Source organism: Ambystoma mexicanum, chromosome 13 (genome assembly GCF_040938575.1).
Source record: "Ambystoma mexicanum isolate Mex_15411 chromosome 13, UKY_AmexF1_1, whole genome shotgun sequence".
NCBI classification, from domain to species: Eukaryota; Metazoa; Chordata; class Amphibia; order Caudata; family Ambystomatidae; genus Ambystoma; species Ambystoma mexicanum.
Window position 1 is genome coordinate 395,775,067 of NC_090938.1, and position 288,358 is coordinate 396,063,424.

Consider the following 288,358-nt stretch of genomic DNA (forward strand, 5'->3'; position numbering starts at 1 on the left):
CTTTTTGCAGTGGTCCCTAAGGGAACTGCACAGGTTTCTGCCTAACACTGGTGTACAGCGGTGGGATTTGTATTGAGTATACATTTTAGTGTGCTTATAGATACCTTAGTGCAACTAACCACAAAGCTTAGCACTAAAACGTTTATTTTCTAACCTGTCAACTATGGAAAGTTATAGTCAAGAGTCCCTTGCTACAAAAACTGCTGATTGTTTAAGAGTTCTCTGTAAGCATAATAATCTCCTGACTAAAAGCAAGAAAATGGAGCTAATAGAAAGATTGTTAGCAAACCAAAGTCTGGGTGATGGTTCAGAGGAACCCACTCTCCCAGAGAATGTAGATAACAGTGATGATATTGATATTGATCAAAGTATTGAAAATCTTGAGGCAGAGTCAGAAGAGGAGGGTGAGGCTGCTGTGACTGAACCCCCTGGGCCTCTGTCTGCTGTACCTACTGGACCTTTACCAGGTCCCAACTTTAGTCCTCAATGTCTTGAACTAGAAAACATGAAGCTTGAATTAGAATTCAAGAAACTAACTGCCCAATCTGAACTAAGACACAGAGAACTGCAGCTCAAACATGAGCAATCTGAACTAAGGTGCAGATAGATAGAGCTTAACCATGAACTAGAAATGAAAAAAACTGTCTGTGGCAAGTGCTTCTCTCTCCGAATCCTCTAGGAGTTCCAGTCCCAAAAGACCCCGGGTGCCTAAAGAGATTGTGGGTATGTTTGAGCCTAAGTTGGATGTGTTGGATTGGTTGGCTATGTTTGAGTATAATCATGTGCTCCAGGACATCTCAGGGAATGGGTTACTTCCATGGTTGTTCTCTAGGCTCCCCCCTGTTGCATCTGATGTGGTAATGGAGTTGGGGAGGTGGATAAGAAGGATTATGAATGTGTGAAGCTAGCTTTGATAGCTAGATTTGGGAAGACCCATTCCCAGTACCTTAAGAGGTTTAGGACCCTCAAAAAGCATGATGGTGCCCCTTGGGCTACCTGGGCGAGTGAAAGTTTGAAGAACTTAGAGGGATGGATTAAGGGTTACAAGGTGAACACTTATAAGGGAATGAGGAATCTTGTGATGTTGGAGTCAATTTATGATGCATGCTCTCCTGAGCTCAGACAGCACTTGCCTGATTCAAAGGAATTAGATTCCAGAAAACTAGCTAAGGCTGCTGACTTGTGGGTTGTCAACAGGGCTACTCACAAGGACTCTGGGGCAACTCAGAAAAAGGATGAGGGGAAACAGCCTAAAAAGGACTCCAAAGAGAATTCTAATAATTCCAATCCCAAAGAGGGTGTCACAGTTTAGACAAACTTTATAAAAGGATACAGCCGTGTAAAGGATACAGTCAGCATCCACTCTCGGGAAGCCCTTCCGCTCTGGGGTAGCTTGAACGTGCAGCGAACCAGATTCTTCCGGGACATCTTGCGCGTGATGTTAAACAAGACTTCCCCCCCAAGAGCATAGCCTGTAGGAATTTAATTATAACTAACAGGCCAGGGGCTTGAGCGAAAAGGCAGGAGCAGCGACAACAGAGCTAAGGGAGCAAACAAAACAATGATTCAAAAGAGTAACTAAGGTTACCCAAAATGCAGCGACCAGCCACCCACAATTACCCTCTCTTACCTGCTTAGCCAGAAAGAAATCCCACAACCTTATGTAAGTCCAAACACACCACGGCAACCAGGTGATGCAGGAAGAAGGTCCCAGTTGGTAGAAGTTAGTGCAGAGATTCACCTAACCCGAACGGCACGAGGGCGCCGCTAGTGTCCAAAAAGCAATACCTTATTCAATTCAGCAAAGCGTCCCTGAAGTGAAGGTAAGCAATCCAGGTAGTGACCAGTAGAATCAGGAGAGCGTTCATATAGTCACGTTGATGCGTAGAGTGATGTGTTTTGTGACAAAATGAAAAGTACCATTAAACAATCCAGAATGCGTAGAATAATGAAGGGGAATTAGGAAGTCCTTGAAGATAGCAGCCAGAGATAAACAAAGCTTAATTGGAAGTTCAGTGATGGGGAAGCAAATCCGAAAGCGTCACAACAAACAGGAGCAGGAGAGAGAAATCCGTATACAAAGCCAGGAGTTCGATTACCAAAGGGAAAACAGTCGAGGGTTTTGGCGCCAGAAATGGTAAGGGAGGAGACGTATGGAATAGTCCTTAAAGCAAGAGCCGGGTCCAGGAGATTCAGAAAACAGGATAACGAGAATCGGGCACTTCAACTAACTGCTTAGTTTTAGGAGCACCCGTTGCATGGACAGGCTGAGTTAAGTACGAGTATCTTTCCCAGGACGTGAGACGCGTTGTCGGCGTGTCACGTGATCGCAAAAAGGGGAAATGATGGGAAATGTAGTGCGGCGTGTCCTGCGACTTGGAAATAGTCGCCAAGGCAACTTCCACATGGAAACGGATGACCCTAGTCGTCCGTGTGCAGGAACGCGGGCATGACAGAGGGCCCCAAACAAAACAATAAGGGTAAGCCACAAGGGAAACCGAATCAGGCTAGTGTACCTTCTGGTGCCAAACCAGAAGGAGGTCAGAGCAAGCCACCATTCCAGAAAGCATTTGTTAAATGCTGTTTGTAGCTCGCCTGACCATGTGAAAGGGGGTCCCAGATGTAAGGGTAAACCTTCAGGGGTCCACACTGTCTCCTTAGCCTACGCTCGAGAGGAGGAAGTAAAGATGGCCAATGGAAACTTTCTACTACTGGCTGATGATCCCATTGGAGTCTCAGAAAGTGTTTCTTTAGTGTCTCTGGGGTTGTGGGAACAACAGAATTTAGATGTATATAATTCTATCCCAGATAATACTAAAGAGTATTATAAGGACAGTGTCCAGGTGAATGATCAGGAGACTCCTGCCATTAGGGACACTGGAGCCAGCATAACTGTGGTGGATAAATCATTTTTTGAGGCAGAGGATGTTCCTAAGGCACCTAAATGCCTCACCAAGTTAGCTGGAGGGCCTGTGCAGATGCTTCCCCAATTACCAGTTCTCATCCAGTGTAATGACATGACTGTGAAGATACCTGTCAGCATACAAAGTGAGGTACCAGGAAGGGTTCTGTTGGGAAATGACCTGAAGACTCTTGGCGTAGTGTCACATACCCCCAGACCTCCTAGTAAAAGGTTACAGGAGCTCACCAGACCTGCAAGGGAGAGAACCATCAGACGTACTCCTAAGGAGATGATGAAGAAGGATATCACTCCTAAACCACTGGAGTTACAACTTGCTATCTCTGAACAACAAGAAGCAAAGGGGAAACCCAAGCCTTCTAGGAAACAGCCAGCAGCAAGCACTCCAGTGCTTCCAACAAGGACTTCCCCTAGGTTGTCCAAAGTTACACCTGTAACTCCACCTCCAGCTGAGGCTGAGAGGGAGGTACAACCCTGTGTGGTTGAGCTAGATTCTGAAGAGGAGCTAGTGGAAGGCCAAGAACTCATTGGAGATCTGGATCCTGTTGACCATCCTGAGCTGCAGTCTTTACTGGCAGAAGGTGGACCCAACAGGGCAGACTTCAGTAAGGGACAGAGAGAATGTCCAACTCTGGAAGGTCTTCGCCAACAGGCAGCTTCTCAGGCTGATGGCCAAGAGCCTGGGAAGTATAGGTTGCACTGGGAAGATGGCCTCTTCTACAGTGAACCGACTGAGTCTGCACCTGGAGACTACAAGCGGCTTGTAGTACCCCAAGAAAACAGACAACAGTTCTTGCAACTAGCCCATGAGATTCCATTGGCTGGTCACTTGAGTTTCAAGAAGACCAAAGAAAGGCTCTCACTCTACTTTTATTGGCCAAAGATGGGGGCTGAGGTAGATAAGTTTTGCAAGAGCTGCCACACCTGCCAAACTTCTGGTAAGGTTGGTTCCAAGAATGTGGCACCTTTAGTGCCTCTCCCAGTAGTGGGAGTCCCATTTGAGAGGGTAGGGATCAACATTTTTGGTCCCCTTGATCCTCCAACCTACTCAGGCAACAGGTTTATCCTTGTTGTAGTAGACCATGCTACTAAATACCCTGAGGCAATTCCTATGAGGACTGTTACAGCTCAGGCTGTGGCTAAGGCCCTCCTTGGTATTTTTACCAGGGTTGGGTTTCCTAAGGAAGTAATCTCTGACAGGGGGTTAAATTTTATGTCCCACTACATGAAAGCCATGTGGAAAACCTGTGGAGTTACTTACAAGTTCTCAACCGCATACCACCCTCAGACAAACGGTTTGGTAGAAAGGTTCAACAGAACCATGAAGAGCATGATAGGTGCTTTGGAAGATCCCCTTAAAAGAAAGTGGGACCTTCTACTGCCATGCCTTCTCTTTGCTTATAGAGAAGTCCCTCAGGAGGGAGTAGGTTATTCTCCCTTTGAACTTCTGTATGGCCATCCAGTTAGAGGTCCATTGGCCCTGATTAAGGAGGGGTTGGAGAGTGCTCCTTCCCCCAAACCAGTCAGAGTGACTGACTATGTGGTAGGTCTCCGGAGGAGAATGTCACACATGATGGCAGAAGCTAGTGATAACCTGAAAGCTGGACAAGCTTTGGTCAAGCATTGGCATGTTCAAAAGGCTAACATGGTTGAGTTCACTCAAGACCAGCTAGTTCTAGTTATGATTCCAACAAGGTAGAGGGCCTTGCAAGATAAATGGATGGGACCCTTCAAGGTTGTGGGTAAACTTGGAGAGGTGAACTATCTGGTGGACTTGGGCAAGCCCAAGGAGGCTCCCAGAGTCTTCCACGCCAACAGACTAAAGGCGTATGTCTCCAGGCCTGAAGTAGGAGCCTTGCTTCTAGCTTCAACAGAAGAGGAAGAAGAGAGTGAAGCTCTACCTGATCTCCTCAGAGGCTTACCCTTGGATGAAAAGATTGAAGGAGTAAATCTCTCTTCAAATCTGACACCTGAGCAACAAGAGGAGTGCAAATCTATGTTAAATCAGTTTGCCTCCCTGTTCTCACTTTCACCAGGCTTGACCCCTTGGGGCCAGCATGATATATTCACTGGTGACTGTCTGCCAGTCAAAAGCAGAGGATACAGAATGTCAGAAAATGTGAGATCCCACATCAAAGGGGAGGTCAGCAAGATGCCTGACCTTGGGGTAATAGAGCCCTCTACTAGTCCATGGTCTAGCCCAGTGGTGTTAGTACCAAAGGCAAGATCCAAAGAATTGAGATTCTGTGTGGATTATAGAGCTCATAATGCAGTCACCAAGACTGATGCCCACACTTTACCTAGAACAGATGAGTTGGTGGATAGACTTGGTGCAGCCAAGTTCCTCAGCACATTTGATCTAACGTCAGGCTATTGGCAAATAGCCCTGGCAGACCATGCCAAGGAGAAAACTGCATTTTCTACCCCAGTTGGCTTATACCAATTTAAGGTTATGCCTTTTGGACTGAAAAATGCACCTGTTACATTCCAAAGGATGGTAAATCAGGTTCTGGCTGGGATGGAGGACTTCTGCATGACATACTTGGATGACATTGCAGTGTTCAGCCACTCCTGGGAAGAGCATGTTAACCACCTAGGACATGATTTGCAGGCTCTTGGGAAGGACAACCTGACCATAAAGGCAAGCAAATGCCAGATTGGACAGAGTAAGGTGGTCTACCTTGGGCATGAGGTAGGAGGTGGAGAAATAAGGCCTTTGCTCAGTAAGATTGAAGCTGTGCAAAATTGGAGAACACCTACTACTCAAACCCAAGTGAGAGCCTTCCTAGGCCTCACTGGGTTTTACAGGAATTTCATTGAGAACTATGGGACCATAGCTTCTCCACTGAATGTAATCTCCTCTCCAAAATTCCCTAAGAAGGTCCGATGGAATGAGGAGTGCAATGAGGCCTTTGAAAACCTGAAGAAAGCTCTTTGCCAAGCACCAGTACTGAGAGCTCCTGACTACCACCAAACTGTCATTGTGCAGACATATGCTTCTAATGTAGGTATAGGGGCAGTCCTTAGCCAACTGGATGAGAAAGGTAGGAAACACCCCATTTGCTTCATCACCAGAAAGCTGAAGGATCCCGAGACAAGGTGGGCAACAATTGAAAGAGAATGTTTTGCCATTGTGTGGGCACTGAAGAAGTTTAGGCAATACTTGTATGGTTCTACTTTAGTCATTCAGACTGACCACCAACCCTTGAGATGGTTGATGCAAATGAAGGGGGAAAACCCAAACCTATTGAGATGGTCAATCTGCCTTCAAGGGTTTGATTTCACCATTGAGCACATGTCAGGGTGTCACCACCAAAATGCTGATGGTCTCTCTAGGATGTATGTCATCGACTAGAGGTATGAGATTCATCCAGGAGTGGACTAAATCCTCCCGTCCCTTAGTCTGGGTGAGGGGCGAGTGTTAGGGAGAATTCTCTGTATAGGCTAATTTCCCAAACCTAGTGAGTCCCCCAGCAGCTTTGCTGGATTTTTGGGGTTTATTTTCTTCTCCTGCTAAGAGTGAGACACTTTTTCTCCCACTCTTAGGGATGATTTGAGAATGTCCTTTGACTTTGTAATGTGTTTTATGGGCTATGGGGTCTTTTACTCCATAGGGCTTCATGTGTTTTTTGGTAAGTGTGTTACACAGCACCCTCAGTGCAGTAACACGGGTGTCACAGTGACCCCCAAACATAGACTCCATAACCTGGGACTGACTACTGTCTCCCAGGGCATGTAAAGTCACCATTGACTTTACTAGTCTTAAATTGTGAACAGAACCAGTACAAACCATCATATTGTGGAAGTACTGGTAGGGGTAATTAGATTGCCCCTGGGACTGTTTTTCGAGGGGGCAGTGTGCACTCCCCCCTCGTCGAGTTTCTGGCTGGTGGCAGTGGTTACCACGCGAAATATTCCACCTGAATATTTCCTATGGGATTTTCCCATTCATTTTAAACGCACCACTTTTTTGGTGCAATGTTAAAGATACCGCTGGGTTATTTATTTAATATTTATTCCCCGGTTGGGTCTTTTTGCCAGGACTCAGTTTTAAAATGGCGTTTGTGTTCGCCTCTGTAACTCCAACCCAAGTCGAGCCCTTTGTTCTACTTTTGGCGGGCTTCTGCACAGAAGCCTCCAAAAGTGGTGCCACTCTGTCTGGGTCTACAGGATGTGTGGGAGGGGGGAATAGGCACCCTGGACTGAGTTGCGTCGGCAACTCAAGTCGCACTCTTGTTTGATTGGCCCAGTGGTGAGCCGCCCAGCTCACCACTTAGCATGTTTGAGTGACAGCTAGGACTGATGAATGGGGGTTTTCTGCATAAAAGCAGGGTTTTGGGGACTGGAACTTCAGAAGTCGCCACAGGACCTCAAGAATCCGAAGAGGGAGAAGCTGAGCCGACCTGCAACGGCGACAACACCGGTGGAGCCCTGCTGAACCGACTCACCACTTCCCGACGACAGAGAAGATCTTCATCCTGGAGAGTCTTCTTCCTTTGAACTGGTGGGGTTAACCAGTTCGCCCTCTTTTCGCCTTCCTGGATCGTCTCATGGTTGAATCGCCCGTGCCAAGCACCCCGGCGGCCGGATAGCCACGCTTCACCACTGCCGCGAATAAAAGGGTAGTACCTTTTAACCGGGAAACTCCGCGGCCAGTTTCTTCCCTGGCAGTGCAACGACCTCCAGCTTTCCTCCACGTCGAGATCTTCTCTTCTCCTGGACGAAGCACCGACTTGCACCTGCTGCCAGGAACAACTGCCCCCGCTGGAGCTTTCTCACCATTTCAGGTACTGTGTCCCGCCTGGTCTCCCTTGCAACAGACTGTTCAAGGTGTCCCGTAAATCCTTGACTCTCTATCCGTGGGTGACCTGGGACCTGTTAACTAACTTTTCTGAACTGATCCAACTCCTTTTGAACTATCTGCAAAGACTTTTAAAGTGTACTTCAACTGTGTGATCTTGGGCACATTCCGCCTTGCTCTCTCCAAGAGTGGGCCTGGCCCATGAACTTTTTGCTGTACAGTAGACTCTGCCTTTATTGACTTGCTGTGGTTCTTTTAAAAGTGTTGGTATTGTGTGCTTTCCTAATTCTGCCTTTTCCCTCCCTTTTTAAATAATTATTGGAGTGCCATCTTGGTTAAACGCTCACCCCTGTATAGATAATAAGTGGTGTTCTTTGCCTAAGACTTGTTGAATAATTAATCAGGGAGGTGTATATATTTCTAGTGACTGTGTTTGAACTTGCTTGACATATTAGTGCCAGTGTATTTTTACAAGGTGTTTTAAAATAAATAATTATTTACTTTTATACCCAAGCTCTGGTCAGTGTTTGCTTGTGCTACTGTATTTTTGTACCTAATGTGTATACTCTATATACTGCCTAACTCTTTTTGAGAGAAGTCTGACTGCTCAGCCACAGCTACCAGGTAAATCTGGGTGGTACAGACTGCTACCAATTGGGTTTACTGGCAACACCTGTAGTCTTAAACGTTTTGCAGTGGTCCCTAAGGGAACTGCGCAGGTTTCTGCCTAACTCAGAGGGAATGGAGTCTGTCTGTAAGGGTGAGGTTGTCAATGGTGTTGTAGGCTGCCGAGAGGATGAGAAGAATTAGTGCAGCACAATCTTCAGAGTCTGCGGTTCTTTTAAGACCATGTCAGATGGAGACAAAGCACGATTCAGTTCCTCGTAAGGGTCTGAAGCTGGATTGAGCAGGGTCGAGGAGGTTGTTTTCTGTGAAAAGACAAAGCTGGGTGTAGGCTATTCGGTCAATTAGTTTAGCAATTAATCAGTTGTTTGAGATTTTTTTTGAGCAGGGTTTGATGAATGAGGTCTTGAATTCTGCTGGGAAGGCGCCTAGGGGAAACATGTCTTAATAATGGATCTTGCGATGTTGCTGGCACATTTTGTGGAAAGGATTTATTTTAGAAGAGTAGGAGGACAGGGGTCTCCATGGGACCCTGAAGGGCAGCTGTTAGCAAGTGGCTTTAGAAATTCAGGGTAGGAGAGAAGGAAGAAAGGAGCAAGCGTTTGGGGACGGGTATGAGATCCCAGTCGTGGGTGCTGGGGAGTGGGGCATAAGCGATAACATAACATAACAGGTGTATTTGTAAAGCGCACGGTCACCCCCGAAGGGGCATCTTGGTGCTAATAACAGATGTTTATTGTTACCCAACTTAATGGTACTCATTTTATCAACCTCAGAAGGATGAAAGGCTGAGTGGACCCCCTCAGATTCGAACCTGTGACCATGAGGTCAAACAAAGGCCTCTGTAGTGGATGAATTAGTCCACTGAGCCACAGACCCGGCAATAGCGATGCTGTTTTGGTGACAATGGTGAGATTTCTTTCCAGGGCTATGTTGTGGAAGTGGTCTGATAGAGAGTCAGAGAGTGATTGGGTGTGGGAGGGGTTGGTGGCGGTTCATGAAGGGGCCTTCAATTCGGAGATAATGTTGTGGAGTTCCCTAGAGGTGTTTGGGGCATTGGTGATTTTATGGCAGTGATATGATTTTTTTGGCCTTGCATATTTCTGCCCTGTAGGCTTTGAGCTGCTGGACGTAGGCTATTCTATTCTGCAGCGACAGGTCTGCACCCCATCTCCATTATAGGATGTGGTTCTGGGATCTGAGAGCTGAGGTGCACCATCTGGGGAAGAGGCCCTGTCTCTTCGTGAAGGGTCTGGTAGGGGTGATCGGACTAAGAGCTTCCAAGAGCCAACTGTCAAAGTGGCGGATGGAGAGCTGACCCGACTGAAGTGATATTGATGACAGGGAGGGACGGATAGGGAATCTGCCGGGACTGGAGTTACTTTCACTTCCTTCCAAAGGGGGGAGTGGGTGGGAAGCCCTGGAGCTGTCGGGAAGGCTGGAGAGTCTACGGTCTAAAGAGTGAAGAAGATGGCTGCATGGTCCGTTCAGACTAGTTGGTGAGGCGGAAGCGAGGTGATGAGTTCAGGAGAGCTGAAAATTGCATCTAGGGTATGGCCTGCAGAGTGTGTAGGTCCAGATACTAGTTGTGTCAGGTGTAGGGATTCCAGGTTATCTAAAAGGGATCGTGTTGTGGGGTTATGAGGGATGTCAAACCAGACATTGAAGTCCCCTAGCATTGTGAGTGAGGGGTGAGAGGTTTGTTATTTAGCAGGTTGAACACAGACTTCACTGGGTTAGGTGGCTTGGATGAGGGCGTGACGGTGTATGTGTGGGGGTTATCAAGGACCTGGAAGGGAGGTAGGGTGAGGTGTGTAGTGAAGAATGCATGCGGGTAGCACAGTGTCTGTTTTTTAGGTGATGCTGTGGGCCCTGGGGCGTGTGTGTGAGAGCTAGAGCAGCAGCTGAGCTGGGGGTTGAGGCTAGGATTGAACGGATAGAGTTTAGGGATGCAAAGCGAGGGTCATGGTGGCATGGATGAGAGGAAGGATTGCTTGAGGGGGTGGTGGTGGGGAGGTCTAGAGAGGGTGGAATCTGGTTGAGGGGAGAGAGGGAGTTGGAAAGGTGGTCTGAGTAAGTCAGGTGGGAGGCCTGAGTGAGTGAAGTAGTAGGGGGTCTGGGATGGCCAGGGGGTGTATTGTGTTCTTTTGAGGGGGCAAGGATGAGGGGGGGAGAGGTGACATGTATGGGTGGGGTCTACATGGGGGCAGAGGCGTTCTGGTACGCTACATGGAGCTTATAACATTGGGGCTGCTAGGCATGATGGAGGACCTGCACCCTATGTGAGGGAAGTGTAAGATGGCAGGAGCAGAGCAGGAACCACAGTAAAGTGCAAGATCCTCACTTGCTGGTTTGTGAGCGGAAGCAGACCTTTTATAGTAAATAGAGTGTTCACAAAATGCAGTGAAGAGGACTTAGCCGGTCAACTGGCACAGCGAGTAGAGCGCTCGCTTTGACATCCGTGCAGAGCTTGCTAACGCAGGTCGAATCCTGGCAGGGACAAACTCAGCCTTTCATCCTTCCGAGGTCGACAAATGAGCACCACACATCATGGGTAATAATAAGCAGCGCTCAGATACTTGAAGGTTCTTAGCGCTATATAAATGCAAAATTATTATTATTAGAGCAGGGATCTGGGTGCAAGATCTCCACCTATATCACTGCAGAAACAAATCAGAGTGATAGATTGGAGATACAGCAAGGGTCAGAGTGCAGACCCCCACCAATGTCCCATATGAAGAAATGCAGAGTGGTGGCACAGAACAGTAGCGTAATTCAAAGACATGCACACCAACAAAAATATACCCATGGAAAACTGCACAGTTGTGACACAAAACATCAGCGAAATTCACAGAAATGCAAACCCATATCCATATCCCTGTGGAACAATGCAGAGTGGTGGCTGTGAGGAACCAGGACTCTGACACAGAGAGTTATGGTGTTGGCCATGAACATGTATTGACAAAAGAATTGCCTCTCTGTCCCTACAGTAAGAGTGGTTTCCCTATCTCAAACAAAACTAAGAGTCTATCGAATGTCCAAATGTCCAAAGTAAAACGTCCTGTGCCCAAAGTACTATGTTGGCCTGAAATTCTAAGAAAATTAGGTGAAAAGGGTAATGTCTTTGGGCTTCAGTGGTTTATAAATGTACAAAAAGAAAACAACCTGAATCTTTGGCTTTATCTTGTTAGGATATCTGGTGTACTCTCCTGCCAGGTTTTCACTTCTCGTATCTTTCTCCACAACACAACTGGTAGACAAAACTATTTGGCTATGAATTTGTTTCCTCATAGAATGACCTGATGCACTTCCTTGTCAGGTTTTCATCCCTCATTTCTTTGGTTTTACACAGCCTTTTTGCTATTCCTGATATATCCTTCTCAAGACCCCTTTTGGTGATGTGTTTCTCACACACTTTTCAGTTTGTCCTTGCCTAGTGTGCTTCCCTACCAGGACTTTTCTTATATAGACACATTTGCAATTGCCCGATATACTCTCCTGCCAGGGTTTTCTTAAAGGAGAGTTCCGGGACTTTTTTTTTATTGTCCCTACGGTTCGGCCATGTGTTTTTAAGCATAACTCGGTAGATCGTGGAAAACTTTCCTATGGACCTTACCCGACTTTTCGTCCATTAACGCACTCGAAATCAGCCGCCATTTTATGATAATCCTATCACTTGCCGCATTGCCCTGGCTCACCTGCTTTTGCGGCACTAAATCAAATCCCCCGCCCCTGAAACAGACTTGATCAAAACATTCATATTCCCCGCCTCTATCCGTGACGTGACTGAGCTGCGTAGGCAAACGCGCCCAGGCGTCTTATACGCGACTCCACACAGAACCAGGAAATCAACACAGATGAGCTCAAACAACACAGCGCGCCACAATTGGGAATATGAAACTGTACTTTTAAATTAAACCGCAAGATTGTAAATTTGGTAAAGTAAATTTATTTGACATCAAATGTTTTGAGAATATTCAGCGATTTGCATTTTTATTTGTTCACGTTCCGAAAAGTTCGTTTCGAGGCACACAATGTTCCTTTGCTGTACACAGGGTCTTAGATCATCTCACAATACAGCGCCACAATTCGGAATATGAAACAGTGGTTTAAAAGCAAACGGCAAGATTGTACATTTGGCAAAGTACATTTATTGGACATCAAATGTTTTGAGAATATTCAGCGATTTGCATTTTTATTTGTTCACGTTCCGAAAAGTTCGTTTCGAGGCACACGATGTTCCTTTGCTGTACACAGGGTCTTAGATAAATGAATTTTTATTTGCTCTCGATCCAAAATATTTCGTCTTGAGGCAAGCGATGTTCGTGTGCAGTAGACATGGTGTTGGTTTACGATAAAATAAGCTCTTCGGTCGCACTGATAATCGCATGGCTATTCCAACAACGAGGCACTAGGGCACCACAACAGTCTGTATGTTGCATCTAGCCATTAGTACCGCGTAAGGGCATACTTGTACTTGGCGATCGTCCCACAAAATGGTCAGGGTGCTAACGTTGTTCACGCGGAGAAGCAACTGGCGATTATAGAAGCCATCCGCCGGTGTCTGGTACTCGTGACACAGACAATAATGGACGATGTATCTATTTGAAAAACATAAAAAAAGGAAATTAGTCTCACCATCAGATCTTTATTAAAATTATTCATTTTATATATTAGGTCTGGAAATTATTTCATAGCTAGGACAGTGCAACTGGGTTTTAAACGTCAAGGGGGGCTGTAGGATACTGAGACAGTCCCCCAGTGCAGGGGTTGACAGGGAGTGCAGGTGGAGAGTGGAAGGGCCCAGGACCGAGATCGCAGACAGTGGACCAGTTGTAGCAGGGGAGAGGGAGAGAGAAAGCAGAAGCAAAGGTTTTGAGGTGCTTCCGTAAAAGTATGATATGATATGATATGGTATTTGTAACGCGCCTATACACAAGTGTTTCAAGGCGCGACGAGGCAGGGAGGGAGGGGAACAAGGGGAAGACAGACAAACGATCCTACTAGGCCAGGTGTCATTCAGATCGCGCAAGTGCAGAGGTAAGGGGAAAAGGAGAAAGTGCAAGGAGAGGAGGTGGGGGGGAAGTGCAGTACAAGGTAAGTAGCGTAATAAAATAATAAATAATAAATAATAAATAAAAAGGGCCCGCTTGAGGCCAAGGACAAGTCTCGCAGTTCTGTTCTGGATAAGTTGCAGAGGGCGGAGAGTGGAGGCAGGCAGATTAAGATAGAGGCTGTTACAGTAGTCCAGCCTAGAGAGAACCAGGGCTCGGGAGACAGTGAGCTTCTGGGGGAAGGAGAGGAAGGGAAGAATACCTCTGAGGAGGTGCAGCTGGTAGTGTGACTTCTTAGAGACGTCAGATATATGAGGAGAGAAGGAGAGTGTGGAGTCGAAGATGACCCCGAGGTTTTTAGCCTTGCAGGTAGGGGCGGGAAGGGGGCCAAGTAGACGATTCTCCCCAAGATAGTGCGCGGTACAAAACAACATGCCACATAGAACGAACAAGTACAACTTAACCCGTCTTTAAAGCAACTGTATAGTAATTAAATTGCGGTATAAACTCATCTAAAGAGTTACTTACATTATATTTGCATTTTCCATTGCGTCTGTGCGTAGGGCAGCCCCGAAATACCACTCCTTCTATGCCGACGTTATTTCTTCTAATGAACGAACATGAAATGGCTTTCGTTTCTGAAATTATATTCATTATCGTTTCTTACGTGGTCCAGGCCTGTCAAGGTCAAAATACAATAGAACCTTATTCTGAGTCGTGGGCCATTCTGGCACCCGAGAAAAAATCAAAGCAGCTGACCTTCACTTCGAACGAGCACACATTCCAAGTTAGCTACATTCAGTGTAAGGCATTCTCACAGGACTTGAAATTTACACTCCATCTTTGCATTTTGTCTGCGTGCTTTGCAGCCACACAGAACCATAAATACGGAGAGATTCTATATTTATTGAAAAATGATTTATATTACTGTTTGGTTTAATTTAATGCGCAAATGAACAAGGGTGGAGAGACACATTGCATGTACACTGAGCAATCACTTTTATTTACACAATACATAGATACACATATTCAATGGGCCTGCGACATGAGGAGACTCCAGAGCAAAGTCACAGGTGACACCCGGGTGGTTCGCACTACTGCACGGTGAAGGGAGGGGCAAGGGTGGAGAGACACATTGCATGTACACTGAGCAATCACTTTTATTTACACAATACATAGATACACATATTCAATGGTCCTCCGACATGAGGAGACTCGAGAGCAAAGTCACAGGTGACACCCGGGTGGTTCGCACTACTGCACGGTGAAGGGAGGGGCAAGGGTGGAGAGACACATTGCATGTACACTGAGCAATCACTTTTATTTACACATTACATAGATACACATATTCAATGGGCCTGCGACATGAGGAGACTCCAGAGCAAAGTCACAGGTGACACCCGGGTGGTTCGCACTACTGCACGGTGAAGGGAGGGGCAAGGGTGGAGAGACACATTGCATGTACACTGAGCAATCACTTTTATTTACACAATACATAGATACACATATTCAATGGGCCTGCGACATGAGGAGACTTGAGAGAACAGACAATCAAATTACAATCATTTAAACCGTGATGTGTATTTCTCAATGAGTTCTTCTTTAGGTGGACATGGAACAGATGCAATGTTGGGTGGCAATGCAGTTGTCCCCTGCACAGGTTCGTTCACAGCTCCATTTATGTGCCTATCTAGGACGTCAACAATAAGTTTCTCAATAAACTCATATTGCATATCCTCAAACACTGGTTTGATCACCCATTGTTTACTTCTTTTAGTGAAGGCCTTATTGTAGCGAAGCGTCCCTAAAGTTCCGGTCGTCCTACTTTGTTGACGGCCAACATTATGGTTATGTGCCAAGACCGCTAAAAGAGTCCGATTTATCATGCCCTCCATGCCAAAATGCAATCGTTTTGGCCTGTACTTTAGGCACATATTGTGGAACACCTCCAAATCTCCTGTGTGGCAGAATTCCGTGAGTCCACTCAAAGCTTTTGTTATAGTTTTATCAAATACAATCTTTTCAATGGCTTTGTGAGTGGGTGATGAAGGAATCAACCACTTCTTCTTCCGTGCCTCCTCTGTGGACAAATGGCCATGTTCACAATTGTGGAAATGTTGGTTCGTGTTCCATCGGTGAACATTTGTACAGTGTGGCATTACTGACCGCCATTTTTCCAGTAGAATTTCCAACGACCCTCCACATGTTTTTGAGCTCCACCAAAGATGGTTGCTGATTGACTTGGACCACTGTGAAATACCTTGCAATTCTTTTTTTTTACCTGCAGCCGACAATTTTTTATTGATTGATTTTGCAAGATGCCAAACGTCAAATTGGTGATTTATATTTTTGTACTGTTCTCTCATTGTCTTGGCAATTGAAACGTGTCTGTCCGTGGCTATCAGGTCGATCACCATTCCCCGCGATTGTAGTTCTTGCAATGATGCTACAAAGCCAACTTTCTCCATGGCCACTGAGGATGTACTTTGTGACACCTGCACGACCACCGAACTCACAATTTTCTTACTTTCCATGTCCTGAAAGTGGTAGGTGCAGTACTTGGCTGAAAATCCTGGGCTGTCGCACTGTCCATCACCGGCTAGCCTGAACCGTTTGCCCGCGAATGTACTATCAATAGACATTTTTTCCATTCTCCAAGCTTCGCTAATGGCTGGAAATAGATAATCGGTTTGGTATTTGTAGAACTGAGTTTTCGCAATGAAATGGATTCCCACAAACTGAAAGAACGACTCTAATTTTTTAAAACTTGAACCACTAAAAAGTGCAGCCGCTGCACAAAGTAGATTGCCTGCTGGCAGTTGTCCCAGCATAGGTTGTGCAGACCATGTGAAAGGATGATATTTTGTACAGGTGGCATGTATTTTAAGGTTAGTGCCTCGAATTGCACGAGTCACATTAATCAATGGCTCCCCACATACTTCCCCACCAACCAAATGCCCACATTTCATCCGAATAATAATATCAATCAAACAACTATCGAATACAATGAATTTGGCCTCTTTCCTTATACTGTCACTCTGCATCCCAGCTGGTTCGGCCTGTAACGTTGAGGACATGTCACTCACATGAAAGGTAGAATCTCTGATATCGTCTTCCGCTATGTTCAGTGATATTGATGGTGTTTCATTGTCGCCTACTTCATTCTCTTCCATTGCAACATCTGTTCCTTCTCCGGCGATGGGTGAATAAAACAATTTCTTCAACTTTCTCGCGGTCTTAGTTTTTGCGGGTGTGGATTCTGTGAATTGATCTCCGACTGCATCCGAACTACCAGGAGGACATTCACTATCAATGGCTGGTGGTGGTATAGCTCCGTTGTCAATCACTTCATATTCTTCCCATTGGCACGATGCTTCTCCAGTCTCAAGTCCCTGCCAAAAGGTTTGACAAGCAACATCTCTCGTTCGCTTCACTGTCTGTGTAGATCTAGTTCGTACACCCACTCGCAACTAGAGGACAGATTGGAAAAGGGGTGTTCAGTTTAAACACAACTTACAGTATTGAACTATTAACAGTGAAAAACAACATAATATAGTGACCAGGACACTAACCTTCTTTTGCTTTCTTTTCTTTGAAACTTTCTTGCCTCGAACTTCAACATCAGGACGCTGTTGCTCCGACTCGTGTGTATATGTCTCCACTTCCTCTTGCGCTGCAACGACTATGTTTTCCTGATAAGCACATCCATCACGCACTGACGCTCCATCGACTCCCTGAAACATAGAACTTTCATTAGTATGTATAATAATATCGAAAACACAAAATGTACATGGGGACCAATACCCACGTACATCTCAATAGCAAAACACGAATGAACGCTTTGTGTAGAACATTCAAACGACAATTATTCACGCATTGTTGATCTAGTTAGATGGAACTGTCAAGATCCATACCTCGGGCTCCTCATAGACTTCCATTGATGATATTATTGAAGATGATGCTTCAGTGACTCCCTGAAACACAGTAATTGCATTAGTATGGTTTTCTATTTTGATAAAAAGAACATAAAGTTTGTGCAGGCGTCAACGGCTCATCTAAATAGACCTGCACAAATGATCAGTTGTCTAAAATAAATAATGGATATCTAAATATGATTCGATTTGCTCGATCGTTGGAAGTGTCACCACCCAGAAATCTGCATCAACTACTAGGGGTGATGTTCTTGTAGAAGAAGCTCCGTCATCTCCCTGAAACATAGTACTTGCGTTAATAAAGAAGGAAGTATAGCGGATGTAATCAAGTCATATGATCTCGCTTGATCGAGCTGTCAGTATCCATACCTCGAAATGCATAAGAACATCAAGGGACGATGTGACTGCGGTGCACACTTCTGCAAGCTGTTGCGCCGACCCGTAACTGCACGCTCCCCCTTCTTCTTGGACTAATGCTCCATCGACTCCCTGAAACATAGGACTTTCATTAGTAATGAACACAATATTGAAAAAAGAAGACACATAGGAGGGCGACGACAGAAGGACATATCAATGGCTAAAAACAAAAGAAACATTGTGTGTAACAATCACGCTACAAGAATGCAAGATCTGATGATCTCCATCGATGGAACTGTCCTGAAACGTACCTCGAGCATCTGAGTGACATCAACGGTAGTCGTCAATACGTTGGACTCCTCAGCATCTCCCTGAAAGACAGTACTTGAATTATTTTGGATAACAATAATTATAACTGAAAGCAAAGACTAGAGGACGAGTACAAGGGTGTACCATTAGGTAAAATAATTACACGATAAATTAAAACTATTGATTTACATGCCTAAAACAAGTCAGTGGCAGAATAGCCAAGTAAGATTACCCGATAGGCGCTTGAAGTGGCTGATGACTGCAATAACGACACGGATGGAGAATCTTCCGCCTTCATATTGAGTGGATACATAAATGGGGAAATCATTGTTAGCTAATGCTACACACTACCGCAAGGCCGAGAGATAAATACGTAAACTTGACTCACCAGTGGAGGGATGTGGACGAATAGAGTGGGAATAGCGGTTGAGAGCAATTTTCGCCTCGCTCGCGGTGTGTTCTTCTTTATTAGCAATGATGTGGAGTACATGTCAGAGGTAAAGTGCCTGCTGCAGATGCGGTATCGATCACCCCTCTTGTCCGCAAAGACTTCTAGGACTCTACTTTCAAGCTCAGAGGGTGGATATCCGTAATATCGGACCCATTCTCTTATCTGATCTATTGTCTTAGGGAAAACATGCATTATAGTACCTTCAGATTTATTATGGGTCTTCGAAGGACAACCGCCAATGGAACAGGCAGGCATTGTGGAAAGTTCTGAAAAGTAAAGATCAACAATTCTCTATGAATACCATTGTGTTAAAAAATTAAATACATAAAAGGTTCAATGCAAGGTATGTTTTGGTTCTTGGAACTATACACGTTATTCACATGCGGATAAGTATTTGAATAACTTTAAAAAAATACAAAAATAATTTCACTAAACTCAGAACATGTGACTAGTTCCTTGCATGTACTGTCTTGAACGAAAAGAAATTGGACGCAAAATGAGTATGGTACATGGCCTTACCTTGACGAGCAAACAGTTAGATGCAGGGATCAGAGTAGTTTCTTGTCGTAGAACAGGGAGCAGTTCACAGGTTGCAAACTGATGAGTTTGCTCAAAGTGGTCACGGAAGTTCACAGAGACGAAGAGCAGACAACCAGCACCTTCACGGGTTGACTAGCAAAGCGCAAAGAAGTTCTCATTAGAAATATGAAGTGGGTTATAAAGAATTCGAAACAGGGGTGTGTTTGTGAATGAATGACGTGTATATGTCGTGGCATTATGCGGTTTGCAGGGGGGCGTCCCGCGTGAGGGGAGATGCTTGGCAGGAGACACGGGGTCTGGCGGTAGACATGGGAACAACAACCCATGCTCTATAGACCACTTTGAAGTGTACATGGTCTTTGGCACCTCTTGGCCTTTATCGCTCCCTGACAGCTCCACTTGCCAGCACAAGTACCCCGGTGCGAACTGCCTTTGATAGGGCGGGGGGTGGATTGGGGCGGTGGTCGTGCAGACAAGACACAGGAAGACTCGTGAATGGAGACACACTTATGTGGATTGCAGGGGGCCGTCCAGCGTGAGGGGAGATGCTTGGCAGGAGACACGGGGTCTGGCGGTAGACATGGGAACAACAACCCATGCTCTATAGACCACTTTGAAGTGTACATGGTCTTTGGCACCTCTTGGCCTTTATCGCTCCCTGACAGCTCCACTTGCCAGCACAAGTACCCCGGTGCAAACTGCCTTTGATAGGGCGGGGGGTGGATTGGGGCGGTGGTCGTGCAGACAAGACACAGGAAGACTCGTGAATGGAGACACACTTATGTGGATTGCAGGGGGCCGTCCAGCGTGAGGGGAGATGCTTGGCAGGAGACACGGGGTCTGGCGGTAGACATGGGAACAACAACCCATGCTCTATAGACCACTTTGAAGTGTACATGGTCTTTGGCACCTCTTGGCCTTTATCGCTCCCTGACAGCTCCACTTGCCAGCACAAGTACCCCGGTGCGAACTGCCTTTGATAGGGCGGGGGGTGGATTGGGGCGGTGGTCGTGCAGACAAGACACAGGAAGACTCGTGAATGGAGACACACTTATGTGGATTGCAGGGGGCCGTCCAGGGTGAGGGGAGATGCTTGGCAGGAGACACGGGGTCTGGCGGTAGACATGGGAACAACAACCCATGCTCTATAGACCACTTTGAAGTGTACATGGTCTTTGGCACCTCTTGGCCTTTATCGCTCCCTGACAGCTCCACTTGCCAGCGCAAGTACCCCGGTGCGGGCGGTGGTCGTGCAGACAAGACTCGTTTGCCGTAGGGCCTCACCAAGGAGAGGCCATCTAACTGCATGTAAGAGGCAGGCTGCAGGATCTAGTACATGGAAGGCAGGGGGGTGAGTTTATAAATACCTCAGCCTCCCAGGAGAATATATGGGTGCAGTTCACCCTGGAGACCCTGAACAAAGTGGTGTGGTAAGTATTTTTGGGGGAGGAGGCAAGGCCGGGAGGCTTGATGCCAACCCGCAAAATAACATATGTATGTCTGCTGCATATGGGTTCAACGGTTATGTGGATTGAAGGTGGGCGGCCAGCGTGAGGGAGGATGCTGGCCGGAGACATGTGGTGTGACAAGACAAGGCACAGGAAGACTATTCAATGGAGACACACTAGATTCATTTAAAAAATCAAAACAACCATTGTTAAAATATATGTTGGGTTTTATTTTAGATCTTAATTTCAATTGAACATAAATAATAAACATTACACATTGTAAAGTTGCGGTTGCAGCACATCCCGGGAAAAGCCGCGGTATTGTCCACTGTCGCTGGGGAAATGTTGTCTAATGGCAAGTACCGCACAGGCAGGTATTACTCTCCGAACGCGGTGTCCGAGCCTCCCGTGAAGCCACCAAGTGAAGCAACGATAGGCCACCAGCCTGTACCACCTGTGAAAATGAAAGATGCAAACTGTATTAAAATGACAACTTTCTTATCACTGTCGATTCAGGTACAAAAATGTCATTCTGCTTTGAAAAAAATTCTATCTAGAAAATGCACAACATGGAACCAATTTACATGCATTCGAATGATATGTAGATGTAGTTTTATATGTGGGAGACGACCATGAAATAGTAGTGGCATCACTGACATCACAACCAGAGTATACTTACTCGTTACTCGGATTACGCGGACGAACAGTGCCGCAAAGTTCGTGCATAAGCACCATCATCATCCTCAACACTGTCCGTGAGAGGCAGGTTTCCCTGAACTCTGGCAGCTCGGTGATGCATTGCGGACTTGGCTCGCCTTCCGAAATGTAGGCCAAGCACCCGGAATTTTCACCGAGTTATGCTTAAAAACACATGGCCGAACCGTAGGGACAATAAAAAAAAAGTCCCGGAACTCTCCTTTAAATGCACACACTTGCAACTGCCTGGTGTACTCTCCTGCCAGGGCTTTCTTAAATGCACACACTTGCAACTGCCTGGTGTATTCTCCTGCCAGGGCTTTCTTAGATTCACACACTTGTAACTGCCTGGTACTTTCCTGCCAGGTCTTTCTTAAATGCACATATTTGCAGCTTCATTGTGCCTGGCGTACTCTCCTTCCAGGGATTTTCTCATGTGGACTCTGCACACACTTCCAAACTTCATATTGCCTTATGTCTGCATTATCCTATACTGTATCTGCCTGGTATATTATCCTGCCAGGGCGCTTCTCAAATGTGTATTACATACACTCAAAAACCTTGAAAGTTAGTTGCTTTCATTCTGTTTATCCTTTTAAAGAAGTTCTCACGTCTTCTTTCTCTTTGTTCCTCCGCTTCTCTGCCTCTCAGGGTTCGTGCTGGACTCTTCTGCTCTGTGCTGAGCTTCGGTAAGCCAAACGCTGCCTTTCTACACCTGCAAACGTCCAGGAGCCCTGTGTTGGCTTCTGGGGTTTCCGCAGTAGGTTGTCTCCTACGATCAGCTCACCCTTTCTTCCTCTGTGTGCAGGTTGGCTCCATAGCACTTTCTGCAGCCCCACAGTCTCTTGGTCTGTACAGAAAGAAGCATCTTTCTCCCTCCAGCAGCAAATCCCAGTCAGCTGTTGCTGCTGTTTATATTTCCTGGCCACAGCTATGCGTGCCAAACCACGAGAGCTCAGCCTGTGTTCTTGGTCTTCTTTGCTGTGCATTACCCGGCTCAACTTCCTCGTCCCAGTATTCTTGTAGTTATGGGAATAGAAGTCCATTCTTGATGTTTTACATGTAAAATGTGGGTGTTTTAGTTTTAAATGGGATATAAGGGTAAGTTAGCTCTGAATGACTTGTAGGTAGAGTCTAAAAAAAAGTGTTTTCATGAGACTTCCATACAGGTTTTGAGAACAGGTCTCCAGTATTCTTCCTAGGTTTATGAGGGGAGGTGTAACAATATGATATGCCATTAGGACATTGGGTATGGATGGGGTATCCTCAAGAGAGGAATGGGGATACCATGCCTTGTCTGATGGTGCCCTGCTACTCTCCTGGAGTTTTTCTCCCCCCCATATGATCCTCCCTCAAATAGCCGCCTGCAGTGTCAGGATCAAGTAGCGGCTGCCGTCCCCTGTCCTCATGGGGATAGGTCACCTCTGGGAAAGAAGTGATGACACGATCGGATTCATCACATGGCACAAAACAGTAGGGAAATTCAAGGAAATGCAATTGTAGGCCAATTAAGTAGTCTCCTACCTGATTATAGCTGCAGACAAGCTTGACAGGTTGGGGCGTCAGGGCGAACAGGTGAACAGTTATGGAAGGTCCCCAAGGAAGGTGCCCTTTGCCTGAGCCCTTAGCCGGCTGCCCGGGCAAAGCTGTCCTAGGCGGTGGGTACAAGTAAGGTGTACCGGGTCTTGTGACCTGGACCACCGATCGGAGGTGGCGTGGGCGGGCCCTGGGAGATGGAAGGAGTGGCTGGATCTCCGGCCCACGGGAAGCGCCTGTGAGCACTACAGCACTCAGAGCGCCAATAAAATAAACAATGGTACGCACAAGGAAGTCATATACCTGATAAGTGCTGCTAGACCCTGCAATGCTTGTGATAGCTGTGCAAAGGGGAAGAGCAAGCCTTTTACTTGCCTTGGCCGAGTCTTTTTAGTGTTCCGGGTGTGACAAGTTTATCTCTTTCTCAACTGTTTTTCCTTGCTTGTGACCTTCTTGGGTGCAACTTCCTTTTTTCTTACTGTCCGAGACTTGTACAGGTCGGAGCGCGAGTTTTCGGGTTCCAGTGTGAAGTAGCCGGCTGTCCTTAGCCGGATGGCGTTCAGTATCCAGGAAATGTAGTCGTGAATCCAGGAAGGAGTTAAGAGCCCCACTCTCGGAGAGTGTCCGCGACCCCGCAGGACCGAGCACAAGACGAACCCGGAAGGAGGATAAGGGGTAGCGGGTAAGGAGAGGATCGGACGGGATTCCAGGAAATAAGGGAAATAAAAAAGGGAAAGGTAAGGAACTGGAGAAAGTACAGGAAGCGGACTCGAAACACACGTCTAGCAACTCCAAGCAGTTGCGTTGAGATGTGCAGAGCCGCAGGGGCGTGTCTGTTTTCTAGGAAGTCGAGCATTGTGCGCGAAGGCTATAGCGCAGCGTTTCAGGCCCATCAGCCATGTTGGAAGGATCACTGAATTCATGCCGCGGTGCATCATGGACCATGAAGTCCAAAAGGGGCGAATTTGGTGGTTCATGACAGTATGCCTCCTCCTAAAGCCAGCACCACCGGGTTTGCCTGAGTGGACTCGATTAAATCTTTGTATTAGACGGGGGCATTCATGTTTGAGACAGGTTCACACGTGCGTTCGCTGGGGGGGTATGCTTTCCATTCTACCAAATATTGAAGCTGACCCCGTCTGTATCTGGAATCACATATCCTGGAGACTTCGAATTCAAGCTGGTCATTGATGATTACAGGGTTCGGTCTAGGAGTGGTTCTGGTGGACTGTACGTATGGTTTCAATAAGGAACTGTGGAAGACCAGATTAATCCTTTTCCAGGATTCTGGAAGCTGCAGCCGGAAGGCCACTGGATTAACCCCTTAAGTGCCACCGACGAGCCGGCTCGTCAGTGGAAAGCGCTCCAGGTTGCCATCGACGAGCCGGCTCGTCGGTTTTGGCACTCTGCTTTGCTCGATCCCTGCAATGCAGGGATCGAGCAAAGCTGTAATCCAACCCCCGGGCTATGTGAGGCGGAGGTCCCCCCTCACTGCCAGGGGTCTGGATTACCTTCAGTTTCATGTCTGCGTGCGTAAAGCACGTCAGCGTGAAACTGAAAGTAAATTCCCTGCAGCAGCCATTTTCGGCTGCTACAGGGAAGAGAGAAGGTAAGAGCCCTTCTTGCTCCGCCTCGATCTCCAGCTGTATTTCAAGCCAGAGATCGAGGCGGGTATCGTTGGAAAGGGAAGATTCTCCCCTTTACAACGATACCCATTGTGTGGTATTGCTGCCCGCAGATCGGGCACAGGGCGCTCGATCCACGGGCAGCAATATCACCGGATCAATACAGATCCGTTTGTGACGCGGGAGGAGGGGGGGCTGCTTACTAGGTAAGCGGCCCCCTTCCCCCATGGCCCCAAAGCATGGGGCCACAGTGCCAGAGACCCCTGGGGGCAGATGATCACTGCCCCAAGGGGTGAAAAGGAAAAAAAGAAAAAAAAAGAAAATCGAGGTAAGGGGGGAGGTGGGAGGAGGTTTGGGGCCCTGGGGCCCACTAGACCACCAGGGATATGGCAAAAAGTGGTGTCCTTGGAAAGGGGAGGTTCTCCCCTTTCCAAGGACACCACATATATGAGGCATTGCTGATCCATGACCAGCAACCCACTAGACCACCATGGATCCGTTTGTGAGTTGGGGAGGGGGCCGCTTCAAGTAAGCAGACCTCTCCCCCCTCCCGGCCCCCAAAGCATGGGGGCACATGCATGTGAACCCTGGGGCAGATGGCTGACCATCTGCCCCAAGGGAATGTAAAAAAAAAATGAAATGATGGGAAAAGGGGGCGGGGGTGGGGGTGGGGGGCCACTAGCCACCATGGATTTTTTACTGAATGAAAGGGGGGGGTGCCCCCCAACCGAAGTAGAAAGGGGGCACCCCTTGTAACCCTCCCTGGGTTGCATGAGGTGGGGCCCTCCATTTGGGGTAGGGGGGTTGAGTGCCACCCCCGTTGCAGTACAACATTCGCTGCCAATTTAGTGTGGCCCTCAGCCCTCCCTAAAGTGCAGCCTACAATGTTGTATTCTTTTTTTTGTTTACCCAAGTTTGCTTGTCGCAGATGGCCACATTAGTGTGCCAATCTGCCCCTAGGGTGCCCAAACCCTCCTGCCCCATCTATTGGGGGTCCTGCCAACAAGACCATGGGAATTCATCGCTACAGACTTCATTGTGTAATTGCCACCTTCCAGGGGATACACGACTATCATGGTTACCATTGACTTGTTCACTCACATGGCTCACTTTACACCCCTGCATAAACTACCGTCCTCATCAGAGCTAGCTGGAATCTTCCTGGAACACATTTTCCACCTACATGGACTTCCTTCCAAGATCATATCAGACCGAGGACCTCAATACGTCTCACAATTCTGGAAACATCTCTGTCGCATTCTGGGAATCCAACACGCTCTCTCATCAGGTTATCATCCACAAACCAATGAGTTTGCGTACAACAATTCTGATCATTCGGCAATCAACACCAGCCCCTTTTATTGCAGTCAAGGATTCCATCCATCAGTGTTACCCTCTGTTCTTCCACATCCCACACCTGTTCCTACCGTTAACTCCTGGATGGAAACACTCATCAATGTACACAAGGAAGCCAAGGAACACTTAGAGAAGGCCAGAATACGAACTAAACAAAATGGTGATTCTAAAAGAAGACCAAGGCCTTCATATGCAGTTGGTGATCAAGTCTGGTTGTCCTCGAAGCTACTACCCCAACACTTACGGCCAAATAAACTGGCCCCACGGTACTATGGTCCATTTCCCGTCAAGGAAATCATAAATCCTGTCTCATACCGACTCAAGCTACCTGACTCCTGGAAGAAGATTCGCCCAGTTTTTCATACTTCTTTATTAAAACCCTACATTCGATCTTCCCGTAAATCTTGCAGACCCACTCCGGTGGTGGTGGACGACCAAGTGGAATATGAAGTGTCCCGAATATGCGATTCCAGCTATAAACAGGGTCAGCTTCAATACCTGGTTGAATGGAAAGGATATCCTCCAAGTGAAAGAACCTGGCAACTAGCTTCTAACCTGAATACCCCTCGATTGCTCAGAAGATATCATCTCATACACCCGGGCAAACCCGGTGGAACGAGTCTTCGGAGGGAGCATGCTGTCATGACCCACAGAACATGCCCCTTTTGGACCTCATGGTCCTTGTCACAACGGGGCTTGTACTCCTTGATACCCCCAACATGGCCGTCTAACGTGCAACATCTTCCTTGTCCTTACGTCAGATGCTGCGTGTTTACAAATAGGCCGTACCCCAGCAGGCCCGCGCGTCTCAATGCTACTGCAAGCAGCGACTAGACGTGTGCTCCGTAGTTCGCTATTCTGTTGTCCTTGTTCCTGGACCTCCTAATTCCATTACCATTACCCTCTTCCTTCCTCCTTGTTTCCCGGACTCGTTTGCTGTGTGCTTACCTTCTTCGCTCCTGGATCCCGGAGTGTCAGAATCCTGGAGCTTTGAACACACACTGGAGCCAGAAGAGGCTCGCGCGGGCTTATACAAGACCAGGTCCGTGCGTAAGAAGACACCGCCCAAGAAATCCTGCAAGGATCGCTCCCAGGTGAGAAAGGGGGAATTCCGTGACACATACGCCTTTTTCTGAACTTTAGTCAGCAAGTCCAAGTTCAAAGAAAGACCTTCCAAAATGTGAAAAATATTCTGAGATAGAAAGAGGAACGGTATTCAATGATATTCCCTGCCAAGCTCAGGGTTGTGCACTATGGCAGGGTCTCTTTTTTCACATTACCGAAAGCAGCTGAGCACTTGGATATGGATATTTCGGACCCAGGGGCCTCCCCCTGCAGGTCCCCATGATATTTGCTCAGTAACCACAATGCCTTACTCATTCGAACAACATGCAGTGCACTGCTACCTGATATGTCCTCATGCTGTTTAATCCCGGGCATGACCATCGCCAGATATTGATTATTATGTAACACATATGGTAGTAAGCCTCCCGACATAAGGAGTCGCAATAACCGGTGGAACCCCCCCCACGCCCAGTGGCATAGTAGGCTTGTTTGGTGTAGTTGTCTAGAATGGACAGGGTAGGGGGTGGGATCGAAAGGCTGGTAGGTTGGTGTTTCTGGCGTGGGAGGGAGGAGAGGCGGGTGTATATTGTCCAGGACCTGTTGAGTTATGGGGCCGGGAGGGTGGGGGGAAGGAGTTAAATTTTACGAAGGCACATGGAATACCAATAAATCGAGATTTGCTAGGCATAGCTCTCACATTTGGGCACCAAGGGCACCGGGGACTGTGTCTCCTTTCTTCTAAATTCAGTCAAGACGCATTATGATGGGCACCCAAGGGGCAGGGTGTGAGGGAGTATGAAGGCAGTGACGTCTCTTTGTTAACATGGAACATACAGGGGTTCACACATGGGGAAAAAGGCACGCCTGATCACAAATTATGCTAGAACCCACAAGATTAACGTTCTAGGTCTTCAGGAAACTCACTTGGGAAAAGGGTGTAAGCTCCCCAACCTTGTGGGATGGGGTATTCATAAATACAGATCATCATACACCAAGCACACCCGGGGGTGGCTACGTATATACATCGCTGCCTGGAGTTCAAACTCCATGATCAAATCGTGGACACGAATGGTCGGTTTCTCTTGGTAGCTGGGGAAATAGCGGGATGCTGCGTTCTCTTCATCAACATATATGGCCCCAATTTTGACAGCCCGGATTTCTTCCAAAGCTGTGCAGACCATCTGCGCACCTTCCCGAATTATGAAGTGGTGTGGGGTGGGGATTTCAATAGGGCTCCCTCACTAGATTTTGACAGATCCTCATCCACCCAGACCACCCTCACAAGGGCTGCCCAAAAGTGGACGTCCATCGCGGCACACCACGGTCTTGTTGACTACTGGCGTCTTCTTCATCCCACTAGCCGGGAATATACATTCTATTCTTGGGTCCACGGCAGCTTCGCCAGAATCGATTATGTCCAACTGTTCCCCGAGCTGGCCCGTGGAGCTCAACAAGCTCAGATCCTGCCTTGGACCCTATCCGACCATTCTCCAGTGTTGGTACAGTTTTCGGGCACTGGCTGCCTGCCTATACAGCTCCGTTGGCGATTTAGAGCCTGTGCCCTGGAAGACGCAGTCTTTTGTGAAAAGATCCACCTAGATAGTTCAACATTCTTTTAAATAAACGTGGGCTCTGTCCCGGACCCCAGGGTAGTGTGGGCGACCTTTAAGTTATACATTCGAGGCTGCTGTATGTCCAAAGAAGGGGGGGGGGGTCTGAAATGCATTCATAGGTCCATATCCACGTTCAAAATTAAAATTAAAGTGAAATTAAAAGCCTAGTAACCCAACAAGGCCTCCGGGACTCCTCAGATGTGCAGGCCCGACTGGGGGAAAAATGGGAGGAAATGCCAACTCTGATGGCTTGAGAGGAGTGCTTCCTGGGAGACCCAATAGTAGCAGCAACGTTCGGGGAGGGTGACCGCCCTAGTCGAACGCTAGCTTGGGCCATTAAACAGGAGCAACAATTTAATGCTATAGTTAAGGAAGAGGAGGGCAACAGGGAGAGCACCAGGGATAATGGGAGGATTAATGAGACCAATCGGAAATGTTATGCGTGGTTATACACCACCCAGACCACTGCAGGCCATGACGCAATCAAACAGTACCTAGATAGAATAGCTTTGCCGTGGCTGGACCCTGAGCAGGGAACACTGCTGAACGACCCTCCCTCTGATGATGAGTTTCTCAAAGTGATCCGCTCTCTCCCCAATGGTAAAGCCCTAGTTACTGATGAATCAATGCTGAACTGTATAAGGCATACCGGGATCTGCTCATTGCCCATCTGTGGGTTATGTACGAAGCAGCCAGATATTCAGGCTCACTCGATGACTCCAAGGACAAAAAGGAAGTAGAACTGCTACCATCAAGGCTCCTACCCAATTTTTGTCAATAAATGAAACAAAATAGAAATCGGGGAGCCTGATTTGATTGTACTAATGGAATGAATTCCTAGGTTAGTAACCCAAAGGATTGCCCAGAAAGAAAAAAGATCGAATAAGGAAATTCACACATGTCTAGAGTTGTGGACATAAAAGGTTTGTATTGAAACAAAGAAACATCAAGAAAATACATTTGGAAACAATATGTATGAGACAAATTTCTAAAGGTTGTAAACATAAAAGGTTTGTATTAAAGCAAAAGAACATCAAGGAAATACATTTGAAAAACAATATGAATAAGACAGATTTCAATAATCTAGACAGTGAATAACTTAGTTGAATACTTGAGAATATCAAAAAACATTTGAAGGCAATATGTGTAAAAACATATATCAATAGTCTAGACAACCAAATAGTTCTGGATTTAGAACATGCTCCATGTATAGTGCATGTAAGAGTCAAGAAGGTTTATGGGACCTGTAGGCATCTAGGTCCTGAAATTGCTTCTATCCATGGAAGCATATCATCTTGCTGGTGCCAACGTGACAGGGGGAGCTAGGTCAGTTTATAGAATATAATTACTGGCCTATGGATATTTGTTCAATAGGTATTAGTCAAACATATAGATCGATACGGCCCCCTTGCAGATGGTACACGTTTCGGCGGAAGAATTGTCCCATTAGGAAATGCTTCTGAGTGACACATTTTGTTCAACATGAACCGCCTTCATCAGGGCAAATGGGTGGCCCCACAGAAACCTTGAAGTAAATCTCGCTGTAGGGCAGGCACTCCTTATAGATCAAACCAGTCAAACCACACTGGAGGTTGCTTGATTGAGTGGAAAGTGGCTGAGTTCAGTCCACAATGATGGATACTGCAGGAAACATCATTCTGTTAAATGATGCCAGAGGCGCTTCCAATTAAATTCTGTCTGGACGGAAATCTTCAGATATCCCAGACGGTACTGGAGTGCGCGTGCGAGCGTGCGATGCTTATGGTCTGGCGGGCTGCTGCAGACTGATGATGAGTTTCTCAAAGTGATCCGCTCTCTCCCCAATGGTAAAGCCCTAGTTACTGATGAATCAATGCTGAACTGTATAAGGCATACCGGGATCTGCTCATTGCCCATCTGTGGGTTATGTACGAAGCAGCCAGATATTCAGGCTCACTCGATGACTCCATCAGGACGGCCCTGGTAACGCTATTGCTAAATCTCAAACAAGACCCTACTAAGTGCTCCTCCTTTAGGCCCCTTTCCTTGATAAACACTGACAATATTCTGGCAATGATCTTGGTGGATATGCTCCTCCCTTACATGCCCAGCCTGGTCCTCCCTAACCAGGCAGGATTCATTACAGGCCTCACCACACAAAATAATCTATGTAGACTGTTTATGTTGATGTGCAATGTGAACCCAGAAATTCCAATTGTGGTTGCCGCCTTGGACGCCGAAAAGGCCTTCGACTCGGTCGAGTGGCCATTCCTGTTCGAAGTCTGCCATGTGGGCCTGGGTACCACCTTTTTACAGTGGATATGCCTCCTATACACAGCTCCAAAAGCCATGATGTACACCAACCAGATACAATCTGAGGCGATCTAGCCTTTGCGTGGAACTCAACAGGGCTGCCCCTTTTCCTCTATATTGTTCGCTCGGACAATAGAACCCTTAGCATGTGCACTACATGAGTACCATGCTCACAGAGGGGTGAGAATACACTAGCATAACTCCATAGTTTCCCTGTACGCGGGTGACATGTTGATATATTTTAAACATCCAAAAACAAATTTACATCCCATGGTGGAGGAGATCACCGTTCTCGAGGCTTGCGGATCAATTGGCCTAAATCAGAGGTTCTCCCACTCACCACTTGTGTAGCCCAACAAGATGTTGGGGACACCTTTGCCTGGTGCCCACAGCGAATTCGCTGCCTGGACATGCGGGTATCCACATCCCCACGGGTATTGTATAAGGACAATTATATGGCTGTACTAGAGAGCCTGGAGCCCAAACTAGACGCGTGGTATGCCTGCCCATCACCCAGGCGGCCATGATCTCGCTATCGAAGATGGTGATTCAACATAAATTATTGTATATTTTTAACAATGTCCCATTATGGGCACCTTCGGGAATCTGGGCTGGACTTAGGGTTATGATGAACAGGCTGATATGGGCCGGCAGACAGGCTCGGGTATCAATCGACATCATGTGCTGACCTTGTTCACAAGGGGGGAAAGACATACCAGACGTCCCTTTTTATTTCCTGGTAGCACAAGGCCAATACGCTGCATGGTGGTGGACTCCAATGGGCGACCTACCACATACCCTCTTGGAAAAAGCGACAACAACCCAATGACGTGAAGGGGCTGCTGTGGGGCACCCAGGAGGGGCATGTTAAATCTGAGGTTCAACCCTTAGAGGATACGCTCAAGGCGTGGGACCGGTTGGCACACTGGGTTGGCTCAGAGCAGTGGTACTCCCACCTTATGGCTATCTATCGCATCAGGGGCCTCCCACTCACTCACAAGGAAATCTTCCATCAACACTTTGCTAAATTACATATCAATACCCTGGGAGACATGGCACCAGGTGGCAAGTTTATCTCCTGGGCAGAACTGAGGGAAAGGGGAGAGTGGACCCCTATAACTATGCTCCTGTATTATCGACTGCGCAAGGTAATACAATACAAGTGGCCGGATTTCCCAGATGCTCCCATGACCTCCTCTGTAATGGTGTATGTCACCGCTCCCTCAACCGCTGGCAAGGGGGTCTCCTCGTTATACAAAATAGCCCGGTCACACAGAACCACCGGGACGAGCCCCTACAGGAATAAATGGGAGGGCAATTTGGGGAAGAAAATGACCGAGGAACAGTGGGATATTATATGTACGCAAACTAGAACCATATCCATAAATAACAGGTTTCGCCTGACACACTTCCAATTCTTACACCAGATGTATTACTCCCCGTCCCGCCTGAATACATTTTACCTAGATAGGTCCCTGAATTGCAAAAGATGTGGCCAAAGCCCGGCAAATTTCTATCATGTGGCATGATCCTGCCCCCCGGTGCAGACCCTCTGGAATAAAGTTGAAGAGGCAGTATCCAAGATGCTAGGCACTCAGGTGCTGCACTCCCCAGAAATATGGATGCTAGCACTAGTAGAGGGGGGTATCCGGAATGAGAAACGCCTCGTGGGAATGGCATCCATAGTGGCAAGATCACTTATTGCTAAAACATTGGGAGCGAACAGGACTACCAACTTCCAGGAATGGCTTAACACCATGTCAATGTGCGTGGTGAGGGAAACAGAATATAACCAGATGCTCCCACTCATTGGCAGGCCCGAAGATATCTAGGTCCCATTTAGATCATACATTTCTGAGATGGCGGAAACCTCTTTGGCCCCTCCAACCCCACAAGGTTTAACCCAGAAGTGATATTATTTTTCCCTCCTGTTTACAACTCGTCGTACTGTGCCCTTGAGGTGTTCTATGAGATGATTAACAAACGCTGTAAGTTCCAGCCAGACGCCCATTAGTTACAATGCTAGGCCATATCAATAAGGTTCTTCTATAGCTTCTTGGACTATTGATTGTGCCATGTATATTTGGTTTCTGTTTCACCTTCATATCCTCCAATTACTCTAAGTTGTTTTGGTGGGGGGCGGCCATACCGCCCTTGTTCAGGATTGTCATCTGTTTGTGATGTTCAAATGCCAATAAAACCAGTTTTGAAAAAAGTTTTAGTTTCCTGGGAAGGGAACCTCACTTTAGAATAGGGACAGAAAGGCCTTTATCCAACCCCCTTTTTGTTAACAAAGATGTCAGATGTTGAAAACTTTGTGACCACCTCTCATTTCTGACCCCTCACAATATGTTTTCCCTTGTCTGCTGCAGTGTTGGATTGGTGAGCATTTTGATTTAATTTTCCCTGATCGCTGATTTGTTTTCTCTTCCTCCCTTTTTTGGACTCTTTCTGTCTGGTGAACTCCTTGTTTTTTTTTCACCTTGATCCTGTCCCTGACGTATTTGGGAGACAATTGGAACTTGGACCTTTCTTGCCATCTTTGTGTTGGGAGAAGAAAGAAATTTTGGACTCCAGGATCTATCCTGTTAGATTGCCGCCCTCGTACCATTCGAGTTAGGTACAGTTAGACTTTTTTCCATGTTTTTTTTGTTTTTGTTTTACTCCTCCCTGTTTTTTAGGTAAATGGGTTTCTGATCTATGGACTTGGATTTCTTAGTTATGCTTCATATGCCCTTGTCCGTTTCTATATTTTATTGCTTCCTTTCTAGGAGAGGAGACAGCCTTCATGCTGCCCTCCGCCTTTTGCCCTATCCCTCTATGCAAGCATGTCTTGTTATGGCTTGCGTTGTGAGGTCGGCGGGAAGGTCTGCCATTCTACAGAGGCATCACAGGCCTCCATTCTTAACATGGAGTAAGCAGAGAAGGATCCAACTGGACAACGTCTCAGAGAATGGGAGTTCTATTTGTTGTAGGTATTACAAAGGGCTTTGGTTTGGTAGCGTTTTTAATGGTCCTGTGCTAGTGTGTCATTTGAATAGCCAGGTATTCCGTTTTTTTTAAGGCTAGGTGGCTTTTTATGCATAGCCGTTGGATGCACGACCCTAAAAAAAATACAACCCGCTAGGAAAAAAGGCCAAAGAAACTCTTGCAAGGATAACAAGTTTTATTTCTACAAAATAGGTGTGCCAGCAAAGAACTCTGCTGCCAATGAACGTTCTGAGCAAAAAGGGCAAAAGCAGAAGCTTAAAAGGGGACACAGTACCATTCATATACAGTAAAAATTTGCACAGCGGGTTGGTGCGACCCTATATATGGTCGGCCTACTCCATAGGGGATGCCAGGCCATTAGTCCCATCCCCGTCCATCCATCTTCCATCACGTGGGGCCGGCTGGGCTCATAGTCTCCAGGGAACCAAGGTCGAAGAACCAATTAGAAACTATTGCTAAGAATGCTACTCTATCATTATACAGGGCACTTGGCATGAGCATAGGTTGGTACATGGGGAGTCTCAAGGTCACTGTGACCCACACACATTTCACTCATCCCAATCGTGTCTTCTGGCTTCCAAACTCACTTTTGAACTATAATGTATCCCTCTCTGTATCTCGCATTACAAATCATGTCATTATGAAATAAAGGTAGGGTGACAATTCTCTTAGAACTTTTATGGCTTGTTGGTTAATGGCCAGTTGTCTGGGGTCAGCTGATATCTTCAGAATTCAAGAGTCTTGGGACTAGGACAGTTATAGGGGCTATAACTCGTAGTTGGCTGGGAGGAGTTTGGAGGCCTGCTCTGGTCTGTTTGTGATAGCACATGCACCACAGTGCCTAACATGGTCTTGTGGCCTTGCAGGGCACATTCGTTCTTGGGATAAACATATTGGCAACCATTTTAGAACAAATTGTGGGTTCAGGGGAAGTTAGCAGCGTGGGCCTCACTCATCAGCGCTTGGGCTTGTTCAGATCTCCCCTTCAGACTTGCGGTTCTAACACACCAAATAATACTGCATGCCCGTGCAGGCCTGTAGTGTGAAGGGTAGGTGCATTTTCGCAGGTGCATTAGCCTGCTGGGCTAACCATGTTACATATTAGGTCCTTAGATGGCTGCATTAACAGCTAGGACTAATAGCTTATTCGAAGTGTGTGCTAAATGCTGAAATAGAACCTCATTGATGGCTTAGTAATGCGTTAGTAGCGCCTGCATACCAAGCATAGTGAGCTACATTGAACGTGCAGGCATCAAAGGGGTGGAAGGTTACATTATGCACAAGTGCATAGCTTGCAAAGGCAGGGCAGAGGCCCAAGTTTAGCTAGCTAGTAGAGGCATGTTTTGTAAGTGCTTAAAGCATTATAGTGCCTGTCTTGTAGTATTATGACACTAGCTAGCAGAGTGCAGGCCCAGTAAAGCTTGCTCACTAGTGGCTAATTGCAATGAATATTATTTCAGCTTCTCCTGGAATACTGTGGCACTGCCAACCTCCCTAAACGGGCCCTCTTTCGCATGAGACGGAACTGCACGACCTTGCACGCGCTGATGAGAGACATGCCTGCGATTTTGCAGATGCGCTCTGAGTTTAGGGAGGGGAGAGTAGCCCTTTTCAGCAGCCCTTTGGAAAATTACTGAGCTGGGGTTTTACCATCAGTAAACATGTTTTGCACTGAGAAAGTTCTAGAATATTGCGTCACACTGATTGACAGCACGAGAGTACAAACATGCATGCACACATGACTCAGTGAGGATTCTTCTGTGGACTGGCATCAGGCAAGTACCCGGAGCTTGATGTGCCCATGCGGCTCCTTGTAACGCTGTCATCTAAGAACTGGCCGAAGGATACGAGGGAAGGCACTGTCATGATCACTGCTTCCAAGGAGCCAGGACCAGCCCAACGTCCTTGGAAGCAGGCCCCTAACCCTAATCCTAGGCACCAGCCGGTCCCCACGGGAACCTTTTGGACCTTGTCCTGGCGCCGGTGGCACCAGGCTCATCAGAATCATCGGTCCCGGCACTGGAAGCGCCGGGCTCATAATATGTGTGCAGATGCTTGGGTGGACTTACCTGCAGCAGACCATGCTGCTTACTTTCCAGCCTATTAGAAGTCCTCTGTGAACAGGAACTACTTTCTTACCTGGGTGGGGCAAGCTCCACTCCCTGGATTCAGCACTGGAAAGCTTCTGGAACTGGAACTCTTTTCTTACCTAGGCGGGGCCGTGGAGGAAGACGCCTCATCACTCCAAGGCTATTTAAACCACACCCGATAGACGAAACGTGCTTCGCGTTATTCTGCATCTGCAGCAGAACGCTCACCGAGTCTGTTCCAGCCTTTCTTCTTACGATCCTGAATCTGCAAGAATCATACTCACCATTCCTGCATCCTGAATCTGCAAGAAGCATACTCACCATTCCCGCATCCAGTCGAGAGCAGCACCTGCAGAGACAAGAAACAGCAGGTTAGCAAGGCAGCCTTAACTCGCAGTGCTACTCACCTGATCCATCGGCTGCGGTCATTTTCGGCACGCTGCACCTCCGCCTGCGAAGATAAAAACATTGTCACTACTCACCGGCACTCCGTGAATTCTGGATTTCTTCACACTGCATCGCCGCCTGCGGAGATAAAAGCATTGTATCTACTTACGGACATTCCGCGGACTCCGGCGCTGCAAACCAACTTCTGAAAGACAAAAGAAGAGACATTAGACAGGTATTTACTTACGCCCATCGCGCTCTTCGCAATAGAACGCCTGCAATACTCTGGCGTCTCTTCGGCACGAACTACGCTGCAAGGGAAAAGACAGTTAGAGCGCTTGCATTTACTCACGCATTTCCAGGCGCTTCACTCCATCTTCCTCAAGAGTCCTGCAAGACAAAAGGGAGAAAAGCATTATACGAAGTCCTGTTCAATGTTAACGTGCCTTGCACCTAAAGACTATAAAGACTAAAAAGGTGTCTGGAAACTCACCGCTCGTGCATTTAACGACGGTAACGGTCTTCTGAGTCCAAGAGGCCTATGTTTCACCAGTGAAGGAACTGGCAACAGCGCCCTGCGCCCGACGCAGATGGAGAGCCCAGCATTCACCTATCTAAGGTGAGCACGTTGACCTGGGGGTTCTACGGAGAGGGAGAGAGAGGAATAGGGACATTGAACAACCCAGACCATTAACCCCCCATATTCTTTCACCTGCAGAAACCTCACCCTACGAGTTCGACACACAGTGCGAAGAGGTTCGACCCCAGAAGCCCATCGGGTTCTGCACATCACCTTTCGAGTCACAGACACCTTCCTGCCAAGATCAGCGCCTCCGTGGGAATCAGGTGAGCATTACAGAACGCGAAGCCCACCGCAAAACTCCTACCCAGGTGCAATGGAAACCTCAGACACTGATCACTTAGCCCAGTTGCTCGGGGAATTAAGAGCAGAAGTACATGCAGCTCGTCAGGAAACAAGCTCTCTAAGAAGAGAACTGATAGTTTCCAAGGAGCGAACAGAGGACCTCGCTAGGCAATTGCTACAAACGCAGGCAGGACAGACACCCCTGCCCACTCCAGGAGGAAGCTATCCTTCTGCATCATCTGTAAATCCAGTGCAAATCAATCTACCTGGACATGTGCCCTTGGCTCCGCCCGAACGTTTTTCTGGTGACCCAAAGAAATTTGCAGTGTTCCTCAACCAGTGCCGCTTACATTTCTTATGTCGACCAGCTGCATTCCCAACAGACCAGACCAAAGTGGCTTTCGTGCTTTCTTATCTCAGTGGCAGCGCCGCAGATTGGTCGATCCCTTTAGTCACCCAGGATGATCCGGTTTTACATGATTTCCAGGCCTTCCAGTCCAGCATGGAGAAACTGTTTGCAAGACATGCACAAGGGCAGGCCTTGGACAATGAACTTCTTTCATTACGACAGGGTAATCAAGACCTCTTGACCTATATAGCCTCATTCAACAGACTCATAGTGGAAACTCAATGGCCCGAGGATAAGAGAATTACGCTTTTCTACAGAGGCCTGCGTGGAGAGCTCAAGGATGTGTTAGCTCAAGTTGTGAACCCTCCACAAGAATGTTCAGACTATATTGACTTAGTCGTCCAATTGGACCACAGATTACAGAACAGGAAGGCTGATCGTTCTAAATTGGATACCCGAGTGTTTTCTAAACCACAGACTTCTACTAAGGGAGCTGACACTGTGGAACCCATGCAAATAGGGGGGATGAAAGGTCCTTTAACCCAAAAGGAGCGGGAAAGAAGAAGACAGCTGCAATTATGCCTCTATTGCGGGAACTCGGGGCACTTTCTTCGAGACTGTCCAGTGAAACCAGCTAAGAAGGCTGTAGGAGCCGCAGATTCCAGTACCTCAAGTTCTGAGCAGGGAAACGACCTAGCCCGGCAAGTGTAGAGGTCCTCTTGCCGAGTGTTAAGATCTGTCCCGTGACCTCGCACTTCGTGGTGCCCATGGTCCTCATTAGTCCTGCACGTCCGGATCGTTTGCATGCAATTGAAGCTTACATCGACAGCGGAGCAATCGGCAATTATGTGGACCGTGAAATGGCATCAAGGATGAATCTACCCCTTGTCCCTAAGGCAGTAAAAGACGTCATTACTACAGTGGATGGCACGGAGATAGCCTCCGGACCAGTAACGCACGCCACCCAAGAAGTGACGCTAGTGAGCCAAGATGGACACCGGGAGAAAACCGTGTTCGATGTGATCAAGGCCCCTCAGTTCCAGATCATTCTGGGAATCCCTTGGTTAGAGAAGCACAATCCTCAGATCAACTGGCGAGCAAAGACGGTTCAGTTTCCAGGATGTTTTACCACTTGTTATCCTCGGCCTGAAGTTTCAGTGGCGGCAATCTCTTCTGAGGTTCCCACATTACCTCCCGACTACCAAGAATTCCAAGATGTCTTTCGGAAGGATCAAGCTAACACCCTGCCTCCTCATAGGTCTTACGACTGTCAAATAGACCTGATAGCCGGAACTCCTCCTCCTTGCAGTAGGATTTATGCCCTCACCGAGCCAGAGAATCTTCACCTCAGGCAATATCTGGACCAATACCTAGCTAACGGGTTTATCCGTCCTTCTAAATCTCCAGCTTCCTCGGCTTTGTTCTTCGTTCCGAAAAAGGAAGGAGACCTTAGAACTTGTATAGATTACCGCGCCCTGAATCAAATCACCGTTAAAAACAGATACCCGTTACCTTTGATCCCTGAACTCCTGGACCAAGTCAAAGAAGCATGTATATATACAAAGTTGGATCTCAGAGGAGCCTACCACTTGGTACGAATAAAAGAAGGCGATGAGTGGAAGACGGCCTTTCGCACCAAGTATGGGCTATTCGAATATCAAGTGATGCCCTTTGGACTTTGTAACGCTCCTGCCGCTTTCCAGTATTTTATGAACGATGTCCTTAGAGAACTCATAGATGTGTGTGTTGTTGTCTACATTGATGACATCCTTGTCTATTCATCATCTGAAGAGGAACATCAGAGACACGTTAAAAAGGTTCTCGAAAGACTGCGTCAACATAACCTTTTTGCCAAGCTTGAAAAATGCGTTTTCAACGTAACTGAAGTTGAGTTCCTGGGATTCATATTGTCACCTAATGGGGTTCATATGGATTCAAAGAAGGTCGACGCAATCATCAAGTGGCCATCACCAACCTCGGTAAAAGGAGTTCAAAGCATGTTAGGCTTCGCTAACTTTTATCGCAGATTCATTCCTGAATTCTCTCGGATAGTCCAGCCCATCACCGCTCTGTTAAAGAAGAACAAACGTTTTGAATGGTCTACTGAAGCAGAACAAGCTTTTCAGGACTTAAAAGCTAAATTCATTTCTGCACCTGTTCTAAAACATCCTCACCCAGAACTCCCCTACATCGTGGAAACGGATGCTTCTAGTCTTGCTATGGGGGCAGTGTTATCACAAAGAGATCCGGTCACACACCAATTACATCCAGTAGCCTTTTGGTCCCGCAAATTCTCGGCTTCCGAGATCAACTATTCAATTACAGACAAGGAACTTTTAGCTATCAGATCGGCCTTTAAAGCCTGGCGGCATTATCTTTTGGGAGCCAGACACACAGTCACCGTAATGACTGACCACCGCAATCTACAATATCTGAAGACAGCCAAAGCTCAGTCTTCCAGACAGCTTCGCTGGGCTCTGTTTCTGGCTGAGTTTGACTTTCTAATTACTTATCGACCCGGCAGTAAAAACGGAAAAGCAGATGCCCTCTCTCGGATGGGAGTAGATGAACATTTGACCAATCCGGAACCAATACCCATAATCCCAGAACAAAGGATTTTGGGGTTGGTCAGCGCTCAATCCTTTGAAGACATCAAGACTACAGTCAAGTCACTCCTAACTCCGGCCGATTTGCAGGACTGGCAATTAAAGGGAAAAGAATTCTCAGTGGATCAAGACCTACCATATTTCCAAAGGCGATTGTACTTGCCCTGTGAGAAAATACAAAAACAAGTAATCTCCGGTTATCACTACTCTCTAATGGAGGGTCACCCTGGCATTACCAAAACCATGGAAAAGATCAAGAGACATTTCTGGTGGCCATCATGGAAGAAGGATATTAGAGACTTTGTAATCTCCTGCGGTGTGTGTGCCCAGAATAAAAGTCAGAGGGAGAAACCAGCCGGCCTTTTACACCCTCTGGATATTCCTCCCTGTCCATGGCATACCCTGTCCATGGATTTCATCACGGACTTTCCTCCATGCTCAGGGTATAATACCATTTTAGTAGTCGTGGATCTATTCTCCAAGATGGCTCACTTCATTCCCCTGAAGGGCCTACCTTCGGCTTCGGTATTGGCCCGAGAATTCTTAGAAAACATCGTTCGGTTGCACGGTTTTCCCTCGGTTTTAATCTCCGATAGGGGAAGTCAATTCATCTCCCACTTTTGGCGAAGTTGCTGTCGTCTAGCCCAAATTGATGTAAGACTTTCAACCAGTCACCATCCCCAAACTGACGGACAAACCGAGAGGACAAATCAGACTCTAGAGCAATATCTGCGTTGCATGCTCCAACAAACTGAAAACCCTTGGAAGGATATTCTTTGGATAGTTGAATACGCTTACAACAATTCGACTCATTCTGGAACCGGGAAGACTCCCTTCTTCCTATTATACGGACATCATCCTAGAACCTCTAATCTGGATCCTCCCCAAGAATACGAAACACCTGCTGTGGATCATTTGCACTCTGAGATTACCCGTGCTTTTAAAGAAGCCACTGCCCATCTGCAAAGAGCTAAAGCTCAAGTCAAAAAGGGAGCAGATCGACACCGTAAAGAGGCCCCTCACTACGCAGTAGGAGATCAGGTCTGGTTATCCACTAAGCACCTGCCTCTAAAAGGACCCCGCACCTTCAACCCGAGATACCTTGGACCTTACCCCATCTCTACCATAGTTAATCCGGTGGCGGTCAAATTGGAATTACCTGCGCATATGAAAATACATCCAGTATTCCATGTCTCCTTATTAAAACCAGTACAACCAGAAACCCGATTGACTGAACTCCCAGAATCTGTTTTGGTAGACGGAGAACTCGAATTTGAAGTAAAGAACATTCTAGACTCCAAGATCTCCAAATCTAAGTTATATTATCTGGTTGATTGGAAAGGATACGGCCCCCAAGAAAGGTCTTGGGAACCCTCAGAATATGTCCACGCATCTCGTCTGGTCAAGAGATTCCATCTGAACCATCCCGACAAGCCAAAACCCCCAGAGAAGACACGCTTAGGAGGGGCCTTGAGGGGGGGTACTGTCATGATCACTGCTTCCAAGGAGCCAGGACCAGCCCAACGTCCTTGGAAGCAGGCCCCTAACCCTAATCCTAGGCACCAGCCGGTCCCCACGGGAACCTTTTGGACCTTGTCCTGGCGCCGGTGGCACCAGGCTCATCAGAATCATCGGTCCCGGCACTGGAAGCGCCGGGCTCATAATATGTGTGCAGATGCTTGGGTGGATTTACCTGCAGCAGACCATGCTGCTTACTTTCCAGCCTATTAGAAGTCCTCTGTGAACAGGAACTACTTTCTTACCTGGGTGGGGCAAGCTCCACTCCCTGGATTCAGCACTGGAAAGCTTCTGGAACTGGAACTCTTTTCTTACCTAGGCGGGGCCGTGGAGGAAGACGCCTCATCACTCCAAGGCTATTTAAACCACACCCGATAGACGAAACGTGCTTCGCGTTATTCTGCATCTGCAGCAGAACGCTCACCGAGTCTGTTCCAGCCTTTCTTCTTACGATCCTGAATCTGCAAGAATCATACTCACCATTCCTGCATCCTGAATCTGCAAGAAGCATACTCACCATTCCCGCATCCAGTCGAGAGCAGCACCTGCAGAGACAAGAAACAGCAGGTTAGCAAGGCAGCCTTAACTCGCAGTGCTACTCACCTGATCCATCGGCTGCGGTCATTTTCGGCACGCTGCACCTCCGCCTGCGAAGATAAAAACATTGTCACTACTCACCGGCACTCCGTGAATTCTGGATTTCTTCACACTGCATCGCCGCCTGCGGAGATAAAAGCATTGTATCTACTTACGGACATTCCGCGGACTCCGGCGCTGCAAACCAACTTCTGAAAGACAAAAGAAGAGACATTAGACAGGTATTTACTTACGCCCATCGCGCTCTTCGCAATAGAACGCCTGCAATACTCCGGCGTCTCTTCGGCACGAACTACGCTGCAAGGGAAAAGACAGTTAGAGCGCTTGCATTTACTCACGCATTTCCAGGCGCTTTACTCCATCTTCCTCAAGAGTCCTGCAAGACAAAAGGGAGAAAAGCATTATACGAAGTCCTGTTCAATGTTAACGTGCCTTGCACCTAAAGACTATAAAGACTAAAAAGGTGTCTGGAAACTCACCGCTCGTGCATTTAACGACGGTAACGGTCTTCTGAGTCCAAGAGGCCTATGTTTCACCAGTGAAGGAACTGGCAACAGCGCCCTGCGCCCGACGCAGATGGAGAGTTGCAGCATTCACCTATCTAAGGTGAGCACGTTGACCTGGGGGTTCTACGGAGAGGGAGAGAGAGGAATAGGGACATTGAACAACCCAGACCATTAACCCCCCATATTCTTTCACCTGCAGAAACCTCACCCTACGAGTTCGACACACAGTGCGAAGAGGTTCGACCCCAGAAGCCCATCGGGTTCTGCACATCACCTTTCGAGTCACAGACACCTTCCTGCCAAGATCAGCGCCTCCGTGGGAATCAGGTGAGCGTTACAGGCACTTGGTGATGGGCAGCAGTTCGTTTAAGAAGATCAGTGTCCTCCAGCATTAGATACAAGGAACATGAGACTGTGTTCTAATTATTTGTGATTTTCTTAACTTGCATTTTATTCCCAATCGCTGCTAAAATGACTGTCTTTTTATATTTTGCTTTCTTTCAAATAAATGCTAAGTTGTATACTGAAGGTGTCATCTCTCCAGTTCTGAGTTCATGGCCGTCAAACCTGTTAGGGGGAGTGGTAGAGTGTTTTGGTACCATCCGGGCTGGTCCTGGAGTGAGCAAATGCCCTTTTCACTACAAGGCCCCATGCTTCGATTCTGACTACAAAATGGCATCTGCACTAAGTCTAAACATCTACATTTTGCATAATATTATGATCGTGTGGGGGCCCTTAGAACACTCCCCCTTACCCCCTGATGTATCACAGTTCTTCCAATGAGCTTTGCCTCACCCTAAAGTGGCTAGGGGGTGGGATAGGGTCGTTCCCTTCCCAACATTCCCCCTTTTGTTACTTCTACAGTAACAAACTCCCTCCCATGCATGCGCTCATTCCTCCTTCTTACTACCTCCTCATACGGTGGGGTGCCCTTTATTGCTATCCAAGCCCTGCACATTGACCTCAAGCTTTCTCCTGATTGCGCATATTCTTCAGGTACATGTCATATAGATGCCAGGTCCACCCATACCTCCTCATAGTTCTCAGGGTCAGGGGGTGGGACAATGGTGGTGTGATATAAGCGGTCCACTTCATCTCCTTAGGGGATGGGAATCATGTGAGAGATGGCGTGGTCAGTTTGTATCTCACTATCTTTTGTATTGTGAGGTACTTCTGAAACCCCAATTGACACCATCATCATTGCGCTACTAGGTATTGCTTTGGCACAACACCGGAGGCCCATTTGGAAGGTGCAGAAGATGATCAAGATGAACAGGTTGACAGGTACCAGCATCTTCACGATTGCGCCTAGCCAGGATGGGGCCCAATCGAATGCGACATCAAACCAGTCATTTCCTTTCTCTCTTCATACAGACTTCTAAATCATTTACGGCTGGAATTATGTGAGATAATGACCCATTATCCACATCTTCAGGAGGCATGAATGAGCAACAGGTACCCCCAGAATTTTCAGCACACGCCTCCTTCCACTGCCGTTAACATAGCAAAGACGTACCTGTTCTGCATCATCATCATCATCAGCCTTAGGGCACGCAGCTCGACCTTTATGACGTTGAACCCGTGCTCAGCGTCATTTACCAACTGGACCAACTCCCAGCGTACAATTTGCAGCCATTTTGCATTGGCCGCTGCTTGCACGCCGGTTAACAGTAGGGAAGCCAAGTATTCTTCTAATATTAGGTGTTTTTCTTTTAAGGTGGCTGGGCAATGATTTGGGTTGCCCTGCCGACGTCCGAAAGTTGTATCGAATAGCAAAGCCCCTTCTTATTTACAGCGAGGGGGGTGGAAAACACCACTTCGTACGGACCATGGAATCTGGGGGTGTTCCACTTGCAAACAAAACTCCTTACGTAAATAAATTCTCCAGGCAGCAGTGGTTGGAGAGGCGGGGAGCTTGTTGCAGTTGTGTATGGTGTCTGATGTGTCCTCTGTTTGGTGCGGTGCAATTTGTCAGGAGATGTACTTAATGGCACATGTTGGGGTTGTCAAATACTCTTTAAATTCCTCACCTAACACTGCTGCTGCTTTATGGGCACCTGATGCTCTCCTGACAGGGGACATGGGCGTGTTTATGCCCTGACCAGTTACCACCTCCTGGGGCGATAGATGGTGGTCATTGCGGGTTGTGTGCATAGACTGAAGAGGGCCAAAGGAAAGCAGTACACCCAGTTCTTTTTCAGTGTGGTGCAGAGCTTAGATAGTTTGCTCTTGAACAGGCTGTTGATCCTCTCCACAATGCCATTGGCCTGGGGGTGATAACTTGAACACATTCGGTGCTTGATGCCAAGTAGTGCTGTGATCTCTTTAAAGATCTCATTGAAAACATTTTCTCGTTGTTGGACCTTAACACATTGCAAATGCCCCATCGGGGGAAAACTTAACAGACAAGAAATTTGGCAGCACATTTGGCATCCGGGTGTGCACAAGGACCGGCCTTGACCCGCCGTGAGAATGGGCAAACCACGACAATTAGATACCGGGACCCATTACATCTTTCTCCCATGTCTGCATAGTCTATGTGTAGCTTGCGGAATGGCCCAATGGGGTGGGGCAAAGTGCCCCGTAAAGTCCGAAGCATCATGCCTGTTCTGAAACCTTGACACGTAGTCAACCAATCTTCGTGTATTTCTGCTGCAGTGCGTTGCTTTGAGGTTTGGGCAGGGGGTGATGTTGGTTGAAGGATAATGCTAACAGTCTCTGGGGCATAACTGCTTTACCAGTGCACTCTTGTCTCCACAAGAGATTAGTCAGGGATTGGGTGCAAACCCTTCTTGTCCACAGTTGTTTTCCTCATTTGGCGCTTTCCCTTGTAGTTCAAGGAGCTGCACAACAGGCACAGCTGTATATGGGGTATTCTGCTGATTATTTGGAGGCGTGGTCACTGTGATGCTGGCAATGCATTGGAGGGACAGGGCCTCCTTGTCCTGTACTCCTTTATGTGTGTTCTGTGCTGTTTTCTGCACAGGAGTCCATGTGGGACTCCTGGCAGTGCAGCTCTTCCTCTTTTTGGTTGTGGTGAACAGAGACCTTTGCGATACGCTTAGGGCACCCATGGGTGGGGGAACAACCCTGTACCCCTAATGTATGTTTTTGGGCACCTGTGTGTGGTCCACAGAGCAGGGTATGAGCTGGTGGCAGCTCTATGCTGAATTTGACAGGTGCTCTGGATACCATCTATTTTGGGAAACCCAGGCCCTGCCATAGGAATCAGTGGATTCCAGATAGAAGGCAAGATGGCCCCTGTGGCCTCTTGGTTTCTATTACCTGTTACCTTGCGCTCCCCAAAGTCCTGGGAAGCTCTGACTCTGTTCCTTCCCCTGACTGGCTGTTGGGTGGAAGAACCATATATGGTATTGTGGGTAAGTCCAGACCAGACTGGCTGAAGCCTTCCCAGTTACTGTATGTTGTGGGTACACCCTTGAGGTGGGACCTGGGTGAATGGAGTGTGTGACCAATATGCATTCCATGTTATGGGTGTCTGGTTTCTGTGTGTGTGAAACAATGAACGAGACAGCTGTGCCCTAAACTGAGATGAATGCAGTGTGGTGTGCTGAAAGGCTGGGTGCTTGTCCCAATCCACATTCCTTTGTTATGGATGTCTGGAGGTGAAGGGCCTGAATGAACTGTGATCCTGATTGGCTGCCTGCCTGCCTGCATGAATGCCCTTCTGTCTGATTGGCTGACTGAGCTTGGCTCAGCAGTGTGAATCAGGGACAGATGTGTATACCTGGGGATCTCTCACTTCCCAATTTGTTCAGAAGCTGAAGTTGAAACTTGAAGCTGATTATCCTTGTAGCCCAGCTGGAAGAAGAAGGTTTGCTGCTGCTTTCCGTCTACAAAACCTAAAAGCTGTTGAGTCTGTCAAGGACTGATCCAAAAGAGAACCTGGCTATAAGACCTCTCCCCGAGCTACGTGCAGAAGCTGATCTTCATCGAGGGACCCTGGAAGGCAGTCCTGAAATGCTGTCGACCGGAGAGGGGTCCACCGAGAAATCTTGAAGTAAAGCACCAGGACATCGACATCGAGGTCAGCAGGGACTGACAATGTGCTGCTCGACGATCGGAGCCGCACCGCTCCACCTTTGCCTAAGAACATTGAAAGAAGGGCTCCCTTGCCATCATCGTCAACCACTTTGTCCCGCCGGAGAAAGTCAAGGTCATCGATGACCGAGGAGAGTGATCGTATCAGAAGCAGCTGTTTTCTCTGGTATTGTGAAGAATCAGTGTGGCTTGATATGACTACCATGCTACGTATCACGCAGCTGCTTGGTTCCTTCCTCTAATCCAATTGACTGCGCAGATCTGTTTGGTTCAGCTCGGCTCTGTGAAGAACGGTGCTCGAGGTGCTTAATGCACACGGAGGCTTCGGCGGCTTAGGAAAAGTGAACCTTCCACGAAAATCCCAAGCCGTGTTCGTGACAGCAGAGTTGAAAGGAACCGACGCTGAGCATATCGTGTCTGGGCCCGCTTTGTACTGCCACACAGTTGCAGCCACGCCGGAAACCGGTAAGAACTAGAACGTTGCCGCTTTGTGAGGCGCAAGGCTCGAGGCGAGTGTGGAGCAATTTTTGTAAAATTGCGTAGTGTGTTTATAGGAAGCTGGTTACTAAACACACAAATACTCGCTGTGAATGCATCCTTATTTGTAATTTTTTTGTAATTAGAATTTGCAGACCCTTCGGGAGTGTGAATTGATTCATAGCCCGTTGACTTTCTACTGCTAAGCACAGTACGGGAGTGTGACGACTTTCTTGCCGCCACAGCCTGTACTGATAACTGTGTGTCATGCCCGCGCCACTGGCGCACGCATTGGCAACCATCATGGACTACTTGGTACTCATTTATCCTCCTAATACTCCTTGAACAACTCCTTTTCACGCCTTGGTCTTTTATTTCCATTTGCTCAACTTTGGTTCTTTCTTATTTTATTCAATTAACTACATTTACCAAAAAGCACCTGGCTGCAGTCCTCAATTCCTGGCTATTCTCATTCATCGTTATTGGTACCACAATCCCCAGAAGCCCTAGCGGCCAGTGCTGCTTCCACCTGCTCAGGACCAGAGAGGGAGGAGGCAGATTGTCTTCAGGTGTGCTGCTACAGGTGCTGTCAATTAGCCTGCCTCAGAACAGGGCAGGGCTGTATATAAGCAGCTGCCTGCAGGAGCAGAGTGTCTTGCATCTTGAGTTCTCCCCGCTCCTGTTTGCCTTGACCCTTTAATTTGTATGCTGATCCTGTTGCTGCATTATCCTGTTTTGTTCCAGTGCCCTTTCCGGGCTCCCTGCCTTGCAGCCGATCACGCTCCGCTGCCTTCTACCTACAGCCCTTGTCCTCTGGGCTTCCTGCCTTGCAGCCTATTACAGTCCTCTGCAGCCCTCTACAGTCAGCGGCCCTGCTCCTCTGGGCTCACTCCTTGCTGCCCTGCTCCTCTGGGCTCCTTGCCCTGCAGTCTGCCTCACTCCGGCTGCCTACAGTCCTTGTCCTCTGGGCTCCCTGCCCTGCAGCCTACCTCACTCCGGCTGCCTACAGTCCTAGTCCTCTGCATGCGCCTTGCAGCCTACCTCACTCCGGCTGCCTACAGTCCTAGTCCTCTGCAGCCCGCCTTGCAGCCTGCCTCACTCCGGCTGCCTACAATCCTTGTCCTCTGGGCTCCCTGCCCTGCAGCCTGCCTCACTCCGGCTGCCTACAGCCCTTGTCCTCTGGGCTCCCTACCGTGCAGCTTGCAACATTCTGCTGTCTCCAAGCCCTTGTTCCCTGGGCTCCCTTCCTTGCAGCCTGCACCTCTTCGCTGCCTACAGCCCTGCTCCTCTGGGCTCCCTACCTAGCGGCCCTATTCTTTTGGGCTCTCTGTTGCCTACTACTAATCTCTCTCTGTCCTGTTCTTCTGGTCTCCCTGCCTTTCAGCCTACTACAGTCCTCCGCAGTCCAATACAGTTTGCCTGCACCTAGTGCCACTCTTGTCTGCAGACCTGCTTCCTACTTTGCAGCCTTCTTTTTTCCTGACTGCTGCTCCTTGTTCTCTTCCTTGAGTCCTCTGTACTCCACCTTAGGTTATCTATTTCAGTCTATCTGCCTTTCCTTCATTTCCTTCTGCTAGATTGCTCATTGACTTCCTTTTCGCTAGATATTTCTGTTCTTTTTATTTTTTATTTTTTTTTTTTATTGTAATTTAATCTCTTCAGATTTTTTACAAAACGAAGGAAAAGGCCAGTGGGCCGTTCGAGTAGTTGAACATTTTTTTTTTTTTTTTTTTTTATTGTAGGCAAGAGAAAAAGCGGTCGACCCTCCTATATCAAAAGAAGGAACAGGCGGCTGTATGTGGGGTCGCACAGCGTAGTGGCGCGGGGTTCAAGGCCCGCAGAAGAAGCAGGAGTGAGGCCTGGGTTAGATCAGACCTTTGGCGACGAAGGCGACAGAAGAAAAGCGGTCGTCTATGCATCTAAGGGACGCGTCGAGTTTATGATGTTTACCGTGGCTAGGGCCCAGCCTGGTTTGTCGCCTGCAATCAGCTTGTTCCAGCAGTTTTCCTCGTCCAGTGATGCAAAGTCTGAGATGTTGTTCTTCAGGTAGATGCGACGGATTTCTCGTGTCTTGGGGCAGTTCAGCAGAAGATGGCGAATCGTTTCTTTTTCAGTGGTGGATTTGCAGTGACGGCATCGATTAGTATTCGATAATCCTCTGATTGCCAGAATTTCGTTTGTCTCTAGAAGATTTAATCGAATTTTCAAAAAGAAGAGACGGGCTGCTCTGCTTGGGAAAAGTTTAAGGTAGGTTTGCAGTGTATCCTGTTTCTTGAAGAAAGGAGGAAGGTGGCTGGTGAGTTTGTATTTATTTGCTATTTCTGCGGTTTGGATCCAATCCCACTCTTTAATTTTTTTAGACGCTTTTACTGGGTTGGATTTCAGCTCTTCCTTGCTGCTTTCTGCTGAATGTAGAAGGGCAAGCATGTTTGATTCCCATTTTGAAAGGAAGTTACAAGATTTCGATTCGAGTTCTTGGTTTATTAAACGGTAGGCATATGGCGCTCCTGGCATAATGCATTTCCTGTAGAGTAGGATACTGTTCAACGCGACCAGGGTTCCCAGAGATAGGAGGCCAAGTTCTCTCCTGAGTGGCGCCATCGGTGTCGATTTCGGGAGGCACAAGATTTTCCTCCAGAATAAGGCTTCCAGTTTTGGCCAAAGCTCTGCGGGAAGATTGGGCATGGCGTCTGATCCGTAAGTGATCGAGGGGATCACCTTCTTTTTGTAGAAATCTCTAACTGGAATTATGGAGTAACGACCAAGTTTGAGGTCGATTGCCTTACCCTGGTTGGATAAGTTTTTGACTTTGTCGAAGAGGGATTCTTGCATTGCTTTATCTTTCGCAGAGCTGTCTAGAATGACTCCCAGGTACTTGAAGCTGTTAACCGTTTCGATTTGAGTTTTGCCGAGACGAAGATTGATCTTTTGCCCTCTCTTTGATGGTTTTTGGAGACTCATCATTTTTGTTTTGGACTCGTTAATTTCTAAATTGTTTTCCGCCATGTACCTTTGGAGGTTATTTAGTTGTCGTTGAAGTCCTATGGGAGTGTGGTCTAGCAGGATCAAGTCATCGGCATACAGGAGGCAGCTGATCTGGGTTCCACTCAGCTTTGGAGGGAAAGAGCGAATTTGTTTTTCGGAGACTTGAAAGTCCCCTAGATAAGACCAGAACAGCGCCGGAGCAAGCGGGCAGCCTTGCTTGACACCTCTAAGTGTTTTTATCTCGCCCGAGAGGGACCCTTGCTGGTTTAACCTCACTCTCATTGACGTGCCTGAGTATAGGGCTTTAATCGGGTTCAAGATCTCAGCTGGACATTTCCAGTTTGTTAGTTTCTGCCATAGTCTGGAGCGATCCACTTTGTCGAAGGCCTGTGTTAGGTCGACGAACACAATGTATAGATTGGGTTTACCTTCGAGGATCTTGTTTTTCAGTATGTTCAATATCAGGATATTTGCGTTGGTTCCCAGGTTCTTCTTAAATCCGGTTTGGAGATGGTCTTGACAGGGGGCGTTGGTTGCCCACCTAAGGAAGTGTTGCAAAAGGAGGGATCCGAACAGTTTGCCTATTGAGTCCAGAAGGGCTATCGGGCGAAAGTTAGTAGGGTCGGCTCTATTACCCTTTTTGTAGATAGGAACTATGTTCGCCCGGGTCCATGACGGAGGTATTGATCTGGAAACTGCGCAGCGAGCAAAGATAGTGCTCAGGAGTTGGGACCACGCCTCCGGGTAAGTTTTCAGATCGACGTTTGTTATCCCGTCCGGTCCTGGTGCACGGGACGGTTTTAGTTTTCTTATCTGAGTTTGAATTTCATCCTGATCGCTGATGTTGATCCACTCTGAGGTGGATTCGGATGGTTTAACCTCGGTGGACTTCGGTTCTTTGAATAAGGCTTCGAAGTGCGTCTCCCATGTAGCAGCCGCGATTCCATTTAGTTGGTCGGGCGGGGCTCCTGGGGTGGCAGAATGGATAAGCGTCCAGAAGTCTCTGGCGTGATTGCCATTTATTGCCCTGAGGATGTTTTCCGCGTCTTGTTGGAGAAGATTGTGTCGGTGGCTTCTCAGCCAGTTTTTGTAGGTTTTAACAGCTGTTCGGGTGGCAGCTGCTGCGAAGGGTTGTTCGAGTGTCAGAGCGAGTCTTTTAGATCTTCTTAGCTCTCTCTTTTTCTCTTGGACTAGTTTGTCAAATGTATGCGTCCGCTGTGGGCGGTTTTCCCTGTTCTTTCCACGTGGAATTCTAAAAGCTGTCAGCAGAGGAGTGTAATCAGTCGGCGGCAGCTGGTTTTGCGAAGTTAGGTCTTTGTATGCTGTTGTTAACGAGTTAACAGCTTTTTCAGTCATTTTCAGTCTTGTGCCTTGCGATGCTAGAGCGATGTTGTTGAGCATCGCGATCTTGGTTGGCACTACTGAGTTCCAGGTGGTTTCTAGGAGGTTATGGTCACTCTCTTCTGTTCTTATCACATTGAATGTAGTTACCAGGTTTAGTAGTGGCCGAGAGACGAATATGTGGTCTATTGTGGATTTGGAGTTAGCTCTTTCCCATGTTGGGAGCCTCGTAGGATCGAGGAAGGTGTGGTCGAGGTTGTAGAATGCTCTCGATTCCATCAACTTTAGCCATTTGGAGGCCCTTTGGTCGGTGGAGAAATCTTTCAGTTTGGCTGAAGGAGGATTATCATGGTTGCGACATCTGATGTTGAGGTCCCCACATATAAGTATGTGGTCGACTTGGTGGTTTAGATGGATCCAGTCGATGTCACGTTCCATTTCCTTAATAAATTTTGAGGTGCTTGTCGTGGCCGGGTTCCAGTATGTAGTAATGATGATCATCGGCTTTGTGTGTGCTAAGGTGTTCTCTGTAGCTAATGACCAATTTAGCTTTATCATCAGCGTGTCCTGGGTCTCTTTCAGCTTTTCTATATTCGTTAGGCCGCGGCCGCTTCGAATCGCGACAAGAAGGCCAGCAGTTGGCCTACCTGTTAGACCTTTTTTGGCTGGGACTATATTAGTCTCAAACCCGTCGATGATCGGCGGTTGAAGGAGCCAGGTCTCTTGTAAGCAGATGATGTCATATTCGTTCCAGTCAATAGAGCTCTGGGTGGTTAGGTGGTGGAAGCCTCTAGTGTTCCATGAGCATAATTTTATTCTGTTGGAAGACGGACTATGTAGGTTGTTGGTCATGTCACAGTTGTTGTCGCACGTTGGTGGCTATTTTTGGCGCTGGGACTTCAAGGCTTTAGGTAGCCATGACCACATTGTCTCCAGGGTGGAAGCTGGCCTGGTTTTGACCACATTTGAATAGGTCTCGTTTTGGATCTTCCTTTGGATTTTCCTTGGGTCTGTCGTTTGTCGATGTTCCTGGTTAGCTCTTTCGAGTGCTGAAAAGGACGACGCTTCCTGGAAGTGGTCGCCTGATGGGCGCGAGTAGCCAGTTGGTTTGGTGAGTAGTGTCGGAGGCTCTTTCCGGACAGTTCGGTGTATATAGTCGTTCGGTCTTCCTATGTCTCTAGCGCTTTTCGTGAGGCGATGTTGGTATTGGTGGGCGTGTTTTGAAACGATTTTGCTCTTTGAGCTGTTCGTGGTAGGTTTTATTGCCACGTTTTTAAGTGCTTTGATTTCCCTTGTCGATTCGGTTAGATCGTAGCCCATGGTTTGCAGATCTTCAACTGCTGCTCTTAAGATTTTATTCGTGGTTGAGGATGAAATGTAAAGATGGGTAATCGCCTTGTGGTGACTATGACTTGGGTCAACTATCCGGATGTCCGCGGATTGTAGCGCACACAAATTAGGGATGTAGCTGAAGAGGTCCAGGACTGTTCTTCTGTTTAAAGTGACTCTGTCATGGTTTTCTTGAACTTGCTCCAGCTTCAGAATCCATCTAATCTGAGGATCTTTTTGCAGTGAGGCTCTGGTTGTTTTATTGTTTGTAGGGGGTATGTTAGAAGCTCCTTTTGGACGAGATCGTAGTCTTCTGACGTCTCGAGAAAGGTTTTTAGTTTCTTCGTGGTAATCGTTCCGGTTCCGCCGGTGATAGGAGCGAGGTCGTTCTTCTCGCTTTTGGGGCGCAGATCTTTTCTTTGTGCTGTAATTAATATGGCGGAGATGATGTTTACTCTCTTCATCTTGTTTCCTGGTGAAGGAACTTCTTCGGTTCTTCGGAGTTAAAGATGAAGACTCTAATCCAGAGACTTCTGGGTTGGTTCTGGTTTGTTGCTGAACCTGGGGCGTGGCTATATCAGACGTGGGAGTTTCTTTCATTGAGAGAGGTGTAGATTCCTCTGTTAGGTGCTGTGTGATGTTCATCAGCTCATCTTGGTTTAGGAACTCCTGGACCCCTCTGGGTGAGGGGGTTACCAGGAGCATTTACGACGAGAGGCGGTCTTTGGTTAGCCTTCGGTGTTAACAATGAGGTCGGTTGGGCTGCTAGGGCCTTTATCAGCGGTGGAAGTTTCGCCCTGCTAAGTGCTTGGTTTTGAAATATTGGTTCTAGGACCAGAGGGATCGTCGGTTTCATAGTACTCTCAGGAGGATCTTTTATGGTTTTCTCTGTCGTTGTTTGTGAGTTTAAGGTCGTTGTTAAATCAATAAATACAGCGGTTTGGGTCGCTTTCGCTTCTCGTGGTATGTGGGGTAACCGCATGGTCACTTCTGTTTCGGTAGCGTTTCCTGCGTCGTTAGGTGTTATAGGATGTTGTGGTTTTGGAGGCTCCTCCTGTTTTTTTTTCAGTTCTAGGGCCATTATGTACCCTTCAAGGAAAGTCAATTTAGTTGACATGGTTGACTGTATTGAAATTTGGTCTTTCAGGGTGTCTCCGATGGTCTCATAAAGTTTGGTAAAAGGGGCAAGGGCGATTGTCAAGGCCGACATCAGAGTACACATATCAAGTTTTTTTTGGTGGGGGATCTTTTGAGGATATTGAGTCTTGAGAGAAGGGGATGTTACCCAGAGGGGTTGATGGGTGTGTGGACGTGATTCCTGTATTTGATGTTCTGGAGGGGTGATCTAATGAGTGTCTTCTTTGGTTATTGTAGGTATTGAGATTAGAATAGAAAGTGTCCAAGGATCTCTCATTTAGAAGGTTTGGTTTGAACATTTGAGGAAACTTTGTTCTCTGGGAAAAACCAAGGGGGGAATTGGTTGTTCTAGTGAAATCCTCCCTCCCCGAGGGCGAGGGCTTTTTCGTTAGGACTTTCCCCGATGTTTGCTCCTCGACGTGGGGGATCAAGTCGTACTTTCCTGGGCCTTCCTCTGGTAGGGTTCGATGGACCGGTAGGCTTTTACCGAGAATGGTTGGGCTTAGGCTGGTCATGGGGTGGTTTGGAAGAGTCTCGTGGGGCTCACCTTCTGGCTGCATGGAGTCTTGTAATGTTGAATTACTCTCTGTAGGGAATGAGGGACCAGAGTCGCCCTCGATTGACACTGGTAATTCTGAGGTAATGTCGGTGCTATTTAGCAGCCGGGGTGTAAGCTGTGTTATAGTCGTGGCTCCTTCCGTTGTGGTGGGTCCTAAGTATTGAAGGTCGGGTTTTAAAGTAACAAGTGTTACTGGTGATGATGCCACGTGTAGCCCATTTTCTTTGGTTGGGGGTGGCCTAGGATGTTCTACCGCTGTTGGTTGGGACGAGGTAGGAACGTTAGGTGAAAGGTTCAGTCTACGTTGTTTATTTGGGGGGGAGGTTTCTATGGTCGCTTCCAGTATTTCCTCATCGGTCAAGTCTTGGCGTAGGCCTTGAAAGGCCTTTGAATGCTTACGGAAAAAATCCGTTAAAAGTTTCAGTGGTTGTTGGAGTTGTTTTGTTCCCTTTTTCAAGTTTTTGCTTGGGTTCGAGTTGGAGGTCTTGTTTACTTTTCCAAGGTTGTCGTTAGCTCCTTGCTTTACTGGTGGGTTAGGTGTCTTCTTTTTCTGTTTCTTTCCCTGTGTTTTTATGTTTTTTTAGAAGGAACGTCCGTGGGTCGTGGTCTTTTTTTCTGGTTTGTTGAGGTAAGGATTTCGTCAGCAGCGGTGGATGGTGATGGTGTAGGTTCGACGACGGGTAGAAGTAGTGGGTCTTCGTTTGCAACGTAGTTTGTAGGTTGATGAATCTGGGCTAATACCGTTAATACGGTAGCAGGCGGAAGTTGTTGTGAGTAGACCTCCCGGGTGGCCGAGATGCTCGCAGGTTTGAGTGTCGTTGGAGTCGTTGGGTTGGCTTGTTGGCCCCCTTCTAGGGAGGTAACCGCCTCCTCCTGGGCCCCTCTCCTCGATTGGTTGTCGGCGGACTTGATCGTGACTGCGCCTCCACTCCGGAGTCCGGCGTCCACCGCGTCGTCAGTCAGCCCGTCCAGAGATCTCGACGCCGTCTCCCCTCCGGGGGGCGGCGGAGCTTCGGACGTAACTGACACGGGACGCAGGAGAGTGGAAGGCCCTAGAGTTTCCGAGGGACGCCGCGTGTGGCGTGGCCCCTTTAAGGGCAAGCACGCGACGGAGTGACGTTCACTCCGTCGCGTGCCATATAAATAAAGGGGCGTCGCCCGGCGGCAGCAGAGCCACCGGGGAGCCCACACGAACAACATCGGTCTCCGTGTGTCTCTGTGTGCACGGGGGTGTGGGGGCTCACGGGGGCGGCGGGATCGCCCGCTAACAATGGCGACGAAGTCGGATCGATCCCTGGGACAGGTGGCAACGTTTCCGAGATGCGCAGATGATCGCGTGTGAGCACATCCGTGAAGGTTGGCCGCGGAGAGGGGAGAGACACGCATGGCCGGCGGCCATTTTGACGACAAGGCCTCGGAAACTCACGGCTTCATAACGAAGCATCTGTGAGAGATCCGGACCCAATTTTTGGAGAATCCAGTGGCGGACAGTCACTGCTTGCAACACGTGCTGGTGGAAATGCAAGTCATTTGCATTTTCACTGTTTTTCATCGAGTTTAAGGGTGGAGCTACCTGGAGGCCTACTGGATGCACACTGGGGCCTACCCTGCTCAATTTTTGGACTCTTCAATCCTACACCGGCTGAAGTCTGGAACCTGGTGGTCCTACATTTGCCTGGAAAATCCTCGAACCTGGACATCATCTGAATCATCTGAGGGGCTGGGATCCTCATCAAGGTACTGGTTGTGTTTGGTGTCCAAGTTGCGGCCCCATCACGGGGTGCCTGTGCGCTTTACACCATGGATCAAGGTGCAGCGGCCGCCGTGGCCCAACAGCAGGCTGCTGCTCCAGCCCAACCCCCGCCTGCCCTTCCACCAAGACCATTGCAGAGACCTCCCGGTACCCTACAGCCAATGCCAGAGTTTGATGTCTCGGGCACGCCATCAAGCCTGGGACAGAGGTGGAAGATGTGGATGGACAGGCTGGAAATGTACTTCAGGGCCACGATGGAGACGAGTGACGACAGTAAGTTGGCCACTCTCCTGTATTCTGCAGGCCCTGCTGTGCACGAGATATTCTTGTCCTTGCAACCAGCGGATGGGTCCTTTGATGCCGCCAAAACTGCGCTCCACAATCACTTCCTGCCCATGGCCAATGTGGATTACGAACGGTTCCTAATGGGCAACACCAGACAGAAAGATGACGAGACTTTGGATGTGTTTTATGGGCGGCTGCGCAGGCTGGCGGCACCTTGTGCTTGGAATGACCCTGATGAGATGATTCGCAACCACCTCATTCAGGGCTGTTCCTCTGGTAAGCTGAGACGTCAAATCCTGCGCGAGCCTGGTATAACACTACCCCGCATCCTAGAACTGGGGAGGTGCCACGAGGTGTCGGAGCTGCGGGCATCAAGGATGGAAGCGGGCGTGCGCCCTGGTAGGGTGGAAGAGGTATGCGCAGTCGGAAGAGGTCGCGGATCAAGACGCCCCATGAATACTCAAAGTCCACGGCCACAAGGGGCGCAGTCCTCGTGCCTAAAATGTGGATATGACCTCCAGCACCCAGCAGACTGTCCAGCAGCGGGAGTGAAGTGTGGACGATGTGGGGGCACAGACCATTTTGCAAGAGTGTGCAGATCGACGGTCCCGAAAATGGTCCCCAGGGGACCTGTCCGGGCTGGCTCTTTCCGCCCCCAGAGAACATCCAATGTTGCCCAGGTGGACCAGGCCGACGATGGCCCCCCTCAAGAAGGTGAGGAGGAAGAAGATGATGAAGAGAATGTTTTCTTCGTGTCATGCGTAAGAATGCTGAAATCGCACTCCAAGAGACAGCCGAGATGCGATGTACTGGTCAATGGGGATTCAGTACCCATGTTGGTGGACACGGGGGCGTCCGTGAACGTGATGGCCAGGCAACACTATGATGCAATGCAGGCACCGCCACCGCTGGCGGCACCGAGAGCGCGCATTTTCACATTTGGAGGCAACCATCCAATCCCACTGGATGGTGTGTTTGTGGCTGACACTCAACATGGCAACTCAGGCATTCGGGCAAGGTTTTACGTCACGCCGGTGAGCACCAACACGCTCCTCTGCTGCGCAGCTGCTGAAGCTTTGGGGATTGTGACATTCGCATACAACGTATATCTTGACGACATCCAGGAGCTCCTGGAGAAGCACACATCCCTCTTTGAAGGCATTGGACAGTTGGTGGGGGAACCAGTCCGCTTGCACATTGATGAGTCCATACAACCGGTGGCTCTGAAGCACCGGCGCATACCGTTTCACCTCAGGGATCTGGTAGACCAGGAATTAGACAACCTTGTTCAGCTGGACATAATTGAGAAGGTGGAGGGCCCCACTCCTTGGGTCTCACCCATTGTCGTCGCACGGAAGCCCAAACAACCAGATGCAGTAAGGATTTGTGTCGACATGCGCCTGCCCAACAAGGCGATCAAAAGAGAGAGACACCTAACCCCCACCATGGACGACATCATTGCAGAATTACAGGGGGCGAGATTCTTCTCCAAGCTGGACTTGAGGGCAGGATATCATCAGGTGGTTCTGCACCCTGAGTCCCGATACATCACCACCTTCACCACCCATCGGGGCCTGTATCGGTATAAGAGGCTGAGTTTTGGAGTGTCCTCTGCAGCGGAAGTTTTTCAAAATATCATAAGAGGGGCGTTAGCAGATCTGGATGGGGTCATCAACATCAGTGACGACATCTTAGTACACTCCAAGTCAGAGGCAGAACACATGGCCCGCCTTGCGAAGACATTTGAGCGCCTCCGTCTCTTGGGACTCACCTTACACAAAGAGAAATGGGAATTCCTCAGGACAACAATCGAGTTCTTTGGGTTCGTGTTTAAAGCGGATGGGGTGTCACCCGACCCCCGTAAGGTGAAGGACAGGTCTGATGTACGTTTTCCATAGGTTAGAGGAGGTTGAGGATTTGCCGATGCGGAGATAGTGTCGCTTGCTCTCATCGATAGGCTTTTCAGCCTGGAGTCTGAAGTGAAGTAAGCCTGAGGCTGGACAATGTCAAAAGGGAAGTTTGAAGTGGGTTGCACTGTGTTTTTCCTGGCACTGGCACTTGAGTTAGTGCTTCTTAAGCGACGGCCCACGTCTTCTTGAAGCTCCGTTTGTATCTGCGGGAGAGTGGGTGTCTTTGCAGGCTTGCCAGGCTTGCCTGGCATGACTGCACGACTGCCACTCGCCGCCACTCCGCGTCCGCTCCGCGGAGGAGGTGAGTTTTTGTAGTAGGAGCTGGGAAGCACGCCTCACGATATAGTAGCCACTGAAGAAAGACTGAAGTGCAATAGGGGTAACAGACTGCACGACTGCCACTCGCCGCCACTCCGCGTCCGCTCCGCGGAGGAGGTGAGTTTTTGTAGTAGGAGCTGGGAAGCACGCCTCACGATATAGTAGCCACTGAAGAAAGACTGAAGTGCAATAGGGGTAACAGACTGCACGACTGCCACTCGCCGCCACTCCGCGTCCGCTCCGCGGAGGAGGTGAGTTTTTGTAGTAGGAGCTGGGAAGCACGCCTCACGATATAGTAGCCACTGAAGAAAGACTGAAGTGCAATAGGGGTAACAGACTGCACGACTGCCACTCGCCGCCACTCCGCGTCCGCTCCGCGGAGGAGGTGAGTTTTTGTAGTAGGAGCTGGGAAGCACGCCTCACGATATAGTAGCCACTGAAGAAAGACTGAAGTGCAATAGGGGTAACAGACTGCACGACTGCCACTCGCCGCCACTCCGCGTCCGCTCCGCGGAGGAGGTGAGTTTTTGTAGTAGGAGCTGGGAAGCACGCCTCACGATATAGTAGCCACTGAAGAAAGACTGAAGAAAGACTGAAGTGCAATAGGGGTAACAGACTGCACGACTGCCACTCGCCGCCACTCCGCGTCTTTCTGTTCTTGTCTTCTCATGTGTCTTATGTAATCCCTTTGTACAGAGCTTGCCTGTTGGTTTCCGGCAGGCAACCTCTGCCCCTTTCTTTGTCGCATTTTCAGTGTTACAGACACCCACTGCTGTTGTTCCCAGCCATGAGCATACAGCATGGGCCTCTGTTATAGCAATCTGTGCAGAAGGCTGGAGTTTCCTAAGGTTCGTGGAACACTCTTTCCCATTTCAGCATACACCCCAAGAGGGAATCCAGTTTGTTTGTACCTTTGTATCTTTTGCCCCTTTTGGCTCACAGCTACTGTTTCCTACTCTTCTTTCTTGTTGAACTTCCTGCTGTGTGTGCTTATCTGCTACCTTACCTCAGCACAGCCACCCAAACTCTACTTGGGTACCATGTGCCACTCTTGACAGAGTGCCATTCCTGACACTGTGATTAATGTACATTTAAATCTAGTATATTGTTTCAACGTTTTTTTTTTTTTTTTTTTTTAATAAGTGTTTTTAAACAATTTAGCTATAAAAGGAACTGTGGCCGTATTGTATATATTTGGCTGCCGAAGACCAAAGTTCCTTGCTGTTTGTCTCTAGACATGAGCCCTGCGAGCTGCTATTCCTTAGGGTTTTCACAGTACATTATCATTCCTGACAGGAGTGACTAAGATCTCATTAAACACCTTAATACAATACAGATGTATTTCTTACTAAATTGGAAGGAAGAGCAAAAGACGAGCAGTCATAAATTAAAATGAAAAAAAACTCACTGCACGAAAGACCACGCTTTGGAGTGCAAAGGTGGCACTTCCACCTATACAGAAACTTCAACTTAAAGGAAAAAGAAACAAACTATCGCAAAAAATGGTATCAGAAGCAGTGAAGGATTTTCTGCCCAAAGTTGATATTGCCAAATTCTTTTAGAAAATCAAAGTACCGCCAAAGCTGACAAACCACTCTAGTTCCCAAATTGAAAACTCAGGGCTTTCAATATCACCAACTATTGACAACAACAATTCTTTGTTAAATATGGTTGTGGGCCTCCAGCGTGCATCTTTGGGTGGTGAAATTGTACTTCCTTCTTTTGAGGATGATGATAATAAAAACGAAACTAATCTTTCACGGTCTCCTGATCTTATAGCTTTGCTGTCTTCATCGGCTCATTCACATTCTACAAGCACTTATATCGACAGCTTTGAAGATAACAGCTTACACAATAACCTAACTACTGACATATTTAATAAGGCTTTTGACATTCTCCTCTCCAAAATCGAAGGGATAGCCTTGATGATGTCTAGCCTTTCAAGGGAACAAGGATATATGAAAACAACACTGGAAGAAGTAGAAACTGTGATTCTAAAGGAGCAAAAAGCACATGTGCCAGTTGGAAAACTTTCAAATACAGAAATGCATGCAAAGCTATCTGAAATACAACTAATTCCATCTCTTTCAAAAAGTGACTGATTTCTTCTGGCACCTTGTCCTTTCATACAAAATCAAAAACAAAAAGATTATAATATAAATTGGGACTACGAGGAAGTGTTTTTTCCACCAAAGCCACTCAAAGATATGCTGCCCACCAAAGATGATCACTTGAAAGCACTAAAGGCTGTAAAGTTCGGGACAGAGACAAATGCATGAGAATAAAGAAAACGCGAAAGTAACAACACCACAATCCAATTGGAAATTGGTGGAATCTAAAAAAGGGGAACGAGAGAAGAGGAAAATTAAAAACACTTTTTCGGATGGGTCAACACGTGAGGTGCTGCTCGGTGGCCCCAAAACTCAGCAAACAAAAATAAGAACGGATACATTAATAAAACCTGCTCCATGAATGATTAGTGCAAAAACAAATAATTTCTCCTCTTGCTGCTGCTTAAATCCAACCAATTGCTTTTGGGAACAGGAAAATAGGCAAACCGAAAAAGAATCACCACAGAGGGAACTAAAGAAGCCGCAAAAAATACGGAGTGTAGTATGGAGCAAAATGCGATTTCAGGTGAAAATCGGACTGCCGAAAAAAACGAGATAAGACCTTTGGGTAAGTGGGTTATTTTGGAAGAATTAAAACCTACCAACTATAGCCCATTTCTGAACCGTACATGCCTGCTGGACATACTGAGTAAACTGCCCCAATTGGATTTGATTAGTTCTAAGGATATTAGTTGCATTGAATTACCACAGATGGATAGTAAAACAAACTGGGCGCTGATTGAGTTCTCATCTGTCCTGAAGGCTTGTGTAAGGGAATTGGCGAGTATGGGGTTATCTTTAATGATATGTCAGAAAAATAAGAACTCAACACTTAGTGAATATTCGGTACGACCCTATAAAAAGGAAAGCAAAATAACTAATATAGAACAGACAGGGAAAGATGCCTTGCGAGCATTTCAGGCTCAGAAAAACGAAGAGACAAACAAGTAAAATGAGAAATGGGAACTAGAAGATCTGACTAGAAACGCAAACTGACTCCACATAAAGGAACAGCGATTAAAATGGCTTACCTGGAACACCTTGTTCTATAGATCCTTTTTGACTCACCCAGTTAGAATAGAAATAACAATGGGAGTAGATATATTTTTATTACCGGAGACCTCGTGTACAAGACCATTAATTATAGAAGGTTACCATTTGATCCTAAACCCTGCAATCCCATCAAATAGGGCCCGTGGTAGCGGTAGCCTCGCTATTGATGCTAAATTACTCCATAACTTGCGCCCCTTTCCAGTAAGATTTGAGACCCACTACGTGTTGGCTGCTATTATCTCTCCCAAAGGTAAACAGCAAGAAGACATACTGATTATAAACATATATGACCTGCCAGTTGGCCTCCATACGAGCGCTATTCATAGAACTATTACTTCGATAATTTTGAAATGGCACAACCTCTCCTCCAAGGGCCTAATAATCAATGCTGGAGATTTTAATACTGAGAGTTTAAATACTCAACAAAGAAAATAAAATCTGCCTGGACGCACTTTTTGACTGCATCAAATCTCGCGTTGCTTGATTTTGAAAAAGCAGACCGTGGGGAAAAAACTTAAACATGGTCTAATGGCACAGTTAAATCTCATTTAGACTATTAGCCTATTTAGACCAGCAATGATCATCACGAGTTTGGTGGTATTCCGGCGGATTTCCTGTCGAGCGCTATTTGCGTTAACGCCACGCTGCCTGGCGGAAAGTACGTCAGCTCACAAGTCCATGTGCATGCGCACAGGGACATGGCATTAATGCAAATAGCGCTTGGCATAAAAATTGGCCAGGATCCCATAAATCCATTGCACATTGCACTACTGCCAAGCCACGGCACTAATAGCACGCAGGAACAGGTCACCGCCGGAACAGGAAATAAAGCGGCGGCCATTTAGCTAAATCACAATCCGCCAAAAATCACAGCCCCTGCAAGCCATCCACTCCTGTAAACATTGTAAAATGCCTCAGGAATGCACCAGGGGCAAGTCAGCCCTGGACAGGGTGAGAAAACCAAAGTTTACTGACCAGAAGCTAGCCATACTGGTGGAGGAGGCAGTGGCCCATCAGGAAGAGCTGTATGGCCCACTACAGCGCAAGACAACTGGCCAGCGTAGAACGCGGATATGGTGGCAAATCAGCCAGAGGGTGTCTCCGGTGAGCCGTGTGCCCAGGGATGGGGAGGACTGCCGCAAGCACCTGAATGACTTGCGGGTCTGAGTACGTGGCCTACTCACCTAGCAGAGGAGTGCAAGCATGGCGACTGGAGGAGGGCCAACACCACCGCCCGAGCTCACCCCATGTAGCAGCAGATGACAACACTCATCGATATGGGCACCACCAAGGGAGTCGGAGGAGCGGAGATTGGCACCAGTACCCAGGAGGGTGCAGGTGAGAACCCCCCCTAAAAATGCATGAACCTGTAAGGGCCACACCTCCAGACCCTGAGTGAATGTATGTGCATGCAATGTGCGTGAGGCACCGCATCCACCCATAACTGACCCCTCGTACCACCGTACTTTAGTGCCACCTTGTCCCTGGAGTACAGACAATGCATCGACACAAGGCCCAGGGGAAAGACATCCATGGCCATAACACAGCAACGTGATGTGTTAGTGTGCATGAAAGCACCCCCCCCAGCAATATGGGAGCTGTGCATCCCAAGCAGACATCTGTAGATGTCACGCCAACATGTCGAAGCACTGTCCCTCCCCAGTACCACGTTCCACCAATCACAACATGGGGAGTCACCAAAATGCAATGGCCAAGCATGATTGAAACTGTTTCCAAACCCACTGTAAGGTATGATATGCATGATACAAATCTAAGCTGCCCTAAACTCATACCACACCCTATGTACCCCACAGGCACGCAGCACTCACCACAGGCCGATGATGAAGGTGAGGAGGCAACAACATCCAGCCGCATGACCCGGCGCGCTTCCACCAGTACCACCACCCAGCAAAGGGGCCGGGCAGAAAAAACACGATGCCGGACACATCCAACGTCACACCACCGTAGCCCAACCAGACGGGTACAGCATCCACAGGGCCACAGGACGACAGCGCCTCATACATCAGAGGCCTCCACGGGCACCCATGATGTGGAGGGAGCCACCAATCGGTCTGACTCTGATGAGGGCCACACACCCACAGCAGCACGACGCACTGCACTGCTGTCGTCACCCAGCCTCACTGTCACACAAGAGTTGGGCACACCCCAGAGTAGTCCAGAGAATGCGTCAATGGATGCACACACGCCACATGTACGGGTGCGAAGGGCCCGCACACCTGAGCCAGATGTGGCCACACCATCCTATGGCTCCCATGAGGATAGTCACTGCAACCGCAGCAGCCCCATCAGAGGTGGCACCATGCCCCCCAACAGGCCCCCTCTGAACCCAGGCAGAGCCGTCAGTCCAATCCCCAGCACACCTCAGAGACCCATCGTCACGGGAGCAGCAGTGATGGGACAGCTGGATCTGATGGAGGCCCGACAGCGGCGCATTAAGGAAATGTCAACAGAACATAGATGCCACATCAAGGCTATCAGTCGTGCAATACAGAATGCTGCCAATTCGATGGCATGTGACAATGCACGTACCCGTAGAGTCGTGGAGGGCTGCACAGCGGCCCTGACAGGTTTTGGTGAAAGGGTACGGGAGCTTTGAGAGGTCCAATCTGCACATGCCGAGCCGATGCGGGAGGCGAACAATCTGCTCCACCAGCAGCTGCAGGTCTCTGGAGCAATATCATCTGCCTCAACCACGCCCACTGAGGGATCCCTGGAGGCATCAGCCAGGCGGCATTCTCTGCGAAATCTCACCCACCGTTCACCAGAGGGACCCAGCCGTGGAAAGCATGTCACAGTTGTGCAGAGCCAACCTCACTATCAAAGAAGTAGATCATATGTCCATGCCCTCAGCAGAACTACTCTCCCTCAAATTAGGTATCTCAGCCTCACGCACTAATACTGTGCACCTTATCTATAGTCCTCCAGGCCTACTAGGTTCTTTTGAAGAAGACATAACCACCCTTATTAAAACCAATGCTAAACCGGGGACACAAATCATCCTACTTGGTCACTTCAACCTAGGATATAATGACCCTAAAGACTCTAATGTCTCAATCCTAGCCAACACAATATTGGAAGCAGGCCTCACCATCCGAAACAATGGCCCCACACATGTCAAAGACCGGTCTCTGGACTGGGTGACAGATATTAACTGCACCTCCATCATAACGGCTATTGAACCATGCGTATGGACTGATCATCATCTGATCTTGTTGACCATCTCAGACTTACCTCAATCTAAAACAACCAAACTACCGGCACCTCAAGCCCTTACACGCTGTAAAAAAGATATAACAGTCTCAAATCTCCTCCCTCTGATTCAGCCCATCACTAATCACTCTAATCTTATCACCAACCCTAATGATCTGGTTGACTTGTTTAACAACACTATCAACTCAGCTATAGACGTCATTGCGCCACTTAAACTAAACCACTAAATCTAAACCTCTTGCCCATCTTAACACTTGGTTCATCCCAAGCCTAAAATCCTTGCGCAAAGAGAAAAGACAAGCAGAAGCCCGCTGGAAAAAAAACTCCTCCCTTTATAACAAAAATCTCCTCACTACCCTCACCAATAGTTACAAGAAACAAATCATTCAGGCGAAAAAAGAGACCTTTAATGACAGAATTAAAAAAGCAAATTCTAACACTAGGGAACTCTTCACCATCCTCAGAGAATTAGAATCCCCTATCACACCCATAGACTCCTGCACCAAAGATAAAATGTGTGCTCCAGCATTCAAAATCGCTTATACAATAAAATCAATATGTTACAAGACAAAATCTCTGCCAAAATATCCTCCCTCCACAACATTACGCTCTCCACTCAAGAAGCCATCCTAAAGGAACTCGCCGTCAACCAAACTAAACCTCACAACCAATTTAACTATAGAGCTATCTCCATTGTAGAAGCCAAGAATATCATTACATCTCTTAAACCCTCTTGCTGTCTCGGCGACACATGTCCAGCCCCTATTATCAAAGATGCTGCACAAGAACTAGCCCCTTTCATCACCTCCTTTATCAACTCCTCCTTTATATCATGCTCTGTGCCCACCAACCTCAAAGATGCCTGGATATTACCCCTCCTTAGAAAACCTAACCTAGACCCTAATGTCCCAACTAATTACAGACCCATAATGACAGTTCCGTTCCTCCTTAAAATCCTAGATAAAGCTGCCTATCTACAGATCCAATCCTACCTGGAGATTAATAACCTACTGGGCACTAGACAATCTGGATTCAGACCGAGACATGGAACCAGGATGGCCCTCATTGATCTCAAAAACCAACTAGATGATTGCAAAGACAAAGGAGACACATCCATTATTCTACTTCTAGATCTATCAACCGCATTTGACTTGGTAGATCATAAAGTACTTTGTAACCATCTTAAATCGGCTGCCAACTTCTCCACCAAGACCACGACATGGATAAATTAATTCCTGGATAATAGAACTGTAAGAGTCTTCTCGCCTATCTCAGCCACTGACCCTTTTCCCATCACCTGTGGTGTTCCTCAGGGGTCATGTGTCTCCCCTACTTTGTATAATATTTTTACAAAGCCCCTCTTTGATATCTTGGACAAACTGGGTGTCTCATATACTAATTATGATGATGACACCCAGATCTTCATCCCAATCCAAGGAGATTACGACAAAGACACCATTGTCATAAACAAAATCTACCAAATCATTCAAACTTGGATGGCCACACACGGATTATGTCTTAACGATGATAAAACCGAGCTTTTAATCATTGGATCCACCAGCAAATTAAACAAACTCTCCCACCTATACAAATCCATCACTGTTGATGGTATCAAAATCAATGTAGCCAAGGAAGTCAAAATGCTAGGATTCTACTTAGACTCAGCTCTCAACCTTAACAAGCAAGTGAATGCCACAGCCTCAGCAACCAGTTTCACTTACAAGCTAATTCATGCATGTAAACCATTTCTGTCTACGGACAGTTGCATCACCATCGTACGAGCCCTTATTTTATCCAAACTAGACTATTGTAACACACTGTATCTAGGTACCAGCAAACACAATACCCACAAACTCCAAACCTTGCAAAACAACCCCCTCAGAACAGTACTAGGCATTCCCAAAGGACAACATATATCTGACCAAAGAAGAACTGCTAACTGGCTGTCCATCAACGACCGTATCAAACTTAAAACCCTGAACATTACACACAATTGCCTTAATAACAAAGCACCCGCATACCTCACTGACAAATTTACTAGGTACACATCTGAACGCCCCATTAGAAAGGCCCAAACTAATAGTATCAGAATCCCAAATTTCAATCTGAAAAGAACAGGAGGTTCAAGCTTCCCAGTATTGGCTGCAAATCTATGGAACTCTATCCGGATCCACTTAGAGCCATTCCCTCCTTTCACATGTTTAAAACCAATGTTAAACTCTGGCTACAAACCAATGAGCGTGACACCTCTCCTCTGAACGACCGGTTTCCTAGACACCTCTCCCCTTCCCCTTGCCCTCCCTCTAATCCCCTTTATGCCACCGATAACTGTAAATATTTCCTAATATCCGGCATGTAACTTGTAATATATGTCTGCAACTGTAACATAGAATTGTAAGTTTCATGCAACAATAACCTGTAACTGTAACATAAGAAATGTAAGATATTTATATAACTGTAACCTAAGATTTTCACAAGAGCCCAGTTGCCTAACGGCCCGGTGTGCTCTATAAATAAATAAACAATACAATACAATGGGCACATGGACACACTAGCACTATGTAGGGGTGTGCTGAGGGGGGTGGGGAGAATGTGTGATGGGGAGTTTACAGGGGGCGTGGGGGAACGTGTGATGGGGAGTTTACAGGGGGTGGGGGGAACGTGTGACGGGGAGTTTACAGGGGTTGTGGGGGAACGTGTGATGGGGAGTTTACAGGGGGTGAGGGGTTTGTTAAAAATGTGAATAAATCATGTTCCAAAATCATACATAGCATGGACATTCATGATTGAGTTGAAGTGCTCTTTATTCTACAAGTGGTATGTGTCAAGTGTTTCAATGCAGTGGATCAAAAATAATTGTCAATCAAGGCCTGTCTGGCCAACCTCCCCTCCCTCACTGCATCTCTGTGTGCATTTGGCATGGCTTTGCCCACATTTTCATCATCACCCCCATCCCCAGGTGGCTGACCATCAGCATCAGGGGGCAGCGGCACATGCCGGCGACAGCAAATGTGCAGCATGGCACAGGTAAGTATGATTTTGCCCCAACTTTATCAGGTGCATACATCAATGCCGCTCCTGTACGGTCTAGGCACGGGAATCGTGGCTTCAAGCAGTCCAAATGCCCTTTCCACACAGATGCGTGTACACCCATGGACAATGTTGTATGCCAGCTCAGCAGGAGTGGGTGGATGACACACAGGAGTCAAAAGCTGTGTGTACTGCGGGTATCCACAATCAGCTGCACAGGAGAGAATGTGCACATTAGGGCAAGGTTAGTTTAGTGGGTGTATAAGGCTCGGTCATCAGTGACATTGGCAGCACAATGAAGTATGTGTTGTGAAGGTTCCTTCTATCTCAGTGAAATGTTGGCATACATCCTTCACCTTCTGAGACATGCATGGCCTGAGGTTTACATGCAGCAGTGTATCAATTGATATGTGATACCTTTTTGTGTCACTCATGGTGTACACGAATACTAGTTCCTATTTGGTTACTTTCATTGTGGTGTGTGTTGTGCAAGGTGCAACAATCAATCAATGGACCATTTACTGCATGCACAACCACAGTGTCGAAATGCCACAGTATTCTGTGCATTATCACTGGATGGGGGTACCCTTATGTCTGCATGTTCATGCGACACGTTGTTAGGCCATGTGTCGCGCATTCGCTATGGCTGGTGTTGCGTTTGCTACTTGTCACACGGTCATGTACATTTGGCCAGGCATGTGATTGCCCAATCAGGGGGTCAGTACCTCAGGGATGGTCATGACTCCAACTACTCGTGTATGGTGGCTTTGTGAGTATGCTTACATTAGGACTCTATTGGCATGACTGTCTGGTGGCCGGTGTGGGATGTCTTTTCTGTGCCAGGGTAGGGTGCAGCACTGCGACACACACACAAGATGCTTAGTGGTAGTTTTGCATCCATATGTGACTGTGCTTTCACAGGTTTGTGACATTCAGACTGTGTTCTGCTGTGTTGAACGTGTGCAAGGTTTCACGTGCAAGGCACAGCCATGGGAATGTTGCAGTGCTTTTGCTGTCTGTGTCGCATGCTGGCATGCAGGGATTCCTCTGTGTATGTCCCCCCCCCAAGCAGATGCAATTTGGCATGCATTTGAGGCTAGTTTTGTACTCACCCAACATTCATGTGTTTTGGCCTTGTTTCTCCATGTAGGCTGGCAGGGTACTGTTGCGCAGGACCATGGAGTCGTGGGCTGATCCTGGGTAGCGGGCGCAGCAGTGGGTGAAGGTTAGCTCAGGGCTACACATCATCTGCACGTTCATTGAATGGTAATTCTTACGGCTCCAGTAGGCTGCCTAATGTTGCCAGGGGGCTACTAGTGCTACGTGTGTGCAGTCCAGGGCTGCTATGATGTTCGGGACTTGGGCAATGGCATAGACTGGCCCTTGAGCCGTTTGACCTGTGCCTGTGTGGCTGGCAATGCAATGTGCTCATTGACATGGAGCAGCAGTGCATCCAGCATCTGTCCCAGCACGGCACTGAAGGTGGACTGGGCCATGCAGTGCATCATGCCAACAGTGTGTTGGTAGCTGCCAGTCCCCAGTTACTGTAGTATCGACACAAGCTTGACAAGTGGGGGCACAGCAGTGCTGATGGCTATACGGCTGCTTATGTCAGCCTGGATTGTGTCCAGCAACTGCGTGATGGTTGCCCGGTCCAGCCTGTACTCAGTCACCAGCTGCCCTTCAGTCAGGGCCCAGGGTGTTGGCCTGACCCTCGGGATGGCTGGCAGCCTTGCTGGTGCTGGTCTCCTCCTCCTTCTCCTCATCCCCAATACCCCTTGTGCTCCCAGGGCCCTGGGCTGGTTGGTAGGCCTCTGCCGCTCCAGGCGCAGCAAGTAGATGTCATCATCAAGGCCCCCAGCTCCATATGGCAACATGCTGTTGGGAAGGGTGTGTTGTGCATGGGTGGGTCCTTTGTAGGCTTCTGATGTGCATTGGTTTCACCTGGGCACTTTTTGCTGTCTAAGCGCTGATCCACTAGGAGTGTAAAATCCTCCAAGGCATCTCCCCTGACTGATTCTCCTCGAGACCCCCATTAAACACATCAAGCCCCAGTGAACAGAGTCTCCAAACGGTTGATACAGTTATAACCTCTATCCAAAAGTAAGAACCCCTTCATCTCCCCCTCCCTCCACTTCCCTGAGCGCCTGGATTACCTGCAACATTGAACCTGCCGCACGACCAGGCCACCAAGAACCGCCTCCACCAGGGCGGGTAACAACAAAGAAAAACCAGAACATTCTGAGCCCCCCCCAACATTCAAAACATGGTAAACTGCTTCCTCCATCCCCACCCCCCTCCCTTCCCTGAAGCATCCCTGAAAGTATAAGCAACACCCCCATAATAAAAACCTTTAGACAGGGGCTGCCGCCCGAGCAACCCAGGGGAAACACCCTGGTCGGAGCCCCACTTCAAATCCCTCCCGAACCATATGGACACAGAACCAGTTAAAGTAGCAGACTGTTTGGGGGAGGACAGTGCCACTCTTCTGTATTTTCTGTGGCTACAGACACAGCACCTTTCTGCAAATCTGTTAGTATTACGGGGTTCCACTGCATATTTTCCTCGGCTCTCTTCCCCATCCCCTGGGGGGGTCCCCCAGGAGCGCCTGAGTCACTCTCTGTATGTCGTCCTCCATAACCAGAGAGTATTTGTAACCCTCGACCTCAAATGAGAGCGGAAATGGATGACCCCACCTATATCTCGCACCTCTGGACTGAAGCCACTTCGTTAGAGGACTGCAAAGCCTCTGGCGCACCAATGCAAGGGCGGAGACGTCTTGGTAAATCGTGACTTTGGAGCATTCCCAGTCAATGGGGCCCTTCTTCCGCGTGAGCTCCAGAATCTTGGCCTTTTTGGAGTAATAATGAAATTTTACAAAAGATTGATCGAGGCCCTCTAGAGGAAGCACCTGCTCTGTGGGATTTATCGATTTGTTACCCTCAAACAATTTACTTACAACCGCATTCACTATTCTTGTGATATCCGCTTGAGCCTCCCCCTCTTGTTAAGGAACGCCAAGGAATCTCAAGTTGCAGCGCTGCTCTCTATTTTCCAAGTCATCAAGTTTGAGGGTAACTTTCTCCTCTCTCCTCTCCAGTTCTGATAGGCGCATATCTAATTGGGTCTCGAGGAGGTCAACCGAGTTCTGTTTGGCTTCCAGGGCTTGGACTTGGTCATCCACAGAGTCCACTTTTTTGTCTATGGAGTCCAGCCTTTTACTGATGTCTGCCCTAAACCCCTGTATCTCCTCCAACAGGGCCGCCATACCTCTGCTCATTGATTGGGCATCCATAGCTTCTGGTTGATCGGTAGCAGGCATGATACACCCCTCCCTCGATACCGTAGGGGAGTGCTGGAACCTCTGCAGGGATTCATCCCAGTCCATCGGGGGCGGGGCCTTCAAGGCTGTCCCCACCGAGAGGCATGGGCAATCACCAAGGAGGGCAATCATTGAAGGGTTCTCGGGACTGCTCAGACGGACATCCGCACTGGTAGCCGCGTTATGATTCACATACTCTCCTTTCCTCTTGATTCCAGCATACGTTAGAGGAACCTGGGTCGGAATCCAGCAAAGGGCCCCTGGTCAGACAGCTCAGAAGGAGGATAAGAATGCTAGATTCAACAAGAGTTAATTGTGACAGGGGGGGAGCTCTCCGTCGTACTCTGGGAGAGCAATACGCAGTTCACTCAGGCTCACCCACCGATCGGGTTCACAGGAAGAAGCTCTCCTCCGAGTGCTGAGTTCCGGCGTATTTGCTGCATGCTGCCAGGGGGGTCCCAAACTACCCCCGTTCAGGACTACAGTCTCAAGCTCTCCAAAGCAAGGGGGGACCGAGCCATTGGTGGGGGGGGTCCAGGTACCCCTCCTGAAGCCCCCTCCTATGCCTGGTTAACACTAGATTTGCAGAGCTGTGCCCAAAAAAGTCTCACTCAAACCAGGGTGGAGGGGGGCTGAGCTGTATGGACCACTATGAAGTTCTCAATTTATTGAACCCTGCAGCCTTCTCGAGCAACAAGGCCTGCGCCTGGCACTACGGGCAGCAAAACTCAAACTATGGTACTGGAGACTGCCTACAGGCTTGAGGAGAAGCCAAGACTTGCGGCATTCATAAACCACCTGGGGCCAGGCGCACACTCCACTCAACGCGGGACCAAGAGCGGGCTGGCAGCTCACCTTGAAGGGTGCAGGTAGGAAGAACACACACCCCCTCCGTTGTCGCAGATAGAATTCTTAGGAGCACTCAGGAGATGGAGAGGGGATCTCTCCTGGTCTAGATCACCCCGGGATGTTGCACACCACAACGGTAAAGGGGCTGCACACTCCTCCGGCCGCACACACTCTCTTCCCGCCCAGAGCTCGCCCCACCACCCGCAATGACAGGCAGGCAGGAGGACCAAAGCGGGAGTGGTGACAACCAGGATAGCACCGACAGTGGGTGACGAGATCACATCGGCTCGACCTCACCTCTCCCAAGGGGCCGGCGGAAGCAGGTGATTCCCCGGCGAGGCACCGGCAGTCCAAGTCCACTGCTAGCCCCGATGTCTCTCGGTGCCCCGCCCAGCCCACCTTTACAGCCAGGGGCACCACTCCTCAGGCCACCCTTCGTGGTCCGGGGCACCAAAGAGGCACCGGGGGCGGTGAATCCCAGCCAACTATCCACCAAGACGGGCCCCCACTCCAGCGGGCACCTCTGCCCCAGGTCCTCCAGACAGCACGGCTGCCCACAGGGAGCTATGCAGATGGGGCGATCTCTCCCTCCTCCTCCGACACAGGGTGCAACGATTCCGCAGGGGGAGGCAGTCCTTCAGTCTCTCTCTTGTTTGGGGGGGGCCTCCACTGTCCGATCTCCATTCCGTCCACCATAACGGGTCCCATCCCCTCGATGACAGAGGGCCTCAGGAGCATGCGGCCCGGGGCGGAAAACAACAACTCTCACGCTCAGCTCATGGGGCACCAATTTCAGGCTTGCAAGCACCCCGGAACACCAGATTTTCTCCCAACTGGATCTCGGCTTCTTTCAGTTGCTCGTAGTGGGGACAGAATCACATTCAAGGGTGTATTAGGGGGGCTCAGACCCTTAAATTCACCCTTGTGGAGGAGAGTGGCTCAGAGACGACTATACATCCGGGCGCCCCCTGGTGGCTCCCTAGAAGCATAATAGTTTAAGGTTTTTGATTGTAATGTATATTAATATATAGGTAGTTGTATCTTTTCTGGATTATTAGATAAATGATGTGAAGATGTGTTGCTGTGTTCTGTTAAAAACTGTGTTAAAAGTTTAAAATGAACTATGGTACAATAAATAAAAACAATTTTCCCGCCACATGAAGTCCACAGAGACGCTGACCAGTGAAAATCCGAAATCCACCCGTGGTCGAGTCCCGATCATTGACGCCGACACCGACGCCCCGCTGCCGGCCAAGGCTCTTCACCAAGTCTTCTTTGCGGCACCAAACTATTTACATCAATGTGCACTATACGCCTGGTCTTCGCAGGACATCCACGATCGATCGTCGACGAGCACCGTGAAGGTCAAAGCTGCTATCTCGATGACGGTGTTCACATTTCTTCTCAACGCTCTGTGGCTCCTGCTTTAAAGGGAGTCCACTCTCGAGGGATCTTCTTAAGAAACCCCCAACCGACCCCTCCTGCCCTGCTAACTACCACCCAATCTCCATCACTCCTTTCCTGGGCAAAGTCCTGGAAAAGCCGGCCATCTCCCAGCTTAATCTCCACACTGAATCGTTTGGTTGGCTCCATGACCATCAGTCTGGCTTCAGAACTGCCAGAAGCATGAAACTGCTCTCCTGAACATCCGTGACGACCTGCTCTCTAACCTTTACTCCAATACGCCCTGTGTCCTCATCTTACTTGATCTCTCTTCTGCCTTTGACACGGTCAATCATGCCATTCTGCTCAAACGCCTCGGTGATAACCTGGGTATCACCAATCAGGCACTAGGTTGGCGCACCTCTTTCCTCTCCGATCGACCCTCCCAGATCCAACTTGGGTCCCTCCTCTCCTCTACCTCTATCTCTACCTGTGGTGTTCCCCAGGGGCCTAACCTCTCTCCCTGGCTGTTCAACCAATACCTGGCACTTCTTGTCCACCGCATTGCCGCTCTCTGCCCCAACTTTCAGTGCTATGCGGATGACACTCCGCTCATTTTCAGGCTCCCTTCCGCCACCTCTTCTCCTTCTCTCATCTCTGACTATCTGTCTGCTATCCAGGAATGGCGTGCCGCCAATGATCTCTGCCTTAATGCCAGTAAGACTGAGATTCTCCTCATCGGCACACCTGCTCCTTCCTTTCCTATCGCTCTCTGGCTGGCCTCCATTGGCCCTCTTCCTTCTCTGACTTGTGAGGCTAAAAACCTCAGGGTCATCGATTCCACACTCTCCTTCTCTCCTCACATCTCTGACGCCTCTAAGAAGTCACACTACTAGCTGCACCTCCTCAGAGGTATTCTTCCTTTCCTCTCCTTCCCCGGAAGCTCACTCTCTCCAGAGTTCTGGTTCTCTCTAGGCTCGACTACTGCAACAGCCTCTTTCTAAATCTGCCTGCTTCTACTCTCCTCCCTCAGCAACTCATCCAGAAAAGGACTCCAAGACTTGTCCTTGGCCTCAAACCCAGGGATCATATCTCTCCAGGACTGAAATCTTTGCACTGGCTCCCAGTGACTGCAAGGATTAAGTTCAAACCCCTCTGCATTGTCCACAAGGACTTCTGGGATCTCAATACCTTCAACTCTCTCTTCCTTAATATCTTCCCTCTTGAGCTCTTGGCGCATCCGCCTCCAACTCCCTCAGGGTCAGTCGCCTCTCTTAGCAACAAGTTGGTGGTAGATCTCTACCTTCGGCAGGGGCCTCCCTCTGGAACAGCCTCCCTGCCTCCCAGAAACTTGAGGAGAGCCATCTCCGGTTCCGGAAGCACCTCAAAACCTTCCTCTTTGCTTCTGCTTTCTCTCCTCCTCTTTCCTGCTGAACTCCTGACGGAAACTGCCCATGTCCCCTCCCCCGCCAGCTGCACACCTCCCGGGAAACCCCTGCACTTGGGGGCTATTTCTGTATCCCTATAGCCCCCACCAGCTCTTGACACTTGATGTCTGCACTTACCCCTGCAGTTGCCACAAGCTAACCACACTTTTTACCTATTGTTTTATTTATTCTATTTATTACTGATGATCCTATGTAGTGTACTTCCCCCTTCCACTTCCCCCTCCGCACTTTCCCTTCCCCCGTCCCCCTCCGCACTTTCCCTTTCCCCCCTCGTTGTCTCGGTCTTCCCTCTGTTCCCCCTCCCTTGCCTCGCCGCGCCTTGAAACACTTGTGTATAGGCACGTTATAAATGCCATATCATATCATATCTGTCGACGAACCGCAGAAGAAACTCTTCTAACTCAGGTACATTGGGGTAGTTAAACATTTTGATCAGGAAACACGACTATTTAAACATATATGGACTGGGCTTGTCAGTACTCTTTATTACAGGTTGCCCAGGTGGGTGGATCCTCACTCAGAACTACCTCTAGGTAGAGGGGGTCAGCATTCTGCCATTTTTTAACCCAGGGCTGCACAACTGATTTTTCCAGAGGGCCGAATGTACCTATCATGCTGCCTAGAGTGGGCCGAAAAGTAAATATGGGAGGAGCGGTAGGCAGCGCAGTGCGAGGGGCAGTAAGCAGGGTGGGGATGTGGCAGGAAAGTTTTTCAACCCTCCATTTTTATTGAACGCATGGGAAAAGACCAGATACTATGCCCCATGGCCGCCACCCCACAACCAAATACTGCGCCTGTGGCCACCATGCCCCAACCAAACACTATGCCCAATGGCCATCATGCCCCAATCAAACACTATGCCCCATGGCCATCACCCCTAACCAGACACTGTGCCCCATAGCCACCACCTCAAACCAAACACTATGCTCAGTTGCCACCATGCCCCAACCAAACACTATGCCCCATGAGCCTCATCCCCCAAACCAAACCCTATGCCCCGTGGCCACCATGCCCCGGCCAAACACTATTCCCCGACCAAACACTATGCCCCATGGCCACCACCCCCATCCAGACACTGTGCCCCACAGCCCACACCCCCACACTATGCCCCATGGCCCCCACACCCCAACCAAACATTATGCCCTGTGGCCATCATGCCCCAACCAAACACTAGGCCCCATGGCCACCACCCCTAGCCCAACACTATGCCGCATGGCCCGACCCCCCAACCAAACACTATGCCCTGTTGCCACCATGTCCCGAACAAACACTATGCCCCATGCCCACCACCCCACAACCAAATATTGTGCAACATAGCCCGCACCCCCACACTATGCCCCATGGCCATCTCCCCCAACCAAACATTCTGCCCTGCATACCCCTAAACAGAGTGACTAGTGGACTGCATCAGCGCAAGAGCCTTTTCCCAAAAACAGTAAGCTAAATGGCATTGGCAACAACTAATGAAATTGTCTGCATCCCGGTTTCTGTACTAACTAAAGCGTGCAATCCCGAGGAAATCATTTAATCGCACTGTGCCTTCTCTGCAACTCTGCAAGTGATTCACTTCATAACTTATGTTAACTTATCATGCTTTCATCAAAAACAAAATCTAATGACCATAGAGTTGCTGCATATGTTATAATAGTGCAATTTAGGTATTTTTCACAAGAAGGTTATTTGCCACTTGGCTTAATTATGGTGACCTATTCCAAAGTTACTTCCATTGTACCTCCAAGTACCAAAACTGATGCTGCTTCTTGCAACATCCTTTTCTGTGAAGTCTCTTCTGTTGGTGCAATCCATTGGCATGTGTAAAATGCCATATGTCACTAATGTTAACAAAGGATGTTGACAGTGGGGTGGAGTGGGGTCGGGCTTAAAGAGGCGGTATGAATGGAATCGCGCACAATGCATTTGGGGGGCGGGGGAGTAGCAGGACTTTTTTTGCACCTCAACACAACCCGCTCTTGCAATTCTGGATGCTCCCCTACACACCTCTCAAATCTTAGGCACACACACACACTGAAAAAGAACGAGAGGGTGCCCCTACTTACCGACGCTGGGGATGCCATCACAGGTACTGGAAGACGTGCTGGTGCCTGCTCAACGTGCTGCAGCTGGCGTGACAAGGCTGAAATGCCTTCCGGCAACAAGCCACACCATATCAGCCGAAGTGCTGTCGTCTATTGGTGGAGCACGTGCACTATGTGCTTTGTAAGAGCCACATAGTAAATGTAGTTCACCAATAGAGGGTCAGTATTTTCCTGGGCCGGCAACTCGAAAAAAGACTTTCCTAATGGAAGGTGACTGTTGCTGCTAGCAAGCCGCTATCCATTTGGAAATTCTCTTATCCTGGCGGGCCCGGAGCAGCAACATGCCGGGCCACAATTGGCCTGCGGCTATATGTTGTGCACACATGGTTTAACCCAACTTGTCTTCCTATGATCTATGCTGATACACATTGTTATATAATTTGTATGCCATCATAACTGTCAGCAGTGGATGCATTTTAAAGGAGTGAATAGCTAAGTGTGGTACCAGCTAAACATTGTTTATATCTGCCATATTAGAATTGCCAGAGTACAAAGTGTGCTATTAATTGTGTATATATCTTGGACCTTATTTTTATATAAAGAACTGTGTTAGCACATAACATAGTGGGCCTCATTACGACCTCGGCGGTAGCCACGCCGCTATTGGCGGCATGGCTGCCTCCGAAATCGCGTCCGGTCCGGGTCCTCAGAATGAGGAATTACCGGGCCATTCCGAGTTCGGAAGGCCCGGTAATTCCTCCCTCCAAGGACCCAGACCCGGTCCTTCCACATTCCCATTTCAGCCCCCATAGGGCTGAATGGGAATGGGAGAGGGAGCAAATAACGGGCCATTACGAGTTGGCCCGTTGTTTGCTCCCTCTTCCCCTCGCGGGACCCAGTAAGCACGCCTGGTTTTACCAGGCGTTGCTTCCTGGGTCTCGCAAGGGGACCTCGTAATGAGGCGGTACGGGGTAAACGGCGCCAGCACCTTTTACGGCGCCATTTACCCCGTATCGCCAGGGTCGTAATGAGGTCAAGTGTGTGGACATTCCGTTGTGGGTGGACTTGGGGACTACACTGTACTCAAGAACTAGCCTGCATCACCTCCTGAGAGCTTACGCCTTGGTTGTTTGTCCATTGCTACCACAATAGAGAACCTTGGCTGGGGTGCTCTGTGCTTCTACTCTGTCATATAGAGGGCAGGAGTACAGATAACCCCCCTCCAATCTATACAGTCACAAGGTACTCGTGAAGTGTTGGTGCCGGCAGGTAAGTTGCCATTTTGGCCGCCGCATTTGCAGAGGCGTTCCCCAGTGAGATTTCATCTGTGCTATCAGTATACGTGGCAAATTTAATGACCGCCATTGCAGAGGGTTTGGACAATGCAGAGATCAATATATCTAGCAAAGCGGAATGTTGTACTGGGGAACTGTCTGCTCTCCGGAAACCCCTCCTATTCCACTGTGACAGACCGGCATGCACTGTTGTAGTGACGTATGCCGTGTTGGCACCCTTCTGATGCCTGCAGCACTTCGATGGGCACTATAAGCTCTGCTGCTTGGCCGAATAATGCATGGGCAGTGTAAGGAAGGCATGGTATCAACAGTAAAACAGACAAAAGTGACCGCAGTTCAAGGGTGTTTATTGAACTTCAATAAGGGTTTGAAAAATGCCTATCTAATCCCAAATCTAAAGACTGGAGCAAGCTAAGACCATCAAAAAATAATAACGCAGTCCTAGTGGTGTCTTGTCAAAATAAAAGGGCCTATACTAATAAACCTATTGCCAAACCTAACCTCTAAATACAAATAGTGTGGGAAAAATTGTTATGTAAATGAAAACGTTTTCAAGAAATCATATGTCAGGATATTCAAGCCGTAGTCTTCCCTTCCCCATCTTTTTAGTATGGGACAAGGCGGCACACTCAAGCTTCGCACAGTCTCTGGCTTCTCTAGCATAAGGGTTCAGTTCAGAAATTCAACATCATGGCCTTCTGTACAAAAGTCTCTCTGCCATTCACAGTCTCGTCTTTCAGAGGGTCTGATGCAACAAACAAACAAGTTCCTTTCTTTTTGTGTTTCACATATAAACAACCTTCTTAGGTGTTTTACTATCCATCTCAGATGCCCTCTGCCGGGCTCAGATCCACTTTGACATCAAATCTTCAATCAGTCTCCCTCAGACAGGCTCAGACGAATAACACACACTTGCTTTAGTCCAAAGCTTTCAATTAGCTACTTTGCCATAAACGTTCATTATCAACATCGAACGCTTTCGACTGTGCGTAGGATTTAGCTTGACCCGTTGCAGGGCCACTTCAATTCACAATCCTTTGCCACTTTTTCACTTTTGTTAAATCTCAGCTGGATACCTTACAGAGACCTTCGATTGAGCATCCACGCGGAGCCGGACCACTCTGTCAAAGGTATTGTATCTTGGTTTCAAAGTTCAATCACTCATCTGCCATTCAACTTCACTCGCGTTGGTTATCACACGCGTCTTAAAACAATGTTCGTTTGAGCGCTCGCCATACAATGTTGCGGCTTGCAACCTTGCCTTTAATACAGACCGGTCCTGTATCGGTCTCCCCCTCACTGGATCTGTTGATTTCACTGATGCTGCTTTATTGTTGGAGCCAAGGACAGTACCACAGCAGCTGGCGATTCTCCCTGCCTTGATTAGCGATGCAAGAGAGCCCCGGGTACCTCCACACACAATACAGAGGATTCTTCAGCTGGGTTTTCGTGGTCTTAAGTTTACTATTCTGTGGATTTCATGAAAGTAACGGTTCCTTGTTCCAATTCCCTTCTGTTTTGCCGTCTTTCTCCTCTTGTTAAACTGCCATCTTGGAGCTGCTGTTTCCGCTTGTACTTTAACTTGCTCAGAGTGTGCTCTTGCGCTCCACCTTTTATTCATGTGGGGAAGTGTAATGGAAGTCAGGTGTGTGTGATGGTCAGTAATTGCCTGACCTCGCCTGACCATTGTATTGGGACACGTCAGGTATGCTGTTCAGGTGTTAGTCTGTTTTCTCTCATAGCGGGGTGTCCATGAGAAAGTGTTTGTGTTTTAAAAGGGGTGGAGGTTGAGTTCCTAATTGTCATACCTCGTAGGATGGGGTAAAGATGTTAGAAGGAAGGGGATACAGCGCCTCGCCATCAGGTGTCCCACTCCCACTCCCCGAAGACCCCTCACCCAGGGGATCCTCCCGCACTGGTCGATCCCCAGGAACTGGCTCCAAAAGCGATGGCCGTGTCCTGGCCATCTGGATGACAGATCCCCGGGGACTAGTGGTTGAGACACCTTCTGGTTTCTCACAGCAGTCTTTTCATAACTTATGTCTCATATTCACCTCCCTCGAGGTGCACTACTGCAGCACCCGTATGTCCTTGTCCTGTCTCCTGATCGATTGTCACTGATCCGTCAACAAAGAGAACCTCCCTCTCCTCCCCTTCATATGTGGCACATTCACATATTTCTAAGTCTTTGTCTGTACACATTTCTGTCAAAAGGTGGAAGGGTTCACTGTTTTACATCGCACAACATGAATGCTTGGGCTTCAGAGAATAATCTCATAGGCTGAGGCTCTCTGTGTTGTCAGGGCAGATTTTGATCCCTCCAAAATGGCGAACCCTGAATCCAGATACAAAGTGACGGAACATCCCATCATGATTGTTAAATTCTTTTCGATCGTCAACGCAGCAAGGTCTTGCTTGCATGCGAATTGGCCCTGCATAACTGAGTCAAGAGTACCACTGTAATATGCCAATGGCTTGTTGCCCATTATACTCTTCTGGGTCAGTACAGCAGTCATGAGTTTGTAGTATATATGTGAGAATATGTAGAACTCCTGCATATAGTCTGTGGTGGCGAGCACTGGGGGCTGTGGATATCACTTTCTTTAGGTGATTGACATTTCTTATCATGTCTGCTGTCCACTCCGGTTTGTGATTGCCTTTTTGTGCTTCTTTGAGGGCCTGTGGGAGCGGCCTGGCATATGCTGCATAGTCTAAAATTCATGCTCCGCAATAGTTGCAGAGCCCTATGAATTTCTGCATGTCTGGCATTGTTATGGGTCTGGGAGTGACGTGCACAGACGCCGCTCTATCTGGTATAATTCTTTTGCAGTTTGCTGATATAAACTAATCCAATTACAGCACTTCCTGTTGGCAGTACTGTAGTCTGGCCTTGTCAACCTTGTACCCCTACCTGGCCAGGAGTTGGAGGAGAGTGATGGAATCTCTTTGGCAGTGTTGTTCACTGTCGCTGCATACAAGCAAGTTGTTCAAGTACTGGATGATTGTGCTGGGGACTTGGATGTTTCCTAGGTCAGCAAGTAATATTCTGTTAAAGATGCTTGGACTCTGGTAGTACCTGTGGGGCAAATAAGTATGTTTGTGTGCTTTCGCCATGGGTAAATGTTGTGAGGTACTGTGAGTCGGGGTGCAAAGGTATTGAAAAGAAGGCATTTTTAGGTCGAACACTGTAAAGTGGGTCGCTTCTTTGGGGACACTACACAAAATGGTGGCTGGTTTCAGAACCACTGGAAACTCTTTCTGTACCACATCATTTAGGGGGCGTAAATCCTGGATCATTCTCCAATTGCCCCCCCATCGCCTTTTTCACAGGGTAGATCGCTGTGTTGCACAGTGATGTAGATGGCACTATTATCCCTTGACTGAGCAGGGCCTATATTGTGTCTCTGATTCCCTTCTCTGCTTCTCTTGATAGTGGGTACTGTTTCACCTGGGGCAGCACTGCTCCTGCCTTTAGTGTTATGTGTACTGAGGTCACTTCCTTTAAAAGCTCAATGTCATATGTGTTAGTGGTCCGCAACTGCTCGGGTACATATTGTAAGTCTGCTTCAATGAAGAGGGTGAGGGCACAAGGGCCATCAGGGGGCATTGCACCCTTCTATATTGCACTATAACTCAGAGAGACTGGAGGTACTTTTTTACCGACCACTTATAAACAGCCCTCCAATAGACTTTGATTCAAACAATACATCATGTTTAAGGGGTCACTTGCTTCCCCACTATCCCTTCTTGGTTATTCCTCTCTTATATGTTTTATGATCATTATATTGTCATATATCACACCAGCTTTTTATCAAAAATAGTAATTTATTTATTTTTCTTAAAACACATCATGTAAAACATTTTTCAACACTTCTTTTTTTTTTCAATTGTGAGAAAAATCAATACAATTGGTTGACAAACAAACATATATGTCAATACTTTTCAATATCATTGTGCACATCCAAAAATTTGTAGTAATGCATTTTTTGACAATTTTTTCAAGATAAAAATATCATAAGGATCTGTTGTTTGCTCCCCTCTGTCATAGAGAGGTGCCTCCCAGTCCCACAACCACTTTACTCTGTATCACTATCACCCATGCTTACTTTCATACTGCATTCAAACCATACCCGACATGTTTCATTCCTTACACACTTTCATACCACTAACAAGGAAATTCTTCAGGGGTAAAAACTTCTTTCTACCACATTTCATTCAGATGTGCAATTTTGTTTGTCTTCTTTTTTAGAGTTCTTTCTATCGATCCACTATAAATGAGGTTCCATTTGCCATTCACTGAGGTCCAACCATCAAACGGATAGCTAAAGGAAGCAAGAGAAGGGATATTCAAATTTTAATGTTCGAATCACCTCCAGGTTTACGTTTCTATTACATATAACCTACTGTCCTTATTAGCTCCTTATGCACATCGATTGCAACACTATATTTCTCCATTTCAATACACACAGGCTACAAGTCACATGTTTCCTGACCCGGTATCTTCTAGTCTATGCTCCATTTGCTCTCAAAATCAGTACGCCCACTGGCTGGCCTATTGCCAGTCTCTGCCTTATCTAGGTATTCTTTCGCATGTAATTACCTTGATCCTGTTAGATGTTACTTTGTCTATCTTCTTAGTGTATCAACTTCAACTCCAGGATACTTTGCTATATCCACCTGGGTAGCTTGTTCCCGAATACCATCTGGGCCATTCCTTCCCGCTCTTCCACTATTTAAAGCAATACATACGTGATTATTTTCATCATTTTCCTTTTGTTTAATATCCATTAGTTATTATTATATCTATTAGTTTTCTGCATCTTGTCCGTTTAGGTCTGCTCGTACTGACCTGCTTTATTGGTGTATTAATCCGATTCCCAATGCTGTGTTGGGCTCAAGACTTCTAGGCTCTTACTGCCTACTGTTCGACCAGCACTGTGTTAGCCAATCCTTCTTTTGTCGCGTATGCTTCAGCTTCTATTTGTCTACGGTTAAATGGATATCACAGCATTAAGTATTGTTGTTTATAACCTATGTACCTCCAGGCAGTCTCTGATATACCTAACTGGCTCCACAGATTAAGGTTCATTTATCTTACCTGTAGCTGTTCTCCTCTGTCTTACTCCATTCGGGGTCCTTGATTTCGGTTTCACCTTCGTTTGTCCGGGGCTCTCCCTCGTTAACAGATGCTGTTCTCATCTCTTCCCATGTCCTGCCGTTTGTGTTCTCCTCTGTTTTTTTCAATTGAAAATGACCTGCTTTTTATACTTTTAGACTGACCATGTGATCCACTTGTCGCGTGATTTGTTGACGCTGTGTACGTCACTCCCCTTCTTTATAGACTCATATATTGCACCATGATCTCACAAGGGATGCAAATATCCAAAATTATTTCTCCATCACTGTCATTGTTTTCAAACAATTCTGCATCTGTCACCTCCTTAAGAGGTACAGTGGGGTTGATGTAAAGCACTGTACACCACTCACACTTGTGCCTATCTGTTCCTAGCACAACCACGGTCCTTGAAACCAACAACCCTTGTAGGTCTAGAGACAAGATTGTGCCCGCCACCAATTCTGGGGACACCACAGGGCGACAAATGACAAATGAAATCTGTCGGCACTCTCCAACAGCCCTTGGCAATTTGTGACAGCGCCTCCACAAGTACTGTTATTCCATAGATTAACATGTCTGGGTCTACGGCTATCCCTCGGACCACCACCTCTCCTGCCATTACATGTATTATTACCATTGCTCTTATTGCACACATTCCTGGCATTGAGTAAACAATGCCTTGATCAGTAAATGAGATTGTCATGTTCAACTTGCCGAGCAGGTATAGAGGAGAAGTCTCTGACTACAATAAGGAAGCACACACCACCTTCCCACCCACCTTTACATCCAAACGGAATGGACCGGTAGAAATAGCCGCAGAGAAGTCCTTCATCTCAAGAGTTTTTCCCGATAATGGGAAGTTCCCCTTGCTGATACATGATTTGGCTGCACCTGAGTCTACCATAAAGATGAAAAACAAAGGGGGGCCTGGGAATCTCTCTACCAGCACAAACACAGCCCAATGACCTGTTCTTGGGTGAATAAACCCTGGTAGAGTCTCTACCAAGTCTTTAGCTCACTGTCCCTTTCACAGAGACAAAATGTGCCCGCATATCAGTCTATGTCCGGCCCAAGGGCAGTCCAGGACCGAAATGCTAGGCAATTCTCCTATGAACAAGAGTACCAACATCAACCCCATACACGTGTTTCAACCTTGTTGGGCATCATCAGTGAGGTGAAGCTGTGCCTCTCTAAGAACAGTGAGCAAGGGGTCCATGTCTGGATTGCCCTGGTAACTTAGGGTGAGACCCAAAGTTAATATATGAAAAACAAAGGGGGGTCTGGGAATCTCTCTACCAGCACGAACACAGCCCAATGACCTGTTCTTGGGTGAATAACCCCTGGGAGAGACTCTACCAAGTCTTTAGCTCACTGTCCCTTTCACAGAGAAGAAATGTCCCCACATATCAGTCTTTGTCCTGCCCATGGGCAGTCCAGCACCGAAATGCTAGGCAATTCTCCTCTGAACAAGAGTACCAACAGCAACCCCATACACGCGTTTCAGCCTTGTTGGGCATCATCAGTGAGGTGAAGCTGTGCCTTTCTAAGAACAGTGAGCAAGGGGTCCACGTCTGGATTGCCCTGGTAACTTAGGGTGAGACCCAAAGTTAAGTTATGCAAAACAAAGGGGGGTCTGGGAATCTCTCTACCAGCACGAACACAGCCCAATGACCTGTTCTTGGGTGAATAACCCCTCGGAGAGACTCTACCAAGTCTTTAGCTCACTGTCCCTTTCACAGAGAAGAAATGTCCCTGCATATCAGTCTTTGTCCTGCCCAGGGGCAGTCCAGCAGCGAAATGCTAGGCAATTCTCCTCTGAACAAGATTACCAACAGCAACCCCATACACGTGTTTCAGCCTTGTTGGGCATCATCAGTGAGGTGAAGCTGTGCCTCTCTAAGAACAGTGACTAAGGGGTCCACGCCTGGATTGCCCTGGTAACTTAGGGTGAGGCCCAAAGTTAATTTATGCAAAACAAAGGGGGTCCGGGAATCTCTCTACCAGCACAAACACAGCCCAATGACCTGTTGTTGGGTGAATAACTCCTGGGAGAGACTCTACCAAGTATTTAGCTCACTGTCCCTTTCACAGAGAAGAAATGTGCCCGCATATCAGTCTTTGTCCTGCCCAGGGGCTGTCCAGCACCGAAATGCTAGGCAATTTTCCTCTGAACAAGAGTACCGACAGCAACCCCATACACGTGTTTCAGCCTTGTTGGGCATCATCATTGAGGTAAAGCTGTGCCTCTCTAAGTACAGTGAGCAAGGGGTCCACGTCTGGATTGCCCTGGTAATTTAGGGTGACACCCAAAGTTAAGTTATGCAAAACAAAGGGGGGTCCGGGAATCTCTCTACCAGCACAAACACAGCCCAATGACCTGTTCTTGGGTGAATAACCCCTGGGAGAGACTCTACCAAGTCTTTATCTCACTGTCCCTTTCACAGAGAAGAAATGTCCCCGCATATCAGTCTTTGTCCTGCTGAGGGGCAGTCCAGCACCAAAATGCTAGGCAATTCTCCTCTGAAAAAGAGTACCACCAGCAACCCCATACACGTGTTTCAGCCTTGTTAGGCATCATCAATGAGGTGAAGCTGTGCCTCTCTAAGAACAGTGAGCAAGGGGTCCACGTCTGGAGTGCCCTGGTAACTTAGGGTGAGACCCAAAGTTAATTTATGCAAAACAAAGGGGGGTCTGGATGAATTGCTTATTTCCTATCTGTGCCCCACTAAGGGTTCCTCATCTGGGTTGAGGGTCATGGACAGGACCAGACACGCAAGAGTTCTCTGTGGGCTGTCCAAATCAGGATATGTATTTGTCCCGGGAAAGGAGAAGGGGTTTCCCCGTACCACAGCTGTGCCTAAAAAGGGGGTGACCGTGCCATTTGGTGTTCCGTTGAATGGGATTGGGCCACCTCCCTGTTGGAACGTGTGTTGGGATGTGAATTGCTATACTGTTTGTTGCTGCTCAGGTGGGCCTGGGATCTTTGGGGTAGCAGTGTATAAGCCTGGTGTATTTCTTGGGGTATGGAAGTCATTATGGACATCGCCCCTTGTGGGCGCCCATGGGTTGGTATGCCATAATTATACCCCATCCCCTGTCTGCTCGTACACTCTCTTGAAAAGTGTCCCCATTTCCCACAGTTCCAACATTGCAAAGGCCCCATTCCTCCCACTCTGGGCCCCATTATCCCAAAGCCCCCTCCCCTCACCCCTTGAAATGCACCTCTTAATCGCAGCTGTCCTTATGCTTCCACTGTGGGCCAGGGTACTGCATATTCCCGCCCCACTATCCTTGCCATCCTTCCGACCAAAACCACAGCTATTCTAGCGTTTGTGAATTCTTGGGCGCTCCCTGCTGCCTATGTCTGAATTGGCATTGATACGGACGCCTCCACAGCAACTTTAGCTAATTTGTTTTGTACTGGTTTTGCTTCCTCTGTTTGTCGCCTCTGAGCTGTTTCCTTGCCACGCTCCTTTATTCTTCTGCAATAGTGTATTATTATGCTCTGTATTTCAGGCCACCCCTTTGCTTCAATGCCCACGATTTTGTCTAATGCCTTTTGCACCTCTTTGGGTAGGCCCTTTCTAATGATAAAATATAAAAAGGGTATCGACTGGTCCCAGGAGCTACCCGTCTCCGCTCTCCATATTTCCTGAACTTAAGAATGAACTGAGAGGGGTCTTCATCATCTCACATAGCACATTGCATTATAGACTGTAGATCAGGTGTGTCAGGGAACGCCTGCTGCAGCGCGTCCCATACTTTTGCCTGAATCTTATTAAACACTGCTCCATCGTGTGCATCATTCCCAAAAGTCACTCCCGGATACCCTGCTTTCACCCACACATCCCCAGCTTGATCTCCAATAGTTGCTATCAATACGCTTTGTATGTCACTGCCAGCCACGAGGGGCGGGAGAGCCTTTATCAAATTGTTTTTTTGACCATCCATGCCTACGGCACATAGTGCGGTCTGCTGGACCCCTCATGTATAAGGGGCATCTGCATCTTTATCCCGCCCCAGTCACCCTTTTTTTCCCACTTCCTTTTTTTCGTTGCCACTGCCATTCGGCCAAATCTGCTCCTCAACCTGCCTTCCGACACACACTCTACCCAGGGAGTCTGTTCAGGCACCTGCTCTGCCTTTTTGTCTGAATCATCATCATCATATTCATCAAATGTACTCCACCGGTCTTCCTCCCCTATATGAGATCCTAGATTCTCGTACCCCAAACTGTCTGCCCTCTCGCCCACTTCTCACTCCTTTTCTATGTGCATGTTCTCTATAGCCGTGCTATCTATTCTGAACAAAAATTCCCTGGCTTCCGCGCATCTACCCCTTGCTCTACTGGTTTTCCAGGCTTTACTGCAGGCTGCGTTGCAACATACTATTCATTTCTGTATGCGCCTCTGCCAGTGCCACTTCTAGGTCTCCTTTATTGACATCGGCATGCGCTGGGACATCCAGAAGGAATGCATATGGAGGTGATGAGGCTGTTGCTGTAGTGGACATATAGCTCGGGTCCGTGTAGCCTACTACAGGGAGAGCTGCCAATGGGTATATTCCTACGTGCTCTGTTGGTGCCCCGCCCTCCTTTACAGTACAGTCGCCTTGCTATCACATTGTGCTCTTCCTCCCTCAAGATCTTCTGTGTCTTCAAACATTTTCCAGAGATCTAATATCTCCTTCCTCTTTTGCAACTGCTTCCCCTTATAATTAGCTGTTAGAAATGTAAACATGTGTTCTAGAATTCCCTCATTATGGGAACCCTGCTCGGGTCACGAGCGGGGCATCCCCCATCCTCTTGTTACCGTCACCCACTGTTTATGGTTCTTCTCGATTCTGTCACATTACAGTGGCAGGGCCTTATACATATACTGTATGGGTGATTCTCCTCCCATTATAAAGGTCTGTGCGCCACATTGTCTCTATGCCTCTGCTGATGCGCCACACACGCTGCTGCTGCCTTTAAAAAAAGTAATTCTGTCATCTCCTCCCTCCCATCAAAAATTCAAAAAACTATTTCTCCCACCCCACCTCTTTCTTCCCACACCCCACACCCCAACTCTCACACTCCAAAAACTCAAAACACAATACTATTTACACAACGCCCCTCCTCGGGCCTCCACTCTACATAATAAAAGCGCAAACAAAACAAGCTAAAATAACAAGCTAAAATAAAAACTACTATTTCCGAGCCGACTAATTATGCAAGGCTCCTATTTGTTTCCTTTTCGCCCTCTGTTACACAATATCTGTGCCCCAGAGATGTGCGGTCATTGCTGCTGGAGAGTCTGTCCTTGCAGTCTATCGTGAGAAGGGGAGTGCATCATCAAACCCCCTGACCCAGTGTAGAATGTGCCACAGAGCTGTGCTGCAGAGGTGTGCAGTCATTGCTGCTGGAGAGTCTGTCCTTGCTGTCTATCGTGAGAAGGGGAGTGCATCATTAAAACCCCTGAACCAGCGCAGAATGTGTCAGGGAGCTGTGCAGCAGAGGTGTGCAGTCACTGCTGTAGGAGAGTCTGTCCTTGCTGTCTATCGTGAGAAGGGGAGTGCATCATTAAAACCCCTGACCCAGCGCAGAGTGCGCAGCAGAGCTGTGCAGCAGAGGTGTGCAGTCATTGCTGTGCAGTCATTGCTGTCTATGCAGACTTGGAGGCTTGAAAGACTGATAAAATACTGTTAAGTCGGAACTACCGTACAAGAACTATAGTAAGGTAAGATTTCCGCTGTTTGGAAACCTGATAGTCTTGAGCGGAGTCTTGGCCCCCACCCAAGTGTTGGAGTGATATAACGAGCATACGTTTTGGGGAGTGGAGAGAACCAACAGGCCTCTGCACCCGTTGCCAAGTGAAGAAGCGTGATGAGGCGGCAAGCAATAATCTAAGTAGATTGTTAGTTTTCCTGTTAGCCCTCTCCTTGAAGGCTAATATCGAAGAATCTTTAGCTCAGGAAAGTATGTGGGGCACGGGAAGTAGTAAACTCAGCATGATATGATATGATAGTTTATTTCTATAGCGCCTATACACAATGTGTTTCAAAGTGCTTCACAGCAAGGGAGGGAACAAGGAAAAATACAAAAACATTCTATGACAAGACTGGAGGCGAGCATTATGCTTCATCTTCATATATTTCTACTCTTCAGCAGTTCAACAAAACACATATAAAAGTGAACAACAAACTTTTCCTCTTTCTTTTTTTTTTCCTTTTTCAAAACTACAAATTCCATGAGTCTCTGTAGTCCATGCCCTCTCCACCAGTCACAACCCACTTCCTGTGCTTGGACCCCTCCTCTTCTTTTACTGCTCTTCCCTCTCCGTATGTCAGTGGTGAATTGACTGAGTTTGAGTGGAAGATTAGTATCAGAGAGCATATTAGACATGTATAGACAAGGCACAGTGGGTGTGTGAAAGACAAGATTTGTTTATAACGTTTATAGTTTATACATTTTTGGTTTTCGATACGGACGCGCGTTCGCGTAGAGAATTAGGCGTTTCGTCTTGTAACAACGCGAGGGGTAGTCGGGTAAACCCTCAAAGGTTTTCCTGTTCATTCAGGAGCTTGTCCGCAAGGCTGACGGCCCCGTGTTGTAAGACCGGCACCTCAGGGGTTTCAGTCAGCCTCGCAGACTATGCAGTAGCGGGACGCGCCTGCACTCGCGAGGCTAGCCCCCACCCTTGGGTAGGAGGAGCTGGCACCCGTGAGAGGCGCAGCGCACCTGGATTGCATTCGCGGCTGCAGCCCCCACCCGTGGGTGGGCGGAGCAACCACGAGCCAAGTGCGGAGCTCAACGCTCCAAATCGCTAGCCCCCACCCGCGGGTGAGAGGAGTATAGCGCGTATGAACGCGCATCAAGTGACACCGCATCTGTGTGACGATATCTGTGCTAAGCGCACTGGCAACGGAACGCTCGTACGAGCAAAACGAATTCCAATACCTTGTCTCATAAGAAAAAAAAAGAAAATATATATATATATATATATATATATATATATATATATATATATATATATATATAGGGAATTCAGCAATCATAACGATTGCGCGTGCCGTGCTTTCATAAGCACACACAAGGAGACAGCAGCCCAAGTGCTCGTGAACAGCAGGGCTCAAGAGACTGCAGATCCCCTACACTGCTAATCAGCAGAAGATTGGCGCAGCAGAAGCGAAGACTCTCGCATGAGCCAGAAGGCAGAGTACATATAAGGGTGCAGCCACTGAAAAGAAGGAAAAAAAAGTAGAAGAGTTTACTGATACAGAATAATCAAGAAGGAGCAGTGGGCATGCTAAGACACCTGATTCAGGTATTTGGGCACACAGCACAGCAGAAAATGTCAGAATTTGAGTGGAGCAAGGAGGAGCAGTCGCAGGACCTCGCTGCCAGCTTTAAGCAAGTGCTGGGAAGCTCCCTTATTGATGCAGTGGCAGAGGGGGTCAGACCCCTCCAGGAGAGGCTGGAGACATTGGAGGCTATGCTTTCGCAGCCTAGTAGTAGCACCAAAGACTAGAAACCTACGCCCACAGAACCCTTGAAGGAGGGACATAAGGGGAGTAAGATAGCCCTTAAGAGGAAAGCCTCTGACGACCCCCGGGGCTCTTTGGAAGGGGCAGCAGAAAAGGCCCCAGAGGTGCCTGATGCTTTTGCGAAGCTGAAAGAGGCTTATCTGCAACGTAAGGCGGTACCAGACCTCATGACCCCCTCTCCAGGGGAAGACAACACAGGAGAAGACCCAGGCTCGGAAGAGGAGCAGGTAGAGGATCAGGCCTGGCAGGAAGAAGAGGAGGCCGAGGAAGAGTACTGGGTGAGACCCAGTGGGGGTAAGAGAGTGCGGAAGGAGAAGCACCTCCTGGAAGCTCAAGATGATATGTTCGACCCGGATAGCATCCAGAGTACGTGGTCCACCAAGTGGCAACCATCCCCCCGAGTAGCGCAGTATATGGCAGCGAGACTGCGCAAACCACTAGACAAGGAGGTGAGACAGCGCCTACGAGCAGAGTGCCCGCGACCAGACCTCCCAGGAAAAGTAGCGGAAGCTCCCGAGATCGATCCGAAGATGCTGACCTTTGTGTCAAAAACAAGTAAAGACCCCGCAAGGGTATTGATAGGTCCTGGAAAATCTGCCAGGAAAAGGTATTAGATTTAGCAGGACCGCTTGCAAAAATTATGGACCTCGCAGAAAGGGCAAAGGACACAGGAGAAGAAGTTGACCCTGAAGCTCTCGCTGGATGGGATCAGAGAGCAGTCTGTCTTCTCGGTAATGTAAATTGTGCCATCGCTTCAGAAAGAAGGAAAGGTCTATTACTCAAGATAGATTTGAAGCTTAGCGATCTGTTATCGTATGAAGCGGGAGAAGGAGCCCAGGGCCTCCTGTTTGGAGAGACCTTTGGGAAGGAGATGGCCCGGTTTGTCGGAACATACGCTTCTCTTGAAAAGGCTCAAGCATCGATCCGTAAAATATTCCCAAGTAGAATTTTTGGAGGGACCGGCCGCTTCAGGGGTCGTGCAGCCGGTCGCAATCAAGGAGGGAGAAGACCCCAGAAACCCAGAGCGCAATACTGGGAGAACAAGAGCCAAGATACATTCTTCCCGTCCAGAGGGAGATTCCCGAGGGGCTGCAGGTCCAGAGGATCAGGACGAGGGAGGTCAAGGATTTTCACCAGGTGAGAGCGATTCAGTATCCTCCGGTACTGGGGAGGACGCTCATGTTTTTAGAGAATTGGCGCAAGCTTTCAAGCGATTCCTGGATATTGCAGACCGTCAGAGGTCTACAGCCAGATTTCATAGAGGCCCCAGTTCAGCTGAGCAGACCGCAGAGTCAGAAACTAGCGCAAGCAGAACAAGCATGCCTAGACAGCGAGATAGCGCAAGTAAGTGATAGAGATATGCGAGACGACCCTGAGGTTTGTGAGCAATATGTTCCTGGTGCACAGGAAAGAGAAGGTACAACCAGTTATAAATCTCAAAGAGCTCAACGGCTGGATCATATATCGGCACTTCAAGATGGAGGGCATCCATCAGCAAGGAGACTCCCTAAGAGAAGGAGACTGGCTGACGCGTTTAGACCTGAAGGACGCTTACCTTACAGTTCAAGGAGTACAGACCGTTCCTAGCTTTTCGCTGGCAAAAACAGTTCTGGCAATTCAAGACAATGCCATTCGGACTTGCTTCTGCACCCTGGGCATTCACGAAGCTGATAAATCCAGTGGCTGCAGCGATCAGGGAGAAGGGCGTCAGGCTGATCATTTATCTGGACGATCTCTTACTCCTAGCAGAAGATCGAGAGGTATTAGTATACCAAACGAGGTGGGTGCAAGATCTTCTGGTCTCACTAGGATTTCTAGTGAACACAGAGAAGTCAGATACCATACCAACGCAGAGATTAGACTTCCTAGGTTTTGTTCTAGACACCAAGAAAGCGACACTGGAGCTTCCAGCTCGGAAGATAAAAGACATAAAGAGAGAGATCAGAGTATGCTTAGAAAAACAACATGTATCTCTCAGAACATTGGCGAGAATAATAGGGCTATTAGCAGCATCTATTCAAGCCATATTCCCAGGCCCCCTGCACTACCAAGCACTGCAGAGGTTGAAGATAAAACATCTGCAACAGGGTCTGAAGTACCATCAGCAAGTACCCCTAGATCAAGACTCCATTACAGAACTAGAGTGGTGGTTAAAGAATATGGATGCTTGGAATGGGCGAGCCATATTCGGAGACAAGCCGGATCTGATAATAGAATCAGACGCCAGCCTGAAAGGCTGGGGAGCCAGATGTGGGACACTGCAGACCGGAGGCAAGTGGAGCGAAGAGGAGCTTCGCCTTCACATAAACTGTCTGGAGCTCCTAGCAGGATCGTTCGCGATCAAGGCTTTCACAAGAGGAAGAGTGAAATCTTGTGTTCTGCTGAAGATGGACAACATATCAGCAGTGCAATACATCAACAACTTAGGCGGTAGGAGGTCCATGATGCTAGCAGAGCTAGCGAAAGACTTGTGGCACTTCTGCCTACGATCAGAGACATCAGTGACAATAGAGTACCTGCCAGGCACACTGAACGTAGTAGCAGATTGGAACTTTCGGTACCTGATAGACTCCTGCGATTGGAGACTGGATCCAGCAGTGTTTCAGAGACTGAACACGAGGTGGGGACCATTACAAATGGACCTTTTCACCTCCCGGCTCAATGCACAGACAAACCTCTACTACAGCTGGAGGCTGGATCCGGGAGCGCGAGGAACCAATGCTTTCCTGCAAGAGTGGACAGGAGGCCCGCACTACGCTTTTCCCCCCTTTGTGATGTTGAGCAGAGTTCTAGCGAAATGTCGGAGGGAGAAAGCAGAGCTGGTGTTAGTAGTGCCTTTGTGGAAGTCACAAGTGTGGTTTCCAACGTTAATGGAGCTAGTGACGGACATACCCAGAGTCCTTCCCGAAGGAGAGCGACTGCTCACGGACCCAGCTGGGTCGTGTCATCCTCTGTGAGATGGACACTCCCGCTAGCCGCGTGCAGGATATTAGGAAACGTTGGGCACTGCCAGGAATTTTGGCACAGGCTGCACAGCTCATCGCTGAATCCTGGGCTCCATCCACTAGGAGGAGCTATGACGCAGCTTGGGCAAAATGGACAAGCTGGTGTAAGGACAGAAGTGTTCATCCTGATTCTGCACCTGTATTGGAAATACTGAATTTCATTGCAAACCTATTACAGAACGGGAGAGCCTTCCGTACTATAGGGGTGTACAGTTCAGCAATATCAGCAGGGCACCTGCCAATAGAAGGCGTCCCGGCAGGAGAACATCCTGCTGTAGTGAGGCTCATCAGAGATGCGAGATTCAGAGTTCCCCCAGAACCCAGGTATAGTACAACGTGGGACGTGTCTACAGTATTATACTTATTATCAGATTGGCCAACGGATAAGTACCTTTCCTTTAAACAGTTATCAAGTAAGCTAGCTATGTTGTTATGTTTAATCTCCTGCAAGAGAGTGTCAGACGTGAGAGCCCTAGAGATTAACAGGTGGTGTTTTGGGCCGGAAGGAGTGACTTTCTCTATAGTCAAGAGGACCAAGTCAGGGACTACTACAGTGCATTATCCGTATTTTCTGAGCAATACAAAATGGTGCGTAGCACGATGCATTAAAGAGTACGAGATTAGGACAGCAGAGAATAGGGCAGCAAGTACTACACAGCTACTAATAGCGCGCAGGAAGCCCTATCACGCAGTTACGTCAGCTACCATCGCGAGATGGGTCAAAGAGATTATGCAGGCAGCAGGTGTGAATGTGGGCATGTATGGAGCTCATTCAGTGAGAGGAGCGATGGCTTCAAAAGCCGCGAGAGCTGGTGTACCATTAAGTGAAATCATGCTAGCAGCAGACTGGTCAAGTGATCGTACATTTAAAGAGTTTTATTTTAAGCCAGCTGAGAGTCTATTTATTTATTCGCATTTGTATAGCGCACTTGCAGCCCATGGGCATCGAGGCGCTGTTACAAGTAGGTGTTGGATTCTTAATTCAGCAGATATGCATGAGACCAGAGGTCTTATGGATACACAATTACAGGCATAGTTGCAGGTGAAGCATGATATTCATAATACAGTGACAGAATGCCGTCAGGTACGTTTCATACAAAGAGCTTGGTTTTAACAGCTTTGCGGAAGGCTTGGTGGGATTCAATCATTCTGATGTGGGGTGGCAGTGCGTTCCAGTGGGTGGCGGCCCGAGTGGGAAAGCTGGCACCACCGGCGCGCACTTTGCGTGATTTGGGCGTGACAATCGTGTTGGAATAGCACATTCTTAATGGTCTGGTGGCAGAGTGCTTGGTGATTCTTTGGGTCAAGTAGGGTGGAGCAAGTTCATGGAGGCATTTGTGGGTAAGGGCGAGTGTTTTGAAAACAATCCTCTCTTTCACCGGGAGCCAGTGTGCCTGTCTTCTGACTTCTGAGATGTGGTCTTTTCTCGCGGTGCCTGTGGCCGCCCTAAGTGCATTATTTTGAACTAGCTGAAGTTTGGCCAGGTTCTTATTGGAGGTCCCAACGAGTAGGGCATTACAGTAGTCCAGCCTAGATCCAATTATTGCCCTAGCAATGGTGAGGCAGTTCTGGCGAGACAAGAAAGGTCTGGCAGCGTTGAGGACTTTCGAGTAATAGGCTGAGGAGGAGGCGATGGCATTGACCTGTCGATCCATTGACAAGTCGGAGTCTAGGTAGACTCCGAGTGTCTTCACATGATTGGAGACCTTGATGGGAATTTTGTCAATAGTGAAGGAAGTGTACTGTTCACCGAGGTTCCCCAGCGTGGAGGGTGCTCCTATGAGGAGGAGTTCGGTTTTTTCGCTATTGAGGCATAGCCAGTTATCTGCCATCCATGATTGGATAGTGGAGTAGATGGTGGTAAGGGTTTTAGTATCCGCCAGGTAGTCGCCTATGAGTGGGATGAGGACCTGGGTGTCATCCGCATAGTTTGTATACGAGATGCCCAGGGAGTCAAGGATGCTGAACAGTGGCCTCGTGAAGAGGTTGTAAAGCGTGGGCGCGATACATGAGCCCTGAGGCACACCGCAGGTGATGTGGCTGGGTGTGGCACAGGCTGAGTCAGAGAAGACTTTCATGGCCCTTTCTTGGAGGAAGGAGGTAATCCATTCGCAAGCTTTGGGGGAAAAGTTAGCTTGGGTAGCTAGATGGTGACACAAGGTGTTGTGGTCCACCAGGTCAAAGGCGGCGGATAGATCCAGGAGCAGAAGGAGAGCAGGTTTCCCTGCGTCTCTTAGATCGTCCATTTGGTTCTTTAGGTCCAGGAGAGCCGTTTCGGTACCGTGTCGTGGGCGGAAGCCAGATTGCCGCAGGCCGAGGAGACGGTTTTCTTCAAGGAACTTTTGGACTTGCAGGTAAGCTGCTTTGTCCAGGATTTTCAGCAGGAAGGGTACAGTGGTGATAGGTCGATAATTCCCCGGGATCGTTGGGTCCAGCGAGGGTTTTTTGAGGAGTGGGCGTACCCAGGCCTCCTTAAGTCCAGTTGGAACGTGGCCAGACTGGAAGGATGAATTAATGAATGCTGTGAGGAATGGAGCTAGGATCTGTGCTGAGTCTTTAATGAGACTAGCTGGGCAGGCATCTCCCTTACAGTTGGAGGGTTTGATGGACTTGAGCAAGGCGATGACCTCGTGCTCAGTAATATCTTTGAAGTCGAAAGATGGAGAGGGATTAGTGGTGGAGGGCGTGGTGGGTTGACTATGCAGGTTAGCTATGAGGCGGGAAAGGGCTTTTTGGTGGCCACGAATTTTAGTTTGGAGAGTGTTGAGCTTGTCTAGCATTGCGGATTGAATGCTATTGCACCAGTCTAGCTGGAATGGTGCTGGGAAAGCTTTGAACAAGCATAATGCTCGCCTCCAGTCTGCGCAGGGAGTATTAATTCTATTAAAGACTAAGAGGCGAGCATTAAATTCCCACCGGAGTATTGTACTGTCTAAAATGATATTGCATTGTGTTAGCGAGTACACTACATAGACACCACCCTAAAATCTCCCTTTGTATTTGTTTCATAGGGGAAGATCAGAAGAATAGCTGAGAGCAGAGCTGTTGCACAGAGCTTCAGGAGCCCGGATGTTCACCGGCAGTTGGGTTCCAAAGTTCAGAGGAGTCTTTGCATCGTTGACGAGGACTAGTTATAAGGATGAGAAATTGTCAGAGCGAGTAAAAGCAGAGGAGAAGTCCAAGCACAGGAAGTGGGTTGTGACAGGTGGAGAGGGCATGGACTACAGAGACTCATGGATTTTGTAGTTTTGAAAAAAATTAAATAAAAAAAAAAGAGGAAAAGTTTGTTGTTTACTTTTCAAAGTTTTATATGAGTTTTGTTGAACTGCTGAAGAGTAGAAATAAATGAAGATGAAGCATAATGCTCGCCTCCTAGTCTTTAATAGAATTAATACTCCCTGCGCAGCTAGCAGGGGTAATCTTCATTCTTACGGCCATAACAACAAGAATGTGAAATTAACTATCATTCTCAGTCTGGCGACATTTCAGATACTGCAAGTGCTAAGACACAGATAGGAAGGAAATAGGAACAGACAGACGACTACCGTACTAGGCCTGACGACATTTCTGGTAGAGCCGGAGAATTACAAGAGGTGAGGGAGAGGGGAGGAGAAAGGAGGCAGAGGAACAAAACAAGCGACTATCGTACTAGGCCTGATGACATTCAGATAGTGCTGGAGGTGGAGGGGGGGAATAACAAGTGAGGGGGGAAGACAAACATTTGTTACTATCATACTAGGTCGAGGGACAATTCTAATAGAGTAAGTGCATAGAAAAAAGTAAGGGAGGGGGGAGGGAGAAGGCAGAGGAGAAGGGAGAGGAGAAGAGATCAGAGAATAAAAACAGTGAAAAGAGCAAAGAAGCAGAGGGGAGAGTGAATACAGTTGCAGAGGTCAGTAAAACACATAATGTTGCAAGGGAACAGAAAATGTAGGCAAGGATTCGCGGTGACTATGGGCAGAGCATGATTCAGGGCCAAACTGAGTACGAGATCCAGTGGAGGTCCAGCATGAGAGTTAAGGTGGGGAAGCACCAAGAGTCAATGGGCCTCATTACGCGGTAGGCGGTAAGTAACGGTCCTTACTGGCATGGAGTAAATAACGTGTCTGTTGCGCCATGCCGGTAAGGACACGACCGCCATGCCGGTAAAGACCCCAAAATGTCCCTTAGCGGCATCAAGTAAAGCGCTGGTAGCACTAGCGCCATCCATGAATCCGGCATTAGAGGTGACCACTAAAAGCGGTGACTGTAAATGAGCGGAACCAGAAGTAGCGTCATTGCACAGGAACAGGAAGGAGCACGGCGGCCATCATTAAAAACTCAATCCATTGCCATCCTCAGCCCCCAGGACCTGCAGCAACACTACAGCTGGCCAAACCTCATCCAACAACACTTGAGAATACCCAAGACCCTAAAGAAAAGAAAGGTGCAGCGCGCCAGGGCAAGGAACGTTTCTCTAATGAGGAACTAACCATGTTTACAGATACACTAGCTGCAAATGCAGAGGTTGTGTTTGCTCTAGACATGCGGCGTCCCGTCCAGATTTTAAAAAAGGAGATCTGGGAGGAGGTGGCACAGAAAGTCAGCGCGGTGGGCACCACCTCCCGCACTGTAAAAGACGTCCGCAAGTGCTGGGATGACCTGCGCCTCCGTGTCCGGAGCATACTCGCAGCCAACAGGAGCCAGGCCGTGGGTACAGGAGGCGGAGGAGGATCCCCAATTAAGATGCAAGCTTAGGAGGAGACATGTGCCAGCACCATTGGCATAGAGTCAATCGAGGGAGTGGGGGAAATGGAGTGCGGTGTGCCATCATTGGCAGATGGAGGTGAGTGTCCACATAAAAAACTGCAATGCAAAGCATGAAGTTCTCCCCCGAATGTGACCTTGAAATTAGCTAATGAATGGGGCATCACACAAACATGTGCACAACCCTCCCCATATGCTGTGCACATCCCCATCACAACCCCATGCATGCAGCACCTCATACATGTGTCACCCAGACGTATGCATGTATGACCCACCCATATTGCAGGTAACCTGTATGTCCAAACTCGAAGTCAAAATGCTCAGAACTGCAGCAATATCAACATATGCATGATGCACGTTGACCCATCACCGATGCTATCCCTCTCTTGGTCCCCCACAGGCTCACAATCTGACAGTGAGGAGCAGGATCCACGACGCAGGACCCAACACCGCTGAAAAAGGCCAGGGGCATGGAAGGAGGCACCATGCCCAGCACATCAAGGGCCACTGGCAAACCTGGACCGTCACAGAGGCCCAAAGCCACTCATGTCGTAACGTCACCAAGGCGTGGAAGGGTGACCGACACTGTAATGGCACCCACACCAGCCAATCCAACCACACAGGAGCCACTGGCAGAAGGCTCACTCTCTGCTGCCAACAGCTCAGTTGATGAGGCAGCTTCCATGGCACCCCAGTCTGACGTTGAGGAACCATGCCATACACTTTTAGGACAGCGCACACCCAGCCCACAGCTGTCATCCCACCACAGCCCACGCCCCACATCCAATGGCAGCGACCATGAGCTGTCTGAGGGTGGATCATTGGCAGGGAGATGGGGTCCCATGGACAGCTCACCTGATGGCGGACACATGCCGCAAGCTGCACCAAGACCAACCAAACGCAGGGACAGAGACCAGGGGCTCAGCGTCATCCAACAGCGCCAGGAGGAGCTCACTGCACTAGTTGGACAGCACGTGAGCGAGGGTGCCCTGGCGAGGGAGGAGTGTCGCGAATTTGCAAAGGACATAAAAATTGCCATTGAGACAAGTACAACACGCATATGCGCTGAGTTGGCAGCTGTGAGGCAGGTACTTAGCCGCATTGCAGATGCGATGGAGAGCCAGCGTCCGGCACAGGGACTGGAGCAACCAAGCACCTCCTCCTCTGCCAGCTCCAGGCAGACCAGCCCTCTGCACAGGTCCGCGCGGACCTTGCATCGGCCAGACTCCCAACCACCCAATGGTGGCAGAGGACGTGGGAAGTAGGGGCAGCCTGTCATAGTTGACTCTTGCACACTAATGCCTCACTGATGTGCACACCATGTTTGGTGGAGTTGTGGGGGGAGGAGGGAGAGGGTGTTTGGGGGAGTTGAGGGGGAAGAGGGGAGAGGGTGTTTGGGGGAGTTGTGGGGGTAGAGGGTGTTTGGGGAGTTGTGGGGGGAGGGGGAGAGGGTGTTTGGTGTAGGGTTCATGCACTTCATTTTCACTTAATGTTCAATACACCCGTTGTGTCAAGTACAATCACATTACTGGACATTGATTATTGTGTATGTGTGCTTTATTGGTGAACAGTGCACAGTGATCATGTCGCCCCAACACCCAGTGCCCTGAGTCCCACATCCATTGCACCCTCTTCATCCATGTGTATTAGAAATATTGGTCTATCAGATGCTGGCGCACAGCACATCCCTCCTGTGCATCGCCACCTGCCTGACGTGCAGCCCCATCTCCTCCCTCCTCGTCAGGCGGTTGAAGGTCAACATCAGGGGGCAGAGGCACGTTCCGTCTGATGCACATATTGTGCAGCATGACACATGCCATGATGATCTTGGACACCTTCTCATGTCCGTACAGGAGTGCCCAACCCGACCTGCTGAGGCAGCGAAACCGTGCCTTCAAAAGGCCAAATGCCTGCTCGATCACCACACGGGTACGGGTATGTGCACGGTTGTAGTCCTCTTCGTGCCTGTTCTGTGGGTTCTGGACAGGGGTAAGGAGCCACCTCTTCAAGGAATAGCTGGCATCACCTGCATGGGTGCAACAATGGTTATGTGAAAGTGATGTCACCAAATGGAGCCCATACCTATGACTCCAAAGCATGCATTGATTTCCTGTTCTCATCCACATATACCTGCATGAATTGGGCTAATCAAAGTAACTGCAATGTGTGTAGTCACATGATCTCCAGGTGTGCGTAGCATCGTCTAGTGGATGCAGGGGTGTCCTATTCCTTGTGCGTGTTCATGCAATCTGGTTGTTCGCGGCAGTTGTTGCCATGATGTAGGTGATGTGTAGTTGATCGTATGCTTTGATTCTGTCACCGTTGAAGGCAGACTCTTGATGATCTACCATTCCACGCTTGATGTCCCCATGCTACCACTTCTGTGGTAGTGCACAAGTTTGATTCTGTATATTGGCTTAATGTGATTCTTTTGTACGCAATAATGTACGCATGCCTGTTGTGATGCTGTTCATCGGTCATTTGCATTGACCATACCAACAGCATGTCGCTGTATTGTGTTGCAGAGGATACGGTCAGATTATGTGCAGAGTACACATGGATGCAGTACAGGCCAGTCATTGAGGTGCAGCTTACATCTTGCATTTTGCTTTCAGGTGTCAGGTCCAGTCTGGCCTGCTGTGGGGCACAGTGTATTGGAGTATAGGCATTGTTCATTATCTCACCTAATCTCAGCCAGGTGAAGTATGCATTCCCCCCCATCTCAGCCAGGTGAAGTATGCACCACCCCCCCAACTCAGCCAGGTGAAGCATGCTTCCCCCACCCAAAACTCATCTCCCCACATCACACTGCCATGTGCTTGCCATGCAACTCACTGAGTAATCAGGAACATTGCCATGCATGTCGCTCCGTGTAGCGTGGTATCGTAGAGTTCCGCAGAACCATTGAATCATGGGTTGATTCGGGAAATCGGGCACAGCAATGTGTGATGATCATGTTTGAGTTACATACCATTTGCACGTTGATGGAGTGGTATAGCTTGCAGTTGCAATACACTGCCTCCATGGCATGTGGGACCACCAATTCCACATGGGTGCAGTCGAGGGCACCGATGCAACTTGGGATGCCTGCCAGTGAATGGTGTTGGAGATCTCCTGGGCAGTCCGTTTTGGGGATATATGATCGCTTGTGTGCTTCAGGAGGGCATCGAGCACTTGGTTCAGCATGCGTGAGAATAATGGTTGTGATATGCCATGCATCTGCCCTACCGTGTGCTGGTAGGTGCCGGTGGCCAGGAAGTGGAGCACAGACACCACGTTCAGTAGAGGGGGGACAGCGGTACGGATGTCTATGAGGCTGACGATGTCGTTGTGTATCATGTTTACAATGCTGGTGATGGTGTCCCGGTCCAGACGGTACAGGGTGTGGATCTGCTCAGGGGTTAGGTTGAATGGACTGGCTCTGATACGAGGGATTGGGGGCTGCCTCAGTGGTACAACTGCCTGCACTAATGGGGCATGCTGTGCCTGTCTCACCCCCTTCTCCTCCTGCATCTCCTCTGTGCTGCCTGTTGTTGTTGTTGTTGTTGTTGTTGTTGTTGCTGGAGTTGCAATGCAAGCATGTCCTCCAGCCCCAGTAATGCCACTAGTATTGCAATCATTTTGGTGTGTGAATGGGTGTGGGAAGGGGTGTGTTGTGCTCCTTTTGTGCTGGCCCAGTGTACATTGCCTCCACCTGTGCTGATTGTGTGCACTTGTGGCAGTTGAGAACACTGCACATGGCCATTTACGGGTGGTTTGCGATGGCGGTATTTCTGCCATGCCGGTATCCACTTTTAGCGCCTTCTTCATGCTGCTATTAGCATGTCCGCATGACTTGTGATGTTCTCCTGTTTACGCCATGCCACTATTGCCGTCATGTATGGTCGCGTGCCCGCGCCAATGCCGCAGTTTGTCGGGGCGCAATAGCCCGGAGCGGTTGCCGATGTCGGTAATCCTTTACCGGCATCGTTTTTCCCTTACCGCCTACCGTGTAATGAGGCCCAATGTGTCCAAAAGTCAAATCCAAACTTTGGCAAAAGTCATTGATGGTGAACCCTTAATGAATCAAGACAACTCTTGCAATTGATGGGCAGGGGGATGGAAGAAAGGATAAGGGGAGGGGGAAGCAGGCGAAGAGATCAGGGCAAGCATGGAGGGAGGAAGGACATCAAGGGCCGCCAGAAGGGGGAGTGACAGGGGGTGGGGGGCACAAGACACATCACAGCAGACCAGAGTGGGGGGGCACAAAGAGACTTCATGGGAGACCAGAGGGTGTGGGGGGCACAGAGCGACATCACAGGGGACCAGAGGGGGTTGGAGGGCACAGAGATACATCACAGGGGACCAAAAGGGGACCAGAAGGGGTGTGAGGTACAGAGAGACATCAAGGGGGGGGCAGAGGGGGTGGGGGGCATGGGGAGCGGGCAGCGTTCCGGCAGTAGACAGGAAGCAGACAGGGGCCTTAGATGGTGTTGAGTTACCACTGAATGATCTGCTGCTGAGGACCCTGTTGTGGAAGAGAATCCTTCTGCGAGTCCTGCTGCCCTTATCATTGCAGACCCAACAGCAAGGGAATTGGTAAATGGAGATAACCACGAGAATGAGGGAATACTTTCCCCGACAGTGGTTGCTCAGAAAGAATTATTTCAAGACGTACAAGGAAGCAACGACAAGCGAGTGAAAGAGATGACATCAGAGTACGAAGTGATTGACTTCGAGGGAGACTATGCATATCTAGAAGATGTCTTTACTCGTCCAGACTTGCCAGAGTATGCTTCCTTACAACCCCCTGATAATCCCACAATGACTTCGCTACAGGTGCTTACTTCTATGTCAGCCACAATTCGTGCTTCTAATAACCTAGAGCTTCAACATTCATCTTTGACTGCTTGCTTAGCTCAGGATATAGCCAAATTCAATTCCACTATTGCAAGGCAAAGAAGGACCAGTGAATACTCTAAAACTATCTGCTCAACTCCAAGGACCATGGAAAAAATTAATGGGATGACACCCAAGGCGAACTTGCCATTGCTCGAATCAAAAATATTAAAACAGACGGTACAGGGCCGCCTAGATGAGGCTGATCCTACCATTGCATATCCAAATGGCAATGCATCAGAAATGGATGATCTGTACCGGGAGATGGAGAATTTGCAGGAGTTCCAATTTTCTTCCTCGTCTTCATCTTCTGATTCCTGATTGGACTCAACTCCCATGAGGAATCCATCGTTGAATGAATATCAACTACTGCCTACTGGAGCAATAGATCATACTCCGCTTCATAATATTGTGATGCAAGCCTTGGCAGTGGCGATTAATCCTTTCATAAAACATTATGAAAATAGGAACGAAACAATAAAGGATCAGGCAACTCTCCTGGTGATGATCCATACCAAACTCATATTCTTTATTCCTTTTCGGGGTAAGTGCAGTCAAGTCTGGATAAGGAGGTGGAACTAACCATTAAATGGCAAGCTAGGCTATATTACCTGGCTAGAGGGGAGGAGGCAGACAAAACAACATTGATGACTTCCATTTTGGACATAATGAAATGGTCTAGATACCATAAAGGTAGCGACAGAGTAGCAGTCTTTGGCTACCACTCCATACCTGAAGTCTGTCTCCATTGTTTATTGCAGCAACGGGAGGATCTAAAAAACCATTTCAGCCGCACAGCGGCCGCCAAGTAGCGGCAGAGTGGCAGTCTTTGGCAGTCCATGGCTACTATGGACGCTACGGATGCCGCAGGTGCCGTTCACAACATGACCATCGAGGAGGAGGGTCGCTGTATTCGGAGCTCATGAATCTGTCGTGAAGAAAAAGTGGAGTCGGGGTATTCAAACAAAACACACCCAACATCAAATCCGTTTGCTGCACCCCTTTTGTCCTCCTCAGTGACCCCTTCGAGGGAGAAAATCGAGGTAAGAGTCCCGGTCGGAAGAGACCCAATGTACTTCTTATCACAACAACAACTACCAGTGAAATTGACGCCTTTTCCTGTCGAGAGCCGAGAGAGCTCTGACAAGTTGGAAGGGCAAGCGTCTCTTGTAAAAAAACCTGCGTGGTAAAAGTGGGAGTTCTCTGAACAGTGTAACAAAAATTACAGGAACTGATCAAATGTCCAAGAAACATAAAGCTGCCTTTGAAAAAATCCCCCGGTCTCCCTGAGCCCAAGTCCCTACCTTGGTGCGCCGTGTCCGTCCTGCTTGTCGGAGGAGAGGCGGTGTCGGTTTGCTGCCGGTGAGGCGGGCACAGACTGTGGACCAGCAGTGGAACGTGGAAGTAAGGTTCCAGCGGCCAGATCAGTGAGCGGCAAAGAGTGTGGCTCGAGTGGGATTCCGGATGAGTGCGGTGACAGAGGCATGAATGAGTTTCCTGGTCCCGAGGTGCCCGAGATCAGCTGCGGGTGGCTGGAGCCGTGTGGAGGGTCCCCGCCTTTGAGGAACGTTTCGGTGGAGGAGGAAGTACTGTGCAACGGCGCCCCGGCAAACCAGGAAAAAGGGCTGACTTTGGAGAAAGAGTATCCAGAGAAAGTTTTCCTCGAAGTCCAGATTGAAGTTCAAGCAACGAGCCATGAGAAAGATCTGATTAGCCCACTCACTTGCGACAATGATATTAGCGCATCGCAGACAGGGAAACTTACATCGCCAATTCAAGAACTAAATAATCACACCCAAGAAGGAGACAAAGATTTCAGAAGTAGTCTCGATAGCTCACCCTTTAAAGATATAAAATGGAAAGAAAACTGCACAAACAACAAAGAGACAATACCGAAACCTCTCCTGAAAAAACGACAGAAAAAACAATTTGAAGTAACTCATCTTCAAAAGTCAATACCTCTAAACACGAAAACAACAGAGAAAATCACTTTAACAAAGAAACATCGCCAATCAGACCGACGAAAAATAGAGAACAGTGGAAAACATATGAAAACAGCCTCCTGCAAACCTCTGCTTACAAACTCACTAACAGATCTCTTTAGTAAACAGTACAAAAGAAAATTCAATAAGATAGCCGAACTTTCTGATGCCGAAATATTGGAAGCTGCACAAGAAGACCTGATCATCACAAAACATCGTAAAGTTGATGATAAACCAGCTACTGAAGAATCAAGTGTGCAGAGGACGTTTCATTTGAACATACCAGCCACCATGACAAGATGGCACTTTGGAAAGCCTCCAGTGATGCCGAGTCCATCATCTAAAGAGAGAGTCGATATCAAAGATTCCGTCTTCACCAATTTGAAATAGAAGATTGAGTGTACTGCCATCGACCACAACCAAAGACACTCTGACAAAGAAACCAGACCTCCTTTCAATTATGTCTGCTGTTACCATAGTCCTAGCGCCTTTCAGTAAGCTTTATGAGGCGCTCAACAATACACTAAAAGACCACACCATGATCTTGGCGATGATGCACACAAAGCTAATATATCCTGAAGGATATGGATGTAAGACTAAAGGAGCAAGTTAATTGGGACCCCTCCCTTAACATCGATAAAGCTCCTGAAAGGAGTACTTTAGTCTATGGTACAAAAGAGGACAGCAGAAAAACATTTTGTGGTAGGCACGCAAACAAAAAAAGAACCAAGTTTACAAAGTCAAAATGAAAATACAAAATATCAAAACAAACAGGAAGAAAGGACGAACTCGAATAGCTCTTCAGGAAAAACCTTGATCGTCTTTTCCTCTGCACATGGTAAAACTGATGAGGATAACTGTAAGAAAAGGTCAATCAGAGGCACACAAAAAGGCAATAGAAACTCTGAAAAACCTAAAGAAGTAACCACATTAAATAACTGTGTCATTGAGGAAGACGTGATCTTACTCTCGGTGGAGACTCAGAGTAGTGATATCTTTGATAATGCTCCTAAAGAAAACTCAAACAAAGCTTTTGCCATCTTTGAACATCCAAGATCTAAATACAAAGACAATCCGGATAACGGACGGCAAACCACGCTTTGTTTACACACCCCAGAGCAGGCACAAAAAGACGGTCGAGACATAACTTGGCAGCCGATACCTGCCCTGATAAAATCACAACAGCCTTTTGTCAACAAGGAAAAAGACACAGTTAAACACACCTCACGGAAGCATCCAGTAAACAGAACTCAGCCTTCAAATTCTCCAAAAACAGTGGATGAGTTTGAAGGAAATTTTGACTTGATGAATTTAAGTCAAAATCTCTTTGATGAACAGGAAGAATTACAAACCGATAATCCCTTGGTGAAAAAAAGATTGGCCAACTCTCGGCCAATCTCACCAAGGAAGGAAAAAAATTAACAATATACGAACGACTGACTTGGACGATTCAGCTATCTTCATAAGCCTAGAAGATAAATGTAAACAATTAGCTTCAGCAACGAACTGCAAAACGCAAAAGGATGTTTCTCCTCTAACAAGAAAAGAAAAATCAAACAGATCACAGAACGAAAAAGTAAGAACAAGAAGATACTCAAATAGAGCGAGAGACTTGACTGAATGGAAAGCTTCCACAAAAAGAACAAGTGATAGTGTGAATAGTCCACGAAGATCCAAAGTCACAAATTTAGGAAAATGGTCTTATTAGCCGGGACTCCGATCTTCAAACAACTACCAAAGATACCATGTTGAGAAAAGACAGAGAGACGAGAAAAATAAACAACAGTTCGGAATGCAAAGAGAAAAGTAAACAGACTTTTAAACTGGAACAAATACTGGACAAACGAGAAGACCTAATCCTAAATAGGATAACAGTTTTAAATGTATTACACTGTATACCCAATTTGCGACTATTACGAACAGCAGACTTAGAAATAGTCGAACTGGGTCACGAGGGACAAAAAACTATATCCTATCTACATATAGTCTCCCCAGTAGTGAAAACAATGTTAAGGGATGCAGCTGAACATCTTCTAACGAACGCTGGGATACAATCTAACTGAAGTAAGAGACAAGGTGTCCTCTTTGGACTCTCAACACCGAGCTAAAAGTCGAGAAGAGTCCCCAAGATCTCATAACTTTTAAATTAGTTACACAGAAAAAACAACAGAGCCTTATAAAAATAGGAACCGTAAAGACAGCGAAAAGAGCCAGACTAGTCCAACAAACGATAAAAAATAATACAAAATATCAAGCGGACCAAAAGATCGAGATAAACAACAACAAAAAAATACAAGGACGATCGAAAATACATCAACTAGACCAAAGCTAGGGGACAACTTAATCTTTGAAAATCTGAGATTGGCAGATTTCCCTGTGGTCCGTTATCTAAAATGAAAATGACAATTGAACAAGACCTTTCAAACGAACAGGAAAAGGGCGAAGCATCTCACCAATACCAATCATGGATATGGATACCAAAAGCTTTATCATCACATCTAAGAAAATAGCGATCCGCAAATCGTAAACATCAAGGGCGTACAGACGACAAAAAACTAAAGCAAACCCTGTTGAGGTTAAGCTCTTAGAACACAAGAGGTTTTCAACATCTGATGGCCCCTGGCGACGTGGACCGCGGAACCTTTGATATATTGTGTCTCCAAGAGACATGGTTGGTGGAAAAGCCAACTTTGGATGGATACGATCTTGTCATATCATCAGCCCAAAAAGGTAAAAAAGGCCAGCCTTCTTCAGGATTAATATCAGCTATCCGCTCTGGTAGTAATTTGCACTTGCAGAAAATTCTGGAAGCGAATCTATTCCTGCTGGTAATTCTTGTAAACTGGGAACATCTAAGCCTACAAACAGAAAAATGGAATCTACAACATTGATAATTATAAATACTTATTAGAATCCCCAAGCCTTGAGCAATAAGAGCTATCTCTTGATGATGGAAAAAGCAATCGACGAAGCATACATTCAACATCAAGCGACACATATATTCATTTGTGGCGATTTAAATGCAACATGCCAGAAGCAAGGGTCAACTCAAACACTTAAAGAAAAACATCTCTGGCAGAAGAGAGAGGAACTTTATGGACAAACCTTTTGGCATCGAGAGAATTTTTCAATTTAGATCTGTTGTTTAACCAGATTGACTGCATACTGACATGGGAAAGAGAAGAGTCATCTGCAACAATAGTTCACATTTTTGTGTCATGTGCCATCCTGCCATTAATAACCATTTTTGAGATCATGAAAACCAACTCAAGTGACCAAAATGTATTGACCACCTAATGGAAGTCGTCCAAAATTCAAAATCCCAAAATGGGTATGCAAATTGAAAACAACATTCAGAGCAACCGACTGAAGTTGAGTGCAAAATTCATCGAAGAACTCACTATGAAGTATAAAGACGCAGAAGAAGTCAGGGAAGCAGATCAGCAAATTTCATCAGTCGATTATCGCCCTTTGCTTACGGCATATAAGACCAACGTGAACAAATTGGCACTAATATCGAAAATCCAAAATTCACAAGTATGACAACATTCTGGTGGAAAAAAGACGCATCCTGTGAAAAATAAAAAGAATGGCGTCATGACAAAACAGCCAAATCAGCAGAGACGAGAGGTCACAGGCAATAAAGGAATATAAGTCTCGGGTTAAAGGACATCGATTGATACTATACCAACAAGACTCAGAGGTGGCTACAAACCCTGAGAATTCTGGTCTCTCATAAAATCAACAGAAACTTCAACTAATGATGCGCTCCAGAACAGCATATGAGAATCCACTTGGGTGAAACACTTTAAAAAAATATTTCAATCCCCGACAAACAGCATCTCTCCAGTGTAAATTGACCTATGTTCACCTTGGGATGTACCACACGATAGAGAGACCATCGAAGAAGCAATTAGGAAGTTGAAAACATCTAGAGCCCCAGGACCGGATGGGATAACTAACATCGACCTTAAGAGCCACCCAGCTGAATGGGCAACTTTCATTAGTATGGTATTTAAAAGATGCATCGAGTCCAAGACTATCCCAACATCTAGGAGATCATCAACAGTGGTGCCTATTTTCAAAAAGGATTGCAAAGAAGAGCCTAAAAACTATTGCCCGAAGGCACTACAAGATGTAATCGGGAAAGTATTTGGTTCCTTGTTATTAACACGTTTTCAATCAGGGGCAAAAGAAGCCTCTTGTGCTGACCCCTTCCAGGCTGGTTTTATGAAGAACATCGGAACTACAGCAAATATACTGTTCCTGAGTATCCTGAAAGGTAAAATTATGGAAGGGAGTTTGAGGGTTTTCATCGTGTTTCTTGACCTGGTCCAAGCATTTGACCAGGTCAATTGAGAGACACTTTGGGGAAAGCAGTCAACTTGGAAATGTCCCCCAGAAATCTCAGACCCGATAAAAGCCATTTAAACGAATACCACAATGAGAGTATGCTTGAACCAACAGGACCGGCTATCTGATGAGATATCCACACTGACAGGGCTAAAACAAGGTTGCCCCCTCACTCCCGCACTCTTCATAGCATGCCTGAGAGATTTCAAAAACTCAGAGGGAAGCGTAAGATCATATCCTCCAACAATTGGCCAAGTAAAAACAACACGTCTTTTATATGCAGATGATATGATTCTCTTAGACCAGACGAAAATTGGTCCCCACAGACAACTTAACAACCTATAAGAATATATTCAATCTAACGATTTGGAGATCAACAAAGAAAAGACCAAAATGATGTTGCTGGAAAAATCGTGTAAGAGAACTGAAAAACTAAAATGGCATTTGGATGGAATTCAAATAGGAAGAGTGAAAGAATTTAAGTACTTAGGACTAACTCTCGATAGCAAAAGGTCTGAAACAGCAATGCAAAGAGTTCTACTTGAAAAAACAAGAAAACTAACATCTCAAACAAGAGCCGTGGATAAAAGGTTTGGCCAGTTCTCATTGATTCCAATAATCAGTTTATACAAAGCAAAGGTTATTCCATCTCCAACATACGGAGTAGAAGCAATGCCATACATACCAACAAAAATATGGCTGAAACTCAAAGGGTATTTCTGGAGAACTGTGTTAAACTTGCCAAAATCAACTCCAATGGCCTCGATTAGATGAGAACTAAGCTTGCTGTCTCTACAGGTAACGATCGAGCGAAATAGCATGATGCTATATAGGAAAATCCTTCTTCTGAAACACCCAGAGATACTAAATCTGATTAACATAGAAATCACAGGAAGTCGCTGCAAAATGCTGAACACGTGGGTACCGAAGAACAAAGATAAACTAGTAGAGATACAAAGTACTGAAGAACTGCTACAGAACCTGACAAAGGTCAAAAAGAAAATGGAGGAACTTGATTGGATTCTCACTCTAGAAACAGCGGCAAAGAACAAGCTGACAACTAATTTGCCAACGAACACAAAGAAACTAAATGAAACCCAAGAATTTATGAAGAAGTTCCCAAACAGAGCTCTAAGAAACATCTTTATAAGAGCCTGTTTAAACCTTTTGGAGACAAATGAAATGTTGGCAGTCAGAGGTCTTTCAACTTCGAGTAAGTGCCGATATTGTAAAAATCAAGATCAGATCGAAACAATAAGGCACCTCTTGCTGTCATGTCCAGGGACTCAAAACATCAGAACGACATATCTAAACCGTCACATCTGTGGATCACTCTTATGTGAAGAAGACGCTTGGTGGACGCGGCCGATTAGTGGAGAAAAGACTTAATTGGTAATTGGGGTAGCACAGGTCATGCAGTATGTATTAATGAATGTGAAAAAGACTTAATTAATTGGGACAGAGAAGCCAAAGACAACATGATACATGACAGTAGGAACTTCAGGATAAAAGGTTATAGAACAATCTATGAAGATTTTTGAGACAAAACTGTTGGAAAACGAAGCACAGTGATTTGTGCCAGCAGAGAAAGCAAAACGACAAATTCATGGACTTTGATTTTTTTTGTGAATACCTTGTAAAAATCGTTACGTGATTAAAACAAATAATACAAAATAAAAAATAAATAAAGGAACAAGCAACCAAAGTAAGACAGTGTCAAGTGAATGAAGGATTTGAGATTGGTCTTCCAACCTTTCCCCCATCATCCAAGGTTAAAAGGATGAGCTTTGGCCTCGCAATACTGGTCATAGAATCACCACCTAAAAATCTTGATTCTCATACAGCGAAGGATGATAGAGTCCTGCATTAGGGACTAAACAATCGTGGTGAACAGAAGAAAGAGAGCCTGATTTCGAGCACCAGTCCGAAATTGATGCAGGGTCTGAGTTTAACGGCCCCTATGGTGCCACCGGGTGGAGACAAAGAAATAGAGGTTTTGCATTTTGAGCCAACTGGAGACTAAACTGGTGATCATAATACGGCAAGCATGAAACTCGTCTCTATTTTAAAAAAGAAAGTAATCACAAATATGGGAAAAAACTGGTAGTGAACCAGCAGAAAAAGTCAAATAATCTACAACTAAGAAACCCAAAGCTAATGGATCTAGAGCTTTCCTACAGAATCTGATGTTTCCAGGCATTCTGAATCTGAAGAAAGGAAGTTAAATGATAAATAGAGAAGTGAAGAAACCTAATGATACCTGTCAAGAGATCTCAGTACCAAATGAATCATTAGATCAAGACACACACTTCTTAATGAATTTCTCCACCTTTTTGGATGATGTCAATGTGGAGGAACACGATATGAAGGATCTAACATATGTGCAGATAGAGAAAGAATTTGAAACCCATTTAAGTCCAGGTGCCAAAGGGAGAAAAACGTATACACTCTTATCCTCCTACCCAGCAAGAAGAGCGGTGCAGTGACATCTTCTTTTAAAACCCTAGAACAAAAGTGACGAGCATTAATAGAGAAAGAAATTACAGCTGTCACACAGACTTCTATCAGCTTACCACGATGAGAAGAGAACCAAATACCTGATTGCCGTAGACTACAAAATTACAAGTCTCAATCGAGAGGCTAATTTCAGCGGGAGATGAGTTAATCTTGAACAGAAAAAATGTTATAGAATTGTTACATTACGCCCCAAAATTGCAAAATCCCAGATGATATTAAGATAGTGGAATTTGTAAACTAAACTCGCCTGGATTGGGTGACACTTCATCTTTGCTCTATGCTAGTGAGAAATTCTCTATTGGAGGCCTCACCTGAGCTGTTACCTATGGGTTTTGAGATATCTAATGGCCACCAGATCAAATATTTAGTGTCTAGGAGGGTTGTCTTTAAGCAGTAAAAAAGATCTCTTGCGTGAAAATTTCTGAACCGCCATTTCTTTATTTAGTTATTTATTTTTTCTGATTTTTAAAACGCACATCAGCCCGGGGGCATCGTGGCACTGTTACAGATTAGCATAAAGCTGGTTACTGAGAATGCAAAGTGGTTACAAGGCATTTGTATTACAGGGGCAATAAAGGTTACATATATAGGCATGATGCAGATAATGGTTACAAATATTGGCATTACAGACATAGATCATTACAGTACAGTTTCGCTATTCATGGGTTAAGTGAACAGTGTAGTTTTAAGGGTTTTGCGAAAGAAGCACAGAGAAGGTTCTGCTCTGAGTGAGTTGGGCAGGGCGTTCCAGAGCTTGGGTGCTATGTAGGGGAAGCCAATGCCGCTGGCTTTGGCTCTTCTTATAGTGGGTATTTGAAGCTGGTTTGCATGATGGCTTCTTTTGGGGTGGAGGGAGGGGTTTTAGTTATGGTTTCCGATAGGTAGGATGGTGCTGTGACATTGATGCATTTATGAGCGATGGTGAGTATTTTAAAATTGTTTCTTTCCTTGACTGGGAGCCAGTGTACGTTTCTTCTGGCCTGTGAGACATGGTCAAATTTGGGGATGTGTAGTGCGGCACGGAGAGTGTTATTTTGCACTATTTGGAGCCTGTTTATGTTTTTGGTAGACGTGCCAGCTAAGAGGATTTTACAGTAGTCGAGTCTGGCTCCTATAGTGGCTCTGGCGATGGAGAGGCCGTTTGGAGAGGTAAGGTAGGGTTTTATGGCATATATGTGTTTGGTGGTGAGCATGGATACGGAGGAGATGGCGCTGACTTCTCTTGTCATTGAGAGTGTAGAGTCTAAGTGGACTCCTACGGTCTTCATGGATGTGGAGATAGGTATGTTTGTGTTGTCAATGGTGATATGTTAGAAATCGGGGCCCAGTTTGGTTAGAATTTCCTTAGGGGCTAGGATAATGATCTCGGTTTTATCGCCGTTTAAGCAGAGACCATTAATAGCCATCCAAGTTTGAATGGTGGAATAGATCTTGAGTAGAGCTTTTGTGTCTTGGTCATAGTCACCAGTGAGGAGGAGGAGGACTTGCGTGTCGTTGGCGTAGTTTGTGTAGGCTATTATGAGTACGTCCAATCAGTAATTCAGAAGTTTGGTGAAGAGGTTATAGAGGGTACGTGCGGTGCACGATCCTTGTGGGACTCCACAATTAATGGTGGTAGGGGGAGCGTTGGCCTGGTCTGAGAACACTTTCATGGCCCTACCTTCTAAGAATGAAGTTATCCAGGTGGTTGCTTTGTGTGAGAAGTGTGCTGCATTGAATAGGTGAGAGGTGAGGATGTCATGGTCCACTAGGTCAAACGCTGCAGAGAGAGCTAGCAGGAGTAGGAGGGCAGTTTGCCTGTGTCCATAATTTTGGTGATTTGATGCTTTAGGTCGAGAAGCGCGGTTTCAGTCCCATGGCCCTTGCGGAAGCCAGATTGTCTTCTGCCTAGGATGGCTTTAGTTTCCAGGTAGTGATGGATTTGGTTGTGGGCGGCTTTGTCTAGGATTTTGAGAAGGAAGGGGACGGTCGTGATGGGGCGATAGTTATTAGGGGAGGTGGGATCAAGGGTGGGTTTTTTTTTAGGAGCGGGCGGACCCATGCTTCTTTTAAGCATTGTGGTACAGTTCCAGATGAGAATGAGGCATTGATAAATGGTGTGATGATAGGGGTGAGTGACTCCGCGCATTCTTTGATAATGGTAGGTGGGCAAATATCCCCTTTGCAGGTGGATGGTTTGATGTTTTTGAGAAGGTTGGAGACTTCTAGCTCAGTGACTTCTCTGAAGGCGAAAGGGGGTGTTTGTGGGTGAGGATTGTGAGTGGAGGGTGTGGGAGGACTGTTTTGGGTGTGGAGAGTTTTATGCTGTGACGCTATTTAATTTTGGAGTGTTTCAACTTTGTTGAGGAGGACAGTCTGGATGCCTGTGTACCAGGCTTCGTCCTTGATGATTTCCTCAGGGCTGGAAGCGGGAGTGGTCAGTTCTTTGAATATGGAGAATATTTCTCTTGATTTGGAATTGGCTTTGGAGGTTCTCTGATTATAGGATTTGGATTTGGCTAGAAATATTGCTTTTTTGTAGGTCAATGAGATCTCTTTGAATTTGATGAGGGATGATTGGTTGGGCGCCGATTGCCATTTAGATTAGAGCTTTGCGGTTCTTTGCGCGGAGGGCTAATAGCTCTTCTGTGAACCATGCATTAGAGTGCATGGATTTTTTCTCTTTTTTATCTTCTAGAGGGGCAATAGACTTGATGGCTTGAGTGAGAGTATGGGCATAGGTGTTGGCGAGAGAGGTGGGGTCATGGGTGAATGGAGATTTGAGTTCAGGGATATTGAGAAGAGGCGTGAGGTTGGTTGCAATGAGTTTTTTGAAGGCGGGGCATGAGTTAAGATTTTGTAGGTAGGAGTGGTGGGAATAGAGAATTGGATTCAGGAGTGGTCAGTCCAAGGGAGGGCTGAGATGTTGGTGATGGCCGATGAACAATTGTGATCAGCAATCCAGTTAATGGACCGTCCTTTGCAGTGGGTCGGTGTTTTGATTTTGTGTTCAAATCCCATGTGTGAGAGTTCTTTGGCTAGGGATGTGGCTGCCTTGTCCTTAGGATCAGATAAACCAAGGTTGAAGTCACCGAGTAGGATGGTTTTAGTGGAGCTTATAAGGTTGTTTCCTATGATTTGGAGGAGTTGCTTTGGGAAGTCCAGGGAGGATCCTGGTGGTCTGTATGTGATTATGATATTTATAGTAAAATTAGGGGAGAGAGCTAGTTTGACGGTGAGAAGATCAGCATTGTTTTCCCACTGCTGATTACACATTCTAATGGAGAGGGTGTTTTTGAAGTTGAGGGCTATGCCTCCACCTTTAGAGTTTTTGCGGTCCTGTCTCAAGATAGAGTATCCTCGAGGGAGGGCAAGGTGGATGGATGGGCTGGAGGCTTCATGAAGCCAGGTTTCGGATATGGCTAGTAGGTCTAATTTGTGGGGGTTGATGAGGTCATTGATCTCAACAGCATGGGCAGGGATAGAGTGGGCATTAATCGGTGCACATTTTAAATCTAAGTTAGCTGATGACGGAGTATGGGCGTAAGTGCCGTGGGAGGTGATAGGTGCATATATGGGATGGGGGGGATAGTGTGTGATGGGTGCGGAGTGTTGGGGAATAGGATGGTGGTGGATCGGGAGGTGTGTGTGTGAGGATGGTGTGTGTGTGTGGGAACTGAGTCTATGGTTCCTAAAGTTTGTGGGGTGCTGCGGTGAGAGAAAAGAGGCCTGGTGCGTGTTCTAAGTCTACAGAGCCTGAGGTGGGAAAGGGGCTGTCCGGGCATATTGGAGGTGTGGCTGCTGTGCGAAGCTTGGGTGTCCAGGGAGGATGCACTGTGCCAGAGGTCTGGCAGTGGTGTGAGTCCTGTGTGTGCATGAGGCATGCTACAGATTGCCCCTAGAGTGAGAGTAATGAAGATGATGGAAGAGGGGGAGAGGTGAGGTGTAAGACCTGTTGAGCGGGCTCCTGGGGAATGCATTAGAGTAGTAAGAATTGTGTATAGTGCTTAGAGCAGATCTAGTTGAGCAAGGTCAATTAACATTGCATTCAGAGGAGATATGCAATAGGCTAGTTCAATTCTCAATTGATAGGCAGTGTAGGCTAGTTCAAATCACAGTTGATAGGCAGTGAGGCAATATGCAATAGGCTAGTTCAATTCTGAATTGATTGGCAGTGTAGGCGATATGCAATAGGCTAGTTCAATTCTCAATTGATAGGCAGTGTAGGCTAGTTCAAATCACAGTTGATAGGCAATGAGGCAATATGCAATAGGGTATTTCAATTCTCAATTGATAGGCAGTGTAGGCTAGTTCAAATCACAATTGATAGGCAGTGAGGCAAATGAGCCGCTTAGTCGAGCACTACATGTTAAACAGTAAGATAGGTTATGTGGATTGCAGAAATTGCTATGGCATTGGTGGCTTTACGGTGCCAGTGGGAGAGTGCCATGAATCAAGAGCTAATAAAGGCTTAAAATCCTCCACTCTAATGCCTGGGAGAGGTTCTATAGATCTACCATCTGTTGAAAGCAATGTTACACCATTAAAAGTAACCTTTGACTGTGCAAACGGCAAAGAAAGTAAGGTGAAGCTGACCCAAGATAGGAGTGTGCATTTACGATCCTCGACAGACTGGTCATGGTTGGCCGGCTAATTGGCACAATTGAGCGGAAAGTAACATTTAAAACCCCAGGACAGCTCCCTCCTATGCATGGGCTCATGGAACACGAGAGGCTTCATGCACCTCTTTAACGAAGAAGACCTGGTTTTTAAAAATGTTGATCTGGTTTTTATGCAAGAAACCTGGCTGTCCACTAAAACGATTTGTGAGGGCTGTGAAGTGTGTTTGAATCCTGCCCAAACAAGAATGGTTGGAAGACCTTCCTCGGGCCTTTTGACTCTGGTAAAATTGGGGCTGGACCTCAAAATGATTGAAACTAGAAACCCAAACCCCTTTGTGCAAATGGTGATTTTGAATTGTGACATGCCGAATAATAATACTTCCTTGCCAATAGTACTCTTTAAACTTTAATGGAATCCTTCGGGGATCGGGGATGAAGACTTTGTGGGTAATGTTTTAGCTCCAATTGATGATATGTTGGTGGAAATTAAGGATCTCTAAATAGTGACCTGTGCGGACCTCAAAATAAGATGCATGGACAAGATGGGAGTAAGGCATTCCACTGATTCCATGTGTAAAAAAAGCTGCATTATGGCTGTCAGAGCTAAAAGAACAGGATGTATTTATGTTAAACAGCCAGCTAAAAGGTGATATCCCAGGTAGTGTGACGTGGACTAGTGGTACCCAAAAAGCTCACTTGGACTATTATTTTGTGTCTGGAGGTTTACTTAAATGGACTAATAGGGGGTCATTACGACCCCGGCGCTAAGTGGTTAACGGTGCCGTAAAAGGCTGCGGCGCCGTTAACCACTTAGTGCCTAATTACGAGGTCCCTTTGCGGGACCCGACCTTAACGGCTGGTGTAGACCAGCCGTTAAAGTAGGGACCCGCAAAGGGACCTTGGTGGTAATTACGGTACCGCAATTTGCGGTACCGTAATTAGCGCCTTCCCCATTCCCATTAGGCCCTATGGGGCAAAAATGGGAATGGGGAAAGGCCATGGGGAAATGGGGAAGTACCGCCCGCCAACCTTGGAATGGGGCGGTATTTCCCTATTTCACCATGGCGGACACGTTACGATACCGGCACCAACCATGGTGCTAATAGCGCCATGGTTTAGGGCCGGTATCGTAATGAGGGCCATACTCTGATTATAAAGCCCACGATCACCTGATAAGTCTTACATTTAAAGGACTAGATTTGGTGTGTCAAAAGTTGATGGTGGAAAAAGTGCATCTAAATAAAGGGGGAACCGACTTAGAATATACCCATTGGATGTTCAATCGATCACCCCTAAATATAAAAATTCGGAAAGGCTAGGGGCAGATTACACCAGAGTATTGATGGATTTCCAAGTGAAGCCCAGGATGGGCCTAAAACAAGAATTCAGAATATTGCATTTCCCAAACCAGGAATTAAGAGAAGTTAGGAAAATATATAGAGCCGATTTTCGCAGCATTGACCGCTTGCAGGAAGGGGATAAAGTTGCGATAAAAAGGAAGAGGAAGCACCAATAAAGGAACTGGTTGCTATATACCAAAGCTCAAAGATTTCAAGCAGATGCAGAAGAAATAATGAGGATAATAGCTAACAAGAATACACAGGAACTATGGGCTCTGCTTAATAATAATGCAACATTCCAGTTAGCAACTGTGATACCAGCAGTCACAGAGAAAAACTGGATGACCTACTTTAGCCAACTTTTTGCCTGTTCGGTCTCCTTGGATACTTTATGATCGGAAAAATCCAGTAAAGCGTGGTCAGTAAAGTTTGATAGAGAGGATATTATATCTTTAATTAAGAAGTTAAACCCCTCACGAGCTGCGGCCCCAGGTGGTCTGAATAACAACATACTAAAACAAAATCCGAAAGAATGGGCTGATTTTTGTCTCGTGCTCTTTAATCAAATCCTACGAGCAAGAAAGATTATCCGTCTTGGAGGGCCGGCTTGATCATACCAGTATTCAAGAAGGGCGTTTGAGAAAACTCCCAAAATTATAGCCCGATCGCTCTCTTGGAAACCCTCAGAAAGATATTTACGTCCATCCTATGGCTACACCTAAAGAGATGGACCACTGCATTAGGGCATTTTGATAAAAGGCAAGCGGGCTTTGTAAGGGGGTCATCACTACCCTTACTCTTTTCCTGCTAAACATTTTAAAATTGAGGGCAATTAAGAACAAAAAGAAGAGATATCTAGCATTCATTGATTTGGAGCAAGCCTTTCATAGCATTAGCAGGGAAAGACTATGGAAGAAATTGATCAACTGGTGTTGTCCATTGGATCTAGTGGAGGCAATCAAGGTATTGTATCCCTCTACTGTAGTCCAGATTAGGATGACTCCGGTAGGGACCCTTAAAAAATAAATCCACATCTTTAGGGGATTAAAACAAGGCTGCCCCCTGGCACCTGCGTTGTTCATTCCTTATTTATCAGACATGTAGTTAAGTCAAGAGAGAGTCAATGCTTTTCCACCTAAAATATATGATCAACTCATCCCTTGGATACTATACGCAGGTGACTTGGTCATGATTGACCAGACTCTGATAGGATTACAGAGGAAATTGAAGCAGCTATAAATATACATTAAAACTAATGATCTTCGAATAACCATAAAGAAAAACAAAATAAGAGTGTTATCATCTGCACATGAAAAGAGGAAACCAAAATTTACTTGGGTTGTTGGAGCTAAAAAAAATAGATTGAGTGGAGTCAATTGTTTACTTGGGAGTTTCGATCAATTGTAATGTGAATGAGAAATAATTAATAGATGGGATAAGATTCAAATTAAAAGATTATCTGCCCAAGCTAGAATGATTCACAAAAGATTTCACACTGAGCCGGATAATAACTTTCTATAAACATACGGTTATACCAATCCTTATATATGGAGCAGAAGCCATCTTAAGTCTCCAGAATGTTTTTTGGGAGTGATATTTTTGGAGGACGGTGCTCCTTCTTTAAAAATGTCTTCTGATACCCCTAATTAGGTATGAGCTGGGCCTGAGCCTATTTCATAAATGTATAGATGGGGACAATCTTCATTCTTTTGAAATCCTAAAAAATAGTGCAAAGAAGTGGAGTGATTGGCTTCTAGTATTTGGAAAGACAATTGTAGAGAATGGGTAAATAATCTAGACCTAACAGAAGATGTATTATTGACAAACCCCGGAAAGGTCAAGATCCAAATAAAATGGCAAGATTGTTTAAGTACCCAAACAAAAAGATTGTCCTAAGGATTGCCATTGAACTTGGAACACGAGCAGAGACCAATTAATCAAGTGCTGGGGTATTTATTAAAATGTCCTAGTCCTAGATATCAGGATCTCTTCATGCGACTAAGATTGAACATCTTGCCTACTAGAGAGGTGCTTGGCATGAGAAGACAACTTGAAGACAGTTTTCCTTTGTGTAGATTCTGTAAGAGTGGGGCTGATGTGGAATCAATTGGACATCTGGTAACAGAATGTAATGGCTTGGAAACGATGATAATGAAATATATGAGCGAGGTGGCCAATCGCTGTAAAATGTATCATTGCAGGAATGGTGGAAAATGTTTATAATTGGTGAAAATTATGCTACGATACTGGCTGTAATGAAATTTATGGAGGAAGCGTTGAATTTGTAGATTGGAAAACAAGAAACTGTATTAGGTACAATTTTAATGGATTGTTTTTTTTTATTTAGTGATGAAATGTAAAGGAATTTAATTATGAAAGGTTTGAAATAAACCAACCAAATTTCATTTAACAAAAATTCAAAACACCTTCTCCCCTCACTCGGGAAGGCTCCCTACCATTCTGTTTTCCTCTCCTTAAAAAATAATGCCAAAAAATAAAACAAACCACACCCATACCGCACCAACAATTTCACTATCTGCGTAGCCACAGCCTTCACACTCTCCTAAACATCTGTCCCATACTTGTTATCACTTTAAAGTTTATACTCACTTGCGCGTGTTCACCAGAACTACTCCATCACTGGGTCTCCAATAACACCAGCCTGCACTCTCCTCTGAGCCACGCCCCGTTCCAAAGAGCAGACAGGAATTCTGCAAAGATGGCTCATGTAAAAAAACTCCAGAATACTCTTTTTCCGGGACTGGTCGCTGTAAGTTGGTGCGGCCCCTCCAGAGAAGCAGTCTGACACCTCCGCAGGTATGGGGGTTGCTAAGATCACGTTGGGGTCATCAATTGAAGGCACGCCCCTAAAAGCTCACACCTTAAAAGATACATCCCTCTAGGCAAAGACGCCCAAGAAACTCTTACAAGGATAACAAGTTTTATTTCTACAAAATAGGTGTGCTAACAAAGAACTCTGCTGCCAAGGAACGTTCTGAGAAAAAATAGCAGAAGCTTAAAAGGGGACACAGCATCATTCATATACAGTAAAAACCTGCATGGACGGTTGGTGCAACTCTATACATGGTCAGCCTACTCCATAGGGAATGCCAGGCCATTGGTCCCAGGCCTGTCCATCCATCTTTCATCATGTGGGGTCGGCTGGGCTTATCGTCTCCAAGGAACCAAGGTCGAAGAACCAATTAGATACAATTGCTAAGTGTGCTACTCTATCATTATACAGGGCACCTGGCATGAGCATAGGCTGGTACAGGGGGAGTGTACAGGGGTAGTGTCAAGGTCACTCTGACCCACACATTTCATTCATCCCTCATGCGTCTTCTGGCTTCCAAGGCTTCCACCCTCACTTTTGAACTATAATTTATCCCTCCGGTACCTCGCATTACAAATCATGTCATTATGAAACAAAGGTAGGGTGACCATTCTCTTACATCTTTAATGGCTGGTTGGTTTATGGTCGGTGGTCTGGGGTCAGCTGATATCTTTGGAAATCAGGCGTCTTGGGACTAGGACAGTTGTAGGGGCCATAACTCATAGTTGGCTGGGTAGGAATCGGAGGCCCACTCTGGCCTGTTTGTGATAACACGTGCACCACACTGCCTAACACTGTCTCGTGGCCTTGCAGGGTACATTCTTTCTTGGGATAAACATATTGGCAACAATTGTAGAACAAATGGGAGTTTCTGTGGAAGTTAGCAGCGTGGGCCTCGCTCATCAGTGCTTGGGCCTGTTCAGATCTCCCCTTCAGACTCGCGGCCTATGTTCTAACACGCAAAATAATACTATATGGCCGTGTAGGGCCCCATGCTTCGATTCTGACTACAAATTGGCATATGCTTATATGCGCGCACTAAGTCTAAACATCTAAATTTTGCATAATAATATGATCATGTGGGGACCCTTAGAATGTCCCTCTCTCGTCTGGTGTATCACAGTTCTTCCAATGAGACTCGCCTCACCCTAAAGCGCCTAAGTGGGTGGGATGGGGTTGTTACCTTCTCAACACTGTCTGAGAATAGATTTCTAGAGCTAAGCTGAGAGAGGAAAGAGAAAGGTGATCCTCTATGACATGTCCAAATTCAGCTTGACCGAGTTACTTAAGCCGCAGCACAGGACAATATAGGGTTCTGTTTGGCATGCATCATTTCACAAATGGCTTCAGTAACTACCAGACTCCAAAAGGTGGTTCAAGGGTTTTTATTTTCAAAATGGTAAAAATCGCTGCTTTTATTCTGGACAGGGTATGGGCAAGGTACTCTAATGGGCCTCCCTCAACCTCCAGAGGGGTCCCTCCACCTTAACCCCAGGTTTTCCATCGAGCGATCAGTGACACCTACTATCCAAGACTACCTTTAAGTGATCACCTCGAGGCAAAACGCCTTATCTATTAGGCTCCCTAAAGGGATTTCCTAGGGGTGCCTTACCCTAACACACCCCATGTTTTTCAACAGGAAATTATGTTTGTGAGGTGCCAATGTCAGACACTCTGGTTCAGTCTCTCCCTAGGTCAGTCCCTTATTTTCCTCCTCTGATATTACTGCTCCCTCCATTCTACTCTCTCTCTTTCTTTTTCTCTCTCTTGCTCTCTTTCTCTCTCTCTGTATCCACTGTCTGTCATGACCCATAGAACTTGCCCTTTCTGGACTTCCTGGTCCTTATCCCGACGGGGCTTGTGTTCTTTGTTACTCCCAACATGGCCGCGCCAAGCGACTTGCCTCGCACCAGCCTTCACGTCCCACACGGCACGTTCTATAAATTGGCCAAGCCCCCGCGGCCCCGCGCCTCTCAACGCTATCATTAGGTAGTGACTTGACGTGTGTGTGCTGTTCGGCGAATCCACTATTCCTTGTTCCTGGTTCCTTCTTCCTTCCTTTCACCCCTTCCCTCTAATTTGCGCCCGGAATCCTGATTCCTAGCGACCGCTACCTTTTTCCTGGACATCCTGGAACAGCGGCCTTCCCGGAACTCTGAACGCGCTCTGCAGCCGGACGAGACTCGAGCGAGCCTATACAAGACCCGATCCATCCACAAGAGGAATCCTCCTGCAGAACAGAGCAAGAAGCGATCCCAGGTGAGACGGGGGGAGATTTACGACAGTTGGAGACGCCAAACAACCGACACTGATACTGCTATGGAGAAAGCAGTCCAGGACCTTATGCGTGGCATGCAAGAGCTCACAACTGAAGTACAGAACTTAAAAGCTGAGAATAATGCGTTAAGGCAGCTTGTTTTGTCTCGCGACCCCGCTAACAAGGACAGTGTGTTACTGGGTGGAGTGGTAGACAAATATGATGGCTCGGCAAAATCCTTACGTGGATTCCTGGATTCCTGCTTGGTGCATTTTACTTTTAAACCCTATTATTTTTCAACTTCTAGGGCGAAGGTGGGCTTCATAATCTCGCACCTCACAGGGAACGCGTTGACCTGGGCCACTCCCTTAGTCAACTCAGGGGATGCCCTCCTGGATGATTATGACGGATTCATTCAGGCACTCAAGACTATGTTCGACCGCCCAGACAGGTTTTTAGTGCTCAGGAACGGTTACTTGATTTCCGACAGGGTACTCAGGATATGCTAACGTACGTTACTAGATTTAAACAACTGGCCAAGGAAGCGGATTGGTCCTCAGAAGCAAGTTTCAGTCTATTTCGCAGGGGTCTAAACGAGGACATTAAGGATGAATTAGCCAGGGTGGCTCGTCCTAGTTCATTCCAGGCTCTTATGGATCTAGCCATGCAAATAGACTTCCGAATCCAGGAAAGAAAGGCTGAAAGAAGAAAGACCAAGACACCCTTTCAAAAGAATTCCCTTGAGACCTCTGTTAAATCCGATTCTGCCCCAAACCCTGACATAGATCCGGAACCCATGCAAATAGGGGCCTTCCGTGGGCCTATTTCCCCTCAAGAAAGGATGAGAAGGATCCACACAGGCCTCTGCATGTATTGTACCTCGGATAAACACCTTGTTAGAGAATGCCCTCTAGCCCCTCCACGGCGTTCGGGAAACGCCATCTCCCGACCCTAGATGGAGCGAGGTGTCGGGAGAGAGATGTTTGCTCCACATCAATTCCATCCTTGAACTCTCCTGGGCAAAACAATTTGGTGATACTACAGGCCTTCCTGTCGCCCTCCAAAGACAAGACCTATCCCATTCTGGACTTGGTGGACTGCGGAGCTATGGGAATTTTCATTGATCAAGACTGGGTTGTTAGTCATCATATTCCGTACGAGACATGAAACACCATGCAGCCGGTGGAAGCAATTGACGGAAGACCCCTCTCTTCAGGACCCATAAGCCTGCAGACTAAAGAGATCCAACTTTCCATAAACCATCATCAAGAGCGGGTTACATTCGACATCATTAAGTCAGCCCATTACCCCATGGTTTTGGGTATGCCCTGGTTACAAAAACACAATCCGTATTTCAATTGGACAGCAGGATCATTGTTCCTGGGCTCAGAGTTCAGTATGTCCCACTGTCTATCCCTGGATCCCTCCTCGATAACTCCTAAAGAACCACCAAGAGACCAAGAAACACCACTCATGGTTTCCAATATCATACACGTTCCAGGGGCCTATCAGGGATATGCTGATGTATTTTCTACTGCCATAGTCCAAGCCTTACCCCCTCACAGGCCCGAAGACTGTGCCATAGATACAGATCCCTCAGCTGTAATTCCCTTCGGCAGAATGTTCATCCTTTCCGAACCTGAGAAAAAGGCCCTTCGGGAATACCTAGACACCAATCTTGAAAACGGCACCATAAGGCCCTCGAAATCTCCAGCGGGTGCTTCGTTGTTTTTCGTTCCCAAGAAGGATACCAAGGAACTCAGACCTTGCCTCGACTATCGAGGCTTAAATCAATGCACCGTCAAAGATCGGTACCCACTGCCCCTGATCTCAGATTTCCTGGAAGCTGTGAGAGGCGCCGTAATATTCACGAAGTTGGATCTCCGGGGTGCCTACCACTTAATCCATGTCCGTGAAGGAGACGAATGGAAAACAGCCTTTAGAACACCCTTTGGTCACTATGAATACCTAGTCATGCCCTTTGGACTAGCCAATGCTCCCGCAGTCTTTCAGCGTTTTATGGATAGGGTGTTCTCTGATATGTTGTTCCTCTTCGTCATTGTCTATCTGGATGACATATTGATTTTTTCCAAGGATCCTCTAAACATGAAGAACATGTAAAGGCAGTACTACAACGACTTTGTGAGCACAAACTGTTAGCCAAACCCGAAAAATGCTTGTTTCACGTTATTTCTGTTCACTACCTAGGATTCATCCTTAGCCCAGAAGGAATTGGTATGGACCCTTCAAAGGTAAAGGCCATACCGCTCCCACACCTGTGAAACAAGTTCGATCCTTCCTGGGGCTCGCCAACTTCTACCGGAAGTTTATTTCTACCTTTTCCGCGATCGTTCAGCCGATCGTTGCTCTATTGAAGAAAGACACCCCCTTTATCTGGTCTACGCCGCAAGATAAAGCATTCCAACGATTGAAAACAGAGTTCACGCAAGCCCCCATCTTGACCCAGCCCGACATAAATCGCCCATTCCTAGTGAAAACGGATGCCTCTAACTATGCCATAGGGGCAGTCTTGAAACAGGAATTTGAGGATGGACTGGAGCACCCCATTGCTTACCTTTCACGAACCCTGGCTCCCAGCGAGACACACTATTCCGTCCTGGAGAAGGAACTGTTGTCCATCCGCCAAGCCTTCGCTGAATGGCGGCACCTACTTCTGGGTGCTAGATAGATATCCAGTTCAGGTCCGCACAGACCATCGGAATCTCCAAATTCTACAGTCGTTGGAGTGCGGGAACAGTCGTCAGGCGCGTTGGGCCAACTTCTTTGCCCAGTACCAAAAATCCAAATCACTCATGTTCCCGGATCACAAAACATGATTGCTGACGCCTTATCTCGACGTCCTGAATACGTAGCCACTGAGGACAAGGCCTATCCTAAGATGTTTCCCCACACTATCTTTGTAGCTCAAGCAATCAACCTCCTGGAAGAAATCCGAGTGCAAACCCAGTCCTCTGACCTCTGGAAGGATATTTCAAGGAAGAATCCATGGAATCTAAGAGTTAAGGAAGAATATCTATTCAAGGACAATGCACTGGTCATTCCTACGCAGTAATTACAACACAGGATAATAAACCTCTGCCATGATACCCTTCACTTCGGTCATCGTGGTATAACTAACACCCTCTGTCTTATACAAAGACAGTTTTGGTGACCTCGAATAAAGACTGACGTACAACAGTACGTCAAGGCTTGTGCTATCTGCAGTCAAAACAAACATGATAACAAGAGACCGGCGGGTCTTCTACTGCAACCATCGCTGCCAACAAGACCATGGGAGTTTATTGCTACAGACTTCATTATGGAATTACCACCTTCCCGAGATACACGACCATCATGGTAACCATAGACTTGTTCACTCATATAGCTCATTTTACACCTTTGTATACACTACCATCCTCCTCAGAACTTGCTGGAATCTTCCTGGAACATATTTTCCGTCTTCATGGACTTCCTTCAAAGATCATATCGGACCGAGGACCTCAATACGTCTCACAATTCTCGAAACATCTGTGTCGTATTCTAGGGATCCAACGCGCTCTCTCATCAGGTTATCACCCACAAACCAACGGAGCCATGGAACGTGTAAATCAAACTCTGGAGCAATATCTTCATTGTTTTGCCACCAAGGTTCAGGATGACTGGTCTCTCCTCATACCCCTGGCCGAGTTTGCCTACAACAAATCCGATCACTCAGCACTCAAGGTCAGCCCTTTCTATTGCAGTCAAGGTTTTCACCCTTCCGTTTTACCTTTTGTTCTTCCACATCCCACACCAGTACCTACTCTCGACTCATGGATACAGACTCTCATCAACATACACAAGGAAGCCAAGGAACAATTGAAAGAGGCTCAAACACTCACTAAGCTTTATGCGGATTCCTAAAGAAGACCAGCGCCTTCTTATTCTGTTGGTGATCAAGTCTGGTTGTCCTTGAAACTATTACCGCGACATCTACGGCCAAACAAATTGGCCCCTCGGTACTATGGACCATTTTCCATAAAGGAAATCATCAATCCTGTTTCATTCCGACTCAAGCTACCTGATTCCAGGAAGAAGATACACCCAGTCTTCCACACTTCCCTATTGAAACCTTACATCCAATCCACCCGAAAATCCTGCAGACCCAGTCCTGTTGTTGTGGACGATCAGCTGGAATATGAAGTGTCCAGAATATGCGATTCCAGGTATAAACAGGGTCGACTTCAATACCTGGTTGAATTGAAGGGATATCCTCCTAGCGAGAGAACCTGGGAACCAGTTTCTAACTTAAATACCCCTCGATTGCTTAGAAGATTCCATCTCATACACCTGGGAAAACCTGGTGGAACAGGTCTTCGGAAGAGGCATGCTGTCATGACCCATAGAACTTGCCCTTTCTGGACTTCCTGGTCCTTATCCCGACGGGGCTTGTATTCTTTATTACTCCCAACATGGCCGCGCCAAGCGACTTGTCTCACACCAGCCTTCACGTCGCACACGGCACGTTCTATAAATTGGCCACGCCCCGCACGTCTCAACGCTATTATTAGGTAGTGGCTTGACGTGTGTGTGCTGTTTGGCGAATCCACTATTCCTTGTTCCTGGTTCCTTCTTCCTTCCTTTCACCCCTTCCCTCTACCGCTACCTTTTTCCTGGCCATCCTGGAACAGCGGCCTTCCTGGAACTCTGAACGCGCTCTGCAGCCGGACGAGACGCGAGCAAGCCTATACAAGACCCGATCCGTCCACAAGAGGAATCCTCTCGCGGAACAGAGCAAGAAGCGATCCCAGGTGAGACAGGGGGAGATTTACGACACTGTCTCTCGCTGCTCTTATTCCTTCCAGTTGTTATCCTGCTCTCTCCCTTCTGTCCCTCTGATGTTCCTAATCTCTCTGCTCATTTTACCCCTACTATTCTTTACTGTCTCTCCTCATCCTGCTCCTCTGCCCTCTCCTTTCCACTCTCCCCTCCCCACTCTCTACTCAGCTCTCTCCACTCTACTCATACACTCCTTTCACTCTCAGTCACTCCTCTTGCTCTCACTCAGTCAACGCTCCACTCGAAGTGCCGATTTTCCCAAAAAAAATTCTTTTCATAATGGTAATTTTTATTAATATTGTACAGGGTTCTCAAGCTGCTGAATACATATGTATAGATAGTTAGATATATGTAACTGCAAGTTTTACATCACTGGCCTTCAAAACAGATCACAATGTGGGTTTCCGTAATAATCAAAACAACGTAGGAAAGCAGAGAAGAAGTACCTTTCAACTTGCGCTGTTCGCACTGTACCCTATAGAACCCTATCCCACCCTAAAATGCCCACCCACTCACATTATCAACTCCTGTTCCCTTATCCAAAAGAGAAGAGAAAAAAAGAAGGAAAAAACACCACACGGGGCGCATCGAGCCCGCTCACAGACAGCGCACATTGCTAAGGGAAACTCATTGTCATCCTATGCTCATTAACCAAATCTCGTCCAGACAATGCTACAGTTCTAAGTTCATGACCTCGGGGGCACTTGACTCTACTAACCGGCAACGATCATTCTGGTAGCTTTTTTCAATTTTAGCAGCCTCTTACCCACTATTCCTCTTCTCTTCCGCACAATACTCCAAAAAGGGGAGCCACATCATATTTACATGGGAGTGGGATTCCAACAGAACTGCGTTCAGGCTCTCCATTTCAAATATCTCACAAGCTTTGTTCAACCAGTCCATTTTCATGAGTAGTGAGCTGCATTTCCAGCTAATTGTGAGGCAAACTTGAGCCGCCAAAAGCAGGTTCCTAGGCATATGAGACAGCACCACACAAACCTCCTCGCCAGACCCCACCCCAAACAGAACCAACAACAGCGTCTGATCCCTGTTAATCCTGTGTATAGCGTGCATCCAGCCAAATCTCTTTCCAAAAGAGTTGGACCTTTGGCCAGCCCCACCATTGATGCCAGTAATCACACACAACTGAGCAGCCCCTCCAACAATACAGGCTTACTTCTGGGTACATTTTCGCTCATCTCTGAGTGGTTAGGTGCCATTGTAGTAATAATTTGCTGTTATGCATTTTATATTGGACTGAGATTGTTGAGGACTATACTGCTCTATAAATTACCGCCCAGGCTCTCGAGTCATTGTCCAAACCCAGTTCTCTGTGCCATTGGGACTGCGTATGCGGTGTTGCTAAGTCTCCTCTGCCTACCAGGGATGTGTAGAGTGCAGTAACAAGCCCCTTACACACCTTACGTTCACTTAATATATGCTCAAATAGGGTGAGGGGGCGCTGAAGCAGTTTGTTCGATCGTGGATCCAGCAATGCTCCCTTGATTTGTAGATACTGCAGGGGGTGAATTATCAACCCTGCTGGACCGCATCAAGTTCCTCTTTGGTAAAAAACTCCCGCCCTCCACATCTGTCCTGACCTCTGTTAGTGGCAGCCCCGGGCCACCCCAGTCACTCAAGCACGCACCTGTAATATAAGAATACTCGGACACGTCTTGCTAGTCTGGGGTCCCGGCGGCAACTGGCACGCACGGACTCCCCTTTATTGACCGCGCATGCACAGCTCATAACGAGGCTCGCGCATGCGCATTACACAGCATATTGTGCTATAACATTCCTCTTTTACTATAAGGAACAACACATAACAATAAAACATGATTATAACATGGCCCAACAGGGGCTGAGATGTGGTACAACACATACTCGTAAAGCCCCAGACCCAAAGTGGGTCATAACGGTCGTACACTATGACTCAGGGGTCCATGTCCATTATAAAGTCTTGGAACCGTGACGGGCACCTACGCCATTCCTTGCTCAGGTATCTTCGACAGGCATCTTGGCTCCGACATGGAGAGTCCATAGGTGGTGGGTCCCCGCCACCTTCACCGTCACCAGCTGCTGACCTGGCTTCCGAGTTCCTGGGCTCATTGTCCGGTTGATCATTTCCTGCCAATCGATTCTCAATTTTCTTGAAGTACGACACATTCCGTGTCACTGTCCCTCTAGCATCGGCGGCAGTCACCATGGACCCGTTTACATGCATCACCCCTATGGGCTTTGGTTTGTATGTGAGGGACAATTTCCTTTCCGGGTGACGGTTGCGCACCAGCACGGTGTCCCCTACTGAAATGGTGAGATGTTTTAGATTCCTCCGGACATTCTCCCGCTCATTTCATAATTGCCACTCCTCTCGAACTCTTTCATTGTCTATGTTTCCCGGATCTCTCTATTCAACTTTTGGAATGAGACCTCCGGGGCAGCGCTTGAAAAGTGCTTCTGCAGGTGCCACTCCTGTCGATTGATGCAGAGTCGCTCTGCATTCCCGTAGAAACTGAAACAGGTTTCTTCACAACTCTCCCCCTTCATTCAGCGATATCCTAAACACTTTATCCAGGGTTCGCATGAATCTTTCAGCCTCGCCATTTGCTCTAGGCCAGAGAGGAGTAACCTTGCGATGTTTTATCCCACACTCCTCCATGAATCTTGCGAACTGCTGTGCTTGAAAAGGAGGTCCATTATCTGAACACAGTTCAACCGGAAATCCATGGATGGTGAAAATTCTCTCCAAGGCTTGGACAGTGTGGTCACTCGCTGTAGACTCCACAATTTGTATTTCAGGATACCAGGACCACTGATCAATCACCGCCAAAAAGTATGTGTCTCATCCTGTGGATCCAAAATCCGTGTGAACTCTGGCCCATGGTTGTTCACTTCTGTCATGAATTGGATATGGGGTTCCTTTGCCGCTGGGCTAGCTGCTTGGCACAAAATGCATTGACGCACATATTCATCTACCCTCCGATACATGTCCGTGAACCACACCTTGGCTCGTACGTGGGCCTTTGTTTTGGCCATGCCTTGATGCCCTTGATGAGCTAGTTCCAACACTTTATCCACCATCGCTCGTGGTACCACAATATGGCACCCCCTCAACAGAAGTCCCTTATCTGAAATCGACAGTTCATCCCAGGCTCGCCAGAGTGCTTGCAAGTCCTGTTGGGCCCCTCTCTCTCTCTCCGGTTGTTGTTAGCCAGCATCTCTTTCCAATCTCCATTTTCCATGTCAGCCATAACAAGTTGGAACATCTCATCTGCTCGGGATACTTCTGCCAGTTCTTGGATGGTCAATGCCACTGGCATGGCCGCCTCTACTACATGTCGGACCACCTCAGCGCCTTCATCTTTGTCCGGTTTTACATGCATATTGCCAGAGCCCGGATGCCGAGATAAATAGTCCACCGGGTTGTTTGTACCCGGTCCATAGTGAAGTTTTACCGCATACTCCATCAATGAGAGAATCCACCGCTCTATCCATGGTGAAGGTTTTGATGATCCACCTGCCATGATAGGGATTAAGGGTTTGTTGTCTGTAATTACTGACACTGGCTTGCCAAAAATATATAGGCGAAAATGCTTATAGCCCCATAAGATAGCGAGCGCCTCCCTCTCAATCTGAGAATACCGCTTTTCAGTGTCAGTCAGAGCTTTGCTTGCATAGGCTATTGGATGCATCTGGCCCTGTGCATCAGGCTGTAGCAGCAGGGCCCCTAGTCCCACTGGACTAACATCTACCACAAGTTCGGATTCCTTTTGGGGTCAAAATAGGCCATGGTTTCATCTCCTGTTAGTGCGGCTTTGATGGCCTCAAATGCCTTCTGCTCCCTCGCACACCATGCCCACACGGCATCACTCCTCGTGAGGGCCCTTAAAGGTTCTGATAACGAGGCCAGATCTCGGATGAATCGACCACAATAATTCACCATCCCCAAAAAGCTTCTGATGTCTGCGGATGATTCTGGGGGTGTTGCTTCCCTGATGTCCCGTACCTTTTCCGGGTCCGGGGAAATGCCTCTCGCGTGGAATACAAACCCAAAAAATTATATTCTGTCTCTGAAAAACTCACATTTCCCTTTGTGCAGAGTCAGGCCCAACACCTGTATCCTGTCCAAGGATTTCTCCAGCCTCTTCATATGTTCTGCTTCGGATGAGGCAAACACTAGAATGTCATCGCTGAGGTTTATGACCCCTTTTAGTCCTGCAAGTGCCCCTCTAATAACGTTCTGAAAGACCTCAGCTGCTGAAGATATCCCAAAACTTAGCCTCTTGAACTGATACAAACCCTCATGCGTTGTGAATTTTGTGATATAACGCGACTCGGGATGCAGCTCCAGTTGATGGTATCCCGAATGTAAGTCAAGTTTTGAAAACACTCTGGCACCCTGAAGTTCCCAATGTCGTCCAGTGTCGGTGTTAGGTGCCACTCTCAACGGATGGCCATGTTGGGCAGCCTCATCTCTACGCAGATGCGCACTTCACCCGGTTGTTTAGGCTTGGATGCCACCACTATTGGGGAGACCCATGGAGTGGGGCCCTCCTCCCTCTCAATGATCAATTATGTCCATGTCTATGAGCGCCTGAAGCTCATGCTCAACCTGCACTCTCAGGTGGAAAGGAATTCTTCGATGTTTCAGCGCGGTGGGTCTTACTGACTCGTCAATATGGAGATGTATTGGGTCGCCCTTGAGTTTGCCAACCCCTTGGAATATGTCCGCATACCTGTTGGTGATGTTTTGTATGTCTGCTAGATACACAGACCTGGCGAAATGCACGATGTTGAGAGCTTCGGATGCTGCACAGCTCAACAACGAGTGTGGACTCACCTCCGTCACAAAGAATCTTTCCTTTATGGAATTTTGTCCACGAGTGACCGGTGCTACAAACACCCCTCTCAGCGGCAAAGGAGTATCCCCACCAAACATATAAATTATTGCTTTAGTTTCTTCAAGTGCTGGTGGACCCGCTAGTGCTTCAGAGTGCCCTGCCGACAGGTCGAACACCAATGTCCCAGTGTCGATCAACACAGGTGTCAGAGTTTCACCGATGCTGACCACACAAGTGGGTTGACGTCTCTTCCGGGCACCCGATGCAATGTTGGAAATGAAAAACACTTCATCGTCGTCTTCCTCTTCTTCTGCAATGTCCAGTTCCTGCATTCCTTGTTCTACTACGGCAACACTCTTCATCTTTTTCTGGCTGCCACTGCTGAATCTCGCTGGGCCCCTTGATGCCGCTACCGGCACGGCTGCTCTGCAAAACTTGGCATAGTGTCCTGACACCCCGCAGCGACCACACACTCTCGTCTTCGCCGGACATTCACCAGCATGGGGCAGGTCATATCCACAATACTGACATGGTTGTGCTTGTTCCGTTTTTTGAAAACTCTCCTGCCTTCTTGTGGTCCATCGCGGCCTTTGGGCTGCATTCATCGCTGAGCGTCCCACAGCGAAAGCTTCCTCACCCTTCCCAGGGTGAATTGCCACATCCATTCAGGCACCTCTACTTTCTGCCAGCTCGTATGCTCTCCCCATGTCCAAAATCTGTGCCAAGGTCAAACCAGGTTCACAAAGCACCTGCCGTCGCAGCTTTCCAGAGCTAAACCCCTGTAGAAGTTGGTTTCGCACCCTGCCCTTTTCATTTTCCCATCTGCACATGCTGGCCAGCTGCCTCAGCCTCCCACAGAATTGATCTAAGGACCTAGGGGAAGAGGATAGGGTGTGTGTTGGCCAATTTGCAAAGAAATTGCGTACCCGCCCTATGGCTAACTATCAGAATAATCAGGGTGGCGTGGCTTGGCAGCCATGGAATAGGCTGGAAATCCTGCGAGGTCCGTGATCCGATAACTTGATTCGACCAAGAAACGCATATTTTTTGGATCAGTGGCGGCCCAAAAGCATGTACAGGCGTGGGAAGATACAGAGCAGAGTATGAGCGGGTCGACAGCAAATTTGGAGCGGAGAAACGGCCGTATCGTTACTTTGTCCTGAGAGCGTGGCAGCGGAGAGGGCACTAAAATGGCCGCGGACGAGAACAAAGAGATCCCGAGAGGCGCACCCCTGAATCGAAGGGCTGTCTCTGTCCGACAACAGCAGAAGAAGAACGCTAGAGATACAAAATAACTATCACATTGCACAGTCTGGGTGGCTGCGAAGAAGGAAAACAAAAGAGAAAACGCTGGTGGATTGCTCCGAACGGAGCGTGGACTATCGAAGAAGCTAGCAGACACCACCGGCCCTTTGAGGACAGTGAGAATCCACCCTTACTGGGATCGAGGACCACGGGTGAAGGGGCTGATTTGCGACTCTTAGGCGCAGCGCCATGTCTAATAAGCCCTCAAGACCGAAGAGCAAGCAACCTACACTAGAGGAATATACAAAGACGCCAACAGGCCCGGAAGGAGCCAGAAGCAGAGACAAAGCCCAAGCTGGGAGCAGTGCCACCATGGGCGCGAATCAGGAGGTTCTCGAAGCGATCGCCGATTTGAAAGCGGTGTGGGAGACCAAGCTCGAGCTGGCGGTGGCAGAATTAAAAACAGCACTGGAGCTTCAGGTCGGGGCAGTGCAGGAGGATGTGAATCTGCTACGACAAGACGTACAGTCTCTGGTGGAGCGCACCGCGAACCTTGAGTAGGAAATGGGCCCTAACACGGCGGACTATGCTTCTAATCGATCGGAGCTTCATGCCCTGGTGCAGCGAGTGGGCAGTCTGGAGAGCAGAGCGGAGGAGGCAGAAGGGCAAGCACAGAGAAATAATATCCGTATCGTTGAACTACCGGAGGGAGCGGAAGGCCATAACCCCACGGATTTTGTTGAAACAATGTTGCTACAGGAAATCACTGGGGGAGTGCTGTCTCAGGGGTTTGCAGTGGAAAGGGCGCACAGGGCCCTAACGAGGAGACCGCCGCCAGGAGGCCCACCTAGGCCGGTGATCACTAAAATACTTAATTTCAGGGATCGTGAAAGGATCCTGGAACATTTCCGCAAAGGTGGGACAATACAGAAAGGCTCGGCAATTATAATGGCTTACCCGGATTATACTCTGGCGGTGCAGAGGAGCAGAATGAACTTTGGAGCAGTCAAAAGGAGGTTGCGAGAAGCGGGCCATAAATATATGCTGCTCTACCCGGCCAAATTGAAGGTTTTTCATAAGCACAGAACTTTGTTCTTCGAAACCCCGGAAGAAGCCATGGGAAAGCTCGACACCCAGGGTTGCCCCCAGGAGTCGGACGTTCGGACAGGAGAAGGCGGTGATGCGGAAAAGTAATGTATGAGAGGGGCACCAGGGGATTTCAGAATTTAAGACTAAGGGACTTGAATATAGTCACCGCGGTAGCCAGCGGAATGGTGTTGTCGGGATGTGATACATTCATGATCTGTGAACATTGCGATTAAGGCTTTAACTAGGAGCCTTGCAGGACCAACCTGTACATCCCCCATTTATAGTTTAGTTAGGTTACCGATAATGCGGTGACGCCCTGCTGGGGTCTTGCCCGGGGTACCAGGGTAGGCCCAAACGCGGGGGAGCCTGAGATCCAGGGATGGAGCTGGGCTATTGTTGGGGTTGGGGTAGGGTGGGGAGGAGGGAGACAAGGGGTTGTGTGCTGTGGTTTGCTATAGTTGGGGTAGTGTTCAGAGGTAAGCCTACACCTCACGGGAAATGAAATGAACCATGGGAGACCTTAAGATAGTCACTTGGAACGTCAGGGGGCTCAACAGTTATCTGAAGCGGAACAAAGTAATGATGTACCTACGCAGACAGAAAGTGGATATAGCCCTGTTACAAGAAACTCATTTAACGAAAGATAAACTAGAAGTGATAAGGAAAAAATGGAGAGGGACGATAGTGGGGGCATCATACTCCGCCCATGCAAGAGGGGCATTAACATGGGTGGCCCCGCATGTTCTGTTCCAGATGCTGAACTCGCAGGTAGAGGCGGACGGTAGGATGGTGGTTCTGAGAGGGATGGTGGAAAACAGAGAGATCTGCATTGTGAATACTTATGCTCCGAACCAAGATACAGCTGCGTATTTCAGGACCCTGTATAGTAAGCTCAGCGGCAGTGTGGGAGGGGCCATATTGTGGGGGGGAGACTTCAATTGTGTGTTGAACCCCACCATAGATAGATCAGACACTAAAATAGTTAAACCCACCCCGGCAGCAAAGGCACTACATGCTCTATTGGCGGAGTTTGGGCTTACAGATGTATGGAGAACATGCCATCTGCAGGATAGACACTATTCACATTATGCGGCCCCACAAGGCCTACATACAAGGTTGGACTATGTGTTTGTCACGCAGGAGTTGCTGACCGAAATACTGCGGGCGGAATACAAAGCTAGAGTCCTGTCGGACCATTCGCCACTGTTGCTAACATGGCAATACCGACCCTCTAGGGGGAGGATACCCACGTGGCAATTGCGTGCAGAAGCTCTTAAAGACAGCGTATTCATGGAGGACAAGCGGGAGGAAATAATAAGTTATTTTGAGATAAATACTGGCAGTGTAAAGACAGCGGGCACACTCTGGGAAGCTTTTAAAGTGGTGGTGAGAGGAATAGCCATAGCCAAGTCTAAAGGACTGCAGGATGGGATTCTGTCCGAGCTACAGGACTCCGAGAAGGAATTGGAGAGAGTATTAGAGCAAGGCAGTAACACTAAGGCAGATATGGAAAAGGCCCTGGGCCTGCAGCAGAAATGTGCAGGATGTTGGGAGAGATTATGTAACCGTAACTATAAAAAGTACTATAGACGCTTGTATGGAGATGGGAAGGTAACCGAGAAAAGGGAAATAAGAGACATATTGGAAGATATTGGGCTGCCCCAAATTAGTGTAGAAGAAAGGGAGATGATGGATGCCCCGATCACTCTAGAAGAGCTAGAAGAAGTAGTGAGGCAGCTGCCCACGTGCAAATCCCCAGGAACTGACGGACTCCCGAGTGAATTTTATAAGGCATATAAAGCGGAGATTCTCCCCCCACTGCTGGAAATGCTTAACGAAGCATGTGAAGTTGGGAGGCTACCGGAATCGCTGCGTGAAGCAGTTATCATACCACTCCCCAAGCCAGATAGACCTGGGAGTGACTGTGGTTCCTAAAGACCCCTATCTATGTTAAACCAAGATAGTAAGATTTTAACAGCGGTACTGGCAAACAGATTGAAAAAGGTCATAACCAAATTAATTTACCCTGATCAAACAGGATTTGTCCCGAATAGAAATATTTCAAACAACTTAAGGCGACTCCATCGAGTGATTGAACATACTGAAGGGAACACTAGTGAAATGGCGATAGTGTCGCTGGATGCGATAAAGGCATTTGACTCGGTCAAGTGGCCCTGGCTGAAGGCGGCCTTAGCAAGCTATGGTATGGGACCAGGATATCTTCACTGGGTAGAACTTCTTTATAGCGAGCCATTGGCGAGAGTGAAGACAGGAACTGTGATTTCCGAAAGGTGGCAACTTGGTAGAGGAACCAGACAGGGATGCCCCTGGTCCCCCATGTTATATATTCTGGCTTTGGAACCCCTGGCGATTTATCTGAGACAGCAATATGACGAAATAGGCATTGTTGTCGGGGAAACATCACACCTAATCTCCCTATACGCAGACAACATGTTATTGTATTTGCGCTACCCAGAGGAGAATCTGCAGTATGTATTAGAAGTGATTGATAGGTTTACTGAACTCTCGGGTATAGCTATGAACCCAAATAAATCCTGTGTGTTTCCGCTGGGTACATACAGAGGGCTCTTGGCGAAGAACTTGCCGGTACTCCAGATACCGTGGGAGACCACAACCTTTAGGTATCTGGGGATAGATATACATCATACAGTAGAAGCCGAACATAGGCATAATACAGTAAGAACGGTTCAGAAGCTGGAAAGCAGCATGAAGTTCTGGGCAAAACTCCCCTTAGCAATGATGGGACGGGGGGCGATGCTCAAGATGGTGGCACTGCCCAGACTACTGCATTGCTTTGCGAACATCCCATACCCCATACCCCGGCAATTCTTTACTAAACTAGACAGTATTTGCAGGGAATTCCTATGGTACGGGATGAGGAACAGGGTAGCCCTATGGGAACTCCAAAACCCACATGAGAAAGGAGGCATCAAATTGCCTAACTGGGAAGTATACTATGTAGCGAGCCAGTTGCAACATGTAGCTAAATGGCTCTCTGCTGAGAGCCACCTTAGAACATAGGCTGCATCAGGGAGATTGCACTCCATACTTTTTGAGAGAAATGATATGGTTACCCAAGCGGGAGATGAGAGGTCGCCCAAGGATGTTGGGTCTTGGGTGGGGGATGTGGCAGAGGGCGTGCCGGTTGATGGATAAGCCGGCCCTGTGCTCTCCGCAAATCCCACTGGTTACAATGATGGGAACAGAAGAGCAACTTAGGTTAAGGATTAGGAAGTATTGGGAACCGGTGGGAGTTGCAACATTGGGGGACGTGTAGCAAGAGGGGAAAATACTGGAATTTGAGGATCTGGTGGAACAAACGGGGCTGAGCACTGGCCAATATATTACATGTCACAGGGTGGTACAACGAATTAAAGATACCTGGTCCAAAGTGGAACTCGCAGAGGAACCGAACACCACACTAGATGTGATATATGATATAGCGGAAGGTGGCCATGAAACACGTCTAGAGTATACAAAATGATGATGGAAGACAGTGGGCGAAAAAGCAAAATGTATGTGTATTTACAAGCAAGATATGTAACCACTGTATGCCCAGTTGGGTTTGTTATTTGTTGTTGAATAAAACCAATAAAATTGTTTTTTTTAAAAAAAACTATCAGAATAATCAGAGATACCAATATGGGCACACGCACAGAGGGAGCCCTTATGGGTAGCCCATGGGGGGATACACACAGGATGAACAAAACGATAGCAGATACACAGCATCACCCAACGTACCCAGACAACCACTGCAAAATATGCAGACACATCTTACGCTTCAAAAGCAAATGACACACACTCATGCCAACCCCTTTGTTACAACTGCAAATGGTGCAACGGTCCAGTTCTGGGGAGCATGTGTGCTCAGCGAGAATGCTTTCTCATGCCCCGGAACAGGAATTTACCCAGGCTAGGACAGCCCACAGAGAGCCCGTGCGTGTCCAGTCCTATCAACTACCTTACACCCAAACGAGGAACCACTGGTGCGGGCAGAGATAGAAAACAAGCAGTTCATCTCTATGGTGGACTTGGGGGTGGAGAAATCATGTCTATGTGAAGGCAGGTTTCCGCTATCTGGCAAAAATCTGGAGACACATGGATTCTCTGGGGCTGTGGTCACGGTTCCTTACACACCATATTTGGATGTAAAGATGGGGGGCAAAACAGTGAGAGCACCCCTACTGTACCATAAAGACTCACCTGTAAATTTATTGGGAAGGGATCTTCTCAGTAAACTTAATATGACCATTGCATTCACAGAGAGGCGTGTAGCATGTTCTACATCCGGCATGTGCCACTTACGGGCGATGTTAATAATACAATCAATAGCAAATGAAACAGCAGTGCAGGGAATTCCCGCCAATGCAGATATGTTCATATATGGCATACAGGTATTGGCAAGAGTAGTGCCAGGGAACACGGAAAGAGTGGAGAGTACCTTCTGATTTAGTTTTCCGCCCTATAGCAACACCCGACATACTACCTGGTACAGTGCTCTCACTCGACTTGCAGGGAGTGCAGGTGTCAGCAGTACGTATTGTGACGATTGGACTGGACACGCACGGGTGTGAATGGCGAACAGTGTTAAGCATAGACCCAAATAAGGTTTTGCATGAATTGACAGATGAGGAGTTGTTCACTGACAATGACCATGATGGAGAAATAATGGAAATATGCATGCCTTGTGACATAATGGTACAAAACAGATAGGTTACTAACCCCCTCATGGCTGTTGTTGTCAGTGCGTCACTGTCATTTTGCAATACAGATTTATAGCAGGTGCCACTGAATTTATGGACCACTAATCCCCATGAGGTGGGTTTTTAAAAGAAGTGACCCCCCATAAGGATAAAAATAAAGCCAGGGGCAGTGTTGCCCAGGGTAAAACAATACCCTTTATCCAGAGAAGCAGAGGAAGGAATACGAGAAACGATACATGCATTACTCAAGTAAGGTATTATTGTCCCCTCGAACTCTCAATGCAATATTGCAATTTATCCGATTAAAAAAGCAAAGGGGGGGTCGTGGAGGATGGTGCAAGACCTTCGTCCACTTAATGACATTGTCCAAAAAGAATTCCCTCTTGTCCCAAACCCAGCATCCATCTCGTGCAGCATCCCAAAGAAGGCAACGCATTTCACTGTAGTGGATCTGAAAAACACCTTCTCCGTGCCACTTGACCCAGACTCACAATATCTGACAGCATTCATACTAGGGGAGGAGGTATGAACATTGTAGATTGCCCCAGGGGTACTGCGAAAGCCCCAGCATTTTCAACAGAACATTGCACGAAGACCTAGGCAACATTGCTGTTCAAAGCATAATAATTCAGTATGTGGAAGATCTGCTAATATGTAGTGAGGGAGAAGATTTGTGCAGGAAGGATTCCGTCCAACTACTCACCCTGTTGGCCCACAAGGGGTACAAGGTAGACAAAAGCAAACTCTAATATTGTCTTACAGAAGTATTGTATCTGGCCCAACTGATCTCGAAAGATGGAAAGATAATATTTCCTGATAGGGCTGCAACAGTAAGAGAAACAGCAAGACCCCACACAGTGAAGGACATGCCAACATTCCTCGGCATATGTAATTATTGTCAAGCATGGGTATTAGATTACGCCGCCTAGACAAGACCCTTACTACAAGGGCTCAAAGAAGCACAAAAACAAAATCAAACAATAACATGGACACCTGAGATGCACACAGCTTTCAATACACTAAAGGACCTGATTTGTACAACACCCATCCTTGTCACACCAGATTATGAACGGGAATTTTTCTTATTCTCTCACTCAGATGGAACAATGAGGACTGCAGTACTGACACAGAAAACGTCATTAGGGCACAAGCCACTCGTGTACTACAGCGGCACTCTTGACTCTGTAATGCAAGGCCACTTCGCTTACGAACAGGCTCTTGCCACAGCTGCCTTTGCAATTGAAAAGAGCTCCGCCATCATGATGGGATGTTCTGTCACCTTGTTTGTGGAACACTCCCTGTTCGCAATACTCAAACGATCCAAATCCACCCTAACAACACAAAGAGCAACAACATACGAAATAATAATATCAAGCCCAAACATTCATGTCGTACGTTGTAAAACAGTAAATCCAGTCACTTTCCTCACAGAACCATGTACAGTAGAAGACATGCAGAATCATGATTGTGCCACATATGAGGGGGGAAGGAGATGACATTACCAAAGCAAGTGAATATGCATTGAGTGAAGGTGAAGTGTATTTTGTAGACGGATCAGCTTCCATTTGTCCAGAAACAGGCAAAAAACATGTGGGAGCAGCAGTGGTGAGGTTGGAAGAGGGAGAATATGACATACTGGTACACAAACGTTTGCCTGTGCACTATTAAGCACAAGCTGCCGAATTGGTAGCACTAATAGAAGCACTCCATGCAGCTAAAGGGTGTGTGGCGACAATTTATTCAGACTCAGCATATGTAACCACAACGGTACAGGCTGGGCTGTCTAGGTGGAGAAGAAGGGGGTTCAGGAGAGCAGATGGATCGCCAGTACAACACGCTGACCTTCTAAATGAACTAATAAAGGCACTTGCAGAACCATCAACAGTAGCACTGGTAAAATGCCAAGCCCATGCAAACAATAGTGACAAAATCTCACTAGGAAACACAGCAGCAGATGCCACAGCAAAAAAGGCAGCATACTTCTTGAAAACATTGCCTGCAGAATGCGTGCAGAAAAGTAAAATGGAGGAACAAAAAGAGGATGCTTTGCCAATTGCACAGGTGATAGAATTACAAAGGAGAGCGCCACCAGCAGAACAGGACTTTTGGCTAAAAAGGGGTTGTACACAATCACCAACGGATCTCCTTTGGAGACAGATGTAACAGGAAAGGTGGTAATGCCTGTGGAGCTATTGCAAATAGCATTCCAACAATTGCACTTCCCTGCCCATGCGACATAACAGCACATAGCTGCAGACATTCAGGAGGATTGGTTTGTTCCAAACCTCCAAGAATATCTCACCAAAATCTCTATTGAATGTATGACGTGTCAAACATATAGTTCAGGAATGACACTTCAAATATTGCATGGGACACTGCCCTGCCCCATTGGACCTTTCTGTGAGCTGAACATCGATTGTGCAGACATGGCAGAGAGGAGCAATGTAGCAAGATACTTAATAGTGGTCGTCTGGCCCTTTTCACTCTGGGTGGAAGCAGGACCTTATGCACACCCGGATGGGAAATGCACAGCGAAATTTCTGGTGAGAGAGGTGTTCCCACATTGGGGGATATGTGATGTCATCTGCTCCGACAATGGAACGCATTTTGTTAATGACCTATTCAAGGTAGTCACTGCACTATTGGGAATAAAGCATAAAATGTGCTCAATTTATCACCCGCAAGCAAATAGAATTGTCGAGAAAATCAACGGACTCCTTAAGAGCAGATTATCAAAATTGTGTCACACTGTCACAACTGCGGGCGACTGGCGTGTGTGGAGGAGGTGGAAACAAGGACGCCATTAGACTGTGCTGCCATGTTTCCTTGTCAACGTGGTTGACGATCTAGTTCTTTCTTCCAACATGGCCCAGCCGAGTGTATTTACCATTCGGCAGTCGGCGGCTCAGCGCGTTGCAACTGTGATTATTCTTCGTTGCGTGCTGTCCGTTTTGTATTCCCCCCGGCGGTGTTGTTTCCGCCCGCTTATTCCAGCTCGCTCTCTCTCTCCCTCTGCTTCCTGGCTTCGCCCCCCTTCCAATCTTCGCATCAGCCTTCTCTCGCTGCCTGTGCATTCTTTTTCTTTCTCATCTCCCATTACCATTCCTCTTGGATTTCTCACCTGCCCTTGTTTTTGGACTACTTACGTGGTCTCTTCCGCCAGACTTCCTCCAGGAGAGACATTTTCAGTGCCGCTTCATCCTGAGGACCTTCCATCCTGCATTTGGTACTTTCAGTCGCCAGTTCAGTATCTTCAGCCGTGTCTACTCCTGCCATCCCAGCCAATTCATCAACAGTTATTCTGGCTATCTTCAGTTTTCTCCAACGAACCGAGGGGTTGTTTGTGCCCAAAGGCTTTTCCCCTGCAACATTACTGGCTTTCACGGATGGAAGCCACTGTGGATTTCTAGACCTAGAGTCACTGTGGCTTCCTTTCAAGGCAGACTCTATCTGCTCAAAAAAAAGAAGCCCAACGCTTGACACACCCGAAGGAAGAAGTTGGACTATTCAACCTCATCAGGTGAGGAGGAGGAGGGGGGAATCGGGAGATCTCCGTTATTTAAGTGAAGAGGAAGATATTGCTGACCCATTAGCCAATCCTATTGATCAGTCTGATAGTCCTGATAGCTTGCAACACCAAGGTGAAGATATGGCAACGCCATAACAGCTGCAAGAGCTGGTGGCAGCGGTCCAGAACCTCAATGTGGAAGTTCAGGCACTCAAGACCGACAACGCGGCCCTCCAGCAAAGAGTAGCCACCAGGGAACAACAGGCGTTAGATTTACCCCCTCTACCCCTGGTGTCAGTGAAGTTCGACGACTCAGAAAGGAAGGTGAAGGAATTTTTGGAAGCCTGTAATATGCACTTCACATTGAGATAAAACGCCTTTTCCACTGATCATGCTAAGGTGGGTTTTATGATAACCCATATGACGGGGAATGCCTTGGCATGGGCAACTCCGTTGGTATCCCTGTCCGACCCTGTCCTACAAGATTACCCTGCATTTAAGGATCTCCTAAAACAAACCTTTCTTCGGACAGAATGCGCACATTTAGCCAGCAAGGACTTACTAGATGTGCGCCAAGGAAGCTCTGACCTACTTTCGTACATCTCCACCTTCAAGGAACTGGCCGCAGAGGCTGGCTGGCAAGAACAGGCCCAGTACACTATTTTCCGTAGGGGCTTGCGGGAAGAATTAAAGGATGAACTTGCCCGGATCCCTCGTCCTGAATCCTTCTCGGATCTCCTAACGGCTGTCCTACGAATTGATTTCCGCCTGACAGAACGGAAGAACAAAAAGAAAAAGACTCAAAGTTCTACCCCATTTCCGGAGACACATACTTCAGCCTCCTCACCTGTTACACGCACTGCCCGAGATGAACCCATGCAAATAGGGACTACCAGAGCCCCATTGACTGCTGAAGAGAAAAAGAGGAGACGTGAAGGAAGTCTATGTATGTATTGTGGTTCGGTCACTCACCTATTGAGAGATTGCCCAGATGTGCTCCCAAGGAGGTCGGGAAACGAACGCCCTCGGTAGTTGGTAGGACGGACAATCGAGGGGCATTCCCTTGTTCCTACACCACTCTCTCTGTAACCTCCGCCAAGTCGGCTGAAGATTTGTGCTTGATGGTAATAGCTATCAAACTTCGATTCCGAGGAAAAGAAGTTGACACTCAGGCACTACTGGACTGTGGAGCAGCGGGAAATTTTCTGGACACCTTATGGGCGGATAAGGTGGGTCTGCTCAGGATTGCCTAAAGGAAGATCAAAAGGTAGAGGGAGTAGACGGAACTCCTTTATGTTCCGGACTCATAACCCATACCACGGAAGAAGTTCAGGTCTCCATACAGCAACACACAGAGCTGATAAAGTTTGACATAATCCGCGCAGCCCATTTTCCGGTCATATTGGGGATCGGTTGGCTCCGTAAGCACAACCCCACTGTGGACTGGATGGACAATCTATTGAGTTTTCACTCCAAATACTGGCAAGAAGAGTGCCTACCTGAGCCTCTGTTCGAAACCGCCAAGACTGTATGTGTGGCTGAAAGGAGTTCTATTCATTGTATCCCGGGGTGTTTTTCTGAGTTCTCTGAGATCTTCCAGGAAACTCCCTCCGCATAGACCCATTAAACTCCCTCCGCATAGACCAGAGGACCTCTGCATAGACCTTGTCCCTCAGGCCTTGGTTCCCTTTGGTAGGATGTACCCCCTCTCTATGTCAGAAAAGGCGGTACTCAGGAGCTACCTCGATGACAACCTCGCTAACGGACTGATCCGACCTTCCAAGTCACCTGCAGAGGCCTCATTATGTTTCATACCCAAACGGGATACCAAAGAATTGAGGCCTTGTATCGGCTATAGAGGATTAAACAAAGTGACCATCAAGGATCGCTACCCCATGCCCATCATCTCAGAAATACTGGAAGCAGTTCAGGGTTCAGTGGTGTTCACTAAACTCGACCTACGGAATGCCCATCATCTACTCCGTATCAGAACAGGGGATGAATGGAAGACGGCCTTTCGCACTCCCTACGGTCTGTTTGAATACCAGGTGATGCCATTTGGCCTGGTCAACGCACCCTCGATTTTCCAAAGATTTATGGACCGTTTGTTCTCGGATGTATTGGGTCAAAACACGGTGATCTAATTAGATGATATACTGGTTTATTCCCGCAACCAGGAGGAACATACACTACATGTTAAGGAGGTTCTACGCAGACTGCAGCAGCATCATCTTCTGGTGAAACCGGAGAAATGTGCATTCGCTCAGTCCTCCTTATCCTACTTGGGGTTTATCCTGTCTGAGCAAGGGATTACCATGGACCCAAAAAAGGTAGATGCCATTCTAGCCTGGCCGGCGCCCTCATCGGTCAAAGAGATTCAACGGTTCCTTGGACTGGCAAATTTTTATCTGAAGTTTATTCCAGAATTTTCTCAACTTACACTTCCAATAACCTCTTTGCTAAAGAAGTCTTCCGGTCCTTTCACCTAGTCCAAGGAAGCTGATGACAGCTTTCTCAGTTTAAAGCGGAGATTCTGCACAGCCCCCATTTTGAAACAGCCTGATCAACAATGACCCTTTATCCTGGAAACTGATGCTTCAGCTGCGGCGGTGGGTGCCGTTCTCCTTCAATCTGACCAAGGCCAGGAACATCCAGTAGCCTATTTTTCAAAGACCTTGAGCCCAAGCCAACAAAATTACTCCGTCATAGAACGAGAACTTCTTGCTATGAAACTGGCTTGCCTAGAGTGGAGGCATTTACTCCAGGGGAGTCTGCATCCTTTTCAAATACGGACTGACCATAAGAATCTCCAAATACTCAAACAACAAGAATGATATAACACCCGACAAGCCAGATGGGCGCATTTCTTTGCTCAATTTCATTTTTCCATAACATACATTCTAGGCTCCCAAAATCAGATTGCTGATGCTTTGTCCCGCAGAGACGACGCTAACCCGACCTACAAGAAGGAAATGATGTTTCCCCATACTCGGATGATTACTGCAGTGACCTCTTTTTTGCAACAAGAGAAGCTTCTCCGGATGAGTCAACCCTAGGCCTTGGAAATCTGCCAGTCAATACAAGAGATGGCCTGTACTTCATCCACGGAAGATTGTTCGTTCCATCTCAAAGTATTAGACTGCGAGTCCTTCGGTGGTGTCATGACACTAAGACGGCCGGACATCGAGGCGTACGAGGTACCCTGGAATTGCTTCAAAGATCTTTTCATTGCCCCCCATGAAGGCTGATACCCAGGCCTATGTACAGTCTTGACTAGTGTGTTTACAGAGCAAACATTCTACTCCAAGGCCTTTGGGGTTGTTACAACAAGAACAGATCCCTCCGGGTCCCTGGAAGTACATCTCTACAGACTTCATTGTTGATCCACCTATTTCCCAAGGTTGCACTTGTATCATGGTAACCGTGGACTCTTACTCCAAGCTTGCGTATTTCTCCCCACTGTCCAAGATACCGTCAGCCTCCGTCATGGCCGAAATCTTTCTGAAGGATATCTTCAGGTTGCACGGTCTTCCCCAGAAGATTGTATTGGATCGAGGAAGTCAATACACCTCCAGATTTTGGGTGGCCTTGTGTAACCTACTGGGTATTGAGAGTGTTACGCTCACCTGGCTCCCACAGAGGCGTCGATCTGAACTGGACAGCTGCAGTCTCCACCAATGTGACGCGTAGGGCCGAGATGACAGACTGGACTGGCCCAACTAACTTCGTTTGCTTGGCCCGTAAGAATATTCTTCTGCAAATGGAGAAAGGGAATTAACCACCCGTGGAGTTGAGTGTAAATCCCCCCGCCCCCGCTGTTCTCCCCACTGATCACCTTTGATGTCCCCTCTTATAGTCTCACCTGATGGTTTGAAAAGATGAGCTCTCCATCCTGCATTGAGCGCAGGGGCACGTAGATAACCAGTTGCTTCACTGGCTCGAAGGAATTGGTGAGTTCCAGAACAATATTGACTCCGAGATTCCCAGCAAGACGCCGTAAGTATGTAGTTCGTAAGAGTTCAAATGCCTGATTTTCACTCTTGTCCGATTCCTTGCAGGTTGCAGCTTGACCCTAATGAAGAGTTCCTCGTGGCAACCGGTAATATTCTGGTAAGGATTTGTATTATCCAACACAGTTCGATAAAATAATGTCAATATGTAACCTGTTGCTTTCTCCTTTATTCAGGCGCTGAGAGAAAGTATGAAGTCTCGGGGAATAATACCTCCAGTGGTAAAATCAGGTATGTCTGTTGTGGTGAGGAGCGTTCCCCTTGTTAGTCCCTTTGTTTCACCTTGCTGTCCTTTTGTTTCCCCTTAGGGGCTGGGGTTCGGCGAAGATGCAGTGGAAGCTGCGCCGACCCGTGAAGAGGAATAGTACCCCGGTGGTAAAATCAGGTAAGTCTATGGGGGGAAACTAATATTCCTCTGTGTATTCCCTTGGCTCACCTTGCTGTTCTTGTCTTCTCCTTAGGTGCCGGAGTGCGGCGGGAACATGCAGGAGGATGCAGTAGAATGTGAAGATGCTGCGAAGGCCGGTGAGTTCAGCGCGGCGCTGCAGCAGGCAAGGCGACGTGCATAAAATAACTTCTTTCTTCCAGCTCGAAGGAGCGATGGATTGGGAATTCAGGTAAGGATCAAAGGTATTGCTCTTGTTCTAACCTTTTCTCCTTCTTTCTCCCTTTTTCTAGGAGCTCCAAACTCAAGGCGGGAGTGGCAGAAGGCTGGATGCAGACTTGCAGGCACGATGAGCGTTACGCTGCTGGATGCAGAATAACGCAAAGCATGTGCTGCTCTTCGCCGTTGTTTAAATAGCCTCCAAAGTAGTCCCAGGTAAGTATTCCTCCCCAGACCCACCCGAGTAAAAAAAATAGTCCCTAGGTAAAGTAGCCCCTTCCAAGCCTCTTTTGGCTTGGAGCTCTTGCAACATGGTCTGCATCAGGTAAGTTTGCAGCATGGTCTGCATCAGGTAAGTTTTAATCTATGAGCCTCGCGCCTATGGCGCCAGGACTGACTCTCCATATGAGCCTGGTGCCATAGGCGCCAGGACTGCACCCAAATAGCCCCTAGCAGGGGTTGTTGGGCTTGCTTGGGATAACTTGATGCCTGCTTCTGGGGTTGCTGGACTTGGTCTGGGTCCCCGGGGGTAGGCATCATGACAGCACTCCCCTCCCAAGGCCCCTCCTAAAGTCATTCTTCCCTGTGGTTTCGGTTTGTCTGGGAAATTTCGGTGTAATTTTTTCACCAATCGGGGTGCATGAACATGGTCACTAGGTTCCCATGACCTTTCCTGTGGTCCGTAACCTTTCCAGTCGATTAAATAAAAAAGTTTTGACTTTATCAGCTTGGGGTCCAGGATGTTCTTAACTTCACATTCGGGTTCTCCGTCTACAAGGATGGGGTCTGGTGGCTTGGTTAGTCTTGTCACTGGTTGCACTGGCTTCAAAAGTGACACATGAAAGACCGGGTGAATTTGCATATTAGCATGTAAGTCCAACTTGACAGCCACCGGGTTGATAATGGCCTTAATAGAGTAAGGTCCCAAATATTTGGGGTTAAAGGTCCGTGTTCCCTTTAGAGGTATATGTTTTGTGGCTAACCATACTTGATCCCCTATCTGGTATTGTGGAGTATCACTTCTATGCCGATCAGCATCTTTCTTGTATTTTTCTTTCGCCTGTTTTAAATGTGTAGTTGCTTCCTCAAAGGCTTGTGTAATTGTAGCGTGCAGATGGTCCACTGCGGGCATTTCTAAGTGTTGGGGTGAGTCAAGGTCTGAGGTTCGAGGATGGCGCCCATATAAGATATAAAAGGGGCTTTGTCCAGTTCCGGAGTGTACTGAATTATTGTATGCATATTCGGCGATCCAAAGAATGTCTTTCCAATTACTCTCAGTCTGATGTAACATACAACGCAGGTATTGTTCGAGAGTCTGGTTGGTCCTCTCCGTTTGACCATCGGTCTGGGGGTGGTGACTGGTCGATAACCTACATCGATTTGCGCCAATTGACAGCATTTTTTCCAAAAATGTGAAATTAATTGACTGTCCCTGTCAGAGATCAATACAGACGGAAATCCGTGTATGCGAACAATGTTTTCGAGGAACTGCTTGGCCAGGATTGAAGCTGAAGGTAATCCCTTTAAAGGAATAAAGTGGGCCATCTTGGAAAAAAGATCCACAATAACTAGAATGGTGTTAAATCCATTGCATGGGGGTAGATCAGTAATAAAGTCTAACGATAAGGTGTGCCATGGTGTAGGCGGAATGATTAAAGGTTGTAAGAGTCCAGCTGGTTTTTTCTTTTGACTTTTGTTTTGGGCGCAAATGCCACAAGACATCACAAATGATTTAATATCCTTTCGCCAGGTGGGCCACCAGAATTGTCTTTTAATTTTAGCTTCGGTTTTTGCAATACCTGGGTGCCCCTCCATTAGGGTATCATGATAACGGGAAATGACTAGCTCTTGTAGTTCCTTGTGTGGCAGAAATAGCCGCCCTTGGTAATAAGGCAGATCATTAGTGACAGAGTAGTCCGGGCCTTTCTTTACCCAGTCCTGTCACGAAGCGTCCGTTCTGGAAGTTGTCGACTCGATGGAAGAAACACTAACAGAACCATCTGCTGCGGTCTAGTGTCCGGACTGCCTTGCCACGCCCCCTTAGGCTCAACGTTATCTACGCACCGGACAGCTACGCCGGTGCGTTGCAATCCTCTGTTTCCGCCTTGGGTCTACACGCTGAGTTTCTTCCTACGCGCTCTTCGTGTGAGTATTTTCTGCCCTCCTGCTGCTTCCCCGCTTGGTTTCTGTTTCCTGCTTTCCTCCGTTATACCTCCCGCTTGCCGCCTGCTTACCTTGCTTGCCTCCCGCTCTGCGTAGCTCTTCTCTGGTCCATTTACTACAATCTTCGTTCCCGCTCCTCTTCGTGTGCGGATCCCGCTTCCACTCTGCTGCATTCCACTCTCTTCCCGCAACCGCCTTGTTGTGACTGGATTCCGCTTTGTTTGGATTTTGGAGGAGACTTCTGGGAATCGTAGTCTACGCTCTCCTGCATTCCATCCTGCAGCAGTTAACCATCACGCCAGGGTTTTTTACGGCCTATGCCTTTTTCCCTGCAATTAGGGGCGGACTCCCTGAGGGTCCCACTGCCGAGCAGTCTGCTAACTGGCAAGGTGGCCTCCAGACGAGTTCGTCCCAAACCCTGCAAAGAGAGACAAGAGGGAACTTGGAGAAACAGAAGGACGATATCTACAGAGAGCTCCTCTGAGGAACAAGATACAGGTGAGGAGGAAGAGGGGGAGGATCCTGGTATTTACCTTAACATAGAACCCCCCAAACCTGAGAGTTTGCAACGCCAAAAGATGGCCAGTTTGGAGCAATATCAGGAACTTGTCAATGCGATTCAGGGAATTACGGCTGAACTACAGGCAGTCAAGGCCGATAATAATACATTAAAGGCGGATAATGCTGCTCTACGCCTACAAGTTACACAAAGGGAGGAGGTACGAGATGACCTTCCTCCTATGCCCTTGCCATGTGGCAAGTACGAAGGAAATCCCAAAAGAATGAAAGAATTTCTTGACGCATGTCAGGTCTACTTTACCTTTCGCCCAAGGATGTTCGTATCTGACAAAGCTAAAGTCGGTTTTCTTATCTCCAATCTAGGAGGTAATGCCCTAGCTTGGGCAACCCCGTTGGTGACTAATTCCGACCCGATTCTAGCTGATTATGGAGCCTTTGTTCAACAGTTCCACACAAGATTCGAAAGACCCGAAGTTCTATTCACCTCATATGAGAACCTTTTGCATACTAAACAGGGTTCTCAAGATGTACAGACATACTTGTCAACCTTTCAAAGGACAAGTTCAGACAGGAATTTGAAAAGCTTGCAGAGAGGCAAACATCTCAGCATGAAGAACCGTGCAACAAACAGAAGAACCCATGCAAATCGGAACTGCGCGAGGGCCCCTAACTGCAATCGAGAGAAAGAGACGAAAAGACTTGAACTTATGTATGTATTGTGGTTCTGAGAAACACCTCCTGCGAGATTGTCCAAATGTACCTCCCAGGAGAGCGGGAAACGAAAGACCCCGACCCTGAACAGGGACAAGGAAGGGGTTCAAACGGCAGGTCCCTGTATCACTAATACACCCCAAGTATCAGATGCCTCACATCAGTTGATGTTTTTACCGTTGTTCTAGATTGGAAAGGAGGACACTCTGTAGAATGTCTGGCCATGTTGGATTGTGGAGCGGCAGGGAACTTCATGGACGATCAATGGGCTTTAGATCATGCTATCCCCAGAAGAGAGAAACCTCTCCCGATCCCTGTAGAAGGGGTGGATGGTACCCCTTTGTCCTCGGGCCTTATCAGGCAGGAGACTCAGGAACTGGGAGTAAAGATGAAATTTCATCAGGAAGTAATGGTGTTCGATCTCATAAGAGCTGCTCACTTTCCGATTATCCTAGGCATCCCATGGTTAAGAAGGCATAATCCTGGCATTGACTGGACAGCCAATGTAGTGGAATTCCGCTCTCAACGATGTTTCCAGTTCTGCCTATCCAACAAGGAACAACTATGTCCTCAAGTGTCTACTCTTTCTGTAAGAAGTATCAACACCATACCAATGCACTATCAAGGTTTTGCAGATGTGTTTGCAGACGTTCAACCCAGACCTTTACCTCCAAATCGCAATGAGGATTGTAAGATCGACCTGGTACCGGATGCTGTGGTTCCTTTTGGACGTATGTGTCCATTGTCTCTTCCTGAAAAGGAAGCTCTAAGAGAATATTTGGACACCAATATTCAAAATGGTCTTATACAAGAATCCACCTCGTCAGCCGGAGCATCTTTATTTTTTATCCCTAAGAAAGGTACCAAGGAGCTCCGACCTTGTATTGACTATAGGGGTCTTAATAGCTTGACCATTCGGGATCGGTACCCCATGCCCTTGATTAAGGATATAATGGAAGCAGTGCAAGGAGCCAAGTGGTTTACTAAGTTAGACCTAAGAGGAGCATATCATCTCTTGAGAGTACGAAAAGGAGACGAATGGAAGACCGCTTTCCGGACTCCCTTGGGTCATTACGAGTACAAAGTGATGCCTTTTGGGTTGGTCAATGCTCCAGCTCAATTCCAGAGATTTATGGACAAGATTTTCTGTGATCTTTTGTTCAATTCAGTAGTGGTCTATCTGGATGACATTTTGGTATTTTCATCAACCCTAACACAACATCGTCAGCATGTATTAGAGGTACTCCAAAGGCTCTGTATTCATCATCTACTAGCTAAACCAGAAAAATGTTTGTTTGAGGCTGTTACAGTCCCTTATCTGGGATTTATCCTGTCAGAAGGAAGGGTAGAAATGGATCCCAACAAGACCTCAGCCATCCAAAACTGGCACACTCCAAACTCAGTAAAAGATATACAGAGGTTCCTAGGACTGACAAATTTTTACCGTAAATTTATCCCTGGATTTTCCAACATTGTCCTGCCCATCACAGCCTTACTGAAGAAAGGCACACAATTTTTCTGGAATAAGGAGGCCGATATGGCTTTCAAACATCTCAAGGAGGCTTTCGTTTCCGCACCTATCCTCAGGCAACCTGATCAAGCTATACCCTTCATTGTAGAGACAGATGCCTCACAAGGAGCTATTGGAGCTGCTCTCCTACAAAGAAAGGAAGATCGACTGGAGCATCCTGTTGCTTATTATTCAAGGACACTCTCCCCGAGTGAAAAGAATTACTCTGTAGTTGAAAAGGAACTGTTGGCAATCAGACAGGCCTGTGAAGAATGGAGGCACCTTTTACAAGGAGCTAACTTCCCGTTCCAGGTACGAACTGATCACCGGAATCTTAGTGTACTCAAGAGTATGGAATGCCGAAATTCTCGCCATGCCAGGTGGGCATACTTCTTTTCTCAATATGATTTTGAACTAACATACTTACCAGGAAAGGAGAATCACCTGGCGGATGCCCTCTCCCAGAGTTTTGGGGAAGAATCGGGTTCGTACTCCAATCACGAACAGTTACTTCAAGGGAAGAAATTCATAGGAACGGTCAACACCTTTTTACAACAAGTGTTAGAAGCCCAAGCAAGATCCACGGTCACACGTTTGCCATCCTTAATCAAGAAGGGTGAATACTTGTTTAAAGACGACCTGCTGTTCTTACCGAATTCCGTACTACAGTCTCAAGCACTAGCCTGGTGTCACGATCTACCCACAGCAGGACACAAGGGTCGAGCGGCCACACTACATCTTCTAAAGAGAAACTTTTGGTGGCCGACAATGGTCAAGGATGTCTATGCCTATGTATCCTCTTGTCCCACGTGTGCTCAAAGTAAATACAGTATGGCCAAGCCGCTGGGCCTTCTCCAACAGGATTCGTTACCTGCGGGTCCCTGGCAACATATGTCCATGGATTTTATCGTGGACTTACCTCCGTCTGAAGGATTCACAGCCATCATGGTAGTAGTAGACTCATTCAGTAAACTTGCTTATTTTTCCCCTCTCCAGGGAACTCCATCTGCCACCAAGACTGCAGAAGTATTTCTGAAAGACATAGTCAAACTACATGGTCTACCACATACAATAGTCTCAGATCGAGGGACTCAATTTACCTCAAAATTCTGGTCCTCGTTGTGTAAACAATTGCAAATCCAAAGGGCGTTGTCTTCCGGATTCCATCCCGAGAGCAACGGACAGACCGAATGACTAAACGCTACATTGGAACAATACCTCAGATGTTACTGCAACCAGACACAGGATAACTGGAGCCAACTTCTATCCATAGCCGAGTTCTCCTATAATAACACAGTACATTTGGCGATTGGTATGAGCCCTTTCAAGTGTACTTATGGATACGAACCTCGACATATCCCACAGTCAGTGATCCCAACCACCAACATACACAGTGTAGATCAATTGTTGAACGCCCTCAAACAAACCCATTTGAGAGCACAGGAAACATTAACGGCCAGCCGTCAATCCTATAAGAAATGGGCCGACAGAAAGCGGCGAGCAAACCCGACCTGGAAGCCTGGAGATAAGGTTTGGTTATCCACAAAATACTTACCAAGGCGGATACGTCCAGGAAAATTCACTCCAAGGTATATTGGCCCATACATCATTGAACAGCAAATCAATCCAGTAGCTTTTCGACTTAGGCTACCCTCTTCCTTACGAAGGATCCATCCAGTATTTCATGTGTCCCTTCTCAAGGATTACAAAAAAGATCCATACCAAAGACAAATCAAGAGATGCATCCCAAACTTAGAAGAAGATCCCGAATATGAAGTCTCTCGTATCTTGGACTCTCGTTACAGACACGGGGTTCTCCAGTACCTCATACTTTGGAAAGGGTACCCTTGGACTGAAAGGTCCTGGGAACCTGCAAGAAACCTCAGTGCACCCAGACTACTACGTCTCTTCCATAGAAACCATCCAGGGAAACCCAGAGGGGTCCAGAGGAGGAGAGGTTATACTGTCACGACGCGTCCGTTCTGGAAGTTGTGGACTCGATGGAAGAAACACTAACAGAACCATCTGCTGCGGTCTAGTGTCCGGACTGGCTTGCCACGCCCCCTTAGGCTCAACGTTATCTACGCACCGGACAGCTACGCCAGTGCGTTGCAACCCTCTGTTTCTGCTTTGGGTCTACACGCTGAGTTTCTTCCTACGCGCTCTTCGTGTGAGTATTTTCTGCCCTCCTGCTGCTTCCCCGCTTGGTTTCTGTTTCCTGCTTTCCTCCGTTATACCTCCCGCTTGCCGCCTGCTTACCTTGCTTACCTCCCGCTTTGCGTAGCTCTTCTCTGGTCCATTTACTACAATCTTCGTTCCCGCTCCTCTTCGTGTGCGGATCCCGCTTCCACTCTGCTGCATTCCACTCTCTTCCCGCTACCGCCCTGTTGTGACTGGATTCCGCTTTGTTTGGATTTTGGAGGAGACTTCTGGGAATCGTAGTCTACGCTCTCCTGCATTCCATCCTGCAGCAGTTAACCATCCCGCCAGGGTTTTTTCCGGCCTATGCCTTTTTCCCTGGAATTAGGGGCGGACTCTCTGAGGGTCCCACTGCCGAGCAGTCTGCTAACTGGCAAGGTGGCCTCCAGACGAGTTTGTCACAAACCCGGCAAAGAGAGACAAGAGGGAACTTGGAGAAACAGAAGGACGATATCTACAGAGAGCTCCTCTGAGGAACAAGATACAGGTGAGGAGGAAGAGGGGGAGGATCCTGGTATTTACCTTAACATAGAACCCCCCAAACCTGAGAGTCCTGCAGGGCTGTAGGATCAAAGAGTTGCTGGATCTTTACCTGAATATCCTCTAGTGTCTGTAGAGTAGTCATGCCAAGACTCCTCTGTTCGGAAATTATAGGTACTGGTTCTGGGTTCACTTCTGCCTCTCCCATCCCTATTCGGGATAAGGCGTCTGCCTTGCCATGCTTACAACCCGGTCGATAGGTTATCACGAAATCGAACTCGGCAAAGAACAATGCCCATCGGAGTTGACGTGACGATTGGGCCTTGGCTGTCTTTAAATACTGTAAGTTCCGGTGATCGGTGATCACAGTAATTGTATGCCTGGCACCGAGAAGATAGTACCGCCAAGCCTTGTAGGCGGATTTAATAGCTAATAACTCCCTGTCGGTAACCGCATAGTTTAACTCGGGTGCCGAGAACTTTCTGGACCAAAATGCTACTGGGTGAAGCTGGCCAGTTTCAGGGTCCTTTTGAGACAGGACAGCTCCCATGGCTAGACTGGATGCATCAGTTTCCACTATGTATGGAAGTTCAGGGCGCGGGTGCTTTAATACAGGTGCAGACGTGAATTTCGCTTTCAGCTCTTGAAAGGCATTTTCAGCTTCTTCAGTCCACATAAAGCGTTTATTTTTTTCGCAAGAATGCTGTGATGGGATGTACAACATGTGAAAAATCTGGGATGAATCTGCGGTAGACATTGGCAAAGCCGAGCATGCTTTGTACTCCTTTAACTGAACTTGGTGATAGCCACTTAAGGATTGCGTCCACCTTTCATGAGTCCATTCGGACTCCCTTTGGGGTTAGGATAAACCCAAGGAAGTCAACTTCTGTGGCATGAAAAATGCATTTTCCAGCTTTGCTCATAGTTTGTGCTGGCGCAATTTCTCAAGGACTGCTCGGACGTGCTTCACATGGTCAGATTCTGAAGAGGAGTATACTAGAATATCATCGATATATACGACAACACAAACGTCAATGAGTTCACGAAGGACATCGTTCATGAAATATTGGAAGGCTGCTGGTGCATTGCACAACCCGAAAGGCATCACCTGGTATTCGAATAACCCATACTTAGTGCGGAAATCAGTCTTCCATTCGTCGCCCTCTTTTACACGTACCAGATGGTATGCCCCCCGGAGATCTAATTTAGTGTATATGCAAGCGTCCTTCACTTGGTCTAGTTGTTCAGGGATTAGAGGCAATGGGTATCGGTTCTTAACAGTTATCTGGTTCAATGCGTGGTAGTCTATGCACGTTCTGAGGTCACCTTCCTTTTTGGGCACGAAGAACAAAGCTGAAGATGCAGGGGACTTGGATGGGCGAATAAAGCCATTGGCAAGGTACTGGTCTAAGTATTGAAATAGGTGAAGGTTCTCTGGTTCCGTAAGGGCATAGATCCTGCTACAAGGGGGTTGTGCACCGGGTATGAGATCGATTTGACAATCGTACGATCTGTGAGGAGGTAAGGTGTTTGCCTGTTCTTTTTGGAAGACATCCTGGAATTCTTGGTATTCAGGAGGTAGTTGCATGACTGCTGTGGTTACTGTGGCCAGGCCTACATTCAGATTTTTCTTTGGGTAACAGGTTTGTGCACAATCCGGGAAGGTTATTCTCTTCTCTCGCCAATCAATACAAGGATTATGCGTTTCCAACCAAGGTATCCCCAGTATTATTTGGAACTGTGGGGCTTTGATTAGATCAAACACAATAGTCTCTCGATGCCCATCCTGACCCAATAGCCTCATCTCTGCGGTGGAATGAGTTACAGGCCCAGAGGCAATTTCAGTTCCATCGACTGTGGTGATGACATCAGAGGTGATTTTTCATCCTGGAAGCCAATTCGTAGTCCACATAGTTTCCTATGGCCCCGCTATCAATGTATGCCCTTACTGCGTGCATATGCGATAGCTTCCCTGGATCTACGAGGGCCATTGGTATGATGAAATGCGAGGTCTGAGTATCCTTCTTCAAGCTCGGCAAGCGGACCTCTACGCTTGTCGGGCGTGGTCGTTTCCCGAGTCTGACTACATATGGCTTTTATCAGCAGCCCCTACCACCTTCTTGGGTGGTTTTACAGGGCAATCCCGTAGAAAATGCCCAGAAGTTCCACAATATAGACACAATTGCATTTGCCATCTTCTTTCTCTTTCCTTCTGGGTTAAGGGTCCTTTAAACCCTCCAATTTGCATGGGTTCTGAAGCATCTGCTCCTTTGGGGTTAGCGTGGGTTTTGACCAACACCCGATTCTCAAACTTGGCTTGATCAGCCTTTCTGTTCTGAAGTCTGTGATCTAACAGGACCACTAAGTCTATATATTCAGCGCAGTCTTGAGGTGGGTTCACGACTTGTGCCAAGACATCCTTGAGTTCTACTCGAAGCCCTCGATGAAATAACGTGATTCGTTTTACCTCAGGCCATCCAGTTTCCACTATCAACCTATTGAAGGTCGCGATGTAGGATAGAAGGTCCTGGTTACCCTGTCATAGGGACAAAAGTTTGTTATCCAGGGCCTGTCCTTGGGAGTGCCGGGCAAATAGTCTTTCCATGCTCGTTTGAAAGCCCTGAAAATCCCGAAGAATTGGGTCATCCTGAGTAACAAGTGGAATTGACCAATCAGCTGCACTGCCGCTGAGATATGACAATACAAAGGCTACCTTGGCTTGATTGTTTGGGAAGGCTCCAGGTCTGCATAAAAAGTGCAAGCGGCATTGGTTCATAAACACGGCAAACCTTTTGGGATCTCCGGCAAAGCGTTCGGGTGGAGCTAATGGAATATTTCCTGGTAGGTTATTTGCACAGGGTTACTTGATAACACAGGAGCTGGATTTCCCCCGGAACCAGGTAGGGGTGCTTGTCCAGCCTGGCTTTGCAATAGTTGCCTAGCAAGGTCATCAGTTTGCTCCTTTGACAAAATCAGTTCTCTCCTAAGAGCATTGGTTTCTTGGCGGGCGGAATGCACTTAAGCCCTCAGTTCCCCTAGTAATTGGGCCAATTGGTCAGTTTCTGAGGTATTCATAACGCCCGGGTGGGAATTTGTAGGTAGGCTTCGTGTTCTGTTACGCTCACCTGGCTCCCACAGAGGCGTCAATCTGAACTGGACAGCTGCGGTCTCCACCAATGTGACGCGTAGGGCCGAGATGACAGACTGGACTGGCCCACCTAACTTCGTTTGCTTGGCCCGTAGGAATATTCTTCTGCAAATGGAGAAAGGGAATTAACCACCGGTGGAGTTGAGCATAAATCCCCCCACCCCCGCTGTTCTCCCCACTGATCACCTTTGATGTCCCCTCTTATAGTCTCACCTAATGGTTTGAAAAGATGAGCTCTCCATCCTGCATTGAGCGCAGGGGCGCGTAGATAACCAGTTGCTTCGCTGGCTCAAAGGAATTGGTGAGTTCCGGAACAATATTGACTCTGCGATTCTCGGCAAGACGCCGTAAGTATGTAGTTCGTAAGAGTTCAAATGCCTGACTTTCACTCTTGTCCGATTCCTTGCAGGTTGCAGCTTGACCCTAGTGAAGAATTCCTCGTGGCAACCGGTAATATTCTGATAAGGATTTGTATTATCCAACACAGTTCGATAAAATAATGTCAATATGTAACCTGTTGCTTTCTCCCTTATTCAGGCGCTGAGAGAAAGTATGAAGTCTCGGGGAATAATACCTCCGGCGGTAAAATCAGGTAAGTCTATTGTGGTGAGGAGGGTTCCCCTTGTTAGTCCCTTTGTTTCACCTTGCTGTCCTTTTGTTTCCCCTTAGGGGCTGGGGTTCGGCAAAGATGCAGTGGAAGCTGCGCCGACCCGTGAAGAGGAATAGTACCCCCGGTGGTAAAATCAGGTAAGTCTATGGGGGTTAACTAATATTCCTCTGTGTATTCCCTTGGCTCACCTTGCTGTTCTTGTCTTCTCCTTAGGTGCCGGAGTGCGGCGGGAACATGCAGGAGGATGCGGTGGAATGTGAAGATGCTGCGAAGGCCGGTGAGTTCAGCGCGGCGCTGCAGCAGGCGAGGCGATGCGCATAAAATAACTTCTTTTTTCCAGCTCGAAGGCGTGATGGATTGGGAATTCAGGTAAGGATCAAAGGTATTGCTCTTGTTCTAACCTTTTCTCCTTCTTTCTCCCTTTTTCTAGGAGCTCCAAACTCGAGGCGGGCGTGGCAGAAGGCTGGATGCAGACTTGCAGGCACGGTGAGCGTTACGCTGCTGGATGCAGAATAACGCGAAGCGTGTGCTGCTCTTCAGGCGTGGTTTAAATAGCCTCCAAAGTAGTCCCAGGTAAGTATCCCTCCCCAGCCCCAACCGAGTAAAAAAAATAGTCCCTAGGTAAAGTAGTCCCTTCCAAGCCTCTTTTGGCTTGGAGCTCTTGCAGCATGGTCTGCATCAGGTAAGTTTGCAGCATGGTCTGCATCAGGTAAGTTTTAATCTATGAGCCTCGCGCCTATGGCGCCAGGACTGACTCTCCATATGAGCCTGGCGCCATAGGCGCCAGGACTGTACCCAAATAGCCCCTAGCAGGGGTTGTTGGGCTTGCTTGGGATAACTTGATGCCTGCTTCTGGGGTTGCTGGACTTGGTCTGGGTCCCCGGGGATAGGCATCATGACAGAGGGGCCCCTTTCTAACGGGATTCCACCCCCAAACCAACGGCCAGACCGAAAGGCTAAACGGAACCTTGGAACAATATTTGAGGTGCTTTGTCAACCAGCAACAGGACAACTGGGTGGCCCTGCTCCCCACCGCAGAGTTTGCATACAATAACGCAGTGCATACAGCCATTGGTATTAGCCCTTTTTATTGTACCTACGGGTTCCATCCTCAATCCATCGTACCTACCTTTTGGGGAGAAACAAACATCCCGTCATTAGAGACTACACTCGAGCAGCTCAAGAAAGCCCATGGCACTGCCAGACAGAGTTTAGAAGAGGCAAACAGATGCTACAAGGAGCAATCAGATAAACATCGGAAACAAGTACCTTCTTGGGATAAGGGCACTAAAGTCATGCTGTCCACAATGTTTTTGCCTCGTTGGGTCTGTCCATCCAAACTATCTCCCCGGTACATCGGACCTTTTGAAATACTGTCAAGGATCAATCCCGTTGCCTATCGTCTAAAACTGCCAAAGACTCTTAGGTGGGTTCATCCAGTATTTCATTCCTCACTCCAACGCCCTTTCGTACCAGATACCCGGAAGCCAGTTATTCCCAAACTATGGATCTTGCCCACTCCGGCCTCTGATGAATACGAAGTCTCCCAAATCCGAGACTCCCGGTACCACAGAGGCCGCCTTGAGTATCTCATTCACTGGAAAGGATACCCTTCATCAGAGTATACTTGGGAACCTCATACTCACGTTTGTGCACCCCGTTTGTTACTCAAGTTCCACAGACTTCATCCAGGAAAGCCGGGAGGAAAAGGCCTTTGGGGGGGGCATACTGTCACAACCGCGGGCGAGTGGCATGTGTGGGGGAGGTGGAAACAAGGGCGCCATTAGACTGTGCCGCCACGTTTCCTTGTCAACGTGGTTGACGATCTAGTTTCTTCTTCCAACATGGCTGCCGCCGAGTGTATTTACCATTCGGCACTCGGCGGCTCGGCGCGTTGCAACTGTGATTATTCTTCGTTGCGTGCGCTCCGTTTTGTATTCCTCTCGGCGGTGTTTTTGCCGCCCGCTTATTTCAGCTCGCTCTCTCTCTCCCTCTGCTTCCTGGCTTCGCCCCCTTCCAGCCTTCGCATCAGCCTTCTCTCACTGCCTGTGCATTCTTTTTATTTCTCATCTCCCGTTACCATTCCTCTTGGATTTCTCACCTGCCCTTGTTTTTGGACTACTTACGTGGTCTCTTCTGCCAGACTTCCTCCAGGAGAGACGTTTTCAGTGCCACTTCATCCTGAGGACCTTCCATCCTCTATTTGGTACTTTCAGTCACCAGTTCAGCATCTTCAGCCGTGTCTACTCCTGCCATCCCAGCCAATTCATCAACAGCTATTCCGGCTATCTTCAGTTTTCTCCAACGAACCAAGGGTTTTTTTTGTGCCCAAAGGCTTTTTCCCCTTGCAATATTACTGGCTTTCACGGAGGGGAGCCACTGTGGATTTCTAGACCTAGAGTCACGGTGGCTTCCTTTCGAGGCAAACCCTAACTGCTCAAGAAAAAGAAGCCCAACGCTCGACATACCCGAAGGAAGAAGTTGGACTATTCAACCTCATCAGGTGAGGAGGAGGAGGTGGAATCGGGAGATCTCTGTTATTTAAGTGAAGAGGAAGATATTGCTGACCCATTAGCCAATCCTATTGATCAGTCTAATAGTCCTGATACACACCCTCAAGAAAAAAATTAGGTGTATTGGCTAACCTTAGCGCTGTTCCAAATCCATACACAGCACAGCAAAGATCACCACTTGTCACCCCATGAAATAGTGATGGGGAGACGCATGCAAACACCACTTTCCCCAGTAAGAAGAGCGTCAGATGACCATAAAACAGCAACGATACTAGGGGAAGAGTTCAAAGAGTACTTAATGCAGCTAACGCGAGCAGTGAGAAGTATTGCTAAGCAAATAGCACCACCCTTCACACAGAATAGTGAAACAGACACAATAATGGCAGTAACAGACAGTCCTGCAACACAACTGATGCCAGGGGAATTGGTATACGTCTGCAGCTTGGTCAGGAGATGGAATTCTCCAAGATTTCATGGCCCTTATGAAGTTATATAGTGTACTACCTCAGCAGTGAAGGTAAAGGGCCTGAAATATTGGATCCATCTGATTGACGTCAGGAAAGCACGTGACTGCATGGCACCACAGACATTAGTACCAGAGGAACACGAAGTAGGAGTGCCCTAATGAAAAAATGTGGCAGGGAAGTAGGAAACGCTAAGATGTGCAAATGACTAAAAAGAGTACTGTGCACTGGTCCAATTATAGTGATCACAAAGAGAAACAAAAGAAAATAACTGATGAAAATGTATAGTACATAAAGGAATAGCACTTCTCTCTCTCTGTCCCTCTCTCTCTCTCTAATACAAATATTTTAGTAAATATGAAAGTGTCCTAATAACTGAAAATGTACTTATCACACTTTATTCCACTCTATAGGAACAACAATGGCTGAGACGAGCCCTCTGAACAAAAACAGAAGAGAGTTAGATAGCAGTAGGGACAATGTTAGTGCCACTTGAGCTTACTCTTATGCCTGCGGACTTCACTTTGTAGCAATTGTCTTCTCCATTATATTGTTGTGTTTGGGTCTCTACTGGAGTTTGTCCTTTATCATTAGTAATGTAAAAGAACAGGGGAAGGGGAAAAAGTAATACAAGAAGGCACTAAGTTAATATGGGATGGAGTAAAATTGATATGGGACCACAATACTTATGCGAAACTTACCACGTTACATAAGAACCATACAACTGCCCCTTTCCAGCCTGAATTACCTATGATGAACACCAGTGGAAATGTAATATATGTATATAATGATGACCAACCTACCACAGAAGCATTTGCAACACCACACGCTCATTTACACATAGCCTCTGATCATACCTCAAAGGCTGAATCTATGCACACCATGACCCAAGCTACCAGACTAGCTACTCCGAAATATAATAATAATTATGCGGAACTGCTGAACACAGGTATTTTTCCTATTTATTTTCAGAATGCTATGTGTTCCCATGATGGCCTAGGGGGGAAAGGGAGGAGGAAAAGGGGAATACAACAGCATAAATATGACGCTTATCATAGCCTGGGATTAGATGCAATTGAATAACCCCATCACCCAGAAAAATGTAACAAATGTAACAAATGGTACTCAGATATGAGCACCACCGGCAAGCAGGCCACTAATGAAAGCTGTTGTGTGTTCGCTGATTCCCCCATGCATCAGGAACACCTAAAGTTTTAGTGCCGCAGGAAACCCAGATAGTGTAAGCCCAGTGTCTCCTTCATCTCGCATTGTGTAGAATTTGAAGTACCTTCCAGGCACACACAGTAAAACTACAATTACTCCCTCCTGATGAAAAACTATGCAAAAAGAAGCAAGAAGGTGCTACATGTTTCAAGGAGCCATGTTTACTGAACACAAATGTCATGATGCAACAGTGATGTGCAAGGCTGAAGCACTACGCGAGCAAACAGACGATACTGCAGGAACGTGCTCAAAACACATCACAAACCTTACTTGGGTCACGGCTCTTGAGAAAACAATCAAAATACAGCATGAAGATGCATTCAAACTTTGCTTTCGTAGAGAAGGAAAAGTGGCACTGGGATCAAACAAACATTGCAATAGAACCCTTGTCCACCCTGATATGAGAAAAGGAACTGCCGCCTTAATGGACAATTATTGGGTATGTGGCAACCAGGCATAATTGCACCTCCTGCAATCATGGAGAGGCGATTGTGCTCTGGCATCACTGCATTCTGCCCTGATGGTGATTCCTGAGAGTCATGTCCAGGGGGAGAGGGTGCCCACCAGACTGTCATCGGCACCTCAGTCAACAAAAGAAGAGCCCCCCATCCACAATCTATTAACAGAGAACCAGCTGCAAGATCAGGTATTGTGCAAAAAGAGAGCATCCAACTACCTGGAGAGCAGCACCACAATGCCTAAGGGCTGCTGCGCGCTCTATAAATGTTAATAAATAAATAATAAATACCTCTCTCGAAACTCTTCCGACCTCTTGGCGCAGATACCTCATCAATATAAGTTGTTTAACTCAGCAGAGACAATCTTTGCATCACTCATACCAAGCATCCAAGCTCAAGCAAATGCCAAATGGTTACACATAGTCCAATGGGAGCTGATCCAACTGGCCAGTGACACTGAAGAAGGGTTCAACATCATCAAGGAGGAACTCAGAGCCCTGCGGTTGATGACGATGCAGAACCGCTATGTCCTGGACCTCCTCACAGCAATGGAAGGCAGTGTTTGCTGAAAAATCGGGGGCGCATGTTGCACTTTCATACCTTCTTCAGATGCCGACAACAGGACACTATCACATGTGATTGCTGCTGTACATGACCTCGGGGTGAGAATGAGGAAGGAAGGAGGGGACCAGCCCAGTGACTGGTTCAACGCGGTATTCGACTGGGTAGCATCATGGTTCGGGACTGCAATGAAGCTGCTGGTCCCCATCATCGTTTTCCTGCTGCTGACTTTCTGTGTGTGGCAGGTAGGGGTTCGATGCTGTCCTAAAGCAATCCCTAGTAGTGCTATGATCATGGTGACAGTGGGTAACCCAAATAAGGCACCTCACGATACGAGGGAAGCACAAGTACAAACAGGTGAAAATAATGAGCCCAATTACCGCATAACAGCAGTGTATGATACAGGAGATATAGTGGATAATCTGTGGCATACAACCATCGACAAACCCTAAGACTTAGACAACCACCAGGAGGTATGGGTGGACATGGATGGGGATGGCGGTTGTATCTATATGATTTGCACTCCTGAAGAATATGCTAGAAGGGGTGAAGACTTGAGACATGTATGCCGTGCATGGATGCCAATAAAAGGCACTCTAACGTGGGACGCAGTGGTAAAGAAAGCAGAAGAACGCAAAAACACTTGTCAAAGGTATTAGTTACTTTAGTAGTAATGAAAGGGGGGAATGTAAGGGAGGAAAGGTCTTTTCAGACCCTCCTGACATTCTCACGTGAAATGGATCTTGTGTTTACCCAAATGGAGGGAGACGTCCCCACATTTGTTTATCAATTCTAATAATTTTGCCTTAACGTTATCATAAAAAAGGCAGTAAACAAAGCCATTTGGTGAAACGTACAGGCTCCATTTTGTGCCACCCTAAAATAACATCTTTCTCTAGGCCCCGTCATGATTTCTCAAAGGCCTTCTCTCCCTATCCAGCGCCTCGCACAGCAAGCCCAGCCAACCCCCTCCTCCTCCTGGCAGCTTCGCACAGATCCATTTCTCACGGAAGCACTTGGCAGTGTATTGTTGCAAATACTCATTAGCCTTCTTTCTTCCTCTGAGCTCATTGCCCTGCGTGTGACCGGAGCAAGCCCTGGCCTGCGTGCCCATCAATCTCCACAAACCTGCTTGTGCCACCTCAACACCCACTGTTGGAAGTTACAGCTGCCAGACCCTTTGCTCGCATTCCCCACTCTTTCTCTTTGAAGTAACTGCTAGACGACCCTTCCCCCGGACCACCCTAAATTGCCCACCATATACCTAATCCTGTGTGATCATATATCCTACTAACATCCATCAATCCGTTTGAATCATGAGGCGCCAGGGAGAATAAATCACGGATAATGCACCTGGGAGAAGGGCCAAAGGTACCTTTGCCCCCATAAAAGCATGGGTTAGAATGTACATATATCTGTCTACCTTCTATAGCCTTCCCCATCTAAATCATGATTTTATATCTAACATTATTATTTGCATGCCAATGGTTATTGTGTAGTTTAGATTAGTTAGGAGTGTGACATCTTGTGAACCAAGTCTGACTTTCACCCTGTGAAGATGAGCCCAGCAGACCCACGTGCCAACTGAACCGCCCCAGCCACAGCAACCATTTGGAGTCGGACATCGCCTACACTCCATATGGGACTGTGCGTGCTGACCAAGTGAATGGATTATATTGTACCATATGTCATTGCATCACTCATGACGATTTTTTGGTTTATAATTGTCAGAGTGCACACAATATTGGAGTAGATTAATCGACACTCTCCCCCGAACCACCGAAGCCGAATGAATCAACCCTCCACCCGTGGTTGGCACAGGCGCCTGACTTGAGAACACAGGACACCACGTGACAGCCAATGGGGTTAAGAGGGGTTAAGGAGAGGTTGTGGATAGGTGTGGGGGAAGTTAGGAAAACCGGGTAGAGGTGTAGGGAAACCTAAGTTGGATAGGAAAGGGGGAAGCACCAGGGAAAAACCCTCCTTAACTTCAACCTGCATACATATTAACCTGACTCTTACAGTAACCTGTACATTTCTGAACCAGCCCTACGCAGACCTTAACACACCTTGATACGTGTGTACATGAAACAAACATACGCATAGCAATAAGCAGAATGAACACATGACAATGGAAAGCTTTCCATTGATGAAGAAACAAAACACATGGCCGCTGGGGCGCGTAGAAGCAACACCAAACACATATCACAAAATCATGCCTCTCTCATAACTGATAAACCTTGTGGAGGTTCTAAACTGATTACCCCCTCTGTCCGATTGCAAATCACTGAATACACCTTTCCCCTTCTCCGTGCGTGCAAGTGAAAACACCCATATTCTCACACATGGTAAACCTTTAAAGGATAATGTTCATTTGTTGTAGTTTTTTCTTTTGCAAAGTCTAATGAGGCCCAGCAATTTACAGTAAACACGTTTTTTCAGCGTTCGTTTGAGTAAGAAAAGACAGAGCGCAATTCAGTAAGAAAACACAGAGCGCACTTATCTGAGTTCCGGGAGGCCTCGCGGGATCTCTCGGAAGAAATGTAGACCGCCGTGAACTGCTGCCGAATGACAGCATTCCCTTCTTGCTCCACAGGGAACCTACGGTAGCCTTCCTTAATCACTGCCCATGCTTGGCTGTATTTCTTCAGCGTTCCGTTCCCGTCTCTCCGCTCGTGCTGCACTCAATAAAGAAAATAAGCCACACCTGTGTGTGCGCTGTTGCTTCATTTATGCTGCCTCTCATCAATAGCAGCTGGCAACGTGCGCGCACAGAACTACAGACTTTCCCACAGCATGATGGGAATTGCAGTCTTGTTTCCTCTGCCGGCCCACCACTATACACGAACCCTTTGGATGCCCTTCCTCCTAACAATAATCTGCAGCGTGTGGATTATTGGGCAGAGGGCTCTCAGGGCAGCACAGTGCTCTCCGTGCACATCTTTACCGATATAAACTTTGTTCAACTTGCAATCTATCTCCTGGTCTCATTCCCTACTGGTGTGTGTCTCTTATTTTGGTTTTATTCTGCATCATGTTGGGAGCAGGCGCCTTCACTAACACAGCTTTCTCTGCTGTATAAAACTGGCCGGTCCGTCTTGTCAGCGTCTCTCCACGTTTGTGACAGTGTCACTCGCCTCTCAGGGCTGCCGTTAGGGATTGCTTCCTGTGTGCAGTTGTGCAGGGTAGCCTCCACCGTCTCCAGCGGGGCAGCCTTCAGAGCCCCGGTGTCACAGAGATCCTGCTGGAGCTCCGTCTCCGGTCGGAGCCGGGCCAGTCACTGGGCCAACGTCATCCAGGGCTAACTCAGGTGTCAGGGCACCCATATACCCCAGACTTAGAAGGGAGATGCTTTGATGCTTCCCTTTGGGGGTGTAAGGAAAGGCTTGGTATCATTAATGAAGACTGACACAAATGAGTCACAGTTCAAGGGTGTTTATTGAACTTCAATGGGTTGGTTGAATGCCTATTTTACCCTAAATCTAAGGATGGGCGCAAACTAGGACCATCAAATAATAATGCAGTCCTAGTAGAGTCTCCGTCAAAATAGAAAGGGCCTATACTAAGAAAAAACCTATTGCCAATCCTTGCCTCTAATAACAAATGGTGTGGGAAAATGTTGTATGCAAAAGAAAAGTGTTCAAGAAACAATATGTCAGACCAACTTAGTATTTAGCTTCCCTGCCCCACGTTTTCAGCACAAGACAAGGTGGCACACTCGAGGTTCGCACACACTTTGGCTTCTCTAGCACAAGGATGCAGTTCAGAATACATATATCCGGGCCTTCTGCGCCAAAGTCTCTTTTCCAATAAAAGTCTCTTATTCTCAGAAAGTCTGGAGTACTAAACAAATGCCAAAGTTCCTTTCTCGTCAGAATTTTCACATTCACAAAGTCTTTGGGTGTTTTACTCACCCCGGGTCTCCCTCAGTCGGGCTCAGACCCCTTTGCACCAGTTCACTGGGGTGAGGGGGTTTCTTCCCCCAAGCTTTCACATCAAAACCACTGTGGAGGACTTTCGAATGTGCAAGGCTCTAGCTCAACCTCAGCATGACCACCTCTAACATAACTGTTAAATATAGGCTTCCCTCTGCCAGGCTCAAGCTTTTCATCCACAGTTCGGCTGTGCCTCTCTTGCACCAATGGGGTTTTGATTTCTTTTCCAATCTTCAATCTCAACTTCCCCTCATCGAGATATATACTTCATTTTTCGTAGTTCAAAACTCAGAGTCTTTTGAAAAGGCATTATAGTTTTAGTCCGACCACTCTGTTACTTTTTTTTCCACTTTGTGTTTATTGAGCATTCAAATTCCAATACCCACAAAACATTACCAACAAATAAAACATTGTGATCCCTACTCCCCCCTCCCCTACCCCTCACCCCCCTCTAAGACCCCCTCCACACAAACAAAGAGCTACATAAGGTTCAATGAGCAATACACAAAACTTGCACAAAGGATAGAGCAAAGGAATTGAATAAGATGAGACTTTTCCACAGCCCATCCCCATCGGTAGGGACCCAGGCAAACACCCATATGAACAAGGCACAATGAAGCACAGACCACCCCCTCTCGCCCTCGAACCCAAGTCACAGCTCGAAAAGATTAGAGTCTTAGGGCTTCACATTCCGCACTTAACAGCACAGTCATCCATTCCTGTAAAAAAGAGGACATGTTGTCATTGGCTATCGCCGCAAGTTTCTCATGCGTAAAGATTGCCAAAAGTTTATTAAGCCACTCTGTCTTCGTTGGAGCATGAGGACTTTTCCATTTCTGTGCTAGGGCGATTCTACCCGCCCTCAACATAGCTCCCGTCACTGTAGAGAAGGGCAACACCTCACTCTCAGGCTTGGGGACACCTAGAAGGATCTCCATGGGATGTAGGGAGGGACATGTTCCGAGAATGCTCTTAATCCAGCTGAGCAGCTCCGCCCAAAAAACCTGGATAATTGGACACTCCCACCACATGTGGAACCACGTGCCTCGGCCGGAGCAAGCCCTGGGACACATGGGGGATACATTTGGAAACATCTTGGACAGGGTGGCGGGGGGTCGATGGCAGGAATGGAGAATCTTAAAATTATGCTCCATGGCCGCAGTATACAGCCGCCCCTTGTAAATAGCCCGAAAAACCAGCTCCCAAGAATGATAATCAAGGGCCCCCCAACCTCTCCTCCCAAGGCTTGCTTGCCCTTTAAATCTGCAGTAATTAGAACAGTATACATTTTAGAGAGAGATCCCTTCCTGGATCTGGCCTCCACAAAGATCCTCTCAAAGGGAGTTAGAGGACGGGAGAGAGGGACCAGCCAATCCTTCTGGGTAAGAATGCCCTTAATTCGCAGATAATCGAAAATAGAGATTGCCTTCTCTGGGAGCACTTCAGACACCTGGGCGAAGTCAACAAAACACCCCTGATTAAACAATTGTGCAGCCCTTTCCAGCCCCCGGTCCGACCACAACTGAGTCCCTCGAAATCCTCTAGTCCCTAGATTTAGCGGGGGGGGCCACAAGGACGACAGCGGGGAAGGCCACGAAGAGAGGAACCTGTTGACTCTATTCGGCTTCGACAGTGCCCAGAGAACCGAACGATTGGATGGGTTTTGGCCACCACCGGTAGAGCGCCTGAGGGGGTCCAAAGCAAATCCCTGACCTTATAAGGATGAACCTGCACATCCTCTACATATGTCCAATACGTTCTAAGGTCATCCCTGAGGCGTTCCAACATCACCCGCAGCTGAGCTGCCTTGTAATACTGTTTACAGTCCGGAAGGCCAAAACCTCGGTACGCCTCTGAACGAGTCAAGGTGTCGTATCTCACTCTGGCCCTCTTACCTCCCCAGTCAAAACGAAGAAGGCGAAGACGGAGAGAGTCAAAGAAGGAATTCGGAATAATACAACGGAGAGACGAAAAAAGATAGAGAAGCCGGGGGAGGATATTCATTTTCACGGAGGTCATACGTCCAAACCAAGAAAGGGTGAGTGGAGCCCATCTATCCAAATCCCTGAAAATCTGGGCCTGCAGGGGGAGAAAGTTTAGTTCGTAGATCTTCCCCAGTCCCCTAGGTATGTTGGTTCCCAGGTGCTTAGTACTGACACTCTCAACCCTCAACCCAAGAACTTCTGTCATTCCGCCAATCTCCCCGTCTACCATACCCATCGGCATAATGCAGGATCTGGACACATTGATCTTTAGCCCTGAGAACGCCCCGAAACAACGAATTAAGTCTAGCAACCGCGGGAGGGAGTTCTGAATCCGAGACAGATTCACCAAGATATCATCCGCGAAGAGAGACAACTTGAATTCACAATCTCCACACCGCACCCCCTTGACACCCGCATCGCCTCTAATCGCAGTGGCAAAAGGCTCCATTGCCAGAGCATACAGAAGGGGGTAAAGAAGGCATCCCTGGTGAGTTCCTCTGGATAGTGGAAAGCTCTGGGAAGTACTGCCATTAACTAACACCCGTGCCGTGGGAGCATTATACAGGGCCGAAACCCACCCACAAAATCGGTCACCAAACCCCATTTTACGGAGCACTTTTCCCATATATGGCCACTCCACGCGGTCAAAGGCCTTTTCGGAGTCCAGCGAGAGGAGGTAAGCCTCAGACTCCCGCATGGAAACCTCATGCGTAAGACCCAAAGTTTTCTGAATATTGTTGGAGCCCTGTCACCCGAGGATGAAACCGACTTGATCCCTATGGACCAATGAAGGAAGGAATCAGGAGAGCCTAGTCGCCAAAAGTTTGGCTAATATTTTAACGTCAATATTAAGGAGGGAAATGGGTCTGTATGACTGGCAATGTGAAGGGTCCTTCCCTTCCTTCGGAATGACAACAATTAGAGCTGACATCATGGAAGGGGGGAGGCAACCCGTGTCCAGGGCGTCATTAAATACCTTAGCTAGAAAGGGAGCCAGCGCGGACCGGAATACCTTAAAGAACCGGACAGTGAACCCGTCATCTCCTGGAGCAGTGGCACTCCTCAGAGAGGAAATTGCATCAATCACCTCCTGAGAAGAGATGGGAAGCTTCAGGGAGGCAGAACTCTCTTGAGCAAGATGCAGTATTGTGAGAGAGTCAAAGAACCGGTCCACCTCGGCTCCATCCCCGACATATTCAGAGGTATAGAGTGTTCTGTAGTAATGCCTGAACTGCTCCGCTATTTGCTCATCACCCAGAAACTTCTCACCCTCTAGATTGGAAATAAAGTTAACTCGCCTGCTTTTACGAAGCTCCCTCAACCTCCAAGCCAAAATCTTATCTGCTCTCTCTCCCTTCTCCATGTAGCGCTGCTTTAGGAACGCAAGCTTTCTCTCAGTCTGGCCTACAAGGAGGGCAGACAACCTCGCCCTAAGATTTTGGAGTTTCTCAAGCTTGCCTGGACCCATCTGCGACTTCAACTTACCCCCCGGCTGGATGGCAGCTATCTGCTCCCTCAACTTAAGCTCCTCTCTAGTCCTCTCTCTCTTCTTCCTAGCTCCCATCTCTATCAGGTCACCTCTCATTGTGGCCTTGAACGCATCCCACACAGTTTTACTTTCCACTTCCCCCATGTCGTTTAACAAGAAAAAATCAGTGATAGAGGCCAAGAGGGACTTCCTCATCTCCCCATCCATTAGCAGGGAGTCATTACAGACCCATCTTGATTTACTCCGGGCTGACAGTGGAACACCCAATGTAACTCGAACAAGATTGTGGTCAGACCAGGGGACAGTCTCCACATTAAATTCAGAAATGCAGTCATGGATGAATGAGTCTACAAGCACATAGTCAATCCTGGAGAAGGATTGGTGTACTGTGGAAAAGTGTAGAAGGGATCTCAGTTGCTCCCAGCGGGGTGCGCATCAACCAAACCCAGTTCCTCATTGACCCGGGGGAATAACTCCGCACACTTAAGCTGGGACCTGAGATCTGGGCAGGGCTTGGAGGATTTCATGTCTTGTCCGGGTTCAGAACCATGTTGAAGTCTTCCCCGACTATCAAAGCTCCCTCTGCAAATTCTCTAATTCCCCCCCCCATCATCTGCCAAAAAGTGTCCTGCACCTTCATTCGGGGCATACACCCCCACAAAAGTGAAGTCACGACCCTTCACATCTCCCTTAACCATAATGTAGCGCCCTTCTGGGTCAACTCTATGGGCCCTCGGGGAGAAGTGCGCATTTGGAGAAACCAAGAGGATAACCCGTTGCTTTTTAGACCCGTAAGAGGACTGAAACACCTGCTGGACAGCTTTGGACTTGAGGGTAGGCTCCTTCCCCCTTACCCAGTGAGACTCCTGCACAAAAAGAAAGTGAGGTTTAAGTCATACAAATTCCCTCAGCACCAAAGACCTCTTGGCCGGAGAATTTAAGCCCCTCCCGTTCAGGGATCCCACTGACAGGTATTGAACCGAATCACCCATTGGAAAAGCTGGTTAACTCGTCCACCCTCCGAGGGAGGGCTTCGTGCGAACCCAGATCCATACCCCCTGTGCGCATAAGACAACCAAAGAAAAAGCCACTGAACCCTACAGGACTTGTAGCTCTAAACCCCCCCTCCCCAACAAACCCAACTTCCCCCTCCCCTTCTCCCAACCTTTGAGCACCTGAAAGGACTTCGACATCCAACCGCCAAGCCCCCAGACCACCATGGATCGCCCCCACCTGGGTGATAACCCCCTCAAAACAGCACAACGTTCTGAGCCCCCCCTCTGCAATGAAGGAAACAGTAGTCAAGAAAGCAATCAGAAGTTCAAACAAAAATGCCATCATAAACTCCAACATGGCCCAACCCCTTCAACCAAGTTCCATGGACTTGCCATCACACCCTTCGACTATACCTCCTTTTCCTCCTCAAGAAGTTGACTGTTCCGGGGAGGGCGGATTCATCTTTCTATACTTCCTATGTCCTCGGACACAATGCCGTCCCAAGAACTCCGAGGAACCTTTCTGATGGCTTTTGTCAGAGCCGTCACTCGGCTGAGCATGTCCCACAGGAGGGTCCCCAAGCAGCTCCCCCATCGCTCTCTGTATGTCCGATTCAGAGGAGAGGGAGTACTTGTCGCCGTTGACTTCGAAAGAGAGCGAGAACGGGTGACCCCATCTATAGCGCACCCCCTTGGCTTGCAACCATGTTGTCAGCGGCCTACAAAGTCTCCGGCGGGTGAGCGTAAGGGCTGAGAGGTCCTGATATATAGAAGTCTTAGCTCCGTTCCAGTCAATTGGACCACTTCGGCGAGCCAACTCCAGGATCTTGGTTTTCTCTCCAAAGTAGTGGAACTTCACTGAGCGGGGACCACCTGTGATACCTCCCGCTCTGTGAGCCCTGTCAATGGTGGGGACGCTGGTATTTTTCCCACCAAACAGGGTATTGACAATGTCCTTAACCTTTCTCACAATATCCGCCTGCGTCTCCCCCTCCTGCTCTGGAATACCAAGAAATCTCAGATTGGAGCGTCGCTCCTGATTCTCCAAATCGTCCAGCTTGAGCATGATCTCCTCCCTCCTCTCTAAGTCCGCCAGCCGCATATCAAACTGGGTTTCAAAAAGGTCAGCCGAAGATTTGTTAGCTTCAAGGGCCTGGACGCGGTCCTCCAAGTCAACCACCTTTTTATCAAGGGAGTCCAGCCTCCTGCCTAGGTCTGCTCTAAAACCCTGAATCTCCTCAAGCAGTACTTCCATGTTCCGACTCATAGATAGAGTGTCCGCTGCTTCGAGCTGGTTGGTATCCTGCATGGTGAGATCTCCCTCTAGCCGCTGAGGCGACCGCCTAAACCGCAGCAGAGCCTGCACTCCGCGCATCAACAACCACACTCAGCACACTCACAGACTGTGTGACCCCCGGGGTGGGGGGGGGGAGTACGCAACCCCCCCCTCTCTTCTCCAACTTCGAGAGAACACTGCACACCCCCTGCACACCCCCTGGCCAGTCACACCGTGGATTCCTGACTGAGGAGCAGAGATCCACCCCCCCAGTCCCCAGAAGCACTCCAATGCAGATAAGACACACAGGAGAGGGTAGTTATGGAACAGTTCAAGCCCCTCCTCCCCTTGGTACTGGCCAGGGGTCTGCTCCAGTGAAGCGTGTGAGTCTCAGAGGCCCCTTAAGTAGGTGTCTGGGCGTTATGCATGTGGGGGGACAAACAAACAATGTCTCTTCAAGGTTCCCCAAGGCAGAGGCAATCCAACTATGGGGGGATGCAGGAGAGAGGGCTCGTTTGCAGATACTGGGTCACAGGTGGAAGGAACCCCAGACACCCACAAGGGAGCCAGGGAATCAAGACTCCCAGAAGTCCGCAGTAGCCAGACACCACAAAAAAGGGGATCGCAGGTACCTGAGTAGAGCACAGTGCAAGAAGAGAGATTGCAGCGGGTGGCCTCCCGGGATAAACGTCCAAGGTAGAAAGAGGGGGGGGCCAACTGCACACCCCGCCGGACACAAGTTCAGAAAAAAAAAACTCTCACCTGGACTCCCTTCCCTGCAGGGGCGTTCAGCCCACCAGGTCCACTGAACGTTCACTGGGGCCCTCAGCACCGTCCCAGCTGAGTACAGGCCTCCCGGGACAGCAGGGAGACGAAGAACACCTCCAGTCCCTCGGCCGCCGCTCACCGCACTGGCTCCGGGCTCCTCCATCCCCAACAGCAGGCGCCGAGACGCGGGTAGGGACGCGCAGGCCTCACACCTTCTCCCGCGGGCAGCCGCTCCTCCTTCAACGCATCAGGTCGCTCTGTCTCGACATGGGGGATCACCGGGCCTCACAAGTTCTTCATCCGCTGGCCACCCACGGCTTGTCCCGGCCTGGCGACTCACTTGCACACCTCCGGAGCTGGGGTCTACAGGCGCAGGGGTCCGCGGGACAGATGCCTCCACTCCAAAAGCGCAGGCACCCAGAGAGCTTCAGCCCCACCCCCACCTCCAGCAAGACCATCAGCGAGCGGTTCTCTCGGCGGGGCTGCCCACCAGGCTCCGTGCGTCATCTGCCACAAGGGCTGCAAACGACCGCTTCCCGGCACTCCCGAAGACCGGGTATGCAATCCTTGAACTCTCTACGGTGTCAGACCGCACCAGGGGGGACAGGGCTCAGCACACACCGGGCTGGGGGGCTCAAAATCTAAAAATTACCCGCCCAGGTGAGGAGATCGGCTGAGAGACTTCAGCTCATCTCAGCGCCCCCTGGTGGCTCCCCCACTCTGTTACTTTTGACCTTTTCACAACCTCGCTTTTTTATTCATGTATACTTTCTCTCCATATACTTTTAACAGTTCATCCTTCTTAGTTGTGATTTCAAGCTTTGTTTCTTTCAAGAATTATAGCTGTTTCATTTTCAGCATTTCAAGTCCCAGCATGCTTCATTCAACATAAGCTTTTCACACTTGACTTTTTATGCAATCATTTTCAATGAGATTTCTTTGGTCACACTTGCACTGAAAGTATCCTAGTGTTTCTGGTTTCTCTGAAATTTACCATGCTTGGACTTGACATGAGAATGTACTTCTTGGCATTCCTCCTTTGCCTCTGGGGCTCGTCAGTTGCCCCTTTTGAATTCCGGCGTTCCTGCAACGCCTGATGAGAGTGAACACACGCTTGGGATGTCAAAGAAGTGGTTTTCTCCTGCCCAGCTTCCTGCTGTACCTGCTCTGCACCACAGAGCTCCTGCTCCAGCACCCATCACTAGAGTAGACGCTCCCACATCAGGGCCAAACGATTTGGCACCTTCTGGACAACAACCCGGCATCCTGCAGCTCCCACCAGCACTTTGCCTCGCAGCAGTCAAGCTTGTAGCTTCTGCCTCAACTGCTGCTTTGTGCTTCTCCTTCTGGATGCCGTCCCCATCTTCCTTCAAGTGTGTTTTAGTGCTCCATCTTTTATACTGGCAGAGAGGCTTTTATACTGGCAGGGAGGTTTAATAGGAGTCAGGTGTGAGTAGTTTTCTAGCTCAGCCTGACTCTGCCTGACCGGGTTAAAAGGACAAGATGGAGATCGGCCATAGGAGCTCATGGTGCATTGGCCCCTATGGGCAATCGTCATCGTTCTTGTCTGCCTCTTCCTCGTCCCAGTGCTTTTAAGAAACAGTAGAGTGGGGGAATTATGGCAGTTATCAGGAGGGATTTAAAAAAAAAACTGGGGCCTCTTGTCAGGGAAAAAGGGGTGAGTGTATGAGGTTGGTTTTATTTTCCTGTGATGTTTTTTCCTTCTTGTTACAGAAATATACTGGGGTATGAGGGAATTTAGTTGACAGTATATCATAGAAACTGAAGGGGTGTTGGTTAAAGGTACACCAAAAAGGGGGAAATACTGCTTCTTACCCTTGAATGTTTCCTTTTCATTCCCTACGGTTCTGGGCAGGGAAATACCCTCAGGTTTCTTACAGGGGGCAAGCATTAGTTTCACCGGATGAGGGATCAAAGGGAGGGCTCAGTTCCCCTTTATGTCCATATGACCGAGAGCAGCAAGGTTTAGGCAGCCATCTACTGTGCACCCCCTGGTGGCCTCGGGTGTGGGGTTTTTAAACCCCTGACTCCCTTCTCTATTATTTAGCTCCCTCTTCCATTGGTTACCCTGTGTCAACATTCACTCCCTTTGCTCTTGTTCCTACCACTTGGATGACTGATTGGGGGTATACTGCCTATTGAACTTTACTTCCGAAACTACGAGATAGTGCTGTGGTAATTTGGGAGCTCTAAATCCATATTTTCCATTTCACTTCCCTTCCGGATCCATTCCAGGTTTTTGGCAGCCAGAATGCTCTTTAATGAAAAGACTATACTTCCCAGAATGCCTATCTCACTGCTTCTTCTCCGCCCTTGCGGGATAAGGTTGGGTGGAGTATAAGGAGCACCTGTGGCTGTCAGGTCTAGCAAACAGCATATGTGAGTCGTGTAATCCTTTGCCAGCTTTAAAAGCCTAATTTTGCTCCAGTCCAGCGCTAGTCATTGCTGCCTGTTCCTGTTTGTGAACGATCCACGGTTCCTATGCTTAGTTTCTAGTTCCTAGTTTCTTGGTGCTGGATCCCTGAATTTTGAATTTAGTTATTAGCATTTTCTGTTTCCTGGATTCCCTTTGTATCTTCCTCTGTTTTGCAGTCAGCACTTTCCTTTGCTTTTCTTTTCCTGTGTAGCTCAGTTTGTCTGTGTTTTGTATTCCTTTGAACTTTCCGAGTTCTGCAGTGGAACCTTGATCCTTTAGACATAGATCATTGAGAGAGATTTCCTATTTTGTACCCTTGTACTTTCGTTCGCTGGGTGGGCAGGGGAGGTTTTGCATTTATAATTTCGTTTTCCATGCTCCTGGTCCTTGACATTCTCTTGGAGTCTCTTTCTCTTTTTCCCTTGCATTTCTCCCTTTGTTCCCTATTTATTGTTAGGTGTGGTGTGTTGTGCTGTTCTGTTCAGCTCCTGTGTGCATGCCTATGTTTTCTTCACTATTCTGTAAGCACTATTCCTACTTGTCAGGAGTTTTATGTTTTATGTTATCCTCCCATTGCTGTTATAGCCTTTCTGGGTTCCTGTTTGATCAACAGGGTTTGTGGGCTTCTCTGACATTTCAGGTGGTGTTTCTCATCGTTGTGGATATGGTATTTAAATTAGCTTATACAACATGTGATAAATCTGATGATATCGTCACTCCTTAACGTGGCATAGCCTCTCCTCATGTGGCCAGGGGATGGCAGCCACTACCTGCTCCTTTTAAAAAAACAGAACAAGAACTGGGCAGAGGCAGGGAGCAATGGGGAGTACTCCTAATGTGAACCAAAGTCAGCAGTCTGATGGTTGTGAGACTGCAATTGGCCTGACATGGTTTAAAACCATGCCAGGAAAAAAAGCTTTTAGTTCGTGGTCGTCCCCTTACCCAGCTGGTGAGAGGTCTGCTGAGGAAAGAGACTGGGAGGACTGCAGCTTGCGGCACAGGAGTGTTACACGGTACCATGTACTCTCCCACCGCCCGCACCACTCGCCTGTTGGGACGTGGTTATTGTATCCCTGGTGGTGCGATTACCCAGAGGATATTGCAGTCTCTCGGGTTGCTTCCGGGATGAAGCGCCACTGCACCAACATCACGACGCGCCCTTCCACACTGCGGTCAGCTGATCGGCACTCGGTTTTCAGGGAAACCGCTGATGACGAAACACCTTGCTCGAGCTATAGAAAGCTGACGAGACAGTTGCAGAGTGAGTCTTAAAAAAAACATTTTTATTGAATTTTGGAGACGGCGTTAAAACATTACCATCAACATATGGCGGTAAACCAACTGAATGCCCCCCACCCCACGCCGAAGTTGTTCTTTATCGATCATTGGAGATTACCCTATTTCCAGGATACAGAGAGTATGTGGGCAAAAGCTTTTCCTGTAATCATTGTTCAAAAAGGCCATCACCTTTTCCCAGTCTGTTGCACATTTTCCCTGCAACGAATAGGTCATCCACTCCATTGCTGTGAGGTGCCAGACCTTCATTAGCCATTCATGCTCTGTTGGGAGTTCTTTGGCCTTCGATTTCTGGGCTATGATGAGGAGAGCCGCTAGCAAGAGAATCACATAAGCCTTGTTGGTAGGTTTCGTCCACTGTTTCCGGCCTGGTGTAGATAGGCACAGCATCCCCTCTCTCGGCCCGCTGTTAGAGTCTGTGCCGAATATCGTGTCTAGGTGCTGATTTATTTGTTTCCAAAAGCGTTCCAGTTCATGACAGCCACACCAAGTGTGTAACCAGTTTCCCACCTCGCCACAGTCCCTCCAGCACATCCCTAGTCGTGTATGGGTATATCTGTTTTAGTCTTGAGGGGGTGTTAGTGCCAATGCATCATTACCTTGTACCAGAATTCCCTGATTTGTATTGCTTGGGTACGTTTTGGTATGTCGTGCCACAGTCCCTCCCAGTCTTCCTCTGTTATGGGTTCCCCGAGTGTATACTCCCACACCCTCATGTATTTAGTGGTTGGGGTTTGCTCCGCGTCTAGGCCTATTTTGTAGATGTTAGAGATTAGTCGCTTATCCCCTGAATCTGTTTCGAGGAATTTTTTTAAATCTGCCAGGGGCCTTGTGGCCGCTGCCCACATCTTGGGGCCCATTAACCAATGGCGCAGTCGGAGGTATTGCATCCTTTCGGTTTCTGCGAGATCTAGCTCGATCTTACATTGGGGGAACGATTTTATATCTTGTCCTTGGAACATGTCCCGTATCTTAGTGCATCTTGCATTCTTCCACTTGCTAAATGCCCCTGCGGGAATGCGTGGGGTGAATTGGGGGTTACCACATATCGGGGTACAGGCAGAAGGGAAGGAGGACAATTGTTTGACCCGCACCAGCCAGTCCCATTGCTGTTCCACTAGGGTTGTAATGTCTGATTTATGTATATTGGGCGGGCGGTTGACTTTGTGTAGCCACAGTACTTCCACCAGCAGGGGGCGCCCAATACTGCCTGGTCCATATGGTGCCATATTTTCCCTGTGTATGTGGAGAGCCAATCTTTGATTATTCTAATTTGAACAGCCCTATAATACATACAGAGGGCCGGAAGACATAGCCCACCTCTTTTTGTCGGCGTCATTAGGAGTTTGATAGCTAACCTGGGAGGCCTTCTTTTCCATATATACGAGCTTATATACTGCCCTAAAAAACGATTCTGGCACTGGGATGGGTAGGGCTTGAAATAAATAAAGCATTCTGGGGAGGACTGTCATTTTTATGACATCGATCCTGCCTAGCCAGGAGGTTAGGAGAGGGCCCCAGTTTTTGAGTTGTTTCCTGAGCTGCTCGATCTGCGGGGGGTAGTTTGCTCCGTAGAGGCCCCTGAGAGTTGAGGTCAAGTGTATTCCCAGTATTTTGATGCTTGTGTGTACTCATCTGAATTGGGATGATTGTTGTGCACACTTTAACTCGTCCACCCTCAGCGCAAGGTTCAGAATTTAAGACTTGGCCGGATTCACCTTCAGCCCTGCTATTTTCCCAAATCTTTGAATATCCTTATGCACTGCAGGAAGGGATGTCTCTGGGGTCCCTAGGGAAAGGAGCATATCATCTGCGTAGGCCGTTATTTAGTATTCTGCCAGTCCAAACAGTATGCTCCTAATGTCCCCATTCATATGGATAGTAGCTAGGATTGGTTCTAGATATATAGCAAAGAGAAGGGGCAACAAGGGGCAACTCTGGTTCCTCTGGATAGCCTTATCCAGGCCGATAGTTCCCCATTAAGTAGAATTCTAGCCGCTGGGGTGCTGTAGTTTGCTCTGAACATAGTAATGTATTTCGGACCATATCCATTTTCCCCATTATATTGAAGAGAAAGGACCACTCTACCCTATCAAACGTGTTTTCAGCATCAAGGTAGAGGAGGACCACCAGGGTTCCCCTCTTCTGTGTTTTTTCCAGGATGTGGCATACTCGCCTGATGTCGTGAGTCTGTCTCTGGCTAATGAACCCTGATTGGTCAGGGTGGATTAACTGTGGCAGTTGGCCCTCTGGTCCACTGGCCAGTATTCTGGTATAAATCTTGGCATCGATGTTTATCAGTGCAATGGGCCTGTATGAGCTACGTTGTGCGGGGTCCTTATCTGGCTTGGGGAAGAGTAGATCTTTGCTTCCTCCATCGAGGGAGTAATGCTCCCCGACTTGGCAAAGGTGTTGTATAGCGCCGCTAGTTTGGGGGGCCAGTATATGCTGCTAGGCTTTGCAGAACCCTGGGGTATACCCGTCCGGTCTGGGGGCTTTGCCCAACGGGAGGTGTTTTATTGCTTGGAGTACCTCTTCTTAGGTGATGTCTGCCTCCATTGCACTGCTGTCTAGTTCAGAGATTTTGGGGAGAGTGAGAGTACTAAGGAAGTCCTGCTGGGCTTCCACCTCTGGGTTATCTGAGCTATAAAAGTTCTTATAGAAGTTGGCGAATTGGGTTGCAATGTCGGATGTGGAGTATAATATCTCCCCTTGGGGGGTGGTTATCCCTTTAACCGTTTGGGTGGCTGTTTTATGCTTTAGCTGTCTTGCCAACAGTCTATCCACTTTATTGGCGTTTATATAATATGTGTGCTCGAGTGCCAGCAATCCCCATTCTGCCTTTTTAGCTTGAAGCATGTTCAGTTGCCCCTTGATATGTTGGAATTCTTTATGCAACGCTCTAGTGGGATTGTGCAATAGTCTACCCATTACTTCCTGGAGGTCTTTTTCTAGCTGGATCTCCAAGGCACGCTTCTTATTTCGCCAGCATGCTCGTAGTGCTATGAGTTCCCCTCTCAGTGTGGCCTTAAAGGCGTTCCATAGTGTTGAGTCCGCCACCCCGAGTCCCCGTTATGTTAGAAGAATTCCCTGATTTTAGTTTCTATATCCGTGCGAAGGGCCACGTCATACAAGGCCTCTTTTGGGTATTTCCAAAACCATAGAGCCTGCCTGGGACGTTGTGCATTTATCATCACTAACATCAGGGCATGATCTTAAAGTGTAATGGGCAGTACATCTATGGAGTGGATCCTACCTACTAAAGTTGGTGTGGCCCAAATATAATCAATCTGGGAGAAGGATAGGTGAGCATGGGAATAGAAAGTGTAATAGAAAGTGTATCCCAGATCTGGACACTTCAGAGTAACCCAAAGGTCTTGCAGTGCTAAATGTTCCATCTTCCTCTTTAAAGCAGGTGTCGGTGGGGCTTGTGGGCGATAAGTAGAGGTGCTTCTATCCCTTTGGGGGTCACACACCAGATTAAAGTTCCCTGTCAGGATAACTTCCCCCTTGTCAAACCCCACGAGTTCTGCCAGTACCGTGCAAACAAACCCATCTTGCCCTGTGTTCGGGGCATATACTCTGGCGAGTGTGATGATAGTATTTTCTATTTCCATCGTGGCAAATGTGTATCTTCCTTCCTGATCTTCCTTGGTAGAGGTGATTTGTGGCGGTAGCCCTACCCGGATTCCGATTAGTAGCCCCCCCACGACTTTGCTCATTGCGTTGGCTCGTATAAATGTATGGAATCGTCTTAATTTTAGTCGGTGCGCATCCGACTTCTTGATATGCGTTTCTTGTCAGGGGTCTGTTGGGACTTGTTGGCACTTGCGACCATTCCCACAGCTTTGGGCGGCAGGAGTGCCGTGGCGGACGTCTCTTATCTGTAGAGTTGTCGTCCTCCTCTTATTTGAGCAACTGCAGACCCTCCTGCAGCGAGGTGATCCTGTGCTGTTTACTCTCCCATTGGAATAGTAGCCCAAAGGGGAATGTCCAATGATATCTTATTTTCTTTTATTTTTTATTTTTTTTATTTTGATATAGCTGAACAATTCAACTTTTCAAAACAATAAAATGCATACAATTCACTACATTACATTATATTATTACTTATAAAGGAAGAACAGAACAGAAGGTATACATTTACACATCAAATTTCAAAGGCCAATGATGGTCTGGTCTAACTCATTACTTATTAAGTAATTCCAACATTACATAACTATAACAGGTAAAATTACATCAAGAAATTGTACTAGTAATCGGATTGTAGAGAATTTCATATCAGTACACACTGCTTCCCAAATTTGCATGTCATCTTTTTGACTATAAAAATTCATTGAATTAAGGAAGAATTTTGAGCGTTGCTCGTGCAGGGCACTGCAAGAAATAATCAAATGTTGCAGCGTCTCCTTTTCATCAATTAGTCCACAATAGCGACAATAGGACAAATTAATTGGAATAAAATGCCGCTTAGCAAGGACTTCCCTGGTTGGATACAAATTCAATCTAAACCGTAAGTATTTGTTCCTTATGTCCGCTGAAGGACATTTTAACAAATAAGGCGCGGCATAACCCAAAGGTTTATGACCAAAGATGCTTCTGTTGAAGTCTTTATATTTAAGGCATACTGCTTGATTGGAAATCCATGCCCATTGATAAAACTTTTTCTTTGCCCGTGCAGAATTTTCAAGTAAAAGTGGTATTGATATGTTAGCTTCAAGCAAGATATCAATTACATAATTACGCCACGTGCGCGGATAAAATTGCGTGGAGGAGATCAAATACCGTGCTGCAGTGCTTAATATATTGTTCATTCCCAGGCCCAATAAGCACTTGCGGAAAAAGACCCACATCCGCCATTTGACTCTAGAAGCAATTGAATTCAGGCTAAGTTCAAATCTTACTATAGGCATGTGAACACAGTTTGGTAAACATAAAACTCTTTTCCAAAATACTGCTTCGAGCTTATTCCACATATTATCCTTAAAGCCAAGCTTGGATTCTGCAGCATATAACAATATAGGTATTACCTTTTGTTCATAGAAGAGTAGAAGGTGTTTTAAAGTGAATTTGCCGTACTTGAAAATCAAAATTTTTGCTTGCGAAATCAAATTAGCTAATTTAGACTGCAATTTTTTTATATAAACCTTGTCAATTAGTGTATTCTGTACCATGAGGCCCAAATATTTGTATTCCGAAACAATTTTCAGGGCTTCACTACCGATAGACCAAATGAAACAAGTGGGTTTTCTATTAACTTAGAATTTACACGTCAAAATCTGAGATTTATCAAAATTCACACTTAGGTGATTGTCTTCAGCATCACTTGAAAGCGCAGTTAATAGATTTTGTAATCCTTTAGGAGTCTGGGATATTAAGACCAAATCATCCGCATATAGTAGCCATCCTATACGCTGACCTCCTAACTCTGGGGCATCAGAGCGAACCCCAGAGAAAAGTTCACTCAAGTCAAGAATAAATAAATTAAACAAAAAAGAGGCTAATATACACCCTTGTTTGAGACCCATGTGTGTAGAAAAGGAGGATGACAAAAGCCCCTCTAAATTTAATCTTACACGCATGGTAGTCTTAGAGTGTAACTGGACAATAAGAGTTAGCAGTGACGGTGACAGCCTAAAAGGTGTCATTTTTTAAACATAAGTTCTCTCTTTATAGAGTCATAAACTGACCTGAAATCTATAAAAGCAAAATGTAAAGGTTGCTTCCGTGCTGCATATTGAGATTTTAACATATTAATAGTCATAATATTGGGCAAGGTACCAACTCCTGAAATAAAACCAGATTGAAAAGGGTCTGTCATATGATTATTTTTAGATCACACATGTAAGTCTCTTAAGATTAGACGACAGAAGATTTTCCCTGGTACGTCCAACAAGGATATTGGGCGGTAACTGGCCGGGTCGGAACGATCACCTTTTTTATAAATAGGAAAAACAATGGACTGTTTCCATGATGCTGGAATACACTGGGTTTTATGTATATTCGAAAAAATGGAATACAAAATTTCAGCCCAGATTGTAGGGAATTGCTTCAGATCATATTTGACAGACCATCAGGTCCAGGGGCCCGTGAGCAATTGGCTTTATTAATAAAAAATAAAAGATCTTCTTTATCAAAACTAAGGTTAAATATCGTTTGGTATGGAAGCTCATGGCTATCTAGTATAGTGGTGTGGGAGCCATATAAATTAGAATAATATTGAACCCAAGACCTTTCACTCACCCCATTTATCTGAATAGCAGCCTGATGTTCTGCAGTGGCTTGATTGATAATATCCCATGATTCTTTAAAATTTTTACTTGCCAATACTTTTAACAACTTACTGCCATCTTGTTGATATAGATTAGCCCGCTTACCTCTTAGCCAGTTTCTATATCTGGTCTTAATCAAGATAAGCTTTTTTCTTTGTTCGTCGCCATTAAGTTTAAAAGCCGCCCTTTTTTCTGCTCGCACTAAAACTTTCATGGCTTTGATTTCATGGTCAAAGGCGTGGAAGTGAGGGGGTTGTTTTTGTGTATGCGCAATAGACGCAGGTTGGAATAGTTACATTAGTTCATAATATATGACCGTGCAGTTGTGATCCAACGAATACTGATGTTTTAATTGATCATCATAGTAATGTCTAAATGCTTCCAAGGAGGTCTCTGTCCAATATAATCTATTCCTAGCTGTATTCACATTTATGGAACCTCTTAAGCATTGAGATGCTTCATGGCTCATAAGGAGTTTACAAGTCCAGGACATATTAAGAATATTGTGATCACTTACTTCTACGTCTATAACCTGAAATGATTTAACCCTATTCAACATGCGACCATCTACATAAATATAATCAATAATTCCCTTACTAAACGTGCGCTGCCATGTTGCTCTAGCAGGCATATCAGGAGCAATTGATCCATTTAACATAAACAGTCCTCTGTCCTCAACTAGACTCAGCCATTTATTCAAACGGCTCAGCTCTGCACTATGAGTCGAGCCGAGACAATGAAGGTTAAAGTCTCCAGCTATGACAATAGTGTCCACGTTATCATCTAAAACAATAAGGTCAAGTGCCTTGACCATACTAGCCAAGAATTTCTCTTCTGTAATGCTTAAAGCATTCCAATATACATTGATAAGTGCACAATGCATATCGGGACCAATGAGCCTTGACATTTGGATGAAAGAATTAGGAGAAAACCATGGCTCAAGTTTAAGAGCAATGTTTTGTTTCACGGCCACTAGTAAACCAGAAGTGGGTCTTCCAAGTTTTCCCTTCTCAGCTGGTATAAGTAAAATATCATAATTATCCCAGGAGGGAAGATGCAAAAGCCAAGATTCTTGTAATAATATGACATCATATTTCGACAAATTATTAAATCGATTATTCATCAAATGTCGATGTCCCCTGGAATTCCAGCTGATCAAGGAAAAAGTGACCTCATCGTTAACCTGATGCTAACGCTGGGTTTGCTTATGATTACAAGCACATTTTGGAGGACCGCAGTTTGAATTATGATTCATAGATTGATGCATAGGATGCAGAGTATTTCCTCCTAAAGTAGATTCTGTTGTACTTGAATCTACCGAGACTAGGAAACCCAAATCCAGTAATTTAGCTTGAACTGCCCAGATAGTATTAACTACAATTCTGGAATTAATCCATAAAATTACTGAAGACCGTTGCGAGTGGTTAGGAAATTCCACCTGTTCTATGTCAATATCATCAAGTTCTGGAAACTCACTAAATATGGCCAGAATAGATGTACGATTCAAGTGATACTGAGGGGCTGGAGAGGGACAACATTTGAAAGACAGCGAATGGACAGCAGGTCTCCTTGGACGAGAATTCCCATTTTTCGGCTCGGAGTTATTACTAGGTTCAGAAGATGTTTTATTTATTGAGGCCCCGATTTTGGGCACTTTTCCACCTGCAAAAGTATCAGTATTAAACATTTTAACTAGTGTGGTCTTAATCAATGTTTCAATATCCGAGCAGGAGGAAATTTCTTCTTGTGATTTATTCTTATGAGGCGCTGTCCAAGTGTCATCGATCACTTGTTGTCCTAATCCTAGAGTTTTCCGGGAAACCAGAGAACCAGAGTCACCAAGGCTGGGATTAACATTAGAACTCGAAGTGATAGGCTCAAGAGTAATGGGTTTACAATTTGGTAATACCAGCTTTTTTAAAGGCGGCTGAGCGGCCATATAATCGTCAACAGCCTGTCTGATTTCCTGTCTCTGGGTCATCAAAATCTGTTCTTGTGTAGACTGTATCGGTTGTAGGGTTGACAATTTTTTTGGATTACTTACGGATACATCCTGATCCACTGTCAACACTACATCTACCAAAGCATTCAGTGGACTGTATGACTGTACAGATTTATTTTTCTCCATGGCCTCATGAGTCGACTTGGCCTGGGACATTGTTAAATATTTTTTTGTTATTGCCTTAGAGGCCATTCTAGAGTTGGATGATGGGAGTGTAATGTTTTTGACAAATGCTTTAATTTGTGAAGATCGTTTAGGGGCAGATTTTATATTTTTCGATTTCTTCTGCACATCCGCCTTAGATTTCACTTGTTTTAAGGAAGGAGTCTTAGTGCCTGTATTACCAAATAAAGCATAGTTAGATTTTTTCTCCAGAGTTACAGGGACAGACACAGATTCTTTAGGACTAACCATCAAATCCACAATAGGCTTACTTATGTAAGGTATGGTATGATATGTTTGACAAGGCTCATCTAACAATACACTAGTTTGCAAGCTTACAGATTTTCTCTGAAGAGATGGACAAGGTAGCAGATGTACATCATTTAACTTGTTCACAACATCAAGATGCCCAGATAACAGCTGATTTAATTGCTCTAAATGCACATCTGCCTTGGCGGCCAATGCTTCAAACAACTTGGCAAGGGACAAGATGGCTGTGTTCATGGACGACAGAGCGATAGTAACCATGTTATTTTGTTTATTTGTTACTTCCGTTATCGAATGATGATCGGAAGCAATTTTACGAGGAGTAGGAGCAATAAATGATACTTTCTCCGCAGAAAAGGAATCACTAATGTTTGTAAACATAATCGGTGATTTGGAGACGTTATCAGAAAGGGTATGTACCGTGAAACAAGAAGCATTTATATCTAGATCTATTGCTGCCATATCACTTAGGATGGGTGCTTTAGCATCATTTGCAGCACCTGCAATAGAAACCGAATTATTAGCAGGAGTATGTGTCTTTGCAGTAAGTACATTTTTCAAAAGTATACTATCTGACAAGGAAACATTTTCTTTAGCAAATGTGACAGTAGTAGTGCCAATAGTTCCACCATTTATTTGTACTCCTGGTGCACCTGCGGTATCTTGAGGGCAACGTGCCTCAGGGACAAAGTTAGTAGTACAATGGTTATATATTGTGGCAGACCTTGTAGTTGAGCCAATTACTTCATCTAATTTGGTAGTCTGACCCTCCTCTTTAGAGTGTAAGTTGTCTATGTCGCGCAAAAGTGGGTGAATATCCATATTCAAGGATGGATCGGTTTTGGATTTCGCAGCGCGTTTATTTGTACTTGCACAAGGAGTGGAACTCAAGCGACATTTCTTAGTTGGGCAAAGCGGTGAATTGGATAAAGAACGCTCAACATTAGTGACATGAGTTTTAGTAATCTCCGGCATACCCGCTTTTAAGGTGATAATACCTCTCTTCATTGTTATAATTTGATACAGGCTTTAAAAACAGCAAGTCTATACTTATATAAAAATAATTTATCACCGAGCAGATATGGTTAGTGACTTAAGCAATACCGCAAAATACGGCCAACACCATACAGCACGCCAAACAGCCGCACAACAGCGCAGATGACGGTTTTGTCCCCGCTGGGCTTAACGCCGCAAGGGTGAATGGGCGGGTGCTTTATAGCTCGTAGTGGGTCACGTGATCTTCCACGTGACACATGATGGTCCTGCCTCCCCTGGGCAGCGCGCAGAATCCGGCGCACAAGGACCTGCAAGAGCCTCTAACACGAAACCAGTTTGTAGCTCGCAGTGCAGGTAATGGCAGAAGTTGAAAAGTACACGTTCCTCCAGGAACACAATTAAAAGTCACTCGGCACACCGCTCGGGCGGATGGGCGGGTGCTTTATAGCTCGTAGTGGGTCACGTGATCTTCCACGTGACACGTGATGGTCCTGCCTCCCCTGGGCAGCGCGCAGAATCCGGCGCACAAGGACCTGCAAGAGCCTCCAACACGAAACCAGTTCGTAGCTCACAGTGCAGGTAATGGCAGAAGTTGAAAAGTACACGTTCCTCCAGGAACACAATTAAAATATCTTATTTGCTTTTCTTGCAGGACCCTGAGGATCGGCCCCATTTCTTTTCTTTTGAGAAGGGTTGCGGGGACCAGATCCTGGTAAAGGTGGACTTCCGTCCCATTATAGTGGACTGGTCCCGCCATTTGTGCTGCCCTAAGAATCGCTTCTTTCTGCGAGTATCTGGCCAATGCTGCAACCACATCCCGCGGTCTTGGGTCCGGCCAATTCTGTGTAGCCTGCCAATCGGGATGTTGCCCGCATGGTCTTTATCTAGGAGGCTTTTAAAAATTCTGGTGACTGTGATGATCAGTTCTTAGTCCGTTACCGTTTCTGGAAGATTCCTTAGCTGAATGTTTGATCTGCTGGACATATTCTCTAGGTCCTCACATTGCAACTCTATGTTGTGGGCGACTCTCACCAGCTCCTCCAGGGCTATGTCCATGTTCCGAGTTTGTCCTCCACCACTTCCTGTAGGGCCCTTTCTGTGGAATCCGTGTGGTCCCTCAGTTCCGTGATATCCCTCCTCATGTCGGCCATGGACTGCTTCATTTCCCCCATGAAGGTCGCAAATTGAGCTTGGAACGCGTGGGTCAGTTTATTCGAGAACTCCTGGAAGCAGGTCTCCATGTCCGCTTTGGTCGCTGCCCTCGAGGGGGAGGCTGGGCTCGGGACCTCCAGCCTTGGATGTTTTATGTCCTTTGTCAAAGATGGTTGGTCCCTCCTTCTGTTTCTCTGGAAGAGTAGCGCTGCAGTGAGCCTTCCCATGATGTGTTGGGAGGGGGTTTCTTAGATCCTGTCGACTTCCCTCTGTTTCCTGACATTATGGGTTTTTTTATGCGCTACTTGGGGTGCTTGCCATTCTGATTAGCCCAGACTCCTCCCCAACCGCCCAAGTTGAGTTTATAGTCCTTGATGTGCCCCCTGGGACCTGGATTAGATGTTTATCCTTTCCCCTTCTCAGCCTCCCGTGGTCCCCACCACTTCCATGTATGTCAATCCAGGTTCTTGTTATTTGCTGGGATCCACAGGGCGAGGATCGGCCCTTGGACGTTTGATGAAATAGGTCTGTCAATTTTCTGTATAGCTTGGGTCCGTTTACTCCTGGGGTAGTGGTCCTGGAGTGGCTGCTGGTGCTGCCCGTTATCTGTAAGATTGGCCCTCAGCCTGTATCCCGGTATCTTCGAGGCCCCCCCACCGAGTCGGAGTGCGTGAGTTTGTGTTATTACCTCTCTTGGATTATGGATGACTCCTGTTGCCTGGGGATTTCCCCAGTATGCCTCGCTGTCAGTTTCAGCTACCCTTAATTATTGGTGATTGGGTTTGTATCTTTGCCCTGGGCGGCCCTGCACCCGCCAGGAATTAGTGGCCCTGTGCCTTCGCGACCTCCAACGTCTCGTTGCTGCGAGTGGGGGCCAGGCCTTTCGGTGCTGGGCGTCCTGCCTCCCGGGAAGATATGTGGATATGTGGCATTGTGTACTCCCGTTGTTCCGAGGGAACTGGATGGTGCTTGAGAGATGTAGCCCTTGCTGCTTCTGATGTTGATTGAGGGGGTAGTGCTTGCTGCTTCTGATGCTGCTTGAGGGATGTAGCGCTCGCTGCTGCTTCCTCTATGCCATTTGCAGCATTCCGCAGGGCTGCCTGCCTGTGGAGATCCAGGTTGTGTCTGCTGTCCAGATCTCTGTGCTTTTCTTTGGGGGTGGGGGGAGAGGGGTCCAGGTCTATTCGCCCCTTTCCGCGTCTCAGTGCTGACTCACTTGCTTCTAAGGAGCCCCCTTCTCCACTGACTCTGGGCCTCCTCCTCCTGCGTGCAGCCTCCCCCTGTGCATCGAGCGTTCTCCTCGTTGCAAGCCCGTCCTTCCCGCACTGCCCTCACCTTCACTTGGGTGGTTAGCGCCCGGCGCTGTAGGATCTTTTTTTCTGTCTGCCGTTGTCCCAGTCCGCTAGTGCTGACAGGCACTGACTGAATGGCGGGGCCGAGTCCCACCCCGGTTGGTGGGGGGAGGGGTGAGGCTACTGTTTCAGCTCTTTCACCCGCGTAGCTCAGGGGCAGACCCCACCTTTGCCGCTGTCGTAGATCCGCGGTTTATGTCCCCAAGTCCAGCCAGGATCCCATCATGTCACCACCCTGCCACTTTGCTGGGCCACGTTGTTTCATAGCTACCGTTGTAGCGGACCGTCTCAGGCTGTTCGTCCGCTCCCGGGGCTTAGCTCGGTTTCTGCCACCCCACGGGGCGCTCCATCAGAAACACCTGTTTCCATAGTTTTCCCCTGGTACGGGGTGTGTTAGGTGCAGGCTCGAGAAGTGGTGCTTACGGACAGTGCTGCTGGAGGGGGACGGAGCACAGTGCTGCACGTCCTTCTAAACATGCCGCCATCTTGGAATCCTGCACAGTGAGTCTTAACCCTCCCACAGTCCTGGTCTGCGTTGGCCTCTCTGTGGTTTGTGGTTTCTTTACAGCAATTGTTGCACTCCTGCCTTGTGCCCTCCTTGTGCTTGGCCTTGTCCTGTCCCTCCCTTCTGCCTCCTCCAATTCTTTCCTCTTTCTGCCTTTTGTCTTTTCCTCCTCCTCCTCCTGCCTTGCTCCATTTCCATTGCCTTGTCAGATAGTGGCTCCTCTGACATACTTGAAACCATCAGCTGCCTCCCGGTTCAGTGGCGCCTTATTGGTTCAACTGCCTTACACCACGTTAAATCGCCGGGAGGTGAATCTAGCCTGTGCTGTGGGGAACAGGTCCCCAACCTTGCCCAAGTCGACAGTGCGCTTGGGACGAAAGGGGGTCGTGTCTCCTGTCTGCATTGACCCTGGATCATCCTGAACAACTTGCGAACCGGTACCTCCCAGAAGAGGGGAAGAAGCCCATTAAAGCAAGGAACCGGTAAGCCGTGCCCCAGTGATCAAGTCCTTGACAGATTAAGACGCCAAGAGTCCAAACGAGACATGGTGGCGCTGCAAGTAGTATGGAACGAACTGCAAGTGTTGAATATGGAAGTAGCATCCTTGAAACAAGAACACAATGCAGCTATGGCACATGATGTTGCGGGTTCAGCCGCCGAACACACCGTAGCTCATTCCACGACCATAAAGTTTGATGGCGAGCCGAAGAAATTGACTGAATTTGTGAACCATGGTAATATTCAGTTCCTGTTTCGACCAGCCCATTTCGCTCATGACAAGGCCAGGATAAGATTTATCCTGAGTAATCTAGTTGGAAATGCTTGGACTTTGGCAGCAACATATGTATCCACAAACAACCCGATACTGACCAACTTCCAGGACTTGGAAAAAAGGTTTTTCTTGAAATATTTCAATCCCCGAACCATGTAAAGAGAGCCCAGAACCAGCTAGTTGACAAACATGGTTCTCAGGATTTTATCACGTATATTGGCCGTTTCCGTCAATTAGCTGCTGACGCACAGTGGCCAGTAGCAATCCAGCCAACCGTATTCAAACGTGGACTGTGGAAAGAGTTGAAGGACAAACTTGTAGATTACGGGGAACCCCAAGATCTGGACACCTTGATCGAACTGGTAGTCCGCATTGACCCTTTAACCGAAAGAAAAGGAGAAAGACAACAAACCCAACAACCATACCTACCTATTAGATCAGTTCCAGCTCAACCTTCGATGACCTCAGCAGAACGTCCTGCAGAACCAATTCAGTTGGGGGCAGTAGGGGGTCGCTTGCACGAACAAGAGAAGAACAAATTGCTTGTGCCTGTATTGTGGTTCCCCTGGTTATTTCCTGGGCTCTTGTCCAGTAAGACCTATTAGCGCATCATTAAAAAAAAACGAGTAGGATTGCTGTCTGAAGGGAAGGCGACAGTAAGTCCTCTCAGCACCTCATCACTTCCCAGTCACACCCAGGATTTGATGCCTATGTCTTGTCTGTTAGTTCTGGATATATGTAAGTATAATACAGAGATTAAAGCGGACGATTGCCACCATGGCACTGTTGGACTCAGGAGCATCTGGCAACTATATTGATCTGGCCTTTGCAACCTTGCATGACATAACTTTGATTGAGAAAAAGTGTCCGGCGGCCGTTGCCCTAATCGACGGTTCACTGATATCTTCTGGTCTGGTTACTCATCACTCGACGCCCATTGGTCTAAGAATAAATCAACATCAAGAAACAATCGCTTTTGATGTAATACAAACACCTTCATACCCACTGGTACTTGGAATTTCATGGCTGATGTTCCACAATCCATTCATCAACTGGGCGACCCAAACCATTATATTCGGTTCTGAGTTATGTACGACACAGTGTTGCTGCACAAACACTGAATAAACAGACAGTTTCTATTTTGTACAACCCAGACAGCCTTGTCCCGATGGTCTGTTCTATTCAGGGAGTTCCATTTGTGTACGCGGAGTACGAAAAGGTATTTTCCAAACCAGAAGACATACCACTTCCTTCACATCGGCCCTTCTACCTGACAAAGATGCACCACATGGAAGGTTTTTTTCTCTGTCACCCCGTGAATGACACGAACTGCAGGAGTACATGAAAGAATGTCTACGAAAGGGGTATATTGTACCATCTCACTTTCCTGCAGCTGTCCCCCTATTCTTTGTACCCAAAAAAGACTGCCCCTTGAGACTGTGTATTGTCTATCGGGAGTGGAACGACACCACTGTGAAAGACTGGTTTCTCCTACCTCTTATCTGCGACATCCTGGAATCTCTTAAAGGGGCACATTATTTCACAAAACTGGATTTGCATGGTACCGATCATTTGGTCAGGATAGAAAGAGGAGACGAGTGGAAGATGGCTTTCAAAACTCCTAAGGGCCATTTTGAATACAGAGTGATGCCCTTTAGGCTTTCTAATGAACCTTAGGTTTTCCAGAGATTTATGGACACAATCTTTTTGGATCTCATCAGATTGTTTATGTGGGCATACCTCGACGATATCCTGATTTTTTTCTCCCACTCTTTCTAAACACCAGGAACACGTTGCGCAAATATTACATCCCCTTGAATCGAATCATTTGTATGCCAAACAATCCAAGTGTTTGTTTCATAAAGAGAAGATTGACTTCCTGGGCCATACCATCAGTAATCTCGGTATCCAGATGGATGACAGATAGGTCCAAGCCATAAAAGAATGGCAAAGTCCCAACAATCAGAAAGCAACACAACGATTCTTGGGTTTCACGAAGTACTACCGTGACATTATCACCACTTTTGCCCATTTGTCTTTGGATGTATTTCAGGTGCTACGCACAAACATAACATTTCAGTGGACAGCATCAGCTGAAAGGGCCTTGCAAGAATCAAAACAGGCCTACATATCCGCCCCCATTCTTTGGCATCTTGACGACTCAGCCCCATTTTACATCGAAGCCGACGCATTCGGATAGAGCCATCGGGGGCGGTGTTGTTCACTCTGATCCCAAGATGTCCATGGAATATCCCATAGAGTATTATTCCTGCAAGTTCACTCCCAGCAAAGTTAACTATTCAATCATCGAAAAAGAATTATTGGCCATTAAGGGGGCTTTCGAACAGTGGAAGCATCATGTCCAAGGAGCGAGACACACTGTAATCGCACGCTCCGACCATCGGAACCCTTCATCATTTTAAGTCTTTGCCATGTGACAATAGCCGTCAGGCACGGTGGGCCTTCTTTTTCTCTCAGTACAATTTTGTCCTTACTTACATATGTGGTTCCACGAATATACGAGCAGATGCATTGTCCAGAGCCTTGGAATCGGCTTCTACCCCGGAACTTTATCCTGCTACCATCCTGCATCACAAACATTTTGTGGGAGTAGTACAAACTTTTCTTAATCTTGTCCGTTCTGCTATGTCCAGGGAACGCTCTGTGCCTGAACCATTAGCTCGGCAGGAAGTCCAAATGAAGGATGGACTGGTGTTTTTCTCTGAACTGCTGTATGTACCTACTCCTGCGCTACGCCAACAGATCTTTTTTAGTTGTCATGATGCCCCTCAGGCTGGAAACAGAGGTGTTAAGACCACTTTAGACTCGCTTTCCCGTACCTTTTGGTGGCCCGGACTGAACAAGCAAATCACATCCTATGTACAATCGTGCCCAGCATGTGCCCAGTCCAAAACCCATCAACAAAGAGCTGCTGGTTTGTTGCAACCCATTGAGATACCACCTAGACCTTGGCATACCATCACCGTAAACTTTATTGTGGATCTCCCCAAGTCGAATGATAAAACCGGCATGATGGTGGTGGTGGTGGTGGTTGATTGCTTCTCGAAATTGGCTCACTTTATACCCATGACAGGCCTACCGGCAGCTACACAAATGGCCAGTGTTTTTCTCCATGAGATCTATCGTTTACACGGTTTACCCTCCAAAATCATCTGACCATGGTTCACAATTCATTGCTCACTTCTGGATTTCGGCTGTGTAAACACTAAGATACAAAGAGGACTTAGTTCTGGTTACCACTCTCAAACCAACAGCCAAACCAAAAGGACTAATCGGACTCTTGAACAATACCTCTGTTGCTATGCTACCGCCATACAAGATAATTGGTCTTCTTGTTTGGATAGGTTTGAATTTGCCTAAAACAATTTTTGGCACGCCTCTGAAAACCATTCTTTATTGTCACCTCCGGTCAGCTTTGCAGAATTTCTCCCATGGACTACGTCATGGACACCCCTGTAGGTTCAGCCGATGCCATGGTATGTCACATTCAGCAAATACACCTGCTTACAGATTCCATTCTTCAGGACACCAAGGCCTGTGCCAAAGAGCAGACAGATAAGCATCGCCACCTGGAACTGTCATAACAGAATGGTGAAAGGGTATGGTTATCATCAAAAAATCTCCCTTTGCATAACCTACCTGTTAAACTGGCATCTAGGTAGCTGGGTCCTTTTACGATTTCGAAGATCTCGTCGATGGCATACAAACTCTTGCTGCCCACTACATGGTGGATAGATCCCGTATTCCATGTTTCGTTGTTGAAACCCTTTATACTGGATTCTTATGGTCGCCTGTCTGCCCGCTCCTGTGGATGTCAACGGAAGTACAGAGTATGTTGTCCATTCCATTTGTGACTCGGTTTTGCATGGGGGATCTAAACTACCTAATTGACTGGGATGGCTAGGCACCTGCAGATCGCACCTGGGAACCAGCCTCTCATGTACATGCACTCAGTCTGGTTCGTCTTTTCCATCTCCGTTACCCCTGGAAACCTGCAGTTCGGTTGCCCTCTAGGGAGGGGCAGAGTAGAGTGTTACGCGCCGCCATGTGCGCTTGCGCCGCCCGTACCGCTCACCTGCTGGGACGTGGAGATTGCATCCCCGGTGGTGTGGCAGACGAATTTTAGCCCATGATCCCTGGGCTGTCTTCAGACACGGGAGGTACCGTGGGGATTACCCCGAGGACATTGCAGTCTCCCGTGTTGCTACCGCGATCAAGAACCACACTAGGGTCAGTTGATCGGCAACAGCAATCGGTTTTCAGGGAAAATGCTGATGCCGGAACACCTTGCTCGGGCTATAGAAAGCTGACGAGACGCATGCACAGTGCGTCTTAACGCTCCCACGGTCCTGGTCTGCATTGCCCTCTCTGTGGTTCCTGGTTTCTTTCCAGTAGTTGTTGCACTCCTGCCTTGTGCACTCCTTGTTCTTGGCCTTGTCCTGTCCCTCCCTTTTTCCTCCTCAAGTTCTTTCCTCTGCCTGCCTTTGGCTCTTCCTCCTTCTGCTGTCTTGCTCCATTTCCATTGCCGTCTCAGATAGTGGCTCCTCTGACATACTTGAAACCATCTGCTGCCCCCTGGCTCAGTGGCGCCTTAGTGGTTCCACTGCCTTACACCACGTTAAATCGCTGGGAGGTGACTCTAGCCCGAGTTGTGGGGGAACCAGTCGCCAACATTGCCCAAGTCCACTGTATGCTTGGGACGGAAGAGGGCTGGGTCTCCTGCATGCATTTACCATGGATCATCCTGGACGACTTGCAAATCGGTACCTCCCAGAAGAAGGGAAGTAGCCCATCACAGCAAGGAACTGGTAAGTCACGCCCCAGTGGTCAAGCCCTTGACAGGGAGTTTTGCTATTTCCGACATTGGGAAGAGAGGAGGCTGCCAAGGGGAGCTGGAGACATGGTGAATACTGTTGAGCGAACAAAGCAATCCATGGGCCCGACGACAAGCTGCAGACCGACACGAGAGACGCAAAGGACCCCGAAGCCGCTACTGAGAACCTATGAACCTGCTGAGAGGGAAAGCACAGCTGGGGCGCTTTCAAAGGTTTACCGCATACCTGAACAGGTGAACAGAGCTCCAGGGACATTTGATAAGATAAGAAGTACATGGAAAAGGGTCTGGACCCACTGCAATGTTAAAAGGCACAGGTGGGTAAAACTGTGTGGCAGATAAACGACTGAAAGAAGAGGAATGTGAAAAGACCTGGCAAAGGAGAATACCAGCCAGAGTCAAGTGTGTAAAAAGTGAATTATATAAAGAGAACCTGGCAGGAGAGTATACCAGGTGTTTTGTGAGCAAAATAATCCTCAAGACAGACCCAGGCTCTAAGCATTCTGAATGGTGATGAATGAGTGAGTAAAGAGAACCTGGCATGAGAGTATAACAGGTGTTTTGTGAACAAAAGAATCCCAGGGAAGACCCATGCCCTAAGGACTCTGAACTGTGATGAATGAGTAAAAAGAACATAGCAGGAGAGTACACCAGGTGTCCTGCGAGTCTGGGCACGCACTCAAATTGTATCAAAGAACTTTATGAAAGAACCTGGCAGAGGAATAGACCAGGTGTTGTGCGAGTCAGATAATACCAAGGAAGATTCGTGCCCTTAGGATTTTTGCATTACGTTGAATGTGAGAAGGACTTGGGGCAGGGAGACCTTTCCCCCGGATCAAGTTGTGACATGAAGAGGAGGAGAGTTATCCTCTTGAGCTACAAAGAACCTGGTTATTCTTCTGAGCTATTGTTTTGGAGAGAAACCTGGCTAAGGGAGTGATTCCCTCGACCTGTGAGCATTATTCATTTCAAACTTTGTTGGATCTACGCCTTTTTGTTGAACTTGAACATTTTCACACTTTGCAAGTCAGAGACATTACTCTTCGCACCTTAGAGTTACTTTTTAGAGTGTGAGGGCTAGGATAGGATTTCAGACACAGGACATATTGCGTTTGGACATCTTGACACACGACAGGCCCTTGGTTTTTGGTTGAGGTAGGGAGATACCTCCTAGGATAGGGAAAGTGAGATATTTTCAAACCCTGTTTTAATTTAATAAAAGTTTATGGCAAACACCATGAGTCATCTGTGTCTGCGCCTAATTCCTGGATCATCACATATGGTGTCAGAGTGGGATTGGACTCAGTTGACACAAACTGGGGAACCCTCAGATTTGAAAATTGTAATCACTGAGTTTCCGATCTAGCAGTAGCTACAGAAAATTCTATAGGCTTTGATCTGTGTAGTAGAGAATTGGTTCAACCCAGAGACAGAGGGCCTGATTGAGAGGTCTGTGTAAAAATAGAAATGTGTTGTTCCATCCCGGAACAACACATTTATTATATTGACCATATTCTGACAGGCAAAGAATGTTGTGCAAGGACATAAAAGCCTCGGCTTTTGCATGAGCCCGATTTACTGCTAGACTATAGCTGCAGCAAGCATCAGGAATGCAGGGCAGCCACATGGTGGGGATTCTCCTCCCAGCAGCACTGGTTTAGCATGTCAATAAAAGGAGTTACAATACAACACCTCTGATGTGTCATTAAATTCCGCTGCACACTTTTTCCCTTTATAAACATAGCATTTCTTAAACCGCAGCACCATTTTTCTAGTTGATTGAAAGTTTAAGAAAACTTACTTAAAATAGAAAAGTGGCGGTCTTTAAAGAAAATGCTCGCATTGCCACATGAGCACGTTTCCCCCACAATGTGTGATTTTAGCAGCGTTAGCTGCTGGAAAATACGACTCTCACTTCCAATACTTCCACCCACTTCAGAATGGTTGTGCTGGAAACTGGGAGGGAGAATGTTGTATTTCCACACTTAATTTTAACATGAGCTCAGAATTCACCCCAGAATGTTAATTCCCACTGACCTGGTTCTGGTACCCAACCCCTCCCTCCACCCCCATCCCCTATACTCTTACATTCGGTTAGCCTCTAAATATAGCCCGACTTGGTGGCATGGTTTAGATATGTGATGCGTCTTTAGGCCAGATCACGACTTAATTTTTATGGTCTGCAAAGTCTTGGTCTCTTTACAACATTACCGTTTCACTTTACCTTGTTAGGGTGAGCCAGACAAGGGCAGTTGATATAAGATGTATCCAATTTTTCTGTTCTAATTTTATAATTTAGTTTTTCAACCAAGCAATAATGGCCAAGCAAAAATGTTTCTTTGTTTATTTCATTGTCCAGTGCCAGTTGTTTGGCAGACACTGTTTTCAGCATATGTTGATGTGTGATTCATATGTTCAAATCAACTGTATCATTTGTTGTATAGAAAAGAACATAATTATCTGTACACCGTTATATTTATATGTTTTGGCCTACCACTATTTGTAAACATGTGTTGTACATTTCTTGTTGGTTATTGGTCTGCTCTATTTTGAAGTACATTTCGTGTAATTGAAATACTCCTTTTTTGTTTAAGACTTATAGGTCTACTAAATAAATAATGTATAATTTGTACATGTGTGTGTACTCCGTATTAGATTAATTTCAATGTAGTCCACCACAGCCACCTTTCTTATTGATTGTGTGGTTTTCAATTGGTTCATTAAGGTACCACCTCCTTTTTTGATAGATCTTTATAACTCATTTGTCCCTTTTATGCTTTTAAGTGTTGCCTTTTGTATTGCTTAGAAGTCTTAACAAGCATCATAGATTCCGACTACAGGGGGTTGTAAAGATTTTGATTCAAAACAGCGAGAAAGAGGCATACCAAATAAAAGCAGGTGAGAAAATAGCTCAGGGGATCCTAGAAAGAGCAAGCCCTATTCTCCAGAATGGAAGAAATTAAGGAAGCAGATGAAACGGAGAGAGGGGGAAAAGGCTTTGGGAAGGCAGATGAAGGACTCCCAATAACATCTAGGGCAGGAAAACCAGAAGTCCTTACTCAGGAAGCTGAGATCCTTCCTGACTTGGTCTTTGGCCAGTGGAATGATCCCTTGCTAGCAGAGGCTTTCTTACATGTGGTACCTCACGACGAGGGGAGGTTATAAAAGGAGGTAATTGTTTCTTTCTGAGGCACAGGCTACTTTTACAGAGGTTATCTTAGCTCTGATGGTGTTCCTAGGACCCAGATCATGGTAAAGTCACAGTATGATTGTTCGAGAGATTGCCCACTCCCACTTAACCAGTGGTCACTTGGAAACAACCATAACACAGGGGTAGATAATAGGTCCATTTTATTGGCCTGGGATGTACGCTGATGTGAAAAACTTGAAATGAAAAGGTGAAAGTGGGACAAGAAACCCCAGTACACAAGACAAAGAAATACCCGTAGCACATCAGGAGTGCCTGTTAGAGCTGTCCATGCTGGAAGCGGACGTTCTGCTTAATTCCATTCTGCCTGCAATCAAGGTTTGCCCCACAATCTATGGATTAGATTGGACTTTATAGCTGGAAAGAAACTATCTGGACTTTTACTATAACTGTGTAAGCTAAGCTACATGTGTAATACTCTCTGTTTTCATTCTACTTTTTAGCGTTGCTAAGCCCCGGCCACTGACTCGCAGCAGTCCTATATCAGGCCCACGCGCATCAGCGCGCACGCATCAGGAAGTGCCTTCTGAAGTGCCTATTAGGCCTGTTAGGTCAGACACATACTTCTTGTATTAATGGTTGGTAAGCAACTCAGTGTTTCAACACAGGTACCCACCTTTTGGTGATGCACACAAGGTTTACTTGTATTGAGCTCTGTTGTCACTGGTATTTCCTGGATAACCCGCTCACGTGACGCTAGTTAAGTTGACATGTGTAACTGTTGATTCACCTACTAGGGCGAGTTCGCAGTGATTGTTGCAGCTGCTACTTTTTTTTAAGCACCTCTACTGTAGTCGTAACATATGTACAATCTCACTGCGATGTCCGAATGACTGATCTGACATTCCAGTGGCTCTCCCTCATCCGACTGAATACTGCTTATGAAGACACTCTTGTGTGTTTTTTCCTTGTTTCTTTCTTTCTGTCAAATTTGATTGTTTCTAAAAAAGCGAGCCTGCATGGCTCATACTGAGAAGAGTTACGTTAGCTCACTTGCATTTTGCTGGCCAAAACCTTTAACAGAGTATGATTTGTGCATGTAATTGTGCGTTGAATGCAACGTTCTAATTGGTGAACTTGAGATGTGCTGTTTAGCGAAGTAGCCTGTGTGCTATACTGTGACTATATCGGTGTCAGTGCTCGATTTACTAAACATATCAGGGGGTTTAAGAAGTGGCCATCACTGTGTAGAAAAATCTAAATCCACTTCTATGTCAACTCAAACTCTCACACTGGCTTCCAACATCTCTTCGGACATAACTCACCATTGTGGTTCCACTCCTGACAATAATGGTGTGAGATCTCTGGGTTTAGTTACAGTTCTTAACACGCCCTCTCACCTGCAAACGAGAGTCACTACAGCCACACACATTCTCACTCACACACAGGTTCACTGTGATTTGTCTAGCAATCGCAATGCTTCCACATTCTCTATTCACAAAGTATGCGACATCAACTTTCCTCTTGTAGTTGATCGTTGGCATACCGTGTCTGACCCTAACTTGCTCGCACAGAAACTCGAATCCTGCGCAGTTTCAATCACTCCTTGTCGGATGTCTCTATTTTGGCACCGGCGATTATGGAGGAATTAGGAAAGCGAGTCAGGCTTTCGCTAGGATTATGCACACCCAATCTATTTCCTTGAGATGACATTGATGACGTGCATCTGTTTTCCCCTGCTGCTAATCTACTCAACAAGCCGCGGTACACAGCAGAAAAGAACCTTTCTATGCCCATCAATGTCCTCAACATACCTCAGCCCAATTATCCCCCGGCTGCGTCACAACCTATGGTGGGACAGGTCTCTAATGTCTCTTAACAAAGATTCATGGTCTGAATTTAAGGCCACTGAACAGCAACCTCCTTTGCCCCTGCAGGAAAACTCCCATGGAATTCCTTTCTCCAATCCTGGTACAAATCATGCCCATCAATTTACACATCAAAGATTTATTTCAAGACTCAGCCACTTCTGAAACATACTCATTTCCAGTTTTAACAAGAATACTAAACCTTTTGGATATGGGACGTGATCTTACTCTTACTTAGAGATTTGCCATATGAAATCTACTCTATGTGAAGTTTTGAATATGTTGAATCGGCTGGAAGGATTTGTGTGCTTGTGAAAAAAATGTGCACTCACTAAATCTGTCGATACTGGGGTTGACTCTGGGGCCCGATATGTCGCTTCTGCTGCTCATACTCTACCCATACGCTGACAGAATATGACAACCCAAACTGATGCCCCTACGCCAGCACATTTGTTGTCAAAACCTTCCTACGCCTCTGTTGTCTGCAATGCTGATCCCCTGTCCGATGCCATTTGTCCACGTAACCTAAGGGAACTGTGGGAGTGCATTAATATTAATGCAAAAAAGATCACTGATCTTCCAAACCACGGCTACTCTATTCAGGATACAATATCTATTCCAGTGGCCTGCGACCTTAACAGTCGCCAACAATTGCAGGCAGAAACTGAGGTGGCCATGAATTATCCTAACAGTCCGTCTCCCTTAGTAGATCACCTTAATGACATTGACAAGAACACTAGTTCTGAGGCACAGGGGGGTGTAGATATCAGCCTGACGCCTTTACACAGTAATTCACCTTCTCACTTTCTATCACGTAAATAAAAGAGGATGGAACTACGTGCTGTTAAAAGATGAATTCCATTCCTGGCGTTGCATCTAAAAAAAAGAATAAAAACAAGGGCAACAAATAACAGAAAATATCAATGAAAACATTCAACCTGCAAAGTTTAAAACAATTGACTCATTCAAAGATCATGTACACCTTCTGATGGACAATGGGGATATTAAACAAACACAGCTCTCAATCTTTTATTCTGCAATTGCTAAAAAAACTTGTCACCACTCGTCAGCACCTATTAATATACCTCCGTCTTCTCAAAACCTTGATACTAATCGACTCTAATGTGGGCGCTGGCATTCAACCTCAGGCCACATTTGATCCACCTTGCGCTGTGGAGGGAATCACTCCTCTCATTCTAGTTAAGTCAGTGGTGAATGCTGTTCATAACGACACCACCACAGCTCCTAACAACGCTGAGAACCATGATATGACTGCTAAAACCTCCACTATCATGGGGTGGACGAGTGATCCTTTGATTAATGGAGTCTCTCTCATTAATCGTTCATTTATGTTAAAACTGTTTAATCAGATTCCTACTCTAAGAATCCTCCATGATATTGACTGGATTAATTTGGCATCATTAAACAACCAAAGAATGATATGTCAAGTCAATTCTAGGATAATTATAAAGTTAATTCTGTGACCATCGTGCTGATCTCAATCTACTGACCATTCATATCTCTCTTTGAATGTGAAGCATTGGATGCCCACTCTTTAATTGAGTTTCAACCTCCTGTCCCAGAGCAAGTTAACACCTTGGGGGATCCATTAATCAGGACTCTCAAACCCCGAATCCAGCACTTATATTACAGGTTGCAGCCATTGTGTCAAGCATCAAGGACTGGTCATGGATAGAGACCCTTTTGAAAACAATCTTAACTAAGAACAGTTCTAACTCCAATTCGTAGCCAATCTAATTTGTCTCTTGATACATGGAATTCTTGTGGATTCAATAACATCTTGTTATGTCTCAAAGCACATGCATTTTCCAGGCCCCCTCTATAATCCTGATCCAAGTAACCAGGTGTCTTCAACACATCTGTATTGATGGTTACACTTCCTACACTGTTACGGCCAAAAAAGCTGTGGCTGGGCGCCCTAGTGGGCCATTTTTGTAGACAACAACTTCAGAACAGGTGTCAAGCCGATTCATTCTTCTGTTGCCCTGTTGGCCGTTGAATTTTTCCCAGACAGACTTTCGTCTAATCCATTTTTACTCATTTGTCTCCATTGGAATCCCACCAACATGGACTGGTTTACGATTCTTGACCAGCTTTATATGCTCTTTGAGAATGCGTTGTTGCTTAACCCCCAAATACGAAATAATTTTGGGAGTCGACTTTATTGCCAATTGTCTCAAAAGTGTGAACAAACTTTCTTGGCAGTATACTACCTTTAGCGATTTGAGTTCAAGTAATAGAGGGCAGAATTGGATTCAATATTTAGCCACCTGGGATCTCCATCTTGTACCCATGGATAGCAACACCTTGCCATTTACTTGGCATAGAGGACTTGCATTCTCGGCAACTGACTTCTTTTTTGTGTCCTTGAATCTTCTTCTTTGTCAACCTACCATATCTACTGAAGTAGGACTCAGTGACCATTGTATAATCTCTCTCGGGCTTGTGGTGATGTGTAAACACAACTTCCACGCCCCTGAACTCAGTCTCATTGAGAGTGAGCGCCCTTCTGTGGCTGTTCACTGGAATCCTAGACTTTGAGACGACTTATCTCACTTCTGAAAGACACTCCTTTGAATAACATCCATGCAGCACACACTGCAAATGATATAAAATATATTGAAGAGCGAAATAATTTTATTATTCGTTCGCAGCTTATCTCTACATCTGATACTAATCAATTTAGCTCCCATCCACACAAACACAGCTATCTTCAGGAGGTAGCCAACTTAAAGCAGTACAAAAATAAAAACTTAAGGGATCTCACTATACAGCACTTGCCGCTGTAAGATACTATAAAATTGAAAAAATATATTCTTCAGTCTTAAAAGAATTCTATGAAGAATCTCGAATACAATATGTAATATGCCGTTAATCAGGCATTTGTAAAGAAGATGCCAAGTCTACATGGGTCATGATCAAGGAGATTACTTTAAAGACAATTTCATCTTTTGTTTCAGATCCATCTCTTCTTTCCCCTACTCAATCTGGGTTTCGTCCATGACACTCCACAGCAACTGCTTTGACTTCAGTGCTTAATTCTCTTCTTACTGCTCGCTACTCAAAACACACTTTGGTACTTATTCTCCTTGACATCTCGGCTGCTTTTGACACGATGGACCAATCCTTGCTTCTTGACTCACTTTCTTCACTTGGATTTTGCGGTTCTGTCCCTTCCTGGTTCTCTTCCCATCTATCTAACCGCACATTTGCCGTATCCTGGGGCGACAATACTTCTCCTTTTCCTCTTGATCATGGAGTTCCTCAAGGGTCTGTTCTCGGTCCTTTTCTTTTTTCCTTTTATTCCTCTTTTCTTGCCCCTGTTATCTCTTCTTTTGGAGTGTCGCATTACTTCTATGCAGATGACACCCAGCTCTTTCTTTCTTTTTCGTCTTTCACACCCGATATCCATGCCACTCTCTCTTCCTGTCTCACTGCCATCGAATCATGGATGACTTCTCATTTTCTCACTTTAAATACTGGAAAAACAGAAGTTCTTTTCTTTCCTGAGACTACTCTTTCTCCTCCTTCTCCTCCTCCTCCATTCATTCTCTTTCCACCCTCTAACCTGTTGATCTCCCCTACTGCCCGTAATCTTGGTCACTATCTTGACTCTAACCTCTCCTTTAGTCATCACATCTCACTTACCTCTCGTGCTTGTCGTCATCACCTCTTTAATATTCATAAAATTCGTCCCTTTCTCACGTTTCCTGCCACTAAGCTTGTGGTCTCTTCTGTAATTTTCTCTTGACTTTTCTACTGCTCTGTTCTGCTCTTTGGCCTCACCCGCTCTCGTTTAGCGCCACTCAAATCAATTCATCATTCCTCTATCCGCTCGCTTTCCTTATTATCCTATTGTGACTATATCCTCTTCTCTTGACTCCCTTGGATGGCTTTCTTTTCACTCTCAGTTGAAATTATATTTCCTTTGTCTAGTATTCAAATGTTTTATATGGCCTTGCCCCTGATTATCTTGCCTCTCTTCTTTGATTTCACTCCCCGTCTCATCCCATCCACTCTGTTGGACTCTTCTTACTTACTGTTCCACGTGCCCCCTCTGCACAATCTCGTTTTCGATCTTTTCAGCTGTTGGCCCTCTCCACTTGAATCTTCTTCCATTATCCCTCCGATCCATCACCTCGTACTCTCTGTGCCTCCTTAAAATGTTACCTACTACAGTCTCCTGTCTGATTCCTATTGGCTAATTGTGAACACAATGGATTATACTGATTTTCATGTACTGTTGATGTTCTCTTTGTGAAGAGCTTTGGTAAAAAGTGCTATATAAATATCAATAAAATACAAATACAAAGACACCACCTACTATGGTTTCTACTATCTCAGCCCATACTTGGTCTCGGCAAATAGCTCTTGCTTAACAGATTCCACCTTCTCATTCTAGTGCCTCATTTACTATCATGAACATTTATTCGATGCCTTTTATTCCCTGGCCGGCTGATGACATAGTTTGGGCCATTAACAAAACCAACTTTTCCAAGGCCTCTGGCCCAGATGGTAATCCCGGCTTGTGTCATTAAGACCAACGCCGTTTTCTGGGCGCGTATCCAAAGTCAAATTTGAGAACATCTGTAATTAACAAATTGCTCTGCTTATCGCGGCAGGCTACCACCACGCTTACAAAATACACCTGGGCGCCCTCACCCCACCCCGCCAGCACCCTCCATCCGGATGCGTGAATTAACCTGACCTAACCTTTCCCCTTCCAACCAAGTAACCTATTTCCCTGCATCCTTTCAGACCAGGCTATTCAGCCCCACTGGCACTTGGACCTAGGAGGACCAGACACCAGCTCTTGTTAGAGCCCACCACGATACTCAATTGGGTAAGATCCAACCACCCCTTCCTCCTTCCTTAGTGCCTAATTACTCAGCTTGGCCTTTACCCACATCTAACCATTGTTCTCCTTTCCTCCCTCTCTCCCTTGGTACTTTGTTCATGCCCTATCTCAACCAATGTTACAATCTGTCAATAATGTTAATACACATTTATCCAAACATATATATCTTGCCTATGTTACCACCACCACCACCACTCACCATCTCCATTTATTATTTTTTCGAACCTCTTACTACTGTTTATTTATCATGACTGCAACTACAATTACTGTATGCATAACCTGATTATTAACATGTGATCATAATTTGCAATACCTCATCCATGTTTTACTATATCGCACATAATTGCTGTCTCACAGTGCCACTGCGCCGTGCTTATCACTTCTCCACCCAATCAACTCACAAATCACAGCCTTGAAAAAGACTTAGGTCGAAACGCGCGTCGGCTGTTTGCACACATTTATGTTGACTAACTGGCAATAATTGCCACATTGATGATGTTTTGGTTCTGGTAAACCAACTAAAATAAACAACCACTTGCACCAAAAACTCCTTGACTCGACCATGACTAAATACCACAGGCAACACTGCAGTTTTTTGGACTATTAAATCCACCCAGCGCCCACACGGATCCGTAGGTTTGCCATCCCCATCAATCTCTCAACTAATCGGGAACCTTGGAGTTGGTCCCTAGACAAACCATGATCCAGGCTGCAGGCTGAATTTGAAAACACCAATAGGGGGTGCGCAGGGGATAGGAAATCCCGACACCGACAACTCCAAACAACTTATACCTCAACTCAGGGACCTGACCCCCGCAGCACCGGAGCCGAAATGACAGACTATCTTGAATCAAGAAAAACTGACACCAAGAATCTTTTTTCTGCCAAAGGATCCACAGTACATGCCTTCCCACCCACTCCAAGGGCGCCAGACAATTTAAGGCAACAATTTGTCAAATTAGAACGACTTTGTACCAAGGAAATTAACAAATTCTGGGAGAGATTCACTCTCCAAACTTACCTTGAACAAGAAAAAATCCCTAGGGGATTGAGAATCATCATCTTTCCAGACTTTACTAACCCTGAGGACGTGGATTTGGCAGCCAAATGGGAAGAAAACCTGATCATGGGTTCCAAAATAATGATGGAATTACAAATTGAACATGCCGACAGAGCTCACAAAAGACTTGTTTTAGAGATTGACCAACTGAAAACCAGCATAGAGTCAAGTAACTCTCCAACAGCAACAAAAGATAAGAATTACAAAATCATGTATGAAATTTTACGAATCAACCAGGACAAAGTTAAAATCAGAAAATGTAGAAAATGTGCAAGAGATGAGACTACCAGGACAATAGAGTTTTCACCTTCCAACCCAAATTTGACAATATCCAGGGAACAAGCTCCAAGGAAAGCTCCCCGGCCAGCTCTCCGGCCACATCAGACGCAGGCAGCGAACCAGAACAAGAAACGGATGCAAATGAGGAATTGGACCAAGCATCGGAGACCATAAATGCAGAACCGGAAGAGACGGCACCAAGACTATCCAGGCAGCATGAAGCTAGCAGAAGCATAGGATATAACTTCCTTGATGAGATCCAACGCTACAAAAAACAAACCTGTGCCCCGCAACAACAAAAAAAGCAAGTTAGTTTTTTAGACCCTGCCCGGGGCAATATACCACCAAGATTAGAACCAAGAGAGGCAAGAGAGCGGGGACCAAGAAACACTCAAGAAGAACAAGAAAGTGCTATCAGACTGACAAGATCCAAAATGCAACTACAACAGCAAACACCAAGACCACGTTCTTAGTAACCAATCTCTCCAAGCACACCAAGCACACCCTTTCGGAACATGATACTGAAATCCTGAATAAAGGTCTCTCATTCGCTCCAGCCAATCACACCAAATATGTGAATGCCCAGATAGATCTGTTCAAATATACCAGGAAACTGAAATTAAAGAAATTATTTTCCAAACAAATAAAATGGAAACCAACTAGGACTACACCAGTACCACTGAGTACCTTAGACATGGAACATCTGGAATGTACTCACCTTTTACCAACCTTGGAACATCCCCCCCAACATGGAAACACAGACCATGCACCAGACCTTGCAAGAACTTGATATTGAAGAAAGAAATTTGAAAATACCAGAAATGAAGCTCAAATCAAAATTCACTCCTAACCTACAAGTGGACAATGCCATTGAAATGTTCAGTCAGGCGGTCACGAGAGACCTTCAAACATTAGAGGACCATATGAGAAATAAACACTCAAGAGGAAGAGACAACATAACCAATCAGGAGAGACTGGCACTCAAGGAATTGCAAGACAACCACCAAATCATAATCAAGTAAGCTGACAAAGGGGGCAATGTGGTCATCATGCACAGAACAGACTACGTAAAAATGGCCCTTACTCACCTAACTACCCCCGGATGCTATGATACCGTCAACAAAAATCCTACCAAGGAAATCCTAACAGAAGTCAACGCCCTGCTGACCAAATGGCATAAACGCGGACTCCTGTCCGACGACGAAATGAAATATCTTCACCCAAAACATGCCAGGATGCCGACGATCTATTTTCTCCCTAAGATACACAAAGAATTTCACACCATACCAGAAGGCCACCCAATACTTAGTGGTATGGGGTGGATAACAGAACCCCTGAACCAATACATCAATAACGTACTGGCACCCGAAGTACCCAAGATACCAACTTTTTTACGTGATACAATGCACACCCTTCTAGTCTTACAAGACATCGTGTGGAACAAGGACTACATTCTGGTAACTCTGGACGTCAAAGCCCTCTACACGTCCATAGACCACAGACTAGCTCTGAAAGCCATAGAATTCGCATTTGCAAAAGCCTCAGCATCATTCTGATCGCATTTGGAACTCACCAAAGAACTTCTGGAATTCTCCTTAACCAACACGGTCTTTCTTTTCAACCAACAATATTACAGACAAACGAAAGGCATAGCCATGGGGGACACATATGCACCATCTATGGCAAACCTATTTATGCATCACTATGAACAGGTGCATGCCTTTCCCAATAATGATTTCAACAAACTGATCCACACCTGGATGCGTTACATAGATGACATCCGGATGATCTGGTGTGGAACGAAGGAAGAACTCGAGTCATTCAAACAATATCTGAACGAGAACAACTTTGGCATTGAACTGACAGGAACCTCAAGTAGCACAACCATAGACTTTCTGGACATCACCATCATGCCAGTAGGTACAGAGCTAATGACAACAACCTACAGGAAACCCACTGAAGTGAATTTAGTTTACATGCATCAAGTTGCCACAAGAAATCAGTAATTAACAACATTCCCAAAGAGGAATTCCTACGAGCAAAAAGGAATTGCAGCTCCTTGCCTGCCTATGGAGAAGAATGCACAGTACTCACCAGACACTTCTCAGAGAGGGGCTACCCTGAGCAAGCAATACAAGTAGCAAAAACAATGGCAAACAACAGAGAACGCAGCACTTTACTGACTCCAAAGGTACACACCAGCGAGCTTGAAGTGAATGACAAAATAAGATATATCCCCCAATACTATAGTGATAGCCACCAAGTACAGAGGATCCTGAAGAGACATTGGCATATTCTATCAATAGATGATACCGGACAAACCAAGTATGACCTATATCAAGGCCAGAACACTCAAGACCATCTTAAGCAGATGGGGAGCAGGTGCAAGTGGATCTAGGTCACCTGGCCTAAGCCCCGCCCACCTGGTACCTTCCTGCCTGCCGCTCTTTTTCACCACTTAGCAAGTCCTGCCCACCTGTTGCCTTCCTGTTTGCCGCTCTTTTTCCTTACTTAAGGAGCCCTCCAGCCTCTTTTCCATTGCAGATGGGAAGCAGGTGCAAGTAGATCTAAGTCACCTGGCCTAAGCACCAGCCCACCTGGTGCTTTCCTGTTTGCTGCTATTTTCCACCACTTTGCAAGCCCCGCCCACCTGGTGCCTTCCTGTTTTACGCTCTTTTTCACCACTTAGCAAGCACCACCCACCTTCTTAGCCCTGCCTCTTCCTTCCTGCTCCTAACTATTAGATCAAGGGCATCTCTCGCCCGAGCGTCCTAAGCGAAGGGCAGACGATGAAAAGGGGAATTCCTGTTTGGACCTGTTCGGACCCAGGGCCCGACCCCCTGCTCAGACAGCAGGTAGGCATGCACCAACATGTGTTACTCCCTCTGGTCCCCCCGTGATGTTCCCTTGTGCTCCCCCATTCTTGCACACAGGTGTTGCCTGTTTTGCTTGATTCTTCTACCCTGCTCCCCCTCACCCCACTCAAGCCTACTTCTGCAGGAGTCTGTCCTGATACATTCTGGTTTCACCATCACCGTCTTGTGGACAATGCTGGATTTGACTTTTATGGACTTCATTCATTCATGGTGCGTCACCCTTTCTCAACTCTCATGCTGAACTTCTTTTGCATCTTGTACTCATGGTGGCCCTAAATCCTGCTGTTCCCATCTTCATCTTGTATCCTGGCTTGCAACATTATGTGTTACTACTGACTTCTGCAATTGTATTCACTCTCCCCTCTTTTGACTGCTAACTCTCTGTTCTCTCCTCCTTTCCCTTCTCCCTTTTCCTATCTCCTCCCCTCACTTTCTTCTATGCACTTACTCTATCAGAATTGTCCCTGGACCTAGTATGATAGCAACCTCGTCTGTCTCCTCTTCCCTCCCCTTACTGGTTTTTTCCTCCCCAACCCCCTCCAGCACTATCTGAAATGTCGTCAGGCCTAATATGATCGTCGCTTGTTTTGTTCCTCCCCTACCTTTCTGCACCCCTCTCCCTCACCTCTTGTTTTTTTTCAGCTCTACCAGAAATGTCGTCAGGCCTAGTACAGTAGTCGCCTGTCTGTTTCCATTTCCTTCCCACTCTCCCCCTCCCTTCCTTATCTATGTTTTAGCTCTTGCACTATCTGAAATGTCGTCAGGCCGAGTACGATAGTTAATTTCACATCCTTACTGTTCATGGCCTGTAAGAATGTCATTGTTTTTTCCCTTGTTCCCTCCCTTGCCTTGAAGCGCCTTGAAACACATTGTGTATAGGTGCTATATAAATAAACTATCATATATCATATCAAGCACATCGTTCATGGCACCAATTCCAAAAATCAATGACAACTGGCTCACGAGTAACAAACCAGTGGGATTTTACAAATGTTGAAGTTGTTCTATGTGTAAATTCGCCACAACTACTAAGATACTAAATTTCAGTGAAACTAGCACTCATGCAATCAAACAATATATCAATTGTAAATCCAAATATGTGATTTATGCTATCAATTGTGTATGTAATCGAAAATACATTGGAAGTACGAAGAGGGAACTCAGAACAAGAATTAGGGAACACTTCAGCTCCCTTCACTCTCAAGACACCAAATACCCACTGGCGCTCCACTGGCAAGAAGAACACCAGTTGGATAACAAAGAAGACATCACCTTTGTGGGACTCAAATCAATACCAGCAGACATAAGAGGAGGAGACAGAGAACTCCAGCTCTGCCAGAGAAAAGCTCGGCTGATTTGCAAATACCGAGCCGTCACCATTGGTTTAAACAGTGACCATGATGTACATGTTTTCTTGTGAATATACGTGTGCACTTCTCCAAGTGAACTCTGCACGTACTTTATCATAAGTACTCTCGCAGTATGACCATTGAACACCTGTTCACCAATCATATGGGGTTTACACCAACCAGGTGCGCCACTTAACCATGTCCTGGACCACGGTTTTTGGCTCTACATCTTCCAGTCCATTCCCCCCCATCCCTTATCAGGGCTGCCTCCTTTCTCTCCTCCCTGGCCCCTTTCCATAAATAATGGGGTTAACACCCCATCTACCACATCCAATTACCAGGGCATCCGCTCACGCACCCCTCACCACTTTCATGATCGACTCTGCGCCTTGTGCTAACACCCTTGGGGCCAGTGCACTCCCTCCCTAGTGTGACCACACATCCATTACTTAATTGTACATTAATCATGCCTTTTAGTTGTAACCATACAATTCCCCCAACCTCACAGAGATTAGCCTTTTCCGTCACATGAGCAGACACGGCATGTCCCTCCCCTGATACATGCTCCCCGAGGCCACCCAATCCGGGTCAGGTCACTCCCCACTGCAACCAATCAGATTGAATATTACTTATGGTCAGGAAGCTCAGGACATTCTTCGCTGTCTCGCTTCCTGACACACGAACCACGGCTTGTTCGCCGAACCCGGCAACCGGTAAGCATCTACACGATCCGTCCTGGCCCGGACGTCGCTCTGTTCGTGGCACCCGTGCTGTGCGCTGACATGGCATTGCCCATCCCTTCTCCACCTTCCCCATTGGGTCATTTAGGCCATCCACTCGCGCCCGTCTGACGCCACAAGCCTGGTTTCCCCTGCGCCTGACCGGCTTCCAACTATTCAGCCCACCACCATTGGCCATCCATTTGCGTTCCGGCCCCTCGCCCGTATTCGACCCACCACTCGTGGAGGCTACAGAGCCTCCTCACACAACTCATACTTTTTAACATGGGTCACACACCAGACGTCCAACCTGTGGGTGGGACACCTACTCCCACCTACCCTTCACTCTCCTTCTCTATCCGGCACCCGCGCTGATACACATTTTTAGCCTATTAACCAACAAATTGCTCTGCTTATCAGGCCAACGCCACGCTCACAAAGGACACCTGGGCGCCCTCCCCCACTATGGCTCCCCCTCCAGCACCCTCGTTCCGGATGCGTTAATTAACCTGAACTAACCTTCCCCATCCCAACCAAGCAACCTGTGGGTGGGACACCCGCTCCCACCTACCCTTCACTCTACCTCTCTATCCGGCACCCGCGCAGATAGACACTTTTAGCCTATTTGAATTAACAAATTGCTCTGCTTATCGCGGCAGGCTACCGCCACGCTTACAAAATACACCTGGGCGCCCTCCCCCACCATGACTCCCCCGCCAGCACCCTCAATCCGGATGCGTGAATTAACCTGACCTAACCTTTCCCCTTCTAACCAAGTAACCTATTTCCCTGCATCCTTTCAGACCAGGCTATTCAGCCCCACTGGCACCCGGACCCGGCAGGACCAGACACCAGCTCTTGTTAGAGCCCACCACGATACTCAATTGGGTAAGATCCAACCACCCCTTCCTCCTTCCTGAGTGCCTAATTACTCAGCTTGGCCTTTACCCACATCTAACCATTGTTCTCCTTTCCTCCCTCTCTCCCTTGGTACTTTGTTTATGCCCTATCTCAACCAATGTTACAATCGGTCAATAATGTTAATACACATTTATCCAAACATATATATCTTGCCTATGTTACCACCACCACCACCATTCACCATCTCCATTTATTATTTTTTCGTACCTCTTACTACTGTTTATTTATCATGACTGCAACTACAATTACTGTATGCATAACCTGATTATTAACATGTGATCATAATTTGCAATACCTCATCCATGTTTTACTATATCGCACATAATTGCTGTCTCACACAATGTCACTTCTCCACCCAATCAACTCACAAATCACAGCCTTGAAAAAGACTTAGGTCGAAATGCGCGTCGGCTGTTTGCACACATTTATGTTGACTAAATGACAATAATTGCCACATTGATGATGTTTTGGTTCTGATAAACCAACTAAAATAAACAACCACTTGCACCAATAACTCCTTGACTCGACCAAGACTAAATACCACAGGCAAAAGAGCAATTTTTTGGACTATTAAATCCAACCAGCGCCCACACGGATCCGTAGGTTTGTCATCCCCATCAACATCTGTAATACCAATTGTGTTCCACGGTCGTGGCTCACGTCCATAATTATTACCATATGATACGCAATCTGTTGTGGGCTAAAATTAGACAGCTAGGCTTTCCTTCTTTTCTTGTTCACACGATCGCCATGCTTCACCGTGAAACTTGTTACAAAGTTCGTATTAATCAGGCTGGCATTCTCACTGAAGAGATCCCTACCCATACCGGAGTGAAGCAAGGTTGCAACCTTGCTTCAACCCTATTTAACTTGTCTGATATCGATAATATATGGTCTTATACCATCACTTATCCCATTAGGATAGGTAATCTACGACTGCACTGGTTAGCAATCACAGATGACCTTATGTTTTTTGACAAAACTCTGTATGGGCTGCAAAACAAGTTGGGTGCCTTTTCTATATACACTTGCCAGCACAAGCTCAAGACTAACACTGGAAATTCCCAAATCATCATATTATCGGGTAGAAAGAAGATCCCTTCATTCACTTAGACATTCAATGGTTTTCCCATAGAGAGGTCTTCCGACATCCGTTACTTGAGATACAATCTGTCAGACGTCTCGTCTATTGCAAATTGGCACAATTTTTTAAAGCTCAAATCTAGACCTTTAACCTCACAATTAACCATCATCTACAGAAGTCTATGCACGTTTTCTCTTTTGCCGGCCATTGAATTTTATTCACTTAAAGCAGAAGCCATCATTTTATATAGCTTGGACATGTGTCTTTTTGACATTGATCACATGTTAAAGTCAATCCAAGCACAAATGTGGAAGAAAGCATTGGCGCTGGCTAATTATATACCAAATGCTTGCATACGCAACAAATTGAGGTTGTACTCACTATCCGCTCGGTTTCATTGGAGGCAACTTAATACTTATGCTCGAATTGTCACACCACCGAGAAATTCTTTATATGAAGATCTTTCTAAGATGCGTCAGGATTTAGAGCCTCCTTCTACGGTACGGTTTGATACCAGAATGAGAGCGATCATGGATTAAATTAGTATTACAACCAATGATCTTACTGAATGCCCAGCGTACGCTAAAAACAAGTTATAGGAGTTTGACTGGATGTGTAGTATTGAGGAACTTGGGGCTCTCAAAGCGTATCAAAAATATGCTAAATTAACACGAAAGAGGATTCCTAGACAGATGAATCTGACATGCTTTCCTTGCGAAAAAATGTGTACCATCTATATGAGATTTAAACTTAACCAGTTACATACACTTGACCACATCAAACACTGGTGACAAGTTGATATTGTACCATCTATAACATGTCGATTCTGTAAACACCACTTGCAAACTGAAACATCTAGTGATTTATTGTCCATATTATGAAACATTGAGAACTGTACTCCTTGGTGATGCAAATATAGGACATTCTACAAGGTCCAGAGAATGATTATGGTCAAGATGTATGGTAGGAACTAATAAAACTTGGTTACTTTCTCTCGCCCGCATGTTGATCATAATTGACACCAAATTGTCTGATTTTGTCACCAAAGCTTGATTGATGGATTTAACTAAATTCTTTGATCTAAAATGATCATTCTGCTAGTGTCAAAGAAGTAGGCCTGTTGAACTTTACTTTTCTTATGTAAGCAAATAATATTTAAGAAGTAGGTATTTCGAATGTTTGGAGGCTATCTTTTCAATGCCGCTAACACCACTATGTTTTTAAGGCATTTTAATGTATTATTGTTGTTAAAATTCTTTTATGTTGATTATTCTGTTCAAACAGATACCGAATTTTTAAACAAAACAGGAGACATGAAAACGTATGATTCTATTGTATGATAAATGGTATTTGTGTAAGATAGAATCTACATATGATGCTTGTAAGTTTATGACTTCTAATTTATTGTATCTTATTGTTCTTTTGTGATTGCTCTTTCTCTTTTGTTCTTTTTTCTTTGCTCCCTCTTCCATCTCAATTATGTTTGTTGTTTTAATTGGATTATTATTTTTAATGATCCATTTTACTTGTGAATTTTAAGTGATTTCTATTTTGTAAAACTATGTAAACACCAACTTTTGTAAAGGTTTCTTGTAAACCAACAACACATAATAAAATAAAAAAGAATAAAAAAAAGACAGAGCCTTCCTAGGGTTGGTTGTGTATTATAGGTGATTAATTCCCAGTTATTTTTCTATTAACTCTTTTCTCCCTGATAAGCTTAGGAACGCAGAATCACAAAAGATAAAATGGAGTCCAGAGGACCAGACTTGTTTGACTAACGTATAATAATCTTTTGCAGTAAGCCAGTACTAAAAGTGTCCTATTTTAACAAAGAATTCATCTTGCCAACAGACTCCTCACATACTTGGTTAGTGGCTGTTCTTTCTCAAGATTATGATATCTAACATCCGATTCTTTATATCAGTTGTAAAGGCATCATGAAGCAAGACACAGACAACAGATTTCAGATTCAAACAAAAAGGTTTTATTAACTCAAATTTCATGATGGTAGACGGCCTAACTTGCCTTATCCTAGGGTGGGATTTCTCTACCTAAAGTAACTAAGGAAAGTCTTAGTCAGAAAGTTCAACTTAAAAGTCTGTCTGTGTCTAAAACCTATACTTGCCTTCACAACTAAAGCCTAAAGATAAACAATGTGCAGGGTGTGAGACAGGCATTGTATCAAGAGATGACACAGACAACAGATTTTGTTATTATTTGATAAATAATGTTTTATTTAAATGTCAGGGTGGTGTAAGGCCTAACATGCCCTATAAATAAGGTGGGGAATTCCTGCCGAAAGAAAACAAAGGGAAGTCTGTGTCTGTAAATCCAACAAAAATAAAGTCTGTCAAAACCTATGCTTATCCTCACATCTAGAGAAAACATGGTATGGGGGGGTTTTAGTCAACTGAATAGTGTTAAAAAATAAAGTCTGTTCCTAGCTCAGAGGTCTTCTCGGGTTCCCCTCCCCAAGTTCAATACAATATAGTTCACACAATATAGTTCACACAAAAAGCAGGTCTTGAGGTGCCCTTCACCAAGGCAGTGTTACTTAGTTCTATCAACTCTCAGGATTCCCTTGCCCAAGATTTCACTGCAGCACTTGCACTGCTTTCATATGCTCAATGTTCAATACAAGAAAACAATAGGTCTACTTGACCCATATTCTGACTTGTTTTACCAATTGTTTCACAGTTCTTCATGAATCATTTCCAATGTACTTTGCTGGTTATCATTTAGGGCTCTCCTTTCTAGGCGCAGTTGTCAGACCACACGGTCCACCCATTACAGGTCATGCAACCAGGAACCCTCAGCTTCTCCTTGACTTGATTCGTGATGTCTGTAATCTTCACAGTGGTCTAGGCGCAGTTGTCAGAGCACAAGGTCCACCCATTACAGGCCACGCAACCATGAGTTCCCTTAATCTTATTTGGCCCCCTTTCAGGCACTTCTGCCCCAGGCTTCTAACTTCTCACGCTTATATGCACTTTGGTTATTGTAACACTCTTCTGTTAATATAACACTCTTCTGCATCAGTCTTTTGTTTTACCTTAGACTTATGGGCCTTTTTCACACTGATTGTTAGAATCCTTAAATGATTGTTCAATATTCCATATGCTTTCCTTTTGCCTACAGTGCCTTTTACATACAGTCTGACATTCAGTATTACTGTTTAACTGTAACGCTCACCTGATTCTCGCAGAGGCGCCGGTCTTGACTGGGCGACTACTGTATCTTCAAAGGTGATGTGTAGCACCCGGTTGGCTCTTTGGGCTGGACCTCTGTGCACTGTATGCCTGACGTGTAGAGTAAGATGTCTTAGGTAAGTGAATGCCGAGCTCTCCATCTGCCTCGAGGCAGGGTGCTGTAACCAGTTTCTTCACTGGATAGGTAGCGCAGGCCTCTTGACTTCAGAGGACTGCTGTCCGTCGTTTACTGCACGAACGGTAAGTTTCGAGTCATTCAAATGTCTTTAAAGTCTTTAGTAATGATGTCTCTTGTTTTGCAGGGTTCCGGCGATGGCGGATGACGGGCTGAAGTGAGTTGAAGATGGAGCCCGTGTGATGAATAGAAGCGCCTGGAAGCACGTAAGTAAGCGCTTGTTGCCTGCTTCACTATGCGCTCTAACTGTCTTTTTATTTTGCAGGTACGAGTTCGGAGCGGCTGCAGGGTGCCGGAATACCCACTGGATTAGATGTGGAAAGGAGTAATGGCACGTGAGTATTAAAGTTCCCCAATGTCTTTAAACGCACCTTGTTTTGTCTTTCAGATGCGGGATGCAGCGCCGAAGGCCTCCGGAGCGTGGGAAGAGTTGGTAAACTTTTGTCTTTCAGATGCCGGAATGCTAACCTGTTCTTTCTTGTCTTTATAGGTGTTGCTGAAGACTGGATTCAGGATGGTAAGCCTTTGCCTTTCAGATGCCGGAATGCTAACCTGTTCTTTCTTGTCTTTATAGGTGTTGCTGAAGACTGGATTCAGGATGGTAAGCCTTTTTCCTTAGGCCCAGGACCGGATGCAGAAGACACGATGAGCGTTCTGCTGCAGAGGTTGCAGAATAACGCAAAGCAAGATTCATCCACCGGGTGTGGTTTAAATAGCCTCCTGTAGTGCTTAGGTGTCTCCTTCCACAGCCACGCCTAAGTAAGAAAAGAGTTCCTGGTAAGAAAAGAGTTCCTGCCTTCCAGAAGAGTTCCAGTGTTCTGAATCTAGGGAGTGGCTCCAGCCCCACCCAACAGGAAAAGTAGTTCCAAACAGAAGAGGATCAGAGGCTCAACTGGCAGGCAAGTAAGCAGCATGGTCTGCTGAAGGTAAGTCCACCCAAGCATCATGAGCCCGGCGCTTCCAGCGCTGGGACTGGGCATATTTATGAGCCTGGTGCCACTGGCGCCAGGACTGGGTCCAAAAGGTCCCAATTGGGACTGGTTGGCACTCGGAACCTGGGTTATGGATCTGCTTCCAAGGGAGTTGGGAAAACCCTGACCTTTTGGAAGCAGAGATCATGACAGTACCCCCCCTCAAGGCCCCTCCCAAACCGGGCTTCTCCGGGGGTTTTGGCTTGTCAGGAAATGTTCGGTGAAATCTTTTGATTAGGCGAGGAGCGTGGACATATTCAGCAGGTTCCCAGGATCTCTCTTGGGGGCCGTAGCCTTTCCAGTCAATTAGGTAGAATAGTTTAGATTTGGAGATCTTGGAGTCCAGAATGCTTTTGACTTCAAACTCGAGTTCTCCATCGACTAGGATAGGTTTTGGAGATTTGGTTAGTCGGGTTTGAGGTTGCACGGGTTTTAATAGAGAGACGTGGAAGGCCGGATGTATCTTCATGTGCGGGGGCAAGTCCAACTTGACCGCTACTGGGTTTACTATGGTAGTGATGGAATAGGGACCAAGGTATCTTGGGTTGAATGTGCGTGGCCCTTTTAGAGATAGATATTTGGTGGATAACCAGACTTGATCCCCTACTTGATAGTGAGGGGCTTCCTTCCGATGTTGATCTGCTCCTTTCTTGTATTGTTCTTTAGCCCTTTGAAGGTGAGAAACAGCTTCCTTAAAGGCTTGGGTGATTGTAGAATGCAGGTAGTCTACTGCTGGTGTTTCAAGATCTTGGAGGGGATCCAACTCCGAGGTTCGAGGGTGACTGCCGTACAAAAGAAAAAACGGGGTTTTCCCAGTTCCCGAATGGACAGAGTTATTGTAGGCATACTCGGCTATCCAAAGGATATCTTTCCAAGTTTTTTCAGTTTGTTGCAGCATGCAGCGTAAATACTGTTCCAGAGTTTGATTGGTCCTCTCGGTTTGTCCGTCGGTCTGAGGGTGGTGACTGGTCGATAGTCTCACATCAATTTGAGCCGACCGACAGCAACTTCGCCAAAAATGAGAAATAAATTGACTACCTCGATCCGAAATTAGAACCGAAGGAAAACCGTGCAGTCGGACGATGTTTTCGAGAAATTCTCGGGCCAGAGTTGCTGCTGTTGGCAAGCCTTTGAGCGGAATGAAATGCGCCATCTTGGAGAATAAGTCCACGATTACTAGAATCGTATTGTATCCGGAGCATGGAGGTAGATCAGTGATGAAGTCCATAGAAAGCGTATGCCAAGGGCGAGGTGGGATGTCAATAGGGCGTAAGAGGCCTGCTGGTCTTTCCTTTTGACTCTTGTTTTGGGCGCATACTCCACAGGACATTATAAAGTCTCTGATATCTTTTTTCCAAGACGGCCACCAGAAGTAGCGCTTGATCTTTTCTGAGGTCTTGGCTATACCGGGATGACCTTCCATTAAAGAGTCGTGATAACAAGAGATTACTTTTTTCTGTAAATCTGTGCTGGGTAGGTATAATCGTTCTTGGAAATACAATAAGTTGTCCTTTACTGCAAAGTCCTTTCCCTGCAGATACCAATTCTGTATGTCTGCTGGAGTTACAAGTTGCCTGGCTTTATCCTTAACTTCCTCTATGGATTCTGTGGCGATTACACCCAGAATTCTTTGTTCGGGAATGATTGGTACAGGTTTAGGGTTGACCAAGTGTTCTTCCACTCCCATCCGAGAAAGGGCATCGGCTTTACCGTTCTTTGTACCAGGTCGATAGGTAATTATGAAGTCAAACTCGGCAAAGAATAATGCCCAACGGAGTTGTCTAGAGGATTGGGCTTTTGCGGTCTTCAAATATTGCAGGTTTCGGTGATCCGTAATCACAGTAACGGTGTGTCGGGCCCCCAGCAGATAATGCCGCCAAGCCTTAAAGGCAGACTTGATAGCCAGAAGTTCCTTGTCAGTAATCGTGTAATTGATTTCAGGAGGCGAGAATTTGCGGGACCAAAATGCCACGGGATGCAACTGATTGGTTACCGGGTCCTTTTGTGATAGAACTGCCCCCATGGCAAGGCTTGAAGCATCAGTTTCCACGATGTAGGGGAGTTCGGGGCGAGGGTGTTTTAAGATTGGTGCAGAGATAAATTTAGTCTTCAAATCCTGGAACGCTTGTTCCGCCTCGGTAGACCATTCAAAACGTTTGTTTTTCTTTAACAAGGCAGTGATGGGCTGGACTATTCGAGAGAATTCGGGGATAAACCTGCGGTAAAAGTTAGCGAAGCCTAACATGCTTTGCACACCTTTTACGGAGGATGGTGATGGCCATTTGAGAACTGCATCGACCTTCTTTGAATCCATACGCACTCTGCCAGGTGATAATATGAATCCCAAGAATTCAACTTCAGTCACGTTGAAAACACATTTTTCCAACTTAGCGAAAAGTTTGTGTTGACGCAATCTTTCGAGGACCATTTTCACGTGTTTCCGATGTTCAGATTCCGATGAAGAATACACGAGGATGTCGTCAATGTAAACAACAACACATACATCGATGAGCTCTCTGAGGACATCGTTCATAAAATATTGAAAGGCGGCCGGGGCATTGCAAAGTCCGAAGGGCATGACCTGATATTCAAATAGCCCATACTTGGTGCGGAAGGCCGTCTTCCATTCATCGCCCTCTTTTACTCGTACCAAGTGGTAAGCTCCTCTAAGATCCAGGTTTGTATATATGCATGCTTTTCTGACTTGGTCCAGGAGTTCAGGGATCAAAGGTAACGGATATCTATTCTTAACGGTGATCTGGTTCAGGGAGCGATAATCGATACAAGTTCTAAGGTCTCCTTCCTTTTTTGGAACGAAGAACAAAGCTGAAGAAGCAGGGGACTTGGAAGGACGAATAAACCCATTTGCCAGGTATTGATCCAGGTATTGTCGAAGGTGAAGGTTCTCAGGCTCGGTGAGGGCATAAATTCTACTACAAGGAGGAGTAGATCCAGGTATCAGGTCTATCTGGCAGTCATAAGACCTATGAGGAGGTAGAGAGTTAGCCTGATCCTTCCGGAAAACATCTTGGTATTCTAGGTATTCGGGAGGTAACTGGGTAGTCTCTGAAGAAATTGCGGCCAGTGCAACACCAGGTGGAGGGTGACAAGTAGAGACACATTCTGGAAACTGGACCGTTCTTGCTCGCCAATCGATCAGAGGATTGTGTTTCTCTAACCAAGGTATTCCTAGAATAATCTGAAACTGAGGGGCCTTGATCACATCGAACACGATCTTCTCATGGTGTCCATCTTGACTTACTAGCGTCACCTCTTGAGTGGTATGCGTTACTGGCCCGGAGGCTATCTCCGTACCATCCACCGTAGTAATGACGTCCTTTACAGCCTTGGGACAAAGAGTTAGATTCATCCTCAAAACCATTTCATGATCCACATAATTGCCGATGGCACCGCTGTCGACGTAAGCTTCAATTGCATGTAATCGATCCGGATTATCAGGGCTAATGAGGACCATAGGTATCACGAAATGCGAGGTCACGGAACTGGTTTTCACGCTCGGCAAGAGGACCTCTATTCTTGTCGGGCGAGGTCGTTTCCCTGCTCAGAGTTTGTAACTTTGGTAACTGCAGCTCCTACTGCCTTCTTGGCAGGTTTCACCGGACAGTCTCGAAGAAAGTGCCCTGAGTTTCCGCAATATAGGCATAATTGCAACTGTTTCCTCCTTTCCCGCTCCCTTTGTGTTAGAGGACCTTTCAGACCCCCTATTTGCATGGGTTCCCCGGAGTCTACTCCTTTGGAAGGAGTTGGCGGTTTGGAAAATACTCGAGCATCAAACTTGGAACGATCGGCCTTCCTGTTCTGCAGCCTGTGATCTATTTGAACGACCAAGTCTATATAATCCGAACAGTCTTGTGGGGGATTCACTACTTGGGCTAAAACGTCTTTGAGCTCTCCACGTAGACCTCTATAAAACAGCGTAATCCTTTAGTCTATTGAAAGATGCAATATAAGCCAAAGGGTCTTGATTACCCTGTCGCAACGAAAGAAGCTCATTGTCCAAGGCCTGCCCCTGTGAATGTCTTGCGAACAGTTTTTCCATACTAAGCTGAAAGGCTTGAAAATCATGGAGAACCGGATCATCTTGATTAACTAGAGGGATCGACCAGTCTGCCGCATTGCCACTAAGGTACGAAAGTACAAAAGCTACTTTTGCTTGATCAGTTGGAAGGGCTGCTGGCCGGCATAAGAAGTGCAACCGGCACTGATTGATAAATACTGCAAACCTCTTTGGGTCACCAGAAAATCGTTCGGGCGGAGCCGGAGGTACATTCCCAGGTAGGTTGATCTGCACTGGATTCATAGAGGATGTTGAAGGAAGATTTGCCCCTGATGCGGGTAACGGGGTCTGTCCGGCTTGTGACTGTAGCACTTGTCTAGCAAGATTGTCTGTTCTCTCCTTGGAAATAATTAGTTCCCTTCTTAGAGCATTCGTTTCCCGACGAGCTGCATGCACTTCTGCCCTTAGTTCCCCAAGTAACCGGGCTAGGGGGTCAGTATCCGAGGTTTCCATAGCGCCTGGGCGAGAGTTTTGCGGTAGGCTTTGCGTTCTGTAACGCTCACCTGATTCTCGCAGAGGCGCCGGTCTTGACTGGGCGACTACTGTATCTTCAAAGGTGATGTGTAGCACCCGGTTGGCTCTTTGGGCTGGACCTCTGTGCACTGTATGCCTGACGTGTAGAGTAAGATGTCTTAGGTAAGTGAATGCCGAGCTCTCCTTCTGCCTCGAGGCAGGGTGCTGTAACCAGTTTCTTCACTGGATAGGTAGCGCAGGCCTCTTGACTTCAGAGGACTGCTGTCCGTCGTTTACTGCACGAACGGTAAGTTTCGAGTCATTCAAATGTCTTTAAAGTCTTTAGTAATGATGTCTCTTGTTTTGCAGGGTTCCGGCGATGGCGGATGACGGGCTGAAGTGAGTTGAAGATGGAGCCCGTGTGATGAATAGAAGCGCCTGGAAGCACGTAAGTAAGCGCTTGTTGCCTGCTTCACTATGCGCTCTAACTGTCTTTTTATTTTGCAGGTACGAGTTCGGAGCGGCTGCAGGGTGCCGGAATACCCACTGGATTAGATGTGGAAAGGAGTAATGGCACGTGAGTATTAAAGTTCCCCAATGTCTTTAAACGCACCTTGTTTTGTCTTTCAGATGCGGGATGCAGCGCCGAAGGCCTCCGGAGCGTGGGAAGAGTTGGTAAACTTTTGTCTTTCAGATGCCGGAATGCTAACCTGTTCTTTCTTGTCTTTATAGGTGTTGCTGAAGACTGGATTCAGGTTCAGATGCCGGAATGCTAACCTGTTCTTTCTTGTCTTTATAGGTGTTGCTGAAGACTGGATTCAGGATGGTAAGCCTTTTTCCTTAGGCCCAGGACCGGATGCAGAAGACACGATGAGCGTTCTGCTGCAGAGGTTGCAGAATAACGCAAAGCAAGATTCATCCACCGGGTGTGGTTTAAATAGCCTCCTGTATTGCTTAGGTGTCTCCTTCCACAGCCACGCCTAAGTAAGAAAAGAGTTCCTGGTAAGAAAAGAGTTCCTGCCTTCCAGAAGAGTTCCAGTGTTCTGAATCTAGGGAGTGGCTCCAGCCCCACCCAACAGGAAAAGTAGTTCCAAACAGAAGAGGATCAGAGGCTCAACTGGCAGGCAAGTAAGCAGCATGGTCTGCTGAAGGTAAGTCCACCCAAGCATCATGAGCCCGGCGCTTCCAGCGCTGGGACTGGGCATATTTATGAGCCTGGTGCCACTGGCGCCAGGACTGGGTCCAAAAGGTCCCAATTGGGACTGGTTGGCACTCGGAACCTGGGTTATGGATCTGCTTCCAAGGGAGTTGGGAAAACCCTGACCTTTTGGAAGCAGAGATCATGACATTAACTCCAAGTGTTCGGTCATTGTTTAATATATTGTAACCTTATTCAAATAGCAATCCAATTATCTCTGTATCAAATCAACTGTTGCAAAATGGAGCTGCTCTCATTGTCTTGCAAAATCCTAACGACTATGTTATGCCAAATCATTCTATCGATGAAGCCCGAGCAATATCACCCAAGATATGTTCTCACCCCGCCAATCTAATTTGAAGCCGCCGTTCACAATTTTCTCTTGTAACAAAAAAAAAAAAAAAAAAAAAAAAAAAAAAGAAATCGAAGAATATGACGTTGCCATCTGGCTTTGCACAGTCATGCTCGCATACGTTTATACAATCTTTGTCCTTGCCTGTAAAACAAAGCTTATGAGCCCCGAATACTATAACAAAAAAAAGGCATGTGCTAAAAAAAAAACTCAAAAATGCTCTACATCGGTCACCATTGAATCTGCAGCTACAAATGTAATGCCCTATGAACCTCTGGATGATTTGGTTTATGAGGCAGAGCCTTTAAACAGTGCAACATGTGGCAATAAGGTGGTCCCCTCTGAGATTTGTTCACCATCATCGAATTTGCCTACTTTGAATGTGGTGTGTAGCTCAAAATCAGCTCCATCCAAGTACCTGAATTTCCCACATTGGAACAGAGGAGAAACAACATTGCCAAATCCATCACTATGTTCTCTGCTTTGCGCAAATCTCGAAGCAACATTTCTAAATCATCCCATAAATTATCGGAAGAAACATGGTCTTCCTCAGGTCACAATAGCACAGTCAACCACGAAATTACAAATCGCAATTCACGTACTTCAACAGGCAGCCATTTGAAGATCTCACACTCAGTGACTAATTATCATTTGATTCTTCAATGTAGAGGTGTATCATACCCAGTATATAATTTGAACAGAACTAGCATCTTAAATATCTTTAGCAATGTGAAAACCTTGGAGGACTTATGCTCCTCTGATGTATCCCAAGTGGAATTTCTCCACGAATATGATCTCACTGCAGACACTTTGGATTCAGTCGGGCATAGTTTTAAATACCATATGGCAGGCGAGATAGGAGCTATATCAAATGGGTTTCATTCTGACTCAAGACTAGTTGCCTCAAACATCTACCATGCAAGGCAAACGTGGCCGCAAAGGACAATTCAAACGACGCAGAAAATTTCAATTTGCAAGAGTCACTTGCTCTAGGGGCGCTCTTGATTCCATTAGACAAGTGGAGACTATACATAGGTCAAGATCTACAACCTCGGCTCAGGGGCATGTTAGCAATTAACAAATCATGCCCATGCAGTTGAGAACTTGCAAGTTAGCTAGCTAGAATACTAGGGGCTTCAAACATCTCTTAACTTCAGTAGATAACCCCTTCAATGAATTTGGTATTGTATTGTTGTAAGAGATATGGTTAACAAAGCCCCCAGTATGGGATGGCTATGCTTTATCATTACTGCCTGCTAAAAGCGTGGCTAAAGGCAGACCGAAAGCGGGCCTCTTAGTCGCAGTTAAAGCAGACCAGGGACTCACACTAGAGTTGTGGGCTACTCCAAACATGTTTATCCAATTAGTCAAGTAAAAAATGCCTACTGCAGTATTGGTTATTGTGAACCTTTACTGGAAACATGCTGGTATTGAGGGCAACACTTTCCTACGAGATATAGAGTACATATTAGACTTAATCACCAATGATTTGTCTATTAGCCATGTTATATTAGCAGGGGACTTGAATCTTTACAGTTTATCTAGGAAGCCGCACAAAATGTCCGATCTAGTACAACAATGGCTTAAGCTCATGATCAAAAGGCAATTTGTCATGCTTAATGGAGCCGTTGAGACACACCTCCACAAAATACATGGAAAAGAGGAGACCAAACAGCCATTATAGATTATATTTTTGTTCACAGAGATATATTTGCCACAATTGAAACCTTTCAGGTTATTGCCCTAACACACAGTGACCATGAATGATTATCATTCACATGGACATGGTACTATCACTTAGCTCAATCATTCTATTATAGACCAACACTTGAACTTTCTAGTGGAAGGAATAGGTTTAGATGGTCTTCAGAGTCCTTGGTAGGTGCTTACAAGATCATTATAGGCACTTGAACTCAGAAGTGGTCACGTCATAAGGTCTATATGTGGCTGCTTTGAATTTATTTACATTGCAACCATCCACTCACCACAAACCTACATTCAAACATAAGCATGTCTATGATGAGCTATATTTGAGAAAAATAAATATCTAATTATGCAAAGATATAAGGAATCTAAATGGTTTGCCTTTAGACTACAAATCAACTAAGGTGCGAACATTGAAGATGCAATACAAAAATTGGCTCAGGTCCCACAAAGCCATCATCATCCAGAAAGATGCTGAACGAACGTTAGGTGCCTTGGCTTCTAAAAACATTGCTATGATGTGGGGAATCTTAAATCGTGCAAACCATGATACACAGACTCCATTTCATTAATGCTGTGCAAGAAGTAGTTCGGGTCCAATACTATCAAACAATGCCCAGTCACCAATTATCCAAGGACGAGATAATACAGAACTGGCCGATAAGTAATGACATGCAAAGCAGTCGAGAGGATATTATATACCAGATTTAGAAACTAAGTACCTCTAGGGCTCCAGGTCCAGATGGACTTACAAATGTAATGCTAAAAATCCATCCTGAATCCTGGGCGGATTCCTGAAAATCTTCTCCAATGTAATAATCCACAGACAGATTCCTCTGACTTGTAAAAAGTCTATAGTAATTCCTATTTTTTAAAAAAAGTGACTGCAAGTGTCCAGAAAATTATTGGCCAATTGCGCTGCTAGATATCCCTGGGAACATTTTTGCATGGTAGATCTTGAGAGATTTAAAACAGTGGATGACAGAGGTGCATTTGCGTGACAATTTCCAAACAGGTTTTGTTCCAGGACTAGGTACAGCTGTTAATTTATTGGCTATATTTGCAATTAAAATGCATGAACAGCAAGCCAAATAACCTGTATACATGGCATTTGGTGACTTTAAAATAGCTTTCGACTCAAGTGTCAAGAGAACTTTTATTAAGCAAGCCGGCAGAGGCAGTATGCCCTTCTCATATACAAGCTTTGGTCTCACAGCTACACTCAAGCACATTGGTTCAAATTCGATTGTCTTTGGAAAGAAGACTATCTGAACCTGTTTTCACCTACAGAGGGCTCAAACAGGGCTCTATCTTTGCGTCAGCCCGGTTTAATTTCCTTATTATAGATATTGGTCTCCATTTAACAAAGACTGGGTCAGACTCGTGAAAATCGTCTTCCGCCCAGTGCCCTGGCTCCTATATGCGGACGACTTTGTGCTCTCCTCCAAAACTCCAAAGGGTCTGCGGAACCTCTTAACAGCATTGAACAATATACAACTAAACATCAATTGATAATCAATTTGGAAAAAAACAAGTTTATGATCTGCGCAATCAAACATCAGATTAAGAAGTGTTCTTACATAGGGCACCTACATGGTTAACATTTGGAGGTAGTTAATGAATACCGTTACATAGATCTTAATACCAATAATCATCCTTCAGATCTGCCATATTATCTAGTGTTGAAAAGAGTCCAAACAGCTGTTGCCCAAGCCTGAGTCATACACAAAAAGTATAGCAAATTCTCAATCGAACCACTCATTAACTTTTATAAACAGAAAGTGGTACTATGGCGCTGAGACCAGGGCTTGGAGGAATGCAGCCTTTGGGACCAAGCTGGAGGGTCAATTCTGAAAGAAAGTACTCTCTCTTCCAGCTAGTCAACCCAGGAGTATTGTAAGAAACAAACTTTGTCTGCTCTCACTTGGTATAACATGCATTTGGAAATGCGCAGTTTGTATTGGAAATGCAAATGCATACCAGCCTCTGATCCAAACTCATTGTTAATTACCAAAGCCCTTCATTTAAATTCTACCAGAGATAATACCATAGTAAATTGGAAAAAACAACTTATCGAAATAATGTCCGCTGCAGATATTTCTGTTGAGTTCTTTCCAACCAATCCGGAGCATGCAAAGAAGAAGTTTGTGGCTCCTTGACTGGATTCTGACTCATCAACAATGCACGTCCTACCAATATTCCAAGGCCGGAAACTTTAGAATTAAGAGACTTAACAATCCAGAAGGAACAAGTTACTTACCTGTAACTGTTGTTCTCCAGCATGGGTCTGGCATGGATTCACATGCTCATGAATATTCCCCGTCGTCAGGCTGGGAATCTTCGGTAAAGAAAAAACCAGTATCAGTTTCGTTTCTGATCTGTCTTTCGTAGTAGTAACCAATCACTGGTCTCTGCGTCATACTGACCACAGCCAATGACTGCCCTCTACCTAAGCACCGCCTCTGGCAGCCATCTTCAGATTTGGAAGCACGTGAAGTGGCAGTATGACCAAGTGAAGAGCCGCAGAGGGGTAGGCGGGAGGGTTCGCATGTGAATCCATGCCAGACCCATGCTGGAGAACAACAGTTACAGGTAAGTAACTTGTTCCTTCTCCAGCATGGGGTCTGGCATGGATTCACATGCTCATGAATAAAGAATACATAGCAGTACACACATGCACAACCACGGGAGGTGGCAAAGGCTCAACATTAAGCAGTACAGCAAACTCAACATTAAGCATCTTACCTCCTCACCAGGCTCACCTCAGGCGAACAGGTTGCGCAGCACTGCTTGGCCGACCCTGGACTCCTCCCTGGAATCCCGATCGACGCAGTAGAATTTCGTGAAGGTGTGCGTCGACCTCCACGTAGCAGCCCTGCATATGTCCAGCAGGGGCACACCAGAAAGGAACGCCGTGGTAGCTGCGATCACTCTGGTGGAATGGGCTCTCGGACGGCCAGGCAGCGATCGGTTTGCCAACCGATGACAGTACATGATACAGCCGGAGAGCCATCTGGAAATGGAAGCCTTCGAGAGAGCCTTCCCCTGATTGACAGGTCCAAAGTTCACAAAGAGTTGTGACGTCTTCCGAAAACACTTCGTGCGGTCCACGTAGAACTTCAGCGCTCTAGCCACATCCAGCGAGTGCAAAGTCCTCTCAGCCGGCGACGAAGGCGACGGGAAGAACACAGGCAACACCAAGGGTTCGTTGAGATGGAAGTCCGACGGTACCTTGGGCATGAAGGAGGGGTGCGTCCTGAGCACTACCCTCGTGTCGTGAAAAGTCAAGTACGGGGCCTTGCAGGAAAGGGCCTGGATCTCTCCCACCCGTCGTGCGGAGGTGATGGCCACAAGAAACGCTGTTTTCCACGACAGAAACTTCAACGGGGCCGAGTGCAGAGGCTCGAACGGAGGTCCCATGAGCTTGGTCAGCACCACGTTGAGCTCCCACGCCGGTGCCGGCGCCTTCACCGGCGGGAACGATCTGAACAGTCCCTTCATGAACTCTTTCACCAGACGATGAGACCACAAGGACGTCCGGCCCGTGGTTCTGGTGTATCGGGAGATCGCAGCAAGATGAATCTTGATGGACGCGTGTGCCAGTCCAGCTTTGGCCAGCGTCAGCAGGTACGGCAGTACCTGGGGAGCCGTAATCCGTAGAGGGTTAATCTTCTGTGCGTGGCACCAGACAGAGAACCTCTTCCATTTGTGTCCGTAGCATTTAAGAGTCGAGGACGCCCTGGCCTTTGCAAGAACCTCTATGCAGTCGGCCGGTATGTCGTATCCTCCAAACTCTAGCGCTGCAGGAGCCAGGCCTGCAAGTTCAGCGATTTCGGGTCGTGGTGGAGGATGGCGCCTCCTTCCCTGGAGAGTAGATCCGCGTCCACCGGCAGCTTGATTGGCGGGGACGCTGACAAGTCCAGAAGGTCCGGGAACCATATCTGCCTCGGCCACGCAGGTGCGACGAGGATCATCCTGCACCGTGACCTCTTGAGCTGGTTGACGAGCCGGATTAGCAGTGGCAAAGGAGGGAACGCGTAGAGGAACAGGCCCTCCCAGGGGAACGAGAAAGCATCGCCCATGCTCCTCGCCTGGGGAAACCTGCTGGCGAACCTCCGGCACTTGGAGTTCGTCGCCGTCGCGAACAGGTCGATCTGGGGTGTGCCCCACCGTCGGAAGAGGCGATCCACTAGATCCTGCCGTAGTTCCCACTCGTGGCACGAGCGCAGCTCCCTGCTGAGTGAGTCGGCGATGGTGTTTTTTATCCCTGCCAGATGAAACGGCACCAGAAACATCCTTTGGGCGACGGCCCAATGCCACAGGTCCTGCGCCTCCTTGGACAGCGCTGGGGACCTGGTTGCGCCCTGTTTCCCGATGTAAAACATGGTGGTGGTGTTGTCGGTGAAGATCCTCACCACCTTGCCCTTGAGGGACGGAAGGAAGGACCTGAGGGCCCAGAACACTGCACGGAGCTCCAGGACGTTGATATGGAGGGACTTCTCCGTCGGGAGCCAAAGGCCTCTCGCGTGCAGATTTTCGGTGTGCGCTCCCCACCCTTCCAGGGAGGCATCCGTGGTCACTGTCTCCTGGTGGTCTGGGGTCTGGAAGTCCATGCCCGCCGTCAGAGGCGCGCGGTTGCCCCACCACCGGACCGCTCGGCGGAAACTCTCGTCGTGTGTGATCCTCTCCTCGAAGCCGCCCGTCGTTTGGATCCAGCGCGCGTCCAGGAACTCCTGCAACGGGCGCATCCGGAGCCTGCACATGGGAATGAGGTAGATGCAAGAAGATATCATTCCGAGGAGGGACTTGATGGACCTCACCTTGGCCGCGTCGGAAACCAACATCCGCTGTACCTTGCCCAGGATGGACCTGGTCCTTTCCTCCGACGGGGAGGCCAGAAGGGACACTGTGTCGAGCTTCGCTCCCAGAAACAGTGCGTTTTGCGCGGGTACCAGGTGGGACTTGGCGTAGTTCACGGAGAATCCCAGGTCCGTGAGAAGTTGGACGGTCCTTGCCGTGTGCTCCACGGCGAGCTCCCTCGTCTTGGCTCGGATGAGCCAGTCGTCCAGGTAGGGGTAGACGTGGATCCCCTCGCGGCGCAGCTGCGCCACCACCGGTGCAAGGCACTTGGTGAATACCCTGGGTGCCGACCGTAGTCCGAAGGGGAGGGCTTTGAACTGGTAGTGACGCCCTTGGACCACAAACCTGAGGAATTTTCGGTGCCCCTTTAGGATGGGAATATGGAAGTAGGCATCCTCCAAATCCAACGACGACAGGAAGTCTCCTTCCTCCAGCTGCCCCAGGACGTGCTGGAGGGTGACCATCCGGAACTTCTGCGCCTTGATGAACTTGTTCAGACATCGCAGGTCTAGGATGGGGCGCCATCCTCCCGTCTTCTTCTTCACGAGGAAGTATCTCGAGTAAACTCCGGAGCCCCGAAGCCTCTTTGGGACGAGTTCGATGGCGCCCTTCCTGAGCATCGCCTTTACCTCCAGGAGAAGCTGAGGGACGTGAAGCTCTTTCCTGGCCACGGGGGGGACGCGCGGGCACCTTCTTTGAAACTCGAGCGCGTGGCCCCGGGCTAAGGCGTCCAGCACCCAACGGTCGGTGGAGATGGACTCCCACACGCTGACGAAGCTCGCCAGCCGGCCTCCCACCGGGGTGGTTCAATCCTGTTTCGACGAGGCTTTGCCGCCTTGACCTCCTTGGCGACGACGGCGGGGTCCGCCAGACTTGCCTCGTCCTCTGTAGGCCTCCTGAGACGACGAGCGGGCCGCTTGACGGTAGGTGGAGAAACCGCCGCCGGAACCTTTGGAGGCGCCCTTGCCTCCGCTGCTCCGAAAGGGCGTCCATCGTTGCTGCAGAACCCCAAGGGCCCGGGCCTTCTCAGTGTCCGCTTTAATGGCCTGAAGGGAATCGTCCACTGAATAGCTCCCTGTCGTAGCGGGCCACGATAGCCAAGGCGTTGGCCGCTTTAATCGTCGTCGCTGCAGACGAGATGACCCTGCGTCCCATAGCGTCCAATTTCTTTCCCTCGCCGTCCGGTGGGGAAGTCGATGTGGAGGCCGCACCCCCCCGCTTTCTTCCTGGCCGCCGCGGAGACGACGGAGTCCGGGGTAGGCTGCGCCCGGAGGCACAGGGGGGCCGCGTCCGGGACCCGGTACTTCTTCTCGTACCGGTCTCTTCTAGTTGGCGTCGTGGAAGGGTTCTTGAGGAGGGCGAGGCCCTCATCCCAAATGTCGTCCAGTAGAGGCACCGCGAGGACCGTCTTCCTCTTGGCCTCGCGCCGGGGCGTCCTCAAAGGTCTTAGAAGACCGCTCGGATTTCTTCCTCTTCTTTACGCCTGACGGGCTCTTCCCTTCCAGCCAGTTGGCGAGACGTTGATGGCGGTCCTTCATGGTCCGCTCCGACATATTGCCGCAAAACGCACAGTCCTTCTCCACGTGCGTCTTGTCCTCATGTAAGCAGTAAAGACAAAAGGAGTGTTCGTCCTCCTTAAAGACGTTCTGCAGCTGGCATCCAGGGCAGATCCTGAACAGCTTTCCGGGCGTCGAGCTTCCCTTCTCCTGGGCCATGTCCGGGCCTGAGAAACTTCTGGAGTCCTCCAAAAGCGTAGCTCGATGAAATCTTCACCCTTGAGGGGCGCAGACGAATCCGACACGGGTCCCCATTGATCGGCTGGAGAGTCGGTGGAGCTTGAGGCTCTTTTGTCCGAAAAAACAAAGTTTTTGAGAAAAAACGTGAAAAAATAGCACTAACGCTCGAGAGCAATAGCACGAGGATCCCAACACATGAACGTGCGGTAAAAATCTGAAGATGGCTGCCAGAGGCGGTGCTTAGGTAGAGGGCAGTCATTGGCTGTGGTCAGTATGACGCAGAGACCAGTGATTGGTTACTACTACGAAAGACAGATCAGAAACGAAACTGATACTGGTTTTTTCTTTACCGAGGATTCCCAGCCTGACGACGGGGAATATTCATGAGCATGTGAATCCATGCCAGACCCCATGCTGGAGAACCTTATCTCCTGAAGTCTCCAAGTCTGTTATACAGAAATGTGTTTCTTCGCTTTCAATTGAATTTATGGTCCACAAGGGATGTGCTGGGCAAGAGGTCGAAGGTTGTCCGAGCAAACCGAGTGTGTAGATGTTGCAGTAAACCAAATGAAATCTAAATGCTCATGCATCTCCCTATACACTGCCCATCCTTGTTATCAAAGGGAAAACTGTTTTTACAGCATTTCAGGACTACAAAGTGTTAACCTGTGACATGTTATGGTATAGAATATTTAATGGCGAGCGCATCTCTGTTAGCATTGAAGCAATGACATTTTTATCGTCATTGCAACTCGACTCAAGACTACCGAATCTGCAAGTGTTGGGGGAAAAAAATGTATTTTAATTGAGAACATATTTTAACTTGAACTAGAGTTGTTACTATGAGAGCACACCTTTTATATTTGAAATATCAGGATACCAGACTCCTTGTTGGTTGATTCTGCGCTTGAGCCTAGGAATACTTCTACAGCTTAAGGTTCTGTAATTATTAACAAGGCCTACAGTTATATTTAGTTTCTCTTTCTTATCTTGTTTTTATTAAATGTTATGTCATTTGCATTATTTTAATACAATACTTTAAGATAGCATTTGTTTTAACATGTATTGAATTATTGAAAAGTTATTCTAACCATAAAAAAAATAAAAATAGCACTTGTTAACTTCAAATCTTTGGCTGGAGTTCAATATGCTGTGATCTTATTTAAATAGCACTTTCCATTCAGTTCGGTGTTCAATATACTCAATTAGTAGTTTCAATTCAGTTTGGTATTCAATATAGGTCACATTCACTTGGACCGTCACTTGTCTGCGGTCTCGGGAGTACTCTGGTCTCCCTGTGTCCTCTGACACTCACTGGTGCCTTTCATTTCCAGAGCGACTGCTCCTGTTGCTCGCACTCATCTTCACCGTAGCGGGGAAGCAGACCACCACGTTCATCGGGCACGTCTCAAATGCACTTCTCGGTTTCACAATTTCCCTTGCTCCAGGCTGCTTTTGCAGCTTCAGCTGCCTCCGAGTCTCAGTACGGACTGTGTCTCTTTTTGTAATGTAATTGTTTATTTATACAGCGCTTCTACAAGGTGGGAAGGGAACAAGGGTATACAGTAATCATTCCTAGGGCTTGAAATTTCCAAATGATCGAAACAGAAAACTAGCATACAGCTGCGACCAAGCTGGGGGAGGCGGGGGGACGGGACAGGACAGGCGAACTTACTAGTCCTAGTACATTTAGGTCATGCAAGCGTACAGACGGAGGTGCGGGAAGGAAGCGGGTGGGGGGGAGCAAATACGTCCAGTCCAACAAGGCCCTGGGTTGAGTGCAGAGAGGTTGCCTCACTCATGGAGCGTAAGCTAAAAGTGCAGTAATGTTTAACATAGTGCAGTGGCCCAGAGGCAAGTGCAAAGACTGGCGGGGGTGGTGGGGAGCTGGGACCTGTAAAGCTCTGGGGGTCAACCAGGCAACCAGTCAGCAAAACTGAAACACAGTTTGTGAGGAGGAAGGAGGGTGGAGAGAAAAGAACAGAGGATAGCAGGGGGAGAGGGAGAGCGAAGGAGGAGCAGCAGAGGAAGGTCTTGAGGAGTTTCCAGAACTTAAGGTGCTCAGGCTCAAGATGGAGAGAGGCAGGGAGGCTGGTCCAGAGGGAGGCACCTGCAGAGGATAAAGATCTACCCCCAAATCTTGTGAAAGTGGCTCACCCGCAGAGAGTTGGAGGATGAGCAGAGGGCTCTAGAGGGAGAGTATTTAGGAAGAGAGCGTTGTAAATAGTGTGGGCCCCGACTCCAGAAAGCCTTGTGGATTAGGTAGAGGGTCTTGAACTTGATCCTTGTAACCCCGGGGAGACAGTGGAGGGATTTCAGCGCCGGAGAGTTGCAGCCCCTGGGCTTGAGGACAAGGATAAATCTTGCGGTTCTGTTCTGGATGAGTTGTAGAGGACAGAGGGTAGAAGTAGGAATATTGAGAAAGAGGCTGTTGCAATAGTCCAGTCTAGAGAGAACCAGGGCTCTCGAGGTGGTGAGTCACTGGGGGAAAGTGAGAAAAGGTAGTGCACCTTTGAGGAGGTGCAGTTGGTAGTGGGACCTTTTGGAGATGTCTGAGATGTGAGACGAGAAGGAAAGAGTGGAGTCAAAGATGACCCCAAGATTTTTTGCCTCATTGGTAGGTGAGGGCGCAGGGCCAAGGGAAGCCACCCAGTGCGAGAGTGGGAAAGCAGGAGCAGGGGTCCCAATGAGGATGAACTCTGTCTTACTGCCATTCAGGCAGAGATTGTTCGCAGCACATTAGGACTGAATTGCGGATATACAGGGATGAGTGAGGAGGAGGCGGCTGAGGGTAGCCTGAAAGAAAGCTGCGTGTCATCCGCATAACACTGAAATTTAGAGGTAACGGTAGAGATCCCATGGGCCAGGGGGGCCATGTAGATATTGAAGAACCAGGTGGACAGGTTAGATGAGGGGAGTGATAGAGGAGAGAAAGGACCCAAGTTCCACAAGGGAGGGCTGGTCATAGAGAAAGGAGGCGAGCCATGCCAGGGCCTGATCTGTAATGCCCAGGGTATCACAGAGACGGGTGATCAGGATGTTGTGGTTAACCATATCGAAAGCAGAAGAGTGGTCAATAAGAATGAGGGCAGAGGGAGATTTAGAATCAAGATTTGGGAGCAGGTCTTCACAGGTGTTAAGAAGAGCAGTTTCCATGCCTATGGCTGCTCTAAAGCCAGACTGAACGTTATGGAGACAACCAACAGATTCAGTGTGGAGGGTAAATTGGGCTATAGCCAGTTTCTCCAGGGGTTTTCCCAAGAAAGGGATGATGGAGATCGGGTGGTAGTTTGCTGAAATAGAAGGGTCGGCAGAGGGTTTTTTGAGCAGAGGGTGCTCAAGAGAGTGCTTGGGAGGAGAGGGGAAAACTCCAGTGGTAATAGAGAGGTTGCAGAGGTCGGCCAAGGCAGGAGCGAGTGTCAATATTGTCCTTGATGGTTTTGGAGGGGCAGGGTCCACCTGTTTGGTAGAGGCTTTCACAGACCAGACTAGTCTAGAGACCTCATCAGGTGTGACAGGAGAGAGGGAGGAGATACGGGGGAGGGGTGAGGGCAGTTGAAGAGGGCCCAAGAGATGTTGGTGGAAGAGGGGGAGCAGAAGAGAGAGAGAGCACAGGATGCCCACTGTTTTGGTGGTGAAATGTGCTGCCAGGGCCGAGCAAAAGGCCTGGGTGGGTGCAGTAGAGACTGCAGCTGCAATAGGGTTGGTCAGCTACTTGCAGTCTTTAAAAAGTTTGTCCGTGTTGTTAGATGTCACGGAGATGCAGGCTTGAATGTAGACTCTTTTCTAGGAGCGGATGCAGAGTCTACATTGCCGTTAAAGAGGGCGGCAGGCCAGTTTGTCAGAGGGTGCACCTGAAGATCCGCATTTCCATTCCGCTGCTCTGCACTTGCGTTTAAGGGCAGCCAGATCGGAGTCATATCAGGAGTTGCACTTTTTGGCAGGCTTCAGTCGGACCCTCTTGACAGGGGCAAGAATGTCAAGAGTGTTGGAGATAGAACGGTGAAAGTTAGCGAGGGCTGTGTCAGGGTTGGAGTCAGCTGCAGGTGGAGGCAAAGTCAGCAAGTGACACTCTTCTCATGGGTCGGATGCCCTTGAAGGCTGGAGGTGGTGTAGGGTGTGCCATTTCTAAGGGAGAAGAGAGCTTCAAGTGAGAAGAGAATTATCAGTCCATGAGAGTGAGGTAGTGAGAGGAATAGAGAGTGGGATGTCTGTGGAGATGAGAGCATCCAAGGTGTGGTCAGCAGTATGCGTTGAACCAGAGGGTAGAATGGAAAGATAAAGGAATCACACAGGTTGCGGAAAGGTCCTGAGGTTTCCAGAGAGTCAAGACGGATGTGAAAATCCCCCAGAAGTAGGAGCTGGGAAGAGGAGGAGAGAACAGAAGAGGCCAGGTCAGCCCATTCCGAGGGCAAGAGGGTGGACTGGCCTGGCAGCCGCTAGAAGGTTTGGCTGCCCACCTTCCAGTTCGAAGGCTCCCGGTCCTGCACCCACCAGCTGCAGGTTCTTCGGGGTGGATGCCGGCATCCTAACTTCTGAGCCCCGGAAGTGCCCGCAAGTGCCTGTTCTCGCCTGTTGCCTCGCCTGCCGCTTTGCTTGTTGCGCTGTGAGGAAGGGAGATACCAGCTGTTTTGCTACGGTGTGTATGGGCAAAGATTTTTATGGACATGGTGCACATGATGACACTATATTGTGTACAATTCGATTCGAACATTTGGTGAACAAAAACTTGGACTCTTGACTTCGCCTCAGGACGCACAGTGATTAGGAGTGGTAGGACTATACAACCCTGCTAAGAGTAATTGTACGTTTTCTCTATCCCAAGACGCCGCCAGAGCCACGCCCACACAACTTTGGCACCTTTTCTATCTTAACTACATAAGGCACAGGCATGCCCCCGGGGCGCGTGCCCCAAAAGTGCCCACAAGTGCCTGTTTTCGCCTGTTCTTGCTCTGGGTGACTCGGCAGCGTCTACTTACCAGGTACCTTATTACGCATTGACTTAAGGGTTATAACTTCTGCCTCTGGTGGGATATAGATATAACAGGGGGGAGGGCCGGGATTATTCGCTATTGGGTTTATAGCCGACCCAGTCTGTGGTAACTTTTGTTGGGGAAGATCGAGTGCCTAAACTCCACCCACCAAGGAAAAGAGGAAAGATAAATCAGTAACAGTGGAATCTACAGCTGCATATAAGTGGGCTTATCCAGAAATAGTTATAGTCTTCATTCATTATTGCAAAACAGACGGGGGTCTGGGAAACTCTCTACCAGCACAAACACAGCCCATTGACTTGTTCTTGGGTGGATGGCCCCTGGGAGAGTACCAACAAAGTCTTTAGCTCACTGTTCTTTTCACAGAGAATACATTTCCCCACATATCAGTCTTTGTCCTGCCCTGGGGCAGTCCAGCACCGAAATGCTAGGCAAGCCTCCTCTGAACAAGACTACCACAGCAACCTCATACACGTGTTTCAGCCTAGTTGGGCATCATCAGTGAGGTGAAGCTGTGCCTCTCTAAGAGCAGTGAGCAAAGGGTCCACGTCTAGATTCCCCTGGTAACTTAGTATTCATTATTGATTTAACATTTTGAAGCATAGCAGCTTTGCGAGGGTGTCAGGCCTTAAAGCTGTGGTTGGTGGAGGCCTTTTCCACACCCAACTACAGTAAACTAGAGACCGTGGCTGATGGTCTTAGAAGTGATAGAAAGCTGACGATGAAGGCGGACAAGATGTTTGGTGAAGCAAACCTACCAAGTATGAAGTTGCAGGTGGGGGTGGTGGGTTTACTGAATTCTTCTGAGATAGATGTAGGGGGGGGTTGAGAGTGAATCAAACACAATCTCGAGCTCGACACAAGCTGAGGGTATAGAATCAGCACATAACATCCCTGCTCCCGCCATTTGCTCATTGAGCACCGGGAAATCCTACTCATCAACAAACCCACCTGACCCCAAGGACACATATAAAATCTTTGGAACAGGAGAGGAAGATTGATCTGACGGATGAGGCAATATATGATCAAATAGAGCATCTATCTAGTAAAGAGGAATCCAGAGTGTGTCCACATGCTCTTGAATTAGTTCAGGTGGCTTCCTATGATATACAGAAAACACCTAGGACGCAAATGCACATGATGAATCTAAAGAAAGTCTTGTCAGAGAGGAGATAAGAAGAAAGATGGGGCTATAGAGATTTAATAACTATATATCGGATTTTTCTATTTTGCCGCCGCCAGTGGAAGATGAGCTAGCAAAGCGTATTAGGCTATCCCATGCTCCTTCCGCTCTAGTTACCCAATGAAGATTTGGGAGGGAAAACGTATATCTATTCAATAGCCTGCCCAAACGCTCAAACAAACCCTCATGTGATTTTAAGGGGTTACTGACTAGCTGTAGTGGGGCACAAGGTGCAGCATTAGGATACAGACCCCCGGATAACAATATAGTGCAGAATCCGATTGGTTTGTAACCCTGAAGGGACAGATATTAATATTACTATCAATGAGCACTTAAAAGCATAGGAGCACAATCCAGATCTATTGCCCCTGAGCGACGGGCTGAGTGCAACTCAGCCTAGAGCTCCAATGACACAGTTCCCGTTGATGTGTCCTTGCCTTATGATTCTTTTACTGTGATTTAGACAAAGGCCATGAACAGATCTATTGGGATATCAGAGTGATGCAGGCCTCTCTGAATGAGATTATTTGCAAGATAAATAGAATTGAGGGATTATTATTCACGTGTGATATAATGACGGCATTGGCCCAGCCTCAAGTTAAAGAGGGGAGGGTCACTTCGACAGCGACTCAAAGAAATACGTTTGCTGAAGTATTAGCCCAAAAAATCGCCCAAAATCCTGCCTCTCCTGTAGGGGTTGACCAGTTTAAAATACAAACATATGCAGATAACACATCAAAAATCAATGTATTAACTAAGAAATTTAACATGCTAGCAGCATTTCAAAAATTGACTTATAGCACCCAATTCGTGGAGGAGTGGCAAAATGGTCCAGTCATCCCTCTCTGTCATGATACATCAGACAGTCCTTCCGCTCCAACCGAACTGATTGTCTTATCGGAAGAAGGAGAAAAGCAAAAAGAGAATAAGGAGAATGAGCAGATTGAGGATCAAAGGATTGATATCCCCCCGTTGGTGCTTACACGTAAATAAAAAAGATTAATTGCTAGATCAGACAAACGAAAAGCCTTTGGTAAAAAACATACAGGCGGTGACTGAAAAAACAAAAAGAAATCTGTTAAATCTAAAGACTGATCACCACAATAATCATATAAAAGGAATAAGTAACATCTCTGATCAAGATGCGATTATTGACCTTCAGCAACTAAATGAAGAGTCCAAAGCATTACTTGACCTTAACTAACCTAATGGGTTGGACATACGACATAGTGTAAACAATGAAGAAAAAAAAGGTACAAAAAGTATTGGTAAAATAAATAAAAAAATAGTAGTGACATCAAAATCCTGATTAACAAAAACAAAAGAAATTCCAATTAATTCAGTGGCAAAAGCTATCGCTGATGAGCATGGAACTATGAATTCTATCGTGGTCCACTCCACTGCCATCCATAAACAGTCGGCCCTAGTAAAAAAATGTCCCTCAATAGGGTTTAAGCGCATGACTAGGGCAAATAGTGAGTAACTGTTCAAACAGGGACCCTGTAGAAATGGGTCCAATATGGGAGTTGGACCTTCTATGCAAAATCAAGCAGTAGGTGGAAATGCGCCAGCAGGGGATACTTGCGAGGAAGTACCAAAAATACCCACAATTGCACCAACACCTGCATTGAACAGTACCCCGCTGGCAGCACAGGATACTCCTAGGCAACATTCTGCTGGGGGTATGACAGACTTCATCAATTCTGGGGTGCTGAGGCTAACTGCAGATACACCTATAATTATTGGATGGGAAAGCGATGCGGCCCGTAATGGGGATGCCAGATTAAGCAGAGCCTTTATGCTTAAGGCCTTCCAGACCATACGCTCCTTGCGAACAATAAGATCCGATGATATCGACTGGATCAAATTGGCTTTGGCCAATAATAATCGCATGATTTGTAAATTACAATCCCAAGTGATTATGAAATTAATATGGACACAAAGAGAGGACTTTATTTACATTGGCCTAATCCCTCACATTTCAAAAATACTGAGGATGCAGCGGAATTTTTGGAAGCACCGCTGCCAACAGGCCAGGTAATGAATGATTGGTGATCCAGGTAGGGTCGAGGTACCCCAGATCAATGATGCCATCCTGAAACAACTTACATTGTTTGTTGAAGCAGTCATGGGCCTTACTATGTTAGAACCATTGATGAGTAAATTGGTAAACTTGCAACCCGTGCCATCGGTTTAGCAGTGATGCAGAGTTTACTATTCTTTCTTGGAACATATGTGGGCTGAACAACTTCCAGAAATGGTTCAGAACACTTGATAACAGAACGAAGCCCATGTCATACTCATTCAGGAGACCATGCATGTGACTCATTTAGATGCTAAAGGTTATCAGGCTTACACGCAGCCTGCCAAACGTGGCACATTAGGCCGCCCAACTGGTGGCTTGGCCATACTGATCAACGTTGCCTGTCAAGTGTCTTCCTCAATGATATTTAAATCGGATGATTTATTAGTCGTTGAGCTGCTTGTCGGGGTAGACCCAATGATTTGTCTGTTACTTGTTTGCATATATGCATATATGGCATCAATCGATTTATCTCACATACATTATTCATTAAATACAATATTTGAAGAAGCACTATGCCATAATCCGATGACAAAAATAGTAGTGGGAGGTGAAAACAATTCCTGGTGTTACCTACTTCCCACTGCAGGATGGGACTATAGGGGGAGGTAAGCTGATAGAGCCATTCATAATGGGCAAAAATGGATAGACTTTTTTCTAGAATGGGATATGCAAATGGTAAAAATGAGAGAGGGGCAATATAACTACACTTGGTCACGGGGCACCAGACCATCGTTTATTGACTATTTTTTGTCTCATCTGAATTGTATATCCATCTAGAGCCAGGATTGATTTTAGCCCCAGCATATAGCGACTATTTGGCCATTAAATTGGTAATTAAAATTACCAGGTTACTCACCGTAGTGACCACCTTACTCCTAGTCCATAGTCCCCTTTCCTCCATACTTGTGGACATCTCTCCGTCCTGTGGGACGGGAACAGAGCACTTTGTAAAAAGCATCCACATTTTTTTCAAAAATGTGTCCCTCCTCTCTTTTCTGCACGGGGCCTGGCACGCGGCTGTAACCCCGCCCACCTTGGCTCTGCCCCGCGCATCACCCATCAGTCCTTTTCTATCACCAGGCCAAAGACCCATTAGCAATAACAGAGGAACCTTATTAGAGGGGACAGCGGGTGGGTGTATGGAGGAAAGGGGACTATGGACTAGGAGTAAGGTGGTCACTACGTGAGTAACCTGGTAATACTCCTACGTCCTGTCCCCTTTCCTCCATACTTGTGGGAGATTCCCAAGCACTCCTTACAGGAACTACGGGTGATTGGAAATATCCCTTACTGAAACAGGTTCTTCAGCACAGCCTGACCAAACTGAGCGTCAGCTCTTGAGCTCATGTCGAGACAGTAATGCTTACAGAAAGCAGATGGGGAGGCCCAAGTAGCTGCCCTAGCGATGGACTCCCAGGGGACATATTTCTGAAAAGCAACCGCGGCTGCCTTGCCCCGCACCAGGTGTGCATGGATACCCTTAGGAGGTTTCATCCCTTGGACGGTGAAAGACTCTGTTATGCAGGTGGCGATCCACCTAGAAATAGTTGCCTTAGATGCCGGCTTGCCCTGAGGATTACCGAAGGTCACAGGAAGTTGAGAAGAACTCCTAAGCTCGGAAGTCCTGTCCAGGTAGAACTTAAGGGCTCTTCGGACATCAAGACAGTGTAGAACCCTTTCAGCCTCTGAGGCAGGGTTTGTTAAAAAGACCGGAAGGGAGATCGACTGATTCAGATGGAATTCGGTCACCACCTTCGGTAGAAAAGCCGGGTTTGTCCGAAGGACTACCTTGTCCTTGTGAAAGACCAAGAAAGGATGCTCCACCGACAATGCCTGGAGCTCACTCACTCTCCTTGCTGACGTAACGGCGACCAGAAAGGACAATTTCCAAGACAAGTACTTAAGGTCCATCGTAGCCATTGGTTCAAAGGGTTTATGGCACAGGGCCGTCAGGACTATATTTAGGTCCCATGGCGGGTGCGGATTACGAACCGGAGGGTAGAGGCCTGTCAAGCCAGCAAAATGCCTCTTCACCACTGGGTTAGAGAATAAGAACACAGGTCTGTAGAAAGGTAAGCGGAAACCGCTGAGAGATAAGTCCTGCATGACAGAACATGAACTCCTGACTCTGCTAGGGAGGACACGAAGGACAGCACCGTGTCAATCATGGCCACTCTCGGATCCAACTTCTTCTCCAAACATCAATGACAGAACCTGAGCCATTTACTCTTGTATTGAGATCTGGTCGAGGGTTTCCTGGCTGCCTGGATAATGCACATGTTATCCGCAGACAAACTCAGATGCTCTAAAGACGAACTCAGACACCATGCCGCCAAGCTGAGAGATTGTGGGCAGGGGTGCCACATCTGTTGTTCCCCCCTTGGTGAAGAAGATCAGGAGTTACTGGTAACCTGATCGGCGGATACACCGACAGGTGTTGAAGTTCTGAGAACCAAAACCTGGCCGGCCACCACGGGGCTATGAGTAGAAGGGAACAGTTTGCCGAGTTCTTCAACTTCAAAATTGCACGGTGAACTAGAGGCAGAGGCGGGAAGGCGTAAGCTCTCATGTTGTGCCATGGAATCTCGAGAGCATCCCCCAGAGAGGAGGCTCCCAGCCCCCCTCTGGGGGCATACTGAGGAAGCTTCTTGTTCACCGCCGTAGCGAAGATGTCCACCTCCGGTGTGCCCCAACACAAGAAAATCCATGAGAGGACCTCCGCCTTCAATTGCCACTCTTAGCTGACCACTGTCCGCCGGCTGAGGGCATCCGCTGTGACATTCAGCTGGCCCGGGATGTGCACTGCAAGCAGCCAGACACCATGAAGCACGGCCCACTCCCAAATCTGGATGGACAGGTCCACGAGGGGGGGTAGGGGGGAGGAGACTTCATTCACCCTTGCTTTTTATACATTGACACCACATTGTCCGTTCTTATGCGGACCACCTTGTTGACAATGAGCGGTCTGAACGCCCCGAGCGCTAGTAAGAGCGCCAGAAGCTCCAAATGGTTTATGTGCAGGAGCTTGTCCTGAGGCGACCAGAGGTCCGGGACCTGAAGGAGATCTAACGTCGCAACCCACCCTAGAAGGGAGGAGTCCGTCGTGATCATCACCATGGGGACCGGGTCCTGAAACCCAGCGCCCCCAGACAGATTGCTGAGAGATGACCACCAATCCAGGTCCACTCTCATGGAATCCGGAATCATTATCCGCATGGAATCCGGATCCACTGCCTGACGCCATGAACTCCGAAGAGCCATCTGGGTCTGTCTCATTTTGAGACGAGCAAGAGGAAGAGCCAGTACACACGAGGCCATGAGACCCAGAAGCCTCTGGAACCACCAGGCCAACATGCTCTCCGACTGCGCAAACATCTGACACGTGGCTAACAGATCCGCCATTCTGTCCTCGGTCAGATACACTCTGCAGTCGATCGTGTTCCAACGAAAAAACCCAGGAAGATCAGGTCCTGTGAGACCATCATGGAGGATTTCCGCCAGTTCACCGACAGCCCAAGATGGAATAGGTGTCATGATGCCTACTCCCGGGGAGCCAGTTCAGGCCCAGCGTCCCCGAAAGCAGACATGTCCCCAGGGAGGGACCCAGCAACCCCCCTTTGGCGCCAGGCTCATAGAAGGCATCAGTCCTGGCACCATAGGCGTCAGGCTCATTATGGGAGTGCTTGGATGGACTTACCTGATGCAGACCATGCTGCCGGATCCAGACCTCCTTGAGGTCTGGAAGGGACTATTTTACCTATGGGACTATTTTACCACTCGGGCGTGGCTGAGGAAGAATACTTACCCGGAACTACTTTGGGGGGCTATTTAAACCACGCCCAGACAGCAGCTCACGCTTCGCTTTGTTCTGCATCTAGCAGCTGGACGCTCACCGTGTCTGCTCCTGCATCCTGGCTCCAACCACGCCCGCCTGCAACCTGGAACACCTGAAAAGGAAGGAAAGGAGAGAAAGGTGAATAATTGAACTTTACCTACCTCCATCCGGAGTCCGGAACCATCACTCCAACGATCCTGAGAAAAGACATTATTTTTAGAAGCGCATCGCATCGCTCGCTGCAGCGCCGCGTTCCACTCACCTTCACGAGGCGCCCTCGGGCTCTTCAGCGACCATTGGCACCATCCGTTGCCTTTCAGCGCCTAAGGAGAAAAAGAGACAAAACAAAGGTGAGCGAAGGAACAGATCGAGGAAGGCCTGATTCTTCCACCTTAAGACTTACCTGATTATTGTTGGGACAATCTTTCCTCACCTCGGGTCGGCGCCGCTTCTTTGGCACTTCCGTACCCCAGCCCCTAAGGGGAAAAAGACACATGCATTAGTGGGTGAAAGCAAGACCGCTAAGGGAACCATCCATCAAAAAGACTCACCAGAGTTTACCTTCGGCGAATCCATTCCTCTACGCGGATTCTTCATCCTGCATCTGAAATAGAGAAAAGGACAACGGACAATTAAGGCTTGAACTTTTGCTACTGAATACTTACGGCCTCACAAAGTCAAGCGGAGTTGAATACTCACCAAACCCGAGATCCAGTGAAGTAACTGGAAATCAACGCGCCCCTGCATCGGAAGCAGGATGGAGAGCTCGTCCTTTCAGACTCTAAGGTGAGACTCTACGGGAATCGCGGAGGGGGTTCGAGGAGGGAGAAGGGGGGAATCCAACACATTATCCAACAGACAGTTAATCCCCTTTTCCATCTACAGAAGGATTCTTCTACGTGCCAGACAGGCGAGGTTTGGGGGTCCGGTCCAGTCCGTCTTCCGAGTCCTGCACATCCCCTTAGAAGAGGTCACAGCAGTCCAGAACAGGCCGGCGCCTCCGTGGGAATCAGGTGAGCGTTACAATAGGAGCTGAAGGAGAGACTGGAGGTTGCCCGCTGCTGCCAGCGGACAAGGGCTGCGTAAGAGCCAGTAGTCCAAATAAGGATACACATGGATACCCTGGAGACGAAGATAGGCCGCAATCACCGACATCATCTTCGTGAAGACACGCAGCGCCGAGCTGAGGCCAAAAGGAAGCACCCGAAACTGGAAGTGCTCCTCTCCCAAAGAGAAGCGGAGATATCTCCTGTGTGGATTCCAAATCAGGATAGGCATATACGCATCCTGAAGATCCACAACGCTGACCCAATCGCCCATCTGTAAGGAGGAGTGTATCTGGCTGGGCGTGATCTTCTTGAATTTCTCGTGGGGTAGGAAAAGATTGAACTGGGAAAGGTCTAGGATGGTGCGCAGGCCAGCCTCGTTGGGTTTGGGCACCATAAACAGCCGGGAGTAGAAGCCCTCCCCTCGCTCCCCAAGGGGAACGGGTTCCACAGCTCTGAAGATCAGAAGTTTCTGAACTTCGGCCTTGAGGGAGGGTGAGCCTGACAGCTGAAAAGGAGGGTTGAGGGGTGGGGTAGAGGGTAAAGGTAAGCGGAAGACCGCTCGAGCGACTGACAAGACCCATATGTCTTCTGTGATGGTCTGCCATGCCTCCCAATGAGACGCAATGCGTCCTCCCACCGGGGTCTCGTGCGAGCGCGGAAAACCCTCATTTGGCAGGTTTATCGGTGGCGATGCCACCTGAACCTGATGAGGAGGCTGAGGAGCGGGAGAAAAACTGTGCGTTGTTGTCTACGGTGGTTATTCCCCGCAGGAGTATCCAATCTGTGAGATTTACGGTCGAGGAAGCCCCTAAAACCAGAGGAGGGTCAACTTTGCGACAACGGTCTCTGGGATTTGAAAGGAGCTTTGACCAGAACAGACAATGATTTAGCCGTCTGAGTGCTATCCTTGGTCTTGGTGAGCTCTACATCAGTAGTAGAATGAAAAAGCTCCTTACCATTGAATGGAAGGTCCAACACCTTGTCTTGTACTTCCTTAGAAAATGCAGTGGCATGCAGCCACGCCTGCCGTGAGGTATCAACCCCAAGCATCAGGCCCCGAGCCGAGGTGTCTACGTGATGAGCCGCAGCCTCCAGGAGATCCTGGGCCAAGACCCTGGCATTGGAAAGGCCTCCTTTGAAGTCTTCCAACTTCTCGATCGGGTTGTGCTCCTCAAACTCCGACAGACCTTTCTACATCTGCATGTTAGCTCCTGCCAATATCAACTCAGCGTTGGCCTGCCTGAGCTGCAAGGCTAAGTTGGCAAAGATTACCCTCCCTAGGGAGCCCGGGAGCTTGTCCTCCTTTCCCAAGACCCGAGTAGCCGTCGTGGAAGAGGATGCTGCAGGTCTGGATTGCAACGTAGCCGCAGCCACCACTGTGGAGGAGGGAGGCGGACAAGACGACAGGGCCACCTCTTCCAAAGAATGCAGCCTGTACCTCGCATCAATCTTCTTATTGACAAAAAGTCCCGAGTGTGGCTTTTCCCAGACTCTTCGGACCTCGGCCAGAACGTCCTTCTGCAGGAACAGGCCGGTACGCTCCAAGGGAGACAGGGTGAATGCCCCAGAAAGCATGCCCTCCTGCGGAGCGGGTGCCTCGGGCACCGGAACATCTAAGAAACTCATCATGTCCAGTACTCAGTCATGAAAGGCTCTGATAGAGCGGTGAAGGTCCTCGTTGTCCTGCTGGCCTTGAGGGAAATCTGACAGGTCAGGATCCTGCTGAGCCGTGTCAGGCACTGCCTTGTCCACTGGGGACAATGGAGGTACAGGCAGAAGAGCCGGGGGAGGCACCACGGGCAAGACAGGCGCCGGCGGAACCACCGGAGGAATGGGTGGAGCCGGAGGCGCAGGTGGACATATCTCCTTGAAAAGCCCTTTGAAATATTTCCTCATGGGGTCGGTGCGCATAAGTGCTTGAAATGTTCTGAAAAAGCCGTCCTCAGGAGATTGCTTCGGAACCTGAGGAGGCCTCTCATGAGGTGGACAAATCCAGGTATGTAACGGGGAAGGGTGCCACACCAGCCCCTCCACCGACACATCCACATAAATCAAAGGAGCCGCCCCCGCGGGCAACGAGACATTGTGCGGAAGAGGCATCCGGGCATTCCAATCATAAACCGGCCGGTAAGGATGCGCACAAGGGACCTTAGGTTCACCGAAGGGATCGAGCCCTACACCAGAGGCCGATGGCGTAGTTGTAGGGGTAGCACCTAAAATGGCCACCGTGGCGGGAACGGGCAACATTTTGTCCTCATCCGAGGGGAACTGCGGCACGTGAGGAAGTGAGGCATGGGTCCCCGTCGATGGATCAGGGGTCTTAATCTTAGCCTTAACATAAGGAACCTCGGCCGAGCCGGTACTATGAGGCCTGGAATATTTTTGTGACATCTCTATTCTCAAAAAACGGTTCTGAGTCACAGATAGGGATCAACAAACTTCTTGCCCTGTGAGCATATATTTTTTCTATACAAAAAGAAAGTCTGCTAGTCTATTGGGTGTCATCTAAACACTCTTCCCACCAATTGGCATTCAATATCACAAACTTTTATTAGTTAAGAATTAATACATTTCATAAAACAATCATAAAAATGATCATAGTACATCACACATATACAATAGTTTAAAACAACACAAGTAGGAACACCACGGGTGAGTAATGTTATCACAGTTCTTTGAGGATCACAAAGATGTGTGTATATATCACACCTTGATTCCTAAGCTCACTACTTTCAGCCTATTTCATTTTAGTGTGATTCAAAAATACCCGACTTGTACAAGTTTCTGTCCTTGATATACAAACATGTAGGACATTCTTCAGGGGGAAATAACTTGTGCCAAAATTAAAAATCTTCTTTCATTGGGGAGAGAACCCTCTCTTTCCAGTAATTAAATAAGGGGCCTGTTCTGGTACTTCTTGCAGATTCCCAATTTCTTCAGAAATTCTTGCAAATCCACCTTCCTTCTCCATCTGGGCAATATTCAGCATCCAAAATTCCTATGGATTTTCTCTAAACATGATAGTGGTAGATGGCCGCCACCTTGTATGTTGCTTAAAATGCAAACGTACACCCCAATCATGTATGGGGGAATCTTAGGAACAACGTCAATGTAGCCTCTCCAATCCCTTCTCTGTGTTAAGCTCTCCACAAATTGTGACATCAGGATGGAAACGGATCCCAACTGCAGTACCCCTAGGGCTACATTGACGTTGTTCCTAAGATTCCTACATACATTCCCGGCACAGTTATTTCCCCCTGAAGAATGTCCTACATGTTTGTATATCAAGGACAGAAACTTGTACAAGTCGGGTATTTTTGAAACACACTAAAATGAAATAGGCTGAAAGTAGTGAAGCTTAGGAATCAAGGTGTGATATATACACACATCTTTATGATCCTCAAAGAACTGTGATAACATTACTCACCCGTGGTGTTCCTACTTGTGTTGTTTTAACATATTGTATATGTGTGATGTACTATGATCATTTTTATGATTGTTTTATGAAATGTATTAATTCTTAACTAATAAAATTGTGTGATATTGAATGACAATTGGTTGGAAGAGTGTTTAGATGACACTCAATAGACTTGCAGAATTTCTTTTTGTATAGAAAAAATGTTTTTCTGACATACCAACCGCCAAATTAGCCTTGGAAGGAAGGACCTCGGCACTGCCGGTAAAAGAAGAACTTTGCTTCTTTGCCCCCTCAACAGATCTGGTATCACCACAAGAGCGGGAACGGTGAGCAACCGCTTTCACTGACAAAACCTTGTCTGGCCTCTCAGAACTGTTGGTAGGTTTAGCCTCTTAACGAGGGACCTCAGACTCAGGCCCGGTAACAGCCTTATCTGCACGGGCCTCAAACATCCGTTCGGTAACAACCAGCCCAGCCAAGGCCTCGGGGCGCACCCCGGTCTTGTTTTTGAGGGAAGCCGACAGAGGCCTCAGAGCGAGCTCCGGTACCCCACGATTCAGTAGAACTGGGTCTACAAACAGCCCCCACAGGAGGGGCCTCGAAGCGTACTCCGGTGTTCACAGGCCCCTTACGGAGACCCTCCGAGAAAACTCTGGTAGAATTATTAGGCCCAACGGGCACCTCAGGGCGAACCCCGGTGACAGAGCGATCAACGCCCCTCCCGGACCGAGAGGAACCCGGAAAGGTATCCCCCGGCCAAGGTGCTCTGAAAAGTAAAGAACTTACTGGGCGTTTCTTCTTCTCGTCGATGAACGCCTGAAAATGCGAAGGAAGAGTTCGTCGGAACACCTCCTCCCACCGCTCCAACCGACATTGAAGTGCCTGGACCAAAAGGGAGTCACAGTAAAAACAGGAGTCCCAACGGTGTTCCGGACCCAAACACTCTAAACAAAGAGGATAGGGATCCACCCTCGCGAAGCGACGGTGACACGATGAACAATCTGGAAAGTCTAATTTGAAAGACATAGACAGACTAGTAAACGAACGCTAGTGAGAGCCAGAGAGGAAAAAAGGGAAGAAAATCTTCCGCGGATTCAAGTGCGTCCGGCCCCGATCGAGCAGAGAAAAGGACTGATGGGCGATGCGGCGGAGCCAAGGTGGGCGGGGTTACGGCCGCGTCCCGGACCCCGCACAAGAAAGAGAGGAGGGACACATTTTTTAATAAAACGTGGATGCTTTTTACAAAGTGCTCCGGTCCTGTCCCACAGGACGGAGAGATCTCCACAAGTATGGAGGAAAGGGGACGGGACGTAGGAGTATGTTCCATCTCAAACTTAAAGAGGATAGTACTCTATGTCTGGTAGAACCCGATTGCCATTTATTATCTGTCAGATGAACCCCAGCGACATGTAAGCGTTTTCTTAAGTGGGTCGAATCGGATCCTGTCTTCAGACACGGTGCCAGTCGTGAGGATCAATCGTTAAGAGAAGTAGACGCAAGTTTTGATAAACTTATTCAAGCATATATGAATGTTTTGACACAAGAAAGAAATCGACCTGGGAGGATTTACAACTCGCATAAACACTACTTTAATCTCAGCTTTGCTCAATATAAAAAGGCCAGAAATACTTGGATTCGACACATAAGAGGCAACAATTTCCTTTTTTGGTAACTAAGGAAAAAATAAGAATGATAAAACAAAAGGTACAAAAATAAATTTAAGTTTCTAAGACAAGCACGTTTTACTGCAGATAATCAACAGATGATCCATCAGCTCTTAAAAGAGGATACCAGACAGGCATGGGCTACGCTACGTATGATTACTGCTTCTGCGGACGGACATACACAACCCGCTATCTCAGTGGAGTTATGGTCGTCGTATATAAGAGAAAAATATCGTTTGCCTGATAAATTTGCTTACCATGAGAGCATTGTAAGTGAATTCACTGGACGTGAAGTGTCCGTATGGACCATAGAAGATATAATTGAAGTTATTCACAGGATTAAGAGTTCCAAAGCGCCAGGCCCTGATGGGTTCCCTGCATGTCTTTATAAAGCAGATCCGGTGTTCTGGGCCACTACACTAAAAATAAAATTCAATCGAATCCATCAATCAGAAACCATGCCATCTTCCTGGCATTTCGGCCATAATCATACCAGTATACAAAAAGGGCCCTTCTCACTGTCCAGAAAATTTGAGACTCATTGCTCTCACGGATGTGTCATCTAAAATATTTTCCCTTCTGTTGCTGAAGCAGCCGCAACGTTACATAGATCAACATAAAGCATTGTCCCACTATCAGGTGGGGTTCCATAAATATATGGGATGCCCACTTTATGCAACTATTTGGCACATCTACAAGCACAAACCAAACACTGCAATTCAGGGCCTGTCTATATGGCAGCCCTGGACTTAACCGCGGCTTTCGACAGAGTTATAAGAACACTTTTATGGGAGAACATGATTAAGATGGGTTTGCCCAGTTACCTGGTGACTATGATAGCTAAGCTTAATCAGAACATCAGTTACAAGATCCGACTAAACAGTGAGGGTGTACTGACAGAACCTATACCAACGGCTACAGGGGTCAAACAGGGCTGCAATATGGCGGCAGTCCTGTTTAACCTGTATATATCTGATTTGGATAAGAAATGGAACGACTCCATTATCTATCCTGCGAAACTAGGTTCCCTGAAGCTCAATTGGATCGGTTTTGCCGATGATCTATTATTCATCGACCGAACACCATTTGGGCTACAGCGCAAACTAAATCTATTTTCAGCCTTTGCAGCAAGTCACAATCTTGAAGTGAACTAATTTAAATCAAATATCATAATTTTTGCAGACGGTAAGCGTAAATTGACAAATTTTACATGGATCCTAAATGGAGTCTTCATTGCTTACGCTCCTGCTATACGCTATCTAGGACACACACTGATCCATACTCCCTTTCAATGTGGAAGGAGCTGTTAAATGCTAAAATAAAATCATTAACTTCACAAATGAAAATAATATTGCAGAAATACTGTATGTTTTCCCTCCTTCCGCTTATACAATTTTACTCACTCAAAGTCAAACCAATCATAATATATGGTTTAGACATATGTCTAACTGAGATCGATGTTGTGCTGGATATTTTACAAGGCAGGTTATGGAAAAACATATTGGGTCTGTCCCCATCAATCCCAAATTCAATAATATGCCATGAGCTTGGCTTGTTACCTCTATCAGTAAAAAGAAATTGGCGACTTATGAACAACTATATTAAAATTCTTGAACCTCCTAAAAATTCATTATATGAGGAGCTCCACCTCATAGCCAAGGAGTGTAATGTACCCTCCATGACAAAATTGCTCTGCAAATTGAATTCCATTCTTGATGCTATAAATGTAAAACCTGATGATTTGTGGCCTATCTGCCCAGTAGTAAGAAAAAGTATCAGACACATTACTGGTGTATTCTTTTAGATAAGGTGGGGACGGATCAGTCGTATTCAGAATATAGTGGTTGCCTGAGAAAATGGGGTGATAGACCAACGTATATAATACAATTCTCTTGCCCAAAGGCAAGAAGGATGTATTTACGGTTTAAGCTCAATCAATTACTCACATGTGACAAAATCAAACATTAGAACACCCTAGATGGTGTCGAGAGAATGGGCTTATGTCGCTTTTCTAATGAATGTAATACCAAAGAATCCCTAAAACATCTAGTCACGCAAGAATTGGGATATTTGAGTCTTATTTGGCAAATGAAGGAATGTGTACTAGAGTTGTTATGGATAGATGCATGTGGGGTAACAGCCAGAAACTTAATCTAAGAGTGGTAAAACTTCTCTACCTAATCAATGCAGAGTTATGTGAAAAGATGGTGTAGTACAAAGGAAAAGTATGAAAAAGAATATGTACCATGTTGCCTATAGAGCAGAAGGCATGTTCACTAATTGAGCTATAAAATTAACAAATGGAAATTCGCTATTATGGAAAATAATGAAAGGGAATTAGTTTGTTGATAAAGTTGAAAGATGAAGTGACTTGTTTTATGTATTTTATGTCAAAGAACATTCATGTTTTACAGTTTTTATTTTTTTAGAAATGTGTTGAAATGTTGAAATCAGAATTGGAAATTGTATATATATTAGAGCGGTGTTTGGAACAGAAGAACAAGTTACTCTCTTACCTGGTAACGTTCTTTCGATGGGATGGTCCGACAACGTATTCCACATCTATGACAGTAATCACCACAGCTGTGCTGCTTCGGAAAATCTTTCGGTGTCTGCGTCGATGACCTCGATACGCCGTCCTCTAGGACCTCCTCCGACGGCCGACGTCACCAGATGTTATAAGTAGGACGCACGACGCCCGTAGCCTCAGTTGTAGTTTTTTCCCAGAACGTGACACCAATTTTCTGCCAGTATGACAACAGAAAGCCTTGCAGAAACGTAAGCTGCAATCGCATAAGAAATTCTGTAGCGGGGTAGGCAGGGAGGGAGCGATATGGAATACGTCGTCGGACCATCCCATCGAAAGAACGTCACCAGGTAAGAGAGTTGTTCTTCGAGGGGATTGGGTCCTCCGACGTATTCCATATCTATGACAGACTCCCAAAGCACTATCAATGAAAGGAGGTGGGAAAAGAATTTAGAATGTACAAACTTAGAATGCCCAATCAAATGGCAGAGTAAAGGACCGCCTTGCCAAAGGCCAGGTCCTGCCCACGGATAGAATCGAGGGAGTAGTGACGTACAAACGTATGGACCGAAGCCCAGGTGGCTGCATCACAGATGTTACTAATAGGAACACCCCTCTGCAGGGCAGTAGAGGCAGCCATACCCCTGGTAGAATGGGCCCGTAAGCCTATCGGAGGGTCCTTACCCACCAAGCGGTAACATTCAGAAATTGCCAAGATAATCAATTGAGACAAAGTCTGCTTAGTAACAGCTTGTCCCAAACGCCTTCCAGCGTAACCAATAAAGAGTTGATCGTCCACTCGGACCCAGGACATGCGTGAAACGTAGAAGCTTAAAGCTCTCCTAGGATCCAGCCTATGGAACCTCTCCTCTTCCTTACCAGGATGTGGAGGAGGATAAAATGCCGGAAGAATAACCTTCTGGCTCAAATGAAATTCTGACACCACCTTCGGAAGAAAAGAAGGACGAACTTCAAGGACAACCCTGTCCTTATGAAACACAGTGAAGGGTGGCTTAACTGAAAGTGCCTGTAACTCACTCACTCTGCGAGCGGAAGTAACCGCAACTAAAAATACAGTTTTAAGGGTTAACAGTCTCAAAGGACAAGAGTGCAAAGGCTCAAAGGGAGCACCCATTCGAAACTTGAGAACAAGGTTCAGATCCCAACCGGGCATCTGGAAAGGTTACAGAGGGAACACATTAGTGAGCCCTTTCAGAAACTGAGAAATGAAAGGGATTTTAAAATAAGAACACTCCTCAGACAAGCGCTTAAATATAGACAGCGCCGCCAGGTAACCTTTAATGGTATCCACTTGCAGGCCCTTGTGGGCCAAAGAAAGCAAAAAAGACAGAACGACAGGAATGTCACAGGAAAAAGGATCCACATTCTGAACCCTGCAACAGTCGCAGAACTTTCTCCAACGGCAACGGTACAGGGACTTTGTTGCCGGCCGTCCGGCCGAAAGCAACACCTCCATCACGTCTTCAGGGAGGTCCCAATCCTTATACCTCAACCTTTCAGAAGCCAAGCGTGAAGGTTGAGGGATCTGACCTCTGGATGGAGAACCTGACCTCCCCCCTCCCGTGAGAGCAGATCGTCTCGGTAGGGAAGACAACGTGGAGGGCAGATGGACAAGTCTAGAAAGTCCAGGTACCACGTCCTCCGGGCCCATGCCGGAGCAATGAGGATCATCCAGGAACCGAACCTCCGTAACCTCCGCAGCACTTGTGGAATGACGGTGACTGGAGGAAACGCGTACAGCAGCGGGAAGGACCACTTCACCATGAACGCGTCCCCTAAGGCTCCTCTTGGAGGAAATTCCTGCGAGCAGAACCTTTCGCACTTCCGGTTGACACTGGAGGCGAAGAGATCCACTTGAGGGGTCCCCCAAAGGGCAAAGATCTCCAGGAGAATCTCCTGAGCCAGCTCCCACTTGTGAGAGATCGCGCTCTGCCTGCTCAGAGCGTCCACCGTCATGTTTTCGTCTCCTGCCAGATGATCTGCCGAGATCGGAATTTCCTGCTGGATGGCCCAGAACCAGAGCTGCATCGCCTCCCTGCACAGAGGAAGTGACCCTGCCCCCCCCCTTTTGTTGAGGTAGTGCATGGCCACTGTGTTGTCCGTCAGAATCAGGACATTCTTTCCTCACACAGTCGGCAGAAAAGGCTTCAGAGCAAGCCTGACGGCCCTCAGCTCCAACAGATTGATATGGAGTCTGGACTCCGATGGAGACCAACGACCGCTGACTATCAGCTCGTTGGCATGAGCTCCCCATCCCGTGAGGGATGCATCCGTCACGATCGTTACCTCCGGCCAGGGTAGCCAAAATGGAGCCCCCTTCATCAGATTGCCTTCGTCGGCCCACCAGAGAAGGTCCTGGGCGACCGAGGGCGGCACCTGAACTGGGTCCGACATCTTGCCGGAGGACTGAGACCACTGGAGCTTGATAGCCCATTGCAGAGATCTCATCCGCAACCTGGCTTCTGGCACTAGAAGAATGCAGGATGCCATGAGGCCGAGCAACCTCAAGAACTCGAACGCTGGGAGACTCTGGGCATGTTGGACTTGTGCACCATCTGCTGAATGTGGTGAGCCCTCACCTGGGTAGGAAAACACTGCCCCAGGGATGTGTCGAGCACTGCTCCGATGAACTGGAGCCGCTGAGTGGGCGTCAAGTGGAACTTCTTTAAGTTGAGGGAGAAGCCCAGCCTGTGAAGGGAGTGACAGGTGACGGACAGATGATCCAGGACTTGCTCGGGAGAGCGCGCTCCGATCAACCAATCGTCCAGGTAGGGGGAGACGTGAATCCGCCCTTTCCTGAGATACGCTGCCACCACCACCATGAGCTTGGGGAAACCCCTCGGGGCGGAGGTCAATCTGAACGGCAGGACCCGAAACTGAAAGTGTGAGTCGCCAACCGCAAACCTCAGGTACTTCTTGTGCTTGGGATGAATCGGCACATAAAAATAAGCGTCCTTGAGGTCAAGAGACACCAACCAGTCCTGAAGTTGAAGGGCCTGGAGGACTTGAGAGAGAGTAACCATCTTGAACTTGTCCTTCCTGAGGAGTTTGTTTAAACCGCGCAAGTCCATGATGGGTCTCAATCCCCCGTCTTTCTTGGAAATCAAAAAATAAGGGGAATACCATCCCTTGTTCCTCTCCGCTACAGGCACCAGTTCTATGGTGCCTTTCTCCAGGAGGGATTGAATTTCCTGCGAAAGGAGCGGATCCGGACTCTTCAAAGAGAGATTCCCTGGTGGATTGTCGTGAGGCCTCTGCCGGAAAGGAAGACAGTAGCCGTGGGCTATGATCTCCAGAACCCACACATCTGAAGTAATGGCATGCCATTCTACAAGATGCTGCGCCACCCTTCCCCCAACCGGTGAAGCATGGGCCTCATGACTGAGCAGAAGCGGCTGCGGCGTTGCCTGAGGGCAGGGGCAACTGCTCGCGCGGCCTTGGCACCTCGAGTACCTTGTTTTCCACCTCTGGCACTCCTACGGTCACCCCTTTGACTTGCAGCTCCTCTCGCTTTACTAAAGGATGAGTAATAGCGAAAGGAACCTCTCCTCCATTGCTGTCCCCTAGGACGAAAAGGCAGTAGTTGGCGGACTGCAGCGCCCAACGACTTTGCTGCAGCTTTGGAGGTCTGCAACCTTTCAAGGCTCTCGTCAGCCTTGCTGCCAAAAAGATGTTCACCATCAAAGGGCATGTTGAGGAGCCTGGCTTGCACATCAGGAGCAAACCCCGACTTCCTCAACCACGCAAACCTGCGTATCACGGTGCTCGCGGCCACGGACCGGCTGACACAGTCTGCCATGTACAAACCAGACTGAACGGACTCACACATGGCATCCTTGCCATCCTGAATAATAGCAAGAAACCCATCCCGTTCGTCCCCTTCTGGAATATGTTCAGCCGCTAAGGAAATACAGTTCCACAGAGTGTGCGTGAAACGTGACAAGGCACATACGGAGATGGCCGCCTGAAGAGCCATACCCCCTGAAGAAAACAATTTCTTTGCCCAGTCATCAAATCGCTTGTCGTCCCTATCAGGAGGGATGGTAGGATACGACGCCTGCTTTGCTGGGACCGTAGCCGCCTGCACCACCAAACTCTCCGGAGTGGGGTGCGTGGTCAAGTAGCAGGGGTCACTACTGGCTGGGTGGTATTTTCGCGGCAAAGACTTGCCCACTGCCGGGAGACTCTCCGGAGCAGTCCAAGCCGCTGCCACCCTTCTTTGCAGAGCCATATGAAATGGCAGTACCGGGTCAGTGTGCGGACCTTGATCAAGGATATCCGTATGGTCATCCTGCACAAAATCAACTGGGGGCGCCGACCACCCCAAATAGTCCCTGACTCTCGACATAAGGCGCCGGTACGATGACTCGGCATGGGTGCCAGGCTCAGGCCTACAGAACTCCATCTCCGGAGAGGTGTCCAGACCACTGGCGTCATGCAGTGACTGACGCAGGTACTCAATCTGGCTATGACCAGAAAGAATCTCATCTGGTACCGTGTCAGGAACCAACCCATTTTCAGAACCCTCATCCACCTCGGAAATATAATCCATAGGCTGGAAAGTGGGCATTGAATAAGGGAGAAAGACATGTTTTGCCTTGGTCAGAGCCTATCTAGGGGGTTCCCCCGTGCCACGGGTACCTCCGACACCACAGCCTCGTAAGGCGTCGACGGAATCGGCGTCGACGTCGAGCGTGGCGCCAACAGCATGGACAGCTTCGACACAGGCCTCGAGGCCGGAGCCCCGAGCGTGTCTCTCGGCAGCCTAGGCGTCGATGAATTCCTCAGAGGCGGGGCCTCGAGAGAGTCCGTCGATGACCTCGGCGCCACAGGCGTCGATGTCTTCTTCGAAGACTTCACAGGTTCACGCGGTCTCAAGGGCGTCGAGGACCGGGACCTGGAATGGGCAGGACTAGAACAATTCCCCTTGTCCGAGCGGGACCTCTCCCGCGAATCGTGCCGACCACCCGAGCCCGAAAGCGTACGAGCGGTGTCTCTAGTACGGTCACGGCCGACCCCTCTCGGAGGCGCAGACGGACCGGAGCCCTGCGATTCAAGAATCGCCAACATTTTCTTCTCGAAGGAAGCCCATTCCTCCGCAGAGGAACGCTTGTTGGGATAAGAAACCCGCCGACGGGCGGAGTCCTCTGATGAGGACGGGGAAGGCGACCGATAACGGCGCTTCCGGGAGTGCCTCGAAGAGGCAGAGGAGTGGCGGGACCCACTCCAGGACCGAGATCCCCTAGACTTACGACTACGATGCGGAGAGTTGCCCCTCAAATCATCCATCGAAAGCCCAGTGGACCTCGCCTTCCGGGGCTTGGACACTTTACCAACCGACAGCTTCTTCTTCCGTTCCTGCAAGGCCTTGGATGTAAGCAACTGGCAGTCGACACAATCATCCGTGTCGTGGGCCTCCCTGAGGCACCAGAGGCAGGCGTTGTGCGAGTCCGTCACCGACATCGTGGACTCGCAGTCCCCACACTTCTTGAAGCCCGGACGCGGGGTGGAAGAAGAGGAAGACATCCCGATAATGCTTCACAAAACGAACAGGTTCGAAGAACCAAAAGAACAGAAACTCCAAAGAGTTGAGGCGCGCCGAGATCTCTGAAGCGAACACATTCGTGGAAAGAACGTAACTGAGGCTACGGGCGTTGTGCGTCCTAACATCTGGTGACGTCGGCCGTTGGAGGAGGTCCTCGAGGACGGCGTATCAACATCATCGACGCAGACGCCGAAAGATTTTCCGAAGCAGCACAGCTGTGGTGATTACTGTCATAGATATGGAATACGTCGGAGGACCCAATCCCCTCGAAAGTGTGTATTACTCCTAGCTGCTTCTTCCGCTTCTCAGTACTTGGTGGGTACTTACAGGGTAAGATAGGGCATGAATTAAAAGAACCCATGATGGTTGCGGGAAGGGAGGGTAAGTCAGTGTTAGGGAATGGGCGATACTATGTCTCACCCTCCTTCCCCAATCCCCAAGGACCCTCCACCCAAGTGATCCTCCCTCACTTGTTGGGATCAAAAAGCGATAGCCCTTCCCTGGCCACTTGAACAGAAGATCCTGCGGAGTGGTTGTGAGACTACCTTCAGGTTTCTCACAAGGGATGTAAAAAATGAAAGAAAGTACTCAAAATAATTTTCCGAGCTCCTTTCTGCTCCTGGCTTAATCTTCAGCTCCCCTTCCCCAAATTCAAGACAGTTCTAGCCAAGTCTCATGATTTCATACAGTTCCACAGCACCTTGAAGTTCCCTTCCCCAAGTTCAAACAGGCACCTTGTACTTGTTCTCAATCTCTCAAAGTTCAAGATTAGCTCCAGATTAACTTTATACTGCTTTTGTTTTCTTACCAGTTCATCAGGTTGCTTTCCCTTGGTTTGCTTCAGCATCCTCCTTAGCTTTTCACAGTTGTGGCTCCCCGGTCTAGGCACAGTTGTTGAACCACACCGTCCACCCAAAACAGGTCGCGCAACCAGGAGCCCTAGATTCTCTTGCCCACACAGGTTCTTCTGTTTTTGTTTCTGTGTCAGGATTCACATTTAACAACCTTCTTATCTTCTCACAGTTGGTGCTCCCTGGTCTAGGCGCTGTTGTCGGACCGCACAGTCCACCCACCACAGGTTACGCAACCAGGAACCCTAGGTTCTCCTTGCTAGCCTCTTGGCTTTGCCATAATGTGATACAACTCCTTTGCAAGTCTTTTGCCTTGTCACATTGTATTCTTGCGTAAATTTCACTTTATGGTGATTATGTTCCTTCACCACTTTATTCTTGTGTTCACTTTCAGGTTCCCATCTCTGCCTTCTTTTGTGATTCATACAGTTTCATATTTGGCTTTCAAATGGGTAGTATCTTTAGTTCAGGACATATGTATACAGGACTAAGGCTACCCCTCCATTTTGATACTTAATTGGTGTTAATCACCGCACACTTAACAGATATTAGTATTTAATCTGTACAAGTATTACAATATATCACCACAATTGCATTTCACAAAAATTCTTTATTTTTAATTTAACATTTTTAAGGTTTTGTATAATAAAACCTACAGAAGGTAGTTGATATATCTAGACATGTAGTACCAAATTTGGGCTACAAGGTTTTTTTCCGTGCCCACAATGGTGCATCCTATACATGTACAGATTAAATACTAATATCTGTTAAGTGTGTGTTGATTAACACCTGTAAGTGTCAAAAGGGAGGGGTAGCCTTAGTCCTGTATACGTATGTCCTGCTAAATTCACCCTCATGACACAGGCCCCTATAACAAAAAAGAGGGTCCCAATACACCCCAACATATACACAGTATCTTTAGTTCATACATATTTGTCATAGGCTCATAGCTTTGCTCAAAAGCTTTCATTTAGTTTGATATTCAATCTGCACAATCTTACAACCCGCCGCTTGCAGGTTAAATGTCTCAATATTTTCTCCAATTTGGTTTTGCATGCACATGCATCTTAGTCATTCAGCTTCTATTTCAGGTTTCCCTTACAACCCCAGGAGTGCCCCGGCTCGAGTGACTTCCTTCTGCACTCGCCAGTCCTCGGCGACTCCAATGGGCAGCTGTGCACCTTGCTTCCATCTACACGTTTCGTTCAAGCGCCCTGCTCGCCCTTCAGTTTCACTCTGCACATGACTGCCATCTCTGCTTCCCTGCTGTGGACGCTGTCATTCTCTTCCTTCATTTGTGAGCCCCACTCTCACTTCAAATTCCCTCTGCACACGGCCGGCAGTTCCGCTTCTCTTCTGTGAACGCTGCCCGTCACTCGCCTTCCTCTCGCTATGCTCGCTGCACTGGCGGCGCACCTTGGACCAGTGAGGCCTCCCCAATCGTGGTTCTCATGCTGCCATTATTCCCTTCAACAGACTGACAATCATTTTGACCATGTTCGTCAATCTCAGAGCAAAAAACAGAACAAGAACTTAGACGAGGAATAGGCAAGGAGCAATGAGGATTACTTCTAATGTGAACCAAAGTCAACAGTCCAGACACGGTTTAAAACCATGGCAGGAAAAAAAGCATGGGGTTTGTGTTCGTCTCCTTAGCCAGCTGGGGTGAGGTCTGCTTAGGAAAGAGACTGGGAGGATTGCGGCTGGAAACACAAGAGTTTTACTGTTTCAGCCGCGGGTTGGAATGAAGAAGGAGGAGCATATGATCCTGCAGAGTCCTGGGAGGCCTGTGAGCGTAGTCTGCAGACTGGGTCAGAGCATAGTCATCGAGACGCTGGGAAGAGGAGGCTGCCAAGGGGAGCTGGAGGCATGGTGAAAGCCATACAGAAAACAAAGCACTCAACGGACCCGACAAGCCGCAGACTGACATGGGAGACGCAAAGGACCCCGAAGCCGCTACTGAGAACCGGTGAACCCGCTGAGAGGGAAAGGGCAGCCAGGGCGCTGTGAAGAGTTTACCACATACTGAGGGAGACGCATTGTGAGAACTGGGGAAAGCCTGAGCAGGTGAATAGAGCCCCATGGACATTGGATAACCAGATAAGAAGTGCATGGAAAAGGGTCTGGGACCCAATGCAACGTTAAAAGGCACATGTGGGTAAAGCCATGTGGCAGATAAACAACTGAAAGAAGATGAATGTGAAAAGACCTGGCAAAGGAGAATACCAGGCAGAGTCAAGTGTGCAGAAAGGGAATTATATAAGGAGAACCTAGTAGGCGTGTATACCAGGTGTTTTGTGCGCAAACGGATCCTGAAACAAGACCCATGCCCTAAGGATTCTGAACTATGATGAATGAGTAAAAAGAACCTAGCAGGAGAGTACACCCACATTCTATCGAGGAACTATATGAAAGAACCTGGCACAGGAGTAAACCAGGTGTTGTTGTATGAGTCGGAGAATCCCAAGGAAGATTCATGCCCTTAGAACGTTTGCATTACGTTGAATGTGAGAAGGACTGGGGAAGGGAGACATTTTGCCTGGAACAAGTTGCGACATCAAGAGGAGGGGAGTTATCCTCCTCAGCTACAAATAACTTGGTTATTCTTTTGAACTTTTGTTTGGTGGCGAGAAACCTGGGGATGGGAGTGATTCCCTGGAACCGTTAGTATTATCAATTTGGAACTTTGTTGGATACATGCCTTTTTGTTGAACTTGAACATTTTCACACTTTGCAAGTCATAAACATTACCCTTGGCACATTAGAGTTACTTTCTATAGTGTGAGGGCTAGGAAAGGATTTCGGACACAGGACATTTTGCTTTTAGAAATCTTGACACATGACAGGCCATTTGTTCTTGGTTGAGGCAGGGAAATACCTCCAAGGATAGGGACACTGAGGCATTTTCCAACTCCATTTTCATTTAATAAAAATGCATGGCAAACACCATGAGTCCTCTGTGTCTGCGTATCATTCCTGGTTCATCACAGCTCACAGACACTGACATTGCTAGTCCTTTATGTGGGCGAAGCAATGACAGTAGCTGTAACAGCAATTGTGGGTGAGGAGCTTGCAGACATTCGGTGTGTAGCCATACAGAGCTTTTAAGTGCTTATGCCACATCCCTTTTCATATACTTGTCTAACTTTCCACTTGTACATGCTGGGGTTAGCGTGCATGTTTCTTGGTTACTGTTTGCAGGTTGTTTGATATACGTTACTCCCTGTGTGCTCTTGTGCACATTTCCTTGGCCATATCCACCGCCCTATCTCTCCCCATGACAAAATGACAAGCCAACTATTCCCACACTCCACCTAAGTATTCTTAGCATGCAGATACCTAGCCATGGGCGTAAATTTAGGGGGGACATGAGCGTTTGACCCCCTGCCCCCAAACTTTTGTGGCACACCATTCTGTCTCACTCATTTGGCAGGGGCCCCCTTCATTTAGATGTCATGTCCGCCACAACATTTTCAGCTAAGTTACTCGACTATACCTAACATTTACTTGTACACTTTGACTTGCTTGTTTAAATATGGCCACTTTAAGAAATAAAGGCACTAATGCCTCGAACAAGTTTGTACAGAACATTTGCCCTACATTTACCGTTGACAATCAAATCACCACTTCTGATACAAATTAATTTCTTGTCACAAATGGGTATTGATGTGCAGAATATGTTTCCCACTGGTTGTCATATCCTATGTTGCCAGATCCTATTTCAAGCAGTAAGCGACAATGGGCAATCAGGACACACCCAGTTTGTTAATGCAGGACCAATCTCTGATGCTACCATGCCTCCCACTGTGCCTACTGATATTGAATACAGTTAAAGCAGGATTTGCTTAACACTCAAATTCAGTAGATAAGACAAAGATGTATTTCTTTGCAAGTGGAGAATAAAAGCTTACTGGCTTAACAGAACACTCCTCAGACTTCATACTTTGTGGCTGTGAACACTTTCCAGTTCCTGGGCACAGAATCTTTAAAATACTATGATCTTTATCCGTATTGTGAGACAGGATGGTATCAAGAGAGACACAGACTCAAAAGTAACAGTTTGAAAATCTTTATTAACAAACTAGGTGGGGATGATGTAATGCCTATCTGGTCCTAACTCTAAGGAGGATGTTCTCTCAACTGATATTTCTAAGGGCCATCGATGTCCGTTGGTCTGTATCCAAACCTACACTTGCCCCCACTGTTAAACCAAATGTCATAGGGGATCTTGTTAAAGGAAAAATGGTGATTCAAAAGGAAATGTAAACCACAGCTGGTAGTCTTACATATAGGTGTAGTTCCGCCAGTTCAAAATAATTCAACTCAAAAGGGTTGCTCTTGAAACCTTCCACCTAGGGCTCTTACAGCAAGTCAATATGGTTCACAATGTCTCTGGGTCTCTTGGGGTTCCTTTCCCCAAGCTTTGGTCCTTCCAGTTCCAAACAAATAAAAGGTTCCTGTTAGGCCTCTTAGGGTTTCCGTCCCCAAGCTTAGGCCCCTCTTTACAAAGTTCACCAACGTCTTTTGTGGGCCTCTTAGGGTTCCATTCTCCAAGCTTAGGCTCCCCTGGTTTCAAACAAACAAAATAAGTTCCTCTTGTCAGGATGTACCTTTCACTGTACAATTATCTCATGGGGGTAGTATTAGAGACTTTCGAGAATGCCGGGTTCTTTGCTCCTACCATGCACGACCACCCTGACCTCTAACCCCTCTCCTTATTCTCTGGCACCCCGTCTCTTCTGTGCCACTTTCACTCTTTCCTTTTTCACTTTACTGTGCTTCCTGCACCTCTTCTTTTCTGGCTGTGCACACTTGCACCTTCTTTCCACCTTTCTGTGTCTCTTGCACACTTCTCCTTACTTTTCACTATGCTCTCTTGCACCTTCATTTGCTCACTGTGCTCTCTTGCACCTTCATTTGCCCTTTATAGTGCCTCTTGAACACTATTTCTTTCGGGTCGCTTGCACCCTCTTTCTCATTTTCGGGTAGCTTGCACCCTCTCTTGACTGTCCTTATTCCTTCTCATTGTCTCTTTGCTGTCTCTCTCGGTTTTCGGGTCTCTATCACACCCACTTTTGTCTGTTTCTGCGCCAACAGCACACTTTGCTGTCTTTCATTACTTTTGTGCCTCTATCGCACCTTTTCTGTCATTCCGCTTTGCTTTCTTTCACTGCTTTCCAGCTTTCGCGTTGCCTTTACCTTTCTCTTGCTTTGCTTTCTTTCACCGATTCCAGCTTTCGCTTGCGTTCATCCCGCTTTTGCTCACCGGGCCCTTCTTTCAACAACGCTCATGCTCCCGCTCCAACCACCCGCAAGCCACCGAGTTTCTCTCTATCTCATGAAACTCACCAACAGTAGCGTGGCGCTGGCGAGCAGGTCCAATGGGTTTGGGTTGATGTCAGGGTCTGACCACCTGCCCCTCAGATATCCTAGGGACCGGCACACATCCCAAGGGAACAAGCATTTTCCTGAACACCGCTGGCAGGACACAGGCTGCCTCAGTCCAACTGCCTGGAGACACAGCTCCCTAGCCACGCTGCTCCGTGCTGCTTGGCTCATCTGATCCAGTCAGCAACCCCAGGTCACTCAATGCTTCTGGAAGAACCACCCTTTTTATAATTCAGGTAAGAGTCAATTTGAGTCAGGTGTGCACAGTTGGAGTAAAGTGCCTGACCTTGCCTGCCTCTATAAGTGGGACAATTCAAAGGTGTTCGATGGTAGGCCTCACTTTGTATCCCTATGTTGTTTCTATGGGTAATCCTCACTGCTCTCAGTTGCCTCTTCTTCATCACAGTATTAATTGGAAATGGGGGGGGGGACGGGACAAGACCAATGAGGGCTCTTGCAGGGCAAAGGGTAATAAGGTGGTTGTAATTGAGGAGAAGGGGAATACCCAGCTTGATTTTTATATAACCGGGGACAATTCCCTTTTCCCCCATATTATCCTTCTTTACTGGCGATTTGGAATGGTTGGATGAATATTGGTAAGAAGTCCTTTGACTTGATTTGGGGAAGGACCCGTTGACGTTTTAACCAAACAGATTCTGTTCCCTCTGGTTCCCGTACTTCCCCACCCTTGTCATTCTACTTTGATTGGATTTCTCTTCCTTATTCAAGAAAGATGGACCTTAATATACTATGAAGGCTTTAGGGATGTCTTCCTTACCCCCCTGTTATCCTAATAGGATACCGCATCTTGTCTGAGGGTCTACCAGATTTATTACCCTGGACACCCCTACCCAGGTGATCCTCCCTCACTTGTCCACCACCAGGGTTGGGATCCAAAAGCGATGGCCCTCCCCTGGCCACCTCAATAGAGGAATACCGGGGCTTATCTGGGAGAATACCCCAAGGTTTCTCACATACCTTTCCCCTAGAAAAATGGCCACCTGCTCTATGGCTGTTGGTGACAGTGGACTTCTTTGTGATAGTTTTATCAGAGCTTGGGAAGGTGGGCCAAGTCCAGACATCTAAATCAGGACCAAGGAGATCTTCCTGCCAATGGTGATTAGAAGAAAAGGTGAGGGACTGAGGATGGATTGCCTGCATTAAAAAGGAAAACCTGGGAAAATCCTGGCCGATATTGCAGTGGGAATGACATTATAGGTGTCCTTGATTTGAATGGGGAGGGGTATTTTTGGGTAGACCTCTTGATCGCCATGGACACATGTTATTTTAACTTTCCTAGCATTTTTTATATTTTCTTCAGGTATTTAATCAGACCGGACTGCCGTCTGTTTGCTCCTTGATTCTATAAGGGCCTGTACTGAGATTCCATTCGCTATGGCGGGTTTGTGAGTGGAGGTAGTGGGAATATCCCAGTAACAAGCACTTATGTTCTCAATATCTAGTTCCTCCCATTCCTCACCTATCACACAACTAATCTCCATTGGCTCCTCCTTACTGTTTTGAGGGCAATTTATAGTCAGATGTCCTGGCTCTTTACAGGAGAAGCAAACAAAAGAGGTAGGTTTACTAGATCAGCTTTCTTCCCGTTTTAAATCTTCTCAAACCCTAAATGCTGATCTTTTCTTGGATTACACCCTCTCTCGGTTTGAGGTATCCCTGGTTCTTATAGGGATGCCAGTTTTATCCAGTTGAGAAAGATTGGGACAAGTAGGCCCCCGACCATCCCTCTTTTCTTCACTCCGATGTAATGAGTGAAAATGTCTATTAGCCTCTCCGTAGTTCTCAGTGGTCTCAATTGCTATAGTGAAAGTAAGTTTATTCAATTGCAAAATTGCCCTTTGGAGAAAGGGGGATAGAGAGTTGATAAGTTGCACTATAGTCAGTTCTTCAATGACCTCAGGTATATGTACCCTTCAACCATAGTGAGAGAGTGTCTTTGATTCTTTCTCCTAACTCGAAAGGTGTTTCTCCCAGATTTAATTTTATGGTTCGCAATTTGTGTCGATAAAAACTATTAGTCTGCCCTACTTTCTGCAAGAGGCTCTCTTTGGCCTGAGTAAAGGATGCTGTTCCAGGGAGGTTTAGGAGTTGGTAAATGTTTGAAGCTCTCCTCTCAAAAGGGGTCCTAAGTAACAGTTTCAAATCATCATTCCATTGGAACTGAGTAGCGAGCCTTTCAAAATTTAGGAAAATTATTCCTACATCCTCTCCCTCTTTATAGGGCTGGGAGACTCGCTAGGTTGTCTGCATAACTATCAATTTCTCAAATCCAGTTCTCAGCCTCTATTTGATGGTCTATTAGACAGGTTAGAGCTTCAGCAATTGAGACCATGTTACAGGGCAAAGTAATGGTTTTATCAGACTCCCTCAGATCCTGAATCTGAAAAATAATTCAGAGCTGGTGTCAGAGTCCTGCTCCGAACTCCTTTGGAATGCAGGAAGCTGGTCAGAAAGGTTAGTGGGGGACTTAGTGGATGAAGATTCAAGGTTGATAATTGTAAGTCTTTTCGCTGCCAGAAAGCTGCCCAACCCACTTGGTTTAATGTAGGTATGTGGCTGTCGGGCCTTTAGGATAATATGATCCCACTGTTTTAACTGATATGTAGTATGAATACAAATCTTGATATTTTAAAGGACTATGAGTTTTCTCTGTGATAAGTTGTTTAATTCCTGAGACTTTTCCATGATCTTCCATGTGTATAATAATCTTTTCCCCCTTTGGTGGAATTATTATGAGGATCATGAGATCTTCAACTTTTATGAGTTGAACTGCATCCCACTCCTGATACTGTATGTGAGACAGGCATGATATCAAGAGAGACACAGACTCAAAAGTATGTTTTAAAACCTTTATTATCAAACTTTGTAGGGTTGGTTGGAATAATGCCTATCTGGCCCTAACTCTAAGGGGGTTGCTCCCTCAACTTATGTTTCGAAGGGCCTTCGATGTCCGTAAGTCCAAAACCAAAGTTTGTATGTGTCCAACCCTATGCTTGCCCTCACTCTTAAACCAAACGTCATAGGGGATCTTCTTAAAGGAAAAATGGTGATTCAGAAGGAAATGTGAACCACAGCTGGTTTCAAGTAGTCTTACCAATATGTGTAGTTCTGCCAGTTCAAAATAGTTCAACTCAAAGGGTTGCCCTTGCAACCTTCCACGAGCGCTCTTGGAGCAAGTCAATAGAGTTCACAATGTCTCTGGGTCTCTTGGGGTTCCCTTCCCGAAGCTTCAGTCCTTCCAGTTCCAAACAAACAATAAGTTCCTATTAGGCCTCTCAGGGTTCCCTTCCCCAAGTCTAGGCCTCTCTTCCTGAAGATCAACAAGGTCTTTAGTGGGCCTCTTAGGGTTCGCTTCCCCAGGGTTAGGCCCTCTTTACGAAGTTCACCAATGTCGTTTGTGAGAATCCTATTGTTCCCTTCCCCAAGTCTAGGTCCCCCTGGTTTCAGACAAACAAAGAAAGTTCATCTTGTCAGGGTGTACCTTTCACTGTACAGTTCTTTTATGGGGGTAGTATCAGAGACTTTTGAGAATGCCGGGTTCTTTGCTCCTCCCAGGCGTGACCACTCTGACCTCTAACCCCTCTCCTTATTCTCTGGCACCATTTCCTCTTCTGTGCCTCTTTCACTCTGTCCTTTTCCACTTAACTGTGCTTCCTGCACACTTTCTTTTCTTGTTGTGCACACTTACACCTTCTTTCCACCTTTCTGCGCCTCTTGCACACTTCTCCTTACTTTTCACTGTGCTCTTTTCCACCTTCAGCTTCTCACTGTGCTCTGTTGCATCTTCATTTGCCCTTTAACGTGCCTCTTGCACACTCTATTTCAGTCGGGTTATTTGGACCTTACTGCCGGTCCAAGTGACCTGTTCTTTCTAACAGCTTGGGGAATGACTCCCATCCCCAGGCCTTCTTGGACTTTACTGACATTTCAGGCTACCAGCAGAATGACTCCCTTCTCCTGATATCTTGCTCTCAGTTCATCACAATCAGGGGGAATGACTCCCTTCCTCTTGCCTTCTTTCCATCAGGTTTCACACCTACAACCCCTAATTCTGGTTTCACCTCTTCTTTGACCTTCTATGAGGAAGATGACTTATCTCTTTCTGTTATCAGCCCCTGTTTTTTCATTTGACTCTTCTTTGAATTTGCCCATAAGGTTCACTACCTGCCAAGTACTGCCATTAAGGAAGATTACTTGTATTTCTTTCTTGCTCTCTACAGTTGTGTTCCTCAAGCCTTTTCCGATGGTAAGTGGGCTTGGGGCTACCACCAGCACGAGGAAGACACCCTTGGATGCAAAAGTCACACTCTCTCACATTGAGGTCGTCAACACATCTTTGGTGGTCAGTGGTTTTGGTACAATCACCGACACAAGGAAGGTTTCCTCTAATGCAAAGTTTACTCGTCCCTTCTTTCAGATTAGGGGACGTGTGCCAGCCCGTCTCCCCACAAGCCTTTAATTGGTTGCTAGGACCCTATCGTGCCCCCACCGGTCAGCCCACTCTCTCCCGTACCTTCAGGGATTTTCCTGCTGGGCTCTGGTCTCTCCTGGGGTCTGCACTTGCCTTGGTCTTCGGCAGCTTCTGGTTTGCTGTGGCGACTCTGCAACCTTTGGCTCCTTGCAGTATCAGCACCTGTTATAGACCCTATGGTCCACCTCCTGATGGAGACCATGCCATGCTACTGCCTTGCCAGCTTCTTGCAGGTCCTTGTGCCGGACCCGCTAGAGACGCATCTCCTCCTTCGATAGCATCCTAGTCCCCAGCCCTTTGAATCTCCTGTGTCAAACAGCTTCCACAAACGCTGTTGCTCCGGTGACAGCTTGACTTTGTGTCAAGTCCCTCTTTGGTTATTTGAATCTGTACAGGTATGTTTCTTCCTGAAAAACTGGAACTCCCCTCTGAATTCACAGACGTGTTCTTCCTGCAGCCGTGCATCCTCTTCGTGTCAGTACTTGGCCTCCAGGTATTATTCTTTGTCTCGGTACTGGAGTTAGTCAATGGTATAATGTCACAGTAGCAAATGTAAGTGTTAGTAAGTGGAGGTTGGTTAAACGATGGTAAAGGGCTTGGGAAGGTTAGGTGGGGGATGTTGTGACTAATTCTACCCAGGTGTTTGTCCTCCTCAGGGGGAGGTGGGGCGCATGGGGGTGCCCATGTGATCCTCCAGCATTATACCACCACCAGGGGGACTATCGGGTAGTGGCCTTACCTCCCTGGCATCATGGAAAGGGGCTCCCTCTCTGGGAGAAGTGACAACACCTGATGAATCGTCACACTGTGCTTGTAGGTCTTTTGTTACTGTAAGCTCAGCAGTAGAGCTGAGCTCATCGATCCATGAAAAATTAAATCCAGTCAGATTTTTAACATTCACAATGAAGAAACGTTTACCTATAATTAGTTTAGGAACAGTTACTCACCATAGGGACCATACTCAGTCCATAGTCCCCCTTCCTCCATAAAGGGAGATCCTGCTTGCGGGGACGGGACTGGATCAATTTGGTGCATTACAAAAAATTACCTAGATTGTGTCGCATATACGTGCATGAAAGCAGCCTCGCCCTACCAATCTTTTTCTGTCGCTGGACCTACCAAAAGGACTACTGTACCTTAGAGGACAGGAGGCCATATGGAGGAAGGGGGACCTATAGCCTAGGAATCCAGTAGTCACTGTGGTAACGTTTTCTTACTCATATGTCCAGTCGCCCTACCTGCATACTTGTCAGCAGCTAACCAGCATACACACACACACATACAAGGGGCAGTGGTCCAGACACTATCTAAAACAAACATGTTTTGAAGGACTGCTTGACCAAACTGACCTTCTTGGGTGCTGGAGTTGAGCAGTAGTGCTGACAGAAAGCAGCGAACAAGGCCTAAGTGGTGGCTCCAACACTGACCATCTAATGCACAAGTCTGTGAAAGGTCGCTTTAGCGCAAAACGCATGCGCGTGGAGACACTTGGGTATATGGAGCCCATGAGACTTGTAGTTTTCTGCAATGCATGAGACGAACCGGACGGTAATGTTGATATTGTGAAGATTCCTTTCCCTTTCGGAAGAAGGATTTGGGAAGAAGACTAGTAAGGAAATGTACTGATTAATGTGGAATTCAGACATAATCCTACATAAGAAGGTAGGATTCACACACACCATCACCTTGTGCTTGTTTTATGTTGTGAATGCCTTAGTAGCTAAAAGAGCCTGTAGTTCACCAACTCAGCGGGCAGACATGACAGCTACAAAGAAGGCGGTTTTGAGGCCACCAATCAAAGGTCTACCATAGCTATTAGATCAAAGCATTCATGAGCCAGAGCAGTTAACACTGAGGTTCGAGGAAGAGTATGGACTCCTCACCAGTGGAAACAGGCACATACGCCCCCTGAAAATGTTGTTTGATCACATTTGAGAGAGAAGGAAACCTCTTCCAAATTCTTGTAGGCCATTTTAGCCGCGAGACAAGTGCGAAACAACTCATCCAAGAGCCCTGAAGCAGCTAAATCTGTACTGAAGGACAGAACAGGGTCATACACAAAAGACAGTGGGTGCATATACCGGTCAAAGCACCAGTGGCACAAACTTGTCTATGTCCCTTCGTATTGGGGCCCTTGTGGAAGCACGACAAGCAGCCTTCATGACCCCCATGTTCCCTCTAGAAAGACCTTGATGACCCAACGTTGATTCTTCAGAAACCAGGCTAACTAAAGTGAGGGGCGGGAGGAATGCTAAATACCTCTCCCCCTCTTCTGAGACAGATGATCCAGACTCATCGGCACCTTAATTGGGACCAGCTGGGATAGATTCTTAAGGCACGAGAGCCATAACCTGGCTGGCCATAGAGGGGTCACCAGAATGGTGTCTCCCTGAACTTTCTGATCACCCTGAAAGGAGGGGAAACATGTAAAGCGTCATCCCAGCCAGGAAATGGACAGAGCACCCCCCAACGAGTTGTTGTACCTGCTCAGTCGAGAGACAAAGAATGGACACGTATTGTTCCATGTAGTTGCAAATGTGTCTATTGGGTGCGGCACCTCGTAAAAAAGCCCTGAAAAACAGAGGTTAGTTCTCAACGGTTGAGTCAAACTTCTAGCATGCAGAGTGCATCCGCCACTAAATCTTCATCTGGTGGAGATCCTGAACGTGAATGCCCTGTTGAATGGCCCATTCCCACAACTCCACTGCGAGAGGTACAAGCTGCGGAGACCTGGTCCCACCCCGCTTGTTTACACAAAACATTGCAGTGGTGTTGTATGTTAGGATTTAAACACAAGAATTCTCGAGGACTATAAGAAATGCCCTCAGAGCATTGAATGTGGCTTGAAGTTCCAGGTCACTTATGTGAACATGCCACTCTTCTGAATCCCCTAAACTGTGTACATTCAGGTCCTTCAAGGAGGTACCCCATCCCACCAGGTATGAGTCAGTGGTGATGGTCCATATGGGAGGAATGCGTGAATAATACAATTCCCTATCGAGATTGTCACTGTCGCTCTATCACTCTAGATCGGGGTGTAGAAAGGGGGATCCCAGAGCACAGCCAAATGCAAATAAGTGGCCTGAACACAGAATGAGGCCAAATAGAGCAGAGTGGTCCTCTTTTTTGAGCCAGTTATAAGGCACCAGCAGGATGCTTGAGGCCATGAGGACTAGTAGTCTCTCTCTGGAACCACCAAACCATGGACGAAGAACTGGTCAGAAAGTTGTGACGGGTTGAAAGGAGACCAGAATCCTCTCCTCCATCAAACACTGCGGCTGCACGAGAGTCCCACACAAAGTTGTTGACGGTCAGCCACACAGTTGCCGTCAGGGATGACTTTTCTGGGTTTAATGATAGGGCAAGGGCAAAACAGGAGATCGAACAAGACTCGAAAGGAGGATCCACCTGCGTTGGACTGGTGCCCCAAACCAACCAGTCATTGAGATAGGGATAGGTGTGGATGCTCCCCTGGCTGTGGAAGGATGCCATAGCCAACATGTTGAATAGGGAATGCAGTGATTTTAATGAATTTAAAATAACAAATAAAATAACGAACAAAATAGCGAATAATAAAAAGAAATGTGGTGGGGTTAAGGGGTCAAAAGGGGTGGTGGGGGTTCGGGTAGGGTTAAAAATGGGGGGAAACTAATAAAAAAAAATATTTTTGCTTTCGTTATAATTTCATTTGTTAAAATAACATGTAACCGTTGAATACACATGGCGCAGCATTCAGCCCAAAGAGCAGCACTCTATTGAAACTGGCACCTCCCCAGGGAAAGCGCAGAAACTGATTATGTGGTTCGCAAATAGGTAACTATGCATCCTTTAGACTCACTGTGTAGATACAATCTCCCTGACAGAGGGGCGATATGATTTGCAGCAGTGTGATAATCTTGAACCGTTCTGAAGTAAAGTGTTGAAAGTTAACAGGTCCAAGATGGTGTGCACTCCCGCCTGGGGGAACTTCTTCTACTGCCTGGATGTTCAGAAGCTGCAGGACCTTGGAAGTTAAAGGGAGTGCCCTAAGCTGTAGCAGAGGACGATGGAAGGCAAAAGTAGGGTGACAGAGGACTCCAGCAGACCGATTTCTATCCCTCCAAAAGAAAAGAAATCATACCTCCAACTACAGTTGAACGAGTGTGATTGCGCCCACCATTGTATAAGTTTGGGTTCTGATGGGAGAGAGTCCCTGGAAGAGCCCCCTCCTGGGTTTGAGCATTGTCCTGCAATAGACCTGCCTGGTAATCCTCTCCAGGAAGCCCTAGAACCCCCCTGAAGGATCAGGACCTACCCTAAGATGACTCATGCACTGAGAAGGCCTTAAGAGCCAGCTTCACCAGGCCTGCAGAAGGCTTGGCTGTCCGAGTGGTGGCCTATTTCTTCTGTGGCTCCTCACCTGCTGTGGAGTGGAATAGGTCAGTACCCTCGAAGGGGAGGTCCATGATCTTCGCTAAAATATCAGACACAAACGTAGAGACCCTCAAGTATGCCAGCCTTCTCAGGTCAAAGCCCACCATCATACTTCTCAAGGATGTGTCCACTTGATCATTCACCAAATGTTGGGAGGTCCTGGGAAACCGGTTTGGTCTCAGAGAAAGTGGCGTGGAAGACTTTGAGCTTGTCTTCTGGCAGGTACTGGTTTGAAGTTAGCAAACCCCCAGCACAGGCACCGATTTGCAGTAGCCAGGAAGCCCACACTGTTAGCCTGGTGCAGTTGTTGGGCCCAGTTTTGGTACACCTTTCCGCCAAAAGGCATTCAAGAACTTTTCCTCTCTCGCTAGAAATGAGCCGCTGAGGATATGGACTGGAGCCACCACTACGGATGAGGAAGGCGGAGGAGGGGAAGCGAGTTGCATGTTCACTGAAAGCAAGGCCGTCTACTTTATATATCCAAGTCTGTTCACCACAGCACCCGAATAAGGCTCGAGTCTGTGACAGGGGGGGTTCTGTTCCAAAGAATCGAGTCTTAACGAAAAGTCCAGGGGTGTTTATTACAAAAACATATAGTCAGAATGGCTGGTGATCTCAAGTTCATTGGCTTTCTGGGTCCTTTGGGGTTGGCGCTAGAGCTGGCCCTTTCCTCTCTCATTTTCAGGTTCTCACATTCTGTACCTCACATTGGCAAAATTCCTAGGAGAATAGAGTGTTGCAAATACTATTTCAGGAAAGTTGGAAAGGGAAGGTGGTTTAAATAGTAAATAGATTCTATTTAGAGAGTAGAACAATTCCTGTAGTTAGTTGCTCTATTTCATTGTTATTTATTTTTTACCTTAACTAACTTTCATTTAGAAAGATGAAAATTCCCCAAGCCAAGATGGTGGAACACTTTCCCAGCAGTGATTGGTGTAGTTAATAGCAGGCAGCATTGTGATGTAATTTAGAATGTTTCCAATAACTATCAACTGCCTTTCATTAAAGCTTTCACCAGAATAGGTCATGTTTTAGTTCTCTCCAGTGATTAAAGTTATAGTTTCCACTACACTATAGTAGAGTACTTATCTTTTAGTATAAATATATATCAGGATTTAAGTAGTAGTTCCAGTTATAGTGAGTGAAGATCTACAGAAGATAGAAGATTCCAAGAAACTTTGGTTGGCTGAGTGGCAGATTTTTCAAGTCAAGACGAAGCTAAGTTTTTAGTGTTGTTTCTTTAAATTCCAAAGAACTCTTTATTTTTGTCATAACTATATTTGAACATTTGGATCAGTTTATTATATATATATTTTTTTATCTTTAAGTTCTAGCTTAACTCTTTTACTCGAGAAAATGTGGATTGTTCAATTAATGTGAGCGTTTTCGTTTGTTTTTGTTAACATATATTGTAACAATACTAACCTTTTTATTACGAGCGCAAGACTGTAGTTATTGCGCGCGTATTGTTTATTTTTTGACCGCGCACTTAGAGAAAAGGACCCTATTGTGTCGCTTGAGCGTCGTGGCCATTTTGGATTTGCGTCGAGCTTCGCGGCCATTTTGGAATTGCGTCGTACGTCGCGGCCATTTTGGGATTTTCTTTGTGCTTGCGTCGCGGCTATCTTTTGGATTGCTGAACTTTGTGAATCTTCGTTACGCTTCGCACATGTGAATTGAAAACTTTACAGAATTTTTATGATTTAATGATTATTCCACAAATTAAATTCCTGAAGACTTCATGGTGAAATTAATCTTCAGCAAAACCCACACCAGGTATTTTATATTAAACATTTTCTATATGAGGAAGTTGTTAACAGAAAAGATAAGATAGTAATAATTTTGGGTATTATTTCCAGGACAATATTATTAAGCAAGGAATAAGAATTCAGTGAAGAGACAAAGTTTATAAGAAGTTCTTCCTTGGAAATACATTTAAAGTTTGGTCAAGAAAAGACAATTACAGAAGTCTCCTGTTTATGAGAAAAAGACAGAAGAAAGTAGCCTATTAGCTATAGAAGCATAGGCTTCAGGTATGAGAACAGAGTTATAAGTTGTTTAGAATAGATATTGAGATTAGCATAATATTTAAAAAGAAGTGCCAGAAGCAAGAGTTCCTGTGTTTGTTTGTTTATCCATTCCCCTTGGGTTTGACTGGCCAATAGCTTTACGTAATAGGATTGTTGAGCAGGCAGGCTTTGGGGGCTAGGTGGGCCAGCTTCACTCCTGCAGGATTCAACTCTTCAGATCTTGACACTCATCTTCCCTGGGCCTAGGATCGGGCTCTCAACCCCAGATGTGCCTAATGGGTTGTTAGTAACTCAACGATCGGTAATCCCTACCTGTCTTTCATTTCTCTACACCTCAGGTGTTTACACAAGACGTTAGCTATCTGACTCCCTAGTGAACCTCTAGCTTTCCCTCTCCTATCCCTACTTAGTACACTCAGGAAATGGGGAATGGTGCCTTCTCTCGCCCAGCATCACTCTCACTTCTTTCAGACCCTCTCGTTCCTGACCCTTAGCTATACTGGTCATTTTCACTATTCTCCTCCCACCACTTCACTGTCCCTCCACCTCCCTTTGATCGTGCTTCCTTTCTCACTCCTATTACTATTACCACTTGTATCCGCAACTGTTCCATACCTCCGTCCCGCCTTCTCCCTCTACTCCACTGCCTCCTGTTGTGCCACCCGTCTGCTCTACCTCTCCTACTCTCCTTACTCTTCTACTGCCACCACCTCTCTACTACCACTGTCCTCAAGGGATATGGTGCCCTGCTCACCCCTCTATTACCGACTACCACTCTACCAGTTCTGTCCTTCTCTTTCTACTCGTGCCACCTTCTATCTTTACTCCCAACTACTAATAACTCTGCCACTACCTCTGCTCCACTCCTCCTACTCTTACTCTCCTGCTTCCACTCATCTCTCTCTCTCTCTCTCTCTCTCTCTCTCTCTCTCTCTCACACACACACACACACACACACACACACACACAAACACTCCACAGACCCCCCTTTCACCAATAGTTTCTGCACTGCTTTAGCCTCCTCTGGTCTCTTGGATATCCTTGTCCACCGCCTGTCCTCAACCAACTAACCCACACTTGCACAATCATCCCCTTCCAGAATCACCTCGTCCAATCACTTACATGGCTCAAGGGGGTGTGTCAGGGGGAGTGCTTAGGGAGGCTTCAAAAAGGGCTTGTAAGCCCACCCCCTTTTCTGGAAGCATCTCTGGCAAGGAAAGTGAAGGGGTTTCTGAGGAGCTGAAGTCCCTTGTTATAAGGCCTTCTGATGGGCCTTCCAATCTTGATGTCTCTGGTAAGCTGTTGGGAGCCCCATTAATAAGGCTCCTTTTCTGAATGCCGTTTAGATCCTTGGAGACTTTCCTGCACCCCTCTTTCTCTCTCGTGGCCGGTGTTAAGCTGCTGGCTGTCTGCGGCGACAAAGCATGAATTGCTGCTGCGTGGTGGCTTCCTGCTGCGGCTTTACTCCGTCAGTGTTCGCCATCATCATCGGTAAGGTGGGGAGGGTCTGAACACACAATGTTTGGGGTGGACACGTCACAATTCATACTCCAATTTCCTCCATCATTACATCCCTCTGTAATGGCACACCCAATTTGTCAATCCCTGCCAGGACTCCAGTCTCGGCCAGAGGGCTCTGCGGAGTGAGGATGACCAGAAATTCAAGCAACCCCATGATCCACTCATGAAAAGCCCTCACCAATGAAGGCAATTTCTCCTGCCCAACTCCCCCAAATCACCTACTCTGCTGAGGTGAAGAGGGTGGGGGGACAGAGGAGTGGATGGAGATGCGTTGCAGCCCTAAAGGCAATGGAGGCAGCAAAGCCAGCTGAGGAAAGAGCAGCACCAGCAATGATGGAGACGTCCCAAAGGGATCGATGGAACAATGCTTGTCATAGGTGTGGCAGCTGAAGAGGCAGGAGGTGCTGACAGAGGCACCAACATCTACAGGTGTTATCCTGAAAAGAACCTTGCATGATCAGGGCCTGCATGATAAGTGGAAATTTAGCCAGAAACCTGTTTTCAGACAGTGGTTGAGGAGGTTCTGTCAGCCTGGACCACGAGGACTGGCGGCCAGGACCCAAGAAGAGACCATGCTCACTGGCAGTCATGTGTCCATGAAAACCAGAGGCGAAGATAAAGAGGGGAGGTCAATCGTCGGAGGAAGGAACTTCCTCATCGGATCCTACACAGGTGGGTCCTCCTTTCGAATCCTGTTCGATCTCCGGTTTTGCCTTTGCCCATCTGTGAATCCAGTGAAGTAGTCCCTGACTCCTACTAAGCAGTGCATCCTCTGGGCCATGGGGTCCCAGAATGTGAGGTTGCCACAGTCAAGAGGCCTTAAGGTGCCATTTCCTGACCTATTCAGCCTAGCCCAATCTTGTGTGACCATTTGGCACGCATGTGCACCTTTAGGGGAAACTTGGACTTGCCAGAATTCATGTCAGCTGCGACCCCTTTGGAGGAGACTGGAGACCATGCCCTTTTGTGAGCATTACCCCCTGGGGAACCGCTGAAAAGTCTCCTGTAGGCAAAGGATCACAAGGACTCCTGCTGGGAATGGAGACGCTAGAAAAGGAGTCTCCAGGCTGAGGTGCCCCAAAGGTAGAAAGATGACTCACAGTTTGCTGCTTTTTCTCCTCCAGAAACTCTTAAAGATGCTGTGGTAGTGTCAATGAGAAGGTCGCCCAGCATTGAAGGTGGTGAATGTTAACACGGACAGAGAAGGCATTGCAGCACCAGCAGTGGTCTTACTTAGGTACCAGACATGTCCTCAATACAGGGTAAATGAAGATCTGTAATGGGAACTGCTTCTGGCAGCACGTTTGCTGCAAAACTAGTTTTACCAAGCATAGGCGGGGAAACCCAAAGCGCAACCGGGGCCCGGGGAAGACATAGCATAATTAGAACAAAAGAAACTAAACTAGCATAGGCAATGCCAATAGTTTTGGTGCTTAGTGACGTTATTTGCTTTTTGCATTTATAGGTACCAGGGTGCAAGGAGGATGGTGCAAAGTTTTAAAGGAGGATGCGATAAGGGGCGTGGGTGTGCAAGAGAATGAGAAGGAAGGAAATTAAAGCAATAGCCCAATATGAAATAACTGTAGCTGGGAAATGGAAAACCAGGTGCCTGACTTGCTTCTTACAAAGCTGCTGATTGGAGCAAATATTGTTAGGGAACATCTTAAGTGCTGTAGATAGCACATATTCACATACAAGTATGATCCCAACCATAGCCAGTACTCATTTATCAACCTCGGAAAAGTGCAAGGCTCAGTTGTCCTTGCCAGGATCTGAACGGGGGACCAGCCGATCCCACACACAATGCTGCAGCAAGCACTCAACCCACTGAGCTAACTCACCTCTGTAACAACACCTTGCCAAACCCCAGCACATAATCTGCGGGCACCAACCCTGGTCAGGGCTTTCACACCCATTGCTGCAGCAATCGCTTAACTAACTGAGCTATTTTACAGCTTTAAACAACTCAGCTGTTCCTAAACACCCCATCACATAACCTGCTGGCACCCAGGGCTTTTCCACCTTGCAGTAAAAATATTCTAATCATGTGCCCAGTTTATGAGGGTAGCACAGTAAGGTATGGAAGGGCACACGTTGCTAAGCACAGCACAAACACACAGCGATTGGGCAAGGCTTTAATGCAGCCCCTCTGTGTCCGAGTCAGATGCCTGCATTGTTCTCCTAGGGTCCGGCAGCTGAGAGCCAGTGGCTCTGATGTGACGGTGCGCTGGTTCCAGCGATTGTCCTGTCCTCTGCGAGCCATTGTCATGCCAAGGGAAAGGTCAGAGAGTTCCATTTTCCTGTTGGTCTCTCGTGGTGGCCCCCTCATAGCCCAGCACTCTAAGGGGAGTCAGGATGAATACCCCATTGCTGACTTTTAAACCCTTCTTACAAGTAAGATACTACTAATATGGGGAACCATGCATGCACACGTGGTCAATATGTTGAGATTAATGCACATCAAATGTAAATGCACAATTCTAATTGCCATGCGGATTGGCTCGCGGGACCAGTTTCTGTCAAGGAGAAAATGATCTATTCAATGTGGTGCCCGGTTTCACATTCAACTTTTTGTTGTAAACATTTTTCGTACTGGTTGTATATCAGTAAAACTGGAAGAACTAGGAGCCCGTGCCTGTGCATATGTTCCATGTCGAAGTAATAATCTTACTGTTGTGAAACCAGAGTAATGAGGCCTGGCACTGCGGGCCCCTGTTGCGGCCACCCACCGTCTTGAGGGGACCACACACCCGTACAATTCTACATAAGGACTTTGGTCTAATAGGGATGGTGCCGTTTACATACACCGGAACGTGTTTTTCGTGAAACTGATAAAATCGCATCTTCTGAAAACACAAGAGCAGCGAATTCTTTTGCGAACGCTGCAATTTAACTGTAAAAGATGAGGAGATTACAACGGTGATAAATAAACCTCGTTTCCCAGTTGACCACGTATTATCTTCTCTATTTTTTGTGACATGCGTTTACAAAGCAATACTTCCCCTTTGGCAACATTCACGGCAACACAACAATATGCGCTCGGGGTCTCATTTTTGATATTAGTGTTGACAAGGAAAATCAACAATCTATATTTTTCACCTGAAATAAACCTGCTGGGTTTTGTGCATAATATACTCAACATACTGCTCGGTGGTTAGGCGCTGCTACTCTGGGGGTGCAAATGAAATGCAACTTCAAACAGGTGTTCTTGTGGGTTAAGCGCTGGTCAACTAACTACACCCAGCAATTTCACCAACCAGCATACAACATTTGTAAAGTATGCACGCAAAAAATAAATCATACATGAAGGGAGGTCGTCAATCTCTTCATACCAGATGTTACCCAAAAGCGGGGTCAATCACTATGGGGTTGATTCATGGAATAAATGTGCGCCGAAAATTCGCGCGCAGAGGTGCCAAAACGTGCGATTCGCAGTAAAAGTGCGAAAATCGCAGGGAAACCAGCGCACATCGATTCATGGAAGTCCGTGCGTGAGAAAAACATTGGATGTGCGCTGAAAATGTGCGCCGCGCACGCCGGCGCACAGGTCATCCAACTGCGTGGGCCACAGCCACTGCGAAATCGCACATAGCGCGGCGCACATCACAAAAGTAGGCGGAACACGGGGCGTAACACTCGGAATGGGGAACAACGCGTGAAAATATGGGCGTCACGGGGGAAGTACAGGGGGCAAGTGCGCGGAACGCCCACACGCTCGCCTACAACCCGTATTCATGGAATCGAATAGGGCAAACCAGCGCACGGTCAAAGACGCGCACAGGGCCAAACAAGTACGCCACAAGAAAGCAGGCGGTAGCGTCCCTGGGCCTGAAAAAAATGTGCGCCAAAATGTGCGCTAACAAAAAGCACCCATATACAGCCATGACGAATGGTCCATACAGTGGCCCTCTAGGACAAATGAGGTGCAAAGGGGTACCGACAAACACGGACACCCGCTGTGTGAAAAATAGCGTGCGCGTGTGTACCTGGGTGCGCGGGAAGTCCCACACGCGATTGGCCTGGGTACGTGTACTACGGGGTGCGCGGGAAGTGCCACACACGATTAGCCTGGGTACGTGTACTTCGGGATGCGCAGGAAGTTCCACACGCGATTGGCCTGGGTACGTGTACTTCGGGTGCGCGGGAAGTTCCACACGCGATTGGCCTGGGTACGTGTATTCCGAGGTGCGCAGGAAGATTCAGACGCAATTTCAGCAAGGTACGTGTATTTAGGTGGTGCCGGGGAATGCTACACGTGATTTGGCCGTGTGGGTCGTCCCAGGTGTTCCCTCTACACCCTCCACGGCCCCTGCAGGCAGCCCACACCACAGGGGACTACCCTGCACCCCTGCTCATGTCCCACAGGCAACCCATCCACCATGGCCATGCCCCCCAGCCAACCCACATGTCACCTTGCACTACTGATCACCAACACATGTCTCCCAACACCCCCACCCCCCAGCATCCAGGGGCACCCTCCACCAGGCCCCCACACATGTCCCCCTGCACCCCCACCCCCCAGCAGTGCAGGGGCAGCCTCCACCAGGCCCCCACACATGTCCCCCTGCACCCCCACCCCTCAGCAGTGCAGGGGCAGCCTCCACCAGGCCCCCACTCATGTCTACCACCACCCCCACCCCCCAGCAGTGCAGGGGCAGCCTCCACCAGGCCCCCACTGATGTACCCTATCACCCCCACCCCCCAGCATCCAGGGGCAGCTTCCACCAGGCCACCACTCATGTCTCCCACCACCCCCACCCCTCAGCATCCAGGGGCAGCCTCCACCAGGCCCCCACTCATGTCTCCCACCACCCCCACCCCCCAGCCACCAGGGGCACCCTCCACCAGGCCCCCACTCATGTCTCCCACCATCCCCACCCCCCAGCAGTGCAGGGGCACCCTCCACCAGGCACCCACTCATGTCTACCATCACCCCACCCGCCAGCAGTGCAGGGGCAGCCTCCACCAGGCCCCCACTCATGTCCCCTATCACCCCCACCCGCCAGCATCCAGGGGCAGCCTCCACCAGGCCACCACTCATGTCTCCCACCACCCCCACCCCCCAGCATCCAGGGGCAGCCTCCACCAGGCCCCCACTCATGTCTCCCACCACCCCCACCCCCCAGGGGCACCCTCCACCAGGCCCCCACTCATGTCTCCCACCACCCCCACCCCCCAGCAGTGCAGGGGCACCCTCCACCAGGCCCCCACTCATGTCTCCCACAACCCCCACCCCCCAGCAGTGCAGGGGCACCCTCCACCAGGCACCCACTCATGTCTACCATCACCCCCACCCCCCAGCAGTGCAGGGGCAGCCTCCACCAGGCCCCCACTCATGTCCCCCTGCACCCCCACCCCCAGCAGTGCAGGGGCAGCCTCCACCAGGCCCCCACTCATGTCCCCCTGCACCCCAACCCCCCCAGCAGTGCAGGGGCAGCCTCCAACAGGCCCCCACTCATGTCTCCCACCACCCCCACCACCAGCAGTGCAGGGGCAGCCTCCACCAGGCCCCCACTCATGTCTCCCACCACCCCCACCCCCCAGCAGTGCAGGGGCAGCCTCCACCAGGCCCCCACTCATGTCCAACTCATGTATCCCTGCACTCCCACCCCCCAGGGGCACCCTCCACCAGGCCCCCACTCATGTCTCCCACCACCCCTACCCCCCAGCAGTGCAGGGGCACCCTCCACCAGGCCCCCACTCATGTCCCCCCTGCACCCCCACCCCCCAGCAGTGCAGGGGCAGCCTCCACGAGGCCCCCACTCATGTCCCCCTGCACCCCACCCCCCAGCAGTGCAGGGGCAGCCTCCACGAGGCCCCCACTCATGTCTCCCACCACCCCACCCCCCAGCAGTGCAGGGGCACCCTCCACCAGGCCCCCACTCATGTCCCCCTGCACCCCCACCCCCCAGCAGTGCAGGGGCAGCCTCCACCAGGCCCCCACTCATGTCTCCCACCACCCCCACCCCCCAGCAGTGCAGGGGCAGCCTCCACCAGGCCCCCACTCATGTCTCCCATCACCCCCACCCCCCAGCAGTGCAGGGGCAGCCTCCACCAGGCCCCCACTCATGTCTACCACCACCAACAGCCCCACCCCCCAGCATCCAGGGGCACCCTCCACCAAGCCCCCACACACGTCCCCCTGCACCCCCACCCCCCAGCAGTGCAGGGGCAGCCTCCACCAGGCCCCCACTCATGTCTCCCATCACCCCCACCCCCCAGCCACCAGGGGCACCCTCCACCAGGCCCCCACTCATGTCTACCACCACTCCCACCCCCCAGCCACCAGGGGCACCCTCCACCAGGCCCCCACTCATGTCTCCCACCACCCCCGGCCCCCAGCAGTGCAGGGGCACCCTCCACCAGGCACCCACTCATGTCCCCTATCACCCCCACCCCCCAGCAGTGCAGGGGCAGCCTCCACCAGGCCCCCACTCATGTCCCCTATCACCCCCACCCCCCAGCCACCAGGGGCAGCCTCCACCAGGCCCACACTCATGTCTCCCACCCCCCACCCCCCAGCAGTGCAGGGGCAGCCTCCACCAGGCCCCCACACATGTCCCCCTGCACCCCCACCCACCAGCAGTGCAGGGGCAGCCTCCACCAGGCCCCCACACATGTGCCCCTGCACCCCCACCCCCAGCAGTGCAGGGGCAGCCTCCACCAGGCCCCCACACATGTCCCCCTGCACCCCCACCCCCCAGCAGTGCAGGGCAGCCTCCACCAGGCCCCCACTCATGTCTACCACCACCCCCACCCCCCAGCAGTGCAGGGGCAGCCTCCACCAGGCCCCCATTCATGTCCCCTATCACCCCCACCCCCCAGCATCCAGGGGCAGCCTCCACCAGGCCACCACTCATGTCTCCCACCACCCCCACCCCCCAGCATCCAGGGGCAGCCTCCACCAGGCCCCCACTCATGTCTCCCACCACCCCCACCCCCCAGCCACCAGGGGCACCCTCCACCAGGCACCCACTCATGTCTCCCACCACCCCCACCCCCCAGCAGTGCAGGGGCAGCCTCCACCAGGCCCCCACTCATGCCCCCCATCACCCCCACCCCCCAGAATCCAGGGGCAGCCTCCACCAGGCCCCCACTCATGTCTCCCACCACCCCCACACCCCAGCCACCAGGGGCACCCTCCACCAGGCCCCCAATCATGTCTCCCACCCCCCCCACCCCCCAGCAGTGCAGGGGCAGCCTCCACCAGGCCCCCACTCATGTCTCCCACCACCCCCACCCCCCAGCAGTGCAGGGGCAGCCTCCACCAGGCCCCCACTCATGTCCCCTAGCCAACATGTCACCACAATCTAGATCCCTGGCCCTTATGGTCAGCCTCCAAATGCCAAACACCCACCCGAGTATTGCATCCACCCAGTTAGAAATGGCAAAAACATGATAGAACCCCAATTGCAAGTTTGGAAATTAACACATGTCCCTCACATACACCCAATGGGTGTCAGTGAATGTCAAAACCCATATCATGATATGCATGAAACCAATGAGATGATACTACACATTGAAGTTTGAAGAAAAAATATGTATTAAACGCAACATAAATTGAATAAAAAATAAACAAATAATAATGGAAATTTAAAAAAAAAAAAACAGCAGGTACGTGAAATAATGAAAAACCACAAATCATAATGCAAACGAAAGGTGTCCAAAGTCACAGTCCACAAAAGTAAATCCAATGGAAAATTAAAATCGAAAACCATTGCTCCATGGGGAAATCATAAACAAAAATGAAAATCCAAAAGTCAACTATATACAGATAAACAATCCAGGGTCCATGATCCCAACCGAAGAAATTAAACCTATTTAACAACACAATCTAAAAAAAAAGAAATATATACAAAAATGTGGCCCATTGTCCAAAAAAAATGCTAAACCAAAGGAAACCTAACACTAACTACAGAACTATTTACAAGGGCAGCGGGCTAGTCCGACGGCTCACTTCGGGATGTTCCGGGCGAGGGCATCATCGAACAGTTCTCCGCCCTGACCATCGTGAGCCGTGCCTCTTCTGCCCGCTGCCGCTCCGCATCTGTGGCGTGGCCCAACCGCTGCCACACGGAAGACACTTCCCGTCCTGGGTCCTCCTGCTCTCCGGCCGATGCCTGCCCCTCTGATGTCGAAGGCCCCGAGCCATCATGGCTTCCACCACGTTGCTGCTGCTGCTGCGCCTCTGCCCGTGCACTGCCTCCTGCTGCCTGCACATCCTCCATTGGCTGGGGTGCAGTCGATGTGGCCACCCCTGCTGGAAGTCCGACTCCCGACTGTGGCAGGGATGCCTCCTCCATCAGCCTGGCCGCACCGTCAGAGGCAGCTCCACAGGGCACCCAGGTGACTGATGGGTGGGAAGATGGCACGGAGGACGACTGGCACATAGGGGGTTCAGTTGAGGAGGGGGTCGTAGCAAGCCCCATCAAACGGAGGAATCCGGCCTGGGTGACCTGTCCCAGTAGGCCGACGCGGTCAACGAGCCATTCGAGATGACGTGCAGTCTCCTCATGAAAAGACTGCATGTCACCTCGCATAGCCCGTTGACGCAACGCCACACCAGTCAGGACAGGCTCAACCCGGACCCGGATAGCCACGTCCGCAGGCAGAGGAAGGCCAGTTGTCGTGAGCTCATCCCCTGCCTGAAAACGGGTCTGGACGTAGGCATCCCTGCTGGTGCAAGATGATGCAGTGACAGGATCAGGGACAGGATTGCACACAGGCACCTCCGCGGCGACCTGTGCTGCCTCCTGTCCCTGGTCCTGCACTGCACCACTAGCACCAGTGGAATCCCCACCTCCAGACCCCGTCTCTGTTGCTTGCACGGCCTCCTCCTCCACCAAACCCCCCACCAACCTGGATGACTCCGTGCCATCTTCCCCCGTTGGGCCCTGTGGGGTCCCAGGT